This window comes from Gracilinanus agilis, chromosome 3, assembly GCF_016433145.1.
Source record: "Gracilinanus agilis isolate LMUSP501 chromosome 3, AgileGrace, whole genome shotgun sequence".
NCBI classification, from domain to species: domain Eukaryota; kingdom Metazoa; phylum Chordata; class Mammalia; order Didelphimorphia; family Didelphidae; genus Gracilinanus; species Gracilinanus agilis.
Genome location: NC_058132.1, coordinates 612,499,220 through 612,743,820, shown reverse-complemented (window position 1 = coordinate 612,743,820; position 244,601 = coordinate 612,499,220). Strand labels below are relative to the sequence as shown.

The following is a 244,601-nucleotide window of genomic DNA, read 5'->3' as shown; positions in this document are numbered from 1 at the left end:
AACTCTCGACATCTTTAATGGGAAAAGTATCCAAGATGAACTGGTTGCTAACGTAGCAATCATGGGAAATGTGGACAAAAATGAATGCCAGTAGGTCAGTTGGCAAACTGTTATTAAGCACCTACTATACACAAGGTATACACAAGCCTTGGGGTACAAAGAAAAGGAAACATCCCTCCTCTTGAGGTTGTTGTTTACTGAGGGAAATGAGATGTATACAACTAAGTTTAGTTTTATATATAGGATAAATAGAGGAGAATTAACAGAGGGAAGGCACTAAAATTAAGGGGGACTGCAAAGGGTTTCCTTTAGAAGGTAGAAATTTAGCTAGGACTTTGTGAGAGAAGTGGAAAGGCGGCTTAGTGGGTAGAGCCCTGTTTCTGGGTTCAGAAGGACCTTTTTTCAAATCTTGCCTCAGACACTTTGGTTAAGTCATGTAACCCATCCACTCCAGTTTGCTCATCTGTGAAATGGGACGAACATAGCACCTGTAAACATGTATAATAATAGTGTACAAAATGTAAATTTTATACATACCTGTAACATAGGTTGGAAAAGTAGAGTAGAATTGTAAATAATAGTCCCTAACCATGTAGATACTGTAGCATACTAACAATTTAGCAGATAATTTGGACATTAGACATAGGGAAAGTGCAGAAAGGACTAGGGAAGTTCAAAAATTTTTAGTGAGCTAGTGCAGGGAAAGCATTAGAATAAAATATATGTGTTGTTGGATAGATAACTAAGAATACTAACATACTAAAATAAATTCTCAAAATAAAAATTAACATTGCATTTAAAACATAGGTAGTTTAAGCATAATTTGATAACAGCCAAGAATAATAAGATAGTTGTATTGCATTACTTAATAGACTTATACATTAAAAGTAGAAACAAGTTAAAATTCTGTTAAAATCATGGATGGGTTAAATAATAACTTAGAAGAGTTTAAGGATAAGAAAATTGTTACACTGTAAACTTAGACACTGTGTTCAATGGAAAACTTTTCGTGTTACGAAATTGTTTTACATCCTGTAAATATTGTTATATAAATTGCAACCCTCATCCCCCCTACCAACCTCTCCAAAACCCGCCTTAGAATAGGAATAGATAATTAGTATAGTGATGAGACAGGATAAGGATTTATTATTTTGGAGGGAGGGGGAACATAAGAAAGGAATAGGAAATAGTGATGTATGAATTAAATGGGACTTTTGGGAAAAGTCCCATACAAAACTGAGATACTGTAAGGATGGGATTTGTGCAAGGGGGATGGAACAAAAGGAGCCGGAGAAGGAATTGAGAACAGTTGCTGACAGTTGGGGACAGTTGAGACCAGAGAGAATTCTGTGTATTTCGCCAGGAGAGGAGGGGAGGAGAGGGCTTCCAGCGGAGGACTGGGAGGAGAGAGGAGGACGACATCCCAGCTCAGATCTGAGGGCTTCCTGAGGATCTTCTAGTGGAAATTGAAACTAATTCCCTGATCAAAGCCATTCCGTCATATCTCACCCATCAAGACTTCAACCATCGAGACAACTAAGTTTGGACTCCATTTTGGGAGTGATCTCTTAGTCTCCTTCACCCATTACCCAACCTTGCTGACAGTCCCTTTTTCAGTCAAACCTTACAATTATAGAAAAGGATAGAAATAAAGAAACAGAAGAAGGAGCGAGGGGAGAAGCTTGAGTGAGGGAACCACTAGGGTTCCCACTCAAGTGATAGACTCCATAGAAATAGCGAAGAGGGCACCCCAAAATCCCTCTGCCCTTCACCCCTTTCCCCAATCCCTGAATTGCGAATAATAAAAGCCATTCATCAGTCAGATAGCATTCCAGAGTGCCTGAGAGACGATGAGGAAGAGGGGAACCACAGCTTGGTCTGGCTGCCTCCATCTTGGAGCCGGACCACCCTCTGTGAATTTGACTGATCAGGGGGAGGCTTGTGTGAACTCTGTCCTTATTCGGGATCGGTTTGGGGTATCACATACATCATCTTATAGGGAACCCTCGCCCCCAACTCCTGTGGGGCGGCATGACCATCCAGGTCACCCAGTTTCAGGGTAATAACCCCTTGAAGTCTCCCAGTGTATATTTGGCACCAGGGGAGAACTGGAAGAGAGACTCACCATACTGATTTTCTCTATCTCCCCTCTAGCAAACATTGGTTACTGGATCTCACACCTCAACTCTAGGATTGTTATGAGATAGATGTATATAAATAAATAAATATATATAGATATAGATATAGATATATATAGATATAGATATAGATATAAAACCCTCCATGAACCTTTAAAAGCTAAAAAACCTGGGGCCCAATTCAGTAAGATATCATATATTAAGTCTTGGGTCTGTGATTTCATTGGGACAGAGAGTTCTGCAGTTTGGCTTATTCTCTGCAATTTACAGCCTTGGAGAATTGTTTCAAATACTGAAAAGGGAAGGGCCCCAAATCACAGAGGTGGGATGTATATGGCAGAGCCAAGTCTTCCTGGATCCAAGGTCAACTCTCTATCCCCTGCACCATATGCATCCTCTAAGGTAAAACTGAACGAGGATAAATATAAAGTCCTATTCTTTGACAAAAAAATCAATGTTCTATGTACAAGATAGAGGATGTGTGGTGAGACAACAGTGAAAATGGGGATATTTTATTCAACAACAAGATTATGTGGTCTCAGTTAAAAAGGACTTCTCTTTCAGAGGCCTTCTAGTGAATTGGTCCTTGAATAAGAACCCTCTTCATCACATACCTGAATCATTATCCAGCCCTTGCTTAAAGACCTCCAGGGAAAGGTTAGCATAATCCCTTTTTGGATAATTCTAATTAATTACCAATTTTTTTTCTTCTATTGGCCTAAATTTACCTGTTTCCATCTTCCATCCATTATTTTCACTTCTTCTCTCTGGAGCCAAATGGAACAAATTTTTTAAGCACCTGAAGGTAGTTGACATGCCATCCACACTTTCTCTTCCATTCAAAACATCAATTCTTTCAGCCAGTCCTCATATGACACAACCTCAGGATTCCCTTCATCATCCTAGTGGTATCCACATTAATTCTTGGTATATACTACTAGTGAATTGTCATCTGGTATATTTTAATTCTAATAACTTTGAATTTCTATTTGCTACCTTACCTGCTTAGATAAACGAGTTTACAAACGATCCACAATTTGTGATGGTCTTGTTAGCAAGCATTTCATGAGGAGTTTTAAAGTGGCTTATATAGGCTTGGGGCATCTCTTCCTCTTTAAAGGTATTAACCTTTAAAGGGTATAACTTAAGACATTTCCTTTTTCCAAATGACTATAATCATTGCTTTTAATAATGCACTGTAGAATTTTGTTAGGAATCAAAGAAAAGGTCGCTAACCTATATTAGGCAGTTTCATTTTCTTCCACTTTTTGAAAGTAGGGTCATTACTTTCTTCAATCCAATGGAAAATAGTTACTGCTCCCATTCTCAAGTTTATTGACAGTGGTTCAGTAATTGTCCTCTACAGTTCTTCCAGTATCCAAGTGTCATTCATAGGATCATAAGAGTTAATTAGAAAGGGCTTCAGAAGCTATCTAATCCAATAATTCCTTATTTTACAGATGAAGAAACGAAGGGGCAAGGTGAAGTGATTTAACCAAGTTCATAAAGGTAGTAAGCATGAGAGATGGGATTTGAACCCAAATCATTTGACTCAAAAGTTTTTTGTATCATGTTTCCTTTGAGTAGTGCTGTTTTCTCTCATTGGTTATTATTATCCTAACTGAAAAACATTCCTAAATCTTTGATTCTTTTCTCTGAAATTAACTATCCCTTCTCCCATCCTCTCTGTATAGGTCTGAGTTTTCCTTGAAAGCCGTTGCTTATCCTGACTAATGTTATAGGATTGTGCCATGCCTTTGGATTTATGTACAGTCTGCAGGTCTCTTTAAATAAGTTGGGGTCAGGGAAATCTGGGTTTAAGTTCTGCCTCCAACATTGTCCATGGTGCCCTTTCTTTTCATTAATGTCAATGCTTCATTTTTTTGAAGTGCTATTGTATGAATTCTTACTTGTAAATTAGAGGACATGATGGATCAAATCTGTATTATTGCTGCTGTCATTGTTGATATTCTGAAGGTAACCAGGGTCAAGCCTTCATCATTTCCATAATAAGGTTCTCCTCACTGATGAGGAATGAGGAGAAACAATCTTTTTCCTTCTTTCTTCAAAAGAGGATACATGTTTCCAGACCCTCTTTGGGAAGAAATCCAGAAAAAGAATAGAGTCTGGATGGCAGATCTGTAGGAGAAAACTGCTTCACTAAAGATTTCTCTAATTTTCAGCCTATATCCAGAGAGCTCACAGGAAATCTTCCTTTGGGTAATATAGGGGATTTTCTTTTGCTTGAGCCGAGACATCTCACTCCTGGTGGGAGAGCTCATTCACTTTGTGAATTGTTGTCTGGTATATTCTAATAACTTATCTTTGATTGCTATTGTTTGGATAAAAGGGTTTATTAACTATTCATAATTTGTGATGGTTTTTTCTGTAGCTAGCATTTGATTGGAAGTCATAAGGTATTTGGATATAGGCTTGGGACACCCATTCCACTTTAAAGGATATTGGCCAGGAAAGTATCTCAAATTTAAGTAAAACATTCATTTCTTGAGGACTAGCAATATTTAGGGGAAGGGAAAGACAATTTCCATTTGGTTCCCCTTCTTTGAGAAGAGCACAGTAAGCTAGCCTCATGGCATGGCACATTCCCATGCAAGGAGAAAAGAGCCTCTCTTTTGGGAAAAGGTAAGCAAGATTCCCGATATATTATCAAATTCTTCTCATGAACCATATTTAGACAAGTTTATATGGATAAAACAAAACCTATACAGGCAACACATACACAACCCTACACAGTTATTACTTATTTTCAACTGTAAACTACAAATGGCAACAGCCTTTGGGGAAGCTCTTTTCCCAACAAGAAAGTTTTGTATTGTATATGATTTATTATCATCTTTTTTGCTTGCATGTTTAGGTTTCTTTGAAGCATTGCCTCATAAATTTGTACGTCAAAAGTACAACAGATTTGTTTCCCTTTTCTTCTAACTCCTGTAAAACGTTTTGTTCAGTACCTCTCCAACTCGAAGATGACAGTAGTTCCTTCCAAGGTCATTCTTATTATACTTTAGTATCCAAGCTGAGTAGACTGCCCATTTTGAGATAACAAACCTCTAATATTACTGACTGTATATTAGGACAACCAGCTCAGCACAGGTTTTCCCTCAAATAGGTGACTAAAACACCTGAGGCCATTAAGATCAAACATGAGGACAGAACAGACTGCCTGCCTGCAATCCAGACGCATGTGCTCTGGCCAATTAATACTCAGAGAAGATTGTACATGAGTTGAAGCACTTGTAGATGTTGAACAATTAAAAATTGCAAGTGGCCTCCAAGAGAAGGACTGACAGCAGCAGCAAGCACTTTTCACCATGTAAGTAGGAGCAGCTCAGCCTGAAACCCAGTGCTGCCCTCTGCTCAGACTCAGGACTTGGGTTGGCATGGGAAAGGCCGGCTCAAGACCAGAGGGATGCTTAGAGGCTTGGAGAGGGTGTCCTTCACCTGGGAGTAACTGAAGGCACCAAGAGCAGCACTTACTCTGAGAATTCCCTCCCCAGCCAGCCCAGATCCAGCCCCAGGTACAGTTCCTCACTGCAGTGTCATAGCCTTCACTGAATGGCACCGGACTCTAAGGAGGCTGTGTGTTGGCTTCTGCTTTTGTGTTTCAGTGGCTCCGGGGCAATGATCCCATCACTGCTCACTGAGAGTACTGGTGACTCTAGTCCTTTTATTAGCCCCAGAAACCTGGCATATATGCCTGTGTGACTCCTGGTGAGTCCAGGCAACTTTCTAAGGCTGTAAGATGAAAAGCTGGTGCTGACTTGTATTGACAGAGAAAGTTTTAGAGAGTTCCTTGTATAAAGGAAAACCTATGTCCCCTGCCAAAAAAAAATCTATTGATTCCTGAATTGAATGTGCATCTCTCTACATTGCTGTCTAGACAAGCTCTTCCTCTTTTCTCCTCATAATAATTGTTCCTTTGTTTTTAGTATTTGTTGAGAATTCCCTACCTCTCCTGTAGAATTTTAGAAAATGGGCTCCTATCTTCTCTCAGAACCCTTTGAAAGTAACCATTCAAAAATCTAGTGTACATTTTACCTATCATGAATTCTAAGATGGAATGGTCAAGTTCTGAAGGTTCTGGCCCCAAATTTAACATTTTATACAAGCCATTTTTTGTCTAGAATACACTCCCACCTCAATACCTACTGGAATCCTTTATTTCTTTCAAGGCCCATTTCAGATATCAGCTCCTTTATCCCCCACCCCCACCCCCCGAGTTGTTAGTGTTTTCTTTCTCCCTCTCATCCTCAGTCTCTGTCTCTCTCTAAATTACCTTTTATTTACTTATCTATTTACACATTTGTATACTCCAGTAGAATATACGCTCTTTTGCTCATAGATGGAGCTTAATAAATGGTAAATTGAACATGGAGGCTTACTCCATTTGGGAATTCACACTGTTGTAGAAGAAAGGCAGCATGTGCCTCTGCTTGCAGGAACTATGTTTGCAAAGTCTCCTCTTTAGCAGTCTAGAATTTTTAAAGTGTAAGAAAATTTTCAGGTTCCGTAAAAATACAGATGTGCAGCAGAAACTATATAATCAGTTAGGCAATAGCATCTTTCCCTTGGTATTTTCTTCATAAAGGCAACTGTAAATCATATGTCAATAATGTGTTCCAAACATCAGCAAAATGGCCTAGAGGTCCAAATGGAACTGCTTATTCTCCTCAAAGTCATCCTGACATCCTCTTTTGGAGTCTAATTTTCAATGACTGTAAAGACCTCCTACTTTCTCAGCACAGCACTAGTCGATTGTGGCCATCCACAGAAGGAGCGCAGATTTCGGGGCAGAAGGACGCTGCTGCTAAGCCGCGTCCGGAGGAGGGAAGACAAGAGGGAAAGTGCACACGCAGTGACTCCCGTCATTCCCTTCTCTCAGGAAAGTGAGGCTCACCCAGAGGCCGAGGAGCAGACTCTCGGCAGGGAGCAGGCGCGAGAGGAAGGCTGAAAAAGCGACAGAACACATTTGCCGTTAGTGTCGGGGGCTCTCCTGTCGCTTTGGCTTACCTGTAGTAGGAATTAGAGCCTGGAGCGATTTTACGTGGAGTCCGAGGCCTCGAGTGCGGAGATCTCTGACAGAGCCCTGGGCCTGCGGACGGGACTCCGGAGCTTGGGGAGGGCCGGGTAAAGTCTGTGAGGGATCCCGGGGGGGCCACAGGAGTCAGTGACTTCCTGCTGTGATACTGGAAATTTGGGGACCCTCGAACTGATTTTGAGGTCTGTGATATAAACTTCCTGTGGACGTTTAGGAGACTTGAAAACGACGTTTCCCACGATTCCCCGTGGTGATGTGAGCCAAGGAAAGGAGACGCTTAACAGAGAGAACTTGATGGCGACGCTCGCTCTCTTTCCTACGAAGCAGCCAGGTGGACAGAAGGGAATGGCGGGCAATTCGGATTAGATCTTAGCAGGCACGTGGTTTAATTACAATATGGGTTATAATAAACCATTAATATTATTGAATGTATCTATGTCAATTTTATTCGTAACACTGGTAAGTTGTAGGGCAAGGATTTGAACTTAGATCTTCTGAGTCTGAAAAAATGAGCAATTTTTTGTTTGATAAATGTTTCAAGAAAGGAACCCTTCTTTCTTTCATGGAAAAGAGCGTCAGGGATGAGCTGAGGTCCATAAGTGGGGCTGGAGCCAGTCTTTTAGAATTTTAGCACTTGCTGTCAGGAGACCCGACTTTTGGTTTCTGCCTCATGACCTCAGGCAAATCCCTTGGGCTCCCTGAGCCTCAGCTTCTTCATCTGCAAAGAGGATGAAATGAGAGACTGAGGCCCAGGGACCTCCGAGGGGACCAGTTTGCACTCATGCTTTTCGAGCCCAGATTCCTGCGTCACAGTAAATAAATCTCATTATGACCAAAGCCAGGAAGGTCAGTCACCCTTCAGAGCCTTCCCCCCTAGGCAGAGATTGCCAAAGCTTCCTGGAGGTTGTGTGTGCCTCAGGAGAGAGACACGAGGAGCAGCTGAGGGAAAAGACTTTATTTTGGTTGTCCAAACAACAACAATACACACACGGAGCACTCACAATGGAATCTGCTCACCTAGAAATAACGTTCCAGTTAGCAGAGACAACGATAAAGATCAAAACCCTGAGATGAGAATCGGCGGCGCCTCTCTGTATGCATGTATCATGTGCACAGGTACATTTTCTGTAGCTTAAGAAAATAACTCAATGACTCATATAGAAAATATTGGTTTGTAGTTCAGCCTCTGGCCTGGGATCACAGGCAGCTCCCTCTTGGAACGGCTCCCTGGTGGCCTCCCCCAGAGGATCCTTTCCAGGATCATCCCTGGAACCTGCAGCCAACACAACGCTCTTCTATGCTCACAGTCTTCGTTTCTTCCATGGCCTACATCATGTCCAGCTGCAAAAAAACAAGAAAGTGTTTGGAAATGAGCCACGCCACCATTCCTGCTGGTGTTGCCGTGAACCAGGGAGGTATGAGAAAGCGGAATAGATGCCAGATAGGAACAGCTTCCTAAAAACGGTCAGCAAACGTAGTACACACAACGCCCATATGCACATACAGAGTCTCCTGAAAGCCTTAAATAACTTCACACCTGTGAGAAACTTGTGTGGTGGAATCGCTTCATTATAGAGCCCAGAGAGAGCTTCTCAGGATGGAAACTGAAATCACAATATGCCAACGTCAGCAGGTAGCTGTTGCTAAAGGTTTAAAGGAAGGAGATTTTCAGACTGGAAAGCTAGAGACACAACCATCAATGCTTTAGCACTTTCAGTGATCAACAATGGGGAATAATACAGTCTGGAAATCCTCAAATTCCTGGGTCTTATTTGTATGTATTGGGCTTTTTGAGAACAGTTAAAAATTAGGCTTTTAAAAATGGTTTTTATTTGTAAACCCACACAAATTGCTATGCTGTATATCTCGTTTTTTGGTTAAGTGCAATTTTAGTAAATGATCCCATTTTGTTATCAAAGGAATAGCCTCCCTGGCTCTCTTTTTAGCTCTTCAAAAGGGAGGATTAATTTTTGTAAACAACAGAAGCAAAACCACAGAACCCAGCACTTGCCATTATGAAATTACCTATCTGATTAAATTCATAATGGACCTGAGGAAATCATGTAGGGACTCTATTGTGAAGAAGAAAGAAGTCTGACAAACTGCTTCCCTGGCTGTCTTCACAGCTGATGTGGTTTCAGTTACCCAAGTGCCCAGTCTATGTTTCCAATACTTACCAAATCATCCACATCTCCTCCTTCCTCAGCTATATCCAGGACTGCGGCTGGTTTTTCCTTTGGGGCCAGAAACTGTGGATATAAAATTAATCAAATTAATGAAACGTTTCTCTCTCTGGCTGTACAGAAGAGTTCTGCTTCTCTTCATATATTCCAAAATACCTGCTCTAACAAAACCTCCTTTTAAAGGATTCAGAAGAGGAATAGGATTGTCTTGACCTGTCTGCTCCCCATGGAACTGAGGATTTTGAGAGTTATCTGGGATTCTATAGCGTGCACTGAGGTAAGTAGAGGAGTCCTTGGGGAATAGACTCAGTGATAAAAGGCAACTGTTAAGTCAGTCAACAACATTTATTGAGGACCTTTGGGTTCAAAGAACACTACCTAGGCACTGTATCAACACTCCTTGCCTTTGAAGGCCTTAAGAGTCTAATGGGAAATCTCTGTCTCTCTCTCTCTCTGTCTCTCACACACACACACCTCACTTAAGTCTCTTTCCTCTGCCACTCCATCACCTTAGTACAGACCTCTATCGCCTCATGCCTGGGTCACTACACTGGCCAGCTGTGGGCTGGCCTGCCTCTAGTCTCTCCCAACTCCAATTTATCCTCCACTCAGCTGTCAGTAATTTCCCAAAAGCACTTTTCTGTCATCTCCATCAACTTTAGGATCCAATATAAAACTTCTGTTTGGCCCCTTCCTGCCTCTTTCCAGTCTGCTTACAGCTTATTCTCCTCCATTCTGGGATCCAGGGCCACCGTCCTCCTTGCTGTTCCTCACATTTTCCCTGGCTGTCTTCCATGCCTACAATATTCTCTTTTCTCATCTCCACCTCTTGGCTTTTCTGGCTTCCTTCAAATGTCAGCTAAAGTTCCATCTTCTACAAAAAGTCCAATCTCAGTGCCTTCCTTCAACTGATAATCTCCGATTTATTCTGTATAAACTCTGTTTGTACAGAGTTGATTTCATGTTGTCTTCCTCATTAAGACCACAAGATTTCTGAAAGCAAGGATTGATTTTGTTTCTTTTTGTATTCTTAGCACTTAGTATAGTGTCTAGCACATAGTAGCACTTAATGCCTGTGAACTTGATTTGTTCACATATAAATTTGCAAAGAATGGGCAATATAAGAAAATAAGACTTGTGCAGCATGGCATATCCATAATTGTACATATGTACTGGAGGTATGTGGAGTTGTAGAGTGGAGATTCCAAAACTGTACGGAACAATGTGAACACCTTTGGCCTTTGGGAGGCTCATTATGGCCTGAGTTCTAATCCTTAACCTGGTAGCTTCCCATGGCAATTCTCTTGACCTCTCCCCTATTTCATTTTCCACTTTCCAGAGAAAGTACTCATAACTTCAACTTGAGTAATATTCTGAGGAATGTGGAAAAAAAGTAAAAAATTTGGTCTGAGCTCTTCTGAAGGGATGTTCTTCAAGTCTCTGATGGATTGTCATACAAGGTAGAGGTCACACATTCTTCATCTTTATTCTGGTATGATAAAAGGGAGATAGATGTGATGGAAAAAGTGCTGGCTTTGGAGTTCTAAATTTTACCTTTGATACTTACCACCTCTATTACCTTGCACAAGTCACCTCACCTCACCTTGCAACTAAATTTCCTATCTGTAAAATTAAGGAGTTGGACTAGATTACCTACCCAATTCTTTCAGCTTTAAATCTATGATCCTCTGAAAGATATGAAAAATAAGAATGAGAACTTGGTAATTTCCTTGTCTGGACAGTTTTCAGTTAGGGATTATCATTAGGTATGTGTGTGCTGGTAAAGTGGCTGCAATTATTAAGATGCTGGAGGATGGACAACATAACATCTTCAGAGGGAGTTCTTAACTTAGGGACCATGAACTTGGTTTTTAAAAACATTCTGATATGAGAGAGAGAGAGAAAGAGAGAGAGAATGCTTAGAAGGAATCCTCCTAGGATTCCTACAAGATCAGACAGAGACACAACTATTTTTCCATTTCATTCCTAAAAGAAATTAAAAGTATGAATATTTGAGAGAGACAGAGAGAATGAAAATCAGAAGTACTGGGGCAGACCAAGGCACAGTAATGAGACAGAGAACTACAAAGGGAAGGAACTGGTCAGGGCTATGGTAGTGACCTGACCATCTCTGTTTATTCATCATGTCTTTCTTCTCTAAGGCTGCAAGATAACTGCACTAAGAGCTATTTCATCATATATATTGCCACAATTCTGTGAGGTGATCTAGTAGCACAGTGAATATTCAATTTTACATAATTTAAGAGGGTGGAAAAGTACTGGTGTATCTTCAGCAGTTGGTTTTTTTACCCCCACACAGAAAGAAAGGGGCAGAGGGAAAAAGCCCTACTCTCTTTGTGACTCATTCTTCTCAATAGTGTACACAGAAAATTAATTTAGCGAGATTACTTCCCCATCCTGCCCTATTCTTATACAGTTGTTTCCACACAAAATGAGGGGGAAAATCCATGTCAAACCTAGATTTCTTGTTCAGCTGCAGATGCGTGAAAGTCTCCTTCTTTCAAAAGGTTTTGTGGGGCTTTATAAAAGTTGGGAACAGAACAAAAATGTTACCTCTGCCTTCTAGCATCAAAATATAGCACAAACTGCTCACATGGATCTTTATTGTCTGTTTTTATAAGATACTGGCTCCCGATCTTATTTTGCTTTGACACTTAAATTGGATGTCACTGAGGTTTTGCAACCCTAAAGTCTAAAAAAATAAGCCTAAAGTAAGTAGCAAATATGTGGGGCAAAGCAAAGCAAAATAAAAAACAGGCTTTTAGGCTGCTCTGTACTCTAGCATCTTTCAAGGCTTCTTGACTGTACTCTTCTCCCCTATTTCCTCCCTCTCCTACCCCACTACTAACCTATGCTTTCTGGGAAGCCAGAGAGAGAGCAAAAGAGCAACAAGAAGTTGGTGATCATCTGGCACACTGTTAGGATGCTGCTGTTGGGGAGTGGCGGAGGAGAAGAAATTATAAGTTCAGTCAAGCTGCCATTATGCCTATAGAAGATACTAGTCCCTGAGCCAGCCTTTCTTTCAACCTAACACTGACACCCCTCCTTTGACAAGTCTGGCTGCAAGATTAGAGAATAGTCTTCTTTTTAGGAGGAACCTCTGAAGCCACTACTCACTCAGGTCTTGATTTGAGATTGGGAACTAGTGGGACTAGGGACAGTATTTAAAGTCAAAGAAATGCTGGTTCAGTATTATATTCTTAATCCCATTTAAAATTGTGATTAGGATTTCCCAAAGGTCCCATCCAGGTGAATGAAATAAGAGGGACAAACATTCACTACTTAATATACCTGACCATGTGAGCTGCTCTGTAATTTCTAAATTAACATTTTTATTTACTCTCTTTAAGCTCATTGCTTTTAAGGACACATCTTTTTTCTGTTCTTCCTCTCCCACTCACTATCATTAACCTGCATCAGAAATGTTTAGCTAAAAGGGAGAAGAAACACAACAGAGACAGAGAAAAAGCAACTACCACTACCAAACAACTACAACTACCTCAGTGAGGCCATAAATGTGTGGTACCTAAGGCACCAGGTCAGTTCAGACATCTTGGTTTTGGATTCATTATCTTCCCAAATCATAAATTTCACATGGGTAGGTTTTGTGTCTCTTATAACTTCCTCATCCACTTGGCTGCTAGGCATAGAATAGGGGATTTAAAAATGCTAATTGAGAAATCCAAAAATGTTGTGGACTTTGACACTGCTAGCCTTTCAAAGCTCCATTTCCTAGTCTCCTCCCAAACAGTGAAGTCAGCCCCAAGTGAAATTCAACAATGGATCTTAAAGCAAGATTTTGTTCAGAATGACCCTCATACATAAAATTCAATAGGAGTGACTTATCTTGGAGCCCTGGCTAATTTTCCAGGGAGAAGTTCACAGCAGCAAACAGAAAGCTTCATTTCCATCAAGCACTGAACATCTGCAATTGATTTTTCTGACAAGATCTGCTTTGCATTTCTGCGTAAGCAAATTATGTCTAAAAGCTAAGCTGCCATCCATTATCCTCCCCAAAGCCTCTGGCAAAGCTGATATCTTCAACATATCATTCCCCATCCTCCAAGTTCTTAACTGCCAGTAATTTCTAGTCTGCACAGGGATGGGGAAGATACAGTCCTAGCAGAGAAGATAGTGATGGCCTGTTTTCTCAATAAAAGGAACAGATAATCTGAGCATAGTACAATGGAATAAAAGTCAACTCTTGTCTCTGCTCATTTGTGATAGACTCACAAAGTAAAGGATTGGCAGAGGACCTCTTCTTATTTTTGGAGATCACCCACACCGGTACCACTTCCTTTCTCCCAATTAGTCTTGTTATTAAAAAAAAGATGCAGTTTCCCCTTCTAAGAGAAGAACAGACAGCTTTCAACCTTGGTGGGAATGCAGTCTTATTTAGAGGCCAAGGAAGATCTATCTAAAGATAGAAATCCAAGTTACCACCCAGGCCTAAGATTCTCTAAAACTGGAAAACAAAGCTGAGCTGACCATGGTTTGCTACTCAGACAGTGGCTACTGGAAGCATGAGTCTCCATCAGGATGTTCTTATGGGTTCTGATGTGTTCTGAAGGACACTGTGCTCACATACATTCTGCTTTATGATTAGCCGTGAACAGTTTTATTCATGACATCTATGGGTCATCATTTCACCAGAGAGGTCGTGTGGCAGAGAAGCAGGCCAAGAGCTTCCAGAGAAAATGATTTGCAACGGCAGACAAGCCCAGAACAAACCTGCCCACTCTGCTGCCTGTGTCAGGCCTGCTTAGTGCCACTGCATCTGGGGAGGGGGGAAGGGAGCAGGGGGGCCGCACGTACCGCAATAGCCAATGGCCAGGAGTCTGCTGCTTTCTCAGGCCTCAATGTCCACTCTAATCAAAGCTGCTGCCCTCTACTGCAGCTCGGATGGATACAAGAGATGAACAGAACTAGCTGAGGCTTCCAGCACCTAAGACAGCAACAAAGCAGGAGGGAAACACTGCTTAATCCCTCTCTGCTCTGCATTTTTTACCAATGAACTCTAAGGGAATCTGGCAGAGGCTGCCATCAGTGCCTCTCTGGTTGGGGCTATTTTCAAGCTCCTATTTGGAGACACAGATTAGAGGCCCAGTTCTGGGGCTTTTTGCTGCCTCCGGTGGATTTCTACTTTCATTGCCCCTGCTTGCTCTGCAAGACCCCATTTACTTCCTCCAAAGCTCCCCAGCTTTGAACCCTTTTCTGTCATTGAACTTGATGTTTACTTTTTTTCACATTTAGAAGATAACAAGGTACAGAGGCAGGAAAAGAGCAGCTAGTTCAACATTCTCTTTTACAGGTAAGAAAACTGGGGCTCCAAGAGGTCCAAACAGCTTGGTGGCTATTTAAAAATGTCCATGGTCCCCTGCTGCTAGGAAAAGAGCAGACACGTCAGGAGAAGCTGAGTGCATAAAGTATGATTTTTATGACACCTTCAGCAAATAATCATGAGGCCATGAGCCACAGTTGTGATTCCCCCAAACACTGACAGTTACCCATCTTGGCAGGTACCCCCTTCTCTCTGCCACAGTCACCAGGGCCCTGGTGTGGGCTCTCATCACTGCCCGCCTGGACCTGGGCAACTGCCTGCTGGTGGGTCTGCTCACCTCCTGTCTCCATTTAGCCACCGAACGGATCTTCCTAAAGGGCAGGTCTGATCACGGCACCCTCCCGGCCCACCTCCAGGATCAAATACAAAAAACCCTGTTTGGTCTTCAAAACCCTTCCTAAGCCGGGCCCTCCTGCCCTTCCGGACTTCTTAGGCCTCCCTGCCACACATCCTCTCCAGGACAGAGACAATAGCCTCCCAGCACTTCCATAAACAAGCCCTTCGTCTCTCAGCTCCCAGAACTGTCTCTAGTCCCTCCATGCCTGCAATGCTTTCCCTCCCCACTCCAGCCAGTGATGCCCGCGGCTCCCATCAGCGGCCAGCCAAAGCCCCAGCTTGTCCAGGCTCCTGCCAGCCCCTCTCATTCTAGCTAATTATTTGAATTATTTGCAGCCTCTATCCTGGATGTGGCTCGTCTGTGCACACGTTTGCACATCCTTTTCCCCTACCCCCATCCCGCAGCTCTTGGAGAAAGGGGATTCTCTTTGTCCTCATGGAAGTCCCCTTGGCTCTGGGAGTTTGCTGGGGGGCTGCCCCACTGCCCCCACAGCCCCAGCCTTGACCCGAGTTCCCCATTTCTGTCTAGGGTGCCATCCTGAGATTCTTCCTAGCTACCTCGGTGTGTAGCCTCAGTTATCCTCTCTTTACTGGGTCAAGGAGGGGCCCTTGGAGTCAAGAAGACTTGAGTTCAAATCTTGCCTCAGGCCCTTACACAGAAGTGGTTGTGTGACCCTGGCAGAGTCCCTAGGGACTGTCTCAAATGTAAAAAGGGGACGAGGAACAACAGCCACTTCACCAGGTTACTGGGCTGATAAAGCCAGAGAACACTCTCCTCCAAGCCCATGGTCTCCCCCCTCCCCCCCCCCCCCAGGCTCCCTGCTCTGTGGGCACATCCACAAGGCTCTAGCCTGCAGCCTCCCCCTCTGGTCCCTGTGGGGGGGGGGGGGGGGCGGCGCTCTCTCTTCCTGTACTCCTAGCACGCACTATACGGTCTGATCCTCTCAGCTACTCTGCAGACTGGGTTTGATTCTTGTCCCTGTTTTACAGAGAGGCGGAAGGGGCTCGGCCAGAGCGCGGAGCTCGGCCCGCTCTGGCCAGGATCTGCTCTTCCTGCCCCTCCCGGTAGCCCTCTGGCTCCTGCGCTGCCGAGCTGCCGGGCTCGCTTTCAGCAGAGGAGTCCGCGGGGATCTGGCAGCCGTCACAAGGCAATGGCGGGGCTCCCTTATGGAAAGATTAAACTGGTTCTTCCTGGCTTCAGGGGACACAACTAGATGCCATGGTGGAATCTGCAGGGGGGGACCGTAGCTGACACTGTGGATTAGCAGCCGCGGAACTCTCCAAACACCCCTACAAAAACCTCTAGAACCAGCCTGAAACAGAGCTCCGGGATGAGCCCCACCCCACGTTGGGAAGGGAGCTGGGGGGCGGGGCCAAGAGGTGCTTGAGGCAGTGGCTCTAAGAGCTCTCTGCTGCCCCCACTAGGGCGAGTGGCCGAAGTCAGAAGACTCGCACCAACTGCCACCCATTCCCCCACTTCCAACCAGTGGCGGCCTTTTAGGATTATCCTTTATGATTCTAATAGGTAATAGTTTGCTTCATTTGAATTATAAACATGAGCTATGTTGTGTGCAGATGCAAAGCATGGAATCCCTGCAAAGGTACAGGGAGAGCCTCACCCAGAATTCCAGGGGTCCCCCTTGGAGAACTTTGGGTGAGGGGCAGTTGAGAAGGGTTGGAGACAATTGTCTCCAACCCTTCTCAACTGCCCTTTGTCTCCAACCCTTCTCAACTGCCCCTCAAGTTGTCTCCAACCCTTCTCAATTGCCCCTCAAGTTGTCTCCAACCCTTCTCAACTGCCCCTCAAGTTGTCTCCAACCCTTCTCAACTGCCCCTCACCCAAAGTTCTCCAAGGGGGTCCCCTGGAATTCTGGGTGAGGCTCTCCCTGTACCTTTGCAGGGATTCCATGCTTTGCATCTGCACACAACAGCTAAAGAAAAATACAGTTTAAGGACGGTATCAAATCTTGCTGCTCCTGGGTCCGAATGGATGTCAGGGTGAAAATGTCAGTCACACATTTCTTCATGTCACTGCTGACTCCTAGTGGTCAGCAGAAGAAACATTAGCTCCTGAGCCCTTACTGAAGAGATGGGTAATAACAGATAAAGTTATTCCCCATCGTGATTTTCTTAAAAATACACTTTTGGGCTTCCTCAGCACTTGCACAATCTGTCCATGTGAAAAATGTTGTAGTCAGTCTGTCTTTTATGACAGGAGGCCATCCATGTCTCCTGAGGCTCCGGGTCTCTGGTCTTGATCTTGAACAACTTTATTGGGAGTTTGGTCTCCTTTCAATAAACTATTTAGCTTGGAGTTTTTGTACTCGTGTGATACATTTTCAACACAGCAGCTCCCACACATGGTTCCAGGTGAAGGAGACCAGAGGCCCTTGGTCTTGGATTCGAGGTAGAACACCAACACTGGTAGTTTTGGGGGAGGAAGGGCCTGATTCACAGCTCCAGGACCAAGAGAAGCATTGGCATATGTGGCTTTAAGAGAGCAAGAAGACCAAAGCCCAGAGCAGGAGAGCAGCGACCAGAACTCTCCCCAGATTGTACCATCATAAAAGTTCCAAAAACGTACATATCTTCAGAACTAGTTCTGAAAACAACAATAAGAAAAGCCTGAAGCTTGGGACAGTCCTCCTTAGCCCTAGCCCAGAAGCAGAGCCCAACTTTAACATTAAGAATTAGGCGGGGGAAAAAATGAGCAAAAAAAGAGAACCTGATCATAAAATGCTCCTATAGTGAGAGGGAAGATTAAGACACAAACTCAGAAGATGAAGACAATAATGTAAAAAAGGCTACAAGCAAAGCATCAAAGGAAAAAAAAAGTGAACTGGACACAAGTCCAACAAGAACTCCTGGAAGAACCTTAAAAGGATTTTTAAAAATCAAATAAGGTAGAGGAAAAATTGAAAAAAAAAATGAAAATGATGCAAGAAAATTATGAAAAGAGAATCAATAGCTAGGTAAAAGCAACACCAGAGAACACTGAAGACACAGACACAGACAGACAGACAGACACACACATACACACACACACACACAAAAACAACCCAGTATTGGCCAAATGGTAAAAAGGGCACAAAAATTCACTAAAGAGAACTCTTTAAAAAAGCAGAAGTAACTAAATAAAAGCAAACGCTCAATGAAGAAAATAATTCCTTAAAAATTAGAACTGGGCAAGTGGACATCAAGAAACAACAAAAACAAAGTCAAAAGAATGAAACAAAAAAAAAAAAAAGAAGAAAATATAAACTCTCACTGGAAAAATGACTAACCAGGAAAATAAATCAATGAGAGGTAATTTAAGAATTATTGGACTACCTAAAAGGCATAATTAAAAAAAAAAAGGTTTAGACATCATATTTCAAGAAATTATGAAGGAAAATTGCTTTGATATCCTAGAACCAGAGGGTAAAATAGAAATGGCAAGAATCCACCAATCATCAACTGAATGCAATTCTTAAAAAAAAAAACAAATCCCAGGAATATTTTAGTCAAATTCCATAGCTCACAGGTCAAGGAGACAATTTTGCAAACAGCCAGAAAGAAGCTATCCAAATATTGTGGATTCATAGTCAGAATCACACAAGATTTAGCATCTTCATCATTAAAGGAACATAAGGCTTGGAATATGATATTCCAGAAGGCAAAGGAGGTAGGATTACAACCTATATACATATCCAGCAAAATTAAATACAATCTTTCCACATAGAATTTTGATATTTTATGAAATATCAAATATTTTTTAATCAAATATTTAATCAAATATTCCTGATGAAAAGACCACAACTAAATATAAGATTTGACTTTCCAAAACAAGACTCAAGACAAAATTTTAAAAAGCATAAATTATATAAATTATTTAACATATAATTAATGGAAGAGGGAAAAATACTTAAATAATTCTAACTTTAAAAAAGAAAATGAACAAACCATTAATGAGTTGCATAGAATAAAATCCCCACAACCAGATGGATTCAAATTAATTCTACCAACATTTAAAGAATAACTAATTCCAATATTATATGAACTATTTAGAAAAATAAGCAAAGAAGGAGGCCTACTAAATTCCTTTTATGACACTAATATGGTTGACACTTAAAACCAGGAAGAGCAAAAACATAGAAAGAAAACTATAGAACAATTTCCCTGATGAGTATTGATGTAAACATTTTAAATAAAATATAAGCAAGGAGATTATGGCAATAGATCACCAAGATCATCTATTATGACTAGGTGAGATTTTAAACAGATAAATATAGGGCTGTGTTCAATAATAAGAAAACTATTAGCATAAGTGACCATATCATAAACAAAAATCATATGATCATTTCAAAAATCTTGACAAAATGCAACACTCATTCCTATTAAAAACACTCAAAAGTATAGGAATAAGCGGAGCCTTCCTTAAAATGATGAATAGTATCTATATGAAAACCTCAGCAAGAATTATCTTTAACTGGGAAAAGCGAGAAGCCTTTTCAGTGAGACCAGGGGTAAAGCAAGATGTCCATTATCATCATTATTATTGAATACTATATTAGAAATGTTAGCTACAGCAATAAGAAAAAGAAATTTAAGGATTTTGAATAGGCAATGAGGAAACAAAACTATTGCTCTTTCCAGATGATATGATGGCATACTTAGAGAATCAATTAGAAAAACAGTTGAAACTATTAACCTCAGCAAAATTGGAGGATATAAAATAAGCCTCCATAAATGACCAACATTTCTATTTATTACCAACAAAATCCAGCAGCAAGAGATACACAATTATAAAATTGATTTCACACAACTGAAGATGGATCTAAGAATATGTAAAAATAATAATTGCTTTTGGATTGGCCTAATCAAATATATTAAAAAGGACAAGTCTACCTAAAATAATTTATTTATTCAGAGTTATACCAAACTACAAAAAATTATTTAACCAGAAAAAATAACAAAACTTGCCTGCAAGACCGAAAAGTCAAGAAAACAATAAAAAAAATGTGAAGGAAGGCAGCTTGTCCTAGTAGATTTCAAACAATATCACAAAGCACTAATCATGAAAACAGTCTAGTACTAGCTAAGAAATACAGTGGTGGATCAATGGAATGGAATAGGCAAATAACACACAGTAGTAAATGACCATACTAATTTATTTTTTGATAAACCCAAAGATCCAAACTTTTGGATAATTTTTGATAAAAATTGCTGGGAAAACTAGAAAGGTGTTTGGCAGAAACTAGGTAGAGACCAATATGTCACACAGTATACCACGATGAGGTAAAAATGAATACATGATTTATACTTAAAGGGTATAAGTAAACCAGAGGGGCATGAAAAATTTTACCTGTCAGATCTAAGGATAAGAGAAGAATTTATGACCAAACAAGACACAGAAAGATCACCAAATCAAAAAGGTTTTGCACAAATAAAACCAATGCAGCCAAGATTAAAAGGATAGCAAGAAACTGGAGAAAAAATTATATAATATCTCTGATAAAGGCCTAATTTCTAAAATATTTAGTGAACTGGGTTAATTTTATAAAAATACAAGGCATTACCCAATTGATAAATGGTCAAAGGATATGAAAAAGCAGATTTCAGAAGAAAAAAATCAAAGCTATTTAAAATTATATGAAAGAGTTCTTGCTTAAAGATATGCAACTTAAAATAACTTTGGGATACCACTCACATCTACCAAATTGGCTAACATGAGAGAAAACAGAAATGTCAAATGTTGAGGGAGATATATGGAAAAATTAAACATTAACGCACTGTTGCTAAAGTTGTAAACTAGTGTCCAACCATTCTGGAGAATAATTTTAACTACACTGAAAGGGTCTCTCTAGGACAGTGATTCCCAAAGTGGGTGCCACTGCCCCCTGGTGGGTACTGCAGCAATCCAGGGAGGCGGTGACGGCCACAGGTGCATTTATCTTTCCTATTAATTGCTATTAAAATTTTAAAAAATTAATTCCCAGGGGGCTAAGTAATATTTTTTCTGGAAAGGGGTCGGTAGGCCAAAAAAATTTGGGAACCACTGCTCTAGGATCATGCAAAATGTAATATTCCTTTAAATACTTGGAGGTAGTTATCATGTCACCTCTAGTTCTTCTTTTTTGCAGGCTAAACATACATAGTTCCTTCAGATGATCTCTATATGGATGATCCTGAGTACTATGACTAGCTTGGTCTATCTTCCTACAATTTACCAATGCCTTTCCTAAAATGTGACACAGAATTGAATACTGCAGTCTGGCTGGGTATACAAGGGGTACATCAGCTTCATTTTGGATACTATATTTCTATTAGAAGCTTCCAAGTAACAATTAAATGAAAATTAATGAGGTTTTTGTAAATTCTGAAAAAACGAAGTTTTCTGAAGATTAAATGCTAATGAAATTCTAAACAATACCAACAGGTGAAAACAAAAAGTTGGCTGAAAGGCCATTTGTTGACAAGCTGTGATAATAATAAAAAAGAGAAAAAATCAGAAAGTTTATTTTTATAAAATATGATACTTGAGTCTTAAAAAATTAGATGGGAAATAGCAGGCTTAAAAGGGATATTAAGAAAGGAGTCAATATGTCTTAGCAGTGACCAGAACATCATCTTGTCTCTCTTCTCAAGGTATAAAATATTTATTCTTCAATTCTGGAATAGACTGAAGGCAGTCAGTTCCCCTTTGAAGGGTACATGAATGCAAAGTTATAATTTTTTTTTATTAAAAATGAACCTCTTGGAATAATTATTTCTCTTTAAATTATCAATATTTAAAAGTAAGAATTTGGGAAACTGTTCTCTTTAATTAACTTAAATGAAATACTCAGGAAGAATTAAAATTAACTGTGAGGAATACCTTGCAATCTCTCTATGTAGATATGTTCCTTTAATTGATTATTTGGGAAGTGATGAAATTCAACACTTGCTTTGAAGGGAATTTAATTGAATATTTTAAGTGTGTGGGTGGACAAAAATAATTCTACTTTTCTAATTTGGCTTTGAAGATAAAATGAAGCATGCATCTCCTGCAAAATTCGAGGGAATGAGCCTCCAATGAACCAAAGTCTCACTGAGTATTCCTTACTAGTCCTATATATTGGTTTCCTTTCACTCTAACTGACCTAACACCTCCTAAAATCAGCAAATGAGGTTTTCAAAGTCAGTGAACTTTTAACAAGAATAAAGTTTGTTGGGAAAAAAAATTCATAGTTATAAAACCACTATACTTCCATTTCCCCCTTCACTGATAAAGAATTCTGAGACATCCAGAAGGTAAAATGCTTGAATGCAGATAAGGTAACTGGAATTATAGATACATATAGGCAATGTGGTATATTGGAAAGGGAATGGTTTGGGAGTCAGGGGTCCCAAATTCTAGTTTTGGCTCTCCCTCTAACTGGCTTGGTAACTTCTCCATTTAGACCCTCATAATATTCCTATTATAATGCAAAAAATCCCTGAAAGCAAATATTCTTTTACCAAGTACGGAGAAACCTGGGAAAGCTATACCAGAAATACAAATTATCTGTGCAAGATCTTCCTAGTACTAAATGTTCTGCTGTATCAATCTATCCGTTGGGTCCACTGTACTAAGCCCCTTCTTTCTCTATTCAAAGATAAACAAAATTTTCCATGTTTTCTTAAAATTCTGCAGATTTCAGGCAATTTAGGTGAGGACACAACCTCACACTTGCAGCTTGAAATTATTTTCTATAGTACTTGTTTAATTAACCATTTTCTTGATTTATTTTATCTGAGTAGCTCTTAACAAAAATAGATCAATAAATATAGATCATGTTTCAAGAAGGCCAGAGATTATTTCCATGGACAGTGGTCTTAAATGTAAAATCTAAGAACATTAAATGTGAATGGCTATGCAAAAAGAGGATCTTGCTTCTAAAATTCTCCAAAGTGCCCACTAAAGGAGCCTGCCCACTGTGGGTAGACTAAGTGAATGTAATCCTCGGGGCATCCTTCAATAGTATCTCCCTTCATAGAAGATCTTGGGAAGTTCTACTGCATTTGTAAGCTCCACAAAACAGATGCCACCTTCGTTCTTTAAAATGTACACTATGTATGCTGTTAGATATGGTGGATAAATAGGTTGATTTTGCTTAAGTTTTTATTACCTTTCTTTTCTTTAAAAATTTTTTATACTAGGCAATGAAAGTGATAGAAAAAAGATAACTACATTTTTAAAAGAACAACAAAGTAGAACTAAGTTTATAAAATTATAAATCATTCTCCAATTGATAAATGGTCAAAGGATATGAACAGGCAGTTTTCAGATGACAAAAACAAAGCCACCTTTTCACATAACTATAAGTCACTCATGATTAGAGAAATTCAAATTAAAACAACTCCAAGATGGCTACCATCTCACCCCTATCAGATTAGCCAATATGACAGAAAAGGAAAATGATAAATATTGCAAAAGATATGGGAAAAATGGGTCATTTCTACACTGTTGGTGGAGTTATGATCTGATCCAACCATCCTGGAGAATAATTTGGAACTATGTCCAAAGGGCTCTTAAAACTGTGCATATCTTGTACAAAAATATTTATAGCTGCGCTTTTTGTGGTGGCAAAAAAACTGGAAAATGAAGATATGCCCTTCAATTGGGGAATGGCTTAACAAATTGTGGTATATGCTGGTGATGGAATACTATTGTGCTCAAAGGAATAATAAACTGGAGGAATTCCATGTGAACTGGAAAGACCTCCAGGAACTGATGTAGAGTGAAAGGAGCAGAGCCAGAAGAACATTGTACACAGAGACCGATATACTGTGGTAAAATAGAATGTAATGGGCTTCTGTACCAGCAGCAATGCAATGACCCAGGACAATTCTGAGGGATTTATGGAAAAGAATGCTATCCACATTCAGAGGAAGAACTGCAGGAGTGGAAACACAGAAGAAAAGCAACTGCTTCAACACATGGGTTGAGGCGGACATGATTGGGGATGTAGACTCGAAACTACCACACCAATGCAACTATCAACAATTTGGAAATAGGTCTTGATCAATGACACATGTTAAAACCAGTGGAAATGTGCATTGGCCATGGGGGGAGGGGAGCTGGGGGGGTGAAGAGGAAAGTAAGAGCATGAATCATGTAACCATGTTAAGTTTTCTAAAAAATAAAAATTATTAAATGGGGAAAAAAATAAAAAAATAAAAATAGGAGAGGTGAAAAAGGGGAAAAAAATGAAAAAAAAATTGCTCCAACATGTTTCAAAAAAAAAAAAACAACTGTGCATATCCTTTGATCCAGCAATACCATTACTAGGTCTATCCCAAACAGATCCAAAAAAGGGGAAAAGGATCTATTTGCACAAAAAAACATTTATTGCAACTTTTTGTGTAGCGATGAATTGTCGCCAATTGGGGAATGGCTGAATAAGTTGTAGTATTTTATTGTGATGGAACACTATTGTGAAAAATCTGGAAAGAACCTCCCTGACCTGTTGGAAAGTGAAGTGAGCAGAACCAGAAAAACATTGTACTTAGTGATAGCAATATTTTTTGATGAAATGTTCGAGCTATTCTCAGCAATGCAGTGATCCAAGACAATCCCAGAGTCTCATGAGGAAAAATGCCATCTGCCCTCTGAGAAAGAATTGATGAAGTCTGGATGCAAACTTAAATGTACTATATTTTGCTTTCTTCCTTTTTAAAAATTTGAGATGTCTATCACAAAATGACAATATAGAAAGATATTTTATATGACTGCACAAGCAAAATCTATTATCTCAGGGAGTAAGGAAGGGAAGGAGGGAAGGAGGGAGAGAATTTGGAACTCAAAAAAAATTTTAAATGAATATTAAAATTATTTTTACATGTAATTGGGGGCTAATAAAAATTTTTTTTAAAAAGCACAACAAAGTAAACTACATAGCTTGGCAATTCCTTAACTAGAAAAACTGTTTGCAAATGACCATGCTAATTAGTCATATGAGTTTCTTCAGAGATGAGGCACATTATTTCTGCAAATAGCCCCTCAAAAGGAATAGTTTCAATTGGTGGGGATGGGGAAGAACAATTAAAACCAGTGTTGCCACTGATGTTATTTCCAATGAAGCTCTTGGGGAGAGAGTAGGGGGTGAGAAAACAAATTTCAGTTAGTGAGATTTTTTTTTTGTTTTTTATAAGAAGAGCTTAAATAGTTTCCACTACTTTCATCAGGGTCATGGCTAAGGCTTCAACTAAAAGTTCCTGGTCTGGTCATATTGGGCTTTTTGACTTCAACAATAAATATTAAAGAGTTTTAATGGGGCAGCTGGGTGGCTCAGTGGACTGAGAACCAGGCTTAGAGATGGGGGGTCCTGGGTTCAAATCTAGTCTCAGACACTTCCCAGCTGTGTGACCCTGTGCAAGTCACTTAACCCCCATTGCCTAGACCTTACCACTCTTCTGCCTTGGAACCAATACACAGTATTGATTCTAAGATGGAAGGTAAGGGTTCAAAAAAAAGTTTTAAGAGACAACATAGTTCTCCTATGGGAACTTTAGAACTTTTGAGCACCTACTAGCTTACTGAAGAAGAAAAATACTGTGTAGTCTAAAATTTTATTTTGTTAAAGAAGCCCCTTCTCTTGAATGTTATTCCTTGTAATCATCCAGCAACCAAAGATACATTGATCTATGCATACCTTTTTGGCTTCCTCAGCTGTTACAGAGCTTCCTGGAGCTTCGTCTTTTGTGATCAGAGAAATTCCATCTAAAAATCAAGTCATATAGTTAAGTCTCAGGAGTTAAAAGGTCCTCCTGTCCTCTGTCCCCTGCCAGACTTGGAGCTATTATTTTTAATAATGATGATGATGATGACAATGCCAAGGGACCCTAGGATTAGAAAACCTTTGACTAGGGTCATCTATCTTGTACAGTGTTTTTTATATACAGTGCATACTCTGGAAATCTTGCTTAGCATTGTCATAAAAAAGGCAGGAGGTCAAAAGAAAATACCCATGTCTCACATGAACTTTTGTATACCTGTTCTAGTTACACAGATCAACTTAGCTTGGTGAGATTAATTCAGATGGAGAAGACCTCTCCCTCAATTCTTAGTCTTACCTTGATTTTCTCCATTCTTAAGTGGTTGATGTAGTGCAGCGGTTCCCAAACTTTTTTGGCCTAACACCCCCTTTCCAGAAAAAATATTACTGAGCCCCCTGGAAATGAATTTTTTAAAAATTGTAATAGCAATTAATAGAAAAAATAAATGCACCCCCGCCCCCCCCGGATCACTGCAGCCCCACCAGGGGGTGGTGGCACCCACTTTGGGAATCACTGATATAGTAGGTACTCTCTGAAGGACATTGGTTTAATCCATTTGTTCCTAGGAATGGTAATGATTATGTTTCTTATTTCAAGAAAATGGCTGCTCTCAGAAGATCAAAGAGTCAAATAGTTTCTGTTTGAGTTCATCCTGGACCCAACTTTCTGTAAGCATATGACAAATATATCTATGGTATCTAGGGTCAAGTGCAAAGACACACAGTTGATCTACATACTAATGAGATGATGAGATTTCAAATGAGATAATACTCATATTCTCAAATTACATCATATTGTAAGTCCTTTGCAAACCTTAAAACACTATATAAAAGCTAGCTATTATTATTAAAGGCATGTAAGAGTCAAGAAGACTGGAATTCAAATACAGTTTGAGACATTTACTAGCTGTAGGATCCTGGGCAAGTCATTTTACCTATCTGTCTCAGTTTCTTTATTTCTAAAATGGGGATAATAGCACCTATGTCTCAGGATTGTTGTGAGGATAAAACGAGGTTGTATTTGTAAAGCACTCTGCAAACCATGAACTGCTATATACATTTTATCTATCTATCTATCTATCTATCTATCTATCTATCTATCTATCTATCTATCTATCTATCTATCTATCTATCTGCCGATTCAATGATTTATTCTAATTACTTTTGCTTTCCAATGAAGAAGTTAAAAGAACTAAAAATCTAAAAGGTTCCTTTATGAAGTCCTGTCTATTTCAAGGTGAACAAATATATTCAATTCTCTTCATAAATAAGCTTTATAAAAAGAACAAAGCTGAAAACATCTCCCATTCTTATGAATGAGCAAATACTCTATCCTCTCCTTTCAAAAAATATCTATTCAATAACTAAACTGAAATTACAGTGAATAAACACTGTAACTGTGATCTAGAAAAAATAAGGGCAGGTCTGAAGGAAACCAGGTAATAGGCTGAAAGGGAATTTCACTTCAGGCCTAAAAGATCAATACATTTTCCTTTTTTCTTATGTCTGACTCAGTGCATCTTGGTGTCTCTATGTCTGAGGAAGTGAAGTGATACTTGGTGCAGGGTTGTATACTCTAATTTGATTGAGAACAGGAACAGAAAGTGGGTTATGATTGGCAGGAAGGGAAGGACAAAATATAAGTAAAGCTGTGGGGAATTGCTGTGAGTCCAATAAACATTTGATGACCTAAGAATTTTTAGTCACCTTAGCAAAGTTTTCTGAGATTATTTACAAAGCTTCCTAATTTTCTTAAGTAGCATAGTCTTGAAAAATATTGGCATGAAGTAGTTTTAGCTGGAACTCGATTAAATGAGTCATTTTTAGAAGGATGTTTATCACTTAAGTGATAAAATGAGGTAATATATATTATTATTGTGAAGCAATTTGCAAACCATAAAGTACTATATAAATTTTATCTATTTGTCAATCGATTACATGTACTGAATTCCAGGTATTTTAAAAATATAAATGGGAAGCCTATAAATCTCTACATAATATGACTCATCCAATTGACCATTTATGTTTAAAATAACCCATCTGGCTGGAGGAAATGTAAAATGCCACTTTACCTTGAACAATAATTTCCCAAAAATCATTTAGGGCTTTATCTTCCACTTTTTCTCGAAGGGTTTGCAGGAAATTGTTAAAGTTCTGTTCTTCTGACAACTTTAGTGGGGAAAGGAAAAAAAAGGTAAATACAAAATAAAACCAAGTGTATATAGGAAGATGGCCTTTATAAACATGGTGGATTCAACTGTGCCCAGAGCTTTTAAATATGGTGAATCACATAAAGTCTGGTGGGTACCCTGGCTCCATAGTTTTTGGGGTAACCCGATGATCTAAGGCTCTATAGAAGCTGGGGCACACATCCATCCTGGGAGACTGTGTCTGCTGGAGGTAGTGCTGAAAAAGCAATACATTCCTCTGGCTTTCCCTATCTCTTCTTCCTGTCTAACCTAACTCCTCTTTCATATCTTTCCCTGTATATATCTTCTAGTATATTCTTAGGCTTCTGAATCTATTTTATTCTATACTGATCCTACCAAATTTTCCCCATATTTCTGGATTGGATAGTCTTTTCAGTAACTAAACCAAAAAAAGACAAGGCCAGTTTAACATATATCTTTACCTTGTCTCATGATTTGATTTCTTGTATTAGCTCATTTTCCCTCTGGAGAAGGGGAGTATGGTGGAACAAAAGGCAAATTTTTCCCTCATTCATTTTCCTCAGTCTTAATCTTGGGCCTGCATATCCCATTCCCATTTCCCCAATCTACTATTAAAACACATCAAACTGCTACATCTCTTTCCTCTAGTTACAAAATACAGTACTTTTTTACAATATAGGTTGTGTCTTCATGGCTTGAAATGTTCATATCCTTAGAAAGAGTGTATAATAATTTATTTGAGGACTTTTTTTAACCATTCATTTTGACCTTCTCTTTTCTTCTCTGCTCTCTGGTCCTGTCCTATCTTTCACCAGTGCTGGGAAAGTGACTATTTCCAAAGTCAAGCATGTTTCATTGAACGTCAGGCTGTTCTCTTATTTCTACCCTTTAACATTGTTCCAGGGTCTTAGATAGGTCTGGGCCTTAGCCAAGAGTAAAAAAATTCTCATACCTGAATGGCTTCCTCTCTGAATACTCTGATGCAGTCAAGGCTCTTCATATAATACTGTAGCCCTTTGGTTTCCAAAAACTGGTTGATGTGGTGTACCAACTGGCAACTTACTGAAATACAAGGAAAAGAGTAGTCATTTCCCTGTGTTTATGGCATACTTCAAGTCTTTCTTGGTCAAAATATAAAATAAATAAGCTCCTTTTGGGAGTGGATAATATCTAAAATTCATTCCTACGAATTCAACATTTTATAAACAAATCCCTGATCAACTATATATAATGCCCACTAGCATTTAATGCTTAGGATAGATGTGATTATGGCTAACTGTTCCTGAGAAACCTTAGCATCATTAATTTTTACTTGTTACATTTTAGAATTTAGTGGTCATCTGGGCCATTCAAGACTGCATTTTTAGATCAACTCATAATACAAAATATATGTGGTCTAAGAAGTCATTTATTTCTTCCCTATGATTAGATCCAGAACTAAATGTTCTTTGGTAACATGTAACAGGACTCTTTAAAACCATGCTTGCCCCCATTTGTTAATCAAATATGATTGCTTTATATATTTAGAGATGCTATTGGTCAAATTACACTGCACTCTCGTGCTGGTCTGCATATTCTTCATGGCGCTGTTCTGTATTCCGTAAACCCTTGGCTTTCAATAAACAACAAATGAGTCTATACCCCAGCTAGGAACAAGCAATGACAACTATGCTGAGAATGCTTCACATGCTCTAGTTTCCAAGACATTGTTGACACTCTTAATAAAACTTTAAGGTCAACAGAAAAACTGCCAACCACAATGGTCTGTACACTGACCTATGGCTACTGAAAAAGATGAAATCCAACATCAAACACTCTTTTATAAGGTCCCTTGAATGTGTAATGAAAAGGTAAATTTTATTTCTAGTATGTCAACTTGGCATAGAGAAAAAATTCCTAGTAACTATATCCTCTTTTTCATTAGTCAGGTGATTATGATCTTCATTATAAACAAACACTTATTGAAGTTGAAGAATCAATGGAAAGCCCTTGCCTGTGAATTAAATAAAAATTCCATCAATTCATCCTATAGTGGTGAATTAATATCTGTCTTTAGTTTTCAAGAAAGAATGCATGATCAGGTGAATCCCTTTTAGGAAAATAATCCAGCACATCCTTGATTAGTAAGGAGAAAAGAAAACCATCACCAAAATACTCCAATTGGTTGAGGTTATTTCTCTTCTCTAGCATGAAAAGACCAAGTAATGAAAATATTTGCTATCTCCTGCACTGGCAACATAGGAATGCAATCCCTCATACTCCTTGATATTCAGTTCATTCAAAACTAAAAAATGTGACACAACTAAGAACCACTGGAAGAGTTCAGAAAATGTTACTGCACAGAGAGGATCCTTGGCTTCTCTCACAATGGGGTTGGAGAGATTTCTTACTTTGAGATTGGTGATGCACATACAACACATAATACAAAACATGAAACCACCTCTGAGATATTTAACTCAATGATCCCCAAGTTATCTGGAGATCTAATACAACCAAAGAATAATTTCCTTACAGTGCAAAAACCAGATGAATACATACACATACACCAACCCATTAAGACTCCATTAATAGAAATATTGTGAAAAAATCACAAGGGAACCAAGAGATCTAACCTCTAGTTTTTGATCAATGTCTTTGTGGTCCCTTTTGGATTAAGTTTCTTCATATGTAAAATGGAGGTAGTATAAATTGCTATTTCTCATATCTATTTACTAGATTTATGTTACTTTTTCTTCTATAGCTTTCAAATATTGAGGTGTCAAAGGAATAAAAAACACTGGATTCTCCCCCTCTAGGAATAACAGCTAGTTATGTGGCTTGAAGACTGGACTCTTACTGCCTCTAGAGACTTTGTTTTGTTCTGCTGAATATAATGACCCATTATGACACTTAAAAAGAACTGGGAAGCATAATGCTTTGACACATCAAAATATCAGCAGTGGATAAAAACAAGAGACTTCCATAATTTGGTAGCATTTCACATTTCACTACTGGTTCTAACAGAAGTGTAAGAAAACAAATGGCAGGCCAAAAATAATATTCCATTTCAGCTGGCTTATGTTTTTGCTTCTTTTCACATGAATGGCCATTCATCATTTGTGTGTTTCCTAGGCCTTCAAATATATCATAGGCCTAGGGAACAGTCCCTGTCAGTCTGTACACCCAGTGAATCACAGCTACAATTATACCTCACCATAATGGACTTCAAAATTAGCCAGTGATTCTATAATTCCCTTTAGGAGTTAATACAGAAAAATGATCAGTGGAATAGCTATCAATCTCAGGGCAATAAGGGCCATCATTTATCTTAAGGAGTCTCTTGGAAAATGTCTGGTCTATAGTTTCCCATTTTTCATCTATGCAGTAGATATTAATTCACCATCTTGCATGGTTGTTAATGCACAAAATCAGCCTTGACCCATAAACACCTTGTGTGTGATACTCAAAATGTTTATGCCACACTCAGAGACAAGAAGTAACATGAAAAGTGCAAAATCTTTACTGTTCTCACTGAAACACAGCTTCTCAAAGGCAGCCACAGTTACATTCCATTTTCTCTCCCCAGGGTAATAGCTATGATGCTAGGAAAAAAATCTTATTCAGAGAGGTGCATCTCACCACACACCAGTGCTCCCAGACAGGTGCACCCAAACAGGCAATCATGTGCTTATCTGCCTCTGACTTTGCATTTGCCTGGAAACAAAACTGTCTGACTCCATTCTAATAAGATGTTTTTAATGGAACTAGGGGAAGTCATTCATTAGGTGATTTTCCTGTCTATAAGGCCTAGGAAACCAGCAGGATCATGGCCTCTCCCAGCCATCTTGGGCACTTCCCTGAATCTAAACATGGCACCAGAGAGCCAACTTAAGTCCTTCAGGCTCAGTGCTGATTGCTTAAGTTTAGTTGTTTACAAAGTGTGCCTACTGCAGAGAGATGAATCTCTAGGAGCAATTTCATAAATGTCTTTTTTTAAATGACAAAAAGTAACTGCCCATTAATTAGGCCGATCGAAGAATTGTTTTAGTAGCTACTGCTGCCACGACGACTATTATTGTTGTCAGAGAAGAAATGGAAATAGATCTCTGTTTCTGAGATAGTCAAATAGTCAAAACAAGGAAACCATCCACTTAAAAACCATAAATAGGTAGCCAATTGTCTGATACCTATTAACAAATGCCTACGCTAAATTAAAATTGCTGTTTTAAAGTTTGCACTAGAAATAGGCAAATTACTGTATTTTACCTGGTGATGTAAAATTATAGGTATTATATAAATAAAGCCAAGCATAACAAAGTCTTATCATAAAAGTGCTGCTTCTGTGCTATCATAATGAATGAAAATGGGGGCAGCTGGGTAGCTCAATAGATTGAGAGCCAAGCCTAGAGACGGGAGGCCCTAGGTTCAAATCTGGCCTCAGACATTTCCCAGCTGTGTGACCCTGGGCAAGTCACTTAACTCCCATTGCCTACCCCCCCCAAAATAATGAATGAAAATGATGAGATCTAATACATTCAAATATTTAAATAAATCACACAAAAATTAATATATTTAGACATTGAATAGAGAGGTAAATTCTATTTTATGGAATGGCATAGGTCTGAAATGCTTTCTTAAAAATGGATCTCTCCTAAACAGCAAAACTGCAAATATATGAGATGTTCTTATCCTTCACATGAATTCAACAAACACTTACTTGTTTGTTCTATATGGTTTACATTGTACTGGAAGAAAAAACAAACATATGGATAAGTCAAAAAGTTCACCAAGTAAGAAGGTAATTTCAGTGATGGTGAAGAGTAAAAAGGTCACATTTGGAGGAGCAGAAGAGGGGAAGGGGTACAGGCACAAGCAGTCTGTGCAAGGGAGGGAGGAGATGGGATGTTGCATAGGACAGCAAATTGGCCTGTTGGGCTAGAACGTGGATCCCCTGATGAAGAATTATGTTTAGAAAGAGAGGTCGATGCCAAATCATAAAGGCTTTAGTTTATCCTACAGGTGACAAGGAGTCACTGGAGTTTCTTGTGAAGGGGAGGAAAAGGCCTGTTCTTTAGAAATATTAATTGAGTAGCTGCATGGAAGATAAATAAAAGTTGGAGGTAAACCCATCAGTACTTTCTTACCTCTTATTAATGAGCTCAGATTATTCACTGGAAAATCAGAGAGGCTTTATAAACAACTTTCAAATCTTTATCAGATATTTTTACTTAAAACTGGCATGTCCACTAACATGGTCCTGTTCCTATGTATGCTTAATCCTATGAATGATTGTGAGTATCCCTCATATAGTCAGTTCAGCAGCAATATTGGTTTTAAAAATACAAATTTGTTGCAACAGGATTAATTTATTAGGAAACAGAGTACAAAACAAATTTTAGGGTTGTTTTTGGGAGGCTCTGACCCAAAAAGCAGCGAGAACAGAGGAAACTGTACAGCTTCACAATAAGTCAGGCCCAAGCAGCAGCCACCTTTCCACTGCCCATTCCTACAAACAAATGCTATTTAAGTTGCCCTATTTCTCATATATCTTCTGACGCAGTAGGCGCTATGGGCAGACATAGCTGTGAACTCCAGCAGTGCCCCACCCTCTATGGTGGTGCAGCCAGCCTCGGCCACCCTCTTGCCCGCTGGCACTGACTCTGCTGTAGGTACAGGAGAAGCAGCAGCTGGAGGCCTTGGGCACCACCCCTATTTCTTAGCTATTTATTTAACATACTAAACAGTTTCCTTCCATTTTTATTAGAGGATCTCTTTTTGATAGGTCATGGCCCACAAGTGTGGTGGTTTTTATTGCATGATTTCACACGACGCCATGCTTGCTAGAGTTGATTATAAGCATGTTTTTAGTTACATACATATTGGCCCAAATATAGTGCAACATTCCCCCCCAATGTGTACCTGTGAAAGTTGCATTCACACTATATTTAAGCTTTTGCAGCTTTGAAACCATAAGTTGTGCATTGGGCTCCTCGGCATGCGTAAAAAGCACGGCTGTCTCCTGGGGCAGATGTGAAATGCCCACCAAACACCTGTTTGCTTTGATATTCTGTCAAATGTCACCCTTAATACTAAAGGCGCCAAATCAGTGTTGATTAAAACTACTACAAATGAGAAAACTAGCAGGACCGGAAGCTTGCAGTCATAGCTGACAGGTCAAAACTGCCTCCTTACGTAATTTAAGGCGTAAAACATCACCTCAGGAAAAGTGACCATCGGTGATCCTAATGTGCAGGAAAAGGGACGGACGGATGAAGAGCTTGTGTCAGACCGGCTGAGCGTGGTCCGCAGCAGGTGTCCGGGGGTGCTACTGCCGAAACGCACAGGGCCCTCGTGGGGGGAATGATGTCGCCATGGCAAGGGGTACATGTAGTCATTAATAAGCCATTCAAAGATCATTTGAGGAAAGAATATGAGTGGATGTTGGCTGGAAACCAGGAACTGACTCCAACCGGGAAAAATAAAGAAGCCATCAGCCACTGTATTAGGGAGCTGGATCAAAACTGCTTGGGACAACATCTCCAGAGTCCACTGTGCTTGGATTTAAAAAATGTTTAATATCAAATAGTATGGATGGTAGTGAAGATGGTGTCTTGTGGGAAGAAGAGGGTGACAGGGATGACTCGAATGATGTTTCCACTTTGGGAGAAGAGGAAATAGAAGAGGAAGGAGAACATAAATAGTGGAAGGCAGTTTCTCACAAGTATCCATAAAAGTAATGCATATTTAATAAAAGTGTTGTTTTAAAAAGTTTCAAAAAAAACTTCTTTACAGGACCTTGAAAAACTTCAAATATAAAGTACCTACATTATTCATGAGTTAAGAGAAAGTTGTCTTTTAAAAGGGGAAAACAAAATGGGTGTTTCTGCTTTCTGAGTTCCCCTTCAAAATCCCTAGACGGCACTCTATTCGGGGTTGTTTTATATTCAGGCTAACACAGTATCCCTTTCCTGAAGTTACAAAAGAGGGAACTCTCAGAAACACTGACAGCGCAATAGGAGAGAATGTCTATATGTGTGGTAAGTGCAAAGACAGCACACGGACAGAAGTCCTCGAGATCCTTCTCCCCCAGACAAGAGCAGGCACGAGGGCCTTTTCTTCCCGACTTCCCGTCTGTCTCTTGCCTTCTGTGGGCAGGTGCCGGAGTCATCCCAAGCAGGGAGACCAATTCAAAGGCAGGAGATGAAGGCCGGGACGAGGCTGGGGGCTGGGCAAGTGGCAGGAAGAGGAACAGAGGTGAGAAATGTGACAGAAGCAGAATCAACAAAACTTAGTAATTCAGCATGAGGAAGGGGTACGAGGAAGAGTGGAAGATGCCCCGGAGGTTAAGGACCTCCGTTGCTAGGTAGGTAGACAGAAATAGGGAAGCTGGAAGAAGGGGACACTAGAAGAGAGGGAGGACGATGGGTTCAGTTTCAGATGTGCTCAAGTTAAAGTGTCTAGAGGACAGCCAGTTTCAGGTTTCAAATCAGAAGCTTGTGGTGACAGACTAGGGCTCCAGAGAGGTAATGGAGCAAGTTAAATAGATATGGAAGTCATCTGCATGGAGATCTGCATCACTGGGCAAGAGTTTGCAGACAGAAGAGGACTCAGATCTTCAAAAACAAAATAAAATCAATTTGCATGTATAGAAAACCAAGGGAGATAGAAAAGAACAGAGTGCCAAAAAAAACCATGAGCTTTATTGTATGCAGGATGCTGTTAACATTAGTTGTCTTTCCTTATTAGCTGACTGGAAAGTAGATATATAGCTCATCTTTAAAAATGTTCTGCTGAAATATGGGGTTAAAATCTCCTTGTCTATCAGCTTAAAAACTGCCTACTCTTGCAGGCAGCTGGGTGGCTCAGTGGACTGAGAGCCAGGCCCAGAGATGGGAGGTCCTGGGTTCAAATCTGGCCTCAGACACTTCCTAGCTGTATGACCCCAGGCAAATCACTTGACCCCCATTGCCTAGCCCTTACCACTCTTCTGCCTTAGAACAAATACACAGTATTGATTCCAAGATGGAAGGTAAGACTTTAAAATAAAAACAAACAAACAAAAAACTGCCTATTCTCCCTCATAGAGATAGCCAAGGTTAGTGGACATAAGATAGATGGAGTATACTAGATAAATAAGATGCATAGTTTGTGGCATAGGAAATTGAACCAAGGCCAGTACAGTGCTGACCACCTCAACGGTATGGAAGTACTCCCAGGTTTGTATTATCATCACCATCATCATCATCATCATCATCATTTCTTCTTACCAATAACTAACAAAGTCAATTAAAATCTCACCATTTAAGCTCCACAAGTTAAGTCACAGCCCATTTTTTTCATGCTTAACGATTTTCTCATTAAATGTTGTAATTTCTTACAAATTGCACTAATAAAAGCAAGTCCTGCTGGGTGTTTTCTCCTCTTTTAAATGCTGCCTTTTCATTGATGTGTTAAATTAAAACCCCAGGCACTACCAGAAGAGTAGATGTAAAGTCTTTATTGTCAGAGCCCATTCCTGCACACTATGAGTTCTCCCTCACTTTATTTTGTTGTCTGATTTTACTGTTTATAGGAGGAGTGATATTGTGGGTCACTTCTTTAGTTTATCCAATGCCTGACTTGAAAAAAGAAGCAATAAAAGCTTTATTCTGTTAACCCACTGGTCAGTGAGTTTACCTTGTGAGAAGCAGTTTTCGTCCTAAATTAACACAATTTCTCATCTTAAGATCTCTGGGCACAATAGTATGTTTAGCCTTAGAAGAGCTGTCAAGCCTTCAGTTATAAATCTACAAGTGCTAAAAGATAAAATGATTTCACACTAGTTCATTCTATTTAACCATTAAGACATCAAAGAACAAAATAAGTAGAACTTGAATTCATTAGTTAATATTTACTGAGTATATGGCAGTTCAGCAATGTCTAAAGGATGTTAACTCTCTGGCTTGATCAATCTTTAGCTGAAGAGAGAATAAGGATTAAATTGCATATTAGTAGAGTTGGGTTAAACTTTAATAGCTAAGGAAAAACTTAAAATAAAAGCAACCCCCCCCCCTCCAGAAAAGTCCTGACAAAGTGAGATACTAATTTTTCTGAATTAGTTTGTGTGAAGCTTGCCTGGACATAAGACAACAAGCTTTATAATCTTTCAAGGTACCTCTAGCCACAGAGTTACAGACCATAATCACTGAAAACAGGAAACAGAGATGAAAAAGAAACCTACCATCTATAAAAAAAATCTAGATGGGAAATAGGAAGAAAGAAGAATAAAAGACGACACCAATAAATAAAGCATTAAATGTGGTTATTTTACCTCTGTTATTGCTTATCATGTTAGACTAGACATTATTAAAACAAACAGAAAGAAGAAACTAGGGGAACCACACAGATTATAATAATAGTGCACTTGGAATAAGACATTCTGGAATATGCTCCTAACTTGGCAATGGAATCCAATTAAAAGTTGGTAATTGAATGGAATTAAAATTCATGTATCACTTGAAGAGATACTAGTAAGAGATGAATAAGATTTCTCACTCAGGAGGGAACCAGGGCACTGGCTGAATGTGCTTTTGCAGACATTAGAGGGGGAGAGAGAGCAGATGCAATATCTCTAATGCAACAAGAATATTTTTCAGCATTAAAAGGAAATAATTCCAGAGTTCTGAAAAAAACTTTGTTTTATTCATATTATTCATCAAATATTAAGTGCCTACTATTATTTGCAAGAAACTGAGCTATGTACACATTAGAAATACAAAAACAAGTTCCTGCTCTCAAGCTTACATTCCATAAGGAGATAAGGCAAACAAGCAAAAATAAATACTACTACTAATAATAGCAGCTAAAACTACTACTTCAATTTAATTATCAATGATACTATTAATAATACAAGCAACTAAGAGATTTGAGATTGGCAAAGTGCTTTGTCACATATACTATGGCATTTGAACCAACACTGAATACAGTAGGAGCCAAGATGGGGAAAAGATATATAGACCCACCTGATCTCTACCAAATTACAATCTATGGCATAATGCTTCAAAATGAATTCTGGAGTGGTATCATCTACAAAAAAAGGGTGAAATAATTTTTCAACTTAGAAGGTTGGCACATAAGATCTATGGCACCTGAGGGGAAGTGGAGGGCAAAGGAGCACACCAAGGCAGGCCACATCATGGCAACAGGCCTTGTGGGCAGATGAATTTAGCAGCCAAGGCTTCTGAAGTTCTCAGTCACAGATGGTAATGGGGGGATCAGACAACTGCTCAGGAGATTACATGGGTCCTTTTGCTAGCTCTGGGTGCAAGATTCTTGTTGCACTGCCCACATGTAGATCTAGGTCAAAGTACTGGGTCACAGCCTCAGGATGAAGAGGAGCCTACTGTTCTACTAGCACACACAAGCATTTGTGGCTATAGGGGAACAAGGGTCCCTGGTCACTTGTGATTATTCACAGACCAGAACACAGGCCTGGAGAATATTAAACCTATCTCTACTTAAATGATTCTACCTTGGAAGAACTGAAAGCTTAGAGAACTCCAGTTAGCTTTGAAGATGTATAAAGAACCTGAAGCTTGGAACAATGCTCTCTTCACCACAGTTTCAGAGCCCAAAAACAGTTTTTTAAATTAAAAGAAAAAGAAAAGATTGGAAAAGGAGGGAAAAAAGGAAACTCAACATAGACATTATTTTGGTGACAGGAGAAAATCAAAACACAAACTCAGAAGACAACAAAGTCAATACTGCTTCCACTTAAAGCCTCCAAGAAAAATATGACTTGCTTTCAAGCCCCATAAGAATTAATCGAGAAGCTCAAAAAGATAAATAAGAGAGGTAGAAGAAAAACTGGGAAAAGAAATGAGAGTGATAAAAGAAAATCATGAAAAAGGGAGTCAAATTAATACCTTAAAAATAGGTCAGTTAATAAAAAAGGCACAAAAAAACAATGAAAAGAAGAATTCCTTAAAAAGCAGAATTGGCCACATGGGAAAATAAATATGAGAATTCATTGAGGAAAAGAATTTTTTAAAAAGTAGAATTGACCAAACGGAAAAGGAGTTACATAAAGCTCACTTAAGAAAAATCATGCCTTAAAAATTAGAACTGGGAACTAGAACTAGAAGCTAATGACTCTATGAGACATCAAGAAACAATTTAACAAAATCAAAAGACTGGAAAAAAAAAACAGAAGAAAATCTGAAATATGTCACTGGAACAACAATTGACCTGGAGAATAAATCCAGGAGAGATAACCTAAGAATTATTGGATTAATTGAAAGCCTTTATCAAAAAAAAGAGCTTAGAATCATCTTTCAAGAAATTATCAAGGAAAACTGTCCTGATATTCTGGAACAAGAGGGCAAAATAGAAATAGAAAAATTCATCAATCACCTCTTGAAAGAGTTAACTCCCAGGACTATAACAGCCAAATTCCAAAACTTCAAGGTCAAGGAGAAAATACTGCAAGCAGCCAAAAAAGAAAGCATCTAGATATCATGGAGCCATGATCAGGACAACACAAGACTTAGCAGCTTCTACATTAAAGGAGAGAAAGGCCTGGAATATGATATTCCAAAGGGCAAAGGAGATAGGACTTCAAGCAAGAATCATTTATCTAGCAAAACTGAGTATAATCCTTCAGGGGAAAAAAATGAGTATTCAATGAAATGGAAGACTTTCAAACATCCCTGATGAAAAAAATCAGAGCTGAATGGAAAATCTGAGAAAGACAAGACTCATGAGAAGCAAAAAAGGTAAATAGGTAAAGAGAAATCAAGAGACATCCAATATGGTCAAATAGTTTACATACCTACACAGAAAGATGATTCTTGTAACTTGTAAGAACTTTATAATTATTAGGGCAGCTAGGAATATACACAGAGAGTGGACAAAGATGTAAGTTGAATATGAAGGGATGTGGTGGCCAAATCTAAACAGGAAGAAATGGGAAATCATAATGGTACAAAAATTTTTTATAACAAATATCTCTAATAAGGATCTCATTTCTCAAATACACAGAAAAATAAGCTGAATATAAGAATACAGGTCATTCCCCAATTGATAAAAGGTTAATGCATATAATAGGTGGTACTCAGACAAAGTAATTAAAGCTCTCAATACTCATGCAAAAATGCTCTAAAACACTATTAATTAGGGAAATTCCAATTAAAACATCTCTGAGATACCACCCCAAACTATCAGATTGGCTATTATGGCAGAAAAAAAAAATGACAAAACTTGGAAAGGATGTGGGAAAATTGAGACAAGAATACACTATTGGGGGACTTGTGAACTAATCCAATCAATCTGGACCTATGGGGTCAGCTGGGCAGCTCAGTGGATTGAGAGTCAGGCCTAGGGATGGGAGGTCCTAGGTTCAAATCTGACCTCAGACACTTCCCAACTGTGTGACCCTTGGCAAGTCACTTGACCCCCATTGTCCACCCTTACTACTCTTCCACCTAGGAGCCAATACACAGAAGTTAAGGGTTTAAAAAAAAAATTTGGACCTATGCCCAAAGGGCTATAAAATAGTATATATCTTTTGACCCAGCAATATAATTACTAGGTTTGTATCTCAAAGACATAAAAAACAAAGAGGAAGGACTTTTATGTACAAAAATAATTAAAGCAGATCTTTTTGTGATAGCAAAGAATTCCAAAGTAAGGGCATGCCCATCAAGTGGGGAATTGCTGAATAAGCTATAGTATATGATTATAATAGAATATTATTGTGCTGTAAGAAATGATGAGCAGTAGGAGCACAGAAAAACCTGGGAAGACTTACATAAACTTAACCAGAGTGAAATAAGCAGAACCAGGAGAACATCATACACAGTGACAGCAATACTATACAATGAACAACTGTGAATAACCTAGCTATTCTCAACATTACAATGATCCAAAACAATCCCAAAGGACTCCTGATAAAAAAATGTCATTTATTTATAGAGAAAAAACTGATTGAATCTGAATCCAGACCAAAGCAAACTTTTTATAATTTCTTTCTGAATTTTTTTTAGTTCTCATCTACAAAAGGATTAATATGGAAAAATGTTTTACATGATTGCATATGTAAAATCTTTATGAGACTGCTCAGTGGTGGGAGGGGAGAGAGAATTCAAAACTCAAAAAATTTTTTTAAATGTTGGAAACTGTCTTTACATGTAATTGGAGAAAAAATAAAATAAAATAAAAACTGGATGGTTCTTAGACAAGTTTAGAAAAAAAGTAAATACAAACTGTTTTGAGGAAGGAGAAAACACTAACTTCCACGAGAATTTGTTAATGTTTCTTGGAGAAGGTGTCACCAGGGTTGAGCTTTAACAAAATTTTTTATTTCTAAATAATGAAACAAAGAATGGAATTTCAAGTTGGAGTTGGGATTGGGGGGACAATCTGTGCAAATGCAGGAGGTGGCATATGAAAAATTAAATATGGGTAACATCAAAGCTTGACCAGGATGTAGAGATCATTAAGGATAATAATACAAACGAGATTGGAAAGGAATCAGTATCTTTTATCTTAGAATCAATGGGCAACTCCTTTTTTGGACAGAGGAATGACATGCTTTAGGGAAAACTAGTTTGGTAGTATTTTGGAGGATGCATTGGAGAAAGGAAAAACGAGAAGCAGAAAAACCAAATAAGAAGCTGTGGCAGTATTCCAAAGGAGAGGTAGTGACTAAGAGAGAGTCATGTGCATTTGGAGGAAGAATCAATAAGATTGTAGCAATTAATTGGATGAAGAGAGGGAAGAATCAAGGATGGCCTTAAAGACAACCCCCACCACACACACACACACACACACACACACACACACACACACACACACACACACACACACACACACTCTCCTCTCTCTCTAGTCATCAATCTTTCCTTATTTCTGGTCCTTTTCTGTTGTCTACAAATATACCCAAGTCTCTACCATCTCTAAAAACTTTTACTACATCCCACCAACCTCTCCCACTATCACATCTACCCTCCTCTCACAATGAAACTCCTAGAAAAAGCTGTCTACACCAGTGATGGGCAAACTTTTTAGAGAGGGGGCCAAAGGAAAGGAAATGCTCCTCTGTCAGTCTGTTTCTAAGGGAACTCTTTCAAAGTTTCATTATATTGTATCTTACTCATTGTATTCATCAGATTAGGAATAATGTCCCACAGCAGGATAGAACATTTCAGGGGGCCACATCTGGCCTGCAGGCCATAGTTTGCCCATCACTGGTCTACACTCATTGCCTCTTTTTCTTCTCCTTTCCCTCACTCACTTCTTAGTCCTTTACAGACTAACATCTGATCTCATCATTCAAGTGGAATGCCCTTTCTAAAGTTACCAATGATCTCTTAGTTGTCACATTTGATGGTCTTTTTTCGATCCTTGTCCTTCTTGATGTCTCTGCAGCATCTGACACTGTTATGTCCTAATGACTCTCTCCTTGGGGGTGTTTGTGATATTGGTTCTTCCCAAACTTGTATTCCTACCCCTTATGAGTAGATGTTTCATAATCCATATCCCACCTCCTTCCTGAAGAGTGTTCTCCAAGACTTTGTTCTAGCCTATGTCAGTCAGTCAAGAAATTATTAAGCACTTCCTATGTGCCAGGTACTAAATGCTGGGGTTACAAAGAGAGGCAACAGACAGTCTCTTTTCTCAAGGAGCTCACAGTCTCATCGGAGAGACAACAAGTAAACAAGCTATATCCAGGAAAAACTGTACAAACAAATTTCTATGTACAAACAAGCTATTTACAGGATAAACTGGAAATAATCAACAGAGGAAGGCATCAGCATTCAGATGGATCAGAAAAGAGAGGAAGAGCAAGGAGCCTGGTGTCACTGGATTGCAGAGAGAGAGTGTAAGCTATAAGAACACTGGAAAGACATGTATGAGAGGCAGGTTGTGAAAGGCTTTGAACCTCAGAGGTTTCATAGTTGATCTTGGAGGTGACAGTGAGTCACTGGAGTTGACTAAATAGGGGAAGTGGGGTGTGGGAAGGTAAAATGTCAGCCTTGTGCTCTGATGGCCTAGTAGAAGGTGGAATGGAGTGCGGAAGGAGGAGTCAGGCAGAAAAAACAAATGGCTATTGCAATAGTCTAGGAATAAGGTGATGACAGCCTGCACTAAGGTAGGGACGGTGTCAGAAAAGGTTATGTATTCAAGAGATTTTCAAGATTCTGACAGGCCTTGGCAAAAGACTAGATACTGGGAGTAAGAGTAAAGAGTAGAGGATAACCCCTAGGTTGTAAAAGCCTGAGGGCCTGGAAGGGTGAGAGTGTCTTCAATATTAATCAGGAAGTTAGTCAGACAGGAGGAGTTGAGGGAGAGGGTAAGAATAAGTTTGGCTTTTGACATGTTGAATTTAAGTTGTCTATAAGACATCCAGCTTAAGATGCCCAGTGAGTAGTTGGAGACTAGATGTCAGCAGAGATTAGGGCTAGATAAGCAGACCTGAGAATCATTAGCAGAGAACTTAACTGAATCCATGGGAGCTGATGAAATCACCAAGTGAAACAGTATAGAACAATAGAAAAGGGTCTAAGACACAGAATGGCCTCAATAATTTTTGGTAAAATATGAAGCAATGTTCTCAGAAGAGAGAGTAGTGGCACCAGGAAGAAATTTGAGGAGGAATCAAAAGGTCTGGAGGAGCCACTGTGATGAGATAATGTATTAATTAAAAGAAGTATAAAAGGATTACCTGGCAATGGTAAGGACCCAGTGAGGTTTTATAAAAGTAATTTGTGGGGGCAGCAAGGTGGCTCAGTGGATTGAGAACCAGGCTTAGAAATGGGAGGTCCTGAGTTCAAATCTGACCTTGGACACTTCGCAACTGCATGACCTTGGGCAAGTCACTTAACCCCCATTGTCTAGCCTTTATAATTGTATATGTTTATATATTGTATAAGGGTTTAAAAAAAAGTAATTTGTAATGGATGTAGTCCTGATTTCTTCCACCTTTGTTCAGCAGTATGTGTGAAGCAGCAAAGGATGGTGGGAGCAATCCAAGAATGAGGCATGGCAGGGCAAGATCAGCTATATGCTAGGGAAGAGACTCAAAATGTGATAATTAAATTAAGTCTACACTGCCCATCTTTAGATTTAATTACCAAAGGTGAGAGTACCTTCCAATTCCTAAACACGTCCTAAACCAAAACCACGTGTGCTAGAGTGAGTAACAATCAGAATCAACCGACCGCCCCCTGCACTTTCTATGAGAAAGCATCTATTGTGATTGGACACGCAGGCTAGGGGAAGGCACTGGAAGTGACATCTACGTGGCCCTTCCAAGGAGGGGGGAGTGAGTGAGGCTGCTGCTGGTTTGGCGAAGGGGACCTGAGGAGCTTTGCTGGTTCGTGACTGAGACTATTTCACCTGATGAGTTTAAAGACTGAATCTTCCTGAACTTCTATTAAGAGACTTCTTTTTATAGACTTTGTGAATGAAGTTTGCTCCATTTACCTCCTGGCCTCAGGCCCTTTAACCCAGGGTTAAGATCTACCTGGACTAATCAGTAAGATAGATTCTTATCTCTGTACTTCCTCTCTTTCTTCTTATGTAAATAAACATCCATAAAAGTAAATTTTGACTTGAGATTATTCTTAATTGAAGATTGATAATAGTTCAATCCTCTGGCGACCACCTTTTAATATATTGAACCCATAAAACCCCCTTTTCACCCTTACAAAAAGAAGGAGACAGCCTAGAGCTGTACTGGTTCACTAAGGAGTCAGAATGAAGGAAGGTGAATGTAGCCAGTGCCAGGATGATGACTTGGTTAAGAACTAAGAGATCAAGGGACTGGAGGTCATGGTATATACAAAGAACAGGGTTTGGGGGTTACAAGGCAGAGGGAAGGTGAAATGGTGAAATCAAACTAGATTATGATTTGAAAAAGGAATTTAGAGCTCATAAAGACATAAGTAGAGCATCTGAGGGAGAAATCAAGACCAAAAGTCTAAGCAACTTCATGTGTAGCTGAGGTGAGACAGAGGAATAGTTTGTGGGAAATGAGTAAGTTGAGTGACTGTGAGGTATACTTGGGAGTATTAAAATGTATATTGAAGTCTCCCAGTAGGAGGGCAGGGGAGGAGGGAAAAACTATAAGCAAAATATCAAACTCATTAAAGAGTACCCTGGGGGATAGCATACAACAGCTACCAAAATTCTAAAAGGTGGGGGGAGGAGTATGGATTGAGTGAACCTCAGAGGAGGAGAGGTTACTGAATGACAACTGTGGAGGGAAAACTAGAAGTAACAATGGGGAACAAAGAATATTCAAAATCTTCCACCTCAACCAATGAACGGAGGAGGGGGAAGGGGAAGAAACGTGAAAGTGCAGCCAGCCTGCACCACAGGGAAGTGAAAAGAAGCTTTGTCTGGGGCAGCTGGGTGGCTCAGTGGATTGAGAGCCAGGCCAAGTCGTGGGATGCCCTAGGTTCAAATTTGGCCTCAGACACTTCCCAGCTGTGTGACCCTGGGCAAGTCACTTAATCCCCATTGCCTACCCTTACCACTCTTCTGCCTAGGAGCCAATACTGGCTCCTAGGCAGAAGGTAAGGGTTTTAAAAAAAGAAAAAGAAAAGAAGCTTTGCCAATGGGATGGATCCAAGTCTCCATGACAGACAAAAAATATAATGAGTAGAAAAGGAAAACAATTAAAAATGAAAGTAAATTTGTTGCCTATGGAGCAGGCATTCCAGAAAGCACAGAGAAATAGTTTTATATTAATTTTATTTAGCTGCTTCTTATTTTGACCTTCATAATCTGTCTTGACTGGATCAAATGAAATAATACTTGTAAGACGCTTAGCACAGCACCCGGTGCATAGTAGTAGGTAGCACATAAATGCTTATTAAACCCTCCCTTCTCTGAGATATCTCAAATTCAAAATGTCCAAAACTGAATTCATTAGCTATCCTCCAAATGAGTCCACTTCCAAACTTCTACTTCTGTTGAAAGCTCCATCATCCTTCCAGTCTCTCAGGTTTGCAACCTCAATGTTGTACTTGACTGCACATTCTCTCTGATCCCACATAACAATCAGTTGCCAAGGTTTCTAATTCCACAACATTCTGCACATGTCTCCAACTCTCCACCCCACACTACTACCAACCAACCTCAAGTCTTCATCAACTCTAACTTGTCCTATTATAATAACTTCCTAATAATCTCCTAAGGAGACAACCAGCAAGGTCTACCTGTTTCATGTCTTTGCCCTTTCCAATCCACTCTGTACATATCTGCCAAAGCTATTTTCCTTAGAAATGGTCTGTGTCACTCCCTACTCAATTAACTGAAGTGGCTCTCTATTGCCTATAGGATAAAACAGAAATGACCTTTCCAGCCCCATTATCCATCACTCCCATGTCCATATTGTCCCACTGAGACAAACTTTCCTTGATTTTCTTCTTGCATGGCATTTCATCTTTTATTTCAATGCCATGGCTGCCTTTAGTGTCTAGGTTGATGCACTTATCTCCTTGCTTTCATGGACAAAATCATTTAAGCATATATTCTATATTTTTTGCATATATGCATATTCTCCCCCATCAATACCTTGAAGTACCTTGAATACTCACTCACCCCCAACAAATACCTTGAAGGCTATTTCATGCTGTGTTCTTGTCCAGCATACAGTGAATGTTTAAAAGATGCTTGTTCACTATCCAAAGGTTGTGCTCCACAATCCTCCAATTTGAGAAGTTTGGAGGAATATTTTTGGATGAAAGATAATGGGTTACATTTTGAACAAGCCACATTTGAAATGACCAGGGGATAGGAAGGTGAAGATATCTAATGAGTGGTTGGTAATGTGTGATTTGAGTTCTAAAGAGAGACAAATTAAGACTTGGAAGTCATTTTTGGAAAGACAATTGAACTTATGGTACTAGATAATATCTCTCTGAGAAACCCTGTGTTGATATTCAAAGGTTCAAATCCCTTTCCTTCCTTATTTTCTTTACACCTCTGGATTTCTTAACTGCTTCACTGAAATATCCTCAAGGCAAAAGGAAATAGCACAAAAAAGTGAATTTCTACTTTTCTGCTTCAATAAAGAGCAATTGATCCTGAAAAGTGGAGAGGCAAAAGGTCTAAAATAATGCATGAATTTAGGTCTGGCTTAATTCCAAGAGCCCTTCATGTAAGGAAAATGTTTTGTGATCACAAAATGTTAGGAAACAGTAGAGATCAGAGAAAGAAAAAGATGAAATACTGAGACTCACTGGTGATGATTCATCAATAATATCAACTACAACTAGACAAATGAGACAAGAAGGTCAACTGTAACAGTAACATACTATGACCTAATTCTCTAGAAAGAGGCAGGTGGTGAGCAGATGGTTCACAGATTCTCTTTTTATTGTCATTACTAAATAAATGAGTGAAAGTAGAGTAAAAAGAGATTATAAATTCCTTGAGGACAGTAATATATATCTTTTATATCTCCCAGGGTATGTGACACTGTTAGTACTGTGCAGTTTAAAATTACTGTAAGCCCTGGGAGACTATATCTCCCAGGACTCCCTGCTACAACTTCCCCTGATATCTCCCACTTCCTTTGTGGGAAGGGTCATAGAAAATATAAAAGAGAAAATATGGTGCCTTTTGAGGGTCTGCTCTCTCTCCCTGGACCCTGCAGAGCTAACTCTCTCTACCTGGTAGGCAGGGGAGAGCCTCTTTCCCTACCTAACCTTTCCCTTTCCTAATCTAAATAAAACCTAGCTATTCTAAACCCTAAGTTGCTCTCAGAACTTTTATTTGAGCTCTGAAGGGCTCTCTGGTCAATTTCCCCCTGCCAGGGCTGGGGACTCACTACCTTCCTTTCCCTTCCTCTCTCCTTTCTCCCATCCACCCTTCCTCCTATCTACTTCCCTTCACCCCCTCACAGTACATAATCATTACTTAATAAATATCTGCTGAATTGAATACAAATGGAGTTGAGAGGACATAGGGGCAAAGAACAAAAGAAGAGTTTTTTTTTTTGTTTTTGGCTTAATACTATTCATGCTTTCTCCTCTATTCATCTAAGAGTCCTAGATATTGTTGGTAAATTACAACTTTCTGAGCTGCCAAGTTTGGCTATTCATGAAGGAAAGAGCTTAAGGACTAAAGAGATAAAGAAATATTCTCCCACAAAAGTAACTGATGAAGATCCTTTGGAATGAACAACCCATCACATAACAGCTAAGCTGCTGGTGAAATTTGCCTTGAAAAAAGATTCTCAAATACTGCCTTATAGTCAGGATTCTGTTAGCTGAATGCTAGCAAAAGAAATTAGTTTGGATACCATGTTTAGAATTAAAAGACTGGGAACTCATACAATATGCCTATTTGTGCTCCAATCAGGCCTCCCAAACTATTCCACGAGCCAGGAGACCCTCAGTGTCACCACACTAGAGCTTCAGATGAGAGACAAAATGTCAACAGGAGACCAGCCCTGTCATTCTCAACTCACTCTCACTCACTCCATTAAGCGATTAGAGCTTAAGGCTGTATTAAGACTTCTGGGACATCCTGCACATCCAAACATGTCCAAATCTTGTCATATCTAGAATTTGTGGTTGACATTTCTCCACACACAGAGCTATCATCCCAGTTCAGCCCCATATTATCTCCTTCCTAGATTGCTTCAACAGAACACTAACTGATCTCCCCACATCAACACCCTCTTTACTCCAATCCGTCCTCCATGCAGTTGCCACAGTGAGTTTTCTGAAGTGTAGTTTTGAACATATTACTATGCTACTCAATAAACTCTAGGGTAGTTCATAATCTGGTCCTACCCTTCCAGACTTTTCATACTTTATTCCTCTCCATGGATTTGATGGTGGAGTCAATTGAGCCTTCTCACTGCAAGTTGCACAAACCTTTCATCTTCATATCTTTGCTCTAACTGATACTCATGTTTAGAGGCTCTCCCTCTTCACCTCTTTGTCTATGATACCTCTCTTTCACTCAGCTTAAAAACGACCTCCTACTACAGGAGGTCTTTCTGTCCTACCTATCTCCTCACCCTACCCATCCCTATAAGAAATGATGAGCAGGACCATTACAAAACGACTTGAGAAGACTTATATGAACTGATGCAAAGTGAAGTGAGCAGAACCAGGAGTACAGCAATATTGTAATGAGGATCAATTGTGAAAGACTTAGCTATTCTGATCAAGCCAATGATCCAAGGCAGTTTCAAAGGACCTATGATGAAAAATGCTCCAGAGAACTGCCAAATTCTGAATGCAGTTTGAAGCATACTACTTTTTAGTTTTATTTTTCATATTTTATTTTTTGCATGTGTTTTCTTTTGCAACATGGCTAAAATGAAAATGTTTTCCCCATGATTTCACATGAACCATCAATATCAAATTGCTTGCCTTCTCAAAGAAGGTGGGGAGGCAGAAGGGAGGGAAGGAAGTTGTAACTTAAAATTAAACAAAAAAACAAAACCAGATTGTGAGCATAGAGAAAGGAAAAGAATCTGTATCTGCTAAAATATTTCTAGAAACTCTCTTTTTGGTGGCAAAGAACTGGAATTTGAAAGGATGCCCATCAATTGGGGAATGGCTAAATAAGTTGTGTCATGATTGTAATGGAATACTACTATGCCATAAAAAACAAACAGGTTAAATTTTTTTTAAAAAAAAAAACATGGAAAAGAGGACAGCCAGGTGGCTCAGTGGATTGAGAATCAGACCTAGAGATGGGAGATCCTGGGTTCAAATCTGACTTCAGTCACTTCCTAGCTGAGTGTCCCTGGGCAAGTCACTTAACCCTCATTGCCCAGCCCTTACCACTCTTCTGTTTTGGAACCAATACATAGTATTGCTTCTAAGATGGAAGGTAAGGTAAAAAACACCATGGAAAGACCTAGATAAAATTATGAAAAGCAAAATGAATAAGACCAACAACATCATACATAGTCTCAGAAATTGTAACCCCCAGTAGTGAGAATAGGCCCAGTAAAATCACAGCCATAACCTAGAAGTAGTCAGACACATAGCTTCCCGTCCACCCTCCAGCATGAGAACTTAATCCAACTTCTTCCAAGAAATTAGTGGTGCAAAAATTCTGTGAGAAACTTTGTTATATGGTTACACATTAACATATTGAATTATCACCTATAGAAAACTCTGTTCAGAACCACTGAGGTAATCCAAATCCATTGTCTCCATCTTGTAACCATTGTCCCTGCAAAAGACTTACCTAATCTCTTAGTCTATGTCATTTTCCCTATAAATTGTGTACCCCAATCTCTAAATTTTGACACTGTCCAGCAGGAGTATTTTCTGCATGTCTATCTGTCAGTCTGGCAGCTCGGCCCTCCTGTAATCTCAGAATCATTTTTCTCATTCCAGTTCACTCACCCACAAGTACTTTGTCGAGCAGACCTCAACAAGAAATATTATTTGAATAACTAGTATATCTGCATCCAAAGAAGGAAATGATAAATAGAAATAAAAAGGATGTAGTTTTATATACACATATATCTTTTTTGTTGAATGATAGAAGAGGGTGAGAAACCTGGGAACTTCAACAATTTTTTTTTTAATTATTGTTAAAATGTTTTTACACGTAAAACATTGAGAAATGTTTAACAAGATTAATATATAATATGTATGTACATATTATATATAAATATGTATACAAACACAAATAAATTTATTCCTGAGAGGGAAATGTACATGATTCAAGAGAATTTAAACCCGAGAATTTGCCTGAATTAAACAGCCCACTGAAAATCTATGGTCTATAATTAAGGCTAGACTTTGAAATATTTGTCCCTTCCTCCCTTTCCAGGCTTTTTATACTTCCTTCAAACCTCAACTAAAGTTCCATCTTAACCAAGACATCGTTTCCAGGTCTTCTTAATCTTAATGCCTTCACAATGATGTTTAATTTGTCTTTCCCATTAGACTGTGAACTCTTTGGGAGCAGGGTCTGATTTTTGTCTTTATTTGTATGCCCAACATTTAGCATAGTGCCTCACACAAAGAAGGCATTTAGTAAATGTTTATTGACTTGTCAAAGGTACATTTAATGTCCAATGTGATAATAATGTGGCTTTGTGATATGGAATTAAAGAATGAGTCACAATCCTGTGAAACCAATGTCAAATCATGTAAAACAAGTGATTAAAGCAAAGAGTATATTACATATTAAAATTTTTTCCAATGATATAAAAAAATCTAATTGTATATAAAAATCTTACTGTATGTCAACAAATTTAATTACTTTCCTTCATCTTAATTAATTTGCAACCTAGTCTAATTATTGCATTCAATGAGCATTTATTAAGTGCCTACTATACAAAGGTCTGCAGTATTTGCTTTTTTTGGTGTATCCCCACTGTCTAGCATTTACCAATTCTTGCTTATTGTTTTCTCTCCACATGTTATTATCTATAGGATACACCTCTTTCTTCAACATCTTAGGAAGTAACCCACTGGCTTGATGTTTCTAGAGACTCTTACCAACATCACTTAGAAATCTCTCCTACGTTGAGGTTTAGGCCAATCATCTATACATCAGGAATTCTTAATTTTCTATCACAGATGCCTTCATGGTATAAGGAAGTCTATGGATCCCTTCTCAGGATAATGTTTAAATTCATAAAATAAATAAATTACAAAGGAAATCTATCATTTTCAAATAGTTACCAAACTTAAAAAAAAAGTTCATGGGCCCTAGTTTAAGAATCTTTCATTAAATGATTGACCTACTGGCCTACTCACATGCTGCTGAGTGAAGCTATAGAAAATCACGAAAAAATGCTGACTGGTCAGCTACAAGTTAATGTTACATAACCCTAACTGGGTCCTCACTGCTACAAGGCAAGTTTTCCTTTCACATTTCCCTAATTAACACACTATCCCATTCACTCCAGTGTCTTTTTCATATCTTTTCATCCTTCATCAAATCTCCCAGGATTCCCCCTTCCTTTATCCTCAGTTGAGAACTTTGCCTCATATTTAATCAAAAAACTGAGCTCCCTCTTCTCTCCTCCTCCTCATCATCTCACATCACCCAGATGCCTCCTGCCACTATCTACTCCACCTCTGTCCCACAAGGGGCTAACTCCTACACATGCACAGGTAATCTAGTTCTATCCTATATTTTCCTGCAGAAAAATGCCCCTTCTATTATCCTCACTCTCGCATTTATCTTCAATCTCTCCCTGTTTAATGACTGCTTCCTTGCTACCTACAGACACACCAAAGTCTCTCCCATCCTCAAAAAACTCTACTTCAACCAATGGTTAGCTGTCATCCCATAAGTCTCCTGCACTTTGTCATTACACTCATTAAAGACTGTCTCCATTTTCTTTCTTCTTGTTCTTCTTAACCTTCTTTAGTCTAGTTTCTGACTTTTTCAATTGAAATTACTTTCTCCAAAATTATTAATGATCTCTTAACTGACATATCTAATAGCACTTCCTCAATTTTCATTCTTCTTGATGTTTCTGTAGCTTCTGACATAATCTTGATATTCTTTTCTCTGAGTTTTCTTAACTGTATTCTATCCTCCACTTTCCTTTGCTGGACCTTCATCCAAGTCATGCTTGAGTTAACCACTGGTGTACCAACAGAGCTCTGTCCTGGGCACTTTTCTTTATCTATCACTTCACTTGGTGATCTCATCAGTTCCTACAAATCCAATTATCATCTCTGTGCTGATAATTCTCAAATCCATTTACTTAGCCCTAATCTCTCTGCTGACCTTCAGTCTGACCCTTCTAATGGCCTATGGGACATATGGAACTGGATATCCTATAACCTGAACTCAACAAGTCTAAAACTGAGCTTATTACCTTCCCTCTATTGCTGGCAAGGGCACCACCATCTTCATAGTAACCTAGGCTTGCAACAAAGGTACATCCTTGACTCCTATCTCTCACCTCCAATATTCAATCTCTTGCCAAGACTTGTTAATTTTATCTTCATAACATCTTTTATATATGACCCCTTATTTCCTCTGTCATTGCCATCTGTATGGACTATTTCAACAGTCTCCTGGTTGGTCTACCTGCCACAAGTCTCTACCCACTCTAGTCCATCCTACACTCAGTTGTCAAAGTGATCTTAAAAGATAGGTCTGCCCATGTTACCTCTACTCAATAAACACTACTGGCTCCCTTTCGCCTTCAGGATCATACACAAAAAAACTGCTTGGTGTTCAATCCTTTTAACCTTTCTCCACTCCAAAAATAATTTTCTTATATCCTCTTATACTTTACACTGCACAATGTACTCTGCAATCCAATGTCACTGTTCTCCTAGTCTTTCCTCAAACAAGACACTCCATCTCCTTAATCCAAGCATTTTTTTCCCCCTTGGCTCTCTCTCATACCTGGAATGCTTTCCCCCCTCATCTCTGCCTCCAAGTTTTTGTGACTTCTTTCAAATCCTAGCTAAAATCTCACTTTCTAGAGGAAGGCTTTCCTGATCTCTCCTAATGCTAGTACCTTCCCTCTGTCAACAATTTCCTGTGTATCCTGTATATATTTTTCTCTATATAGTGGTTTCCATGCTTTCTCCCCAATTTGACTGCTATCTCCTTTAGAGTAAGTATTCTTTCTTACATTTCTTTGTAAAGCTAGAGCTTAATCAGCACAGAGTAAGCACTTAATAAATGTTTATTGACTTAATGACTCCAAGTTACTTTTTCTTTCCTCAATACTTGGTTCATAATTTCCCTCTCCAATCTAATCCATGCCCTCAAACTAGGGGATTTCAATATACAAGTTAATGTCCCCTCACTGGTTTCCTAGTTCATTATTCTCTTCAATTCCAGATACCCATCTAAAACTTTATTCTATGGGGTCCACAGAAACGGGGTGTGATCTAGCCATCAACTTTGAGCTGAACTTTAAAATTCCCATTATAACCTCTTATACTTAAATTTTTTTCTATTCCTCACTCCAAATCCTAATTCTAGGTCTTTCAACCTCCAGTCTGTTCCTCTATCAATACTGTTCTAGCCTCATCTTTATTTACAGTTTTGACCTTATAGCTATGCAATCCAACTATATGATGCTCTCTGCCCTTGAATCCTTTACCCCACTGTATTCATGTCCTGCCAATTCTCATTCTTGGATCATTCTCACCATGTGCCTTTCTCTCATAACACTGAAACCTGCGTTGCCAAATGCATCCACTACAAATCCACGTTATCTAATCTCAGTGGAACCTTTGTGGCTACATAAGAATCCTTTCCCTGATTGACTACATCACTTTCAGAATGTGTGGGACAGAGTTGGGAACAGTGGACCCCATCACTATAATTGATTCACAAACTTGGAGTTGAGAAGACAAAGTGTAAGATAGTTTATTCTTTCTTGAAAGAAGGATACTCACAATTTTGGATGCTTAGGGAATGCCAATGCATTGAATTCAGAATACCATTTTATAGGGTTTCCAGTCACAAAAACCTCCCTCCTTATCTCCCTCCTCTCATCCTTTGTTAAGTTCAAATATGTAACAAGGTATACATATGCAAAGGGAACAAGAACCCTTTTTGGCATTAAGACATCTTCAAGAGATAAGGAAGTTTCTGAATTTCCACTGGATGGAGGGTTCTTATCTCCAGAAAACTCCTGGACTCCTCAAGGTCTTTGGAAGTTAAAGTGGACAGGCCAAAGGTTTTGTTTTTAAAGAGGTAGTATTCTTAATCTAAAATGTCTAAGGGGGAAATACTAACTTCTATCCAGGTTCTTGAAAATATTGGGGTGCAGACTAAAAAGGTTTAAAGAAACTTCTTATGAGAAAGACACAGATTATATCCCACTCAATCATATCTTTCAATCCTTCTCTTCTCTACTCAAGGCCCCTAGTCTCCCAAATGGAAAATTAAGGTCAATAATTATAAACTCCCTTATCTTCCTTGCTCAAAACTCCTCTACACATTCATTCATTCTCTTTTCCCTTACTCTTGTTTCTGAGGAACAGGCAACCCCACTTTCTGCAAAAAAAGCCAAACCCCTTATGCTCTTCAGTTCATTCCTTCTTATTTCTTTTAGGAGTTGGACCCCATTAATGAGCTTCTCTCCCACCTCCCACTCCTTTCAAATCTCATCTTTAATCTCTATACTGGTTCTTATCACAGCACCTACAAATATTTTCAGTTATAATCCATCTTTAAAACACATTTATTTAGGGGGCAGCTGGGTAGCTCAGTGGATTGAGAGCCAGGCCTAGAGACGGGAGGTCCTAGGTTCAAATCTGGCCTCAGATACTTCCCAGCTGTGTGACCCTGGGCAAGTCACTTGACCCCCATTGCCTAGCCCATACCACTCTTCTGCCTTGGAGCCAATACACAGTATTGATTCTAAGACAGAAGATAAGGGTTTAAAAAAAACCAAAAACACATTTATTTACCCCTCTCATCCCCTTCAAATTATCAAATTATATTTCTCCTTTTCATAGCAAAAAACATAGAATAAATTATTCTTGCTACTCCTATTCTATCACTCAACTGAAACTATGCCCACCAGTGACCTCTTAGCTGCTAAACTCAATGGATTTTTCTAATTTCTCAACCTCCTTAATCCCTCTGAAGCTTTTGACATTGCCAACCAAACTCTCACCCAGATATTCTTTCCCTTGGCTTTTATGCCAGATAGTTCTCCTCCCATTTGTCTCCCTCCTCAGTCTCTGTTGCTGGATCATTCATATCATCTATATTCTTTCTCAATGTTCTCATCAGCTCCCATGAGTTCAAGTCTTATGTTATTCCCAAATCTATATGTCCAACCCTAATATCTCTGAACTACAGTCCACATTGTCTCATTGGCATTTCAAATTTGACATCTCTAAAATGAGACTTGTATAAATGGAATTAGCTCACCCTCATTCATTAGTGTACTCTAGCCACCAGAAATAATGTCATTCACCCAACTTAGAATTAAGTGGGGAGGGGGGGAGGTCTGTTACCCACACGTGATAGTAAGTGACAAATCAAAAACAAGGGACTGCCCTTTGGGTAGTCCAAAACAGGGTCAAGGCTGCCATTTGTCCACTTGAAATTGGAGGTGGATGCAGGAAGTGACGAAAGCTGCTATCTTTTAAATATGATGGTAACTCTCTATGGAGAGTTGTTGGCACTTTGAACTTGGTGTGGAAGGATCTCGGGTGAGACCTCAGAATGCTTCCCTTTGAATTGTCACATGGGTAAGTTAGGCTGACTCTCTTTCTCTTCCCTTGGCGTTCCTGAAGGCTCTAGCCTTAAGGAGACCTCTCTTATTGGAGGAGGCCTTGTGGCCTGAAGCCCTGTTTAATTCACCTCTGTGCCCCTCTGCTGGGGCCTCTAAATTCCTACCTGGGTCGGGCCTCTGGTCCGGGCCAGAGTTTTTCTCTCTCAATTTCCCTACCTTCAACCTTCCTAACTGTAAATAAACCACCATAAAAGTCATCCTGACTTGGGTCTATTTTATTTTGAAGTCAAATTAATTGATTTCTGGTGACCATACCTTAAATATCTAGTCCAACCATAATAATTCCCATTTTCCCCTCTTACAGACTCATTATCTTTCTGATTTCCTCAACCTGACACTCTTTAAATTTGGGGTGCCCCAAAGAATATGAAGAAACAGTTCTCAAAATAACTTCAAACTATTCACAATTACCTGAAAAAATGTTCAAAATCATTATTAATGAGATGCAAATACAGACAACCCTAAGATTTCATTGCACACCCTGGAAACTGGCAAAAAAATGGCAAGAGTCAAATGTTGGAAGGGTTATGGGAGATTAGGTACATTGTTAATAGAGCCATAAAGTCATACAACCATTCTAGAAAGCAATTAGGAATTATGTATGACCACATCCTTTAATATGAATTAAAGACTATGTTACCTTTAAGGAGGTCATTGATAAGAAGAAAGTTCTCATATACTCAAAAATATTTATAGCAGTCCTTTTTGTCATAGCTAAGATTTGGGAACAAAATAGATTCCCATCAGTTGGGGAGTGGCTAAACAAATTGTGGTATATGAATGTAGTAGAATATTACTGTGCTGTAAGAAATAATATGTGTGATATATAGAGAAGCCTAGAAAGATCTATATCAGAGTTGGTAAACCTTTTCCCAGTTCAAGGGCCCAGAGGGCAAATTCAAGCTGTTAGTCCCTAAGAGAGTTAAGGGAGAAAATGCTTGCTTTGGGCAGCTGGACAGGGGTGGGACATGCAAAAAATGTCCCTGGGCACTGTGAAGAGGAGGAAAGGAGCAGCTTCCTGAGTGCCAGCTGTGCACACATGCCTTGGCCTTGCCAACGAGGATCTATATGAACTGATGCAGAGTGAAGCAATCAGAACCAAGAAAACAATAAACATAATAACTACCACAATGTAGATGGAAAGAACAATGGCACATCAAAAAATCAAAAGTAAATTAAAAAGTTATAAAGATCAAGTGGGATTTGATTTTAGAGATATGAGAAGACATTTCCTACCAACCCCTTCCTGGAGGTAGGAAGTTCTGTGTTACACATTTTCAGATTTTTTTCAATTTTCAATCAGTTGTTCTAAATTTTTTTTCCTCTCTAAAAAAAAGTAGTCATCTGCTATGACTCTGAAGGAGGAAGAGAGGGGAACACATGGGACACTATAGTAATATAAGAAATAGAAAATATTAATATAAATTTATTTTAAAAAATAAATAAAACGACCGAGGACCCCCAAAGAGTTTTTAATGTGGGTTTTATTGATTGATATTTGCTGTCATTAGAAATTAGAACACTTTAGTGCTATTATTTTTTAAATTCTTACCTTCTGTCTTAGAATCAATATTGTGTATTGGTTTCAAGGCAGAAAAGAAGTAAGGACTACGCAATGGGGTAACTTGCCCAAGATCACACAACTAGGAAGTGTCTAAGCCCAGATTGGAACCCTAGACTTCCCATCTCCAGGCTGCCTCTCAATCTGAACATTTTACTATTATTATGGAGGTGTTCAGGTATTTTTTTTAGTCATGTCAGACTTTGGTGGCCTCATTTGGGGTTTTCTTGGCAAAGATACTGGAGTGGTTTGCCATTTTCTTTTTCAGTAAATTTGACAGATGAGAAAACTAAAATTGACCATGGTCTCACAGCTAGGAAGTGTCTGAAGCCAGATTTGAACTCAGAAAGATGGGTGTTCTTGACTCCAAGCCCAAGCTCTATCCACTATGCCATTTGCTACCTCATTAGTATTATTATGAAAATAGTTGGCATTAAAGATCTCTACCCTTCCAAAAGGGCCTCTACCCTTCCAAAATCCCTAGGGGTACCTAGATCCCACTCTAGGAGGTCTATAGGCAAGAATATTACAAATACATTATGTCCAAAAAGGAAGTCATTTTTCCCCAATCCTCTCTTCTCTAACCTCTCAATTTTTGCTTGTGAGCCATCATCCTTCCAGTCACCCAGGTTCACAAATTTGTAGGTTTCCCTCTCTTTCAATCCACATATCCAATTAATTTTTAAATCTCATTGTTTCTCCCTTCAGAACACATTTCATGCCTCTCCCTTTCTCTCTCCATTCACTCAGCCTTTACCCTAGTTCAGTCACCTCTGACCTAGAGCACTGCAGCAGCTTCCTAATTTTCTACTTGTCTCCTGTCACTATCCTCTTCTATCCATCCTGCAAACAGGTACTAAAAGTCTTAAAACAGAGATGAGAACTTATCACCCCCTACTCAAAAATTTTCATTGCTTCTAGGTCAAAATATAAAGCTCAGTTTAGCACTGAAAATCTTTCACGATCTAGCTTCCACCTTCTTTTCCAACTTCCTATTACCCCCTTTTCCATTCTTTGCTCAAATCAAATTGATCTAGAGTGCTTTCTCACATACAAAATTCCATCTTCCATCCCAAACTTTGCACAAATTTTTCCATTCCCTGGAATGCACTCCCTCTTCACCTTTGCCCTATGGAATTGCAATCTTCATTTAATACACAGCTTAAGTGCTATATATCTTATAGCAGACTTTTCCTAAGACCTCTAGTTGTTAATATTCTCTTTTCTATTGAAATTCTTTGGCATATATTTTGTATTTACGTACTTGTGTATAAGTTTGGTTTTTGTTTAATAAATATTTGAGGAAGAAAAATAAAATTTCAGTGGAGACCTAAAGATGGTATTCAGAGAAGCTACAAAATTGAATAAAAGATTAGAAAATAGGAGATAATGGAGAGATTTCAAGAACTTTAATGTTTCAAACTAATGATGTCTAAGACCTTTAACATATGCCTTTTGACAAATAAAGTCTCCCATGTAATAGATATTGTGAAAGACCTCTCTTATCTCAATTGAGGACTTAGAAGAAGAAATAGGTAAAAACCACAGCAAGAAATAGGCATAAACCACAGCATATGGCATTTAGGCTATCTAATAAAGAAGAATTTTTGGCAGTTAAGTAAAACTGAAGAAATCACTCCAGTTAGTTTTAAAATCAATATGAGAAATGAAATAAAAACCTCCAAGTTCTAGAGTCATATTATAGTTGTTATATCTTTCTTGGATTGTTAGTCAGATAATGTGGATTTTGAATAGATTAATAGTAAAAATTTAGTTTTGATGTTGGTAATATGTTAGTTTATAGTTTAATGACAGGAAGTGTCGATAATCACAGTAGTGCTGCCATACTATAGTTTGTATTTCCTACTCCTATCATATGTTACCATTTTTCTTTATCATTTGTGTCATATGTACTTCTTTTGTTCTCTTTACTAAGTTTGTTCAAAATCTCAAGGATATGAAAAGCTTCAGAAATCATCTTGTTTCTCCAATATAGAGGCAGATAGCCCAAATGGATTTGGGGAGGCTATAGACATCTTATTCTTCATTTAGGTCATTAACATAATTCCCTAAAAATTTATAAATTTAAGAGAATGATCCAGAAATCTCAGTTTCCTTAGTATGCCACTATCTGACTATAGGAGGAAGAACAGGGTAAGCGCTGAAATAATCCAGTGGAAGGCCTTTGATATGTATTTCCCTTCTCATAGCATAAAATAAATCAACAATAAAACCCCATCCCCACTTCTGATGAAGAATATATTGTAGATAATATGGTATAAAAGAACAAAAAATGAGGTGAATCTAAAAAGCATATAAAAAAGTAGTGGCATACATTTGATCCTTCAAATCAGCAAAATACTAAAAAATTTGATATAACACATTGTCACTAGAATGCAAATTAATCCTAACTGCTCGCTATTAATCATACTTGTACTCTTACATATTCTTGAAATTATCCCAAATTTTTCTGTATTTAATAAGTTTGTTATTTGGCAGCATAAATAAGCTTTCCATGGGACAGAGACTACTGTAATATAATGCAATTTTTGCAACAGATTGTATTTCTCAGTTTATTAAAAAAAAACATGCCCCATTACCTAAATGTCTTTATTTTTAAATGTGTCCATTCACATAATGGTGCTATATTGCTTCATCAGGAAAAGTAGAAAAGAACTCAACCTTAGGAAACAGCAATTCAGGGATCTCTTATCAATTTGTGTATTATGGGGTTTAAGGTAGGTAGATATGCCAAACTGTTATATTTTAAAGGCCTTTATAGTCCAAGAATTCTAGCTTCCAATCTTCCATGTAACACAAGAAACAAGTATGTTCTGTCCAAGAAATTATCTTTGGAATATTAAAAATTTCCCACAAAGAGAAAGAAGACACTGAAGATTCTGTTAAAAGAATAATTAAGACAGTAAACTTTTTTTTCTACCATTTATCCTAGGGCCCAGAAAGAGAACACTACTGGAAAAGGAAGGTTAGAACAAAAATTGAAGTCTTTGCATAAGTAACTAGATTCTGTCTTCCAAATTTCTACAATATAAGTATGGGAATGGTAGTCTCAAGTGCTCTGGCAGAACCTTATGCCACTGTAGGAAATAAGGAGATACAGGAACTATAAGAATTTTCTAGGATCATATAGACTTTGTATAAACAAAGGAACTAAGCTGGAGTCTTTAAACATATATATATATATATATATATCAAGCCTACAACCCTTCCAGAGTGTTCTCAAATTGTCCTGATGGAACATCAAACAAAGTTTTCTCCTGCTTTCAAAGAAGTCCCTACAATATTCCCATCTCCTATTGGAGCAGACTTTGGGGCTCAAATTTATAAAACAGTTTCTTTTTTTGGCAAAGGAAACAGGTACATCTTGTTTCCTTTGGCTCTTCATGTAGACATATATGGATCTAACATATGGGATTAACTATCAAATTACTTTTGCTATTTCCCTTTATGTCAGCATATTTTTGTCTTTGATTTGCATTTTGGAGGGGGAAAACTGAAACATTTTTATTGTATCCAAGTGGGACTCTGAGACATTTCTATGCTTCTGAAGATTTCAACTGATTAGTTACTGACTACTTTTAACAAAAGCCCAACATCTTTCCCTACACATCTTAATTAGTTGAGAGCTTATTCTTCTATGTGCCATGAACAATCAACTGAAGTCATTGATTAAAAGCAGTCTATTCCATTAGCACAATCTGAAATCAGTTTTCTTTCTTTATCCAGCTGGTCCCATGGGATAAGTCCTGAGGTCATTCTTAGGAAGAGGGAAGAACTCTGGCCCTAAGCATGTCAATGGGGTAAGAGCAATGCCATGTGTAAAGGATCCATAATGTAAAGCAGAATCATGATCACGTTTTGTAGGAGGTGGGGAGAACACACTGAACTGCCACAATGGCACTTCTTCCCCAGTTTGGCTCATAAGCCAGGATCATTAGCACTCACTGTAAGTGAGAAATCTCTTAGACTGAGCAAGGTGACATGACTGGTTGTGTACTGTTATAATGTTTTTCTGCTTAGCACTAAATGATAAAGATAATTTCAGGGAAAAACCAGTGTTTTCACTGAAACTGATCAGGCTTTACAAGTCACACAGGCTCTTCAATGCAGGGTTATTAACAGACATTTTTAGTGTGAAATAACAAAGCTTTTTCTTCTCTAAAGAACTTTGATGTTAGTCCCTGAAATTTGTGTGTGTTTTACATTTTTAAATGGCATGGAGGGCAGTAGGGGGTTTATGATGAGGGGGTTTCCTTTTTAACAAATACTAAGTATGTTTAAAACTAGCAAATTCACAACATATTATAAGAAAATAAAACACTGAGATAAAATAATACGTTTTATTACTTATCAACCTACTTTTAATGCTCCAAGGAAGAAATGAGTTCTTGCAAGAATATAAGTTCAGAAAACATACTTTTATTTACATAGAACCAGTCATCTCTTTCTTAATGGATATCCAAGTTGCATTTTGCTATAGATCTACTCTGTAATTACAGAATTTCTGACACACAAGAATGGATTTTTTAGAGATGACCAAATTTCAATATACTATTAATTACTATTAATAAATTACAATTAATATAAATGTTATTCTATTGCTTTTACTACTGCTCATTGGTCCTGCACTTATTTATAACATTTTGGTTAATTTTGGTTAAAATTATTTCATCTTAATTGTCTCCATACCCTTTTAAAAAAAAAAAGTATAATTACGATTAATGTATAGCGTTCCTATCCTCAGTGTCATCTGAAGAAAGGATATAGCCAAAGAAGTACAATCCAGAAAAGAAGAAGAGATCAATCCTCGGGATCTAATCACTCTTACACACATTCTACAATTGGAGGCAGGTTTACCTACCTAAGGTCCCCTAAACTGTATGTTACTGCTACCTTGGTCAAAGTTAAATGTGTTTGAATTTCACAAGTAAACGTGAATTGCACAATCTTATTTTGTTATCTCAAGCTGATGCTTAATCAGTATATTTAAGAATGACAGAGTCACAGGAAAGTATAGCATCATTTTTAAATGCATCTGTTCCTTAGAGAATTATCAGCAGGAATATGTAATATACCTGCTTCTCTATCTGCCTATTTACTGGCATTATTTAGAAGGATCATTAAGAATACAACTACAGCAGAATCACTTTGTACCTTGGGTTGGTTCACATATAGATAAGACCAACCATGTTAGAGCAGTTTTTTGAGGTAATATTTTGGGCCATATAACTAAAGTTTGCAAGTAGAGGCTGGATGAACACTTGTCAAGGAAGCTCTAAAAAGGATTTCTATTTAGGTACAGGCTAGATTAGATCGTCTTTGAGGTTCCTTCCAAATCTGAAATGTTGTGACTCTAATTACTCTTGAGACTTAGACTTCCCACATATGAAATGATTTATAACAATGATATGAGTAAGAATCTTAGCAAAGAAGAAGCAACAAAGGATTGCCTAGTACTCTTTACTCATATACATACACACACACACACACACATATATATAAAATCATATAAGGAGCTTTTTTTTTTAAGCATTTGGGTGTGTCTACTGTAATTTCATTGTGCAGTTCCAAATACAATGATTTCAGTTCTGACTTAAATCTCTAATTCAGGAACAAGGTTACTTGCTATTGAAAAACTGGTCATGAAAAGGACCCTGAATCTATTATTAGGGATTAAAAATAAATTAAATGGGGCAAAAAAAAAAAGGTTGTGGGGAAATTAAACAACTAATATAATTTAAAATATGGCCTTGAGTCTTTTCTGGAATTTTTTCTAAGATCTCACTATTGTTAATTATGAGAAGAACCGAGGAATGACATCAGGTTAGAATAAACTCTCATGGGTCTAACAAAACTATTTGGTAAATTATTTTATTTCACATCTTTTCTTTCAATCTCCCCAATGCAATTTATCATCTAATTTAGTTGCCTCTGAACTAATCAATCTTGTGTTAAGAAAGCTCAATGCTATGTTTTCTCACCATTTCTAGTTCTTCTAGAAACATTTATCCATTTGGTTATCTATAAGATTAGAATATCTAGAAAATGAGACTACAAGGGGTGAGATAATACACATAATAATGACATAGAGCAGAGCCAGTTAAAAACACAAGGAGGAAGAGTAGCTAGGTGGCTCAGTGAATGGACAGCAAGGAGTAGAGACAAGAAGTCCTGGGTTTGAATCTGGCCTCAAATTCTGTGACCCTGGGCAAGTCACTTAACTTCCATTGCCTAGCCCTTACTGCTCTTTTGCCTTAGAATCAATACACAGTATAGATTCTAATACAGAAAGTAAAGATTTATAAAAAATGGAAAAATATTGGAGGAAGTGGTATCGTACAGCAGAACCCTCTAGGTACCAGAGGAAAAAACACCAAGCTAATTCATATATGGATTTATGGCTTTGGAAAGGAAACTCACGGCCTCCAATGAAGAGTATACCAATGTATACCAGTCAGTGCTGCTACATCTGTGAAAATGGGAATGTATGGAATAAAAATTTAATGTATAATTCTCAGAGTAACATCTTGACTTGTAACCCTAATATTTTAAACAAACAGAATACCTCTGCAGGACAGGACTGCTCCACCCCTATCCCTAAGTGAGAAAGAAATACTCTGTGTCTTTCCTATAAGATTTTAGAATGTCCCTTGTAAGGCTATACTGTAAAATGTTTAAACCTGTAGTTTAATAATTTAAGGGTCAAGTTAGCAACTAGAACCCAAAACATCTTTCCTTTTTGTAATACTCCATTCCCCTTTTTTTCTGGAGCAAACTGCTTTGCAGCCCCTGATCCCTTCCCCCACTCATTCTGCATTCCACCTTTGAAACACTAAAATCTTGGCATAAATTGATCTCCAAATGAGGCAATGAGATGTAATAGAGGGGAGCAGTTCCCAGGAAGAATTTACAGCTTAAGTCATCCTCTCCTCTCTCTGTTCTTTGATATTAAAGTTTGTTTCTCTAAAAGTGTCAATTTGCAGGACCTCCAGCCAGAATGTACCATGATGAATATGTGTCAGGATGAGAGATAAAGGAATGAAACATTATGATATACCATTATGTCATTGAGAACTGAGCATTGTTTTTCTATAAATTCAGAGTTTATCTTTCTCTATTGGGAGCATTTGTCCTAAGCACTCAGCTTGAGGGCAGTGTCCCTTCCTTTTCCCTTCCCTTATCCCCCTTCCTGTTCCTGCTCATCCGCAAATAAAGACATATCTGTTTGCATTCTCCAAAGCCTCGCAAGTTTACTGATGTAATTTGGGGATACTCCTTCGTATCAAGGAACTCCAAGATTTTCCACTCAAAACAAGAAGATGCTATGCCAAATAAAAGGACAAATGTATTAAGCAACTTGCCCAGTTGGACACAAGGAATAATTTAATTTTTTGTTATGATTCATCTGTATCTCTCCTCTTTAGGTCACTTCCCTGATCCAACTCTTTGTCCACTCTGTCCCCTCACATATCTTCATCTCAAACCTCAAATGATATCTCCTTCCAACCTTTAAGGTGAATTGTTCACATTTTCCACCAGACTTTCTGCCATAATCAAAGAAAATGAAGCTTAAATATGCTAAAAGCCACAAAAAGTTATGAGTACTTTCCGATTTCATGGTGGAGTATCCTCATTTTGTTATTCTGTGTGTTTCTGGTAGTCTGACTTAGATTGCCAGTGACTTCTTGCTAAAACTTCGAAGAGACACTCCAAGAAAAATCTCTTGGTCCACTGGCACTCCTATTCAAACTCTCTGTGCCTCCTGCCACTGCTCTCTAAGCACCAATTGGCTGCTTGACAGAGTCTTGACTTTGGTAGAGACCAGTGCCCTAAAGACTCTGCCCCTCTCTCCCATCCGTCTTCACCCTTTATTAGTTCAGCCTTTCTGGCTAATACTAATCAAAAAACCCGAAAGTAGAATTCTACTTCTTGGTTTACATGGGAGCCGACTATAAGCATAAATAAAGGAATTTTCAAGGGAAAACAATCCCTAACTGGCCTGTAAAAGATGGGGAGCTATGTAAAAAGAAAAATGGACCAACGATGGAAGAGTAAGAGCAAACAAATGAGATCTAGGAAAAGAACTCTTCTACACCCAAAGAATCATAGATGCTCCTGTTTCCCCCTAGTCTACCTTTTTAATTGCCTTTTGCCCAATCCTATTATATTATTTATCCTGTTTTCCCTGCCTCTATTATACTTCATACTTCATTCTACACATAAAGTCTAGCACTTTCTCTAAACCCAGTCTTGATTGTCACTTTCCTCCTCCAAAACTTTCAAGGGTTCCCCATTTGCTACCAAATAAAGTCCAAATCCCTTACCCTAGCATTCAAAACCTTCCACAACTTGGTTCCAAACTATTTTTTCAGATGTAATAAAATAATAAGGCAAACTGGTAAACTGGCTTCTAAGCTAGTCAGGCTTGAATTCTAGGGCTGTTCTGACAAATACAGTACTGGATGTGTGACCCTGGACAAGTAATATAATTTTTCAGTAATCCCAGGCAACTTCCTAAGACTATAAATTGCAGAACAAATGCCTATCCTCATTGATAAAAGAAATTTCCATTCACCACACCAATGAAACCACAAAAGTAGAACTATCCCCTTTCCCAAAAGAAAATAATAGTCATGATATAGTGCTTAAACGCTTTTTAAGTGCTTTATTTGATTATCACATCGATCCTGAGACATTCTCTAACATTCCTTCTAAGTCGGCTACATATCTTTTCCTATACTTGTCCTACCTGCTCCTAGCTCTACACTTTTACTTACACTATCCCATATACCTGGAATTAAGTGACCCTACCACCAACTGCTCACCACAACTTGCTAAAATTATGTTCATCCTTCAGGGCTAATAGAAGGTGCTACCATCTTCCTGAAAATGTCTTTGATCTTTCTAGGGGAGAAATCATCTCTTCCACTTGTATAGTATTTTAAATCTTTTCTATTTCATATTGTTGCTTTTTTGTGTATCTGTCATCTCCAAAAAGGGCAGAAGCAATGTCTTTCCTGAGTCTTGTATTTCCCTCATCTATCACAATATTCTGCACATGATGATAAGATGGATGAAGACCTAAAGGAAGGACTGTCAAACTGAATTAAGTTAAGTTGTATAAGGCACAGATTCTGTCTTCTCTTTACCACATACAATTTCCAGATTGTTTTATACAAATGCCAAACACTGAATGAACGTTAATATATATGGAAAGTTCTCAATTTTCCAAGGCTCATTATAAAGTGTGGGAGTTATTCTTCAGGAACACAACTTCTCCCTTCTTCTGATGAGCTTTTGGCCAATAAATTCATTCATCCACTAAATAAAAAACCTTTCTTAAGTACCATATTACTCCTAATGAGAAGTTCTAATAAAAGCCTAGGTAAGGCAGAGGTGAAAGCAATTACATAAATTGGGATCTGAAGACTCTGGGAGCTGCTGACTCACACACGTCATATTTCCCATGATTAACAGAGAAATGATATCTATCTATACTTATACTGATGATGATAACAATTTACAAATATGTTTCTAAAAGAAGACATTCTGAGAGGAAATCAAAGAACTCTGATTTACCAGGATCTTAGGATCAAATCTGTTAGGGCAATACTGGAAATTTGATAGGATCCAGAAAGCTACCATATAAATATGGTCAACCTTCAAAAAACTTTTTTAAAAAACCAAATGCTTATGAACTAAGTATAAGTGGATTTATACAAGTATGGGAACAATGAAGAAATTAGTTGCTAACTAAATCCATTCACTGCACAAACTTTAAATGGTCTGGTCTCTAAAGTGAAACAAGCAACATTGTGTCAATTGTATAAAATCCCACTATATTGTAGATCCTTCCAAATGAGACTCATCTTAACAACTCACATAGGATAAAAACCAAGTGGATGAAGAATGCCCATTGTCTACCCATGCTAAGCTGGTCTATCAAGATAGATGGATATAGACAGGCAGGTATAGATAAATATAGATAGCTAGATAGATATCTAAATGTATGTATATGAAAACACACACACCCCTTGGGCAGACATTGAAGGTAGACAATGAGTTGGGTCCAGAATTGTGCAGAAAAACTAGCAGTTTGGATTGCATTTGAGAAATTATATTTAAAAACTTCAAGCTTTTCCTTGAAACAAAAACCCATCTTTTGAACACCAATATTTTTCTGCTGTTATATTGTAATTCATAGAATTCTGCCATCTACAAAGAATTAAAATTGCAAGTCACCCAAAAGGCAACAGAGGCGCATGGTGGGATATAGATAGGTGAGTGCCTTCCTAATGATAAAGTACATGACTGGCATAATCAAAGAGATGTATGACTACAGGTAGGCTGATCAACAGAAGAGCAAGGAGAACAGAGAACCTGTCAAAAGGATTCCCTGGTAAGTACCTAATGGAAAAAGATCTAAAGGAACTACCTAGCACTCTGAAGATAGCCTTGTGGAAAATATAGGAAAAGATACAAATCTCTAACTCTAGATTCAGTATCCACATGGATAAGACCACACCTCTGTCGCAAAATTTAACCAAGAGCTAAAATTCAAATATTCTCCTCTTATATAGATCAAGTATGAATAAAACTGCTGGAAATTCACTGAAGTGCCCCTAACACCATGGTATACACAACATGAGAGAAAGAATCCTTAAATGTTTTTCAAGATTCCTGATGTTAGTATGATAAAACTGGCCTCTCAGAGTTTTCTCATTCAGATCAGCCTTTGATCTGCCTCAACAGAGTGCATATTTCTAGGAGACTCAGCTAGTTGTGTCAGTCTTTGGGTAATAGCATAAGAGCACGACTGGGCATCTTGCCATAACACTCAGAAACAGAATGAGCACAGTACAGTAGTTTGATAAGAGAGGCACTATGCAACAACTGAAGAGATAGTAACCTTCCAGGTGCATTAAAAAAACTGAGGGTGCTGAGAAGCCCACACACGTGCATGTTAGCACAGATGAATGCATAGAAAGGATTGATGATAAATTAGGAAAAACTGAGCACAATCCCACTATGAACACCAGCCTGCAGTGGGGAGTGGGGGATGGTTTAGTATGAATCAGAGGGCAATAAGGAGGCTTTGGCCCAGAGCTGGTCTACAGAATCCCAGGGACAAGAGAACTCAGGTTGGAGGGGGGGAGGGGAGGCAGGAATTAAGGGGGCTTTAGTCCCAAATCCACTTTGGGGCAGGACTAAGGCTCTAAACCAGGTGTCAAATATATACCACATGTGGCTACAACACTACCAAGTGTGGACTGAACCAGACCAAAATGTAAATGGAAAATATTTAACAAGATAAGCAAAAATATAACAATTTTTTTAATATGAAAAAATTTAAAATAGATAAACACCAAAATGGAAATCCTGAAAATTAAAGGATTAATAAAATTGAACAAAAAATCAAACTAATGAATAAAAAGACCTGGTTTTATGGGTGAAAAAATAGGTAAACCATTGGTTTATTTGTACTCCTCTTTTTTTCCCTCATCCTAGTTACTGACTTGATACAATCCATAACACAGACAATATTAAGTTTTAAAACTAAGGAAGTAGGCAACACAGAGTAATCTTTATGAAGAGTTTAATGGTTATCACTTCTATCTGAGTTTGACCCCATTGGGCTAAACTAAGTTGGTTCTTCCAATGGCAAATCCTCAGGACTAAGCCAAAAAGCACCTGCTTATACAACTGTATCTCAAGAAACCATCTTGGTGAACTAAATTTGGGGCAGTTTTCTGGCCCCAAATTTAGCATTGATTTCTGAAAGGTCATGCATATATTTTTTGCAATTGCTTCTCCCATGCTCTAAAATCTGTTACTGTAATTTGATCTAATAATAGAAAGAAAGGGGGGGATGGGTAGATTCTATATTGGATGTCTAGTTAATTGTGCAATTCCTAAGAAGTAGACTTACTCTAGGAAATAAAATTATTTTTCAATTAAAAAAAAAAAGAAACCATCTTGGTCCAATTCTGCATCATTCCAAGTCTCTAGGAACTATCAAGTAGTAAGCTGAAGACTCCAAAGGACTTTAGTGGAAGTTGCAATGTTCCAAGGTTCTGGTTCACTATTCATATTAACAGTTTCTAACCAACAAATACTGCCAGAGTACACAGTAGCTTCTAGGAGTTTCCCTGCAGGCTGGTGATAAAGTACGACTAATGAGGAGCAATCTTGGAGATGCTTACAGAAAAGAAGTACCACATGAGATATTACTATTCAAATCTTTCTCCCAGTCAAAATCTTAAATCTTTTAATGCCATTAAATATCTACTCTGTAATGTAAAACAGATGGGGTATCTCCACTCACCTTCCTTAAAGTTGGCATTCTTTCGTCTCACTAGGACACGGAAGTTTTCAGCTGGGTTCACACTGCCAACCTAAAAAATATCCACAGACAATGGCACCTCAGATGAGTTTCCTTTTTTCCTGGTATCATCCTAGGAAATACAAGTAGCTTAATATGGTGCATTTGCTCTTGTTAAATCAAAGAGAGAGGAAGGTCTTTCCATTCAATTTCCTTTTCATGGCCCTGGTTCAAAAGCCAGTAGTGTTACGCAGCTAATACCACACAGTCTAGGCTTCTGTTTATCTGCCTTTACCTCAGTTGGTTGTCTTTCCATGGGGATCAGAAGTAACCGCCACTCAAGCAACCAATCAGTTCAGCTGAGCTTCAAGATTAGGTGCAAAGATTGCATATTCATCCCCAAACCCAAATAATTAGGAATGAGAGTATTCTCAGATTAGGGTATAAAGCCCACTTCATACGCTTCTTTAAAAATCAGATATCAAAAACATACCCTGCAACTGTATATCGATTATAATACTACTGAGTGTGACTCAAACCAAATTAAAAAATAAATGGAAAATATTTTAAATGCTAAATAAAAATACCAATAAAATATAGATAACATTACATTAAAAATTTGTCAGTATGTAGCCCACAGAGATCCAATGACAGTTAAGTGACCTTTATGTCTATCAGAGTTTGTCACCACTGCTTCATATGCCCTCTTTTGTGAGGGGAGGGTGGGAGATGATGTATGATGACATTTGCAACTGAAACTCTAGGAAAGTGTTTGGCCCTGCTAAACCTGAACATTTTCCTAAAAAGAAATGTCAAATAACGTACTTAAAGGCACTTAGAGAGGCATCAAAATGAAAGCTCATACCACTCCTCAGTTTATGGTTCAATTAGGTCAAGCCTATATTCTTTCATCTGAGCTCCCAGCTCACTCATCAGCCAGAATGGGAATACAGGGTGTGGTGCAAAGAGGGGGCATAACAGCTTTGCAGGCTTTCCTGCAGAGTTCTTCTGTCAGTTGATAAAGGGTTTTAGAATCTTGGGAAAGTCAGTTGGCCCTGGGAACTCATGGAGAGAATCAGGGTCCATCTGAGCTCCTTCTTTGGATTGAAACCTGGCCTATATTTTGCAGCTTTTCCTTTAAAAATTGTTAATTTAGCTAATTCCTTTGAATCTCCTTAGCCTACCTTATTCCCACCTTCATTTTCCCTACCTGAATGTCTGAGAAGTTGTGAAAGGAGAGTAGATCTGAGTGTTAGTTTCAAATCTTGATAGTTTAGTCAAATAGGGCTTACCCTTGTTACAAACTTATCTATTGAATCATTGTATCCAACTTTCCTACCCCTTTTGCTACAAACCCTCTCGGGGCTGAGTAGGCTGGTCCCTATTCAGTCTCACATTCCTATCTCCCTCCCCACCTGAAACTTCCTCTAGGCGGCTGTTAGGGTTACCTAATATTCTCTATCCCTGCCAATCAACCCTGAAAAAAAACAATAAACCCCGTTTGTCTTTAATCAAAACCCTTTGGCTACTTCATTATTTGATTAATAAGAGAGGGAGGAGGAGAGAGAGGAATAACATACTCTCTGGAGTTTGAGGGAAGCTGAAGGTATCCATTTTGGAGGAAGTGTAACTTCAATACTTCCTTCTAGTCCTTTTCTTAGTGAACCTGTGAAACTGACTTGAAGTCTCTAGTCAGTTTCAAGCCGTTCTTGGCTGGCTCTAACCTGGCTTTGTAAAAGTATCCCTTTTACTTGAAGGGCTCAGTCTGTTTTCCTTCAGTGTTTTGTCTCTAATCTGAGTATCCAGTCTGTGTTTCCCTGCTGCTGTTGCCTGCCTTAGATTAACTCATCCTCTCCCTTGCAACTCTTTATACCTCCGTGTTTATATTCCCTAAACTCAGACATTCCCTTATTTCTCCTTCCACCTCAACTACCAACCTTCATCATTGTACCTTCCTCATCCACTTTACTGCCTTAGGGATTCACAAAACCCTATCCACAGTGCCTATCCTCAATTCCAACCATACCTCTGCCTTAATTTCCCTACTACCTATAGCCTAATCCCCTTATAACTCCCTGCAATATTCCCTTATTACATCCTGAAATTCCCTTATTACAAAGGTGGAATGCCCACTTTGTTTTTCCAGCAGATAAATTTTTACAAAATGATGTCACAGGAAGAGCTTGCTTTTGTAGTTATTTTCCAAAGGAGCAGAAGGAGTTTCAAGGGGGCAGCTGGGTGGCTCAGTGGATTGAGAGCCAGGTCCAGAGACGGGAGGAGGTCCTAGGTTCAAATCTGGCCTCACACACTTCTTAGCTGTGTAATCTTAGGTAAGTCACTTGACCACCATTGCCTAGCCCTTACCACTCCTCTGTCTTAGAACTAGTACACAGTATTTATTGATTCTAAGAGGGAAGGTAAGGATTAAAAAAAAAAAAAAAGAGCAGAAGTACAGGTCTCACAGTTATAAGGTCTGGCATATTTTTCCTTCAAAATAGAAGTGAAAGTAAATCTGCATTCATGAATTGCATGTGAATTTTTAGATATAATCACTTTTATTGGTGGTGGCTGGCCTTGAAGTTCAAAAGTAACAATATTATTTCCTATCAAAAATGTCCTAAAATGAAGAACCTAAGTACAGAGGTTATAGCAGCAATGGTTCACAATATACTCTAAATACTCAAAAGCATTCTCATTTTCACTGCCAATTATTCTTTTTCTTCAAGACTCAAAGTCCATATTAAATCAGCAAGTACTACAAAATGTCTATAATTCCCACTGTTGTTGCATGTGCTTTGTTTTTTTTTTCTTTTCAACAGAATAGTAAATACCAGCTCCTACTTCTTTCTCTTTAGGAAACTTCCTTTTATCACTATCCCTAATGTGCACTAAGGCAAAATAAGATCTTCAAACTCCAAGTACTCTTTCACTAAACATAGAAGACCTCCACTTTCAGAAATCCTGAACTAATTGTGCATTTTAGAGCAAGTAACAACATGGCAAGAGTCATTCTGTTTAAGAATCCTTTGTATGCCAGAAAATAAGACCAATGTTGACTTCCCATAGATGGAGTTTATCATTCTGATTAAAAGGAGAACTTAAAAATGAATCTAGACTCTTAATTTCTTCCTGCAGCAAGAAAAATCTCTGATACTAAAAGCCACCCTTCCTAATAGGTCAATTTGTCATACTGATAATTTTCTCTATACATTTATTAAAAAGAAAAGAGAAGGAAGGAAAAAAGCAGATGTTGAAGTTTTTTTCAGTTTTAAAAGATAAGAAATGAAAAAAGAGGAAAGAGTTAGAGCAGGTGATGTGCCAATGATAAGGCTACTAGAATTGAAAGACCTGCAATGAAATCCTTAACTTTCTTTGACAAGATGAGGAAACAGGTCAAGACTTTCTTACACTGGTGATGTTGCCCTCAGCCAGGCTGGAGATACTGAAGTTGCCTTCTCCTTCCTCAGTTTTGGCTTTTTTAGGTATAGGTTCGTCTTCATGACTGGAAATAAACAAACAAATTGGTTATGTGGGTTTTCTACTTTTGTCTTAAAAAAAGTATCAATCATAACTACATGTAGGAAGTATACAAAGTTATTTTGCCAATTAACAAAAAAAGGCAGCTTGTACAAGGGCTTTCTTCCTACCCAACCTGCTTCTACCCTTAGTTACGAGGTTACAGCAACTCTGGCTTTGTGCCCCAAGAGTATAGTCACTACAATTAGCGTTCACATCAAGGATCCCTTAAAAAGATGAAAATGTAAGCACAGGTAATGGGAATTTAACATTTAAATAAGGAACCCATTACCTTTCAGATATTATTTGCTGATGTTTCAGAATTGATAAATATTAAATATTTCTGTACACAGAAGACTTTTATATGTAATAACCCATCTTCTCTATCAGCTGATATGAAAGGTTTATAATAATTTCTACTTAAACCTAGCAAAACTTGCTAGTCAAACCTCAATTAAATATGCAAGAATGCTTTCTTATAGGTCTTAATACTATATCAATCATTTCCAAAAGGCAAATTTTAATTCATTTCTAAACCTAAGTCCAATTTTAACATGCTCTTTAAAGTACCTTTATTCTAAGATGAAAAATTCTGCAAATAACAAGTATGCTTTTACTAGCATATCTTAAAGACAAAAGAAGCTTAATTTAATAACAAGTGAAAATAAAATTCAAAGACATCGCCCATAATCTCTTTTCTGCAATTGAGCATGGAAAATATGAGATTCTTTTTCTCTCAGTGAATAGTATCAATCTTGTGCAAAGCTGACTGTCAAAAATGGCTGAATGAGATCTAAAATCAGGAACAAAACTATGGTATTTGTAAACAACATACTTTCATTAAAACCCCAAGCTGGAGTGAAAAATTAAAGTAACAAAGAGATACAGAAAAGTGATGTTTCTAAAAAATAACACAATGCCCAAATGGAAAGCAAAAACCACTGCCATTTAAATAATGTATCATCCACCTACTGTGGCAAATAGGGGGCTTAAAATCAGAACAGTTTCATCTTTTTCCAGAATTTGAAATAACAAAGAGAAAATAGAAGAAATGAAGACTAGAATATAGGGTGGGGAGATTCAGAGACATGACAGGAGCATACCAATATTCCTTCCTCCCTCATTGAAAATAACTACATGAAATCCAAGAACAAACATAATGCAATAGGAAAAGCACTGAATCTGGAATTGGAAAGACCTGAGTTCATACTCTGGTTTGGCCTTGGAAAAACCTTTTAAATTATTTATTATTAATACAATTAATATAAATTATGTTATACTGTATTATTAATAATTATAGCATATTATCATATAATTGAATTACAATGGAATATGAATTAATAGAAAACATTAATATGACTACTTAATTATTTGAATATTATAAAATAATTAAATATTTTAATGAATAATATAATAACGTTATTATAACTTGTACTATCTACCTTAAAGGACTGTTGAGAAAAGCAATTTGTCAACATTATAGTACCACATAAGTGTGAGTATTAATAATAATATAATCAATAAACAGAAAGTATCCATTCAAAAACTATAAAATAGTTTGACCTTGTGGAAAAAATAGTCAAAATACAAATATCACCTGACCACCTCATAATTAGATTGACAAACTTTAATAAATAGGCTTAAAGCATTTTGTAAACCATAAGTTTTATTCAATAAACTGTTTTATTTAATAAATAATTATTAAATAGTTATAACATACAAAACACTGTACCAGTTACTGTGAAGGATACAAACATAAAATATGGTTCCTCTTCTCTCAAGGCACTTAAATCACAGCAGAGTGTAATATAGGATTTTAACCTTGCCATGCTGGCTTAGGGCAACCTGTCAGTTGTCCTGGATGGAATGTTGAAGGTGGCATGAGCCACAGGGCAAACATCAACTGCCAGTGGGACTAAGAGTATATAAAGCCCTGGAGACCCAGGCCTGAGTTCTGTTCTTACCTGACTTTGCCCTGATCACTCACTTACCTCTTACTCCCTCCCTTGGGCCCTGGGTGGTGGGAGTGAGAACGTGGGTAGCTAGGCCTAGAATAGAGTAGGGTTTAAGACCTATCTTCTAGAGCAACTCAATAATATTATTATCATCACTGGCAAAATTTAGGATGTAGAGGAAAGAACATGGGACTCAACTATGCCATTTACTGTCCACATGACTTTGGGCAAGTTACTTGTCCCCTCTGAGTCTCAGTTTTCCCATCTAAATAACAAGGAGGCTGAACTAGAGTATGTTCAAGGTTGTTTCCAGGTCTAATATTCTATGACTGTGTCTTCCACAATGATTTGGCATAGTTCCTTATTCATAGTAGATACTCAAAAAATAAATTCTTCTTGAATGAATGATTGTTACAGTACTAGAGACAGACAGACAGAATGCACACAAGTGAAAATTCTGACACCTTTCAGGAAATGTAGTCAAACAACAGCTCTATAAATGAAGAGAGAACAAGAATGCAATATATGAGTTTTCTCAAGAGAGAATGGTAAAGACAAATCTGAAAGTGTAATCAAAGTACTGCACTAACAGTGTTTTGGGTAGATAGGTTCTTTTTTTTTTTTTTTTTTAAGTAATTGACATTTTAATCAAAGGAGAAGGAAGGAGAGGCCCATTTCTTTCCAATGACACAAGAAGGTAATCAAAAACACAAACTGAGGCTTTAAGAATCACACACAGAGACACATACACACATACACACATGGAGAATAATCACTTGACTGAAGTGAGGCCATTTTAGGTTATGGGAAGAGAAGGAACCAGCATTTCATGCAACCAGCCCCAAATATTAAATTTAAAGTGGGGAGGCAGCTGGGTAGTCCTAGGTTCAAATCTAGCCTCAGACACTTCCTAGCTGTGTGACCCTGGGCAAGTCACTTGACCCCCATTGCCTACCCTTACCACACTCTTCTGCCTTGGAACCAATACACAGTATTGATTCCAAGACGGAAGGTAAGGGTTTAAAAAAAAATTTAAAGGGCTTCACAAGGAAAATATATTCCCATTAAAAAGTCTTACAAGGAAAAGAGAACATGATAAGAATAAATGGTTAGAAATATCAGTATCTTATGGGAAGAAACTGCGTCCTTTGTATATTTTGTAGTATCTAAAGCATAGAATCTAGCACCCCGTGCCTATTTCTGTTCTGGCTAATACAAGTGTATTAACTATAAAAATACCCAAGAAAATAGAAAAAGCTTTCTTAATAGCATGATAAATAATTTACAAAAATACTATCACACCCTTAGTGTTTTTGTAAATTGCCCAAGTATCAACCTTTCCTCATAGGGGGTGAAGGGGGGGAGGGGGGAAAGTGGCAGAATGTTGCCAATAAGTTCCACTCTATCAATTAAAAGTAGAAAAAAAAGATCTAAAGGGAAAGGTTAAAAGAAATATTTGGTTCCCAAATGGACCCTAGTGCAATGCCTAAAAACATGTAGCATGCCAGACAGAATGCCAACACTGGAGAAGATTCTCAATAAATTTTTCCTAGAGAAACAAAAGGATTTATAAGATAGTCTAAAACTTACCCTGCTGATTTACTTTCCTAAATGGAAATTATTGGAAATTTAAATAGTTTGATACGAGAGGAACAAAGATTCAAAGAAATCTATTACTACAAATTGTGAGCTTCTCATTAAGGATATGACTAAATATTTCCTTGCTACATGTGTAAAAATTACTAGGGGTGGATCACAGTTTTCATCCTCCTTTTCTACTTTTCTCTCCTTTTCCTGAGAGATTCTGTCTTCTCCTGACATTTTCCCCTCTTCACCAAAGAAGCTAGTAGAAGTAACACTCAATATCCCCAAAGTTAAAAGAAAAATTACAACTGAGGATAACTTAGAGGAACCATAAGCTTGATCTCTGCCTCCCTATTACACACCAAAAATTTACATGATGGGCCAAACAGAAATAAAGAAAACTATTTCTAAAACCAAGGCCAAGCAGCTATTTTGGAAGCAGCATAGTCTAAAGTAGAGAGACTCAGAATCTGACTGGAATCTGAGACTGAGAGTTACTGTTTTTTCCAGCAGCCAAGTAACACTGATGCCAGGCTGGCAAGCTTGAGCCCAAACATACACAGAATGAGGCCTTGGTTTTTGGATCACAATGGAATGATCCACGCACAGTGAGTGAAGAGTTAATTGTACTTTACAAACCAATGATGTTAAGATGGATGTCAACCTTTGAACTAGGAGAGTCTATTTTAAGTCTTCAAAGGACTTGTTATGTGGAATAATCCAATTTTTCAGGCATATTTTCAGCATTTTAATTTTTCAAAGTGTCGATCTGTTACCATCTCTATCCACTGTAGTCTGAAATGAATTATTAAAACAATGGCAGCAGCACCAACCAGATGACTTACTTATCTTGGAAGATGTCCTGAGCTGTCATTTGATCCCTTTTCTTGATGGCTTCAGCCAGAGGGAAGAGAGTCTTTATTTTGGAGAGAGGAGCTTGGCACTTAGCTGTCACCTCTGTAGGGGGATTCAGCATGTCCCAAATATGTTGCTGGATTGGGGGCAAAGGATCACTGGGGTGCAAAGCTCTATGTAGCAGGCACTGTTGGAAAAAATTAGAGAGCATTCAATTCACAATGAGGCTACCAGACAATTTGCTTCTTTTCTAAAACAGAGATTCTCAAACTATAACTTCAGAAAAAAATTGTATTTTATAACATGCAAATGACATAAAAATAACCTCTACAAAACATCAAAATATTGCAAAATTACAAAAAAAACAAATGTGGTCCCTAAAGAATATATGAGATATTATCTCACTCATTTGCAGAAGTGGCAAGTTCAAAGGTATACAAAAGTACCTATTTCAATAATTGGTTTTAGCTTTTTTTCCCCTCTTCTTCACTCTTTCTTTCTTTAAAAATGGTATTTGTTATACAGAATTCTTCCCTGGCAGAAGGGATATGGGAAGAAATTTTAATGATGCAAAAACAAAATAGATCAATAAAAATTGCTTTAAAAAAGCTGGCAGCTAGGCAGTACAATGGATAGTACTAGGCCTGAAGCCTGGGAGACTCCTCTTTCTGAGTTCAAATCCAGCCTCGGACACTTACTGGCTCAGTGATCCTGGGCAAGTCACTTAAGCCTGCTTACACCCTCTGGACATCAAGTCCCATGATGATGATGAAGATAATAATAATAATAATAAAAATAATAATAATAATTGAAATAGTTCTTTATAATTTGTCAGGTACTTTAGAGATGTTATTTCATTTGATAACATTTGCAAAGTTATTTTTAAATCATGAAGAATTACCATGTAATAAAAATAATTAACTATAGTCTCCATTTATTCCTACTAAGAAAGTATACAGGGCCCCTTCATTTGTAAAAATGCAAGTTTTTTCTTTTCATTTCTCCATCTCTCTTCTTTCTGCAAACCTATCTCCTCCCCATCCACTCTAAATGAGGCCCCTTCTGTGATTTTCCTCTAGTAAAAAAAAAATCCCATTCAATTTGTACTTGTTGATTAATTAATTATATCTTAACACAACAAGGCAGCATGGCAAGTGAGGTTTTCTTAAAGAATTCTTTACATGTCTGAGAATGAGACCCATTTCATTTTCCTATCAACATATTTCACTACTTTGATTAAAGAATACTAAAATGACTCAACTCCAACTACTTATCCTATTCCAGGAAGAATAATCTCTAATAATGAGAGCCAATCTTCTAAACAGGTCAATGTGCTATATAGATAATTCTCTGACAATTTTATTAAAATTAATAAAACTGAAAGAAGGCAGAAAGAAAGCAGCTATTGATGGTGAATGACTGACAATAAGCTGCCTCTTTGGTAGCTTTCTGTATACAAATGAAATTTCTATCTCTATCTGGAAAGAAGCTCACTTTCTCTAAGGCAGGGATTCTTAAACATTATTGTGTTATTGCTCCCCTAAAGTATTGTCTTTAAACGCATGAAACAGAGATTACAAAATAAATTAATTGTATTAAAATAGTTATTAAAATTTTCTTAACAACTTTGCTGATCCACATCTAAAAACTGTTCTAAAGAGTTATACCTTAACCACATTTTTGCATATTAAATTTTTATCTATCATTACAGAATGACTTTCTATTCTTCAAGAAAGTTTTGGGTCATCAGCAAAAAAGTACTGAGATTTGGAGAGACAAGGAGGTTGAGTATCCTAGACTCACACTTGACTCTCAAAGTATATCTGACATGGTTATTTTAGGGAGTTTGAATGAACCTCTAAAAAAATATTTATTTTTTTTAAGATCCAAATTCTCTTCCTTCCTTCCTCACCTGCTCGGAAGGCAATAAAAGACCAATTATATATGTGAAATCATACAAAATACATTTCTATTAGCCATATTAAAAAATAGCAAGGAAAATAAAGTGAGAAACTATTCTTTGATTTGTTCTCTCTCTGGAAGTGGATAGTATTTTTTTATCATGGACCATTGAAGGAATTCTTAAAAAAAGGTCTATCAGGTTTTATGACTTCCAGACTACTTTGCTATTTCCTTGAACAAGATGAGCTTACCTTACTGAGGCTGCTTAATCCCTATCCCTGAGTATATAGGGGGAAAGGAGGCTATATTCCTATTTCCCTGCCTTATTCCAGTACCTAATTCCTGCTTCCCTGAAGCATTCCTTTCCACCACTTCTTGAGCTAACTGGTTTTCTCCTTTAATTTTAAACTCAACAACTGTCCTCATTGTACTCAAGACTCACATGGTGTAAGAAATTTAATTCAGACTACTGGGTTAAGACAGCTGCAGAGTAGAAGCAGAGTGCGTAACTCTCTTATCCGACCTATATATGATACCTCAAAAGGACACAAAAACCAAATCCTGATGAATGAAGGGACCCCATAATAGGGTGCAGCATAGAAGGTACGTGTGATTTGGGCATTTCCATGCTATAAGGGGGTGAAATAGTTCTCACTAAAACATGAGCTGATCAACCCTCCCACCCCACCTACAGTCCCAGAACCAGCATACAAGAATTAGAGCAAGTGTGGGGCATTCACTAAGTTCTGGGCACCTAACTGGGATCACCAGGGCCTTGCTGCTCAGAGCAGCGAGACTTAAGATCCCAAGAGGCTAAAGAATGTGGACCTTGAGCATAGACCTTGAATGTGGTCCTAGAGTGGAGGGGTGACAGACTGTGGAAGCAGTGCGTTGAGACTCTTAAAGGAGCAAGGGGACCAGGAGGATTGACTCTGAGAACAGCTGGACTTGAGACCCAGGAGCCTAAAGAGCTCAGACCTTGGGTGTGAGGATAAAGCTGAGAGGGGCAGCACTGCGCTATGTGACTCAGGCAAAAACTGCTCCACAGCTCTATACACAGAGAGCCTACCCACCTCACCCAGACTTCTGATGGAGAAGAAAAATAATGGCATAATAATGGCAAGCAATGCCCAAGAACTGACCAAGAGAAAAAACAAGAGGAAAGCATTAACATTTGATAACTTTTACAATGAAAAAAAAATAGACAACAGAGGAGGAAAAACAAATAAAACATCCAAACCTTCTCAAAAAAATGAAAATTGATCACAAGCTCTTGAAGAGTTCAAATCTGAGATCATGAGAAAGATGGAAAAGATTTGGCAAGAAAAGTGGGAAATAGCTCAAAAGGAAATTAACAGGTTAAAAGACAGAAATTCCCAATTGGAGAAAGATGCCCCCAAATCAAACTAAATGATAAGCAAATTGGAGACCCAAATTAAACAACAAGAAACCATAAAAAACAAGATAGACCAAATCGAAAAGAAAAATCAAAAGATTATAGCAGAAAACCAGTCTCTAAAGACAAGAATTGGGCAAGTAGAAGTCAATGATCTTGCAAGACAGCAAGAACTAATAAAGCAAAGTCAAAAGAATAACAAAATAGAAGGAAACATAAAATATTTCATTCAAAGAATGACAGATCAAGAAAACAGGTCTAGAAGATACAATTTGAGAATCATTGGTCTTCTTGTAAAGTCAGAAATTAATAGAAATTCAGACACCATACTGCAAGAAATTTTTCAAGAAAACTCCCTGATGTTCTTCAACAAGAGAGCAAAATAGACATTGAAAGGATCCATAGATCACCCTCTACACTAAATCTTCAAAAGTCAACCTCCCAGAATATAATTGCCAAATTAAAGAGTTTCCAAGTTAAGGAAAAAAAATATTACAAGAAGCCAGATAGAGACAATTCAGATATCAAGGAACACCAATCAGGATTACACAGGATCTGGCAGCCTCTACATGAAAAGACCTCAAGGCATGGAATATGATACTCAGAAAAGCAAGAGATTTGGGTCTACAACCAAGGATCACCTACCCATCAAAACTGACTATATACTTCCAGGGGAAAGTCTGGGCATTCAACAAGTTAGAAGATTTCCAAGTATTTGCACAGAAAAAACCAGGACTAAATGGAAAGTCTAATATCCAACCACAAAAATCAAGAGAAACATGAAAAGGTAAATGAGAACAAGGGGAAAGAAAGAAAACTTATTTTTAAATTTGCCTTTTTAAGGGCTTCAATGAGATCATATTATTTGTATTCTTATATGGAGAAATGTTATGTGTAATTCTCAAAAACTGTATTTACTATTATAGTAATTAGGAGAATTATTCATAGGGAGAGGTTGGAGTACTAAATAGTCTTAAGATGATAGGGAAAAAAAGAGGTGGGGGGGGCACAGAAGATGGCACCAAGAGAAACTTGAAGAAATAAGAAAAATTGAATAATCTATACCATGCAAAGAGGGCATGGGAAGGGGAGGGGATGAATACTATTATAAGAAGGAGAGGAAGAGAGAGTTAATAGGAAATACTTAAACCTTACTCTCAGTGGAATTAATCCTGAGAGGGAAAAGTAGCTATATCCATTGGGATATAGAATTCTATCTTAGCCTATGGAGAAAGTCAGAAGGGATAGACCAAGGGGGAGCAGTGGGGTAGGGAGTTCAAAAAGGGAGGGGAAGAAAGGGGGGAGGGAATTCATTAGGCCTTAAAAATAATCAGAGGGGAACAAATAGGGAGGGGGTGGAAAGGGAAGTAAACTAATGGAGGATAAGGGGAACTGATTTTTAAAAAACCACTGGCTTAAAAGGAAATAGCATAAGAAGGGGCAGAACTAGGAGAGGATATCAAAATGTTGGGGAATACACAGTTGATAATTATAACTCTGAATAAACTCATCCATAAAACAGAAGCAAATAGCAGAATGAATAAGAAGCCAAAATCCTAACATATGTTGTCTACAAGAAATACACATGAAGCAGGTAGACATACATAGAGTAAAAATAAATGGCTAGAGCAAAATCTATTGGGCTTCAACTGAGAAAAAGGCAGGAGTTGTAATCATGATTTCTGACAAAGCAAAAGTAAAAATTGATCTGATTAAAAGAGATACAGAAGATAATTACATCCTGATAAAAGGCAGTATAGATAATGAGGAAAAAATAGTACTCGACATGTATGCTCCAAATGGTATAGCATCCAAATTTCTAAAGGAGAAATTGGCAGAACTCAAGAAGGAAAAAGGTAGTAAAACTATACTAGTGAGAGACCTAAATCTTCCCCTATCAGATCTAGATAAATAAGACCAAAAAATAAATAAGAAAGAGATAAGAGAAGTGAATGAAACCCTAGAAAAATTCGAGTTAATAAATAGCTGCACATAGTACATTCATAAAAATTGACCATGTAATAGGGCACAGAAACATGGCAAACAATGCAAAAGAGCAGAAATAATAAATGTAACCTTTTCAGATCATAATGCAATAAAAATAATAATCAGTAAGTACACATGGGCAGGCAAATCGAAAACTAATTGGAAATTAAATAATATGATTCTCCAAAATCAGTTAGTTAAAGAACAAATCATAGAAACAATTAATAATTTCATTGAAGAAAATGACAATGATGAGACATCCTACCAAAATCTGTGAAATATAGCTAAAGCAGTACTCAGGGGGAAATTTATATCCATTGGTGCATATATTAACAAATTAGGGAGGGCAAAGATCAATGAACTGGGCATGCAAATCAAAAAACTAGAAAAGGAACAAATTAAAAATCTCCAGTTAAAAACTAAATTAGAGATCGTAAAAATTAAAGGAGAAATTAATAAAATTGAAAGTAAAAGAACTATTGAATCAATAAGATCAGAAGCTTTGAAAAAACAAATAAAATTGACAAAGTACTGGTCAATCTAATTTAAAAAAGGAAAGAAGAAAACCAAATTATCAGTATCAAAGATGAAAAGGGAGACCTCACCTCTAGTGAAGAAGAAATCAAGGCAATGATTAAAAACTATTTTGCCTGATTATATGGCAATAAATATAGTAATCTAGGTGATATGGATAAATATATGTATATATATATGTAAATATATATATAAATATATAAATTGCCTAGATTAACAGTAGAAGAAATAGAATACTTAAATAATCCCATATCAAAAAAAGAAATTGAACAAGCCATCAAAGAACTCACTAAGAAAAAATCCCAAGGACCAAATAGATTCACAAGTGAATTCTATCAAACCTTCAAAGAACAACGAATCCCAATACTATACAAACTATTTGACATAAGCAAAGGAGTTCTACCAAACTCCTTTTATGATACAAATATGGAACTGATCCCAAAGCCAGGTAGAATAAAGAGAACGAAAACTACAGACCAATCTCCTTAAAGAACATAGAGGCAAAAATCTTAAACAGAATATTAGCAAAAAGGTTCCAGCAAGTGATCATGAGGGTTATTCATTATGATCAGGTGGGATTTATACCAGGAATGCAATGATGGTTCAGTATTAGGAAAACCATTCACATAATTGACTATATATATCAACAAGCAAACCAACAAAAAACACATGATTATCTCAATAGATGCTGAAAAAACCTTTGACAAAATACAGCACCCATTCCTACTAAAAACACTAGAAAGTATAGGAATAGAAGGGCCTTTCCTAAAAATAATAAACGGTATATATCTAAAACCATCAATAAACGTCATCTGCAATGGGGACAAATTAGAAGCATTCACAATAAGATCAGGAGTGAAACAAGGATGCCCATTGTCACCTCTATTATTTAACATTGTACTAGAAACACTAGCAATAGCAATTAGAGAAGAAAAAGAAATTGAAGGTATTAAATAGGCAGTGAGGAGACCAAGCTATCACTCTTTGCAGATGATATGATGTTCTATTCTTAAAAAAATGACTATCCTACCCAAATTAATTTACTTATTTAGTGTTATACCTATCAAACTACCAAAAAACTTTTTTACTAAATTAGAAAAAAACTATAACAAAATTCATTTGGAAGAACAAAAGACCAAGAATATCAAGGGAAATAATGAAAAAAAAAATATGAAGGAAGGGAGCCTAGCAGTACCAGATCTTAAACTGTACTATAAAGCAGTAGTCATCAAAACAATATGGTACTGGCAAAGAGACAGAAGGGAGGATCAGTGGAATAGACTTGGGGTAAGTGACCTCAGGAAGACAGTCTATGATAAACCCAAAGAAACCAGCTTTTGGGACAAAACTACACTATTTAACAAAAACTGCTTGGAAAATTGGAAAACAATATGGGAGAGATTGGACCTAGATCAACATCTCACACCCCATACCAAGATAAACTCAGAATGGGTGAATGACTTGAATATAAAGAAGGAAACTATAAGTAAATTAGGTGAGCACAGAATAGTATACTTGTCAAATCTCTGGGAAAGGAAAGATTTTAAAACCAAGCAAGAGTTAGAAAAAATTACAAAATGTAAAATTAATCATTTTGATTACATTAAACTAAAAAGTTTTTGTGCAAACAAAACCAATGCTACCAAAAATAGAAGGGAAGCAACAAATTGGGAAAAAATCTTTATAACAAAAAACTCAGACAAAGGTCTAATTACTCAAATATATAAGGAGCTAAATCAATTGTACAAAAAATCAAGCCATTCCCCAATTGAAAAACAGGCAAGGGACATGAATAGGCAGTTTTCAGATAAAGAAATCAAAATTATCAACAAACACATGAAAAAATGTTCTAAATCTCTTATAATTAGAGAAATACAAATGAAAACAACTCTGAGGTACCACCTCACACCTAGCAGATTAGCTAACATGACAGCAAAGAAAAGTGGCAAATGTTGGAGGGGATGTGGCAAAATTGGGACATTAATGCATTGCTGGTGGAGTTGTGAATTGATCCAACCATTCTGGAAGGCAATTTGGAACTATGCCCAAAGGGCTTTAAAAGACTATCTGCCTTTTGGTCAAGCCATAGCACTGCTTGGTTTATACTCCAAAGAGATAATAAGGAAAAAAGACTTGTACAAAAATATTTGGCAAAAAATTGGAAAATGAGGAAATGTCCTTTGATTGGGGAATGGCTGAACAAATTGTGGTATCTGTTGGTGATGGAATACTATTGTGCTCAAAGGAATAACTGGAGGAATTCCATGTGAACTAGAATGACCACCAGTAATTGATGCAGAGTGAAAGGGCAGATCCAGGAGAACATTGTACACAGAGACTGATACACTGTGGTACAGTGGAACATAACAGACTTCTCTACTAGCAGCAATGCAATGATCCAGAGCAAGGCTGAGGGACTTATGAGAAAGAAAACTAGCCACATTCAGAGGAAGAACTGTGGGAATAGAAACACCAAAGAAAAACAACTACTTGAACACATGGGCTGATGGGGATATTATTGGAGATGTAGACACTAAAAAATAACTCTAGTCCAACTATCAATAATATGGAATTAGGTCTTCTTAATCAATCATACATGTAAAACCCAGTGGAATTGTGTGTAGGATATGGGGGGATAGGTGGGGGGTAGATTTGGGGTAGAGGGAAAGAATATGAAACGTAACCATGGGAAAATATTCAAAATAAAAATTAAAAAAGGAAAAGAAATTTAATTCAGTAGCTTTTAATAACTTATAAGACTTCTCTATAATAGTTTCATAAATTCTAACTATGTGATTTAAATAGGATGAAATAGTAATAAGAATAGAATTAAAAGCCTCCGCAATGATGAAAGTGCCTAAACACTTCCTTTTACCTTGCCACATACTCTGAAGTTTTTGACATGAGGAAACTGAGCCCCTTGCCCCGCCGTTCCATAGTGAAGCTACCTGAGAAAGGGAAGGAGAAAAGGGGAGGGGAGAATGCTCTGCTCATAATCCCTATTTCTGAAATCTATTTCATAAACTCTATTGAGGAGCCCTGTTCAGAACATCTTGCCCTATTCAAAAACTTCTGCTGAGTCACTGCCTATGCTTATAAAATCTGTAAGAACTAAGACTCAAGGTCTCAGACCACACTGGGAGTCTATACACCTGACTTTTAAATAACCTGTGGCTCTTACAATAAAGCCAGTTTTGCTCAGATCTTTGTCTGGTTCTTTTTTCCTTTTTAACAAAGCACAGATTTTACCTCTCTGAAATGATATCATTATTCAATGATTTTGATACTGAAACCACCCTTTTTCTTCAATAATGGAGCATATCCCAATGGCTAATCACAAGGCCTGGTATATAATAGGTGTTGTTCCTTGTATTGAACTAAAATGTTAAGTGAATTTCCATCTCTGATTAAGGAGTTTCTAGCAAAGAAGTACTACTGGAACACTTCTTTGTCAACAGATATAATTGTAACACACTTCACTCAATCTCCTTTTCTTTTGATATAGAAAGCAAGGAACTATATCATTCACATGAAAATGGCTAGAAAAAAGTCAGGAGACCCCAGGTGTAAAAGGACTAACATTTTGTTAAACAAACTTAGAAAAAAAGGTTAGTCTCTCTTCAAGAGAGTTAAACTAATATTTGTAACTTTGATTCTTCTCTTATTTCTGTTAAGAACTTCACTGTCCTTTCAGTCACTTCAGGTTAGAAATCTTGATGTCATCAAGTCCTCACTTTCCCTCACCCTATAGACAATCAGATGCCAATTTGTTTTGGTTTAACCTGCATCTTTTTATTCTTCACTACAAGGGCTGCCACTTTCCAATTAGGCTTACTAGGGAAACTTTCTAATCAGTCTCCATTTCCCAAGCCTATCCTTTCTCCAGTCCATCCACTACATAGCTACTAAGATGATTTTCCTAAGTGAAGGTCTAATCTTGTTATTACTGATAACTTATTACAATAAATCCTAGTGGCATCATATAGCCCCTAGAATCAAAGAGAACCTTTTATGCTTGACATTTAAAGACCTTCACAACTTGGCTTAAACCCACATTTCCAGCCTGATTATATTTCCCTTCACACTTTCTGTAGTCCTTATTATATTCCCTTTTATGTTTTCTATGGTGCTGGTGAACTAGAATGCTACTTCTCTCACACAAGACATTCTATGTATTGTCTCTGGGACTTTGAGAGCAGGCTCTGAATGCTCCCCCTTCTTTACCCCTGTGCATCTTGGAATCCTGTTTCCTTAAAATTCAACTCAAGCACTGTCTGTTACTTGAAGCTTTTCCTGATCCCTCCAGCTGTTAGTTCCTTCCTCAGAGTTTCTGCCCTTGGCAAACTCCTGTGTTTATTTTCTATGTATTTAAGTGGCCTGCCCTCTAAGTGCTCTAAGCAACTGATTTGGGCTATATATTTCAGAGAAAGTGATAAGCTGCCAGTTGAAAGAAATTCCTCATGTAGGAATTCCTTATGCCAATGAAATCATAGGTCTACTCTCTACCAGTACACTTACATATGTTCCAACTGTCTCCCAAGGAACCTGAGTTCCTTGAGAAGGAGGCCCATTGTATTTCTTTGCTTCTATTTCCAGGGTCTATAATAGACAGGCACTTCTGGGTTAGTGATTTACAATCCTCCTATGAAATGGGACCAATGTGATATAATTCCTGATTACAAAGCCACAGCCTGGAGTTATCCAGCTCTCACCTGAAACAACCTCTGAAACTGGGGGTTTGGAATTTTAGAGGTTTGAAATAGGTCTTCAATGGTATCCTCATCTTCATCATTGTTCACCAAGCTCATAGAGTCAATCAAAGCATCCACTGCAGATAGTTGGGTCTCTAAAAAAAATCAAGCACAGAGACAAAATAGAAATAATTATTCCCATTTTAGTCCACTGAAACCAATTCTTTTTCATTCCCACCTACACATAACAAAACGAATAGGGTTATGGCACATGACAAGAAAAGAAACTACACATTCGGATGGAACCCAACTCTGCAAAGATCACATTCATAAGTCAGTATTTTCAGTGAGCTAGACATGGAAATGCTTATTTATAAACATTTTAGTGATTGGATCAGTCTTTTATAAACTTCATCAAAACTTGACACCTGCCACACTGCCTTACATGTCTGACTCTTTGTGACCCCATAAGTTTTCTTTGGCAAAGATGGTAGTTTGCTATTTCCTTCTCCAGCTCATTTTACAAATGGGGAAACTGAGGCAAACAGGGTTAAGTGACTTGCCCAAGGTCACAGAGCCAGTAAGTATCTGTGGTCACATTCAAACTTTTGGGTTTTTCCCTTCCAAACAGGCCACCCAAAAATAAAGTGTTAAAAGGTTTCTAAACAAAAGTTAGAATGGCTAAATGGTCATATGCTACTGTTATTCACAGCTTGGTCTAGTTTGATCTGGGGCATTCATATAAGACTGTGGTTCTGGGTCAGTCACTAAACAGAAAATACAGAAGAATCCTACACCAAAATAAACTCAGAATGGGTGAATGACTTAAATATAAAGAAGGAAACTATAAGTAAATTAGGTGAACATAGAATAGTTTACTTGTCAGATCTATGGGAAAGGAAAGATTTTAAGACCAAGCAAGAGATAGAGAATATTATAAAATGTAAAACTAATCATTTTGATTACATTAAATTAAAAAGTTTTTGTACAAACAAAACCAATACAACCAAAATTAGAAGGGAAGCAACAAATTGGGAAAAAAAATCAGACAATTTTGACCCAATGTAAGCAGACAGTAATAAATGACTTAGCTACCCTCAGTGAATTCAAGTTATCAAATCTGAGCTCTGAAAGAATTGGCAGTTTTGGTTACCTACTATTTGTCAGTGACCTATGAAAAATCATAGAGAATGTGACAGGTGCTAGAGGGAAGAAGATAGTCAAAAGTTCTCCCAATTTTCAAAAAATAGCAGAATGTGTCATCTTCAAACTATAGGCCAGGGACCTTGACATTGAATCTTGGCAAAATTATGAAACAGAAAAGCATGATTTATGAGCTTTTTTGAAAGAAAAACAAATGGCAATCACTGAAAGTCAATACGACTTCATTAAGAACTGAAGTCATGCTACAACTAACTTCACTTTTCCTTTTTTCTTTTACACGATCACAACACTGCACAAAGGGCTTTAAAAGAATGCCTACCCTTTGACTCAGCCATACCACTGTTGGGTTTGTTCCCCCAAAGAGATAGTGAGGAAAAAGACTTGTACAAAAATATTTATAGCCACGCTCTTTGTGGTGGCAAAAAATTGAAAAATGAAGGGATGCCCTTTGCCTGAGGAATGGTTGAACAAATTGTGGTATCTGTTGGTGATGTAATACTATTGTGCTAAAAGGAATGATGAACTGGAGGGATTCCATGTGAACTGGAACAACCTCCAGGAACTGATGCAGAGTGAAAGGAGTAGAACCTGGCGAACATTGTACATCAAGACTGATACACTGTGGCACAATCGAATATAATGGACTTCACTATTAGCAGCAATGCAATGATCCAGGACAATTCTGAGGGTCTTATGAGAAAGAACACTATCCACATCCAGAGAAAGAAATGTGGGAGTAGAAACATAGAAGAAAAACAATTGTTTGATCACATGGTTTGATGGGCATATGACTGGGGATATAGATTCTAAACAATCACCCTAGTGTAAATGTTAATAATATGGAAATAGATCTGGATCAATGACACATGTAAAACCCAGTGGAATTGCTCTTTGGCTATGGGAGGAGGTTGGGAAGAGGAGAGTGAAAGAACTTGAATCAGGTAACCATGGGCAAAAAACTCAAAATTAATTAATTAAATAAACTTTAAAAAAAAAGAAAAGAAAATACAGAAGAGTAAAGAGTTAATGAAAATTGCTATATGTTTTTGTTTCTCAACTTCTCTTGGCAGAGCTACTGTAAAATGGAACTAAACATCTACTTACTCAACAAGGAGCATTTTTGTTTTATCTATCTTATTTCTACCCCCCCCCCCATTTATTTATTTATTTATTTTGAGGCTGGGTGACCCATCTAATCCAGCTATAAATGTAGGGTTATTCATGGGCCTAGTCCCACAAGGATAGGCACATGAGCTTTGCTCTGCTCTGTTTTCTGAGTTGGGATAGTTCATTCCTCATTAGGCAACCCAGTGGCTGTCCATCACTGCAGAATCATCATGCTGAAGCTGGACAATGTGGGCACCTAACTGATTCAGCCCACTGCAGTTCAGAACTCCCAAGCTCAAGATATCCTCCAGGCTCAGCCTCCCGAGTAGCAGAGAATACAGGTTTATACCACCACACCCAGACCCCTTTTCTAACATTATGTCTAAGCTGCTCTTCTGGCCCAGTATGACTTTTTAGAATAAGCTAATATATGTTTTAAATGGCAGCACTGCTCCAGGCTATGTGTTCAGAGATAAAGAGAACCTGGTGGTAAGCAGTATCTCTGTTTCCATATAGAACCTATCTTCCACTTTCTCTCACTTCTTTTACAATAAGGTCTTGCCAGCTAGATAGTGCCAAGTGCCTTTAATGATCCAGTTTTCAAAGGGGCAGCTGGGTAGCTCAAGGGCTTGAGAGCCAAGACTAGAGACAAGAGGTCCTAGGTTCAAATCCAGCCTCAGACCCTTCTTAGCTGTGTGACTCTGGGTAAATCACTTAACCCCCATTGCCTAGCCCTTACCACTCTTCTGCCCTGGAACCAATATTGATCATAAATATTGATTGTAAGACAGAAGGTATGGGTTTAAAAAATAATAATAATCCAGTTTTCATGCAGGAAAGAGACAAAAAAGAAGTACATCAACCCAGAACAGAAGATTGATAAATCAAATGGCCTTGGCAGCTTTAGATCCTGGGACACCAAAAGGGATACTGCATTGAACAAACTGATTATACATTCAGATAATCTCTCTTTAGAAAGTTGTCCTTTTAGGGAAAGGAAGGGATTAAGCATTGCTATAGAACCTACTATGTACCAGGCATTCTGCCAAGCACTTTATACATATCATCTCATTTGATCTTCAAAATAACCTTGTAATGTAGTTGCCATTATTATCTTCATTTTACCACTGAGGAAACTGAGGCAAACAAAAGATAAGTGGCTTGTCCAAAGTCACACAGCCAATAAGTGCCTGAGGCTGGATATGAACTCAGGTTTTCCTGACTACAAGCCCAGTGCTCTACCCACTGGACCACCAGTGGGCTTTTTCTTTTAAAAAGGAGAGAATTCAAAGCTCATAAAAGCCAATAGTTATGAAGCACTAAGGACAGAATGCAATAAAAAGGCAGGTCTCATGTTCTGCTGTGGAAGTTTCTTCTCTATATTCATAGACACCTACAACATCATCATCATCATCATCATCATCATCAATACCATAGCTAACATTTATATAGCACCAACTAGGTACCGTGCTTAAGCACTTTACAAACATTATCTCATTTGAGCTTCACAATAACCTTGGGAGGTAGATGTTATTATCATCCCCATTTTACATATGAGGGAACTGTCTCAAACAGAGGTGAAATGACTTGCCCCAGATTATTCAGCTAATATGTGTCTGAGTCTGGATTTAAACTAAGCTCTTCCTTACTGCAGGGCCAGTGCTCTATCCACTGAGCCACCTACATGTCTTTCACCACACTTCTATCATGACCTGGAGAAATCTCCCTCTAGAAGGAAAGGAAAAGCATAATCTCTAAAGACCTATCTGACTCTTAGCCTTTCAGTTCAATGCAATTAGTCCACTTAGAAATAAGGTCAAAGGTACCAATTTGACCCATCAGTTAATTAGTTATTCCCAAAAGAAATTAATCAAACTATTTCACAGTCAAAGACTATTCCTCTAAACCAGTGGTTCTCAAACTTTTTTGGCCTACCGCCCCCTTTTCAGAAAAAATATTACTTAGCGCCCCTGGAAATTAATTTTTTTAAATTTTTAATAGCAATTAATAGGAAAGATAAATGCACCTGTGGCCATCACTGCCCCCCTGGATCGCTGCAGCACCCACCAGGGGGCAGTGGCACCCACTTTGGGAATCACTGCTCTAAACTCAGGTGCATCAGCTTTCTAAATACATACTACTGGTCAAGAGAACTAGGTGAAAGAGTAGACAGCTCAGTGCAAAGTCATTCTCAAAACTAGAAAAAGGGTTCAAAGGATCTGTAATATTGGAAGTTAATTAACATCTTGGTATATGAAGGACAAAACATTTTGTCAACTATGACCCTAGTTCCATCTCAGGGTCATAAAATTTCTTTAAAAATTTGATGTTCAGTCATTTAGTGAATGAAAGGAGAAACTCCACTTACCTGTGGGAGTACACTTCTTATTGTTTCTCAAGGAGGAAAACAAGTATTGCCTTAAGTCTTCCATGTATGGCAACTGCACATACACTAAGCACTATAACAAAGAAAAGAGATGAGAGAAGGTGCAACCAACTGGTGAGAAAGAGTGTAGCTGACTTGTGTAGACATGCCAAACAAAGTATTTTTTGTTCCTGTTGCTAATTGTATACAAACACAGTTGTGGGACCACTGAATGTAGAATGAATTTCTTTCTTTTTTTTTTAAAGATAATATCTGAGAAATACTTCAAAAGGCATAACATATGGACTCTCTCAACATATCTGAGAGTAAGGCGAGTCTACATGGCTGGAAGGTGGGATATCATGGCCTTCCAACAGCTGAGGGGCTCCCTTGAAAGTATGGCAAAGTGTTATCTCCACAAAATGTAAGGTAGCCCAACTAGTATTTCATTCATGAAGGTTCTTCAGCAAAAAGAATTTGAAAATAAGATATATATTTCATATATTCTCTTTGGCCAGTCATCATTCTTATTTGAAAAATGATATATTACCTCTTCTACAATCACATCAATATTCAACTCACTAAAAATAGCTTGCTTGTACATTTGCATGTTATTTGCACCCTGCCTCCCTATTTAGACTCCTTCCTTGTTTTGGGCTTGACCACAAATAGCAGACATTTTGTACAAACTTTTGTTACAAAGTTAGGTGGTCAAATGATAGAAAGATGGGGCAGTATATTAACACAGAAGAAAAGCCAGGGTGGAAAGGCCTTTTTTTTTTTTTTTTTTTTTTTTTTTAAAGAATTGGGAAGGCTTCCGGGTTAAGATAGCAGCAAAGTAAAAAGCAGCTGCTCAACCTCTCCTAACTGAAACATACAGAACTCCTCAAGGGGACATAAAAACAAATCCAGACGAACAAAGGGACCCCACAACAGGGCACAGCTTTGGAAGTACGTGGAATTGGGGCATTTCCATGCTATAAAGGGGAGAAATAGCTCTACTAAAAGGCAAGCTGAGCAACACCCTCCCCACCCCCCCACACCACCTATAGGGCCAAAGCCAGCGCACAAGAGCTAGAGCGAGCTTGGGGCACCCATTAAGTCCTTGACAGCTACCTGGAGTCACCAGGGCCTGTTTCTGAGAGCAGCAAGACTTAAGACCCCAAGAGGCTAAAGAACGCACGGACTTTGAACACAGACCCTGGGTGCAGCTGCAGACGCGGATCCTGAGTGCAGGCGCGGACCTTGAATGGGGACCCAGTACAGAGGGGTGCACGACTGTGGAAGCAGCACTCTGAGACTGTTAAAGGAGCCTCAGACAGAGGAACAAGCAAGGGGACCACCAGGAGGCTTGACCCTGAGAACAGCTAGTCCTGAGACCTCAGGAGCCTAAAAAGCGCAGACAGACCCTGGGCGTGAGGATAAAGTTGAGAGGGCGCTGGGCTAACAATGGCAAGCCAGAGACAAGAAACCCAGAAGAGAAAGATCAAGAAGAAATCTTTATCACTCGACAAATTTTACTCAGAAAAAATCCAGACAACAGAGCAAACAGCAGAGGAGAACAAACAAGTAATCATATCCAAACCTTCCCAAAAAAATGAAAACTGGTCACAAGCTAGTGAAGAGTTCAAATCTGAGATTATGAGAAAGATAGAGAACTGGCAAGAAAATAACAGTTTAAAAGGCAGAATTTCACAATTAGAAAGTGAGGCTCAGAAATCAAATGAATTGATAAGCAAATTGAAGACCAGAAATGACCAGCTGGAAGCCTTGAAGAACCAAACAGACCAGATTGAAAAGGAAAACCAAAAGATTATAACTGAAAAACAGTCTCTAAAGGCTAGAATTGGGCAATTAGAATAAAGATGCCCCCAAATCAAAAGAATTAATAAGCAAATTGGAGACCAAAATCAAACAGCTGGAAAACAGGATAGACCAAATCAAAAAGGAAAATCAAAAGAATGTAGCAGAAAACCAGTCTCTAAAGACAAGAATTGGGCAAGTAGAAGTCAATGATCTCTCAAGACAACAAGAACAATAAAGCAAAGTCAAAAGACTGATAAAATAGAAGGAAACATGAAATATCTCACTGAGAAATTGACAGATCAGGAAAACAGGTCTAGAAGAGATAATTTGAGAATCATTGGTCTTCCTGAAAAAGCAGAAATTAAGAGAAATTTGGATTCCATACTAAAGGAAATTATTCAGCAAAATTGCCCTGAAGTTCTACAACAAGAGGGCAATATAGACATTGAAAGGATACATAGATCGCCCTCTACATTAAACCCTGAAAAGACAACCCCCAGGAATATAATAGCCAAATTCAAGAACTTCAAAGTAAAAGAAAAAATTTTACAAGAAGCCAGAAAGAGACAATTCAGATATCAAGGAGCACCAATCAGGATCACACAGGATCTGGCAGCCTCCACACTACAAGACCGCAAGGCTTGGAATATGATATTCAGAAAGGCAAGAGAACTGGGTCTACAATCAAGGATCACCTACCCATCAAAACTGACTATATACTTCCAGGGGAAAGTATGGGCATTCAAAAGATAAGAAGATTTCCAAGAATTTGCACAGAAAAGACCAGGACTAAATGGAAAGTTCAATATCCAAACACAAAAACCAAGAGAAACATGAAAAGGTAAATAAGAAACAGAGGGGAAAGAAAGAAAACTTATTTTTAAATTTGCCTCTTTAAGGGCTTCAATAAGATCTAATTATTTGTATTCCTATATGGAGAAACATTATGTATAATTCTCAGTAGTGAACTCTATTCACTATTATAGTATCCATTATTAGAGTAATTAGAAGAATTATTCACAGGGAGAGATTGGAATACCAAATGGTCTAAGATGATATGGGGGGTGGTAAAGAGCGGGGGTGAATAGTAGAGGACACCAAGAGAAACTTGAATGAATAAGAAAAATAGGATATTCTATTACACACAAAGAGGGCATGGGAAGGGGAGGGGATGAATACTATTATAAGGAGAGGAAGAGAGCATTAAGAGGCAATATTTAAACATTACTCTTAGTGGAATTAACCCTGAGAGGGAAGAGTAGCTATATCCATTGAGATATAAAACTCTATCTAACCCTACTGAGAAAGTCAGAAGGGATAAACCAAGGGGAGCAGAGGAGTGGGGAGGTCAAAAAAGGGAGGGGAAGAGAAGGGAGAGGGAATTCATTAGGCCTTAAAAATAAAAAGAGGGGAATAACAAGGGACAGGGTAGAAAGGGAAGTAAATCAAGGAAGGGGACAAGGGTTAGTGGTTTAAAACAAATCACTGGTTTAAAAGGAAATAGCCTAAGAAGAAGGGGTAGAACTAAAAGAGGGTACCAAAATGTTGGGGAATACACAACTGATAATTATAACTCTGAATGTGAATGGGATGATTGATTATACTAAATTAAATAGCTTTTGTACAAACACAAACAATGCAACCAAAATCAGAAGGGAAACAACAAATTGGGAAAAAATCTTTATAACAAAAACTCTGACAGGGTTCTAATTACTCAAATATACAAGGATTTAAATCAATTGTATAAAAAATCAAGCCATTCCCCAATTGATAAATGGGCAAGGGACATGAATAGGCGATTTTCAGATAAAGAAATCAAAACTATCAATAAGCACATGAGAAAGTGCTCTAAATCTCTAATGATTAGAGAAATGCAAATCAAAACAATGCTGAGGTATCACCTTACACCTAGCAGATTGGCTAAATGATGGTAGGGGAGAGTAATGAATGTGGAAGGGGATGTGGCAAAATTGGGGCATTAATCCATTGCTGGTGGAGTTGTAAACTGATCCAACCATTCTGGATGGCAATTTGGAACTACACTCATAGGGCTATAAAAGATTGCCTGCCCTTTGATCCAGCCATACCATTGTTGGGTTGATACCCCAAAGAGATCATAGATAAACAGACTTGTGCGAAAATATTTATAACCACGATTTTTGTGGTGGCAAAAAACTAGAAAACAAGGGTATGCCCTTCTATTGGGGAATGGCTGAACAAACTGTGGTATATGCTGGTGATGGAATATTATTGCGCTAAAAGGAATAATAAACTGGAGGAATTCCATGTGAACTGGAATGATCTCCAGGAATTGATGCAGAGTGAAAGGAACAGAACCAGGAGAATATTGTACACAGAGACCAATACACTGTGGTAAAATAGAATGTAATGGACTTCTGTACTAGCAGCAATGCCATGATCCATAACAATTCTGAGGGACTTATGGAAAAGAACCCTACCCACATTCAGAGGAAGAACTACAGGAGAGGAAACACAGAAGAAAAGCAACTGCTTGAACACATGGGTTGAGACGGACATGATTGGGGGTGAAGACCTGAAACTACCACACCAATGCAACTATCAACAATTTGGAAATAAGTCTTGATCAATGACACATGTTAAAACCAGGGGAAATGCGCATCGACAATGGGGTGGGGGGAGGTCAGGGGGTGAAGGGGAAAGTAAGAACACAAATCATGTAACCTTGATAACTTTTCTAAAAAACAAAAAAAGAATTGGGAAAACTGAGAATGTTTTGTCAAAAGAAGGAAGGAGCCAAAAGAAAAGATAAGATAGAGATAGATGAGAAGAAATGATAGTTCAAAAAAGGTCTTGGAAAAGATGAAAAAAGATAAGATCAAAGGAATAGACAAGTAACATATAGAAGAATTAACCTTACTGAGGAGTAAAGATACTTATCAAATAGGGAAAATGGAGGAAATAATGGAGAAGGATATTGAGAAATTCTGAGGAGAAAAGAGAGGAAATTCCTGATAGATCTCAATCTTGATAGTGAATTGAGAGGCAAGGTGGCTTACTACAAATGTGAGGTAAATTGTGGGTCCACTTAGTGAAGAAGAAAAGATTTAGAACAAAACATAAAGCAACTTAAGTCCTGCTACAAAAGAGCTCTACTGATATACAAAAGTCTTAACGTGCTACCCACTTTGGGAAATTTATTAACTTTTTCAAACTTCTAGATTAGTTTTTAAGTGGCAACCAGAGAACTAAAGGAATGGGAGTATTAATGTTGGGTGTAATCCATGATCAAGGAGAAAAAGAAAACATGGGAGAAGAGTAACACAGGTTCTGTCCTCATATATGTCTGATTATACTGTTTTTTGTTCCAGGAATATACTCTTCTCCTCTTATTTTTCTGTTAAATTCCTTTAAAGTCCACCTCAAATGCTTCCTTCTACCCAGAAGTCTTTGCCTTTATGGAACAAGATGGTGCCACAGTGCACAGAGCTCTAGTCCTGGAGTCAAGAAGACTAGAGTTCAATTATAACTTCTTACAAACTGCATGACCCAGGACAGGTCATTTAACCTCTCTTTGCTTCAGATTCTTCATCTACAGATGGGAAAAATAATAGCATTCACCTGCCAGGATATTTGTGAGGATGGAATGAGACCATACCTATAAAGCACCTAGTACAGTATTTGACAAACTAAGCTACTATCGTTATTACTGCTGTTATCATTCACATCTCACATAGCCCATTATTTTGCATCTCTAACATACTAGTTATTTGTGTTTTTTTAAATCCTTCCATTCTGTCTTAGTATCAGTTCTACAGCAGTTACCTTTCTTTTCTTTAAAATAAAAAAAAAAATTTTCTTAAACCTTTAACTTCTTAGTATCAACTATAAGAAGAGCAGCAAAGGCTAAGTAATCAGGGTCAAGTGACTTGCCCAGGGTCACATAGCTAGGAAATATCTGGGTCCAGGCTTGAAGCCAGATCCTCCCAACTCCAGGCCTAGAGCTCTCCTGACTGTGCAACTTACCTACCCCGGTTTGTTCACTGTTGCTGTTAATGGACAGTTATAGAGGTATGTTCTCTTTTCTCCTAATCAGATAGGAAGCTTCATGGGGACAGGGATTAAGACTCATCTTAACTTTAGAACCCAACGGGCTACTTCAGGAGAAGACGGGGCAGACTGGACATGTGGGGTAAATGGGAATGAACTGAAAATATCAACTAAGTTGTGAGCATGGGTGACTAGAAAAAATGGTTATACTGTGAGAAAAGACAGAGTTCAATTTCGGTCATGTTGAGTTTGAGATATCTATGGGTCATCCAGATGGTCAAAAGGCAGTTGGAGATATAAGCCTAGGGACCAGGAGAGAGGTTAGGGATGGATAAATTGATCTGAGAATCACCAACAGAGAAATGACAACTCAGTCCATGACAGATAAATCTTAGACCTAACTTCTTCGGAGAGAGATAATATAAAGGAAGAGGAGAAAAGAGCCCAACACATTGAGTATGATCTGGAGGAAGAAGCAGCAAAGGAAGCAGAGAAAAAATGGTCAGATAGGTAGGAGGGAGAGAGCAAAATCACAAAAACCTAGAGTAATTATGTGAGGGAGGAGGGTGGTTGACAGTAACAGAGGCTGCAGAGCAGTCAATAAGGATGAGACCTAAGAAGAGACCATCAGTTTTGGCAAGTATGAGATTATTGCTATTGAGTATACAAAATTAAAATTTTTTGCACAGACAAATCTAACAGCAAGGATTAGAAGGGAAACAGTTAACTAGGGAAAAAATCTTTCCAGCAAATTTGTCTGATAACAGTCTCATTTCCAAGATATATAAGAACTGTTTCAAAATTTATAAGAAAAAGAGCCATTCTCCAATTGTTAAATGATTTAAGGATAATAATAGGCAGTTTTCAAAGAAACCCAAGCTATTTATAGGTAAATGAAAAAAATACTAAAAATTCCTAATATTAAAAGAAATAAAAATTAAAGCAATTGAAAGTTTCTACATCATGTCTATTAAGATGACCTCAAACAAGATATAAATGTTGGAGGGGCAATGAAAAACATTCTTTAATACCCTATTGGTGGAACTGTAAATGGTCCAACCATTCTGGAAAATGATTAGGAATCATGCCCCCAAACTTACTTAAATAATGAGTGTCCATGGGGGCAGCTGGGTAGCTCAGTGGATTGAGAGCCAGGCCTAGAGACGGGAGGTCCTAGGTTCAAATCCGGCCTCAGACACTTCCCAGCTGTGTGACCCTGGGCAAGTCACTTGGCCCCCATTGCCTACCCTTACCACTCTTCCACCTATAAGTCAATACACAGAAGTTAAGGGTTTTAAAAAAAAAATAATGAGTGTCCTTTCATTCACCACTATGAAAGCTAGACTAATATCCCAAAGAGATCAAACAAAACATAAACGTCCCATGTGTACAAAAATATTTATAGCAGATTTTTGTGGAGGTGGAAAAAAAAAAGCTGCCCCCTATCCCTCTCTCTTTTTAAAAACCCCATTGTGTGTCTTAAAATTGATACTAATAATTGATATTCCAAGGCAGAAGAGTGGCAAGGCCTGAGGAATTAGAATCAAATGACTTGCCCAGGGTTCCATAGCTAGGAAGTATCTGAGACCAGCTCTGAACCCAGGTCCTTCCATCTCCAAGCTGGTTCTCTATCCCCTAAGTCACCTAGCTCCCTCCCTCCCTCCCTCCCTCCCTTCCTCCCTTCCTCCCTTCCTCCCTTCCTCCCTTCCTCCCTCCCTCCCTTCCTTCCTTCCTTCCTTCCTTCCTTCCTTCCTTCCTTCCTTCCTTCCTGTGAATGGGGGAGGGAAAAAACTAATTCATGCTAATTCTTAGTTTAAAAAAATGACTTAAGACTTATTAGTGATACCTTCTATAAAAACGCAACTCATTTATTCTATCTTAAGCCTTTGCTTCTGTATTTCTAAAAAACTTTCAGAAACATCTTGATAAAATTTTTATGATGTACTTCAGGGATATGTTTTCCCCATTTCACAGAGAAATGAAAGCACAAACAGGAAACAAAAAGTGTCACTAACCTCACTGATTCAATTCCATTTGTAATCATATTCTCTACACCTTAAGTGCTCCATATAAATCTTTTCTCTTGAGGAGATAAGTCAGAATGGCATTAACCAGAGTGTTAAATGTTACCTCATAAGCTTGCTTGATAAAAGGAAAAGCCACGCCAACTTGGGGATTAGATCTTCTGTCATAAGCATATCGGACAATGGCTACCATGTCTAATTCATCAAGTGCATGGATCAAGGAGGAGAGGGCCACTGCTGCTGCCTGTGAAGAGAGAGCCACAGATTCTTGAGTACTTTCCCCAAGGTTTAAGTTTTATCACATTACATTTTCTTGTTTTCATGTCAAAGAAGAAAAAAATGGCAAATGCTTAATTGGTTGTTTCTTAATCTCAAAAAACAGTCTAAGAAGTTCCTTGTGTTTTCTTCTGTAAATCTATGTTGAAGCTGGGCCAGAAGTTGAAGCCAGAAGGAGCTTCATAGGTCATCTAAGCAAACACTGATATTCTACACATGAAAAAAATGAGACCCAAAGACAGGAATTTATTTGCCCAAAGTCATATAAGAATCAAAGGATTTAAAGTGAAGGGAAATTTCTGTTACTTGAAATTCTACTCATTAGAAATTTTTTCATTATGGAGCACATTTCTTTTTCCATCATAATACCCCTTTAAATCTTTTTGGTCTGGATGAAATTATTTTAATCAATCCTAGCATATTATGGAATCATAAAACCCCTATTCTGAGAGAAGATTCTGAAGTGACAGCCATGAAAACTCACTCAGGACCACAGACAGATCTGGAAGGGAATTTGGAAGTCATCAAGTGCAACCCCAACATTTTAGAGATGAGTTAAATGAGTCTCAAAGAAGCCAATGACTTGTCTAGGGTTAGAAAGCACTTCAAAGTTTTCAAAATCCTCTTCCCATACTAACTCCTTAAAAGTACTTTTTATTCTGTTTAATAGGTAAGGCAACCAAGAGTCAGAGAGATTGAGAGATCATTCTATCATCTGTGGTAGCTTTGGAACCCTGGTCATTCTGATTCTAAGTCTGTGGTTCTGTCTACTACACTACAATATTTGAAAGAAAAGAAAATTAAATTTCCCTAACCTCTTTCTGGTGGCATGTTGTAGATGAAAGATCTCTAACAGCAGAGTTAGGAAAAAATCTGTTTTCAATTCCCAGCTCTGACATTTCATAGCTTCATAACCTTATTAGATAAGTCAATTGGTTCCTGTGGTCAGTTTTCTCATATGCAAGTTGTGGATGATAATATTTGTAATGTTTATTACATTATTTATTAAGTGCCTACCATGTTCCAGGCCCCGTCCTAATAAGTACTTGTACTTGTAATATCTACTTCAGAGAGAGGAAAGTGCTTTGTAAATCTTAAGTGTCAAGTAAATATGATTATTTTCCCTTTCTTTAAAACTCCAAATATAGGTCTAAAACTCTATAGCTACAAATGTAAATTTTTAAGAAGAAATAAAATTAGTCCTTTTTATCCATTTCTCATAGAAATGTTCATACCTTTCAGAATACTAAACTACCAAGAACTAGAAGGGACAAGAGATTATCACTGCCATCTTCCTCACTTTCCAGATCTCTGGAGTCTCTTCTAGTACCAAAAAAAAAATCTATGATTCTATGATGTTCTATGTCCAATTGTCTGTGCTTTTGTGGTAACAGAATCCATTTATAATTTGCCATTTCAATAATTTAATACAGATTTCCAAAGGGTATTAGGAAAGACTTGAGCTTTTTAAAAAAATAAGAACACAGTTTTCACAAAATATCTAAATTAATTTTTGCACTCTGAAGATCTAAGGTTATCTCACCTCATCATCTTTTGCAGCAAAGACCTTTAGAACCTGGTTTCCCATAAAGAATTTCCTGTGTACCTGAAAAAACAAACTTTGTAAGAAAATATGGTTTTGACTTAAAGAAAATGAAATAGACATCCTTGTACATTAACTGTACTGGGTATGTTGCCAAGAAATTCTATTCACATTACTTTCATCAAATGGAATACTAACCAAAAGAATTATATGACAGAAAAAATAATATCCAAGACATCTAGGACAGAAAGAGCCAGATGTGTAAATCTGAAAATCATCTGTAAAGAGACAATGTTTAAACTCACAGAAGCAAAGGAGAACAGAGGAAGAGGGTCAAAAATAGAACCGTGGGAAATACAAGCCATGGTGTCAGATGGATGATGATCCAGCAATGGATACTAGAAGGGCATTAGAGGACCAAAAAGAAGAAAAGACAAAAGAGAAGGTCTAGGAGGGGGGCCATCAACTGTGTCAAAAGCTACAAGATAAAGGAAGATGAAGACTAAGAAAAAACTACTGACTTAGCAGCTACAAGATAGTTTGGACCATTTTCATTTGAATAATGGTTCTGGGAGTGTGGCAGTAGAGGGAAGGAACAAAGTAATTGCTTTACCATTATTCCTAATCTGACGAATACAATGGGTAGGACACAATGCAGTGAAACTTCGAAAGAGTTGCCTTAGAAACAGACTGACAGATGAGCATTTCCTTTCCTTTGGTCCCTCCTTTAAAAAGTTTGCCCATCACTGCTTTAGGGGATGGTAGGTTTAAGGAGTTTTTAAGGAGTCAGATAGACTAGTCAGGAGTTGTAAGGTAGAGGGAAAGATGGAATAATAAGAGATGATGATCAGATAGCCAAGAGTACCTTTTCCTACTCTCAATGGTAGTTCTTCCAAATCTTTTCAACCCTCTTCAAATCTCTCATGGCTCCCCCTTCCTCCCACCTTCTCAGCTAAGAACCCTGCCTCATATTTTACCCAAAAAATTGAGGCCATTCAACTTGACATATCCCTTTCTCATCTCATATCTCTCTGATGCCTTCTGCCATTCTCTCCTTTTTCATCACTGACTCAGGTACAAGATGGTCTTTCTTACCAAGGAGAACCCCTCTTCCTATTCAAGTGATCCAATTCTATCCATCTCCTTCAGCAGATTTCCCCATAGTACCATCTCCTCACTCTCTTCCTTTGTATATAACAACATGCCCATGTCCCCATCATCCTCCAAAAACACGCACTTGACCCTTCCATTCCACTATTTCCTCCTATCGTTTCTGCCTTTTATAGCTAAACATCTTAAGTCTATATTAGTACTTCCACTTACTTTCCTCTTCCTATTTCCTTAATTCTCTATTACCTTACTTGACGTCATCATTCAACTGAAAATGCTCTGTCCAAAGTTAGTAATGATCTTTTTTCATTGCCAAATCCAACAGCCCTTTCTCAAACCTAACTCTCCTTGACCTCTCTGCAGGCTGTGACATTGTTGATCAATCACTCTCTCCAAATTGATACTCTCTTCTTTCTACATTTTCTTGACACCACTTCTCTCCTTATTCTCCCCATCTATCTGACCATTCCTCAGATTCCTTAACGTGATCTTCATCTGGGTCACATTCATAGCCATTGGGTGTCGAAGGCTCTCTCTCCTGGGCCTTCTTCTCTTCACCTTCACTTGGTAATCTCGTAAGCTCCCATGGATTTAATTATCATCTTTATACTGATGATTTACAAATCTAATTATCCAGGCCTAACTTCTCCCCTGACCTTAAATCTTACATCTCCAACTGACTGTTACACATATCAAAATGGATGACCTGTAGATATTTTAAACTTAACATGTCCAAAACTGAACTCATTACCTTTGCCCCAAACCCGCTTCCTTTCTAAACTTCCCTATTACTATTCAGGGCACCACCACCCTCCAAGTAACCCAGGCTCACAACCCAGGTGTCATCCTTTAGTCCTTACTACCTCTCACCCCTCCCATAGCCAATTGGTAGCCAAGGCTTGTTGATTTTACCATTGCAATCTCTCTCTTTTTTTAAACCCTTACTTTCTGTCTTAGAATTGTTGCTGTGTATTGGTTCCAAGGCAGAAGAGTGGTAAAGGCTAGGCAAATGGAGTTAAGTGACTTGTCCAGGATCACACAGCTAGGAAGTGCCTGAGATCAAATTTGAACCCAGGACCTCCCTTCTTCATGCCTAGTTCTATATCCACTGAGGCATCTAGCTGTCCCCCTTTTATTTTTAGTTATAATAAGAATCTTTAATCAAGGCAAACATTGCCATCTGGGAAGCTGCATAGAATTGCTATACTGGAACTTTTCCATGAATAACATCTCTTCTTGATACTACCACCACATGGTTGGTGGAGGCTCTCATCACCACAAACCTGTTACTATAGTCTGATGGTTGTTTTGCACCCATGACTCCCCACTCTAGTCCATCTTCCCTCCAGCTGCTAATTTGATTTTCCTAACATGCAGGACAGGCCATGCCCACCCCCCCACACACACACACTGGACTCCACCCCTCTGGCAGCAGCCTTCTCCATAAACTCCACAGGCTCCCTTATCAGCTGTAGGATCCTGTACATAACATATGGGTTCAAAGTCCTTCATATTCTAGCCTCCCTCCCAACCTTCCTGGTCTTCTTACACCATGTTCCCACTCCACATAAACTTCGATCCAGGGGCCCTGGCTTCCTAGCTGGTCCTTAAACAAGCCACTCCATAGCCCCCAATTCCAAGCATTTTCTCTGCCTGCCCCTTATGCCCTCTTCAACTCTGCTCCTGAGTATCTCTGGCTTCTTCCAAGTCCCAGCTAAAATCCTACTTTCCACAGAAAGCCTTTCCCAATCCATTTTCATTACAGCACCTTTTCTTTGTGAATTATTTCCTATTTATCTCATATATAGCCTGTTTGTACAAAGCTGTTTGTTTGGTATCATTTCCTTAAGGGCAAGAACTGTCTTTTTTTCTTTGTATACTCAATGCTTAACAGGGTGCTGGAGAGAATGTATTTTTCCTCTATTGTAATTTCTATACATTAAGGAGAATGACTGCATTACTCAGTCTGGGATATGGGTCAGAGCTGCTTTTTGCATTTTCTTTGTCCTTGGGAATTCCAAAGAATGTCTTTATTTTAAAATAAAATTTAGTTAATAAACAAAGGAGATGAGGGTTCTTTTGTTTTGGATCCAACCTATCCATCAGAGGGGAAGGGGAAGGGCTACATTAATGGACCACCTTTTAATTAGTTACCACCAATTAAAAATGTCTAGGGATGGTCAAAGGAGGGAATTGAATAATGAGTTCCTAGAAATCTATTTATTGGGCTGCCTAACCCAGCACAGGTCATGAGAAACAACCAAGGAGACCTATATCACTTTATCAACAATGATGAGCCACAGCAGACTGTAGGACAAGCATGATTTGCAAACATAATAACAGAAATACAGTTTCACATATATCACATATATTCACATAGGAGACATATATCATAGAAGATGCCTGTAGAAAATCTATAACCAATAAACTTATATTCTTACCTAAAAATCAGTCTCTCAAGATAATTTTCATTGTAACGGTGCCCTTTGCACATAGTAGGTATTTAATAAATATTTATTAACTGACATAGATAAATGAATTTTAGAGTTCATGAGCATGGAAGTGGAATAGTTGTGGAAGTTGGCAAAGATTAAGGGTATCAACACTTATCTGTAACTGAAGTAGAGAGGAGGTATAGGTCCTAGGAATAGAGCAGACTGAAGAACTGGGAAGTTAAGGCATTTGAAGGAATATTAATATGTATATTAAAGTTTCCTAGGATGAGAGCAGGAATTGAGGCAAAGATAAAGACTGAACCAGATACTGAACTCAGTGAGGAAGGAAATAGAATGACCTGGCAGTTGGTAGATAACAGCAACCAAAATCTTAATTGGGTGATAAATTTGGATTGAATGAGGGAGATTCTTGAACCAATAATGGGAAAAAAGAGTATTTCTCAATAATGAATATGGACATGTACCTTGATAAAGAAGATGAAGATATGATCTGAACTACCAAACCCCATTAGAAGGTTAAAGCAATGGCTGATAACAGTAGTTCCTGGAGAAGAGTTTAAGAAGACAGACAAACAACAAAACTACTTCCCAGGTCTTATTCATCCTATGTCTTTTCTTCTTTTTCTAAGCTTTACATTAATAAATTAAGCCTGTACTTTAGTATGTATTACAAAAGTTAAAACTAAATGATGAAGTATGCCAAATGCAAATACTATCAACCTCCTTTGATGGACAGGACTCATTTGTTACCAACACAGTGAATCTACATATGCCATTATAAAACTTTTAACTATTTCCTCCATTCAAATGCCTATTTATTTGTTTACTTGAAAAATTCTTTCTTCATTGCTAATATAAAAGTGAATTTTATTTCAACTACAGTTCAATGACAATAAATTCTCCACAAATTGCGAGTCAATTATGTTTTATTGTTACCATCTGATTTTGCAACCCTTTTATCCCAATAAAACGGTACTGAATATATTTTAATTAAAGTGAAATAAAATTAATTAAGCTTTCAGAATTTCATAATATATATTTTGAAATAACTGAACACAAACTAGGTAATCTCAAAGGCAAATTTGGGAATCACCAATATACATATATATGTCTGTGCTTGCTGAAAGAACAAGCCACATAAAAGAGTTAACTTTCTAAATATCTCCATGGAGAAGAATGCTGAATCCGCCAGATCTGGTTCACTGCAAATTTCTAAACCATACTGTTCTCACCACAGGATATCATACACGCTTAAGTATGCACTCACATTTTTGTGCACATTAGACTTGGGCACACACACACACACACACACGTAAAACTTTCAGATCATCAAAATATTCCCTAGTCCTCAGTGCAACATACTTGCAATAATGTATCTGATGGCTATTTGCCAAAGTAAACTGATGGTATACTATATGAATGCCATCTAGGGTCATGCAGAACTTCAAGTTTTCCTAAATGTTTACTGTCTAACTTCTGAATATTTCTTAAGCCAGACTAATTTTTTTTCACATCCAAAGGTTATCAGTTTTATCCATGGCAGGTGTGAAAAAATAAAACTTATTTTTACAAATAAGTTTGTTAGTCAGACATTCCCTTGGTGCTTATCTGGACATTAATCTACATGTGGGAATGTCTCCGGTCCCTCTGGGGGTAGTAGTACATAGAGAATTCCCACTTACTGATGCATATTAGCACCTCCTCTTGTCTATATCCAACCATAAGTTGACCAAAGGGCACCCACCAAACATATTAGGGGCCTTCCTCACATCTTGAGGATACTAATCACTGTACTTTCAACAAAGGCTGCCGAAAATTATATTACTTCTGGACCAACGTCACATTCTGTAATTGTGTACAGGAGGGGTAAACAGTATGTGTGGCTGGCTTAATTCCACAGTTCATCAGTTCCTGACCCAGTTAGTTCTACAGTCTGAACTGAGTACATGCTAACAAAAACAGAGAGCCTGAAGATTAGGGAGAGTGGAGATGGTCAAGGGGACAGTCTGAGGGAGAAGACAGAATGAAATCACTTGTACATTAAGAGGATTTTACATTCTGATTCTCCAGTTCAGCAGGACTAAAGGTCCTTCTATGCCCCAATGAGATAGCAGAGGAAGACTGGAGTGCACATGTATCAATGACCTATAAGTATAATTTCTCAGTGAGGAGTTAGGAAAATAGCTTATATTTATTTTGCATACAAAGGTGGGAAAAATACTGCACCTGAGATGACCTACAGAATCCTAAAACAGAGAAGCATTTTCCTTCTGTTTTGTATTTCATTTGCTCCTCATCCACTTTAGAGAAAGGAACAATATCACTCCCATAGCGGAACCCTAGAGAATGAGAGAAGAGCATCTGGTTAGCACATGGGGCTATATTTTTCACAAACTGAAATTAGCTCCCAGCATATATTAACAAAGTATGCACACCCCAGAGCTAACCTCTATCTTCTGCTTTTTGGATTTTAAATCAAATTACTTTCCCCGTGGGAAGAAAAAAAGAAAATACATATACTCACCACAAACAGTATTCATATTTTAAAGAACACAAAGAAACTAGCCTATTCTTGAGTAGCACCTTCTTTAATATAGTTAATTACTTAATGACTACCCGACTAAAAGAAAAGCAAAGATGTAAATGCTATATTAAATTTATATTTCAAAGATGAGCCACAGCAGACTGTAGGACAAGCATGATTTGCAAACATAATAACAGAAATACAGTTTCACATATATCACATATATTCACATAGGAGACATATATCATAGAAGATGCCTGTAGAAAATTTATAGAAAAATGTCTTAAAATTGATTATTTTAGATGGCCAGGCCGGAGGAAGAAAAAGCCAATGCCATAGGTCCCTAGGAGTACAGAGGAATGTTTTATCTGCTTGTTAGTTCGTAAACAAATATGAAATTTTGTACAATGTAGTGTAGCAACTGATATAACTAAGAACCATATCTCTATCTCAAGCACTTAACAAGGACCTAGCAATTCTAGCTCTTAAATGTCATCCTATAAAGCTGAGGGTTATCAGAGCTGCTCTCCTTTCAGATGGATATATAATATCAAATAAAGATGATTCTAAAGACCATAGCAAATATAAAATACCAAATCAAAATAAGAAATTTCCATTATCCGTCAAATTAACTTAGGGAAGCAGTTTTACAAGACATGAAAGCACAGAAATCTACTTAGAAGAAATATTCAGCATAGGAGATAAAAAGTTAAGCCAAAAAAACATCCAAGTCCTACAAATGCAAGCATTCTCTTAGCTAGTAAGTCTCAAAATTTAAATAAACTGGGTATAATATCCCATTACTTGGGGGAACTTAAAGTCAGGAAGACAGAACATCAAAATATACTTCAAGTCATCCAATCCAAGCACCCAAGGAAGGAGCTGAATGACTTGCTAAGTTCTTATTTCAAATTTCTGTACTCTTGTATCTCTGAAGAATGCAATGCTACATTTCAAGTCATTCATTCCTTTTGATATAAATCCTAACCTGCCTCACACCCCTTTGAATGAACTTTAGGCAAAGGTGAAAAGATTGATGCCATTTGGTTTGATGAAGGAAAAAGGCAGTACCTTGGATAGTGTCTTCTTTCTGGACTTCGGTTTCATCATCATCATTTAAGCAGTAGACTGTTTCTTTTTGTACATCTTCTTTCCTTAGAGTTCTAGCATCTACAACTATCCAACTTTTTTTTACTTTCTCCTGAGTAACCTTATTTAAAAAAAAAACACAGAAGAAATGAATGAGACTTTATAAGTGTTCAAATTTCACAACTGTAATCATTATAAGAAGCACACTGAGAGCCTTCGTTTTGGTTCCCAAACACAATCCAGACCAACTACCTAATCTGCTTCCTAGTTGTCATTGGTTTTTTTAATAGATGTCTTTTGTTCTTCTATCATATTTCCAAGAATACTCTTTTCCCTCTCCTACCCAATGAGCTATCTTCTACAACAAAGGATAAAAAGGGAGGATTTGACAAATTTAACTATATCAGCATATATGACAAGCTTTGCCACTACTAACATGCAAGGAAGGAGGGAGGTTTTCTAAGCTCTTTTCTGGGGTCAAGGCTAATCATAATGATGACAGAACTGTTAGTGTCCTTGAATTTCTTTGTGATTGCTATTCTCTCACTACATTGTGTAGTTTCTGTGGAAACCATTTTCTCTGCACCAAGTCACAAAAGTCTTCTTTTGCTTCTTTGAATTCTTCATTATCATTGTTTCATTACCTTCATATGTCACAATGTATTGAGCCATTCCCCAAACAATGGGCATCTACTGTTTCAGTTCTTTGCTATTACAAAGTTCTGCTATGAATATCTTGGTGTATGTGTGGCATCTTTTCCCCTTCTATTCTTGGGAGAGCTATATCTAGCACTGAGATCTCTAGGTCAAAGGTGAAGAACATGTTAGCAGTTCTTCCAGAAGAGCTCAGACTACTCATAACAGAGCAAGTGTCTGAGGCAGCTAAAATTCATTTTATCACCAATCAATGGTCAGTATTTATGAAGGGCCTATTTTGAGTAAAACTCTGTACCAACAAATGAAATAGTTACTACCCTTACGAAACTTACAGTTTCTCAGGAGAGACAATTTGTATATAAAAATAAACCAAACATATACAAGGTAACTTTATGGAAGAAGGGAGGTCACCAGCAAGGTGAGCAAAGAGTGAAAAATAATTGACTTACTGACTTATTGATTGATCTGTAATCTATCCCTATTTCATTTCCAATCAGTATTACTCAGTTTAGTGTGATTACATAAGTGATTAGCACACCCACATTCATATGTAATTAATCAAAGTTGATTAAACTTATATCAGGTTAAAGGGATTCTTTTCTGTATCCGATTTTTTAGGCCAGAAGTAGGTTTCAGACTTATACTAAGAGCCATGAGTGCATTTGCTTACTCACAAAAAAGTCTTAGCTAGAGGACCTCCACTCATGTGGCCTAATGAATAAATACTAACATGAGGATGGTGATCATCTGAACCTTCTCTGACATTTCCCCCTCACCCAACCTGGGGAGATAAGCATTCCACTGGCCATCATATGACCCCTTAGACCATCTTATAAGCAGAGATGATTCTTATCTTGCCCTTTTTGTGACCACCCAGGAGAAGTCCCCAAGTTATTAAGAGCCCCTCAGCCCTTTGTCATATCCCTTGATTGTCCAACCCTGGGTAGAATTCTGTCTGCTTAATGACTGTCTGACCCATTGGTAGGGCTTGGGTAGAGATCTGCCAGTCCATCACCTCAGGACCATGTGACATGTGGACCATGGGACCACCAAACAGAATTTGTATTTGTTCTAACAACAAATAAAAATAGAGCATTCTAAGTGTGCAAGGAAATTTATATGTTTCAGACTTTACCTCAAACACAGAAGTTACTACACTTATGAACCAGGATGCAGCCTAACTCAAGAGACATTAATGACCAAGCAACACTTCTATTATGATGGCACAGAAAGTAGAGAGACTGGGAGACTAGCCTGTGTTCAGCCACTTATGTGAAAGAGAAAGGAACCATTTAACCATCAACACTGCAAACAACCATGTCAACCTAGATGACTGACTTGAGGAAATACTTAACAGAGTGTGCTTTATTTCTTAGCACAGAGAAACAAATTTCTTCCAATCAGAAAACATGTTTAAATATGTCGCCATAGTAATTTCAAAATTTCCAAATAATCAGTTAGAAATTTATATCATGGCAATATTATGCCTGAGATTTAAAAGGCAGAAAAGAAGGTGAATTCAGAGGGGCTATCTCACAGTATCAACAAATCACTGATTTCATGATGTGCCAACAATCTAATCTTGCTTTTAATGTGAATGTTAATTCTCTTGTTTCCCCAAACTCTGAAATTCCTAAACCTGATGATTCTATACTTATTCTTTCCCCCAACTTATTACTACTTCTTTCTTTAAAAAAAAAACTGTTAAACCATTCTACAAGTAAAAGTGATCCCAATTTTATCCTATTTTCTGTATTATATTATCTCTTTCTATCACTACAACTCTCATTGATCTTTATCACTGTACTGGATGCTTCCCTGAGGCCCGTAAACAGGTATGTCTCCTCAATCCTCAAAAAAACAAAACAAAACAAAAAAAAAAAAACACCTTTGCTTAACCTAATTATCGCTATTATTATCCTATACCTCTCCACCCTTTCATGGCTAACTCTTTGAGAAAGTTGTCTATAATAATTGCCTCCATCCAGTTCTTTTTAATTCTTTACAATTTGGTTTCCAGCTTCATCCAATTGAAACTCTTCTCTATAGTTATCAATGACTTCTTAATTGCTAAATCTGATGACCTCTTTTCATTTCTCATCATTCTTGACCTCTCTTGTAGCTTGTGGGACCAGTGGATCCCCCTCTTCACAAAGTTTTTGTGACACTGCTATCTCCTAATTCTCCTACCTGTCTCCTTGTTTTACTTCACAGGTCATGACTAACTACTAAGCCCAAGTTTCCCCCAAAGCTCTGTCCTGGGCCAATGCATGGTGATCTCATAAGCTCCCATACTATTTAGATAATTTTCAGATCTATTTATTCAGCTCTGATCTCTAGTCACATACCTCTAAATGCCTATTTAGGATATCTCAAACTTTATCTCTTTAGATATTTTAAACTCAACATGTCCAAAAGTGATCTCATTATCTTTTCTCCTAAAACCTGCCTACTTCTTAACTTTCATACCGTCAAAGGTACTACCATTGTACACAGAGACTGATATACTATGGTAAAATCAAATGTAATGGGCTCCTGTACCAGCAGCACTGCAATGACACAAGACAGCTCTGAGGGATTTATGGTAAAGATGCTACCCACATTCAGAGGAAGGACTGCAGGAGAGGAAACATATAAGATAAACAATTGCTTGAATGCATGGGCTGAGGCGGACATGAATGGGAAATAGACCCTGAACAAGGACACATGTTACAACCAGTGGAAATGTGCGTTGGTCATGGGTGGGGGTAGAGCGGGGGGTGAAGGGGAAAGTAGGGGCATAAAGTATGTAAACAGGTTAAAAACAAATATTAATAAATGTCTAATAAATAAAAAAAAAGGTACTACCATTTTTCCAGCCACTCAGTCTTACAACTTAGATAGCATCAGTTCTTGACTCTCTCTCACTCAGCACAACTTTTCAGTTGCCAAGTCCCATGGAATCTATCATCGAAATGTCTCCTCTCCTTTGAGCCTGCCATCAATGTGGTTCTCTTCCACTCATGCTTAGACTATTGCAATATCCTTCTGGTTGGTCTTCCTGCCTTATGTGTCTCTGCACTCCAGTCTAGTCTCCAATAAGCTACCAAAATGATCTTCTTAAAGTGCAAGTCTTGATCGTGTCACTCCCCTACTCAGATGCCAGTGATTCTCTATAATCTCCAGCATCAAATGTTTGGCTTTCAAAACCCTTTATATACTGATAACTTACTACTTTTCTTTACTTCTTAGATTTAACTCAACTTTATATACTCTGAAATTCAGTTACAGTACCCTACTTGCTAGTTACACTCCATCTTCCAACTCCCTGTGTCTTTAATGGCTATCCCCCAAGTCTAGAATACCCTCCCTCCTCATCTCTGTTGCCTGGCTTTCCTGTCTTACTTCAAGTCTCAGCTATAATATCATCTCCTGCAAAAACCTTTTTCCAATTCCCCTTGATGTTACTACCTTCCTTCTGAGATTACCACCACGTTATCCTACATAATCTCATTTTTATATAGTTGTTTGCCTGTTATCTTCTCCATTAGGTTGAGGACAAAAGACTGTTTTCGCCTTTCTATCCCCAGTGCTTAGCATCATGCCTGGCACAAAGCAAATGCTTAATAAAGGATTGCTGATATGATGGCATAATTTACCCAGTCTCCAAAGTTTTCTAAATTTCAAAAATTTGCTAAATTATCTTATGGAGGCAAGGTACCTTGATATATGAAGCATTAAACCTGTGTAATGAATAAGAAATGCTTCGAATAAATCTGTTGTTTCCTCTAGAAGCAAACTATAAGATCTTTTTTCCCTTCACATTCTAGATCCATCATACTTTTTTTAAACAGACTATAAACAGGACAACTTTCTTTCCTTTTTTCTTATTAAAAACAGTTATTTTAAGAAAATCAACTTGAGGGAATGAATGGCAACAGCCTTCTTGCTCTCTAAAACAATGAGCTAAGGGAACTGTTTTACCAATGCCCTTCTCTCTTTCTAAAATAAACACAAAGAAGCAGGGCCAGATAAGATCACTTTTATCAGTAAGAACCTAGACAGGAAAATTAATTAAAATATATACTTGAAAGAAATTAAAACAGAGACATATGTGTACATAGGCATAAATAGATGACTTGGTTGATAAGAGTGCTGGGCTTACAGTCAAGAAAACCTGAGTTCAAATCCAGCCTCAGACATTTACTCATTGTGTGACCCTGGGCAAGTCACTTAAGGTCTGTTTGCCTTAAACCACTGAAGAAAAAATGGCAAACCACTCCAATATCTTTTCCAAGAAAATCAAATGGATAGCATTGGTGTGTTATGGTCTGTGAAAATCATGAAGAGTTGGACATGAATAAATGACTATAAACAACAGCAAATGTAGATACATACATAAAATATATTCACACATTAACACAAATGATTTTACTTTTGGTTAAGAGCTCTCCTTCTTTTACTAAGTAATGCAAGAAGGGGAAATATCCTTCCTCTTCCTCTCTCTCTTTCAGCAAGAAAAAAAACTAAAAAATCCCTGGATTTGCCTATTTGGTATTATTAAAGAGAAGCTAGGTGGTACAACGGATAAAGCCCTACACTTCCAAGTCATGAAGGCCTGGGTATGAATCCAATCTCAGCCACAAAAAACCAGCTGTGTCCAAGTCACTGACCCTCTCTCAGTCTCTTCATCTATAAAATGGCAATGACAAAAACAGTGACCTCATTGGGTTACTATGGAGATCAAATGAGATCATCAGTATAAAGCACTTTGAAAAAATTGAAGTACTCTAGAAATGCTAGCAATTACAATTATGATTTTTTCTTTACTTTGTTAAACTCATCCAATTCAAAAGGATAAAGAATAAAAACTCTCCTTCCTAAGAACCCAAACTAAAAACTGATATGATTTCCTGCTAAGTATCATATTAATAACTTACTTGTACACAGATAAACTTTATTATTTAATAATTTTAATAACAAAAAAAACCCTGAAGAAAAAGCAATGCCCTAGAGTTATGGACTGTATCAATACCTCTCCAACCTTATTTCCCATTGCTCTCTTTCACAAACTCTACCATACTGGTCTACTTCATGTTCCCCAAATGAAGCTGGATTTAGAGTCAGAAGACATGAGTTCAAATCTTAATTTCTCTTATTCACTATCCATGTAACCATAGGCAAAGTCAAGAAATTTTATAGAGCAGTGATGGTGAACCTTTTAGAGATGGAGTGCCAGGCCCCAGACCAAGTGCTGTGTCTATACCCCCACCCAAGATGCCTACAATGTCCCTCCTACCACCGAGTGCTAGGTGCACCCTGCCCACCCCACCCACACACACATACATACAGGTGAGGGAGGAAGCATTCCCATTGGACTGCTGAAAGTAAGGAATGTCCTCAGTGTGTGTAAAGGGAAGGGAGTGGCCCAAGCACTCTGTTCCTCTCTAACTCTGCTACCTGGGAGCCACCCACCTACCCTCTGTGCACTCCCATTGGCTGCTGGGCAGAGGGGTGAGGGAGGGGGGAAATGTCATCAGGCACAGTGGAGAGGAGGGGAGCAGCTCTGCTTGAATCCCTCTGCCTTGCTAGTAACAAATTGGGGGTGGGGTGGGAAAGTGGGGGGGCCAAGTGCTCACTGATCGCTCTGTGTGCCATAGGTTCACCATCACTGTCACAGAGCCTCAGTTTTTTCATAAATCTGAAAAACGAGAGGATTGAACAACGTGACCTCTAAGGCCCCTCAGTGCTCTCAATTCTATGACCCTTGCCGAGTTCTAAATTATCTACAGAGATACCAAAAGAAGAGATATGAAAAACTAAAAAAGTACTGACAATAATACAAACTTCACTTCAACCAACCTGAACCCTCCTTCTCCACTGAGCCTTTTAACTAGTGGCTATATATTATAGAATACCCATCCTAGGTCATATTTTTAATGAACAGCTGGATGTCCAAAAGTCAAAGAGCAAGAGTAAAATCAGCAAAGGGTCAGTAAAGTCAGCAAGGGAATACATTATTCACATGCAATTAATCAACTAAGTATAGGTGTATAATTATATCTTTCATAGGGTAGGCTTAGTATCATTTCTTTAAACATTTTATTTCTATTACTTACTGACTTGTAGGCCACAATCTTTATAGACAAATTAGAGCCGATGGTCAATAGGCAGGGCCAGGGCATGGGTCTCTTTTCAATTTTCTTAAAGACACACAGCTGTTTTAGACTCTCACTAAGTAATGAGAAAAAAATTATTAATAAAGACAACACTGTGATACTTGAAAGCAAAGAAACCAAAGCAATTTAACTTATTCTGGAAAATGCATTGAGTTTTCTAGAATGAGCATATGTTCTATTGATAATAAGCAAAAGAATAGCAGGAGGTGGCAGTAAAATAACTGTCACTGGTTGGGAGAGAGCCAGGAGATAAGAAAGCCTGGCTCAGGGAGAATGAATGTCTTGACTGACCTCGTTCTCTCTTCCCCTATCCAGCCTTTTCCTATCATTTTTCTTCATGTGATCACTTGCAAGTTACAACAGAGCTATGATATAGAGAGATGAGGAAGGTAAGAAAGGCCCCAGAAAGCAAAGAATAAATAGGAGATATTGTGGGGATATTGCATTAAAAAGGCCTCTTTCAACTAATCTTTAGGTAATTAAAGGGTTGGGTATTATTCCCCTAATAAAAGTAGTACAACCCAATGATTAAATTAACTCTAACTCTTTTAAATAAAAGGTTTGATGCTTTACTGCCTGTGTGCAGTCAAATAGCCTTGGGGTATAAAGCAACAATAATTAATATCATCAGGCAAGAGTTACAAGTTATTTATTAAACCATGGTAAAAACAAAACAAGAAAAGGGGTTCTTTAATTCCCCAAAAAAGGAAGGTATCACCTGCATTCTCCAATGAGGGCCCTTACCCAATGAGTTTGTAAGACACAGGAGAACTGGTAACAGGCCTATATCTGTGGTGCTTCCTCAATAAGTAATGAGACAAGAGAATAAATGGGCAAATACACAATGTTAAAACTGAAAACTGACCTAGAAAGAGGTGAGATGACTTAAGCCACTTAATTATCTAGAGAAGGAACAAAGGACTATCTGACACCTAAAACAAACAGGCAAATGACTGGCACCTAGACAGCAGTTTCTCAGTCCTTCAATAGCCTCAGTATAAATAACCTCACAAAGTAAGATTCCATTCTCATGTCATATCAAGACTATTTCCTGGGGGCAGACTCTAGGATCAAGCTATTTGGGGATGCGCATACCTATGTCTAACAGATCTGAGCCTCCACAGTGACACTTGGATTAAAACAACTTCTAAATGTTTTTCAAATGGAATTAAGCTTCAGCTCCTGGCTGATGTAGAGGTCTCCTGAAGGGGAAAGGAAGAGATCCCCTGCCACAGAAGACAGTGTGGACTAACAGCCAGTGCACCAGCACAGAAGGGCATGAGTTCATAATCTCCACTGGCATGTACTATTCATCTTGAGTTTCTTCAGACTAAAGATAAGTGACATCCCTTGTCTCAAATCTCTCTTTGCCCAACCTGCCCACCCCCTTTAAAGTGACCTGTACAAGGCTGTCCCACAAAATAAGGAGTAAGGGCACTGCCAATACTCTCTCCCAACCAGCCCTCCATTTAAGGTATTAAAAGTCCTCTTCTTGGGGAGAAGCTTAGCATTTTATGACTTCCTTTTTGCGACCACATACATTTTATACCACTGGAGTGCCAAAATAAATGTCAGATAATAGGAAGTTAAGGCTCAGGGCTGACTATCCTGAGTGGGGCCATCACCTCAGTGTCAGTGGGAACATGGGCTGCTGATTTCCACCTTATCCTTTGTATCCTTAAGTACATGTCTCCAATTTCCTATGTAATTCAGTTCCGGCACCTTCCAATTAATTTCAGCCTCTGTCAGGCTAATATGGACTCAGAACTAAAACAGCACCTATTACTATAGGGATACAGGGCAAGATAGATAATTGTTTGTCTGTTTGTGAGTAGCATAAGAGAAATTTGCTTATACAAAATGTTTTAAGTTGCTCTTTCTTCAAGATTTCATAGTTATTAAGATAACTATAGACATACAAAGCACAAAAACCCAACTTTATAAAATTCATAACCAAGAGGTGATGATGTGCCTTTTGAAAAGACAGCACAAACATACTATTGATGGTAGGAAGATCTTGAGACTATCCACAATAAAACAATCTTTCAACATCCTTCCCTGATTTAAACCAAAAGCTTCAAGGCAGTGTTTTGAGGCATCAAACATATAGTATTCTAGCTAAAATCTTTAATTTGATCATTGAAACCAAAATGTCAGGCTTCCTCTATAAGCAATATAAGTTTAAAAAGCCAAATTTGACATGCATTACATTATCTGTCCATGCAGACTATATAATTGGTTATTCATTCATGAGCCTGAAGTAACATGATCAGTAAGAATTTATCATTTAGGACTTATTTAGCTAATCATGTTCCTGATTTTAAAATTAGATCTCACTAGGAAGGAATCATGACTATCTCACATGCTTACGTATATCACCTATATTCTTTCGACATCATCTCTTTCTCCTTTCCTTCTCCTGTGTTAATGCATCTTAAGGTATTACAAAGGAGAGAAATATGTTCCTTGCTTATTCTTCAAGATTCTTATCTCAAACTGAGTTTATGATGAATTAGATTAATTAATACAATGTAACATTTGAAAAGCAGGGCTATGGATGATACTTGTCTTGGGAGTGAGAGAAGACATATAATAAAGTCTCTCCCATAGCCCAAAGATGCCTGAATAAAAGTGGTTTGGTTTACCTCTACATGGTGGCTAATTTTCAAAGTGCTTCAATTTATCTTATTTCACTTTTCCTTTGCACAAGCTAAATGAAATCTACAGATTTGGGGAGTGTTTCTCAAATTGCTGCAGAAATCTAGAGTTTTGTACCAGTCCAAGGATTTCAGTATTTCAGAACAATGCAAAGGTATGGATAAGCAAGAACAGAAAACACATCTGTTTTGCTCTGTGCTAATCACAGAAAACATGTATGTTTCAGCCAGCAGAGAGAAAAACTGGAAGGCTAGTGAAAATCAATTTAAGAAAACAAACCTATCCTGACTTTTTGCTGGTTGAGAATGTCAGTAAATGTGCCCAATAATATGACAAATATTTAGTTAATTTATATGTCTCAGTATAATGCATATAAAATAAATGTCCATTTATATTCTTTTCTTGAAGAGACATGAAAGAAAAAGTGTTAATAATAAAGAAACAAATATCCAAGAATCCAGTTTGAATGCAAAAGAAATGAAATACAAATCTCCAACTTGGGTCTATTCCGAATGATTCTGAAATATACAATGTTACCAATTTTTATTTAAGTTGCATGGTTCTAGCAAAAGCACAAGGGTACTTACAAGCAAAATACAGTGAATCCAAAAATTAAAACCTCTCAACACAAGAGTAAACGAAATAATCTTTTAAATCTTTTAAAAATGACTTGCAAGAATGAGCATTGTTATGAAATAGCTTAAAGAAGCAAAGTATCTTACTGTTGTGTTATTTGGAATTTTGGGGGGTTCCATTTAGAGGTATTTTGGGGCTCATTTGAGCTTTAAATGACAAATTTCCTGTGGACACTGAAACTACATTTTCCATGTTTCAATGGGTTTCCAGTTTCTGACATGATGACATCAACCAACGGGAACCAAGGTAGAACATGACTTAAATTAGGGGTGGAGCTTGGGCTGCTCAGGCTCTTTTGGTATGAGGCAGCCAGGTGGAGGGAAGAAAATGCCGGGAGGTTTGAAATACTTTTTTATCAGGCGTGTGGTCTTATATATTTTACCAACATGGCCATGGTAATTAAAATATTACTTTTCCTCATAATACCAGCCTTTATCAATATAACACTGTGCTCCTCATTACAAAAGATTTCTAGATAGCAAATGATCTCCTTCAAATTAAGTAAGATGTCTGTACTCTTATGAATTTTAAAATGTAAGCCCCTTGAGAAGCAGACATTATTTCATTCTTTGTATTTGGATCTCCAGTGCCTCATACAGTGCTTGGCATGCAGAAGAGCTTTAATTAAGAGCTTTTTGACTGACTTGTTTAAAGTAACACGAAAGGAAAATTTTTTTAAAATAAATTTAACACTGTTAATAATAAGCATTTTGAAAGATTTAACTACAAAAGTTCAGACGAAGTTCTCATTTGGAGAAATATCCTTTGCATTATAAAAACCTGATAGAACTTGGAGAATTCTAGTCATGGGTATGCTAGGACCAGCTTAATCATGAGTTGTAGGTGGTTCTACCAGATCTTTTACCTGCCTAACATGGTAAAGACTGTACTATCCAGACATCAAACATTCAAATCACTATATAAACTAAGAAAATAATATATAATATTTAATATATGAGGATTATATTAGAAAAGCATAAGAGACTTTATATTTGACATTGTTTTTTCTATTCATGGTGACTTGAGGTGAGCACACCAAAGAAAAAGGGCCTAACAAATGCACTGGAAGTAAAAAGGAAGGAGAAGGAGATGATCTTTGTATCTCATAGTCTAATTCATTAATGCTATATGATGCCCACAAATCTCTAAACTCTCTTACAACAGATGAGCTGAAGAAACAGAGGATATAGGCAATATCCTATTTTGTTGCACTTTATTCTACTTTTCATATTTTTGCATTTTTTACAAATTGAAAGTTTGTGGCAATCCTGCATTAATCAAATCTATAGGCACCATTTTTCCAGTAACATGTACTCACATCATGTCTCTGTGCCACACTTTGTCATTCTCGTAATATTTCAAACTTCATTATTATTATATCTGCTATGATAAACCGTGCCCATATAAGGCAATAAATTTAATCGATAAATGATGTGTGTTGTGACTATTCCACCAACCAACTCCCTGTTTCCCTCTCCTCAAGTTTTCCTATTCCTTACAACACAACAATATGGAAATTAGGTCATTTAGTAACAATACAATGGCCTCTTAAGTGTTAATGTGAAAAGAGGCAATCAATGTATTAAACTTCACTGTGTCTCACTTTAAGAAACTGCCACAGCCACTTGAACCTTCAGCAACTACCATCTTCATTAGCCAGCAGCCATCAATAGCAAGGCAAGACCAGCAAAAAAGACTTTAACTTGCTGAAAGTTCAAATAATGGTTGGCATTTTTTAGTGATAAAGCATTTTTAAATTAAGTATATGCATCCTTTTTTAGACCTAATACTATTACACACTTAGCAGACTACAGTAAAGTATAAACATAACATTTATATGCACTGGAAATCCCTCAAATTAGTGTGACTTGCTTCATGTGATATTCATTTTATTGTAGTAGTCTGGGATAGAACCTGCAATATTTCCAAGATATACCTGTATCTTCTGGCTATTAAGAATTGTCCTGCAAATTTAAATGCGTGATACCTTTTTTTTTAAAAGGTTTATAACTAAATAAACTTCTGGCTCAAATAATGACAAAAAAAAGGATCCAGGTACTCCTCCAACAAAAGTCATCATGAAACAAATCTTGATCTTAGGTACTTGCCATCAAGGCTCCTGAATGCTTACCTGAAGGAGTAAATCTCATTGAGACCATCTTCCCCCTCCAGAGACATCATCATATTCTTTACCACACAAAGACTTTCTTTCTGTTGCTTCGTGAGTCCTTTCTGTGGAAGAGATGGTTTGTGTCTTTCAGAGTGAAAACTGCTGTCATCTGTATCCCCATCCTCATCTTCTCTGTCAATTGGAAAAGGAAGACTGCAAGGCAAATAATAGCATTAATTATTGTATATCCATAAAAAAAGAACTCCTATGTAAAAGCAGGTTCATTTCTATCAACAGATGTTGCTTAATTCTACTCTTTAATAACAATTTCAGTCTATCAGTATAATTCAAATGAAACCAAAGTTAGCTGGACTCAAAGGAATGGGGTTATTTAGTGATTTATCAACAAGCCCAAAAACGTACCTCCCATATACAATTTACTATGAACTTTTCAATTCAGCTCATATGACCCAGTCCTCCAGTATTTTAAGGCTGCATCACTATTCTTCTTAGTCATAAAAAATATACTATTTTAACTAGAGGATAAGTTCTTGAAGGGTAGTCAGGAATTAAAGCACGAAGGAAATGTATGTACAATAACTGCAATGGTATAAACAAAAATAGCACAGGAAGTGTGACTCTAGTCAAACACCATATTAATAAAATACTGTCAAAAGCCAGAAACAAGTTCTGTGAGGGAATTTCTTGGGAGATAACTCTTGTTTCAAAATTAAATTCCTCCAAAAGGATTACATTGTCCTTAGACTTGAAATATCATAAGGAGAGAAAAGGGTAAATGGGGTATAGATCTGACACAAACTCCTCCTCCCCTTACCACATCAAACCAAGAAGGAATCTTTCCTGAAGCAGTTGAGGGGGACTGAAAAGCACACTCGAGCAAAAAGTCTATCCAAAACTTAATGTGTGTTCTCCTCACTTAATCCAACCCAATAAATAATAAATGTGATGTCCAAAGCCAGAAAAATCTAAATTCTGTTATTTTATACAAGACAATTTGATCAAAGGGAGAAAGAGGATCATCTATGAGAAGAATCATAGTCTTATGTGAAATCCTTCTTTTCTGTCTTTTGCATATGGAAATAGTTATTGATAATTGTCACAGGCTTAATAAAAATATTTAAATTTTTAAAAAAACAATGTAAAATAAAATTTAAATATGAACATTTGCCAGGAATGCTATAAAGTGATTTGCTATAAAGTTACAAGTTGGACATGACCTCTGAGATGCCTTCTAACTCTCAGATTCTGTAACACCTAATTAAGTGTAAACTCTTATTGTCTTCTCTAAAAGAACTGAAGCCTATAGGTAATAGAGTCTTCTCTGTCTTTAAATATACTATATACATAATAAATGCCTGAATTAATTTTTTAAAATAAAGATTACTTTGAAAAAAGGTTCAGGCTCCTAAAAGGAACAAAAGCTCCTTCAGGTCATCAATAAAAAAAAGAAAACAGGCAATTTAAATGCTAGGAAAATTTGGACTCAATGAAAAGAGAAGTGTCATTTCAACAGCACTTCATTTCTCTGAAGTACATTCTTGAAGGATTTTTTCCAACTATTATTTTACAATTCTATAAGAAATTATCCTTCTTACCCTTAAGAAGTCTATAGGAGAAAATCCTAAGCTATATGGGATAGTTATTGAGGAAGACACCATAACACTATGAGGAGAGAGCACTTCTCCACAAGGGAATCTCTGATTGATTCCATTAACTGAAAACTCTTGGGTTTCCTTTCACCAAGACAGGACAAGAAAAAGTAAGTTATGTCAAAGGAAACAGGAAAGGTTAGGTATTATTAAATCATTTTTTGATAAACCACTGCACTATATAAATGTGAGTTTTAATTTAATCATTATTATTATTATTATTAGGCAAAAGATTCTAGATGCCCGGGAGAGAAAGCTCTTTTGTTCCTCTAACACAGTGGTCCTCAAACTTTTTGTTCTCAAAACCCTTTTACATTCTTAAAAATTATTGAGGACCCATTTATACTCTTAAAAATTAGAGGATCCCCAAAAGCTTTTGTTTATGAGTGATAGCTACTAGTATTTAGCATATTAGAAAGTAAAATTGGTAAAACTTTAATAAATACATTTTAGACAAACCCACTGCATGCAAACAACATAGTTTTGTAAAAAATACCTAATTTTCTAAAACAAAAAAATTTAATGAGAATAGAATTGTTTTTCATATTTTTACAAATTTAACGTCTGGTGTAACAGAAAAGGAGCTGGATTCTCATAGCTGCTTATTCATTTAATTTGTTGCCATATGTTGTTATGGTAGAACTATATGAAGAAAATCCAGCTTCACACAGTTTTGTAGTTGGAAAAGGGAGAAATATTTTAAAAGGAAAGTAATATTTTATCAACATAATAAAATAACTTTACCATCCGGATCCAATGAGATGTCTCAGGGACCGTCAGGGGTCTGAATACTATACTTTGAGACCCTCTGCTTTAAGGAATTATTTGAATGCCCCTTCAAAATTGAGGGACAGAGGAAAAATATTTTTCCTCCAATTTTTTTCCCTTTCATTTTCTTGTTTTTTTCCCCCCCTAGGTCTTCACTCATTTTTTCTAAATTGATAGTATAATTTTATTAGTAAAGCAAATCATATAAAAAAGGTTTTTAAAAAATACAGCTATTACAATTTTCCCCCCAAAAATTTTCATCATTTCTACATCAGGACCCTATATTCTCTTTCCCTGTTCTTAACCACAAAAAATCCTCCAAAACCTATTTTCTCCTGGCTTTAATGTTTCTGGAAATGTCCTCTCTACAAGAGAATTCTTGGGAAATGTTTTTAAAAAGAGATAAACTCTGCAAGACACGCTTACATGAAGTAAGTAGATGGAATGGGTAGTCTCTCAGAAGATCTCTTTGGGCTCTTGGCTTATTCTAAAGGATGGTAAATAAGCCACACGCTGGCTCCTAATACAGAAGCAGCAGGAGTGGGTATACTGGGATGGAGGACTACAGGAAGGATTCACATTCCCTGGATTTATCATCTCATTCCTATAACATGAGGCCTTGGCAAGGACAGGTTCTATCTTGATATATTAGACCTCTTACAAGAACTGCAGAGAGATGTCAGACCGCTTCAAGTTACTGATGATAATGTCCATCTGGTCTTTGCTGAAGGGGCTACTCAGGTCAGTGAATACTTCAATATGTTTTCTCTCAAACTTCTTTCCACTAGAAGAAAGAAAATTATCATATTAGGAAAATATTATCTATGTTATATTAGAAAGTGATTAGGAGAAATTGTGCCACTATAAAAGACCAAAGAGGTAAATCAAAATGAAATTAATTTGGTTCTTATTGTTCTGATGGTTTTTAATGGTCTATAATAGTGATTCTTGACTGAATCCCTGGTAAAGAAATAGTATTATTTTTTGACAGCCTGGAAGAAGTTCCTGGGTATCTAAGAAGAAATTATATTTCTTAAACAGTTTCCCAATTTCTATATAACAAGAAATATAGTTAATGCGTGGGATCCTTGAGCCTCTTCCTCCCTGATCTACTTCATCCTGCCACTGTTCCCCAAAAAAACAGGTCAGAAGTGAATCCATTCTGTTGCCCTATTTCTAGTGCTACAAGTTAAAGTTACATAGTATTTGGGCAGGAAAATGTCACAAGTGAAATGTAGCAAAAGGGTAAACAGAGGCAATTCTCTGAACAAATTAACATTTATTAGCAGGGTCATGGTGCCAATCAATAAATGGGTCATTGACCTCCATTTATACCAAAGAACCCAAACAAGAAGATAGTTCCAGTTTTATAGGTCATGGATAATACTAGGAAAAAAAAAAAAACAACAGGAGGAGGCAGATGACATCATAGGATTGAGGGCAACATGTCTGGTTACAGAGTTGAGATACAAGGAACAACATGACTGGTTAGAAGCTAGCAACAATTCCCCACCTTCCCATCCCACCCCATTTCTAAGAAACACTCTTTGTTTTAGTCCAAATGCAAGGTAACAAACCAAACATCTTTTTAAAAGATAGTTTGGTGGCATAAAGATGTTAGACCTGATTCCCTTGTGTTCACACTCATCCCCCAAGGCCAACTAAATTGCTTGAGGCAAAAATACATCAGTGATTAGCAGGTGAGCTGGACTTTTTAACTTAACTCATTAGAGACCGGCTGTATCTGTGAATTCAGAAATAAAGAGCCACGACTTAAGTGGTTATAGGACAAAAGCAATTAATTTTAAAAAGGTTCAATAAGAAAATGATATAAAAACAATTCAATCCTCTCAAAAAAGAACCCTCCATTTTACCTTTCCATGGAAATAAGAGTTCCCATGGACAAATGAAGAATGAAAATATTGGTGTCCTTTAGAATTGCAAAAATCAATTCATCAACATGTCAAGCCAAGAAATCACTTAAATATGTCTATACTGTTGTCTGGGTAGGTAGGACCTTAAATAAATACCATAAAACTTGAAAACTGGAAGAGAACTCTACCTCTTCATTTTACTAATAAAGAAACTGAGACCCTGAGATTCCAAGTAGTAGAGTCCAGTGTTCTCAATAACAAACTCTTTTCTCCGTGCCATGCTGAATCACACCATTTACTAATACAGCTTGTTAACAATTATGTGTTAAGTTAGAAGGCTACAGATGAGCCGAAAGCTTCATGTCCCAGGGATACTTTCCTTGGACAAGCTAAATACTGAAGTGATCTTGTGATGAAGTAACCAGTGAATTTTTAAAAAAGAATTAACTGCCACACTGGGAGAAGAGATTTAAAATATTTGCAGGTTTTTCAAACTCTCCTTGGCTGCAATACTTACATGGTTTCCTTTTGTATCACATCCATGCACACAATGAGGGCATCGAGGACTAATCTGGTTAAGGGAAAGAGACATTTTTTTTTTTAAATTTAAAACCCTTACTTTCTGTCTTAGAATTAATACTGGGTATTGGTTTTAAGGCAGAAGCGGTAGGCAATGGGGGTCAAGTGACTTGCCCAGGGTCACACAGCTAGGAAGTATCTGAGGCCATATTTGAACCTAGGACCTCCCGTCTCTAGGCCTGGCTCTCAATCCACTGAGCCACCTAGCTGCCCTCGAGACATTCATTTAAAAATGGTTAACAAAGCTGGCATTTTGATGTTTTGATGATGATTATGACAGCTAACATTTATATAGCACCCAACTGTATAGAGAGTGTTCTGAAAGGAACAGCACCTTGGGTATGAGGACTTGCAAAGCCCTTTGCAGGGCTGCTCATTCTCCTTTGGTGTCCATTTGTCACCCAACTCTCACTTAGGGCTCTAAGAAGCTATAGCACAAGCAACAGCTATGCCTGGTAAAAGTGTTTCAGTAGACAAGCATCAAACTTCGATGATTTAGGGGATGTCTACCCCAAACACGTGAAGACTTCTCCAATAGAATGGATAGATGAGAAAAGTTTGTTCCAGCGTTCATGAAGGTAGCTGAAGCAGGAACCATGGAGCCTTAGAGTTTGGTCAGATAGCAAGACTTCTGTCTTGCCAACACAATGATTCTAGAAGGGAGAGTGAGGGCAACAATTTTGGTTACCTCTGTCTCACTCAAGACACCCCCTTGTGAGGTGAGTGATTCTCCCTGAAATAAAGAAAACATGGAAATCTCCAGCCTGTGCAATGAGGCAGACAAAAGGTTAGCCTGCTGTAGATGAGAATCAGCAAGAAGGCAGTTTGGCTCAAGAGGGCAGTCTGGAAAGGCAGTTTAGAGCCAGATTGTGAAGAACTTTAAAGCTAAATGCAGGAACTTGGGCCATAGAGAGCCAGTTGGAGCTTATTAAGGAAGGAAGTGACATGCTCAGAACTATGCTTCAGGAAAATCACTTTGGCAGCTGTGGGGAGGGTAGATTGCAGCGAAGGCTACTGGAATAGTCTGGATGGAAGGTGCTGAGCATATGAACTGGGAAGAAGCTATTGGGGAAAAAGGGAATGGATGGAAGAGATGCTGTGCAGGAAGCAGCTGTAAGATTTGGCAACTACTGGATAAGTGGTGTGAGGGAGAATGGAGAGCAAGGCAGCAAACCTAGGAGACTGGAAGGATAACATAATAGTCAACAAAAATACCAGAGTTTTGAACATAGGTATGTGATATTTCTCAGGTATGTGATCCTTAGACAAGTCATTTAACCCTATTTGCCTAGCCCTTGAAGTCCTTCTATCTCGAGTTGTTACAGGGGGTGGGGTTGGGGGTGGGGGGGCAGAGTCAATATGGCAACTTAACAGCAGCAAAAGCTGAAACCACTCTGACTATGCATCTATACCAGGGGTCGACAACCTTTTTGGCCATGAGAGCTATAAATGCCACATTTTTTAAAAAGTAATTTCGTGAGAGCTGTACAGTGCTCACAGTGCGTGCTCCTGTAACAGTACCTGAAAAAAAATTGATTTTATGGCTCCTGCAAAAAGAGCCAGATATGGCTCAAGAGCCATACATTGCCGACCCCTGATCTAGACCAATCTTTAAAAAGCACTTCAAAAAGACAGGAACCCAAACCCAACAGCAAGACAGAGTCACAGGGCAATCCCACTGAACATAACTTGAAAAGTAGGCAGAGTCAATTTTCATGGGATAAGGGAGAAACGGAAGCAAAACTGCACAAAGAGAAGTGTTGGCTGACCACCCCCACCACACCACCTACTGCTCTATGCTCTGTGATAGGGCATAAGCTAACTGGGATTCTCTATGGGAGCTTCATCAGCAAAATAACACCTCAGACCCACTCCTTAACATCCTAGTTCATCTGGTGGGCAATCTCAAGCCTCAGCAGTAGGCTGCATTGAAGAGTTGGCCCCAAGGCACATTAGCTCAGCCTATGCTGCCTAATCCTATAAACCACCAAAGGAAAGAGAATTGGCAAGCAGTTTACAGAATTCCAAAAAGGCTGGAAAATAAGTAAATAACAGAAAAAGCATGTAATTCTCAAAAACTTCTATGTGGAAGAAGAGCAAAGAGCAGAACCAACAGAGAATCACAAGATCCAGGCAACTATTAGCAAAACTTAAAAAACAAACAAAAAACCATGAATTGGTCTTAGGCTCTAGAAGAACTCTAAAAGGAATTAAAAAATCAAATAAGACAGGTTGAAGAAAAATGGGAAAAGAAAATAACAGCTTAAAAAGCAAAATTAGTCAGCTGGAAAAAGAGGAACAAAAATCCGATGAAGAAAAAAGTTCCATGTGTAGAAGAATGGACCAAATGGAAAAGGTCATGGAAGAAATACAGTCTTTAAAAATCACAATTGGACAAATAGAAGCTAATGATTTTATAAGACATCAAGAAACAATAAAATAAAATCAAAAGAATGATAAAAATAGAATATGAAATATCTCATCGAAAAAACAACTGGCCTGGAAAAAAGATCCAGAAGAAACGATTTAAGAATTATTGGACTACCTAAAAATCATGACAAAAAAAAAAAAAAAGCCTAGACATCATATTATAGGAAATTATCCAGGAAACTGCCCTGACATACTTGAACAAGATGATAAAATAGACATCGAAAGAATCCACGGATTACCTCCTGCAATAAATCCACAGATGACAACTCTCAGCAACATTATAACCAAGTTTAAGAGCTCCCAGAACAAGGAGAAAACACTGCAAACAGCCAGAAAGAAACAATTCAGATAGCATGGTGCCCCAGTCAGGATTACACAGAGTCTAGCAGCTTCCACATTAAAGGGCCAGAAGGCTGGAATATGATATTCCAGGAAGCAAGGGAACTGGGTTTACAACCAAGAATCAACTACCCAGCAAAACTAACTATATTCTTTCAGGGGAAAGTAGGGTCATCTAATAAAATAGAAGATTTCCAAGAACTCCCAAAGAAAAGACCAGACTTAAATCTGATGTCTAAATGCAAAATTCAAGAGAAGCATTAAAAGGTAAAGAAAAAAGAAAAAATTTAAGGGCTTTAATAAGGTCAAACTGTTTATATTCCTATATGGAAAAATGATATTTGTAACTCTTAAAAATTGTTATCATTATCATAGTAGTTAGAAGTATACATAGAGAATGTGGTAGTAAGCTGTTTAGGATGATATGTCAAAAAAATAGGAGGTGAAAAAGAGGATTGTACTAAGAGAAATGGGGAGAAGTAAAATGGAGTAATTATATCACATAAAGAGTCACAGGGCGAGGGGGTGTAAAACACTATAACAATGAAGGGGAGGATGAGGGAGGCGACAGGGTAATTCTTAAACCTTATGCTCATTGGAATTGACTCAGAGAGGGAAGAACAGCCAGATTCAATGGGGTACAGAATCCAATCTTAACTTATAGAGAAGTAGAAGGGTTAGAATAAGAAAAGGGTGCTAGGGAGGGGAATAATATAAGGGAGGGAGAAACTGGGAGGTGATTAAAGGTGGGACATTATTCCTAATCTGATGAATACAATGAGTAGGATACAATACTATGAAACTTCAAAAGAGTTGCCTTAGAAACAGACTGACAGATGAGCATTTCCTTTCCTTTGGCCCCCTCTTTAAAAAGTTTGCCCATCACTGGTATAGACAATGAAAAAAATATCAGTACTCAACATATATGCACTAGATGGTACAGCATCCAGATTTTTAAAGGAGAAACTAAAAGAACTTAAGAAAGAAATAATAAAACTATACTAGAGGGGGACCTCAACCTTCTGCTATCAGAACTAGATAAATGTAATAAAAAAAAAAAGAAATAATGGAAGTAAATGAAATTTTAGAAAAGTTAGAGTTAATAAATATCTGGAGAAAACTGATTATATACAGCTGGGAAGTGTCTGAGGCCGGATTTGAACCTAGGACCTCCTGTCTCTAGGCCTGGCTCTCAATCCACTGAGCTACCCAGCTGCCCCAATTCTAAATATTTCCAACAAAAATCAGCAGCAAAGTTAGAAAAAGAAATTCCGTTTAAAATCAGACAATTTAGACAATATAAAATATTTGGGAATCTGCCACAACAAACAGAAATTATATGAACAAAATTATAAAACACTTTCCACACAAATAAAATTTGATCTAAACAACTAGAAAAACATTAATTGCTCATGGGTTGGCCAAGCTATTATAATAAAAATGACAATCAACCTAAATTAATTTATTTATTCTATGGAATATCTATCAAGCTACCAAAAAACTATTTCATAGAACTAGAAAAAATAGTAATAAAAATTCATCATCAAAACCAAGAATATAAAAGGAACTAAAAAGAAAGTGACAGATGATGGCCTAGCAGTACCAAACCTTAAACTGTACTACAAAGCAGTGATCATCCAAACAATCTGTTACTGGCTAAGAGATAGAAAGATGGATCAAATGGAATATACTAGTAGTAAATGACCTCAGCAATCTAGTGATTGGTAAACCCAAAGATCCCAGTTTTGGGCATAAGAACTCACTATCTGACAAAAACTGCTAGGAAAACTGGAACACAGTATGACAAAAATTAGGTTTAGATCAATATCTTACATTCTATACTAAGAAAAGTTCAAAATGGGCATATGATTTAAACATAAAGCTTAATATTATGAGTAAATTAGGTGAACATAGAATAGTTTACCTATTAGATCTAAGGAGAAGGGAAGAACTTAATACCAAAATAAGTGATAAAGAACATTACAAGATGTAAGATGAATACATTTGATTAAATTAAAAGGCTTTGTATGGACAAAACTAGTCAAACCAAATTTAGAAGGGAAGCAACAAACTGGGAAAAAGTTTTTATAACAAATTTCTCTGATAAAGGTCTAATTTCTCAAATATGTAAAGAAAATTTATTTCATCAAATTTATAAGAAACCAAACCATTCCCCAAATGACAAATGGCCAAGGAATATGAATATGGAGTTTTCAGATCATGAAATCAAAGTTGTCAATAATCAAAAAATGAAAAAATGTTCTAAATTCCTCTTGATTAGAGAAATGCAAATCAAATAACTCTAAGGTACTACCTTATATCTAGCAGACTGGCCAGCATGACAGTAAAGGAAAATAATAAATGTTGAAGGAAATGTGGCAAAATTGAGATACTAATGCATTGCTAGTGGAGTTGTGAATTGATCCAACCATTCTGGAAGGCAATTTGGAATTATGCCCAAAGGGTTTTAAAAGAATGCCTGCCATTTGATCCAGCAATAGGTCTGTATCCCAAGGAAATTTAAAAAAATAGGGATGGACCTGTTTGTACAACAATATTGTACTGGGTTTTCGTGGTGGCAAAAAATTGAAACTGAGAGGGATATCCCTCAATTAGGGAATGGTTGAACAAATTGTGGTATATGATGATGATGGAATACTATTATGATATAAGGAATGATGAACAGGATGATTTCATAAAGAACTGGTAAGATCTACGTGAACTAATGTGGAACGAAATAAGCAGAACCAGGTGAATATTATATACAGTAACTGAAACACTGTGGGACAATCAAATGTAACAGCAATACAATGATCCAGGACAATTCTGAGGGACTTATGTGATAGAATGCTATCCACATCTAGAGAAAAAACTGTTAAAGTAGAAATGCAAAAAAAAACAAAAACAACAACCATGATTTATCACTTATTTGGATATATGATTTGGGATTGGGTTTTATAAGATTACTCTCTTACAAACAATGAGTAATATGGAAATGGGTTTTGAGTGATAATATATGTATAACCCAGTGGAACTGCTTGTCAACTCTGTGAGGGGGGAGAGAAAAGGGGAGGGAGACAACATGAATTATATGTAATCTTGGAAAATTTATGTATAAATTTGCTACTGGAATAAAATAAAGATTTTTTTGAAATAAAAAAATTAAATAAAAAGTTATTACTAAGACAGAAAGGGTTTTGAAAAATTAATGTGTGTTTGTATATGTGGAAATGCACCATATGGCCTTGCTGATTCTGAGATGTCTGTGGCACATCTTGTTTACAACACTGGTAAGGTCAAGCAACGGGAAATGAATGACTTGAAGTCAGGAGAAAAATATAAGGATAATATTTAAAAATAAGTATTGTTTTATTAGTTTAAAGATAAGAAGCAGAGAAGTTGGCTTGAGGAAGAAATGAAGTTTCAAATAGAGCTGAGAATGCTCATTTCAACTGTAGGCAGTTATAACGTTATTCTATGACAGTTTCACTCTGGGTGTGGCATTCCAGGAGGGGCTTCTGGCAGTCAACAGAGCCACAGGCAGGTTCTTTCTCTCTCAGGGCTAGAGAAGGTAACACCTTTGTCTCTATCTCTGTCTGAGGGAAAGACTTAAAGGAGGGGAGTGTTTTGTTTTGTTTTTTCCAACTTGGGCAACACTATTCATTTATCTGTTACTAAATATAGATTGGTTAAACTCTGAAAAGACCAAACAAAACCTGGCTTTGGTTTGGACTCTGAGTCTGTTAAGACTCAGCGTCCTAACTTGATTCTTGTGGATACTCAACCAGCTAGCCTGGGTTATCTTTATAACTTAAAGGTGAAGTTAAGAATTAGAGTGTTTAGGTTTATTTAGAATAGTATAAATTTGATGTTAGATCAGGGAGGATTAGCGTAACCTGTGAACCACAGGAGAAGCAGTTCCTTACAGGACCTGGGAGTTTATTTGGGTGGAGTTAGAATCCCTTAGAATTAGAAATCCTTTTCCCCTTATATATATTTAAATAAATAGTTTTATTTTTTATAAACAAGAGTCTCTTTAGCATTCCTTGTGCCTGGTCCTGAAGGGAAGTTGATCTTTGAGCTTCACTTCATTTACCACTGAAGATACTTTGATAACATCTATCAAAAGTATCAAGAAACAATTTTCAACCTTTATTTTCTAGTTCTTTGTCCTTTATTTGTGTTCGAACTATTTTATTTTTACAGAAACAAGGGCTCAATATATAGATCCAGAAGTCATCTGTGTAGAAATGATCATTAAACCCATAAAAGACTATATAAAGAGGCCCCAGGACAGTGTCCTGAAGTACATACAACTATACAAAGAAATAGAACCAAAAAGCAGTTATGAAAACCCAGAATGAAGAAAGGTCAACAGCATTAGGATACCATAGAGAAATCAAGGACAGGTAATGCGAAAATGCCACTTGATTCATCAATTAAGAGATCACTGTTAACTGTGGAGAGCAGTTTCAGTAGACTGATAAAGCAGAAAGCTAGACTGTAAACAGTTTAGAACTAGTAACCTAGAGATAATGGGTGCAGTAGACAATTCTTGCTATTAATGAGAGGAGATATATGGCAACAGTTTGAAGGGATGATAGATAATGGTAGAGTACAGTGAGGTTTTTTTCCAAGATAAGAGAGACTTGGGCATATCTGTAGGTAGCAGGAAAAAAAAAGTAAACAAGAAGAGACTAAAACATTCTAACAATAATGTGAGAGAAAACTGGGGCTGGACTGAAAATGGGATTCCTCAACAAGAGTTTAGAGGGGCTAACAACACTTACTACTGATAGGATTTGATGTTCAATGTATCCAAATGTGCTTTGTAACATGCCTAATAGGCTTTCTGTTGAAGTCTGATAACCTAATTTCGTTTTTCAAAGGAAAACTTCTGAAGGTTGTTAGTTTGATGCTAATCTGATATCCTTTACTCACCCTCTGGAAAATTCTAGAAACAACCTAAGTTAAAAGGACTTATTTCCTGAATACTGTAGATCTCATTGAATAAGAACATTATTACCAGACAGTAGCAGGCTGTGTTTATCACTATCAGTACAATAGCACCGCCCAGTGACAAAGCCTAACATTACTGAAAGGAGGTTTTCTGGTCTGCACTTGTAATTCCATTACTAGCAGACACTCCTAGTGAGGAAACTCCTTTGCCAAGGCAGATCTTCATCCATTCTGTGAATAATTAGTTTTAGAGTTGCCTGGGGGCACTGAAAAGTCAAAGTGACTTTGTCAGGATCATAAGCCAATATGGGTCAGAAGTAGGACTTAGACTTGGATCTTCATGACTCTGAAAAGAAAGGCAGGCAGTTTCTATTGCATCATAATACAATTCCTCTTACTGATAGTTTAGAAAACACAAAAGTAATCATGTTTTTTGGTGCTATCAAAAGATGCTATTACAAGATGACCAGCTGAACACCCAGGACACTATAAAACACAGGCATCAGTTATTCTGTATTGCAATAAGAGCCAGACACTTTAGAAAAAACCTGAGAGAAATCTAATAAGAGATATCTCCCAGATACATATTTTGCTTTCCCTTCAGCCTTCTCCTTCGGTCTTGGCCCTTTCTTGTGCCTCCTAACCTCTCATCAAATATTATAAGTAGTGTGAAGATAGGATTAACTCTCCCCTTGTCTATTTTTAGCTAAACAAATCAAGAACTTAAAGTACCCCTAAAGTCACTTACTAGAGTAAGCTCACACTTCCAAAGGTCACAGCTCAAACCCCCCTTGGGCAGTGCTAGGCAAATTGAAAGACTGCAATTGGTTCCCATAAAGTGGGGGAGTAACAGGAAGTGACATCAAGAAAACTGCTTTAAAAAGGTCAGCCTGAAGACTGATTCATTCTCTCTGCCTTGGAGAGCCGGACTGGAGGAGACTCTTTCTCTGGATCCTGTGTCAACTTGCAGTGGTGAGTAGAGTGATTCCTTCTTGTTTCTTCAGTGAAGAGATCCTCTCTGCTTGTTGGCGCTTCAGTGGGACCCTCCCTTCAGCATGAGTTCTGGTGAGATTCTTAGCGGTCTTAGCCTTGTGTGCACTGAAGGTTCTCAGCGGATTCTTCTCCTCTCCTGGCTCTTTGGATTTCAGATTCCTAATTAGGACTTTGGATTCTGTTGAGATTCACTTTTAGATTTGCATTTGTGATTTGGCAACATTAGGATTAAACTTAGGGTTTTGTAGCTAGGCAGCACTTTCTGTCTCTTTACATTTTTCCACTTTCACTCTTTCTACCTCTTTATAAATAAAGCTGCTAAAAGTCATTTTGACTTAAGCTATAATATTTTTTAATTGGCGACCACAATATTACTTTAGAACTTTCATGTTAGCATAAAAACCTAAATTTAAATTCTTACAGTATACAGGGAGATAAATATTATAAACAACATAAGACTGTAGCCTTAGAGCTAGAAGAGAACTCGGATCTCCAGTTCCAAAATCCTCAATTTACAAAAGAAGAAATGAAGGCCCAGAATGGCTCTTGTGGTATTGTAGAAATATCACTGCTTTGAAGTTGAGAGACTTGGATATAAATCCTCCTTCTTATGAATCCCTTGACATTTCTGGCCTTATAAGGTTCCTCATCTATAAAATGACAGGGTTGAACTGGATGATTTCTGAGGTCCCTTCCACTTCTAATCTGTGCTCCCAAGTACCAGGATTACACATTTAATGAACTATCCCAAAATATGCACCAAGTAGCTCCTCTAACTCCATACTGAGCTCTTTCTATTACACCTTCTCCATCACCAGCAATGTCCTTAAAACCAAAAGCCCATTCATATGGAGCCATGACTCCAACAGCAACCACTTCACCACCCAGATTTCTATTCTTGCAGAAGACAGCAAAGATCTGTGGGTGAAAAAAAGGATACAGTCAGCATGTCCAGAGCCTGGCTGAATTGCATTTTGAATGTCTTCCAGCAATTCAAAATCTGGTAGCATTAGATGTCTGTGAACAGTAATATTCTGATACTGATCCCCAGAGGCAAGGTCATTCTTAGTGGTATCTGTGCCAAAAAGAACTAAAGCAATTTCATCTTTGCTTTCAGCAAACACCTGAAGAAAAAAAATAAGGCATTAAATTATATATATATATGTATACAGTTTGTATAATGCAACTTTTATATATAATAAACCTAACCTTTCATGTTGATGTCAGAGGGGATGATAACAATGTCACTTTCTACAGCAAGGTCCCAAAGGCCTCTGTTGGCAGCAGTTAGGCTAGATGGCAATAAATATCTTTTTTACACTAAGACTTTAAGTGGATTTTAGCCCCAATCTAAACATTAGTAAAAATCTAAGAAAAAGTCACATTAAGTGGCTTTTTAACTTACCCAAATTCCCATAATGAACTAGTAGTCAGAGGTGATGTAAAAAAAAATTGTACCCACAAATTGGAGAGACCTCCAGGAAGTGATGCAGAGTGAAAGGAGCAGAGCCAGAAGAACATTGTACACAGAGACTGATAAACTATGGTAAAATCAAATGTAATGGGCTCCTGTACCAGCAGCACCGCAATGACACAAGGCAGCTCTGAGGGATTTATGGTAAAGATGCTACCCACATTCAGAGGAAGGACTGCAGGAGAGGAAACATATAAGATAAACAACTGCTTGAATGCATGGGCTGAGGCGGACATGAATGGGAAATAGACCCTGAACAAGGACACATGTTACAACCAGTGGAAATGTGCGTTGGCCATGGGTGGGAGGAGAGCGGGGGATGAAGGGGAAAGTAGGGGCATAAAGTATGTAAACAGGTTAAAAACAAATATTAATAAATGTCTAAAAAAAAGCCTATTATGTACCAAGAGTCTCTTAAGAAAGGTCCCTCAGAGGTTTCCACTCTTGGATGGGAACCCCATAGGTAAAGTGTGGTCAGGCAGAGAACAACTTAAAACTCTAAAATTGCTTTATCCATAGAGAAATCTTAAAATCTATTGAACTATCTTGACCAAAAAAAAAAATTGAATGTGTATTATAATATTGTCTTCCGATATTTAGTGTTAGTCTAGCCTCATAAAATAGTTATTAAGGTTATTATACTGATAAAATGGGAAATGTTAATTGTATACTAAAAGATATTCTATTAAGAAAATTACTGTTAGCCTGGGATCAAGGAAGAAAATTTTGTGTCATCAGCAATTTCCCCATATTGTGTAAGAATGTGTTTTATCTGTGCTGTCAGTGCTTTGTGCTCATCTATTTTAGCAGATGCTTCCAAGCATTTGCTTTGAGCTATGCTTTTTGCTTTAATCTGCTCAAAAAAAGGGAGAAGATGGCATAAATAAAACTTTACAAATACTTAGAAAGATATCTCTTTCCTCTCCCAAGACCCCCATGCTGGCCACATTAAAAGTCCCAGAGATGAAAGACAGACACCAATAAATTAAGGACTAAATCTGAGGAAAAGTAAAAAAATGTTTCTATTGAAAATTTATAAATTATAATTTGGATGGTTTTATGAATTATTTTAACTAGTTTTTTGGGGTACAAATAAATTTATAAAGTTTTAAGAGCTGTTTTACTGATCATGACATCGGTTCAAGAGAGATTTCTCTGACTCAAGTCTCATTTAAGCAAAAGCAGCCAGTTTCACTTTTTTTTAAACCCTACCTTCTGTCAAAGAATCGAAACTAAGTATTGGTTCCAAAGCAGAAGAAAAGTGATGTCTTAAGCAATTGGGGTTAAGTGATTTGTCACCTAGGAAATGTCTGAGGCCACATTTGAACCCAGGTCCTCCCAACTCTAGATCCAACTCTCTATGCACTGAGTCACCTACCTAGCCCCAGTTCCACTTTCAGATCACACAAAGTCCCCTCTTTTTTTTTTTTTTGTAGGAGCCTCTCAGTCCTTTTTCATTTCCCTAAATTGCCCACCATTGACAGGCGATTCTGACCACCTGATTACTCAGCTTTGGGGGTGGGATTCTGCTCACTTGATTGCCTACCTTTTGCTATGGCTAGGGCTTGGGTAAAAATCTTCTCACCCATTGCTCAGGACCACCAATGTGAATTTTGTGAAACCACAAATGAAATTTTGAATTTTGTGGTGTACCATCTGGACTGTCTAGGACTTGAGGGTTATAAAATCTGTATTGAGGAGCAAAGGGGCATCTCAGATCTTGAGGAAAATCTAAAGTCCCATTCATTGAAAGGGCCCAGATCCCTCTAATAAATAGTTACTTGTCTGTAGTTCTACCTCAGGAGTTTTTATTACAGATTAGACAGATTTGTTTTGTGACATGTACCAATGTAGAAAACAATTCTAAAGTTACCTGCCGCTGTAAAAACATGGTCATCACTTTCTTGGCTTGTTCAAATGAAGACTCCTCACCAGGAAAAGAATTGTTCATGGTAAAGCTCACATCTAGGCACAGCACTACAGCTGCCTGAAGGGAAAATTCCAGAATGTATTAGAAGATACCCAGTTGCATTAGAAGAAATCTGCCTATTGCATAATTCACTTGCAGAACTTGAAATGACATTTGCATGCATAATGAACAGAAATACAAACTCTTTTGATATTTTTATCTTTATCACAAAAAAGCTAAAATAATCTTGATACTTTCAGAAATTGATCCAAAATGTCTTCTTTTTTTTTAAACTTCCTACTTTAGGATTTCAAGACTTAAGATTTCGCTGGTATTCCTCCGCCAATAAAGATCACAAATCCTGTGTACCAAAGTAAGACAGTTACATGGATTCCTGTGAACAACAACAACAAAAAAATCATCTAGTGGCCAACCTTCTAAAAATAAATTTCTCCAAACTTAGCTAAGTGGATCCCAGGAAAAATCAAGTGTGGTACAGTGGAAAGGGCAGAATTTGATGTCAAATTTGGTGCCAAATTTGTGTACATATGTTTGTATTCTGTATGAGAAAAATAGTATACAAATATGAAGGAAGAGATGTGGAAAGTGAGCATTAGATACACTTGAATGGCAATGAACAAAGGAGAGTTGAATACAAATATATATACATGACTATTCTGGAGAGCAATTTGGAACCATGCCCAAAGGGCCACGAAAATGTGCATATCCTTTGACCCAACAATAACACTACTAGGTCTGTATTTTGAAAAGATCAAAGATAGGGGAAAAAGACCAACTTGTACAAATATTTACAGCAATTCTTTTTGTGATGACAAAGAATTAGAAAATAAAGGGATGTCCATCAATTGTGGAATGGCTGAATAAGTCAATGTATATGATTGAAGAGGACTAATATTGTGCCATAAGAAAAGATGAACAAGGCAATCACCAGAAAGTCTAGAAAAATTTAGATGAAGTAATGCAAAGTGAATAGAGCAGAACCAGGAAAATGTTGTACACAGTAACAGCAATAAAAGTATGATGGGGCAGTTGGGTGGTTCCTCAGTGGATTCAGAATCAGGCCTAGAGATGGAAGGTCCTAGGATCAAATCTGACCTCAGACACTTCCTAGCTGTGTGACCCTAAGCAAGTCACTTAACCCCTATTGCCTAGCCCTTACTACTCTTCTGCCTTGGAATCAATACACAGTATTTGATTCCAAGGCAGAAGAAGGTAAAGGAAAAATCAATCAAATAAATAAATAAATAAATAAATAAACGAAAGTATGATCAACTATGAATGACTTTATTATCAGTCATGCAAAGATCCAAGACAACTCCAAAGGACTCATGATGGAAAAGGCAATCCTCTATCATAAAAGGAACTGACAGAATTTTAATGCAAATTGAAGCAAAATATTTTTCACTTTATTTCCTTCGTGAGTTTTTTTCTTATATAAGTGATATATGCCTTCTTTCATAACATGACAAACATGGGAATATATATTACATGACAGCACATGTATAACCTATATCATGTTACCTGCTGTCTTGGGGAGGAGAAGGGATGAAGAGAATATAGACAGAAAATAATTATTTAAAATTGTAACTAAGGTAAAAAAAGAGATAAAAAAAATCAGCAAATTCTACTTTTTCCTTTTCTACCCTAGTTTAATTCCTCTTACTCTTCCTTCTTTCCCTTCTTCAGACTCCACCAAAATGGAACTAACTCATTACCAATAACAACTGTTTTTCTTATTTGAATCCCTCAATATCCTTTAAAAATTAAGATTCTGAAGTGGCATGGGTCCCTTATATACATTTTATATGATATAATTAGCACTATATAATATGCTGTCTTCCAAATTCTCAAATAAATTAGTCTTTTTAGGTTTTTCTTGATTCTTGTGTTTCTATTTCAAAGTTCCTACATAGCTCTGGTCTTTTTAATCATAAATGCTTTAAAAAGTTCTGTATTCTATTAAAGATCTACTTTTTTCCTCTATAGAGGGAATGTGGTAGGAGCAGGGATGAAATAATGGTTAATGTTGGGATAGGTGATGGTGTTTTTATTGGAAAGAAAATTCAGTGTAGTTTTGAACTGCTGATTGAAGGAAATATAGTCAGGGTTGATGAATAAATGATCCCTATGTAGGAGAATAGATTTAATAGGGCAGATATGGCTAAGATGGTTGCTATAAAAATGTCATTGTAGGCAACAAGTTCTTGTAAGATTAGTCATTTTGGTATAAATCCTGTTAATGGTGGAGTTAATAGAATAATAATTGTTACTGGGGCAGATTTGTTTCATATGTTTGCTAAGGTGTTTGCTAAGGTGTTTCCTTTGGTTATTGATGAAGTTAAATAAAAAAATATAGTAAGTGTATCTATAAAATAAATTACTAAGTTAATAAGTAAGGTTAATGTGGGGTTGATTAAGATAATAACAGCTATTAATCCTATGTGGGCAACTGATGAATAGGCTAGGATTTTTCATAAGTGTGCTTGGTTAAGACCTCCTCACCTGCCTAGGATAGTTGATAAGATACTTTGGGTAACTTCTGGGACTCAAAAGTGGAAAGGAACAAGTCCTAGTTTTATAGCTAGGGCTAATATTATTAAAAGTGATGTTCATTTATCAGAAATTTGGAATAGGGTTCATTGGTTGGTTATTGAGACATTTAATAACAGAATATAATAATTACTGACGTAGTTTGGGTTAAGAAATATCTGATTGGGGGCAGCTGGGTAGCTCAGTGGATTGAGAGCCAGGCCTAAAGATGGGAGGTTCTAGGTTCAAATCTGGCCTCAGACACTTCCCAGCTGTGTGACCTTGGGCAAGTCCCTTGACCCCCATTGCCTAGCCCTTACCACTCTTCTGCCTTGGAGCCAATACACAGTATTGATTCCAAGACCGAAGGTAAGGGTTTAAAATAAACAAATAAATAAATTTTAAAAAAGAAATATCTGATTGCAGATTCTGTAGTATGTGTATGGTGTGGGTAGGTTATTATTGGGATAATAGCTAATTTTCATTTCTAGATCAATTCAGGTGGTTAATCAGTGGTTGCTAATTAGTATAATTAATGTAAAATGCTCGGTTTTTTAGAATAATTATTTTTGGTTGTAAACCTCCAGCCCTTGCCTTTTGAAATATTATATTGTAAGATACTGTTTATAATAGAAGCTGCCAGATTTTGAATGATGATATGGTTTCTCAGTACTTGAACTGCTTCTTTCTTGAATTGATTGAGGTATTTTTACTTTGATGTGGCAGCTCTGGATTTTGGCTATGACATTCCTGAGGCTTTTCCTTTTGAAGAGTTTTTCAAGATAGATCTGAATAGTTTTCATTTGTTTCTTGAAATACAATTACCCAGGCTTTAAAAAAAAAAAACTGCACACTTCAGGGAACCTAATTATTTTTAAATGTTCTTTCCTTGATATGTTTTCTAAGCCAGTTCCTGATAAAAGATCTTACATTTTCTTGATCTTTGTCTTCAATGTTTTGATTTTATTCCAGTATTTCTTACAGACTAGTGGAGTCCTTAGTTTCTGGTCTAAATTTTAGGGATTCTATTCTGTAAGTTTTGCTACTTGTTCTTCTAAGCTATTTGTTTTCCATTGAATTCTTTCTTGCAGATATACATCTTGCTTTATTTTCTTCTAGGCATTCATGTAATAATCCTCCTTGAAAGCTCATTTCTCCTTGTAGTTGTTATAGTTACTTATTCCTTTTTTTGGGAGGAATCTCTAGATACTTTTTCAAATACAGTTTAGTGTTTTCCTTGATTTATTCATCTCTCTAACTTTGGTTCAATTAGGGCATTTTACCAGGCCTAGGCCCTGAAGTTTTTTCCCTTTTATTGGATTGGACCTACTTGGTCTCATGATGATTCCCTTCTCATTCTCATAAATACTTGGGTGTCTATGCTCACCTTTGCTTCCCTGGGTTAGGATATGCCTCCAAATTTTTGATGTTTGGAATACACATTTTTGGGACCCTCTCAGAACACAACATTAGAGACCTAAGAGCCCTCAGGCCTGGGGAAGCCTGTCTTAGTGCTGCACCATTGTGCTAGTTATTGCCTGCTACCATTCTCTGGGTGTTCCAAGGATCTCATTACTGGTGCTTTCTCCATATCTTTTGTTCTTACTGCCACCACACAAAGCCTTACAGGCTACATGTGCCTGACTCGTCTGTAGTTACACTGGCATGAGTTTTGCTAGAAGCCAGGCTTTTACATGATTTCTTGTACATTTTTTAAGATGAAAGAAGGCACTTGAAGTTTTTTATGAATTTCTTGCAATTTTTCCATCAAGCACAAACAGCAGGGTTTTACCAGGATCAGTATATGGGTAGTAGATCGTCCACCATATCCAGACATATATCTTGAGCAGAGGTATATTACATACTTTTCAAAAAGCAAACTTCAAATAATGAAGTCTTAATGGTTTCATGTGCAATTCTGCTTCTGTTTTTATTTGTGGATGCAATGCAGATAGATACAAATGCAGAATAACCAAATATTAAGATTTTTAAAAAAATATGCTGATGACATAAAGCTGAGAGGGATAAGTAACAATATGTCATATGCTAACAGCATCAAAGCATATAGTAATTTCACTATACTCTGCCCTAGTCAGACCACACCTAAATTACGATATTAATAACACTGAGAGTGAACAAGTTGCGAAATGGCTGAGAAATCTACTTACATAAGGAAATGAAAAATAAAACTCATCAAATATCTGAAGAGCTATCAAATGGAAAAGGACGACTTTAGGTTGTATATTCCTGAATACAACACTGACAGAATCCCAGAATGTTAAAGCTAAGAGCACAAGAATATCTAAACCAACTCAAGAATGTTATATTTGGAGTCAGAGGCCTTCATCTCAAATCTCACAACCTATCTGCCCCAACATCTCTGGAACTCAAGAGTCTTAATTATAAAATAAGGGAATTTGACTAGCTAACCTCTAAGGAACCTTCCATTTCCAAACCTAAGATTATAGAACCATCTCCTTTTAGAGATGAAAAATGGATACCTCCAAGGGCAAAATTAATCCGCCTCTTTACATTCTCATAAATGTATATAGATTCTGGAAGTTTCTTTTGCTTGTTCATCATCTATATTCCATTCCCTGAGTATGGGTACTTTGGGCCCAATTTTGTTTTTTCCTCTATTTTCTTTTCCTAGGTGACCAATTTGTTCTATAACATCAATTTATGCAAATATCTCCCAAATAAACACAGATATGTCAGTAATGTAAATGAAAGAATTCTAGAAGACATCCTTTTCCAGAACTGTTTCATCCACATTAAAAATCTGTTTATCAAAATTTCCTAACTTCTGTTTGCTTCAAAATGGCAGGACTTTTGGCTACTATGGCTACCTCTCTGGCAGATCCTCCAATTAGAAGGTTATTAAAATAATCCAGGAGTGATGAAGGCCTGTACTCAAATGGCAGATTTGACAATTGTAGAAACAGAACTGACAAGATATATATAGCAACTGAATACTTGAACAATGAATGAAAGAGTGAAGAGTTGAAGATGAGACTAAAGTTGTGATAACTTGAGTGACTGAAAGATGGTGATGTCCTTGACAATAACTGGAAAATTTGGAAAAGGGATGGTTTTGGAGTGAAAGTTAATGTGTTCAATTTTGGACAAGCTGAGTTTAAGATATCCAGTTAGAGATGTTCAAGAGGCAGTTTGAGATATGAGACTAGATAGAGGTCAGGAGAGAAATTAGGGCTGGTTAATTAGGACTGAAAATCATCAGCATGGGGAGAATTGAGTGCTAATGGGAGCTAATGAAATTACACATAATTATTTGTACACATTTCCTCTCTCCTCATCCAAAAGAATATACGTTCTTTGACAGTCTGGACCAGTGATGGGCAAACTACAGCCTGCGGGCCAGATGCAGCCCCTGGAAATGTTCCATCCAGAAACTTTGAAAGAATTGCCCTAGAAACAGACTGACAGATGAGCATTTCCTTTCCTTTGGCCCTCTCTTTAAAAAGTTTGCCCATCACTGGTTTAGACCCTGCAGGCTGAAGTTTGCCCATCACTGCCTTAAGCAATTCCCTAATGATTACGGAAGTGTTATCAGCCTGAGGGCCAGATGCAGGGAGTAGTTTGCCCATCACTGGTCTAGACCAATAATGGTGAACTTTTTAGAAGAGCAGATGATATCTTCAGGCTCTCATGGAAAGGGGGAGGGGAGCAGACCAGTCCCCATCCATCTGGCTTTAAAGTAAAAAATTCTGGCTAACTCTGTGCTGGGGCAATGGTGGGCGTGCCCACAGAGAGGGATCTAAGTGCCCCCTCTGGCTCACACGCCATAGGTTCACCACCATAGGTCTAGACTGTCACCTTTGTATGCCCAGAACTTAGCCAGTGACTTGCACATAGTAAGAATTTAATAAATGCTTAATGAATGAACCCTAAATACCTCATCATATGAAAAAATGAGTGGGACTATAAGACTAAAAAGTCCCTTCCAACTGTAACATTTTATATTTCTATGATGGTATAAACCCAACTAGAGTGGCAAAGTGGTTCTGAAGGATTTGACAGGCACCATCCAGTTAGGCCCTCTACCCCATTATTAGAGCCTTTTGACACAGGATGTAGAGCACTGGGTTTCTCTTGGTCCACTTGCTAGAAAATGTTACATTTAGTGGATTACTCTTGTATTCCTTACTTAAAATATAAAAAGCAGGTTTTTAGGTCATTTTCTTTCATTTCATTTTTTTCTATAGGGAATACAATGTCTAAATTTTCCTGCTGATACCTATTCCCAACACCATGAATCAACCAACATTTATTAAGCACTTGCTTTGTTTTAGGGAAAAGGCAAAAATTCCCACTCACATTCCAATAGAGAAAAACATGTAAATAACTAGGTACATTCATGAACCAAAACAAAATGTTAAGGGGAAAAAAAATATTAGGGTCTTGGGTACAATTAGTGAGTCTCAGAGTCAGAAGGGATATCAGAAACTATCTAGACCAAGTCATAAGCTTTATCATCTCTACAGTATGACCCCAAAGTGGTTATCATTCATTTTTCACTGAGAAGCTTCACCTTCACTGAAGGGGAATCTCATTATCCCCTAAGGCACCCATTCCATTTGGGTTAAAAAAGGTTTTCCCTATCTCAAGTAAGAAGCTATTTTTTAATTTTTAATATTTTTATTAAAATTTATATAAAATATATATTTATATTATATATAAAATTTATAAAATATTTACTCATTATTATGTTTCTCTGAAATGTATACACTCTAGTACCTAGTTCTCCCTTCCTGAAGCCAAGCTGAATAATTTAAATCCCTTTTGTCCCAAAGATCCAATAGGGATTATAGGATTTCAAACTAGAAGCATGTGACTTAGCACCTTACAGCCCATAGTGGTGAAGTAATTTGACCAAAGTCACACAGCATTGTGGCAGGGTTACCTTTCTTCTTTTTTCTTTTATTTAAAAAAAAGTACCTTTTTTCTTAGTATCAATTCTAAGACAAATAGCAGCAAGGGTAAGGAAATTCAGGGTTAAGTGACTTGCCCGGCATTATAGAACTAGGAAATTGTATGAAGTCATATCTCAACCTCAACACAGGTCCTCCAGGCTCCAGATCTGGCACTCTATCCACTGTGCTACCTAGCTGCCTCCATGGTTCCCATTCAAAGGTTGGTTTTCTGACTTCAAATCCTGGACTCTTCACTGTTCTTAAAGTAGTTGAGCTGTATTCCCCTCTCCCATATCCACCTCTTCTATCTTATCTTCTGTATAGGAAGCATCCCCCAAGTCCTTCCTCTACCAGAAAATTTGGCTACAAGCCATCTGTTAGCAGAAGAACCACTAGAACCATCAGATTGTAAGTTCTGAATTCAGAACTGGAAAAGATCTTAAAGATAATTTTCTGGGGTTTCTAAAGCTGAAACCTGTGAACTTGTTTTTTTAAAAAACATTTTACATTTCAATATAATTATATTTTGCTCTTTCAATTATGTCAACAATCATTTCAATGCATTTAATTTATATTTCAAATATATTTCAGCATGTCAACAAGACATTACAATATATTTCAATTGTTTTCAATATTTTAGCATAACATTTCAATATAATTGGCTTCCTATGTAACCTATGTATTTTTATGCCTTTAAACATATTCTATAAATGTCTCCATTTTACCCTATCTATAATTTCGGAAAGTAAGTTCCCTGAGGGCAGGGACCACCTTTAGCCTTTGGGTCTTCTTAAACGTTTGTTGACTGACTGAATAACTGACCGAAAAGGCGTCCTGGTCACAGGAAGAGTTAAAGCTCCCTAGGTTGGGAGTCCTACCTCAATGGGCAGAAGGAACACTGAGGCCAGAGGGCTGGGTCAAAGCTTTGGGTCTCTTCCCCTCCCCCATCCCATCCTTTTGGGCCCTAGCTCGCGCTGAACAGAAACTTCGGGACGGGAGGTCCTGGATTCAAATATCACCTCAGACGCTTCCTAACAGTATGAGCCTGAGCAAACCACTTAATCCCCATTGCGCCTCCCTTACCGCTCTTCTGCCTCGGAACCGACAGCAGCATTGATGCTAAGATGGAAGGTAAGGGTTTAAAAAAGGCGGAGAGCGCTAGTCCAGAAGACCCCGCTACTGCCTGAGACAGCCTGACTCTCCTGCCCTCCCTCCAGCTCGCGCCCGCAACACCCCCGAGGGAGTGTCGGGGCCAGATTCTCTCCCTTCTTTGGACCTCACTCTACCTTATTCCCTGACCACGCCATCTTGCCTCCCCGTGCGAGGGCCTCTACTTCGTCTCTTCCGAGCGGGAACTAAAATTTTAGCAACTTCGGTTCCCGAGGAGAACCCAGACTCAGGAGCCGGGGCGGGGGGGAAGAAAGGCGAGACTCAGGGCGCAGGCGCACGCCGACTGGAACCCGAGAGCCGGAAATCTGTGAGAGAGGAGGAAGATGGGGAGTGCCAGGACTGCGCGCGAGAGTGTCGCGCATGCCTACTGGGTACTACTCCCCCACGTCCTGGCAACCTTGGGTCCTCAACCTTGCCTAGTCTGAGAGGATGTTACAATTTAATGATACTTGTTCCCTTCTCCTACATTGTTACCAGCGCCAGGGAAACAAAATAAGTAAAATCATGATTCACCTACCTGTTTTTCTCCTTTAAGATTTCCTCGGAATTCTAGTTCTTCTCCGGACACAATTATTTTAAAAGATTATAAAAAGTTCTTGCTCTGTGAGCAGTTTTAAAAAATAGAATATTAGACTTGGACCTAAAAGGGACCTTGGGACCCAGATTGTGAGAAGATAGAATGCAAGAGTTCGAAGCAGCTGTAGAAAACAGAATACTCCGAAAACAAGAGTAGAAAACGACACTGAGTACTAATGTGATAGAAAGAGATGGGTTACAGGACAAGTATGGGGGCTGATAAGTGTTCCACTGGTACCTATGAAATGTCAGGAGAAAACAAGGAAAGCCAATACACTGCAGGATTTCCCTTTGCAAACGTCTAGGAGGACTAGAGCTATTGTGGGCAGATATAGTCTATATTTTGAGAACTTCTGAAATGATGTAATCAGAGATCCACCTTAGTATTTGAGGTGGATGGTGTAGTGAACTAAAGTAGGGAGCTTGGAGTAATGAAGATTCAAGTTCAATTCTAGCCTCAGATCCATGCCAGTCATGTACAAGCCATTTAACTATCATTTGCCTCAGCTTTCCCCTCTATAAAATGGGGATAATAGTACCTACCTCCCATGTTTGTTATGAGAATCAAATGAGATATCAATAAAGTGCTAACCTAAAAAGCACTATATAAGTGTTAGAAGGCATGGCAGGGAAGATTTCATGGAAGTTTAGCAGTGGCAGCTTCTGTAGTCTCATCCTGAGTCTTACAGAGATGTTCATAGCGAGGAGACTCATGTTAAAGTCTAGAAAGTTACTGAGGCTTCAAACAAGATTTTTTTTTACAAGTTTAAATTTGTCTTTATATGAATTAATGCTAAGTGAAATGAACAGAACCAGGAGATCATAGCACACAGCCACTGTGAAAGACTCAGCTACTCTAGTCAATATAATGATCTAAGATAATTCCAAAATTGTAATGATGAAAAATGTTATCCACCTCTAGAGAGAAAACTAACTCTGAGTGCAAATTAAAACATATTCTTCCACTCTATTTTTCTTGCTTTTTTTTGGCAACATAGTTATTATGGAAAAATGTTTTTCATGGCTTCACATGTATAATGGGTAACATTATGGTTGCTTTCTGAATAGATGAGGAAGAAGCTGAAGAAAGAGAAAGGATTTAATACTACTAGCTAAATAACTAAATAAATAACTTTTAAAACCCATAAAAACAAATAAGTAACTCATCCCTAAGCCAAGCCTGACTATCTCCTTCAACTCATTTCAATATTTGGACCACTCTAGCAAACTTCCTGGAAAGCACAGTTAAGTCAAATATTAAGAAGTTGTTGTTAATTTGTAAAGTTACAACTCTCAGGATCACTTAGTAAATATGTCCTGAAAGAAGTTTATACTTACTTATTTCACATTAAAGTTTTTTTCATGAATATCTAAATTAATTAGTAATTAGAGATCACTGCTTCCTTTGTTTTTTTTTTTTTTTAACTCTTACCTTCTGTCTTAGAATTAGTATTGGTTCTAAAGAAGAATTACAGTAAGGACTAGGCAATTGGGGTTAAATGATTTGTGCCCAGGATCACATAGCTAGGAAGTGTCTGAGGCTAGGTTTGAACCCAGGACTTCCCATCTCCAGGCCTACCTCTCTATCCACTGAGCCATATAGCTGCCCCTACTTCATTTTCTAAGTGCTTACAAACCATCTGTCTAATAATCCATTGTGCCACTTTGTTGTTGAACTCATTGATCTGTTTCTGAAAAATCACCTTTTTCCTGAAAATGAGGATATCATTTGTTCATCTCCCAGTACCTCGCATTCTAAGATTTCTTTTTTCAGACTAAAAATTGTTTTATTGATGCTTTTTTTGTACATCCCTGTCACTTCCTCAGGCCTCTTCTTACTCTTTTGCCTCCCACCTTCCTTTAAAAAAATTGAAGTTGAGCAAAATAAATCAACATTTTTGCATAACTGACAGAAGTCTCTTAATAGTCTTTGCAACCAGTTCTCACCCTTAGACAGATACATAGCACTGGGTTCAATTCCTGTTAGTTAATTAGGAGTCATGTTTCGTTCCACAGACAAAATTGTCCAGACTTAGTTAGAAGCTGGTAATCATTAACCTCTCTGATACTTAGGGAGCCGCCTCTTTGCTTCACTGATTCCCCTTCTGTAACATATTGCATCACATTTACTCAGAACATTAAGAATAAATAAAGTTGATTACCATACAAGTGTTCTGTGTACTGCTGTATTGTACATGCCATCATCCAACCATTGGTTAGCAAACTAGAACTAGTCATATAATGTCAAAGTTTGCTACTAATGGGAAGATGGGAACTGCCATTTCAGGTTTTCCTTTTGTGTCCTTTTGGAAGCTCACTAGCCTTTTATAAGTGGGGATTGTGTCAGCTGAGCTTGCTATCTACTATCCAAACTCCTCCCTTCCCCACCTTATAAAAAAAAATACATTCCATATGTTTCTACTTAAACTTCCATTTCCATCTTTCATTCAATTCATAATACCTGATCCTTATTACTGATTATTGGGTGCAAGTGGAAGCATCTCTTAACAATTACACGTGGAGAATGAATCCAGGATATTTGTTTTAAAGAGTAGATCTTTATATCAGCTTAGTGCAGAGTCTGGATTAATTTTTTTAGGCTTTTTTTTTCTTTTTTTTTTGTTTGTTTGGTTTTGGTGTTCCTCCTGTCTATAAGTACTGTTTCATTGGGCCTCTATTATTATAATAAAGCTAACTTGATTATATTCTTAAATTCTGTTTTCTGTTGCATTGCTGTGCTGATTGTGATTATGATATAGGTAAAAACATGTAGAATGAATGGAAAATTCCTGGAAGTCCAATGTGACCAAGATTAGAAGGGAAACAATAAACTGAGAAAAAATTTTGTAGCAAATTTCTCTGATAAAGGCCTTATTTCTCAAATTTATAGAAAATTAAGTCAAATTTAAAGGAACATTAAGTGTGCTTACTTCAGCAGGGCATATACTAAAGGAACATAAGTTATACCCCAATTGACAAATAATCAAAGGATATGAACAAGCAGTTTTCAGACGAAGAAATGAAAGCTATAATATATGAAATAATATTCCAAATCACTCTTAATTAGAGAAATATAAATTAAAACAACATTGGGGACCACTTCACACCTATCATATTGGCCAGTATGATAATATAAGAAAATGATCAATTTTGGAGAGTGCGAGGAATAGAGATAGCATAGACTCTTCTCGGGGAAGTAAATCTAGCTGATGAGATAATAAGTGATGTGTAGACAATGAAACTTAAGAAGAGTATATAACCTTCTCTTTCTCTGATTGGTTGAAGAAAAAATATTATGCAGATGAGTAGAATTGAAAAGGTTCTCTACTATGACTGACTGAGACCAAATGAATGTTTAGTATAATTAGGTATTGCTGGCCTATGTTCTGATTAACTAGCTTCTATGTATAGATTGTAACTTTCTAAAGACCAACCGGTGATGACTGAGGGGAGAGACCATCTTCGTGTTAGGGACCAGTATGAAAGGGTTTGGCTCCTATATTTTGCACTCACTGATTCTATCAACTGTAACACTGACTTGTGAGGGCCCATTCTCCTTAGAATGAAATAAAAGAGCCTTTGACTTTGACACACTGATACTATGTTCGAGATTATTTTGAGTAGAAGGTCATTCCTCTCAGAGAGGATGTATCAAATCTGGGACACTAATATATTGTTGGTAGAGTTGTGAACTGATCCAACCATTATCCAAAGAGCTATAAAACTGTACATACTCTTTGGTCTGTAACCAAAGAGATCCAAAAAAATGGGGAATAGATCTACTTATACAAAAACATTTATGGAAACGAAAGATTCAGATCTCTCTGATTAAAGAGGTTGGTGATACGCAAATCTGTTGTTGTTATATCCTCCCAGGTCCAGAAAGCAAGATGGCTACTCTCAGCCTGGGAATCTCACAAATGCAATCTGACCTTCTTGATCTTGATTTAGTATAATTTGGTTTAATAAAGTGAATAACCAGGATAGGGTGAGGATGGAGGGCTAAGGGGTTCCGTAGGCTAATAAAATGATATTTATCCCAGAACCCTCTGACCCACAAAGGTATTGAATGTGGATGATCTAACCTACATGAATTAAGGTAATTAATTCCTCGACACCAGGAAGACAAATTAAAGTTCTCTATGAGATGTAAGATTGTCCTTTCTGTTCAATGCTAGAAAGGATCTGCCTGTGTCTTAGGATAGCTTGACTCAACTCCCCCTGAAGGGTTTTGAATTTTTTCAGATAAATACCTATTTGTGCTTACTGTTTTGCTTGGTATTATATTGAATAATCAGCAAACACAATTCCAGCCCTCAAGGTGTTTCCATTTTAAATGAAATGACACAGATGTGACCATTTTGCTCCCTAAGAGAGGAATTCTGCTAATTACACAAGCGTTATATATTATATATTATATAATACTCACTCACCTCTACTCTACACAATTATATTATATAGCTCTATTTACAAATTGTACACACTGATTTCTCTAGAACCCTTTTCTGCAAATTCTAGCTTAAAGGAAAATAAATCCTACCTATCAAAAAAAAAATAATCCTAATCAATCCAAAACTATCATCCTTTGGGATTAAACTCTCAAAACCCAGAATAATAACTTACTTTATATTTCAAATCACTTGTTGTTACATAGCCCTGGGCAGCAAAGGTTTCTTCCCCTGTGTGGGCGAACTTGGTCACTTCCTACAGTTCCTTCTCTATTAAAGTAACATGGATGTCTATCACATGGTCCTTTTTATTCCCCAAGTGATGGTGCCAGTTAATGTGATTTAACAGCTGTCCTAGGGCATGTTTCACAAACCTGAAGAAGTAAGGGAGGAAAAGATCAAGGATAGAAGCAAAACTTTTCGTTTACATTAATACTTTATCTCGGATAGAATATTTCCCAAGGTCTGTTAATGTAATACCGCTTATGAAACAGTTGTTTCACCTAGGCAGATCTATTCATTTGGACCTTGGTTTATGTGAGGGCAGAAGATCTGCCAAGATTGAAATTCAGTAAGATTTGGTAAGAGCTTAGATTCTTGAAATAAGTGATTCAATTCTCTGTTCAAATACTCAGTAAATTCATCATCATATAATGTAGCAGGGTATACTTTCTCCTTTGCAAACCTTGAATGCATTACAGAAAAGTAAGTTATCATTATTTGTAGGCAGTATATGGGAAAAGCACACTGTTTGGAGAGCCAGATGTTAAATACAGCTGTGACATTGACTTCTTGATAGCCAATTAACTGCCTGAAGCCTCAGTTTGCTTATGCATAGGCATAAGGATTAACCTTTGATTTTACTGTTATATGAAACTCCTACATAAGCAAACACTATCTGTTAATGTAGGTCAGTATTTTCTCTGCAACTTACCTTCTTAGAGAGTTGGGTTTTAGAAAGCTGCCTATCACACTGAGAATTAGATGGCATTACCTGTATGTGTCCTAGTGGAGATAACTTATCCCACTCCTAGATAGAGAAGGAATAAATGACTCTTCCAGGGAAGCTTTGAGAAAAGTGGCAGGTACATTTTTAAGCACTCTATGCATGTAAACTCTAGAATTTCTATGGTCTTAGATATATCCTTCCACATTAGAATCAACATATTCTTGAACTCTACATATTTAAAGGGAGTGTTTGGGACAGGTAGGTGGTCCAGTGGATTGAGAGCTAGAGACACTTCCTAGGTGTGTGACCCTGGGCAAGACATTTAATTCCCATTGCCCAGCTCTTCCTTCTCTTTTGCCTTGGAACTAATATCAGTATTGATGTGGGGAATACTGATTGGGGTCTCATCCAAGGAATTGATTGATGGTTCAAACAGACTCTTTTGCAAGGAAATAAGCTTTATTATAAGAGAATATAGTAACAAAGTAGTTAGTATAGTAAGTAAGTTAAGGTAAGCAAAGGTAAAGACAAAAAATGAGAGTAAGAGTGAAAGTTACTAGGGGTTTGGGGGAAGGCTTTTTATCTTGATTAAAATCCATAGCACATCTCAGTCTTTCTTGGGTGTAGGAGTCAGCACTGGAACTAGAGGACATATGCCCTCAGATAGGAACTAGCTTCACTGTACTGCAATATCCAAGAACCTGGAGCAGCATTGGCAAAGTATTGGCATGTGTGCCCAGCTGGCATTTGGAGAGCTGCTCTATTCCCCCTCTTCCCAATGCCAAGGACATTTTTTTTTGCATTCCCTGACTCTGTCCAGCTGCCCAAAAGCAAGCACTTCCAACCTCCACTCTCTGGGGTAATGGGGGGTGAGGTGGGGAAGAGAAGTGCCTCACAGACAGCTAAAATTTGCCCTCTGAGCACTCAAATTCGACGACCTTCACCCATGCTGAGCTAGAGTAAGGATAAAAAAAAGAATGAGCCACTCCAGACAGGAACAGGCAATTCTGATCACCTATATTTTTAAGGGTAGATTTTACAAATCAAAATAAATTTTTAGATGAAAGAGAGGGGAAAGATAGACCATTTTACAAAATATTGTCACAGCTTGACATGGTACCAAGTAAGACTTTTCCGGGTCACATAAGATCATGATATACCTATGCTCCATTGATTCCATGTTCACTGTAGGCACTATCTGCCTTTTCTCCACTAGGCACAAAGTAGATTCTCTTCTTGAAGATTTTGGCTTTAGTTGGAATCTTTTATTAGCTAATGTGTTTACTATTCCCCGTTGCTATTTTAGATTAATAAGCAGAGGTTTAAGCTATAGTTCACTTCCAAAAATAACTTATTGATTTAATGCAAATGAGTGGGAGAAATAAAAGCAATGAAAAAAATTCCTTAGATAGAATTACTTCAGATGTTGCCCTTTTCCTTAATGTTTTAAATTACTTTTTATGTTGTTTCTTGGATTTAAGCCCTATCTCTACCTTACATACATAATACAAAGGAGTAAAGTCTTACATTAAATTGTTAGCATAATAAAGGACAGCCACGTGTACTCAAATAGTAAATTAATCATAATAAAATATAGAAAGGTATACTCTCTACTTTGTAAACCTTATACAATTATACATTGTATAATTATGGATTATACAAATGTAGAGTATATTATTATTGGTACTGTCAGGTGAGCTACATGTTAATCACTGCTAAAGGCATGTCAACTAACTTCCCAGAGTCTCAGTTTACTCATCCATAGAAATAAGGACTGGATCTGTGATTTCACTGGTATTTGGAACTCCTGGATGAGTAAATGCCATCTATTAATGAAAGTAGGTACTTTATGGAGTCTTGGAAAGTTGGGTATTAGAAAATTTCTTCTAAGGAAAAAAGACTCCACTTTGTTGCCCTGCCTGGTTTCAACTCCAGGGAAAAGGTGCCCCTCCCAGAATGACCTAATATCTTCTATTCTTATCACCAGGGCCCCAGCACCTCTTTCAGCTTCCTTTCCTCTTTAATTGGAAGACTGGAAGGGGAAATATCATATTCCTCTGTTAACTTGGAAAAAACACAGAACTATTAGATAGTCAGAAAAACCCAAGTTTTTTATCAGGATAAGGATAGGTCCAATATTTGGCCACCACACAGAGCCCAACACCAAGATCTACACAGGGCCTATACCCTGGGGACTCTAGGAACGTATCCTTGGGAAAAGACACTGTGCTAGATGCCAGCTCCAAAGAGGGACAGAACGTGGGGGTCTTTTATACCCTCTGGAGAGCTTGGTATGGCAAGCCTGCATAGACAAACAGCAAGCAGGTTGCAAAGAGGTCTGCAGCCAGCCCCAGGGGTATCAGGGAGCTGTCAACTATAACAATTACAAAGGAAAGGGTCAAATTAAGAGCTGGGGTTCTGAAGAGGACTTTAATATAATGAGAGAAGCTTCTAAAACAAATAAAGGCACTTAACATTTTGACTTTGTCCACAGATCCCACTCACACTAGGGTCCCCAAACAGTTTAAGGCCTATATTTCAACCTAAAATAGGTATGCCTGGTACTGAGGTTTCTCAAAGGGCAGGGGTAAAATTGAGGTGTCCAGATTTCACGTTGATGCCTCCCAAGGCCTTCCTTTATAGAGGTCAGAAATTAGACTGAGCTTACTATACTTTGCAACTGCTATCCAGTCAGGTTTCAACTCCAAGGCACAACATATTCCCAGTTGTCCCTCTCCCCTCCTCAGCACCCCTTTCCTTTGTCTTTGTGTGTGTTGTCTACTTTCTTTAGAATGTAAGTTCCTTAAGGACAGAGACTGCCTTTCTTTTTATTAATTGTGCCTCCAGGGTTCAGTACGATGTCTGGTACATAGAAGGATATTAATAAATGTTTACTGGATATTGGAAAGTTGATTATAGCAATGAGAAAGTTAAGTGGCATAGTCAATTTGTTTCTGGATGGGGCTACTCATCCTATTCCTGTATAGAATAGGGATAATAACCCTTCCAGAGTGGTTTTGATAGAGAATAGGGTTTGTGTAATAATAACTATAGCCTAAGAATCGCTAGGATAAACAGGATATTGTATAGTTGGAAAATATTGAGTCCTTAAAACTACATTACCCAAACTTCCTTTCTGTATTACCCACAATTTCTTTTCCTTTCTGTTTACCTGACTCTTTTGCGTGATTGTTTATAAGTTTTGGATAATGCCCATCTAGCTCTCTCTTCCATGTGAGGTGAGTGGGGAACGTTCCCAGTGTCCTCTAGCTCTCTACTTAAATATTAATAAATCTTTATAAATATTATACTTTGGAGGTATTGAATATTAATTTTAAAATCCACAATATGAGAGTAAGAATATGCAAATCTTTAAATAACGTGAATGAAGTCAGCTATGAGATACCTATCTATAGTAATACCATATGGTCATAGTGAAAGGACACACCTTTTTTGTACTGTCGTAATATACAAACAAAAAACTATCAATATAGAAAACTCTATTAGGTGGTTTTAGAATCAAAGACCCTGTGATCAAAGGCTGGAGCTAGAAGGGACCTCAGAGATCATCTTGTCCAACCCTTTCATTTTTCAGATGAAGAAACTGATCTGAAGAATGTTATCCACAGTCAGAAGAACTGTGGGAGTAGGAACACAGAAGAAAAACAATTGCTTGAACACATGGATTGATAAGGATATGATTGGGGATGTAGACTCTAAACGATCACCCTAGTGCAATTATCAATAATATGGAAATAGGTCTTGATCAACGATACATGTAAAACCCAGTGGAATTGCGTGTTGGCTATGGGGGGGAGGGAGAGGGAAAGAACATGAATCATGCATCCATGGAAAAATATTCTAAATTAATTAATTAAGTGCAATTTTTCAATAAAAAAAAGAGAAAACAAACAAATCTGTTACGTGACTTGTCCAAGATCACACAGATGGACATCAAAGCCAAGATTTGTACTCAAGTCCTCTGATTGTAGACTCACTGGCTTTTCATTAGTCCCATGCTTCTTCCCTTATCAGCTTTCTGAAACTATACCTTGTAAAGGATGTCTATTTGGATGTTTGTTGGGAAGTATCTACTGTGTCAAAAGCAAAATGCATCTCTCTTCTCTCTCTCCATTTCTCTGTCTCTCTCTATATGTGTACATACATATATACACATATAAACACACTCATATACCTACACACACATATATGTTGGATTAACCTGGAAGCAACCACCTCTACTTTTATAATTATAACACAGAAAGAATACAAACCTTTTAACACTTCTAAGAAAAATGAATCAACTAGTAGAATCTAACTGATTTCTAAATGGTAATTTTTTTGAGGATGGGAAACCATTGACCCCAGATAAACTTACCCTCAGCCATGGGGTGACCAAGGAATTTGTCTCTTTCCTCCTCTATGAAATATTCCTCTTCAGATTCCTCCTATTCCTCATCTGTTCTCTCATTTTCTAGCCAGTAGACAATAATAGATTAGTTTTCTTTGTCTTTTGTTCCCTTTGATTTCTCTATCAAGGGCCAGGGCGGTAGCCATTGTCTTCCTAAAAGGGGATCTAATAGGGTTGATTAACTGAAAGAAAAAAGAAAATAAAGATTGTCTGCCCTTTGATCCAGCCATACCATTGCTGGGTTTGTGCCCCAAAGAGATCATAGGGAAAAAGACATGTACAAAAATATTTATAGCTGTGCTCTTTGTGGTGGCAAAAAATTGGAAAATTAGGGTATGCCCGTCAATTGGGGAATGGCTGAACAAATTGTGGTATATGCTGGTGATGGAATATTATTGTGCTCAAAGGAATATAGACTGGAGGAATTCCATGTAAACTGGAATGACCTCCAGGAATTGATGCAGAGTGAAAGGAGCAGAACCAGGAGAACATTGTACACAGAGACCAATACACTGTGGTAAAATAGAATGTAATGGATTTCTGTACTAGCAGCAATGCAGTGACCCAGGACAATTCTAAGGGATTTATGGAAAAGAATGCTACCCACACTCAGAGGAAGAACTACAGGAGTAGAAACACAGAAGAAAAACAACTACTTGAACATATGGGTTGATGCAGACACAATTTGGGATATAGACTCTTAATGACCACCCTATAACAATTATCAATAATAAGGAACTAGGTCTTGATTGATGACACATGAAGAAACCAGTGGAAATGCTCTTTGGCTGGGGGTGGAGGGGTGGGGTGGGGGTGGAGAGGAGAGAGAGCAAGAACATGAATCATGTAACCATGGAAAAAAGTTTTCTGAAAAATAAATAAATAAATGATTTTTAAAAAAGAAAAGAAAATAAGAAATTCAGTTTCTTCAAGTCATAATTCAAGATTTGACACTTGTTGGCACTAGGATCCTGGGAAAGGTACACTCCATTTCTAGACCTTAGTCTCTTGGGAATTAACACGTAACATGTAGTGCTTGATCAGAGAATTAGAAGGTATCCTAGGATTTATCTAGTCTACCTGCTACCCAGATCAAATTCATTTACAATTTCCCAGTCTGGTAAACATTTAGCTATCACTTAAATACCATCAGTGATTGGGAACTCATTACTCTGAGACAGACTATTCTGGTTTTAGGATAGCTCAACTTATTAGGAAGTTCTCTTTTATGTTGAATTGAAATCCATTTCTTTGTAACTTCTATCCATTCTTGGTAATTCTGCTGTCTGGGGCAAAGCAGAACTAGTTTGCTTCATTACAACCCTTTAAATATTTGAATGAATAAAAAGCAAATATTAGGCACTAATGTTCCAGGCACTGTGCTATGCACTAGGAACACAAATACAGAAGAGAGATGGTCCTGTTCTCAGAGAGCTTAAATTCTAACAGAAGACAACACATATATGGGAGTGGTGCTTAGGAAAAGGTGTTTGGGAGGCTGGAGGGATGGTGAGTGGAGTTAAAGGACAGTCAACTGAAATGGACTTTCTAGAAGTAAATCACAATGTTGGTTTGTTTCCTTTTTCCAGAGCTAGAGATGAAAAGGGTTGAGGGTGGAGAGGATAGGAGTGACCAGATGTGACATGACAGGAGAATAATCAAGGTAAAAATTCCTTATAAAGAATCATATTCTTTTGTCTGCTCCACAATCCTAACTGGGAGACTTTGGGAAAGTCGCTTAATCTTTCTAGACTTCAGTTTACTCACCTATAAAATAAAAGGGTTGAACTGGATAATTCCTAAAATCTCTTCCTATCATAGACTCTCCTATCATGGACAAAAGCTCTGAAGACACTTCATAGACTTCAGGATGCATCCACTTCAGAAATGAAATATTAATTTTACTCTCTCTAAAAAGTTTTCTCTAGCTACCCTGGTCCATGAAGATCTCTGAGATCTAATTAATGGATAATAAATTAAGTCTAATTAACAAATGAACAAAAAAAGAATTGTGTTCTTATGCTGTATGTGTGTTAGGCCATATTTAGGTGGTTGATTTGCGATATGCTATACTACTCTTATTTAAGACTTTTTTTTTTTTGGTTAGGAATACATGAATAATTGCTTTGTCAGAAAGGAAGGATGACTACTCTAGAATGTTACTGACATATTTATATACAGATAAGTATCAGTGAAGCTTGTAATGAAAATTTCCAAACCTATTTGGCTTAAAGTCGAAAATCTGATATTCATATAGCATTTTGTATATAACTGGCATCTACAGATGAACAAGACTAACAGAATCAGAGAATTTCAGAGCTGGAAGGACCCCAGAATCATTAATTATAACAGAAAAATTCCACAATAGAAACAATAAATGGTCACCTAGCCTTTGCTCTAGGCTCTAAGAGAAGACGACACATATATGGGAGTGGTGCTTAGGAAAAGGTGTTTGCTCAAAAACCTTCAGGGTGTGGGAGTCTACTGGCTACTAGGCAATTATTCTACTGCAAGATGTTATGATAAAATTATCTCAAAAGGCTGATATTTTTGGTAAGAATATCAGTTTATTGATTATGTCAGTGGTTAGGACAACCTCAGAACCAATAAAGTGACATATAGGTCAATGACCCTCTGGAATGATCAGAGACACTGAAACTTGGTCAGGCAGCAAAATAAATAGATTTTTAGGAGCTCATTAATCAGCCCCTCCCTTGAACATCATAAGACATCTCCAACTGGTAAATAGCTACTTAAGACTAAGACTAAGACTAAGTAAAAACTATCCACCTCTTCTCATCCTGATGTCTTGGGGAGCATGTACACCAGAAAAGAACCTTTGTCTCCCTTATTTATTAACCAAATTTTGTTAAAAAGGACACATTCCTGAGGATTCCTAAGAACAAAGAAAATGCAAAAACCTGTAGTCTGAGGTGCCTGTACCTGGCACAGGAATCCTCTCTAATATACAGGTCTTGATATAGGAATTAATATAGTATATTAAAAATAAATTCTTATAAAGGGAAGGGCTTTCCCTCTCTATCTCAGTTGATGTACTCATACATATTGAGGTTTTAATGTATAAATAAGGTGTACCTCTGCCTTGTGATCTCTTTATGATATATGAACCTTTTTTGGGGCAGGAAGAGAATAACACAATTTATTCATATTTATAGGATCTTTAAATAGCTAGACAAATATCAGTAGTGGGAGTTCAATAGGGGTTACAGGCTTTGAACCAATGTGTAGAGACAGCTATGCCAGAGATCAGTAAAGGTCTACTCCCTTCCCACCTACCCTTCAACAATGAAAATGTATCTAATAAGGAACAGAGACGCACCTGATATCTCTACATTAAAAGAAGGGAGACTAAGGAGGAAGAAACTCCAGACAATATTACCTCTTGCAGCAAAGTAGTGTGACAAATAAAATGCCAATAGACAGAATTCGCAGGAGGGAAAATCAGTTTATTAATTAGGTTAATAATAATAAATAATCTTATGGTCAGTGATCTTTCCTGGTGATCAAAGATAAAAAATGTTGGGTCCTGGGTTATTTTTTACTGTCCCAGTGTCAGCTCATTATTCAACTCTCCCTTGAATATCAAAAGGCAGCTTTAATTGGTGGACCCCTGATCAGAAGGCAGGCTAAATATTTTCTAGTCCTGCCCTAATTACTTCATGGTGGTGGTGGGAGCTACATGAGGGGTGTTATGAGTAAGATTAGATTAGCTAGTTATTAGATATTGATTATATATTGATTAGGAAGTACCTAGCAGGAAGGAGCTGGAGCTGGGAATTCCAGGTTGGAATGAAGGAGGAGGAAGTCTATGTGTGTTCTGTGTGTGGACTCCATTAGTGGTAGGCAAAAACTGTTGCCAGCCTGGGAGAACTCAGAGCAAAGGACACCTTGCATCCTGTTTTCCCCTGGATCCTGTGTGGTGTGGCATTTAAGGAAAGAACAAGAGAAGAGGACAGTGCTTCAAGCAAAACCCTTACTGCTTAGTTCCTGAGACAACTGTAGCTCCTGGCATCCAGACATCATCAGTGGATTGCAGTGAGAAATCCCAAAGCCACAAAAGCCCCAGCTGTACTCAAGCCTGGCAGGTTCCAGGTTTGAGGCAGAAACCCAGAGACTCCAGTATAGCTCCTTGGGCCCTGTTAGTTAGATAGCTTAAATTAGTGTAGTGAATAAGTCCTTCCTTGTCCCTTTGGGTTTTGTTATTAGGTGTTAAGATTTTAGAGTAGTCATTCCTATCCCTCCTTTTAGTTGTTTCTAATTAAAACCCAATTTCACCTTGTTACCTTGTCAGTTAATTCAAAGCCTCTGGCCAGAGTGACAGTTGGCTGTTATTTTTTCAGTTGGGAGTGGTGTAGCTGTACAAGACTTCAGTGATCAGTTTTAGTCTCTCTTACATCCCAGAGAGTGTTCCCACAAACCCCATAGTTGATTTTTAATATCCCTGGTGACCCCATTACTTATATTATCTTACAGGGGCAAGGTTCTAATATAGCCTTTGGTGATTTAGAAGGGAAGATCAAGTTAGGTTGGGTTATGTTTTGATCTCCACAGACCAAATTCTTCCACTTCAAAGGAGGGTAGTAGGATTATGCTCATGTTGCTGGGTAAGTGATTCTTCACTGAAATCCTAGCTCCCTTGCCTTTTGGAATATCTTATTCCAGTTCTTCCATTCTTTAATGTAGAAGCTACTAAATACTGTGTTATCCTAACTGTGGCTCCATGATATGTGGACTGTTTCTTTTTGGCTGCTTGCAATATTTTCTCCTTGAGCTGAGAATTCTGGAATTCGGCTATGATATCCCTCTGAGTTTTCCTTTTGTGATCACTTTTAGGAGGTGATCAGTGGATTCTTTCGATTCCTTTTTTACCCTTTGGTTCTAGAATATGAGGGTGATTTTCCTAGATAATTTCTTAAAAGATGTTTAAGCTTTTTAAAATTAAATTAAAATTTTTATAATGGCTTTCAGGTAGTTCAACATTTCTTAGACTATCTCTCCTGGATTTATTTTCCAGGCAGTTGCTTTCCCAATGAGATATTTCACATTTTCTTCTATTTTTTCATTCTTTTGACTTTCACTTTCTTTTGTTTAAAAACCCTTAACTTCTGTGAATTGGCTCCTAGGTGGAAGAGTGGTAAGGGTGGGCAATGGGGGTCAGGTGACTTGCCCAGGGTCACACAGCTGGGAAGTGTCTGAGGCCACACTTTCCTTAATTACTTGATTTTTCTCTTGATGTCTTGTGGAATCATTAGTTTCCATTTGCCCAATTCAAATTTTTAAGACATGATTTTCTTTTTTCTTTTTTTCCCTTTAAAAAATTTTTATTTTGAATATTTCCCCATAATTACATGTTTCATGTTCTTTCCCTCTCCCCCACCCCCTCACCTCCCTGTAGCCCACACACAATTCCACTGGGTTTTACATGTATCATTGATTAAGACCCAATGCCATATTATTGATAGTTGGACTAGAGTTATCATTTAGTGTCTACATCCCCAATAATATCCTCATCAGCCCATATGTTCAAGCAGTTGTTTTTCTTCTGTGTTTCTACTCCCATGGTTCTTCCTCTGAATGTGGCTAGTTTTCTTTCTCATAAATCCCTCAGCCTTGCTCTGGATCCTTGCATTGCTGCTAGTAGAGAAGTCCATTATGTTCGATTGTACCACAGTATATCAGTCTCTGTGTACAATGTTCTCCTGGATCTGCTCCTTTCACTCTACATCAATTACTGGAGGTCATTCCAGTTCACATGGTCTTATTCCCTTATATAAATGTTCTCCTGGATCTGTTCCTTTCACTCTACATCAATTACTGGAGGTCATTCCAGTTCACATGGAATTCCTCCAGTTATTCCTTTGAGAACAATAGTATTCCATCACCAACAAATACTACAATTTGTTCAGCCATTTCCCAATTGAAGGACATTCACTCATTTTCCAATTTTTTGCCACCCCAAAGAGCATGGCTATAAATATTTTTGTACAAGTCTTTTTCCTTATTATCTCTTTGGGGTATAAACCAAGAAGTGCTATGGCTGGATCAAAAAGCTGATAGTCTTTTAAAGCCCTTTGGGCATAGTTCCAAATTGCCATCCAGAATGGTTGGATCAATTCACAACTCCACCAGCAATGCATTAAAGGACGTGATTTTCTTGATGAGCTCATGTACCTCCTTTTCCATTTGTCCAATTCTACTTTTTAAAAAGTTTTATTCCTCAATAAATTTTTGTATTTTTTTTTCCATTTGTCCAATTCTACCTTTTAAGAAGTTCTTCTTTTCAGTGCATTAAAAAACAAACAAACAAACAAAAAAACCCCAACCTTTTTCTATTTGGCCAATTCTATTTTTTTTTGTGCCTCTTTTATCAATTGACCTATTCTGTTTTTTAAGATATTAGATTCTTCAGTATTTTTTATGCTTCTTTTACCAAGCTATTGGCTCTTTTTAAATGATTTCCTGTATTACTCTCATTTCTTTCCCCAATTTTTTCTATCTCTTTTATTTGATTTTTAGAATCCCTTTTCAGTTCCCCCATTAATTCTTTTTTGGGCTTGAGGCCAATTAATATTTTTCTTAGATCTTTTGGATGCAGCAGTAGTAACTTTGTTGTCTTCTGCTGAGTTTTTGTTTTGGTCTTCCCGGTCACCAAATAACTTTCTGTGCTGAGTTTCTTTTTTCTATTGTTTGTTCATTTTCCAGTCTTTTTCTTTTCTTTTAATTAAGAAAAAATGGTTATAGTTGAATTCTGCAACAATGGTGAAGGGAGCACTATTCCACGTTTCAGGTTCTTCATGCAACTACTGAGGCAGGGAGCCGCTTGACCCTTGCAAAACATATTGTTGCAAGACATGGCAAGCAGGCCTCTGACAAAGTGCATAGATGTGTCAATGCCCTAACTGCAAGATGCTCCAGGAGAAGCCTGTGAGCCACATAGGCTGATAAGCGTCGAGTATAAAACTCCTGTACTCACGAGCCACAGGTGGAACTCTTAGGCTGAGCTCCCCTGGTGCGCACCAGATCAATAAACGACCCTTCTTGTTTAATTGCATTGTCTGCTGGTCTTCCTTGGTGGTGGGCTACGACTCAGACCCCAACACTACCTTCAGAACTGGCTCTGGGGATCTATCTGTTTTTAGTTCTCCCAAGATGATATACTATAAGGAGGGGCATGTTTAACACTGTACAAGCCTGTGCTCTGTTTTGTGAATAACCTCAAGCACTATTTTACTTCTTGGAATTGTGATTAATGCTCCTCTATGACCACAAATACTGGTGTGTGCTAGTGCTCCTCCCTCCCCTGAAACATCACCCTAGGACTATTACCTGGTTCTGAGTATGGTCAATGCAACAAGAGTCTTGCACCCAGAGTCAGCAAAAGGACCCCTCTAATCTTCTTCTGAGCAGTTGTTCATTCCTCCTTACTGTCTGTGGCTGGGATCTCTGGAAGCCTTTGCTGCTGCTTCAGCTGTGCCAGGAGTCTGTTGCCTCAGTGGGATCTGCCCTGACAAACCACTTTGTGTTCCACCTCTACCTAGTGAACTAGATCCCTCAGCTGGCCTTCTAAGTTGTTTGGGGCTGAAAAATTACTTCATCCTGTATTTTTTGTAGGTTATGCTGCTCCAGAATTCATTTTGAGGGTGTGTATTCTGGTTTTAAGGAAGGTAATTTGGTAGGAATTAGATGGGTCCATGTTAGCCCTGTACCCTCCCCCTGCAAAGTAACTTTTATTTTAAAAAAATTTATTCTGAACTTAATACCACATAAAATTATCAGTACATAATACAGAAAAAGTTGTATATAGAACAGAACAGTTTATAAAGCTCCAAATTACTATTGTTTACAGCTCCTTTTTAAAAAAATTATAATAAATTCAGCATGTTCTTTCAAAGTTCTTCTTTTTGTCTATGATTCCTTCCTTTTTCATGCATTAAAAATACTTCAGGGAGCAGCTGGGTAGCTCAGTGGAGTGAGAGTCAGGCCTAGAGACGGGAGGTCCTAGGTTCAAACCCGGCCTCAGCCACTTCCAGCTGTGTGACCTTGGGCAGGTCACTTGACCCCCATTGCCCACCCTTACCACTCTTCCACCTATGAGACAATACACCAAAGTACAAGGGTCTAAAAAAAATACTTCAGTAACATTTTTCCCCCTAAATCCTTACCTTCTGTCTTAGAATAAATATTAAGTTTGGTTTCAGGTCAGAAGAGCAGTAAGGCCTGGGCAATGAGGTTTAAATGAGTTGCCCAGGGACACATAACTAGGAAATGTCTGAGGCCAGATTTGAATCTAGGACCTCCTGTCTCTAGGCCTGACTCTCAATCCACTGAGCCACCTAGCAGTCATGTTTTAATGACCTTTAAACATTTTTACTTTTCTTGTCAATTCTATTCCATTTACCCTCTCCTTGGAAAAAAAAAAGAGAAAACTTGTAACAAATATGTAGAGTTGAGAAAAATAAGCTTCACATTGATTATGCCCCCCCAAAATCATGTTTTACTATGCATTTTGAGCCCATTTCCTCTCTCTTTCTGGTGGTGGGCTGCATCCTTTATTATCAGTCCTTCAGAGTCAAGGCTGGTCATTGCATTGATTGGAATTCTTCTTCTTTAAAGTTGTTCATTTTTACAATGTTGTTTTTATTGTATAAATAGTGAAATCACTGTATCAGTTCATAAAAGTCTCCCTAGATTAGAAAGAACCTTTATTTACCTTTATGGTACTATTTCCTGTATTGCTAGGTTTGAAACTACTTACCTATCTGTCTTCCCATTTAGACAGTATGATGTGACAAGAGAATAAATCAGAGCCCATCTCTATAAGCTGGAGGCTATCTGGTTCTAGTAACAACTGCTCATTCTGGCAATTAATCTACTAGAGCAGCTGGATGTCCTCAGTTTTGTATTTCAATGTGGAAAGTCTTTTCTGGAACTTGGAATTATCTCTGAGTTAATTATCTGCAATTCTTTAGTTATAAAGAAAACAAAGGGACAAAATATTTCTCAAAAGTCAGCAACTCTAGAATATATGAAGACAATACTTTTTAGCCAGATAGTACAGACTTAGCATTGACTTCTGCTCTCTCTAAATAACAGCACTTCATTGTCTCCACATTCTTAACCTCCCCCCTTCTTTCCTTATCACTTTTTAGTTTCTCAGTATAGGCTGGTTGTCCAAGACAAATGACTCATATCAAATCCTGGGAAAGTTATAGTTTCTCATATCATATTTTCAACATTTCTCAAATATACATGGTTAGGATTTTCAGGTAGGTCATAGCGGGTTCTATGAAGGTATAAGAAACCAAAGCATTTAGGGATGATGATTGGAAACCAAGGGATTTGAGAAAGAAGTATACACAGAACAAACATCATTTTCTTTTTCATGAGGCCTTGTGGGTAACATCTGGGACACAGGGGAACCACAAAGCTCTCAGAAAAGTAGGGACAGAATATCACAGGATAATAATTGAAGCAATGCCCAGAGTAGGGAAGGAGTAAGGGAGATTAGAAAGGGAAGAAGGGCTTGAATGTGAATGACCTAAACCAGTGGTTCCCAAACTTTTTTGGCCTACTGCTCCCTTTCCAGAAAAAATATTACTTAGTGCCCCCTGTCACATACTATCATGGCCCCCTTACAAGTTATTCACTGCCCCAAAATGCACTCATGGCCATCACCCCTCCCCCTGGATCGCTGCAGCACCCACCAGGGGGTGGTGGCTCCCACTTTGGGAATCACTGAATTCTAAACAGAAATAGAGTCCTCACTACCCTTGAAAAGATAGTGTAGGGACCTAGTTAGTTTACTAGACTGACATTCCAGAGGAACTCTGACTAATCCTCCTCTTAGCAGTCCAGAGATAACTCTGAAGGGCTAGGGATTTTCTAGTGCTGTTGCTTATTTCAATTAGCTAGTAGATTATCGATTAACTTTTAGCAAAGCACATTTATTAAAGTGGCATAGTAAGAACAATTGATATGAAATATTGCCCCCCAAAAAAGTATGGGACACATTTTCACACAAGTACACATTGATCAATGGAAAAAGGGGGGTCAAAATAGAATACTATGTCTGGTGAGGTACACATATAGGACATATATGTGGCAAAAAAGTAACTCATAGCACTTAGCTATTGGAAGTCCTTTCTTGAGTCCATAGCTGACATTTTTTTAATTTATTTTAAACCCTTAACTTCTGTGTATTGACTTTATAGGTGGAAGATTGGTAAGGGTAGGCAATGGGGGTCAAGTGACTTGCCCAGGGTCACACAGCTGGGAAGTGTCTGAGGCCGGATTTGAACCTAGGACCTCCTGTCTCTAGGCCTGACTCTCACTCCACTGAGCTACCCAGCTGCCCCCCAACATTCTTTTTTGATGTGAGGTCACACTTCTTGAAGCTATGCCATTCTGTGGTTGCCAATATTGCCTGTGTCCATCTTTGTTCTCAACATGTCTCCTGTTTCTGAATTAGATGGATTCTTCCTTTATGGATGATGATTGAGAACCATGTGATTTGAGAAAGAAGTATACATATAATGAACATTTTCTTTTTCAGGAGGCCTTGTGAGTAGTATCAGGGGCACAGGAATTCTTTAAATACTTGTTTTATCCTACTCAGTGACCCTTTTTCTTACTCTTACACTTAGTGTTATCCAAGGCTCCATCCTCAATCCTTTTCTCAGAACTTTGGAGACAATTTCCCTATTTTAAAGATGGTTATAGACCTGGGGCTAGAAGGGACCGTAAAAAGCACCTAGCTCAGTTCTTTCATTCATTAAAGAAATTACACAGAGAAAGATTGATCTCAAGTGATACCCATGTTAAAATTATTCTAGAATAATAAATCTGGCTTCTTGGCTAGATAAGTTGAATTTTAGGAAAAACTATAGGCTAAGTAAGGCACATTTTTCATGGCACAATTTTTCTCACATGATAGTTCTATTCCTTTCATTAGCTCTTCAAATTTTCAAAACTATGTAAGAATATGTTCTGTGAAAATTTAAGCCTCTCTAAAAATGATAAGTTAATAATTAGGATGCCTCTTATCTGAAAAGAGAAAGAAAACAAATTTAACCTTCCAGTGCTTTCTTTTATAATATTTTAAAAACAAAAGAGGAATTCCTTTTTTCAAAGCATGTGAACTGGAATTCAGGGACTATACAGAAAGAGGAAAAATGCTTCTGAGAATAAATCAGAATGAGAAAGATAGATGATGGAGAAGAGAGAAATACTGCTGTCTTCTAAAAACTACATTCTTAAGACACTGGTTGAGACCTAATGATGGAGGGGGAGACTAAATCACATCTATCACAGATCAGCCAAGTTTCATTTTGAGGAGAGGCAACTAGGTGGCTCAGTGGGATTAAGAGTTAAATCTACAGATGGGAGAGCCTGGGTTCAAATATGATCTCAGATACTTCTTAGCTGTGGGGTCCTGGACAAGTCACTTCCCAGTTGCCTTGTCTTTACCAACTCTTCTCCCATTCTAAGACAGAAGGAAAGGTTTAAAAAAAGTTTGAGTAGTTTAATTTTTCATTTAACATATTTTACATTAACATTTATAATATTATTATCTTACCCCAAAAGAGTTAACTTCTTTTTTTAAAAAATGACTTTAAAAATTTGTATTGATATCTTTTTTGCTTTTGTTTTCATATTGTCTCTATTTCTTCTTGAATGCTAACTCCCTCCCTCATCCCCCTGTAGATCCATATTTTATAATGATTGACCTTTAAAAGAAGTATTCTCCCTATTTTGGCTAAATGCTGGAAGGACATCCCTTAGATATCACAAATTCCTGCCAAATTTTCAAGTGAAAGGAGACAGCTTCATCAGATCAGATTTATTTGCAAACCACTACTGTGCTGCATGCATGAAGCAAGACATACTATATAAGGAGAAGAATCAATATAATTCAAAACTCAGCTCGACACAAAATGAGGAAAAATAGAGGTGCAGTTAGGTCTAGCTCTCTTGCCTTATGCAGACTCCACCTCCATCTCACATACTTACAGAGATGGATACACTCCAGTATGATTCCTCTTTAAGGAGAATCTTGTATCAAGAGCCAGAGACGAAACTGGCTCATCTCAGATGCTGCCGAATCCATCATTCTCAATCTCCTTTCTTCCCTGAGGGTACAGATAAAAACTTTGACCTGAGAGAACCTAGAAGATTTTCTCATCATTTTTACCAGAACTCTTCCATTTATGGTCCAATATGTAAGCAAGATGCAAACGACAAGGGACCTAAATCTTCAGCCTAGCACATCTGCAAACTGGGGGGAAAACTTTGGATTTGCTCCTCCCCTTCCAAAGTCTTTCAAGGCAAAGCCTGCTTCTTGTGCCCTGCCTAGCTAGTTTGCTGCCTATAGGATCTGTTGGGTCAAAGGGATGGGCACTGCAGTCATTTAAGCAGCAGGGATGCATGGAACGTCTTTTCCCAAAACTAAACAATGAATTTTTTTTAATTGAAGAAAGTGTATTCTGTTACCCCCAAGCCTTCTATTTCTTGTCCAGGATTTCTTTTCTTTTTTCATTTGACACTAAGGCTTAAAAAAGCAAAAATAAAGACAAAATCGAGGCAGACTCTCACCTGAGGCTGCACCTGGACTGAGAAGGAAAAAAGATGCGGCCTTGCTTAAACCGCTTCACCTTTCTTCGTAAAGTTTAGAGATCCCTCTGGTGACTTTTGGGCAAATAAAGTCCGAGGGTAGAGTAAGCATCCCAGCTGAGCGGAGGGGGAGAGGAGCTTTCATTCCCAGCGGTCACGTGGTGCGCAAGTGGGTGGTCCTTCGGGGGCGTGGAAGTGGTGCCATCCATAGGTTTTCCACCCGATCTCGGCTGCTGTGGACTTCGAACCTGTAGATATAAAAACCTTCCGAAGGCAACCCGACAGACTGCGGGGCTGCGTGTGCCAGTTTCTCTGTCTTGTTGCCGGCGGGCCAAGGATCAAACGCTCTGTTGGTCAGAGACAAAGCGGGTCATGGGGACCAGGAGCTGCCTGGCTGCAGGGTTGTTACGGAACCAAGTGGCTATTGTCACTGGGGGCGGCACTGGCATTGGCAAGGCCATAACCAGAGAACTGCTGCACCTAGGTGTGTGTTCATGTGCCTGGGTCTGGCCTAGGCACAGGGGAAAGAGAAGAATCGAGGACACTAAGCTGGAGGGGCAGAGTTGTGGCAAAGGACTCCGGGAGATTTTGGGGGCAGCTGGGGGACTGTGGGAATAAAGCAGGGAGGCCAAGGACGAAAGGGGCAGAGCAAAGGTCCCTCGAGGAAAGAAGGGTAGAGGCAGGGGGACTCTGAAGGACTGGGAGGGGTCCTGAGTCAGAGGAGAATATTGGGGCGGAGGGATGGGAGCTGGTGGGACACCCAGAGGCGAAGAACGAAAGTGAAAGAAACTGGTGGGGTCATTGGGAAAGGACTGGGGCGGGACTGGGGAGAGGGAGAGGGGAAACGGACGGGAAGAGGGAGGGAAATAGAAGCTGGGGGGAACCCTATCCTTCTCCTCCTTACTGCCCAGTAAGAGGAGGATAGGGTTTGTGGTAGAGGGGCAGAAACTCCGGAATCAGGAAGATAGGAGAGGGACAGCTTGGTGGGTCACTGGGGAGAGAGATCCAGGTCTGGATATAACTCTAGGGAGAAGGGCCAGTGCTTGTCAATTCAGGGGAGTTTTCTTAGCCCAGAGGAATGAGACCTCAGAGAGAGACATACTAGTAAGGGGTCCAGTGATTTTAGGTCAAAGATAGGAAGTCAAACAAAGCCAAGAACTGCATTTAGCATGCCAAGATAGAACTGCTGAGAGCAGCATCAGCTTCTTAGATTACAAGATGTATTTCTAGGAACATTTCAGGCTTATACTTCACAGCCAACGCACAATTAACAACTTTAAATGTAGGAAGAGCAGTAGAAAAAGGGAGCATTATTCAGGGGAGGAAAGGGAAGGTTTCAGGGGAAAATTTGCCAAGTAACTGGCTAATTATTGGAATGGGAAGGCATTCCCTGCTGTGGGGCAGGAGGAATGGAGAGGTTATGGTGAAATACTTTAACAGTCGTGAGACTGGATCCTTTAGACAAAACCACAGGCTTGAGGTAACTTTATTTTATTTTCATTATTATTATTTTTGATAAACCCTTACCTTTCGTCTTGGAGTCAATACTGTGTATTGGCTCCAAAGTAGAAAAGTGGCAAGGGCTAGACAATGGAGGTTAAGTGACTTGCCCAGGATCACACAGCTAGGAAGTGTCTGAGGTCAGATTTGAATGTAAGACCTCCCATCTCTAGGCCTGGCTCTCAATTCACTCAGCCACCCAGCTGGCCCCTTGAGGTAACTTTAGAGAAGATTTTAACTATCTTTTATCTAAAGACAGGAAGTAGTTATTATAGCAATGGATCTGACCATCAGTTTTTACTGTGTTCTTGCATGATTAATTGTATTGTGTTTCTTCTTTACCAGCAGTTGAGGACTTTCTATTATTAGATCCCCAAATGGTTGGAGATGGGGGTGGTCTTTATATTATGGGTTCATCAAAATGTTGCAAAATGATTGTGGTTTCTCTCTGGAGCCAGAGAAGAAGGCTTGACTTGGAGTCAACTTTGTTGTGGATTTGAATCATGCTTTGTATTTAATCTTTGTATGATAATTTTGGTAATGTGGGCTGAGAGTGGGCAGTAAGGAGCAGTAATAGGAATGGGACCCTTATACTCTGAAATCTTGTTTTCTCACTAGTTAGCAGTGATTAAATATCAACTGCAAAACCTGTAGTTCCAGCATTAGTCAAGCGTGAATCGTAGATTGTTCAATCATCCACTCTATGTACTGGATCTGTAATTGTAACTATTCTGTTTTTTATTAATTACTTATATTGTTTTTAGAAATAATTAATTACCTATTGTGGTTCTCCAATGTACTGTACTCCACCCCTCATGTTCTCATTCTAAAAGGGCAGCAAGACCTCTCCCTAGTCGACAAATGATGACAAAGTGGACAATGGAGGAACATGGAACATGCTCCCTGGGAACTCTGGCATTCCAGAAGAATCCCCCAAACTTGTGAATGCTCCTTATTCCCTATGGTAACAAACCCCAAAACATGCATTTACCTGAATTTTGAATGGGAGATGACAAGCTCCCAGACCCCAATAAATATGCCAACCTTGATCCACAGGATATGAAATCTGTCACTCTACAATGGAAGCTGCCATTCTACAAAGGAGCTGCTACTCCATATTATCAGCTCCAAAGAGGCTACTCTGCTAGCCCCTGGGCTTGTCCACTGGCCTTAAGGATACTGGATTAGCCCTCCCAGACTATTCCACCAGCCATTAGGCTATTTTACCACCAAAAACTACTTCTTCAAATAAAATTCTTTTATTACTTCTGGATTGAATGGAGTTTGAGTTCCCCATTCTTGGGGAGAGACCCTGCTACAAACTTGGATGTGTTTCTTCCACATCATTGATAAGCCCCTTAACTTCCCCTTCAGATTTCTCTTCTGGAAAATGAAAAAAATTCTTTAAATTTCTACTTGTCAGAGTTGTTGTGAACATGAAGTGACAAAATGTTTTTTCTAAAAATTGCTTTGCAAACCATAAGTACTATCTGTTTTATTATCTCTAGTGATCATAGAGAAAGGAAACTGGGGAGAGGATTAGGACATAGGAGAGGAGTATAGGACTGAGAGAACAGCATTCTAAGTATAATAAAGTAGATGTTATGAGAGTGTTACCCTTTCTTGGGTATCACTCTTCAATATGCCTAACTATATTAATTCTTTTATGTCCATTTCTCATCTCCAGCTCCAGAAAAACCAATGGGTATGTTTGGATATTTTCTTAATAATTAATTAGTTTAAGGATCACAGGCTCATAGAGTTGGAGCTAGAAGGCTCCTTAGAGAGTATCTAGTACAACCCTTTCATTTTAAAATAGGATTCAGTAAAACCTGTCATGTGACTGTAGATCTTGAGCATGAAAGATGAGAAGGGTTAGCTCAATTAGGAAAAATGTATTGTGAACTCTTAGAAAAGAAGATCTGAAAGTATACTAGCCATGTGACCATGGGATGTCACTTAAGCTAGCTGGGCCCCAGTTTCCTCATCTGTAAAGTAGGGACAATACCTATAATAGCTGCTTCAATATTATGAGCTTTAAGTAACATAACTTACACACTGAAAAAAGGAATAAAAGTTAAATGTCAGTTATTATCTCTATTTCCATTCACTTAGTCATCTAAGACTACACTGTCATAAAAACTATGGTATATATAAAAATCTATAATCTATCTAATCATTCCTATACTCTATTAGTTCATTTTCTTTCTCCCAGTGCCAGAGTGTGGGTATCCTATAAAATTCTGCCCTAGGCTTCTTCTTTTCTATTTCTATATTCTTTCCGTTGGTGATTTTATCCTTCTCCTTCCCCTATACTCAATTATATGACCTATTTGTGGATAACTCCAAATTATAGATACTATTCTTTCCCCTGAGTCTTTGGCCTACATTTCTACTGTCCTACTGGGCATTTATGCATGGATGTCCTACTAGTACCTGCACTTCAATACATCCAAAACAGAACCTAGCATCCTCAAAATTTCCAAACCTGCCCTTCTTTCAATGTCCCTAGTTATGTTCCACCTGGTTGCTCAGGTTTAAAACTTAAGTCATTGATTCTTTCTTCCCTCTTTTTCAGCCTTAATATCTATTTAGTTGCCATGTCCTTCCTAGTCTACTTGTGAGATATTTCTTATGCCCATTTCCTCTCCCCTAACTATCCTACCACCCTTATTCAAGTCCTTATAATTTCTGCCTGGACTCTTAACTACCCTCTACTTACATTTTTTCCCTTTGGTCGCTCCATTCTTTTCAACAGTTGCCAACTGATCTTTCTCAACCCCAGATCTGACCATGTCACTTATTGTTCAAAAATTTTTTAATGGCTGTTGGCAACTTTGTCCTGACCTATCCTGTTTTTTCTCATTCATGCAGATTGTTCCCTAGATATGAAATGCATTTTCCCATAATTCAATCTGCTGAAATCTCTCAGCTTATGTGTCACTTCTTTGATGCAATCCAGCTGAAAGGAATTTTACCCTAAAATATAACTCATTGTCTAGATTTTTTTCTTTGCACTTGCCATAGGCAACATTTTATGTGTAACTGTTTTATTCCTTTTTTTTAGTGTATAAACTCCTTGAAATCAAAGATTCATTTTTTCTTCCATCTTCCATGTAGTTAAACCTAATATTTTGTACATTTTTTTGGGGGGGGCCTGACCTATGATTTCTTCAGCTTGGGAAATCCTAGCATGGAAATTCCCTCTATCCATGAAGACTTGCAATCTACTGTCTGTAACTTGAAGCTTCAGAGAGTTGTCTGTGGCAATGAGAGGTTAAGTGAGCCCTAAGGTCGCACAGCCACCAGCAAGTGTCAGAGAAGGGACTTCAATTTCAGTCTTCCTGATTCAACAAGTTGATCCTCTATCCACTATAGCAAATTGCCTCTTTGACCATGAAAACAGAACACTTAATAAATGTCGACTAAAAGGAGAAGAGAGCATTCCTGGACTGAAAACTATAGTGTGAGATTGAGTGGTTTAAAAATAATTTTAGTCAGTCAATTAATAAACATTTATTAAAGACCTGCTATTTGATAGGGACTGTCACAAACCACTATGGATGCATTCACAAGCATTTCCTTTATGTCAGGGGGTCATAGATAGATTTTAGGGGATCTGTGATCTTTAAAATAATTTTGATAACTGTATACTAGTATAATTAGTTTCCTTTGTAGTCCCAAGAATTTATTTTATATGTTTAAGAAATATTATTATGAGAAGAACCTCCTAATCTTCACCAGACGACCACAGGAGGATCCATGACCAAAAGGTTAAGAACCCTTGTGTTATTTTAAAGGTATATAAATATATCATCAAGCTGTACTATGGATATAGCAATATGGTAATGAAACACATGACGTAGGTAAGTTTGTAGTACTTGAAGAAATCTGTGCTTCATTGCCAGGCACATCACAAGTTTAACAACTGAGGAGAAAAACTCATTCTGCAAGGAATAGATTAGATTATGGGGTGGGGGTGGGCAAGAGGAAGGTCATTATCATTGTTCTTCTTGTCTGTGTGAATACTAGAAGGCCATCCCTTAGTGTGAGGCCAATAGGTTCTTTATGAAGGGTTTATGGAAAGACAAATAAGAATTGCATAAAATGAGAATGCAAACTTTAGGTGGACTTTGATTTTTAATATAGTCCCCAACTACCCAAACTCATTAGGTTATGGATTGACTGAAATATCTGTATATCATTTCTGGTAAAAATTGGGAACAGCTAATAATTTTTTTAGTCAATTTTATTTTATTTTTTAAATAAGATTGGCTTCTTTATTTGTTTGATTTTCTTTCCAGGGTGTAATGTAGTTATTGCCTCCCGCAAATTTGATAGATTAAAATCAGCAGCAGAAGAATTGAATGCTGCCCGCTTGCCCTCCAACTCAGCAGTTGTTACTCCCATCCAGTGCAATATTCGAAAAGAAGAAGAGGTAAAGCTAATACCTAATTTTTGTTTCCCTAAAAGTTATGATAATTATGTTTATAATATAATACAGCCTTAGTTATTTCTTTGAAGTATTTTTTTCTCAACATAATTTTTTTGTACTTTTGATTAGTAAAAATACTAGGATATTGTTCATCTTTTTCTCGTTAAGGACAGATTAATCAGAAATCCTTTTTTTTTTTGTTTGAACCCTTGTTGAAAATCTTTCTGTAATGTACATTTACTTTCTTGTCTTTTTAAGTATAGCATGCTCAACACTAATAAATCTGATAAGCATTAACTATGTACAAAGTACTATACAAGGTGCTTGGAGTAAAAAAAAAAAAAAGTATAGGCTTTTTACCTATCCTTATAACCATCCTCATTTACACTCACTTTACATATCCAATCCAATGTTAAATCTTGTTTTTTTCTACATTCACAACAGCCCTCTATACACCTCCCCACCAATACAACCATCACCATAGTACTAATTCTCCTCACCTCCTGCCGAGACTAACTTAAGTAACCTAATTGGTCCCTGTCCCTCAAATCTCCTCACCCAGAACTTCCCCCACCCCTATTTATACTTCACTCAAGTGTGAGTGATTATCTTTTAAAAAATAATCCAGAATTTTTTTCCCTAAGAGCTTTAGTTAAAGTGTTGTGAAGAGCCCGCTCTTCCCTTGGTTGGGTCTCTGGAACTGGGATGGCGTGGCGAAAAATGAAGTGAAAATGAGCCAGAGTGCAAGTCAAATTGTAGAGGCTGTTCCTAAAAGCCATCTGTTGGTTTTTATTTTTATAACCTTTTTTCTTTATGATCTCATACAGGTTTTGATTTTCCCATACATTCAAAATCACATATTAACTTTTAAAACATCATATGATTGGCATTTACTAATTATCTTACTGTGGTTAAACAAAGAAGCAAATTTATCAAGAATTATTACAGAATGGCTTAGTTGGAACTTATTCTTTTCAACCATCTATAAGGTACAAGAACATTAGTTCCTAGTTAAGCATAATAGTTAATTATATTTTAACTAATTAAATCATGTATATAGATACATTATACTATTCATTCCCATCATCAATCAAGGAGATAGTTATGGTAGTTGATTACATCTAATAAGATACAATAATATCAGTCTGGTTCAAATTTTGTTCCCATGATGTTCTTTCTGCTATAGGGTCAATAAGAATGCAGTTCTGGTAGGGTGATTCTGTGCTAATTTGTCATTACCTTATTTTCCTTGTGTTTCACTGTTTCTTTGGTCTGTGGGAGTTTGGGAACAAACTCAGGCGAGGTATTTTCTTGCTAGGAACTTTAGAAACTTGCATTAACTCACTAACTGCTGATTTTTTGCTGGGCTGATTCTAGGGGAAATTTCTATACTCTAGGGACTTGTACAGGGGTTTATTTTGGGATAGTGGGTAGTCGGTGACTGTGATAGTTCTTGCCTTGAACCTGTATTGTTTTTCTTCATCTCGTTGGGGCCGAATAAGGATATTGATTGCAATAATTTCAGTGCAAGTGAATGTCACTGTAAAAAGAATCACATAGGGGAAACTGAGTGTGGAATTTCCATCTTCCTGACAACCTGCCATGCTGGATTGTCAGAGCTTGTGAGTAGCCTTGCTAAACATCACAGCCTCGATGGCTTCTGGCAAAGTGTGAGTCTTAATGAAAATGGAAAATAAACATATAAGATGGTTGATTATTAATTATGTGTTGAAATCAATGTCACCAAACAGAGCAGTTAAGTTTTCTCTAGATAAACCTCAACATCTCCTCCTTCTTTAGTGTCTTATCAAAACACAAAAGAAATATGTTCATTTCCTTTCTTTTTTTTATTTTTTTTCTTTTCAAAACTTTATTTATTTTTTTAAGAGTATTTTCCCTTGTTTCCATGATTCATTTTCTTTCCCTCCCCTCTTCCATACCCTCGCCCAGAGCTGACAAGGAACTCCACTGGGTTGTACAAATGTTGTCACTTTTTATCTATTTTCATATTATTCATTTTTGCTATAGAGCAATTTTTAAAAAGCCTAGTCCCCAAATCACATAACCCATATATATGTGATAAGTGATGTCATATGTTTTGCTTTTTCATTTCTACTCCCATAGTTCTTTCTCTAAATGTGGATAGCATTCTTTCACATAAGACCTTTAGGAGTATCCTGGCTTGTTGCATTGCTACTAGTAGCAAGTACTATTACATTGGATTTTTCCACAGTGTTTTACTTTCTGTGTACAATGTTCTTCTGGTTCTGCTCATTTCGCTTTGCATCAGTTCATTGAGGTTCTCCCAATTCACATGGAAAGCCTCCAGATCATCAGTCTTTACAGCACAATAGTATTCCATCATCATTATATACCACAATTTGTTCAGCTATTCCCAATTGATGGACATCCCCTCATTTTCCAATTTTTTGCCACCACAAAGAGCTTGGCTATGAATATTTTTGTACAAGCATTTTTCCTTACTATCTCTTTGGCGTATAAACCCAGCAGTGGTATGGCTAGATCAAAGGGCAGGCAGTCTTTTAAAGCCCTTTGCGTATAATTCCAAATTGGCTTCTAGAATGACTGGATTAATTCACAACTCCACCAGCAATGCATTAGTGTCCCAATTTTGCCACATCCCCTCCAACATTTATTATTTTCCTTTACTGTCATATTGGCCAATCTGATAGGTGTGAGGTGGTATCTCAGCATTGTTTTGATTTGCATTTCTCTAATTATGAGAGATTTAGAACACTTTTTCATCTGCTTATTGATAGTTTTGATTTCTTTATCCAAAAACTGCCTATTCATATCCCTTGACCATTCATCAAGTGGGGAATGGCTTGATTTTTTTTGTACAATTGACTTAGTTCCTTATAAATCTGAGAAATGAGACCTTTGTCAGAGGTTTTTATTATAAAGATTTTCCCACAATTTGTTTTTTGTACAATTGACTTAATTCCTTATAAATTTGAGAAATGAGACCTTTGTCAGAGGTTTTCATTATAAAGATTTTCCCCCAATTTGTTGCTTCCCTTCTAATTTTGGTTACATTGGTTTTGTTTGTACAGAAACTTTTTAATTTAATACAATCAAAAATTATTCATTTTATATTTTGTAGTGTTCTTTATCTCCTGCTTAGCCTTAAATTCCTTCCTTTCCCATAGATGTGGTGGATATACTATTCTATGTTCATCTAATTTGTTTGATTTCCCTCTTTATATTTAAGTCATTTACCCACTCTGAGTTAATCTTAGTATAGAGTGTAAAAGAAATATGTTTAAAGAGGCCTTTTTTGTAGTTAGAAAATCTGACTCCTGTGGTGTGAGAGGTTCCAGAGGACATTTTATACATATAAAAATAGAGGATTGTTCCAAAATTGGATTAAATGTTTCAAGTGTCTGAAATCTTTCTTTTTACATTGACTTTCAAATCCTCAATACCATAGAGCTAGGAGTATCAGAATATATATATATATATATATACATACACACACACACACATATATATATCTGGAGTATAGAAATGGATTCCTGTGGTTTGTATATTGACTTATAAAATCACAAATTAATATTATCTAGGTTATGTTTTTATTTTGCTAAATGTTTCCCAATTACATTTTTTTTTCTTAAACCCTTACCTTCTGTATTGGAGTCAATACTGTGTATTGGCTCCAAGGCAGAAGAGTGGTAAGGGTAGGCAATGGGGGTTAAGTGACTTGCCCAGGGTCACACAGCTGGGAAGTGTCTGAGGTCAGATTTGAACCTAGGACCTCCCGTCTCTAGGTCTGGCTCTCAATCCACTGAGCTACCCAGCTGCCCCCCATTACATTTTAATCTAGCTCCAGCCACACTTAGGAGTTTCTTGGGCCAAGAATTTTCCCTAGAGAAATGCCTACTGTTTTTGATTGTGTCTTTAAAAAATCACCAATTAACCAAGCTTTGAGATTATGTTTTATTAGACTGTGTTTTCTGTAGAGTTCTAGCATTGTTTTGAATAGAAGCACCACATGCTTCACCAAATTTTACAGTTTGTTTTTTCTTTCAAAATTTATGTGAAAAAGCTCCACTTAGTGCTTATGACGGCCATCTCTACATCCTTTCTAAGAGTTATCCATGTGTTAAGAATTTACTAAAGCCTCATCTGAAGTGCAGGGAGAAGAAAAGCTGGAGTGATAAATGGTTTATGATTAAACTTGTTCTGTTTTCTATGGTACAACTTGCTCAAAACTACAATCTCAAAGTCAAAAACCAAAACAAAGTTTTTTTTTTTTTCCCAAATAAGTGTTCATGTGAGCACCAAGACAAGTGCAACTCTATGAAATACTGAAACATCCAAAGACGTGGTGCTCTCTATTGACTAAAAAACCTGATCACTTGCTCAATTTTTATTGTCCTTTCTCAAGTTTCAAAAGAGCAACTTTAGTCAATTAAAATGAACTTATATTTAAATTGTAATTGCAAAGCCTACACTAAGTATATTTTTCCTTTCTGGGGATTTGAGTGTTTTACTTGTCTTTTGTATTTTTTTTTACTAGTTAAAAAAATATGCTGAATTTGTGTTAAAAAAAAAAAACAGCCTCTCAAATGGACTGCAACACAGCCCTGCTGCTGCATATTTATTCTAAACCAAAGTCTTAATAGGCTTAAAAATCCCTTTTAAGTACTAAATGCTCAGTTGCTTTGCTGCTTTTTCCCCATAACTCAAAAAGCTGAAGAATACTGGTTAGGAGTGCAGAACCTGCCCTGTTGGAAACTCAAACCATTTACACTAAATGACAAACCTATTTTCAACCTTTTTTTGGCCACATTATCTGTATGGTGTAATATATACTATGACAACAAAGGGGAAAAAAACACAGCTTTCCAAATTCAGTGCCACTAACTGTCACTTTCTAGTAAGTCAAAGTTGTAAATAGAAGAAACCAAAAGGAGGGGGAAGGAAGAGAGGGAAGAAGAACTTTTGTTATTTCATTTTTGCTTTCAGCTGTAAGAGCAGGCTGGAGTGAGGGAAGCTTAGAATGTTGAAAGAACTGGTTTGAGTGACATGAACCGACAGTTAAGCTGGAGCAAAGGATCATTATTACACAGCACTTGGTGTACAACCAGTGCAGTCCTTCATAGAACTCAAATGTGGGCGGAACCAGTTTCAATGCCAAAGAGAATGAAATGTAAACTGACAATGCCACATTCCTGGTATTGCAAAGATCCTGTTCCTTAGAAAATACTTACATTCCTGGTACATTCTCCTTAGTTATTCTTGGACTTTATTTTCTTACTATTTGTCATTCTTTTCAGCCAGAAAAATCAGCTTTTGTGTATTTTGGAAATCATGATGCCGTATAGTAGGATCTTGTCCTGATGACCTATATCCCATATTGTGAAGCTAATTTTTTTGTATTCTTGTTTTTTCAGTTGGAATCCATAATGACTCATTATTGGCACTAATTAGCACTAGCTGGACTTGTTAGTATTTTACCTAGTTTCAGTTTGTAAAGAACAGTTTCCTTCACTTCAATATTTAGGTCAGCTATTAGAAAATCCTTATTTTGAGGGCAAAAACCACAAAGTCCCTTGAAGACGTTATAAGAGAACTGCTCCTTTCCTCTTGTAAGAATTAAAATTTAGTTATTATAGCTATATATTAAATTTATGTGGCCGCCAGGAATCAACAATTCAGGTTGATTCCGTAATTAAATCAGACCCAAGTCAGCATCGGGTTGAAGAGTTTATTTACAATCAGGAAGGTAAGTAGGGATAAAGAGAAGAGGGAGGTTAGAAGTCTGAATAAATGAAGCTGTAAGCCGCAAGGCCCAACAGCCGGATAGGCAGAGTTTAGAATTGGCCCAGCTAGGCTAAGGAAGCCAGCCTAACTTACCCACGTGACAATACAGAGCATAAGCTGACTGTGGTCTCAGGAGATGCTTCTTCCTCTAGTTCCAAACGGCAACTGCCCCCACAGGAAGTTCACTCACTTACTTAAAGAGAATGTGTCTTTCATCACTTCCTGTGGTCCACCTCTAATTCAAATGGACAAATGGCAGTTTCTACTTTGATTTGGACTGCCCAAAGGGCAGTCCCTTATTCTTGATTTGTTACTTATTGTCACGTGTGGGTAACTCGTCTCCCCTCCCCACTAAGGGAGGTGGGAGTGACATCATTAGCACGCCTGTGTTGAGTAGATTCTTGACTATTAAATGGGATCTGGCTAATTCTATTTACACACTCTCCTCATTGAATTATATGTTAGGTAACTATTGACTAAATAAATATATCACAACATAGAAATCACAGGGGTTAAAAGCCAGGTTTTATTATGTTTAAGTACAGATTTAGGATTCATTAGAATAACCCTGAGCAAAAATTAGAGTATCTTTCAAGGCCTTTATGGAGAAAATAACATCAGAGAGCAAGAGAAATAATTTTTTTAACATATAACAATTTTTATCACTTATTAAAGTCACATGAGCCTAGTCAAACAGATTAAATATCTCATGCTTCCATTAATTAAAAAACAAAGTTAAACAAACTAAGTTAGAACAAATCAGTAAATGGATGAAGTAATAGATTTAATCAGTGAGCTTGCAAAGTCCGACACAAAACTATAAAGCTATATTTTAAAGCAGGGGTTGGCAACCTTTTTGGCCGTTGAGAACCATAAATGCCACATTTTTTAAAATGTAATTTCATGAGAGCCATACAGTGCTCACAGTGCTGCTCCTGTAACAGCACCTGAAAAAAAATTGACTTTATGGCTCCTGCAGAAAGCCATATCTGGCCCTCAAAAGAGCCATATGTTGCTGACCCCTGTTTTAAAGGAATCACAGTAAGCTAAATGAGGAGATTTATGTGTTACAAAGATAATCAAAGATTCAGTGTCAAGGAAATCTTATGCTATATACTCCATCCTTTCTTTTGGCTTATTATCTTAGGAATGTGTGTGGATAGAATTTGCTCCCCAGGACTCTTATTTAGCATCCCATTTGCATGTTTATGTTATGTGCTAATGTAGGGAGGATATAATTTTGGTGCAACCCTGACTCTCTCTGTCTCTCTCTCTCTCTTTCCTTGAATGTGACTGCTGAAGCTGGCTTTCAATGAGGCAGGAGAATTTACACATGTGGTCTTACTTTAGTTAGAAAATTAGGCTTTTAACTTCCATTTCTTTTTTTTTTTATTTCTTCTACTTTAAGTGATTATTAATAAGCTTTATAAAATTAATAATTGGAGTTATTGATATTAATTTAAATCTTACAAATGGAAAAAGTCTTCTCTTAAAGTTATCATTCCATAAGTCTGGTTTTAGTCAAGTGAGGTTAATATTAATGGGAAACAGGCTTCAGTTAAACAAATGTTCCAAGAGGAATGGTATAATAATAATGAATAAAAGGAAAATAAAATTATCGACACAAAGAGATTAATGAATATATTGTAGGATTTAAATTAATACCCCAAGATTTATATTTTATAGAATTTATTAATAATCACTTGAAGTAGAAGGAAAAAAAGGAAATAGAAGTAAAAAACCTAATTATCTAACAAAATTAAAATCACATGAGCAATAGTCACCTGGCTTTCACCTCACGCCACCTCTACCAAACCAGTTAGATCAAGAGAGAGAGAAGCAGGGCTATACCGAATTTATATCCTGCCTATGTCAGCATGTAACGACAGGAAGAGAGTGGGGTGCTGGGAATCATAGTTCTAGGGTACAGACATTAATTTCACAATATTTCCCATATTCCCAATGTGGATTGCCAAGAGAAACTTTTTCATTCATAAGCCTTGGCCATGTTGACTTCTTGCCCTGAATGGCCACCATTACTTTTCATCTGCTCTTCACTCATTGTTTTTGCCTGCAAATGGTATATGCTTAAAGGTGCAGGCTTGACTATATCATTCCTCTATTCAGTCAATTCCTATTGTCTCTGGGAACAAATATAAAGTTTTCTTTTAGACATTTAAGGTTCTTTATACTAACTTCACTCTTTTCTACCTTTCTAGTCTTCCTATATTTTATTCCCTTCCACTCACTCTATGATACAGCTATACTGTACTACTAGGTGTTCCTCCCAAGGGAAACTCCTTATCTCCTTGTCTTTGTTCTGAATGCCTCATACTTGGAATAGTCTTCCCGGACCCTTCCATTACCTCTTCCTTTTAGCTTCACTGATTTTCTTTAAGCCTCGGCTCAACTTCTGGATGTTTAGTTATTAATGAGAAGCTGAACAATTTGCTCTTCATGGAATCATGTCTTTAGATATTTGTAAACCACTTGTTCTTTGTTCCATCTGATATGTGTCAAGTGAGTTAGAATCCATTGTGAAGAGACACTAGCCAGGCTAATCTTCATTGCTGGGTCACCAGTAGTAGTATGGGCTTATTAACCAATTTATTTTATTATGGTTGTTTTAGGTGGACAGTTTGGTTAAATCTACATTAGATCTCCATGGCAAAATCAATTTCCTGGTAAACAATGGAGGAGGCCAATTCTTATCTTCTGCTGAATCTCTCACTTCAAAAGGATGGAATGCTGTGGTTGAAACCAACCTGACTGGTACCTTCTACCTTTGTAAAGCAGGTAGAGATGGAAAATACTCACAGATACTGGGTCTTCCTTCAGTTGTAGATCATAAACCCTCTAAGAAGTATTACTTGCACTGAGGTGCCCAATTCTTTTTTTTTTTTTTAACCCTTACTTTCTGTCTTGGAGTCAATACTGTGTATTGGTTCCAAGGCAGAAGAGTGGTAAGGGTAGGCAATGGGGGTCAAGTGACTTGCCCAGGGTCACACAGCTAGGAAGTGTCTGAGGCCAGATTTGAACCCAGGACCCCCCATCTCTAGGCCTGGCTCTCTACCCAGCTGCCCCCCTCCTCAATTCTTAAAGGAACTTTGACCTTATTCCCTCCACTGATATATTAGTTGTTGGCTTTCATGAGTAGTTAACATATTCATCAGCTTGCAGATTTCCTGAAGGTATTTCCAGAGAGGCCTAAGTTAGTCATCAAGCATTGAACCTGGAAGCCTTACCATATCTCACACCATATCTGGTGCCATTCTCACTTGGGAGAGCCTGTTCTTCTATTTAGTGCTATTCTCCAAAGAGTGCTTGTTCTCCTGCTTTATTGGGATAGTCTTCAAGATCCCACTGTTACCTCCATGTCATAGAATGTGACTTATAGGTGGAATTTTGGTAGTGCCTGATATACCCATATTTTCTCATCTCATTTTCATTTTGAAAATTGTACTTTTGATAAAGAATTTTTGGATGCTTCCAAAGACACTTTATTAATAAATGTTGAGTTTTTTTTCTAGCATGGCCCATATGGCTTATCTGAGCATTACTTGTAAATAACATTTTCCTTTCAAATAAATAAGTCTCACATAATAGTTTTAAGTAGTAGTTATGAATTATAAAAGAAAAACTAAGTACAAGAAATTTGATGAATGGGTTTCTTAAGCATGTCTCTAAAGTGCCAATTCTTTTTTTTTTTTTTTTCCTTTTAAAACCCTTACCTTCCATCTTGGAGTCAATATTGTGTATTGGCTCCAAGGCAGAAGAGTGGTAAGAGTAGGCAATGGGGGTCAAGTGACTTGCCCAGGGTCACACAGCTAGGAAGTGTCTGAGGTCAGATTTGAATGTAAGACCTCCCATCTCTAGGCCTGGCTCTCAATTCACTGAGCTACCCAGCTGCCCCCCAGACCTCCACTTTGGATAAAACTCAGAGTTCTGTACCATTGTGGCACTGGTAACTGATCAATCTCTTTGGCGATTAAATACCTTAAGTGTTGGGTAATGATCTGAACTGTGAACGCTCAGACATCAGAGTAAAGCCACACCAATATGGAAAAGAGGCCTTTATATAACTAAAGATTTAAGAGAGTTAACTTATATGGCATTATTTAACCTGGAGAAGATAAACTGGAGGGTTAACTGTGCAGCAGTCTTTGTTCCCAGAAATAGTTTTGATAAGGAATACGGGGAACAGCCATTTGCCATTTCTACTGAGGTCTGAAATAGAACAAATAAAAGAAAGATTGAGAATAGCAAAATTCTGAAAGTAGCGGCCTGGGGCTAGATATGGCCCATAGGCCATAGCTTGCCAAGTACTAAATTAGGCTGTCAGAATATACTTATTTTGACCATTAAACTTTGGGAGCTTATATTTAATTAGAAGAGATTTAGAATTCAGTTTTCTCCTCTGTAAAACAGGCATATAATAATATATACTTTGTGAGAGTTGTAAGATTCAAGTGAGAAGATCCATGTAAAAGACTTTGCAAACCTTAGAGTTAGCTTGGTATTATGAAGAAAACTGGTAGTGTTTGTTAATTGGTATTGATTTGGGGATTGGATATCCTAAAAAAGAACATGTTTGGCAGGATAAGAGTCTTGAGATCAAAGATCTAGATCAAGAAGAATCTTTAGAGATCATGTAGTCCAACCTCTTCATTTCACAAATCTGAAACTTAAGAGCTTGGTCACTTGTCCAGTCATTTGGGTAGCAAGAGGTAGAGTAGAGATTTGAACTGAGATGCTCCAACTTCACAGTCATCCCTTCTTACCCCATGTTGTCTAGGAAGGATTTAATTTGATTGCTTTTGATCTTTTGTATAGTTTACAAGTCCTGGATGAAGGAACATGGAGGGTCTATTGTGAATATCATTGTCCTGTTAAATACTGGATTTCCTAAAGCTGTGTAAGATTTTTTTTATATCCTTCTTTTGTTTTGGGATCCTGCTTACATTCTTTTAGATGGAATTTTAATGCCTCTTGTAATAATAATATTAATAATAAACTGCTTATTTTCCTTTGGGGCTTTAAGAAGATACTTTTAAAATATTACTACATGGGGGGGGGGGGGGGCAGCTGGGTAGCTTAGTGGATTGAGAGCTAGGCCTAGAGATGGGAGGTCTTAGATTCAGATCTGGCCTTGGACATTTCCTACCTGCGTAATCCTGGGGAAGTCACTGAGCTCCTATTGCCTAGCCCTTACCACTCTTCTGCCTTGGAACAATACAAAGTATTGATTCCAAGATAGAAGATAAGGGTTTTATATCCCTATGCACTTGGCACCAGGTTAGGTCCATCTCTGTTTTGGGATTGTTTCTTTAGTAAGATGTAAGATAATGCGACCAAAGTATATGCCAAGCATTGGCACACTCCTCATTGTCAGGGTTGCTAAATGTTCATTACTCATGGATGCCCTGGGTGTTTCTGATGATTTAATTTATACCCTTTCTGTGAGTCATACCATAGATATAGCGTGTCCATCCTTCATCATCATCCTGCTTTACTTTGTTAACTATCTACTAGGATTAAGTCAACTTTTTGGACTTTTTCAGGTTTTAAGACCTTGATGTTTTTCGCCATATTTGCAGGTTGAATTACCTATGAAATCCTCAGGTGCTATTTGGAGTGTGTGTCATTCATCTTGAGATATTTTTCTGTAACTTTGCCTTTTCATGTTTCAGATGTGAGTTAAATATCCCTTTTTTCTGTGAAGGGGAGAAGATCTTCTCTAAGAACTGTCTTTTAATTGTTCATTCTCTCTTTAAGGAATACCTTTTCATCTTTATTTTTCCAACTAGAGTTCACACTTCTATTCTCCAATTGTCTTTCCTTATTTAAAGCACTTCTTTTTTTGTGGGGGCAAAGAACTAGAAAGTGAGGGGAATGGCTGAGTAAGGCATAGTATATGATTGTGATAGAATACTATTTAAAAATAGTATTATTTTTGTATTGTAAGAAAAGAAGAGCAGGAGGAGCTCAGGAAAACCTGGAAAGACTGACAGAAACTGAAGCAGAGCCAAATAAGCAGAAGCAGGAGAACATTGTGCACAGTACCATGAAGTTATTCTCAGTAATACAATGATTCAAAAAAATCCCAAAGAACTAATGATAACAAATGCCATCGGCTTCCAAAGAAAGAACTGATGCAAGTCTGAATTCAAACCAAAGCAACCTTTTTTTACTTTCTTAATTTTTTTGTTCAAGTTTCCTTCCACGAAAGGATTAATATAGAAAAATGTTTTACATGTTTGTGCATGTAAAAATCTATATCAGAATTGCTTTCAAACTCAGCAGAGTGGAAAGGGAAAAGTGAGAGATAGAATTTGGGACAAAAATCCACTATTTGACAAAAACTGCTGGGAAAATTGGAAAACAATATGGGAGAGTTTAGGTTTAGATCAACATCTTACACCATACACCAAGATAAATTTAGAATGGGTGAAAGACTTAAATATAAAGAAGGAAACTGTAAGTAAATTAGGTGAACACAGAATAGTATACTTGTCAGATTTCTGGGAAAGGAAAGATTTTAAAACCAAACAAGAGTTAGAGAAAATTATAAAATGTAAAATAAATAATTTGATTATATTAAATTAAAAAGTTTTTGTACAAAGAAAAACAATGCAACCAAAATCAGAAGGGAAACAACAAACTGGGAAAAGTCTTTATAACAAAAAATTCTGACAGAGGTCTAATTACTCAAATATACAAGGAGCTAAATCAATTGTATAAAAAAATCAAGCCATTCCCCAATTAATAAATGGGCAAGGGACATGAATAGGCAATTTTCAGATAAAGAAATAAAAAGTATCAATAAGCACATGAGAAAGTGTTCTAAATCTCTAATAATTAAAGAAATGCAAATCAAAACAACTCTGAGGTACCACCTCACACCTAGCAGATTGGCTAAAATGATAGCAGGGGAGAGTAATGAATGTTGGAGGGGATGTGGCAAAATTGGGATGTTAATGCACTGCTGGTGGAGTTGTGAACTGATCAAAATTCTTTTAAGAATGTTAGAAACTGTTTTTAAATGTAATTGGGGAAAATAGAATAAAATTTAAAAAAATAAGTGCATAGAAAAAAATTCTGAAGGGGACACAAATAAACAGAAGTTTTATTACTCCTGTGTTAAAATAGATATTTAGTGGACACAATTTAAAAAAAACAAATCATATGTGTCAAAGTTCACAAAATCTTAGATAAGTCTTTCTTTTGTTCTTTGGATGTTGAAATGTTTTTTTTTTGTTTGTTTGTTGATGATTGTTACATTCATGATAAAAAAGAAAATGTTATTTTTAAAAATGTTCCCAGCCTGTTCTGAGGAGACCATCATGCTCTATTCTGAGATTTGTATTTGGAATCATTTATGAATATAAATAGCATGTAGTTTAAATACACACACATATGTATGCATATGTATAATATTCTAGTGTATATAACAACTCAGAAAAAGAAGTGTCTCTGACAAAGACCTCATTTTTAAAAAATATAGAGAACTGATTCAAATTTGTAAGAATACAAGTCAGTCCCCAATTAATAAATAGTTAAAGGATATGAATAGGTAGTTCTCAGATGAAGAAATTGAAACAATCTATAGTTATATAAAAAGATTGCAAATTAAAAAAACTCTAAGATACCATCTCACATCAATCAGATAATATGACAGAAAAGGAACATGTTAAATGTTGGAGGGGATGTGGGCAAATTGGGACACTAATATACAGTTTGTGGAGGTATGAACTGATGCGACCATTCTGGAGAATAATTTGAAACCATTTAAAAAAATTATAAAACTCTGCATACCTTTTGACCCAACAATACTAGGTCTGTATCTCAAAGAGAGCAAAAATAGAAAAAACACACACAAATATTTATAACACCTCTTTTTGTAGGGTCAAAGAATTAGAAACTAAGGGGATATCCATCAGTTGGGGAATGGTTGTATGTGCTTGTAATGGAATTATACTATTGTGCAATAATAAATGACAAATAGGATGGTTTCAGAAAAACCTGGAAAGACTTGTATGAAGTGATGCAAAGTGAAGTGAATAGAACCAAGAGAACGCTATCTTATAGTAACAGAATATTGCACAATGATGAATAGTAAAGGACTAAATTATTATCAACAAGGAGAAGTTTCAAGACAGCCTCGAGACTCATGATGAAAAATGTTATCCACAGCCATCGAAGGAACTGTCAGATTCTCAATGCAGATTGAAGCATACCATTTTTCACTATATTTCCTTCATGGCCTTTTTCTTGGATGTCCAATATGTGTCTTCTTTTACAACATGAGGAATATGGAAATATGTATAGCATGACAGAACTGGTATTATCTATATAAATCAAATTATTTACTGTAGAAGTAGAGGTGGGAAGAGAGAGAATTTGTATCACTAAATGTTAGAAAATAATTGTTTAAAAAATTTCCCCCATACGTTTTATTTAATTTTATCTTTCCAAATTACATGCAAAAAAAAAACAGTCTCCAACATGTTAAAAATAATTTTGAGTCTTGAATTTTTTTCTCTCCATTCCTCTCCTCATCTTTCCCCACCTTACACTTCCCCATGCTGAGATGTAAGCAAACTTACATAGATTTTTACGTGTATTCATGTAAAACATTTTTACGCTTAGCACAATGTCTTTTAAGAGTGACTTCCCCACTTATTTCCCTATGTTTGGGTGGACAAGTAGGAACTTTTCTTTTAATATTTGTTTTCCAGGATAACTTCTTGGAACTTGCTTGAAATACTAAGTTGTTTCCCATTATCTTCCAGAAGACCCAGTTAGCAGTGGTGTAACCCCAAGTATTTTGGAAAAGGAGTGCCTTTTTAAAATTGTTTTTCCTGTGACTCAATGTATCAGTTAGTTTTCATGTAAATATGAATGTTTAGTGGAAGTTGAACAAAGTCTTTAACATTTTTTTCTTTAAAAGGCATAGTGGAGCAGCAAGAGCAGGTGTTGAAAATATGACCAAAACTTTGGCAATGGAATGGGCCTACAATGGAATAAGAATCAATTGTGTCGCTCCTGTAGGTAACCATGTACATGCATAGGATTTGGTTTCTTGCTGTTACATTTTTCTTTTTAGTAATAGTTACATTCTATGTTAGTAGTAACTCCAAAGTAGGACATGATGCAATGGACAAGTTAGAGAGAGGGCTCTATGTTGCCCAAGTATTCTTTGATGTGTAACAAAATCTATAAAGAATTTTTTCTAGTAAATTAATGTGTTTTGTTTGTTTCTTTGATTTTCATTAACTCCTTGAGAGAAGCTAGAGGCAGGGAACTTAAAGTCAAAGCATTAAGGATGGTGGAAGAATAATAAATCTACCAAAATAAATGAAAAGTAATGGGAAAATATTCAGTATGTAACAAAAGATCCATGCATCAATTTTTTCATGAGGTGAAATATCATTTGAATCTTGGATCTTTTTCATCTATTTATTCATTCATTCATTCATTTATTCATTCATTCATTCATTCATTTATTTATTTGTTTGTTTGTTTATTTATTTATTTATTTTTATTTAGGGTATATATTCTAGTAGGTCCCGAGAAATAATATTTTTCCTTATTTACTCTTATTATTAGCAGCTTAGGTTCTGACTTAGCAATTAGGTCAGAGGCCTCAGGCGTTATATATTTCTCTGCATATAGGTAATCCATTTGGGGAAGATAACTACCTCTGACATTACTGAGAAGCATACATAATAGCTCTGTGGACCTTTATATTTAATCTCTTCTGCTGTTTAAGCCTACTATTCTTTGGCTTAATTTTTTAAAAATTTTCCCTCTTTGTTCCCCAACCTAGGGAATAATTTATTCTCCAACAGCCTTTAAGAACTATGAAGGAGCAAACGTAGTAGATGGATACTTTCAAAATTGTCCAGCTAAGAGATTTGGTGTTCCGGAGGAGGTATAATCTCTGTTTCTTTTTCTCTGATTTTCAAAAAGCTACAAAAATTTAGATCTTTAAGGAACATTGGGGGAGGGAAGAGGGACAGAGTGACAATCATGGAGGGAACATCATCTCATTCAATTTTTAAAACTTTTAATAGCTAATAACTCCACTGACATTTTTGGCTCATTAACTCTTAGGGAAATGCAAGGTGCTCAGCTGATAAAAATCAATTACTGAATGATCTTCACAAAACTGTGAAGAGAGAGTAAAGAGACACTTGGTCTTCAGATGCAGTTAGGGAAAACTATCAAAACCATATGCTGGGGGTAGCTAAGTGAATTAAGAACCAGGCCTAGAGATGGGAGGTCCTCAGTTCAAATTTGATCTCTGACTCTTTCTATTTGTGTGACCTTGGACAAGTCACTTAATCCCCATTGCCTAGCCCTTATCGCTCTTCTGACTTGGAACCAATGAACACTATTTGATTCTAAGATGGAAGGTAAGGGTTTAAAAAACAAACAAAAATATGCATTTCACAATGTATATTTGGTATTTCTCAGTTAATGTAGTCTTTCAGATTAGTCAGTTCTTAGGCAGTCTCAGTCATTTAATTATATTTACTATCATACAGCTCCCCTGTGTTAATTATATTGAGATTGGATTCAGAAACTTGGAGAAGGTGTGTTTAAATGAATGTATGGTAGACTTTTGATATGTAAAAGGAGGGACATTACCTAAAATGAATTTTAAGACAGCACAATTCTTTATTCCAAAACAACATGAACAAAAACAGTGCCATCTTGGCACTGAGAAACTTGAACCCTATATATTTGGATCTAATAGTAAGGGTATGTAGTAATGTGGACATTACAGAATACTTGCTTATATGACAAATGAAAATTCATTTTCCTGATTCCTTCTTCTGTATTAAATCTGAGTTTATTCAGGTAGTCACTACTCTTTTCTACTTCATATTTCATTGTCAATTCATTCAATATAGACTGAAAAAAGAATTGTCTTTTACCTTTTCTACTTTTACCAATTCATTTAGTAGTTGCCACTATTATTCAGACAATAAAACAATGCATAGTTAGGAGATATAAAGCACATATAATCACAATTTGATTTTAATATATGGTATTCAGGATTATCTAAAGTAGGAACCATATACACATGCAAATCTGTTGGGTAGGAGTGATATATTTCTGTTGAAAAGAAGGGGAAATTTCCCCAAATGAAGATATCTAGAAATAAAATTGGCTTCAGAGGTTTTACAAGTTTTCTCAGTGATATCATCAATGATGATCATCAATTAAATTAATGGTGTCTAAGAATGATAGCTAAGAATCTGTCTACAGTTGTGGTTCTGTGAGATATCTACACATATTTATATGTAGTTAGAGAAGTATACATATAGATAATTATCTATATGCTGTATTGCATTCATGAATACTAAATAGTTACATTTTTTTTAGGTCTCTTCCCTTGTATGTTTCTTGTTATCTCCCATGGCCTCATATATTACAGGACAAACAGTGAATGTGGATGGTGGCCTTGCTTTATATTCCAAATCATGGGACATACCAGGTGAGTGATAAATAAAAATGATCAACACTTTTGTGCCTTATCCTCTGAACTTTTAAGATTTCTTAAATGATTCCTTGAGCAGTAGGGTAGGTAATTTCCTTTTTCCCATTTAAAGGAAAGAAAATGATTAAAAAAATTTAATTTAAATTATTTAATTTGTGTGTTACATTACGCAGTCAACTCTTGCATGTATACCATTGCTTCTAGGATAAAATAGAAACTCCTTTTTTATCTACTAAAGACCCCTTATGACCTGACTCCAACTTGTCTCTTCAACCTCATTTGACATTATTTCACTCCTACACACTCATCAAGTCAAACTGGCCTTTTATCTGTTCCTTCTACATGACATTCCATCCTCCTTTTTCTATGCCTTTATATTAGCCAACCCAATGCCTGGAGTACACTCTCCACTTGCTTCTACTTCAGAGTCCCTCTGTTAAAGATTGTTCATGCACCATTTTCTGTAGGTCCCTCTCAACTATTAGTGCCCTACTTCCCAAATTAACTCATATTCATATACTTTGCAGCTATTTGTATTTATTGGCTTCATATGATATATTTATATATATATATGCATATATATATATATATACTTACCCTCCTCATTTTAATAAATGATTGGGAATACATTTATCATGTGTTTATTATCTGCAAATCTTAGTACTGAGAGTGTAGAAAAAACCAACAGAAAGCAGAAGCTGTCCTATGGGATGTATGTTCCCTGTAAATAAGGATTCTTTTTTTTTTTTTTTTTTGGTACTAGCCTCTAAGATCTTGGGATAGTGTATGACATATAGAAGGCTCTTGATAAATATTTAAAAAAATGATTATATGATTGTGTTTGGATTTTTTATACATCATCACCAGTAGGGCAGGTTAAGAAGTAGAAATAGTAGTAAAAAAGATGAAGATAAAAAGAACAGTTGAATCAGACCAAGTAGAAATAGAAAAACTCTGTACTGAGAGTGGTACAATTTTAAAAGCATTAAGGGATTGATATAATTATATGAAAATGGGGAGGGGAACTGGAAAAAAAGAATGGTCACTATTATGATAAATAAAAAGGAAATATAGAAATATTAATATAAAGATTTTAATATTAATTTTAACAACTTAATTTTATATTACATATTAAATAATTAATTTAATAATTAACATTAATAACTATAAACCACTTGCTTTCTCTGTGAAATCTTTAAGACAGAGATCTACATTATTATCAGTCCACTTCAGCAAATTTTTTTTACAGATCTAAGTGTATTTTATTGAAATTAATTTATATCAACTAGAATATTTGTCACATAATTAATTCAATTCACTTGGTTTAATTCATTAGACTTGAAGTACTCAGACTCCTAATCTTTTTAAAAATCGACTTATTTATTTATTTAGTTAGGAATATTTTCCCATGGTTAAATGATTCATATTCTTTCCCTCTCCTTCTCCCTCCCCACTCTAACGAGCAATTCAACTGAGTTTTACATGTATCACTGATCAAGACCTATTTCCATATTATTAATATTTGCAATAGAGTTAACATTTAGAGTCTACATCCCCAATCATATCCACATCAACCCATGTGATCAAGCAGTTGTTTTTCTTCTGTGTTTCTACTCTCATAGTTCTTTCTCTGGAGGTGGATAGTGTTCTTTCTCATAAGTCCCTCAGAACTGTCCTGTATCATTTCAGCAAATATTTTAAGCACATACTTTGGGTAAGGTAAAGTAGTTAGTAATGTAAGACAGAATTTCAGAAGAGAAATTTGGTCTGGATATAGAAATTACTTGGATCCAAACCAAAAGGAATACAGAGATGTGAAATTTTTCTGAATAGAGGTAAAAATTGAACCCATGAGTTGATGAGCTCCTCAAGAGAATGAGTATGTAAAAATAAGGTTGAGGATAGACCCTCGTGGGACACTCACAGTGGGAAAGATAAGGTAAAGAAGATCAAAAGATTAGAACTCTAGAACTTCCAGACAGAGTTCAGCCCAGAGAGGTGGTATGAGTTGTCCAAGGTCACACAGATAGTACTCCTCTTCTTAAAAGTCTCTAGTTGCTCCTTATTGCCTGTCAAAGCAAAAAAATCCTTATCTTACCAGTCATGATTTCCACAATATGGCTTCCACTTACATGCACAATCTTATCTCATAGTGTTCACCTTCAAAGTGAAAGAGGTCTTTTTTTTCTATCCAAATTATACTACTTTCCATTTCTCATTTAAATCTCTCCCCCTTTCCATACCATATCTTGCAGCAGGGTAAGTTAAGATTACCAGATAATATTAGGTAACATAGGATCCAGTTACTCCACTTTCATGAAAATAGAAAAGAGAAAAGTCTTCCAATATGTGAAATAAAGATGTTGGACTAGATATTCTCTAATGTCATTTCTTGCTCTAAATGTATAATGCTATTATCATAGGGCTTCCTCAGTGGAATCTTTGACCACTAGACAGAGGTCAGTTTAACAATCCACATATGAAAAACTGAGTGGAAAGAGAATAGCTATTGTTCAGACTAAAGTAGTTCATTGAATTATTACCAATATATATATGGTGTCCTCCTTATGGATCTTGGTGTCAAGAAAAAGTGAGGGTATAAAGCACATCAATGGGTGCATGCATGTGTGTGCGCATGCGCACACACACACACACACACACACACACACACACACACACACACACATCCCCAGAATTGAATAGGATTGAGTAGAAGGAAGCAAGTGTTCTAGATTACAGTTAGGAAATTATCCATTACTCTCAATGATTCTACAAAATTCATTTCATTAACAACAATAAATATTGTTTACTGATGTTTAGTTACAGTTTAGCAATTTTTCAGTTGTGGCTGTTTCTTCATGGCCCCAGTTGTGGTTCTCTTAGCAAAAAGATTGGAATGGTTTACCATTTCCTTCTCTATCTCATTTTATAGATGAGGAAATGGAGGCAAATAGGGTTAAATCCTAATATACCACAATTTCTATTGAGTCAAAATTTTGAGTTACTTAAAGGGCAGTGAAAAATGTAGTTAGCTAAAAATACATCATGGAATTAAAAAACCCTATTATGACTTGAATACAGAAAATCATACAAAATAATAATATAATATTACATATTATAATATATAATAATATAATCAGAAAGAGTTGGGCTATTCATATGATAAAGGCAGTAAGACTGCCACACTGCTACACTAAGAAGCACAGAATTCTAAAAGACCTAAAGCAGGGGTTCTTAAACCTTCTTGTATGTCAGGAGTCTCTTCATCAGTCTGGTGGAGCCAACCTTCTCAGAATTATATTTTTGAAATGCATAAAATAAAATATGTGGGATTACCAAGTAAACCAATTATATAGCTATACAAGTATAAAATATTTATAAGTTCATGTACTCCATGATAAGAACCATTAACCAAGAGAAAGGCTTAATCCTTGAGAAAGGATTTATGGGATGATATGGACAAGAATCCTGCTGGGTAAAGTGTAGGTCAGCGGTTCCTAAACTTTTTCGGCCTTCCACCCCCTTTCCACAAAAAATATTACTTAGCCCCCTGGAAATTAAATTTTTAAAAATTTTAATAGCGATTAATAGGAAAGATAAATGCACTCGTGGCCATCACCACCTCCCTAGATCACTGCAGCACCCACCAGGGGGTGGTGGTGCCCACTTTGGGAATCCCTGGTGTAGGTGATTTTAATCCGCACAGAGAAAAGGATAAAAGGAAACAAGCATTTATTAAGTGCTGACTTTATGCTAGTCACTGTGCTAAGAGCTTTACAAATATCTCATTTAATCCCCATAATAACCCTGGGAGGTAGATGCTATTATCACCATTTTACAGATGAGGAAACTGAGGCAAACACAAATTAAGTGACCTGTCCAGTTTCACAGAACTGGGAAATGTCTGAGGCATTATAGATCATCTTTGCATATAAGCTGTATCCCCAAATTGAGATCTTTATAAAAATTATTTTTAAAATACCATAAAGTGGAGGCAGCTGGGTGGCTCAGTGGACTGAGAATCAGGCCTAGAGATGTTTAAGAAATAAAATTAGGACTCTGGTCCTTATTTTCATAAAGTTTATTAGTTACTTGGATAGAGATAGAGAGAAAAAGCCTATTCTTGCTAGCCACGTGGGTGGTCTCAGCCTGGCCACTGCAGCAGCTCCCCCCAGCTCCATTACCTGAGATAGAGAGAATACTTTCTAGATTGTTGCTTTTATTCCTTCCTTTATCCAGATCAAGTTCAGAATCATATCTGGGATCGAGCATGTAGGCCATAGTCCCATGACTCACACTCGGTGATGTAGGTGATGAAGACTCATGTAGACACGCAGATGCATGCTGGCTGTGTTACCCAGAAGGTTGAGGAGGAAGGGGAGAACTTTCATCACACAGATGGGAGGTCCTGGGTTCAAATTTGGCCTCAGACATTTCCTAGCTGTTTGACCCTGGGCAAGTCACTTAACCCCCATTGCCTAACCCTTACCATTCTTCTGCCTTGGAACTAATATACAGTATTGATCCTAAGATGAAAGGTAAGAGTTTAAAAAAAAAAAGAATACCGTAAAGAAGAAAAAAACCCCCACCAATTATAGTCCGCATTCAGTTTTTTTACAAGTCAGTTTTTGGTTATATAGTATAACTTCTACAGAGACCAGTGCCATATAATGTTTTAATAATATATGTTAGTTAAGTCATATTTAATGAATGTGTTTAATGTCCTAGTGATGGTGGGGTTTTCCCCAGTAGTTGTAGGGAATTTGCTGGAGACAATTCTGGGCATGGGATGGGTTTAGGAATATGTTTATTTCCTAAAAGGAAAAAAGTTTATATATTTGCCAATAATAACTCAAGGGTTATTTCACTCATTTTATCTTAACAGACCATGATAACTGGCCTGATGGACCATGGGATCTTTCCACAGTCAAAAAAATGAAAGCTGACTATCAGGCTAAAGCCAAACTTTAAACTGAGGAGAATAAAAAAATGAGGTCTGTTCTACTTGTATACAAAGAAGTGAATATACCATTTCCTGGGAATTTATCCTTTTTATGGAAAACTGATTGCTGATTTTTAAAATTATTAATTGTTCCTCTGAAGACTTTTAAAACAGTGCCTTGACTTGGATTTTTTTTTTAATGTTTTAAAATGATGTAGATGACTAAGAAATTGGAAAGATATATACCAAATAATCACCTCTTTTGTTCTGATCCTTATCTGTTAACATGAAAATTATATAGAGATAAAATATACTCATTTACCTTTTTAAGCAGTTAAATGAATAAAAAAACTTATGTTGGTGTCCTGTTGTTCTTCTTAGCTCTTTCATAGATCTCAAAAGTTAAGAGTGCAAGTCTGAATTGTGATGGGATTGTGGCTTTTGCAAGCACTTACATAATTCAGTTACTTGAAGGTGGAAAGTTTGCTTTTGGGGGGGGAATCACTAAATTTATGTTTAACAATGTCTGTTTTTGTTTTGTTTTTAAAACCAAACCACATCAGATATCCATATACACACTCATACATGTGAAAATAACTAGTTAAGAGTAATTTTAAGGTATTTTTAAAGAGAAGATACTTCCAGAATGATACAAGATAACCAGGAATGGAGAGTTTTCAGAGGAGAGCCAGATTTCTGAGACTGCATGCAGAGCAATGGGAAGAGTATGAAAAGAACAGAACTCAAAGGAAGGCCAATTTGTTAAAAACAGAAGAGGATGAGACCGTGCTTATTTTAAGATTAGGATGTTAGAAAAGATTCTAAATGTATGTTATTTCTTTAAGTATACATTGTTAAATGGGCAGCTAGGTCATACTAAGCCTGAAGTCAAGAGGACCTGGCTCAAATCTGGCTTCAGATACTTCCTAGCTGTGTGACCCTGGACAAGTCACTTAAAAGTGATTGTCTAGTATAAGATTAAAATGAATATCCAATAACTCCAAGTATTATATTTTACAAGATTTATTAATAATCACTTGAAGTAAAAGAAATAAAAAGAACAAAAGTAAAACCCCAAGTAAAGAAGTTTTCCCAGATGCATTCACGTTCATGGGAAGAGAGAGAGGCGGGGTTATACACAAACTTTATCTCCAAAATGTAAGGACATAACCTGAAAACAAAAGTGGAATGCTGGGATTTTGAGTCTTGGAGAGCAGATTCTAATCATACAATAGCCCTTACCATTCTTCCTTCTTAGAATTGACATGTGGTATCTCTTTAAAGACAGAAGGTAAGAGTTGTTTTTTTTTTAAAGAATACGTTATTAACATTTGCAAGAAGCTAAATTTAAAATCACTGGTCTAAAATTTGTATTCTACTTTCTTCCCATTTTATTTTATTTTTAAGCATTTATTAATATTTATTTTTTGAAAAGTTAACATGGTTACATAATTCATGCTCTTACTTTCCCCTTCACCCTCCCCCCCCCACCTACCCCCTGCCCCCATGGCCGATGCGCATTTCCACTGGTTTTATCATGTGTCATTGATCAAGACCAATTTCCAAATTGTTGGTAGTTGCATTGGTGTGGTAGTTTCGAGTCCACACCCTCAATCATGTCCACCCTGACCCATGCGTTCAAGCAGTTGTTTTTCTTATATGTTTCCTCTCCTGTAGTTCTTCCTCTGAAGGTGGGTAACGTTCATTCTTTACCATAAGTCCCTCCTAGTTGTCCTGGGTCATTGTAGTGCTGCTGGTACAGAAATCCATTACATTCGATTTTACCACAGTGTATCAGTCTCTGTGTACAATGTTCTTCTGGATCTGCTCCTTTCACTCTGCATCAATTCCTGGAGGTCTTTCCAGTCTTTCTTCCCATTTTAAACAATTGAAACAGTATTTGGTGTTCTTCAGGCCAGTGGCACCATTCCCTTTCTGCACAGTCTTTCTCCTATTTTTTTTTTCACTGAATTTTTTTTAATATCCTGAACTTAACACCTAACAAAATGGTAATTAAATGTCTGTTGTATAATAGAAAGAGATTAACATGAAACTGGGCAGCTGGGTGGCTCAGTGGATTGAGAGTCAGGCCTAGAGACTGGAGGTCCTAGGTTCAAGACCGGCCTCAGACACTTCCAGCTGTGTGACCTTGGGCAAGTCACTTGACTCCTATTGCCCACCCTTACCACTCCTGGGCCAAGGACGGTCCCTAGCCTGGATGAAAAAGGAGGAGGGTTGGGCGTGGGGCTAGCAACCCCACCCTGTAAAAACTACATCTGCTAAAGAAACTGCAACCTAAAGTAGGGGCAGCTGGGTAGCTCAGTGGATTGAGAGCCAGGCCTAGAGACGAAAGGTCCTAGGTTCAAGTCCGGGCTCAGACACTTCCCAGCTGGGTGACCCTGAGCGACTGTGTGACCCATTGCCTACTGGTTTTGGCCCTATGCTCCTAGAATGGAGTCCCAGGATAAAAAAAAAAAAAAAATGAAACTGCATATTTCCATTATGTATACCTTGCTTTTCTTTTAAGGTACAGTATCTAATAGGTTTAACCTATAACTTTCAAAGCTGTCCTGTATATTTGTGCTTCTTTCTGACTTTTGCTCTCCCTGCATTAAAAAAATCTCAGTGATTTTCTCAACCACCCTTCCTTCCTTCCTTCCTTCCTTCCTTCCTTCCTTCCTTCCTCTCTGAAATCTCTGAATAAGTGTAAGCTATTATTATCTCCTTTACAAAACTGAAGCCTACAGATAAAGTCAGTTTTCTGTGTCTTAACCTAATAAGACATACAATGTACATAATTTTTTTAATCTTTGGAAATTTTATTTAATTAATGAATTTAGGATATTTTCCCATGGTTACAAAATTCATGTTCTTTCCCTTCCCTCCCCCCACCCCCTTCCCTTAACCAATGCACAATTTCACTGGGTTTTTCAGGTGTCATTGATCAAGACATATTTCCATACTATTGATATTTGCACTGTTTAGAGTCAATATCCCCAATCACTTCCCCATCACCCCATGTGAAAAAGCAGTTGTTTTTCTTCTGTGTTTCCATTCCCAGAGTTCTTCCTCTGAATGTGGATAGCATTTTTTCTCATAAGCCCCTCTGAATCATCCTGGATCATTGCATTGTTGCTAGTAGAGAAGTCCCTTACATCGGTACAATGTACATAATAAGCACTTGATAAATGCTTGAATTAATTTTTAAAAAATGAAACAGAAATGTCAAGCCCTTTCATCTATGCAAAAGCACCCTTGCATCATCAATAGGAAAAGGAAGCCAAGTGGAATCCCTAATATACTAGGGAAATTGGATTCAGTGAAAAAAGAAGTGTCATTTCAATAGCACTTAAACTGTCTGAAGCACATTCTTGAAGAGTTTTATCTAACCATCCTTTTACAACCCTGTAGGAAGAAGCTATCCTCATTATCCTTAAGAAAAGAGACCATAAGCTTTGTGGGGCAACCACTAAAGAGGTTATCATATCACTACAGACAACCAGTGAGGAAGCTATTGTACCACCATAGGTGGCCATTAAAGATTCCTATCACTTCAGGAGATGCTTGAGGAGGCTAGCCTATCAGTACAGGTAGGCAGCACTTCTCTACAAAGCTCTTAGTCTGAAACAAAGGAGTTTTTAGTAGTTTCCAATAACCCAAACTCTTGTACCTCTTTTCACCAGACAGGTCAAGAGAAAGTAAGTTATATAGGAAGACAAAGAAAGGATTAGGTATTATAAAATAATTCTTTTATTAAAGCACTGAACTATATAAATGTGAGTTTTAGTCATTATATAATTAGGAGATAAGGGATTCTATATGCCTAGGAGAGAAAGCTTTTTCCTTTCTCTAAGGCAGCAGTTATCAAACTTTTTTTGATTTGTAGAACCATTTACATCAGTGATTCCCAAACTGGGTGCTACAGCCCCCTGGTGGGTGCTGCAGTGATCCAGGGGAGCAGTGATGGCTACAGGTGCATTTATCTTTCCTATTAATTGCTATTAAAATAAAAAAAATTAATTTCCAGGGGGCTAAGTAATATTTTTTCTGGAAAGGGGGTGGTAGGCCAAAAAAATTTTGGGAACCACTGATTTACATAGTTAAAAATAATTGAGATCCATTTATAATCTTAAAAATTATAGAGGCCTCAAAAAGCCTTTGCTTATATGAGTGCTTGCTGCTGGACTTTAAATGATCAAAAATTAAAATTAGAGAAGTTAAGTGGTAAAGGCAGCTACATAGTGCAGTGGATAGAACATTAACTGTGGAGTAAGAAAGACCTGTGTTAAAAGCTGAACTTAATCATTAGCTGCATTACCCTGGCCATGTCACTTAATCTTGTTTGTCTCAGTTTTGTCATCTGTGAAATGATCTGGAGAAGGAAATGCCAAGCCTATCTATTCTCTGCCAAGAGAAGTTTTAAAAATTTTAAAATATTAATACATTAAAAATAATAAAATTATTTCATGCAAACAAATAAGATTTTTATGTGAAAATAACTTTCTAAAATTAATGAGAATAGAATTGTTTTCCATATTTTTCACACTTCTTTAATGCCTAGCTTAATAAAAGGGAGCTTGATTTTCATAGTTAATTATTCATTTAATTTTTTCAATATCTTGTTATGGTTGAAATATATAAAGAAAATCCAGTCTCCCCATTACATAGCTAGAAAAGGAGGACGTATTTTAATAGGCAAGTAACAATTTACAATTATTATAATGGTAGTTTTTACTACTTGGATCCCATGAGAGGTCTCAGGGAACTTGAGGGATCTGAAGACCACATTTTGAGAACTATTGCTTTAAGAATTATTTGATTGCCCCTTCAAAATTGAGGGATGGAAGAAAACGTTTTTTTCTTGATTTATTATTTTTTCCCTTTAGGTCTTTACAGATAAAAAACCAATTTTTTTCTAAAAGTAATAGCATAACTTTATTAGTAAAGTGAATAATACATTTTTATATCCCTAAACTAACAAGTTAACTTTATTTTTTATGCATTTAAAAAATCCCTATCTTCTATCTTACCAGTTACTGTTGATACTCTTGATAATACTGATTCTAAGGCAAAAGAGTGGTAAGAGCTAGGCAATTGAGGCTAAATGACCTGGCCAGTGTCTGAGGCCACATTTGAACCAGGATCTCCTGTTTCCAGGTCTGGCTCTTTATCCACTGAGCCATCTAACTGCCCCATGAGTTAACTATAGATCTGGAAAATAAGTTTTTAAAAGTATGATAGTATTACAATTTTCCCCTCCCCACAAAAAAAGTTTTCATCTCTCCACCACCACCCCACATTCTTCTTTGTTGCTCTCCACTGGAAAAAATAGTCCTTTAAAACCTGTTTTCCCATGGCTTCAACATTTTCTGGAAATTTTTCTCCCTACAATTAGGTTTTTGAGAAATGTTTTAAAAGATAGATAAACTCTCTGCATAACATGCTAATATGAAGAAAGTAGAGAGACAGTAGTCTCTCATAAGATCTTTTTGGGCTCTTGGCTTATTCCAAAGGACAGTAAATAAGCCACATGCTGGCTCCCAATATAGAAGTAGCAAGAATGGATGTATTGGAATGGAGGACTACTGGAAGGATTCACATTTCCTAGATTTGCTCTCTCATTCCTGTAACATGGGACTTCTCCAAGGATGGATTTTAGCTTGATCCTTTAGGCCTGAGAGCCCCTGAGCACTATAGCTGAGTACTTAGCCCTGTCTTCCCTCTCCTCTCCCCACATTTAAATGTTATTCCTAAATCCTACCTACTTGTGTGGTCTTTGTTCACTTCTATAATCTGGCCTCAGACACTAGCTGTGTGATCCTAGGAAAGTCACTTAAACTTGTACGCTTGAGTTTCCTTCATCGGTATGAGTTTGAGAAGAAAATGCCAAATCACTCTAGTATTTTTTATAAGAATGTCCTAAATGGAATCATGAATATCCAGAAAAGACTGAAATGACTAAAAAACAACAATAACAAAATTTAGCAGCAGGGGAATAAAGTAAAAAAAAAAATCAACCTCTACCTATTTCTTTCTCTTAACTTCATTCTTAAACTCATTCTTTTCCTGACCCAACAATTACTTTCAGAGGATTATAGAAAGTTCTGGATATGAAACAGTTTTTAGGAAATAGAATATTAGATAATTAGAGCTAAAAGAGACCCTAAGGAAATAGAATATTAGATAATTAGAGCTAAAGTGACCCTAAGAGACAGAATATAGAATACAAAAGTTGGAAGTGACCTTAGAAAATAGACTATTAGGTTATTGGAACTAAAATTGACCTTAAGACACATTGGGAGACTACAGAATGTAAGAGTTGACAGTCTACTTAGAAAAACAAATACTGGAGCTAAAAAGGATCTTACAATACATATAATGAGAATAAAGAATGTAAGAGCTAGGAATATCCTTAGAAAACAGAGTATTAGGGCTAGATGGGACTATAGGACAGAACTTATATGCTATCAGAAAATAAAATGTTACATTTGGGCACACCCTTAGAATATAGGGTAAAAGGTATCCCATGAAGTCTTAGTACAATTCTATACTACCAAATCTTAAAATTGTATTCTCTTTTTGGGACATTCTTATTAGGGGGATCTTAGAAAACACATTATTAGAACATAAAATATTAGACAGAGAAGCTCCCTTAGAAAAGAGAATATAGGATAGGAAAGGTGTTCTTAGATCTAAGAGTATCTTTAGAACTCATATTCTTAGAATTTAGAATATAATAACTAGAAACAGCCATAGATAAAAAGATATTTGTGCTGGTAAAAAAAATAGAAAGGCCAATTACTGGAACAGAACAGACATACAACAAATGGCAGTAAAAGATTATAGAAATCTTGTATTTGATAAAAAGATCCAGGTTTGGAGGGTAAGAAATTAGTAAAAACTACTGGGACAACTGGAAGCTAGTTTGGCAGAAACTAGGTATATACCAATATCTTACGCCATTCAGTAAGATAAGATCAAAATGGATACATGATCTAGACATAAAAGGAGAAACCATAAGTAGATTAGAAGAACAGGGAACATATTACCTATCATATTTATGGGTTGGGAAGGAATTTATGAGTCAATGAGAAATGGAGAGTATTATAAAATGTAAAATAGATAATTTTGAGCACATTAAATTAAAAATTTTTTATAAAAATAAACTTCCAAGAATAGAAGAAAAGCAGAAAATTGTGTGTGTGTGTGTGTGTGAATTCATAGACAGCCTCACAGATAAAGGTCTCATATCTAAAAATATAGAGAACTTTATCAAATTTGTAAGATTAACAGAAATTCTCCAACTGACAAATGGGCAAAAGATAAGCACTATTTAAAGGTAAAGAAATCAAATCCATATATAAGGATATGAAAAAATGCTCTAAATCACTACTGATGAGAGAAATGCAAAATAAAACAACTTGGAGATATTATTTCACCTCCATCTGACTAGCTAAAATGGCAAAAGGGCAAGATGACAAATGTTAAAGGAGATTTTGAAAAATGGGGACACTAATACACTGTTGATGGAGCTGATCCAACCATTTTGAAGAGCAATTTGGAATCATACCCTCTGAGTTATAAAACTGTGTATATCCTTAGACCCAGAAATAATGTTGCTAGGTCTGTTTCTTAAGAAAATCAGGAAAAGAGGAAAAGAACCCATATATTCCAAAATATTTATAGTAGCTTTCTTTCTGATGGTGAAAAATTGGAAAATCAGGGGATTTCCACCTATTGGAGAATGGCTAAACAAATTGTGGTATCCGATTGTGATGAAATAGTAGTCTTGTATAAGAAGCAGGCTGATTAAAAAAAATGGAAAGAACTGCATGCGATAATGAACAGCGAAATGAGTATAACCAGGAGAATATTATACACAGCTATAGAATTAATGCTAAAAGAATAAACTATGAACGATACCTCTAGAAAGTGAACTGAAAAGTAAAACATAAAGGACTTAAATTATATGTACCTGTTGATCTTCCAGATCATATCTTCTGTGATATAGGAAGGGAAGAGAGTGACTGGGATTTATTATGTAGATGTGAAGAAAAGTAAGCTAAACATATATTTGTGATTTCATTTAAGTGCAATCTTCTTTTTCTTTGCATATGGAAATGCTTGCTTTGTTTCATTTTGTAAAATTTGTAATAAAAAAGAAATAGTGGTCAAAATACACACATATAGGGGGCCAGCCTCTATATGGTTTTGGGGTCCTGAGTGGCGTATGATGGCATAGGATTGTTAAGGCAGGAGAAAGAAAATGAGAACAACTAGACTAGTGGTTAGCCCATGCTGTTCTAATGCAATGGGATTTGGACTTTATTTCATACTGGTTTCAAACAAAGAACACAAAGAAAGAGTCATAGCTGTGAAGGGGTAACAAATCATACACAACCCATTAAAGTCTAAAGAGTAAAGGTACAAAGACAATGGCCAAATTCCAACCATCAATTTAGTAGGGGATAATTCTGGGAGCGGAAATATTTTATGGAGATGCTCACTAATTGAGTCCTGGATTAAGGTTTGCACCTGGTCAAATAAAGTCCAGACTAAAGGCTCCAGTTTTTATCTAAGTATGCAGTCTTATCTAAGTAATGTTTGTTAGGGTTCAGGCTTCTTAATTATCAAGGAGAGAAATCATTAACTCAGAAGATGCTGGTCTGCTAAGGACTCAAAGCTTTTCAATAAGTCTATAATGTTTTTCCAATAAGAAAAGGTATGGATCATAAGAGGTATCAAAAGAGTGGTCTCAGATTTTTATCTAATCTCTTATTGGCTTCCCACACACACACATACACACACAGGAAAATAGGATATTAGAAGAGGATGCAATAACAGCTAAGATTATACTCAGAAAATGAAATGTTATAATGTTAGAACTGGAAGGACCTTAAAACATGGATTGTTAGAATACAGAATAGTCAAACTAGAGAGGACTCTAGAAAGTATAATATTATCAAATAAGATGTTGGGAAGAAATATTTGATTTGGAAACAATTCTGCTTGAGAATAGAATATTGAAACTTGAAATATCCTTAGAAAATAGAATATTAGAATGTGGAATATAAGAGCTAAAACAGGCTTGGAACATGGGATATAAGAACATAAAATATTAGAACACAAAATATAGAATGCATTCTATATAGTGGATTCCATTGTTCTGGAGGCACCATTTGAATGTAGAATGGTAGAGTTGGAAAAGACTTTCTTAGGTCTAGAGACAATCAACAGAACAATCAATTAAGTCCTGATTTGTAGTAATTGCAATTTCTGAGGTGTAAATGCTGACATTCAAAATTTAATAATGGGCTCTCCCAAGTCAGTTAGAGCTGACTCCAGCACTCCCCTGCGATATATTTAAGTTCTTTTTTTTAATTTGGAAATTTTTATTTAATTAATTAATTTAGAATATTTTTACATGGTTACAAAATTCATGTTCTTTTTCTGTCCTTCCCACACCACCTCCTGCAGCCGACGTGCAATTACACTGGGTTTTACATGTGTCATTGATCAAGACCTATTTCCATATTATTGATATTTGCACTAGGATGCTCATTTAGAGTCAATATCCCCAATCATATCACCATCAACCTATGTGATCAGGTAGTTGTTTTTCTTCTGTGTTTCTACTCCCACATTCTTCCTCTGAATGTGTATAGTGTTCTTTCTCATAAGTCCCTCAGAATTGTCCTGGGTCATTGCATTGCTGCTAATAGAGAAGTCCGTTATGTTCGATTGTACCACAGTGTATCAGTTTCTGTGTACAATGTTCTTCTGGTTCTGCTCCTTTCACTCTGCATCAATTCCTAGAGGTCATTCCAGTTCACATGGAATTCCTTCAGTTCATTATTTCTTTGAGTGCAATAGTATTCCATCACCAACAGATACCACAGTTCATTCAACCATTCCCCAATTGAAGGGTATACCCTCATTTTCCAATTTTTCCTGCAATATATTTAGATAAATACCAAACAACCAGAGAATTCTATTATAGAGTTAGAAAAAATAATAACATAATTCATCTGGAGGGAGAAAAAGTTAAGACTATCATAGGAGTCATTTTTTTAAAAAGTGAAGGAAAATAGCCTATCAGTACCAGATCTCAAATTATAGTACAAAATAGTAATTATCAGAACAATCTGGTACTGCATAAGAAATAGAATAATTCATTAATGGACTAGATTTGTAAACCTCAACAGGTTTACAAATATAAGTACAGTAACTAGTTGTTGATAAACTTGAGATCTAAGCTATTGGGGAAGAACTCTATTTGATTTTTAAAAAATCCAAGGAAACTAGAAAGCAGTCTGACATAAACTAGGCATAGACTAACATCTCACACCACATCCCAAGATAACTCAAAATAAATACATGATTTAGGCAAAGAAGGAAAATAACACCACTGATAAAAAGGCTGAGGTAAAGGGAGATATCCAGCTCTCTGAATCAAAGAGAATTTAGCATTTTTGCCAGAGCACCTTTTGATGTTAACTTGTGTATAGCACAAGTGAGAATGAATAGTGCAGAAGGTTGTTATCTAAACAGGTTTATCCAAAAATATAGAAGGGTGGTGCTGGGGTCAGTTCTAACTGGCTTAGGAGAGCCCATTATTAAATTTACAATGTTAGCATTTGCACCTCAGAAATTGTAATTATAATCAGGGCTTGACTGATTGTTTTATTGATTTCTAAAAAATTCAAAGTATTAATAACTCAGATTAAATTTAAGAGTGTATGTCCATACACTTTTTATTTCTAGAAATACCACTTTGTTAAACATTTATCAACACACTCCTATTCTATAAATATTGCTTGAACTTAGGACAGCCATAGAAGACTGGAGGCCTAGTTTTCTAAATAAAATAATAATATCTAGCATTTATATGCACTTTTAGGCTTGCAAAGTATTTCATATCCATTATCTCCTCTGAGCCTCCCAATACTCCTTCATATAGACCTGGTTGCATGAATAGATATCTCTATAATCTGGCCCATTCATCCCAAATAAAGAAATGTCATTTGAGGGAAGAGGAGAAAAGCCATGGCTAGGCATTTGCTCTTTTCTTCACTTATTTAATTCACTTATTTATTATTTAATATCCAGAAATACTATTACTTGAAATTTCAGAAATAACAACAGGCAAACTATACAGAGACCCTGAATTCCTTCTTTTTCCCCACCAGATATTTCAGCCCAAGATTTTGAGCCCACCTGAAATATGTATTACAAAGAATAATATCTTTGACCACTGAAGGTTTAAGTGAGTGTTTCCTGATTCCTGGCAACTAAGACTTGTTGCATCAGCCTCTGGGTAAATTTCATGTTGAATGTTTTGTTTTGTGTAACAAATCTCTGAATTCTTATTAAAAAAAAGAGCTCTGCTTGTTCTGTATGACTTAACTCTTTTTAGAGCCCTATAGATAGTATACTTATAAAGGGCACATTCTGGGAAACAAGTTCCCAAAAATTCATAGGGATTTTTTTAATATCTCTCTTTCTCCCAGCAGGTCTCACATGTTTCTGAAAGTACTGACACAATCTAAGCTCTCTTTTCTTCTCTTTTCTTTTCTTTTCCTTTCTTTTCTTTTCTTTTCTTTTCTTTTCTTTTCTTTTCTTTTCTTTTCTTTTCTTTTCTTTTCTTTTCTTTTCTTTTCTTTTCTTTTCTTTTCTTTTCTTTTCTTTTCTTTTCTTTTCTTTTCTTTTCTTTTCTTTTCTTTTCTTTTCTTTTCTTTTCTTTTCTTTTCTTTTCTTTTCTTTTCTTTTCTTTTCTTTTCTTTTCTTTTCTTTTCTTTTCTTTTCTTTTCTTTTCTTTTCTTTTCTTTTCTTTTCTTTTCTTTTCTTTTCTTTTCTTTTCTTTTCTTTTCTTTTCTTTTCTTTTCTTTTCTTTTCTTTTCTTTTCTTTTCTTTTCTTTTCTTTTCTTTTCTTTTCTTTTCTTTTCTTTTCTTTTCTTTTCTTTTCTTTTCTTTTCTTTTCTTTTCTTTTCTTTTCTTTTCTTTTCTTTTCTTTTCCCTCTCCTCTCCTCTCCTCTCCTCTCCTCTCCTCTCCTCTCCTCTCCTCTCCTCTCCTCTCCTCTTTCCTTTCTTTTCCTTTCCTTATAAACTGACTACCCGTTCTGGAACAGGGTACTAGAAGCTGAAATCCAGCCCCACCATATTTTGAATCATCAATAAGGAAGTGCTGATAGGGAAACTTATAACCCTGATTAGATAAATAAACTGATGACCAGGTCTGTGGATAGATTATCTAGCTGAGTCACATGACTCGGTGGAAAGGCTTCCAGTGGAGAAATTTATAAAACCCTAGAAGCAAGGGATTCCCAGAGACCATAACTCAAAAAGAAAAATATTATTATTTTTGAAACCCTTACCTTCTGTCTTGGAGTCAATACTGTGTATTGGCTCCAAGGCAGAAGAGTGGTAAGGGCTAGGCAATGGGGGTTAAGTGACTTGCCCAGGGTCACACAACTGGGAAGTGTCTGAGGCCAGATTTGAACCTAGGACCTCCCATCTTCATGCCTAGTTCTATAACCACTAAGCTATCCAGCTGCCCCAGAAAGATATTTAAAAAAAAAAAAAGAATAATGGGAATCACAGATAGTAAAAATAATGTGCCAAAGGAGCTTTAGAAATAATGTACAATGTACCTTTAGAAGAACTCCTTTCTTGGGATAAAAAAGAACTTCCTATAGAACCAGTAATGACAAAGGAGCAAGCAGTCAAGTTCTTTGATAAGTGAGTTAGGATTAAAACTACTTCAGCTGGCAAACTGTTATGGTCCCAATATGGTTCTTCTGATTTTAGAAAATTCAAAATTTGAGACTAGTTATAGGGAACAAGAACTTCAAAGAACTGGAATATTGATATTTGTAGGGAAAATTAACATCCCACTACTAAGATTCAATCAAGTAGCCTAATCACCCCCCAGATTCCTCTTCTCTTATGCTTTCCATCTCTGACCATACATGCTCCTCTAATCTAATCGCCTGCTGGCTCCTCAGCCCTATCCCCAGACTACTAACCTCAATGAATCCTTCCTTACCAGCAACTTCTCTATGCTATTCTAGTTATCCAGTCTTGCCAGTTTCTTCTGTGAAACTCCATTCTGAAATTTCCCATTCTCATTCTGATCCTGATCCAAAAATGTCCTATCTGACAGTTCTGACATTTCAGAACCTCTTGTGACTGTTCAGCTCCTCCTTCCTCTCCTTTCCCTGTCTCTTCACCTCCTCCCTACTCCTCTGCCTTGAGTCAGAGTTTCGAACTCAGGAGGCAAAAAAGAAACAGCTAAAGGCATTTTTCCTCTAAAAGAAGGAACTCATTGCCACTCATGACCCCAGAGGAAATATGGTAGGGAAAAGTCAGCATATTCCTTTCAGTCCAACTAATCTCAGTACAAGAAGAGCTACCTCTAAATTTGATGAGGATCCTGCAATTGTAGTTTCTCAATTTAAGGCAATTTTTATGAATTTAAATCTGACTTGGGACAATGTAATGGCTCTTATGTAGATTTTATTCTTCTGGAGGGTAAGGGGGAAAGGCAAGCTATCATGGATAGAGCAAATAGCCTAGCTTTGCATGATAACACAGGCAAACAATAGAGGATCCCCAGTGTGAACCAAATAATCCTGAGGATTATATAAAATTATGAGATGCCAGAGAAACCTTGGTAAAAGGAATGGAGGCATATTCTGCTAGACCATAAAACTAGGACAAATTTGAAAATGTTTTCAGGAGGAAAAAGAACACTAAAACCAGTTTTACAACTACATACCTGGCAGCTAAGTGATATGCTATATTAGATCCAGTTAAATCAACTGATACATGAATCATACACAATTATTTTGTAACTCCCTCCTCACTAAATATAAAGGAACATTTTTACAAGCACTACTCAGGATGGTCTTTGATCACATGAAGGAAAATATCTCCATCCCGCTGAATGGTGTGTGTTACTCATCACGAAGCAACATATCATGAGCTGGTGTCTCCTGGCATCCCCTGGCATCAGTGTCAGTGTGAATGACAACATGGCAGAGCTAGCATCACCATGGGCATCCCTAGCAAACAGGGAGAGCCAGAAGAATGTTGCTACAGAAGGGCAGATGGCATGATGTTTGAAAGCCAGTGGGCAAGGAGGGTTCTTAAACCCAGGTAGGAAGTACACTGGGCTTTTTTGAATTTCAGACCTCAAATGAGACTGGTTCTCCAAACCATCCAGACAGTGGCTTATCTTGGCTCTTGATCTTTTGTGAGCTGAGATCCTTAGTCAGCCAAATGAAAAATCAGTTCTAGTTAGGCTGATACCTCTCTCCTTCTTTCTTAATTAATAAATGCTTATAAATCTGGTCATGAGCCTCCAGACCACCTTTTAGTTGTTACATTATGAATATAGAATAAATGAATATAGAATAAATGAAACTTTTGGCTGTATGTGCTATGATGGATGTAAAAGAGAGGAGAAAGATAAGGTGGAGAATGAGAAACATGAGAAGAAAAAAGAGACATCTATTATAGCTCCTATTTTGATAATTACAGTACAGGAAATTGTAGCTTCCTTACAAGAAGTGTAAAGGACTCTGACCCAACCAGCAAAATGCATCTTCAAATCTCAAGGGTCATTAGAATGCCTTTACTGCAGAAGACAAAAATATATTGCAGGAGACTGTAGGAAAGAGGATCAAGATCTCAGTTATAGAAGATGAAATAAATGTAGAGGTTCCTGCAGGATTATTTATGGCCACAATGCCTCCCAGGGAAACTGTATTCTAGGAGATCCCAGAAGAATTCTGATTTATGAAGGTGTGGAGGGAGTGAGAGGGACTCTGGAGTCTGAATGTAGTGATTTTACTTTCCCAGAACCTGATATTCTATCCCCAGTTATTCCAGCCTATTCCCCTCTCTGAAGTAAAGAACCTTATGTAATCTTTAAGGTTGGGGACACTTACTATGACTGTCTGATTGATATTCGGTCTTCCAAATCTGTCTTAATGAGCATGCCCTATTCTGAATGTACTTCCACTGAGTCTTGAAATATGATTGAGGTTTCAGGAAAACCTTGACACATTTCAAAACTTTCTTTTTGTCTTGTTTCAAACTCTGAGAGTTGAACACTCTTTCCTCTTAATACCTGAATTCCCTGCAAATATCTTAAGGTAATATCACATGTAAATTCTGAGCCATGATATTTTGTTCTCCTGATGCTCCTTATCTTTACAATTGCCTGAAGAAACTGTGTCTCTGTTCCCAGTCCTCATTTCTGGAACTCAGGAAATATTTACTTTACTGATAAATTAAGGAGTAATTATTTCATGCAAATATCTTTATAACTCACCTAGTCTCCTGGTTTAAAAAAAACCTAAGCCTGGTCTAGATAGGAAACCTGTTTATTACTTTGTGTAGGATTTGAGTGCAATTAATTTACATGCCATACCTAGGCATCCAATGGTGCCAAACCCTGCCACAATTATCTCCTAAATCACTTGTAAGGCTACATATTTTATAGTGGTAGATCTGCTTTTTTTCATGGCCATTCATGTAATTTCAAGGAAAATATTCACTTTCACTTGGTAGGGCTTACTGCCTCAGGAGTATGTAGAGAACCCAACCTTATTTTCTCAAAATTTTCTTCAGGATTTAGCCACTATCACTTTAAAAAATGCAACCTTGATTCATTATGTAGATGATTTGCTTCTAGCAACACAAGATGCAGAGACCTGCCAGGAAGATAACTGGCACCTATTATTGGAGTTCCACTAGAGATGTCATGAAGTATTGTAATGCAAAGATGCACCAGAAGCTTTTGCCCTTGCAAAAGTTAACTGAAAAGTTCTGGCAGTTAGAAGCCTTAGAATGCTGACAGAAGTTCAGTTGGAACCTGAGGCTTGAAGAGAGTGGAAGGTCCAACTGAAGCTCTGCCTTTGGGTTTTGGCTTTGCTTTTGGCCTGTGCTTTTATCTCTGGACAATTTGAATCTAACTAATTTCTTTGGACCTCTCCCTAACCTTCTCCACATTACACCCCTGTTACCTTTCCTGTGTTTTCCCTGTGGGCTCTGGGAGGAAGGGTGGCTTTTGGGTTATAGTGATTAGACTTTGTGGGTTTAGTTTCCCTATAGGCAAGTAGAACATCCTTGAATCAAACTATCCCTTATTTTATTGATTTAGTATATGCTCTACTTGAAAGCAGCCAAATCTTTCCTGGCTGGGAGAGCAGGCTCTCTCTCAATCTAACCCACTCCTGTGACCCTCCCCCATCTTGAGTTTCTACCTAGTGGCTGTCAGGAAACCCTATATCCCTCTCTCCTTTCTGACCAACACTGAATATTAATAAATCCCTTTGTTACCTATTCAAATCCTCTGGTGAATCATTGTGTCAAAGTTTAGGCAAGGGTTGAAGAGGGAAGGAATTATTCCTTTATTTCCTGAGGGAACTGGAGGCATCCATCTTGGGAGGAAATCTCAAGACTTCCTCTTGCACCCATCAGTTTCACTAACAGGGAGGAGCCCTTCGACTCCTCCCTCTAGGGACTTGGGAAACTGACAAGAAAAGCCCTCAAGGCAGATTTAAACCATTTCTGATTGGCCCAACTCCTTGTGTCTATAGAGATACCTTTCCTGCCTGGAAGAGTTCAGCCTATTCCCCCAGTACGCTCTGTCTCCAGCCTGAGTGTTTAGCCTGTTTAAGCTGCTCTCCTGAATACCTCATCTATTCCTTTACCATCCAATTTATCACCTTGTCCATTTCCTTCCCTAAACTCAGTCATCCCATTCATTTCTCTCCTATCACCTCATTCACCTTCTACCTTCCCTATTAGCAAAGGATTAAGAGAGCACCCCCAACTTTAGTGACAACTTTATTGACCACAGTATCAAAAATCTCAATTTGATCTCTGTCTCTTTCTCATTGGGAAAGCGTGGAGATTTTCCCCTAATGGGTATGAAAGATTACCAAAATCCTTTATAGGCAGGGAATGTTGGATGCTGGACTGTGTTACAGGTATGTCAATTCTGGGACAGCTAGTTGGCTCAGTGGATAAAGAGCCAGGCCTAGAGATGGGAGGTCCTGATTTTAAATCAGACATCAGATACTTCCTAGCCACATGACCCATAATCTCCATTGCCTAGCCATTATTGCTCTTCTGACTTGGAACCAATATACACAGTACTGATTCTAAGATGGAAAGTAAGGGTTTAAAAAAAAGTTTGCCAATTCCTCTCTTATCAGTCATTTTCAAATTTCCTTATGCTGTTATCTTTTGGCACTACTGCATTTCCTTCTGCTGTTCCATCAGGTACAATAATTATAGAGATGGAAATTAAGCAGAAAAAAGATGAAACAGAATTTCAATGAATTTACAGCAGTTAGTTTCACAACTGACTACAATGCTGTTCATTTTCCAACCAAGGAACTTGTTTGGCTTGCTTTGCCCAATTTGCCTCAGTTCCAGCTTAGTAGTCAGTGAATATCTGCTTCTTAATCATATGGTTACCAGGCAAGAACTAGTCAAAGAATGACAAAACACCCTATATTTCAGGGAATAGGCCTTTCCATTTCATCTCATCATGTCCTTTGGGAAGCTCCCTAGCTTTTTCTAAGTGGAAATTGCATCAGCTGAGATTGCTGTACATGCCAATTATCATCCTTCCTCTTTTCCCTCTTTAATGTGTTCTACATATTTATAGCTAAACTTATATAATATATTGTGAAACATTTAATCAGAATATTTTCATTTATACATTTACCTAGAATATTAGCAACAAATAAGGTAAATAGTACACATACGTCCAGTTCAGGTGTACTATCCTATAAAAATCTTCCTCTGATGAGGTAGCAAATCACTTGTAGCCACACAAAAATTCGTTCTATATGTTTCTAGTTAAACCTCCATTTCATTTAAGTCAATCAATGAAAAAAAACATGTCTATGTTGATTGCCCAAAATTATGTTAGATTCAATAGGGAATACAAGATATATATAGGACATGTGCATGTGCTTATCTAATGTTTAATCCTAGTTAATTGTTTACTTTTAATTAATTAACCTTATTTGATTAGTTATTTTTAATATATAAAAATCTGCCTCCCCTTCTTTCCAGTGTCCAGCCCTAACTGAGAAGGGGCCTGGTCCAGATTTCTTAGACAGGGATGCCTTCCTTAATAAATTGAAATGCTTGGGAGCTCAAATCCTTGATTTCTCAGTCATTTCATCTTTCACTTACCATATCTTCCCATGTTAATTTTTATGAATCAATTCATGCTTTACTGCTTTCCAAATTCAATGTGACAATCTTGTCCACCCCTATCATTTTTCAGATAAAGAAATTGATCCATGAAAGTTAAATGACTTGTTCAAGGCCACAGAGATAAACATCCAAGGCAAGATTTGTATTCAAGTCCTCTGATTCCAGAGTCATTGGGTTTTCATCAATGTCTTGCTTCTTAACTATTTTCTGGAAATCCATTTTGGATGTTTGTTGAGAAGCATCCACTGTGCCAAAAGCAAGATGACTCTCCTTTTCTCAGTGTCTCTGTCTCTGCTTTCTCTACATACATATATAAAATGAATCAACCTGGAAGTAGCCATTTCTACTTTTTGAATTCTAACCCTGAAAGATTAAAAATCTTTTAATACTTTAAAAAGAAATGAACTTGGAGATAGAAACTAGTTGATTTCTTAAGAGGTTATGTTTTCAAGGATGGGAAACTATTGGCCCCCCAGAGAAACTTACCCTCAGTCATTAGGTGGCCAAAGAATTTGCCCCTACCTTCCTTTATGAAACATTCTTCTTCATATTTCCCCTCCTCTTCATTTCCTTTCTCATTTTTCTGATCAGTAGAAAATAATAGATTATTTTTCTTCTTTTTGTCCCTTTGGTTTCTCCATCAAGGGCCAGGGCAGTAGCCATTGCCTTCCTGAGGGACTTCTGATGATTACTTGACAGCTGGCTTTTTCCCTCCATTGGCATGGGCTCCTCAATTATAGTGTTGGTCCAGGCTAACTCTTGAGAAGTGTTTGTCCTAGAAATAAGTTCAAAATTCATATATCGCAGAGCCCATGCCAATATTCAACTTGAAAAAAAAAAAGAACCAATACCACTAAAAGGGAATTAATAGGTTTGAGTACCTGAAAGGAAAAATAAAAAAAAAAGCAAATTCAGTTCCTTCAAGTCCTAATCCATGATTTGATACTCCTTGTTACTGGGAATGGTATAGTCCATTTCTGGACCCTAGTCTCCTGGGGATTAACTTGTTACTTGTAGTGCTTGATCATGGAATTAGAAGGCATATCAGCATTTATCTAGTCTATCAAATAGCCAGAGTAAATTCCGTCATAATTTTCCAACCACCACTTAAATACCAGCAGTGATAATGAATTAATTAATTCATTACTCTGTGGTTGCCTATTCTGGTTTTGGGATAGTTCAAATTGTTAGGAAGTTTTCTTTTTTTATTGAGGAAATATTTATTTCCTTGTGACTTCTGCTCAGTGTTGCTAATTCTCCTTTTGGGGTCCGAGAAAAACTAGTTTGCTTCATAACAACCCTTTAAATATTTTAATGGATGAATGAAAAGCAATGATTAATTTTAGTCACTAAGCTAAGCACTGGGGACATAAATACAAAAAGGAGAGTCTCAAAGAACTTATATTCTAAGAGAAGATAACATATACCTGGGAGTGGTACCTAGGAAAAGATTCTATGCTTTGAGATGTTAGAGGGATGCTGAGTGGAATCATAGGGTAGTCACTTGAAATGGTCTTTCTAGAAGCAAGTCACAGGGCTGTTAAGTCTTTTCAAGCTGAAAAGACTTGAAGTAAGGCTCTAGTGACAGATTTATGCCTGCTATCTAAGGTTTCACACCAGAAAGAGACATGACAATGTCTGTAATATGGCAGTTACGGATTTTTCAGCCACTTTCAAAGACCACCTACTAAGTCAGAGAAGGAGATTTGCAAAAGAGAAGGAAACTTTCCATGATGATCCTTCTTTAAGAAGAACTTGTTATCATTCTGCCAGCCATGAAACTGGTTCATTTCAGATGCTGCTGAATCTAACACACACAGCCCTCCATCCCACACGCATACTTCACTGTCCTGTGGGTGCAGCTAGAAAGGCACTAGCCTAAGAGAACCAACCGCAGGAGATACTCTCATCACTTTCAACAGGATTATTTCATTACGGCCGAATAGGTAAGCAGATGCAAATGCTGAGATGCCTAACCAAACCCTGAGCCTAGGGAGCACTTGCGTTGATCTGTGAAGAAGCTAGAATTAATTATCCAGCCCCTGCCATCACCCTCTTTGACAAAGAATGCTTCTTGCCCTCTGCCCAGCTAGACCTCTGCTTACTGGAGAATGATGTCTGTTGAGGAGAAATGGGAAGGGGATCAAAGCCAATCGATTCTAATTAATTAAAAGTATTTTTCCATGGTTACAAGATAAATGTTCTTTCCACCCCCTCCCCTCCCCCCTCTAGCTGACGAGCAATTCCACTGGGTTTTACATGTGTCTTTGATCAAGACCTCCAATCGATTCTAATAACAATTAGTGCACCCTAGGATGAGTCTTTTAAATTGAGGAAAATGTATACCATTTCCCCAAGGCATTCACTTCCTAGCCATAGGTTTTTCTTTATTTCAATTTCTTTTGGCACCAAAGTTAAAACAACCAGGCAAAAAGACATAAAACCAAACCGAGCCAAATACTCTCACCCGAGGCTGTACCCGGACTGAGGGAGGGGAGGGGATGCTGGGATTGCCTAATCTGCTTCATCTTTTGCCAGTGTTTAGAGTTCCCTCTCTTGGCTTCTGGACAAACGAAACTCAAGGGTGGAGAGAGTTCGGGTCCGGTTTTGGCCTCTCCTCTCTACAGGAGATCACCTGAGGTGCAAGTGGTTGATGCTGCGGGGCAGAGAATTGATGCCATCCAAGAGTTTTCCACCCACCTCTGGGCGGTTGGGTGCCATGACCAGGTGGGGATAAAAAGTCACCCCGGCAAACCGGTAGACTGCCACGCTGCTGTGGGTTAGTTTCTCTGCCTCTCTGTTCGGAGGCTGGGAATCGATTACTCCGTGGGTCAGAGTCAAAGCCGTCATGGGGACACTGATGAGGAGCGGCTTGGCTGCAGGGTTGTTACGGAACCAAGTGGCTATCGTCACTGGCGGCGGTACAGGCATTGGCAAGGCTATAGCCACAGAACTTCTGTACCTAGGTATGTCCGTGTTCCCGGGCCGATTGGGGTGCAAGGACCGGGGCAGAACTGGGGATATTGAGTAGGAGGGGCAGAGTTGGGGTAGAGAACCCTGGGAGATGTTGGAAGCAATTGGGGGACCATGGGGATGAAGCAGGGAGGCTAAGGGAGAAAGGGCAGAGGAAAGAACCCCCCAAGAGAGAAGGGTAGAAGCAGGGGAACTCTGGGGGAGTGGGAGGGGCATTGTGGCAGAGCAGGACACTGAGACTCCAGAGTAGGAGCTGACCTGAAGGGTAGGAGCCATGGGACAATGGGAGGTGAGGAGCAAGGGACCATGGAAAAGGACCTGGGAATCTCGTGGGAGAGGAACTGAGGAAATATTGGGAGGAGAAACAAAGGAGCTGGTAGGGCCACTGAGGAAGAAGGTCTGAAGCAGCCTTGGGAAGAGGAAGAGGAATTATTGGAATGGGGGCTGGAGAGCCAGTGAGAAGAGATGGATAGGATTTACATCAGAGGGGCAGGAACTCTGGAGTTAGGAAGTAGAGAGAGGGACTGACTATTGGAGGTGACTTGGAGAGAAAAGGAAGAGCCTGGAAGGGACACCAGACAGAAGGGACATAGCTGTCCCTGTTGGTGAATTTTCTCTACCTAGAGGAAAGGGACCTCAGAGAGAGGCATGTTGGTAAGGGGTCCCATGATTGTGGGTCAAAGATAGGAGGCCAAACTGAAAGCAAAGAATTGTATTAGCTTGCTAAGAAAAAAATGCTGATAGAAGCATTAATTTTCTAGATTGTAAGATATATATTTTAATAACAATTCAGGCCTATGATCCAGAGACAAATAACAGCATTAACAGCAATTTAATATAAACTAGTTCATTTCCTTTCTCCCAATCTTATGGTATAAGGTTCTTCTCTAGGCTTCTCTTCATTCTTTTCCTTGGTTATTTATTCACTGTCTTCAGTGATTATCTCTTTGTGGGTGACTTCAAACTAGAGTCCCAACACTTCATTTCCACCTATCTCTTGGGCATTTACACAAATAGGTCCCACCAGAACCTCTAATTCAACACATCTAAAATTGAACCCATTTTCCTCAACCTCTCCAAACCTACCCTCTTTCCAATGCCCTTGGTTCTATTGGTGGCATCACCATCTACCTGGTTACTCAGGTTTGAAACCTCAAAGTCATTATTTCTTCCCTGTCCTTCAGCCCCAACATTTGTTCATTTGACAAGTCCTAGCTGTTTCATCTCTGAATATTTCTCATGCCCATCTCCACAACTCTAACTATACTGCCACCCTTATTCAAGTATTTAGAATTTCTTCCTGGAATTGCTCTCTGTCTTCATTCTTTCCTTTCATCACTCTTTCTTTTAAAAAAAATTTTTCCCCAGTTATATCCAACTTTTTATGACCTCTTTCAGGTTTTTCTTTGCAAAGGTACTGAAATGATTTGCCATTCTCTTCTCCCAAAATGAGGAAATTGACACAAACTGGGTTAAGTGACTTGCCCAGAGTGATAGCTTTTAAGTTTCTGAGGCTGGTTTTGAACTCAGGTCATCCTGACTCCAGGCCCAGCACTCTATCCACTGTGCCACCTAGCTGCCCCATCCTTTTAAACATCTGACAAAATAATCTCTCTCATTCTAGATGTGACCATGTCACTCCTCTGCTAAAAAATGTTAATGGCTCCTTATTGCATTTATGATAAAATATAATTTTTAATCCTTCCAGTCAAGTCTTCTATATTCTATAATTAAAACAAAATAATATATATAAATTAAACAAATAAGAATTGCATAGATTGTGAATGCAAATTTTAGGTGCACTTTGATTTGTTAATGAAGTACCCAGATTCATTAGGTTATAGATTAACTAAAATATGTGTATGCCACTAAAATTTGGAACAGTTAAATTTGGCTAGTAAAATTTGGAACAGTTAATAAGATTTTTTTAAAGTCAGTTTCATTAAATTTTCTAATAAGATAATCTCATTTATTTGTTTGATTTTCTTTCCAGGGTGTAATGTAGTTATTGCCTCCCGTACATTTGATAGATTAAAATCTGCAGCAGAAGAATTGAATGCTGCCCGCTTGCCCTCCAACCCAGCCATTGTTACTCCTATCCAGTGCAATATTCGAAAAGAAGAAGAGGTAACATTAATGTCTCTAATTTTTATTTCTCTAAAAGTTTTTATAATTATGTTTATAATACAGCATACTTGGGGTAGGTAAGTGGCTTAATGGATTGAGAACTAGGCCCAGAGAGAGGAGGTCCTGAGATCAAAGCTGTCCTCAGGTTCTTCATAGCTCTAATACCATGGGCAAGTCACTTGACCCCCATTGCCTAGTCCTTATCACTCTTCTGCGTTGGAACCAATACACAATATTGATTCTAACACAGAAGATAAGAGTTTAAAAAAACAACAATACAGTAGAATCTTAAGTACTTCTTTGATATATTTTTTCTCATCACAATATACTATTAGTAAAAATGCATAGGAAATTGTTTATTTTTCTTCATTAATTTTTTCTGGTTAATAGATTAACCAGAAATGCTTTTTTTTGTTTGATTCTTGTTGAAAAAATTTTCTAAAATGTACTCTTTCTTGTCTTTGTAAGAATAGTGTGTCCAAAATAAATAAGTCCAATATCTAGGTGACTCAATGGATAGAGAACCAGGTTTAGAAATGGGAGGTCCTGAGTTAAAATCTGAATTCATACACTTCCTAGTCATGTGACCTTGGACAAGTCAGTTAACCTTCATTGCCTAGCCCTTATCATTCATTTGCTTTGGAACCAATACTTAAGTTTTGATTCAAATACAGAAAGTAAGGTTTAAAAAAAATCCAACATGTCTACTATGTGCAAAGGCTAGGTACAGAGTATAATCTTTATATATATCAGCATAGTCATCCTCATTCACATCCATGTCACATATGCAATCCATTTTTCTTTTCTTATTTCTTTTCAAGATTACTTGTTTTTAATTTTTAATAAATTTTTTCTCTCATTTTGTGATCCATATTCACTGCCTTTCTCCTAACTCCCCACTCTCCCCACAAAGGCAGATAATATGGTATAAGTTGTACATGTGTTATTACACAGTACATAATTCTATGTTCATCATATTGTGAAAGAAGACACATATCACTTATGCTGGAGAAAAATTCATAGAGGAAATAAAGTGAAGAAAGGCATGATTCAGTATGCATTTGGACTCCTTTAGTTCCTTTGATAACAGTGGATATCATTTCTTGTCATGAATCCCATGGAATTGTCCTGGATTCTTATTCTGATTATAGTTAAGTCACTCACAGTTGATTATCATACTTAATTACTGTTGCTGTGTACAATGTTCTGGTTCTGCTCACTTCACTTTGCATCACTCCATATAAGTTTTCCCAGGATTTTTGGTGATTGTCTTGTTTGTCATTTCTTATGGCACAATAATATTCATTACAATGTTCTACCACAACTTGTTCAGTCATTCCCCAATTGATGGATGTCCCTTCAATTTCCAATTTTTTGCTACAGCAAAAAGAGCTGCTATAAATATTTTTTTGCACAAATAGGTTGCTTTCCCCTATCTTTGATCTCTTTCAGATGCATTGTTAGTGTGGTATTACTGAGTCATAGTTTTATAGCACTTTGGCCAAGGTACCAAATTACTCTTCAGAATGGTTATATCAGTTCATAGCTCCACTAACAGTATATTAGTGTCCCAATATCCCCTCCAACATTTATTATTTTCCTTTTTTGTCATTTTATCCAGTTTGATAGGTGTAAAGTGGTAACACAGTTATTTTAATTTGCATTTCTCTAATTAATAGTGGTTTGGAACATTTTTTCACATGATTAAAGATAGTTTTAATTTATTAATCTGAGAATTTCTTGTTCATGTCCTTTGACCAATTGTCAACTCTGGAATGCATTGTATTTTTATAAATTTGACTTTGTTCTCTACATATTTGAGAAATAAGGCTTTTATCAGAGACTTTTGCTATAATTCTCTCCCACCCACCCCAGTTTGTTATTTCCCTTCTAATCTTGGTTGAACTCATTTTATTTGTTCAAAACCTTTCTAGTTTAACGTAAATCAAAGTTATCAAATTTGTACCTCATATTATTCTATGTCTTATTTGGACATAAATTCTTCCATTATCCATAGATCTGACAGATAAACTACTCTGTGCTTTCTAATTTGCTTATGGTTCCATTCTTTATTTCTAAATCATATATCCATTTTTGACTTTACTTTGGTACATTGGTGTTGGTCTATGCCTAGTTTCTGTCGTACATTTTCCAGTTTTCTTGGCAGTTTTTGTGGAATTTTGAGTTATTCCAAAAGCTTGGATCTTTGGATTTGCCAAGCACTAGGTTACTCTGTGTCTAATCCATTTCATCAATCAACTATTCCATTTCTTAATCAGAATGTTTTGATGGTTGAACCATTATAATACAGTTTGAAATTGAGAAGACGGACCTGCAAGAGATGCAGAGAAGTGAGCAAGAGCAGAAAAATCAGGAAGTGTAGGATAGAATGTTGGAGGAGAGAAGGATTCTGGGAGCCAATGGATTGCTGAGGGGAGTTGGTCTGGTATTCTATGAGGAGAGACAGCTCAGAGACTTTTCTCCTGAACTAAATCAGCAAACCCCTGATCAAAGTGATTCCTGTTTAAAGATCTATGGTAATCCTGTATTTGTTCCTGAATCCCTGGACATCTATACTTCTGTGGACTCAATTGAACTAACAGTCTACCTAGAGGGTTAGCCCTGTGGGTGACTGAACTGAGCCAGCAGTGTACCTTTCAACCTGATCAGCTACCAACCTAGAGACTTGATTATTTATTTACCCTAGGGTTATTTAATTGATATAGAACATCTAGATTAGAGAGAAGATTTCCATGCTTGCCTGCCTCAGCTTTGGCTGAGGGCAGAAGATTGTTGTCCATTGGGTATTAGTCAGGGAATCCTACTACCCTCTTTCCTGTTTCAATTTATTCATCCTACATTTCAATAAATCATCTTATAAAGAACTATGGCAGTCAGATCAATTAGTCATAAGGGGATAACAGTTTGGGGTTATTTTAGAGAAAGTGTGTCTACTTCCTTTGGGCAAAAGCCAAGCCCTAATCACCATTCTCTTTATCTCTAGCATTCTGTCCCAGAAGGGAAAACACCTTAGGAAGCTAGATAAAGTAAAATTCCTAGCAACCTGCCATTTCTTTTTCCTGAGGTGTTTGTCTCTCTCTGGCACAGTTTCTGCATTATCCCTTGTCACACAGATTAGGCTGATCACGCTCAGGGTGCCAGATAGGCACTTAACTCCTTTGAATAGTAAAGGAACTGCCCTGCCAGACCAAGTTAAGCAAAAGCCTTGGTCAACAATTACATCCTTGCAGGGGCTTCTCAGTTCCCTTTAAACAAAATCCAGTATAGCTAAAATACCTTCTTTAATATTTTTCTTTTTAATATCTTTGCCTTTTTTTCTTTCAGATTAATTTTCTTATTATTTTTTCTAGCTCTATGAATTTATTTTTAAGTAGTTTGATATGGCATTGAATAGGTAACTTAATTTAATAGAATTTTCATTTTTATAATATTGACTCATCCTATCCATGGGCAATTAATGTTTTTTTTTTCTAATTGTTTAGATCTGATTTTATTTGTGTGAAAATTGTTTTGTAGTTGCGATCATATAGTTTCCAATTTGGCTTGACAGGTAGATTCCCAGGTATTTTATATTGTTTACAGTTATTTTAAAAGGCATTTCTCCTTTTATCTCTTGCTGTTGGATTTTATTGGTAGTATAGAAAAATGCTGATGATTTATGTGGGTTTGTTTAATATCCTGCAATTTTGCTAAAATTAATATTTTTGATCAGTTTTGGGGTTGATTCTCAATGATTCTTTAATGCATCATCATATCATCTGTAAGGAATGATAGCTTTATTGCCTGTCCTAATCCTTCAATTTCTTTTCTCTTATTGCTATACCTAACATTTCTAGTAAAATATTAAATAGTAGAGGAGATAATGGGTATCCTTGCTTCATTCCTGATTTTAATGGTAAGGTCTCTAATTTATTCCCATTGCAGATATTTGCTGATGGTTCATACAGATGTTATTTATCATTTTGAGGACTGTTCCTTTTATTTAAATGTTCTCTAGTGTTTTTTAATTGGAATGGGTACTGAATTTTGCCAAAAGCTTTTTCTGCCTCTATAGAGATAACATTTCTGTTGGTTTTGTTATTGATTAGGTCAAATATGCTGATGGCTTTCCTAATATTGAACCATCCCTGTATGCCTAGTATATATTGCTGGTTATAGGGTATGATCCTTGTGGTATATTGATGTAATCTCCTTGCTAGTGTTTTATTTAAAATTTTTCATTAGTATTCATTAGGGAGATTGGCCTATTAATTTTTTCTGTTTTAGCTCTTCTTGGTTTAGATAACAGCACCATATTTGTGCCATAAAATGAATTTAGTATAATTCCTCAGTTATTTTTTTCAAATAGTTTATATAGTATTAGAATTAATTATTCTTCAAATGTTTAGTAGAATTCGTTTGTAAACACATATAGTCCTGAGGCTTTTTTTCTTAGGGAATTCATTGATGGCTTACTCAATTTCTCTTTCTTATGTGGGGTCATTTAAGTATTCTGTTTACTCTTCTGTTAATCTGGGTAATTTATATTTTTTAAAATATTCATGTGTTTTGATTAGATTTTCAGACTTATTGGCATATAGTTAGACAAAATAACTTCTAATATTGGTAATTGATTTTCTTTCCTTTTTAAAATCAAATTAACCAATGGCTTGGTTATTTTTTTGTGAAATCAGATTTTAACTTTTATTTATTAGTTCTGTGGTGTTCTTTCTTTCAATTTTATTAATCTTTCCTTTGATTTTTAGGATTTTCAATTTGTCATTTAATTGGGGATTTTTAATTTGTTCTTGCTCTTTTTTTTAAGTTGCATACCCAATTCATTAATTTGTTCTCTCTCTCTCTCTCTCTCTCTCTCTCTCTCTCTCTCTCTCTCTCTCACTCTCTCTCTCTTTCTCTCTCTCTCTCTCTNTTGTCTCATTCATTAGGGAGATTGGTCTCTTGTTTTATTTCTCTGTTTTTGATATCACTACCATATTTGTATCACAAAAGGAATTTGAAAGAATTACTTCTCCCCTATTTTTTCAAATAATTTATCTAGTATTGAAGCTAATTTTACTTTGAATGTTCAATAATTTCATTTCTGAATCCATCTGGCCCTGGGACTTCTTCTTTTCATTTTTGATAATAATCATTTTGTTCTCTTTCTTTTTTTAAATGAAATTTACCACTGGTTTATCTATTTAATTCATTTATCTGTTATAAAACCAGCTCCTTGTTTTATTTATTGTTTCAATTGCCTTTTTACTTTTAATTCTATTTATCTCTATTCTATTTATCTCTCCTTTGATTTTCAAGTTTTTTAATTTGGTATTTAACTGAAGATTTTAATTTGTTATTTTTCATGTTTTTTTTTAAATTTCATGCTCAATTCAATGATCTGACCTTTCTCTCTCTCTCTCTCTCTCTCTCTCTCTCTCTCTCTCTCTCTCTCTCTCTCTCTCTCTCTCTCTCTTTGATGTAGGCATTTAAAGATATAAATTTCCCCCTAAGAACTGTTTGGCTACATCCTCAAATTTTTGGTATTTGTCTCCTTGCTGTCATTCTTTTTATTGAAATTATTGTTTCTATGATTTGTTCTTTGACCCACTAATTCTTTAAGATAACGTTATTTAGTTTCCAAAGAGGCAAAACATTTTCCTGTGATGACTGATTAAGAGGCAAGACAGAGGGGAAGGAGGGTTGAACTAAAAAAGAGGATACATGTAAAAAGTACTGTTTGAGTGTAGTTGGTCACTTAAACTATAAGTTATGAAAAAATGTAGGAAGAAGGGAACATAGCATATATGCTCTCATAAGGAAGGAAAGAAAGCATGTGGCAACAAATAATTATGAAATTAATAATTTACATTTCTATGACATTATGGAGACAGCTAGGTGGTATAGTGAATAGAGCACTGGCCTCAGAGTTAGAATTCAAATTTAGCCTCAGATTTATTAACTATGTGACTTGCAGAAAGCCAGATAACCTCAGTTTCTTCAACTGTACAATGGGGATAATTATAGCACCTACTTCACAGAGTTGTTATGTGGATCAAATATGACAATATTCATAAAAACACTTGGCATAATTCCCGGCACATAGTAGATGCTTTATAAATGTTAATTCCCTTTCTTCTAAGGTTTGCAAAGTATAACCCTAACAACAGCCCCAGAATGGCATAGGGAATGCAGGTGATTTCTGTTTTACAAATAGGGAAGCCATTGTTTTGAGACATGTGAAATAACTTCACCTAAAGCCCATAGGCCATACCAGATAAATGATAGAATAACATTTGAACTATGTCTTCTTTCTCATTTAATCCCTATTTGTCTTAATCCAATGGAGAAGAAAATGTCAAGTCACCCCAATGTCTTTGCGAAGAAAACTCCATGGACAATATGGTCCATGGGGTCATAAAGAATGACAAAATGATTAGGCAACAACTCCTTACTCCAGATCTGATATTCATTGTCACATTGCCTCTAGGCCAAGTATCATTGGTTCCAGTATAAATATCACGAAATGCAGAATCAGTACTATTCCCACTGGTTCCTATCATTACCATTGCTTAGTATTGGCTAAATTCTTGACATGTAGTGAGTGTGATGGAGGAGGCAGGCTCTGGCATGAGATCTGGATATTTAGACATGGTTAGCCATTAGTAAGAGGCTAAACAATTGCTCCCCATGAATACCACCTGTCTTTACGTCTTCATAATCAGGTCACTAATAGTTTGTGCTCTTAACCAATTTGTTTTCTTTGGTTGTTTTAGGTTACCAGTTTGGTTAAATCTACTGTAGATCACCATGGCAAGATCAATTTCCTGGTGAACAATGCAGGAGGCCAATTCTTTTCTGCTACCGAATCCATCAGTACAAAGGGATGGAATGCTGTGGTTGAAACCAACCTGACTGGTACCTTTTACTTTCTCAAAGCAGGTAGGGATCTTGTGTGGTGGTAGTCAGAGTGAGAACATGACCTGTGCCTCCATAGAGAATGTACACTACCTTGAGTAAAAATTTGCACGTGATCCTCGGCCATCCCTGGTACTACACTTTCTTTGTTCTGTTTCTATATACCATCTGACTTGGTCTGGGATGTTACTTTGTCCTGCTGCCATCCAAGGTAACTGACCTCTTGTGAATAAACTCTCCCAATGAACCTAATTAACCCTAATAAAACCTAAACCTATTAATATTTAAGCTGGCAAAGTCCCCTCTCTTTGGTACCTGTTATGATGGTTAGTTAAGGTCCTGCTATTAGTTAATTCAGTGAAGCCCTGATTTTCAATCAAAGTATGGTTGATTTGATACTACTGCCTGAAAGTTCCACTGAAAGGAGATGGAATATTCTGTGAAAGGCTGAATGCCCTAGTAACAGTTCCTAAGGAATCAGTTAGCCTTGATGAAACTAGGAAGTTATTTTAATTTTCTGGGACCTTAATGGTGTATATTATTCAAGCACAAGCTTGATTTTGAAGTATTTGGATCAGCTAGGCTTGTTCCCATCTGAATGCGTTGACAAAGAGTTGATGATTTTGTTCTCCATAAGGTAGGCTACCAGCTTAATGAGTAAGGGCTGTCAGAGGCTTGTAGATTTAACAGAGTTTATTGGATAAATTGAAGGGAAAGGAAATTGGGAGATGGGAGAGAGGGAATTAGGTGAACTCTATTGAGCCTTTAATCTAGAATAAATAATATAAATTAGGATGATATATAAGTAGAATTTTGCCTAGGTGCTGAGTCCAGGGGACTTTGAGAGTCTCCCCTGGCTCAGAAGCTGTTATAGATTTTGATAATATGGATGATATAAGCTTGATGAATAATCTTGTTAAATGATTAAGGCTTAGTAGCCTTAACAATAATGAAGTGATTGAAATAATTAGCAAAGTAGTAGAACCCTGCCTACCTATATTAATCTATCCTTTCCACCCCGGGGCCTGTACAGTCCACAACCCTTGCCTCCCTCCAAACCCCGAAGTAGTGAGCTAGAGGGCCCTCTGCCCTCTGTATTTATAGGGAAAAATCCAACTGTCTCCTGGCATGTGCCAACTCCTGCCCTCTGCCAGATTCTTTGTTCCATGAAGGTAAAACTGCTATTTGCACATCCAAAATGGCTGTCATTTTGCCAGGCATAACATACCTCAGTAGATCTTCTCTCTAACATTGAGAGTAGTTGGCAGGATATCAAAGAAATAGGCTTGGGATAGGGGGAGTGAAATAAAGAAATCTGGGCCAAAATTCTGAGTTGAAGGTCCAACTTTATTGCATTGTGGGCAAAAAATAAGTTGGAAGTTTTATCACACTCCACCCTGTGATGAAAGACCTCATTTAGATGTACACCTATTTTATAGGCTTTTGACAGTCAATTAATAAAACAAAACATATAGAATATGTTACTAAAGTTTATAAAAACAATTGCTAAGAGAATTAATAAATTGCAATAAAAGGTTTAAGATAGGCAACCCAATTTACCCTTGTTCTTCTGGGGATTTAGCACCAATTAAGATTTCTCATTTGGATATCAGAAGGATTTACAAAGATCAAGACATCTTGATCTCTAATATGTATGGTTCATGGTACACTATAATCATTGTTCAACCCTGCAGTTTGAAAGTAACAATAACAGAAAATAAGAGAATGAATCTGATCAGGATATAGTTTTGAGTCATCTCTAAGTGATAATACAAATATAGACTGATATAATTAGACAACTCATTATATTGACTCTTTTTTTTTTAACCCTTAACTTCTGTGTATTGGCTCCTTGGTGGAAGAGTGGTAAGGGTGGGCAATGGGGGTCAAGTGACTTGCCCAGGGTCACACAGCTAGGAAGTATCTGAGGCTGGATATGAACCTAGGACCTCCCGTCTCCAGGCCTGACTCTCAATCCACTGGGCTACCCAGCTGCCCCAACAGATTGACACTAGGTATTGATACTAGATATCAGTTCTAAGGTAGAAGAGTGGTAAGGTCTAGAGCAGGGGTCGGCAACGTATGGCTCTCAAGCCATATCTGGCTCTTTTGAGGGCCAGATATGGGTCTTTCTGCAGGAGCCCTAAAGTCCATTTTTTTCAGGTGCTGTTACAGGAGCTCACATTGTGAGCACTGTATGGCTCTCACGAAATTACATTTTAAAAAATGTGGTGTTTATGGTTCTCATGGCCAAAAGGTTGCTGACCCCTGGTCTAGAGTCTAGACTCTAGACAATTAGAGATAAGTGACTTGTCTAAGGTCACGCAGCTAGGAAGTGTCTGAGGCCAGATTGGAACCCAGGACTGCCTGGTTCCCCAGACCTGGTTCTCAATCCACTGAGCCACCTAGCTGCTCTTTACTCTTTTTTAAAAAAAACTTTACCTTCTGTCTTAGAATTAATGTTATATATTGGTTCTAAGGCAGATGAGTAGTAAGGAGGTAGGCACTGGAGATTACGTGACTTGCTCAGGGTCATACAGCTAGGAAGTGTCTGAGATCAGGTTTGAACCCAGGACCTCCCATCTCTAGGCCTGGCTTTCAATCCATTGAGCCGCCCAGCTGCCCCCTATACAGATTCTTAAAGATAAACCAGGAGAACCCCTTTAGGCTTTAAATCTGACTATAATTGACTTCTTGAAAGTGCCAACTGTAAGAATTTAAATTTAGGTTTCTATGCTAATATGAAAGTTCTAAAGTAATATTGTGGTCACTGATTTTAAAATGTTATAGCTCAAGTCAAAATGACTTTTAGCAGCTTTATTTACAAAGAGGCAGAAAGAGTGAAAGTGGAAAAATGTAGATAAAGAGACAGAAAGTACTACCTAGTTACAAATACCCTAAATTTAATCATAATGTCTCCAGACTGCAAACACAAATCTGAATGCAAATTTCACCAGAATCCAAAGTCCTAATTAGGAAGCTGAAATCCGAAGAGCCAGGAGACACTGAAGAATCTGCCAAGAACCTTCAGTGCACACAAGACTAAGACTGCCAAGAATCTCACCAGAACTCACATTGAAGGGACTGCCCCATCAAAGCGCCAACAAGCAGAGAGGGTCTCCTCATGGAAGAACCAAGGAAAGAATCACTCCACTCACCACCACAAGTCAATGCAGGAGTCAGGGAAAGAGTCTCCTCCTCCATTCTGACTCACCAATGCAGAGAGAATGAATCAGTCCTCAAGCTGGCCTTTTAAAAGTAGTTTTCTCAACGTCATTTCCTGCCACTCCCCCACTTTACGGGAACCAATTGCAGTCTTTCAATTTGCCTAGCACTGCCCAGGGGATGGGCAGTGGTCTCTGGAGATGTAACCTACTCTAGCAAGTGACTTGTGAACTCTCATACTTAGTGACCAGTAAGGTACTAAGTAGAGGGATTTAAGTTTTTGATTGATTAACTGAAAAGTTGCTGATGACAAGGAGAGTTTGATTTACTCTTCACACAACTTTTGAACCATTACAGCAGGTGGAGTTGATTTCTCTATTATAGACTAGTAAACTACATAGTCTAACTTTATCTAAAACATTTGCCTTTTTTTGAAGTAATCTTTACTTCCTATTAGAATGCCTCGTTTGTGAAGTAGATAGAGTGCTGGACCTGGAGATAGGAAGAGCTGACTTCAGATCTGAACTTGGACACATTATTAGTTGTGGGAATTTGGACGAATCACTTAATCTCTGTCTGCCTTAGTTTCCTGAACTGTAAAAATGAGTATAATAACAGCCTTCCTCCTTCCCTCCTAGGTTATTGTAGAGATCAAAAGAGATAATTACTTATAAAGTGCTTAGCTCTGTACTATTATTGTTATTATTGTTATTGCTATTCAGTTGCTATTGTTGTTATTAATACTTTTGTCTTAATTGCATTTGAATCCTTCTTGTGCCACTTAAAGCCCATGTGACCTTGTCTAGTAAATCTAGGGTTTTCTGACCCCATTTTAAAATCAATAAAATATTTAGTAGACCACAAGGAAATACTAATTGCACTATTGGCATATGCTGATTAAGAAACAATGATTGGAGGATACTATTAATTCAGAAATGTTTTAAAATGAATTTTGTACTTATTAATATTGGGACCCAAGGTGGATAATACTTAGAAATATGTACATTGATAATATTATTTAGCCTATAGAAAATAAGTCTGCTTACAAATTGTACTGATTCATTTAATGAGAAGGATTTTTTTTTCAAAAATAGCCTAAACCCTCAAGGATCCACAACCCCAGTTTGGAAGCACCCACAGTTCTATACCTTTATGGCACCAGTAACTGTTTGATCTCTTTAATGATTAAATACTTCAAATACTGGACTAACGGTCTGAAATGTGTTCTCTCAGACATCAGAGTAAAGCTATACTGTCATGGAAAAGAGATTTTTTTAAATCTAAGGATAGATTTAGAAGAGTAAACTCATATGACATTTTTTTAACCCGAAGAAGACAGATTGGAGAATTAACTACATGGCAGTCTTTATGTCCAGCAACAGTGTGACAGAAATCACAGGGGATAGCCTAAGATTACATGGGTAGCAAGTGGCAGAGTACGGATGCTAAGATGTTCATATTTCAAAATCATTCCTAATTATTCCATGTTGTTTGGAAATGATTTATTTTGATTGCCTTTTGTCTTTTGTACAGTTTACAAGTCCTGGATGAAGGAACATGGAGGGTCTATTGTGAATATCATTGCTCCAATAAGACATGGATTTCCTAGATCTGCGTAAGAATTTTTACATACTTCTTTTGCTTTGGGATCCTATTTAAACTCTTCTAAATGGAATTTTAATGCCTCTTGTGATTAAAAAAAACTGCCTTCTTTTTCCTTTTTGTCTTTAAGAAGACTTTAGAAGTAATCCTATGCCTTGGTATATGCTGGGTCCATCTCTGTTTCAGGATTAATTCTTTGTAATGTGTAATGTAATACAACCAAAGCTAGGTTAAACTGACACATTTGCTCCTCATAGTCAGGGCTACAAAGTGCTCATTATACATGGATGGATGCCCTAGATGTTTCTGATGATTTAATTTAAACCCTTTCTGTGAGTCATACTGTAAACACAGCGTGCATACCCTCCACTATATTTACTTTGTTAGCTATCTACAAAGAACACTAGAATAAAGTTAGCTTTTTAGAATTTTTCAGTTTTTAACCTTTCTTGATGCTTTTTGCAATACTTGCATGTTGAGTTACCTATTAAAATTGTAAGTACTATCTGGAATGTGTGTTCATTTTGAGATAGTTTTCTGCCTCTGCATTTTCATGTGTCACATTATAATTGAAAATTTTTTTTTCTTGGAGGAGTAAGATCTTTTCTAAGAACTTTCTCTTAATTATTAATTCCCTCTTTAAGTAATATCTTCTCATCTTTATTTTCCCAATGAAATTTTAAAAATTTCTATTCTCAAATCATCTTTCCTAATAATATAAACAGCTATTTAGTCGAACAGTCTAACTCAAGAGACTTTTTAGTGATGACATCTTTCAGCTAGAGCAAAAGCAATACAATGCTAGACTTTTGATCACAGGTCACAAACTGAATAGTCTTATGGGGGAAAACTGGAGCTTAAATTAAATATTATCAGGGTTCTGAGGAAGAGTAAGTAAGAGACAAGACAAGACAATAGACTGGGATTAACAAATTGGGGAAATACAATTTAGAATGGGTTTGGCAGTTGGAAGTCCAACTGCCAACACAGATCCACCTAGCCAGGGAGTCTGGGAAACTAACAAGTGAGTAGACTGACAATAGGTTTATAAACAGGGTTTAATTCAATGAATTATAGTCTGAAAGAAGGGAAAAGGGGGTTCTATTCTACCAGTCTATGGGCAAACCTCAAGGTTAGGGAATGGTCTTATCTGCACTAAGCTAGACACTATAGCAGGGCAGGGCACAATGGAGATCAAGAATGAAAATGGGATACTCACTGCTGAGTCTTGACAAAATCCAGCGATAATACAGCTTTCCCAGGTCTTCAGCCAGTACTCCTTCAGTTGGGTAAGTCAGGGAGCTAAACCAACCTGAGTTGACCAGCAACCCAGGTTAGGTTTTATAGTCTCAACCTAACCTCCCACAGGCAGATGATTTTCCTCCTTCTGGATATATCAGGATATCAGGATACAAACTCCACTTCCTCTGAGGTCTCCCAGGGGGTCAGTTACAACTTGTCCCCAGCCACCATGGAGTCCATCTCAGAGAGAGAAGCAACACTTCCTGCTTCCCCATTACATTTAGAACTCTCCAGCACTGCTTGCTAAGCCTTCCAAATAACTAATCTTAAACATCTTATTAATTTATCTTGCAACAATAGTCATGATCTGTGGGGAAAAAAGAGATGGAAAACATTACTAGAAACTGAACCATCTGGTGATGTTTTTTGGGACATCAACCTTTCTTTGTTTTTCAATAAAAAGTTGTTTCATTTGAGCTCACAGTTGGGCTCCATTTCTTAGCAGAATTCTCTGCCTGAAGGGAAGATTTAGAAGGGTACATCTTTAACATCAAAAGATGGTATTAAAAAAAAAAAGATGGTATAATCAGATTTCTAAGCTCTGCCTTCATACCACCTCTAAACTTAATATTGAAATGTTTTAAAAAATTTTTAGATCATGTATCCCTAGTGCCCAACTTTAAGAGTGGTTCCCTTACTCATTTCCAAAAGTTTGAGTGGATGCATAGGGACTTTTAACTTTTTGTTTCCAGGATAATTTCCTGGAACTTGCTTGTAGTACTAAACCATTTCCCCTCATCTTCCAAGAGACACAATCAATAGTGGTGCAACCACAAGTAATTCTAAATAGGAATCTCTTTCTTGAACTGTTCCTCTATGGATTTAATGTACCAATCATTTTTCATGTAAATATGAATGATTAGTGGAAGTTGAATGACATCTTTAACATTTCTTTCTTTAAAAGGCATAGTGGAGCAGCAAGAGCAGGTGTTGAAAATATGAGCAAAAGTTTGGCAATGGAATGGGCCTGCAATGGAGTAAGAGTCAATTGTGTCTCTCCTGTAGGTAACCATTTATATATATTTTTTTATATATATATACAATTTGTGTTCTTGTTACATTTTCATTGTTAGTTACATTCTATGTTAGTATTAACTACAAAATAGGACATTATTAAATAGGCAAGTTAGAGAAAGGTTCTATATGTTTCCAAAGTATTCTTTGATGTGTAACAATATTCCTAAAGAATTTTTCTAGTGCAATGACTCGTTTTGTCTGTTTAAACTTCTTTAACTCCTCGAGAGAAGCTGGAGGCAGAGAACTTGAAAGTCAAAAATTGTTAAGGTTTGGAGAAGAGTAATAAATCTACCAAATATAAACTAAAACTAATGGAAAGTGGTCTCAAGGTGAAGTCTCTGTATCTTGGATCATTTTATTTTGGGCACATATTCAAAATAGGTCCTGAGAAATACAATTTCTACTGATTTACTCTTACTTATTGGCAGCTTAGGCAATGACAGACAATAAAGTCAGAGATCTTAGGTGTTGGGCATTTCATCCCCTAGGGGAGGATAATTGTAGTTGCTTCTTTGACATTGCTGAGAAGCATGAATAGTAGTTTTATAGACTTTTATATCTCATGTCTTCTGCTGTTTAAAATTCTTTGCTGATAGGTCTGGTTGAAACTCAACTACCCTTCAACTTAATTATTTTTTTTTTAATTTCCCTTTTCCCCCACCCCCCCAACCTAGGGAATAATTTATTCTTCAACAGCCTTTGATAACTATATGGGCTCTGCAAAGGATGTGGTGGAAGGATACTTTCAATGCTGTGCAGCTAAGAGATCTGGTGTTCCTGAGGAGGTAATTTCTCTCCTCTCTCCCTCCCTCTCTCCTTTCTGCCCCACCTCCATTTCTTCTGGTCTCTCTCCTCCACTTTCTTTTTCCTCTCTTCTCCATGTATGTCACCCATATTTTTTCCCTCCCCTTTTTTATCCTCCTCCATGTCCTCTCTCTGCTGTCCTTTTCACAAAGCCACAGAAAATTAGATCTTCAAGGAAGATTGGGATATGGTGGAAAGGTATAGAGAATCACTGAGGAAGAATTGTCCCAGGCAATTTTAAAACAACTTTAAATAGTTCATGTTTTCACTGAAGTTTTTGGTTGTTAAGCTCTTTTGGGATGAAAAGTACTTTCATGGTAGAAATCAATTGCTGGAAGATCCTCACAAGACTGGGTGAATAGAGAAAAAAGTCTACAGTGCATTCAGATGAATGCCTATGAAAATGGCAAATATTGTTAGGTGGCTCAGTGGATAGAGAGCCAGGCCTAAAGACAGCAGGTCCTGGGTTCAAATTTGACTTCAGACACTCCCTAGTAGCCCTTACTACATGAAACCAATAGTAAGGTTTTTATTTTTTTAAATCATATGCATTTCACAGTCCATTCATTTTGCTATATATATGCATATTTGCGGTTTCTCATTTAATGTAGTCTTTCAGATGAGTCAGCTCTAAGGCAGGGTTTCAGTCATTTAGTTATGTTTACTAACTATCGTCCAGCTTCCCTGAATTAATTATCTGAGACATTGCATTTGGCAATTTGGAGAATATATGTTTAAATGAATGGATGGAAGACATTTCAAATGTACTAGTAGTGACAGTAACTAAGGTGAATTTAAAAAACAGCAAAATTCTTTATTCTAAAATATGAACAAAAATAGTACCAGTTTGACATTGAGAAAATATGAACCCTATATATTCAGATCTGATAGCGAGAATATATAGTAATGTGGACATTACAGGTTAATTTTATATACGACAAATGAAATTTCATTTTATTGATTTCTTCTTGTGTTAGAAAGCAAATGCAAATCTGATTTTATTCAGGCAGTCCCCCCTCTCTACCACTTCTTATTTCCTTATTATTTCATTCAATACAAACTAAAACATAATTGTCCTTTACCTTCTGCTACTTTAATATACTCGTTCAGTATTTACTGCAATTATTCAGACAAAAGTAATATGTAAGACATTGTTAGGATACATAAAACACCTATATAGTCAGAATTTTGCCTTAATATATGGTATTCAAGAGCATCTAAAGTAGGAACCATATACACATGTAAGGCCAATGGCTAGAAGCTATATCATGTTTCTGTTCAAAAGAAGAGAAAAAATTCCCAGCAATGAAGGCTATCTAAAAATAAATGGACTACAGAAAACTATAGTTAAAGCAGATTTGGAATAATAATCACTTGACCATAGATGTTATAGAGTGGATTTAGTTTTAGGTAAGTGTTATACTAAATGATATCTAAGAATCTGTCTACATTTGTGATTCTGTGAGATATTTACATATGTGTGTATGTCTACATTCTTACATATATATAGTTAGTAAAGTATATATAGCTATATATCTATATATTATATTGCACACATGAATGCTAAATTTTATTTTTTAGGTCTCTTCTGTTGTGTGTTTCTTGTTATCTCCTGCAGCCTCATATATTACAGGACAAACAATAGATGTGGATGGTGGCCTTGAATTATATTCCCAAACATGGGACATACCAGGTGAGTGATAAAGAAAAATGAATAATCAATAGCTTTTTGCCTTGCCAGTTGGACTTTTGAGGTTTCTTAAATGCTTTCTTGAGTATTAATATGGCTCTCTGCTCTGTCTCTGTCTCTGTGTCTCTTTCTGTCCATGTCTTTGTCTCTCTGCCTCTTTCTGTCTCTGTCTCTGTCAATTAAATATATGTTTACTCTCTTGATTGACTGGGTGGGTCAAACTATACCTCAAAATAATTCTATACACAGCCAAATATTTGACAAGTTAGAACAAAGCTCCAAAATCAGTACTAAGTAAGAATAAACCAAAAGGATGGGAAGAACTCTGACTGCTTTGATAACACTATCTTGACTGATAAACAAACCTATTGATGCTATAATTGGGACCTATGGAAAGGAAACAGCATTAATACTGATTATTACCATTTCACAAAGAAGTTTGACCAACATAAAATAGAAACCACAGCAAGGAAGTCGAAACATCTCAAAACCTCCTTAACACTTGAAATCCTTGCCAAACAGAAAAATATAGAATTCAAAGACAAAATAATTCTAGGATATAAATTCATTTGCAGAATGCAAAGAGGAGGATGATAGAAAATTATGAGTGCTATAACCCCCAAAATCAGTGCAGAGAAGTGAAGGGGAAAAGAATCCTGAAGATAACTTTATTTGAGCTTCAAGTCAGATGATCTTGAGAGAAGTTAGAAATGAAACTAGGAAAATAACAAAAGCAGAACAACTATAACAAGATTTACATAATAAATTATTTTCATCATGAACCCTCTTCATCTCCAAAGCCCTTGACATCATTTCTATGAAGATGCCTACCACGAATGTATCCAGTTCCAATCTCTTCCCTATACTTCAATCACATAATCAATTGCCTATTGGATATTGCAAATATCCTGAAGACACCTCAACTTCAATTTGTCATAAACTGAACTTATTATCTTCCCCATACACCATCTTCTTTCCTTAATTTCTTATTTCTGTTGAAGGCACCACCATCTCTCAAATCTCCCATGTTCTTAGCCATGGCATTGTTCTCAACCCTTTGCTCTTTCTCACCCATACATATTAACACAGTTGTCAAATATACCCATTTCTACCTTTACAACATTTCTTACATCTGAACCCATTCTCCTCCTAATTCAATTACCACTTCAGTTAAGTCTCTCATTATTTCTAGTCTAGATTATTGCAGCTGCCTCCTTATCTGTCTCTGTTTCAAGTCCCTTACCACCTCATTCCATCCTATATAATGCTAACAAAGTAATTTTTACTGATGTGCAGATCTGACCATGTATCTCTTCTACCCTGTCAATTCAAGTATGAAACCTATTGCTTCTAGAATACAATATAAACTCCCTTTTATCTTTTAAAGTTCTCTACAACTCACCTCCAACTTATCTTTTTAACCCCATTGGACATTATTCTACCACCTCCCCACATACACTCTTATCCAGTTAACCTATCCTGTCTATTCCTCACATATGACATTCCATCCTCCTTTTTCCATGCCTTTACTTTAGGCAATCCAAATGCCTCTAGTGCATTCCCACTTCTTAGAGTCCTTCCCTTTTTTAAAAACTAGGTTCACAAGTAGGAAGCCTTTTCTCATCTATTTCAACAGCTAGCGCCCTCACTTTCAAATTACACATGCTCAAGTACTTCATATATATGTGTGTGTATATATATATGTATCTATTCACTTTATATTTATTGCATATTTATTTATTATGCTTATTGTTATGTATTTGTCTTTCTCATTTTAATAAATGATTGGGAAAGCACTTATTATGTACAAATCACAGTGCTGAAAGTGTAGGAGATACAAATAGAAACCAGAGGTTGTCCAGTGGAATGTATTCCCAGTGAATAAGGATTCTTTCTTTTTTTTTCTTGTACTAGCATCTGAGATCTTGGGACAGTGCATCACTTGATAAATACTTTTTCTGCTTGATTAAATGATTGTGTTTGGACTTTTCACATCCCATCCCCAATGCAACATGTTAAGACGTGGAAATGGTGGTTAAAAAAAAGATGAAGATATAAGTTTTTGAATCAGACCAAGTACATACGGAAGAAGTCTGTGCTGAGGGTGATATAATTTTAAAGGCATTGAGGGATTGATATGATTTTATGAAAGAGAAGAGAAAAAACTGAAAAAATCACAGTCACTATTATGACCAACAAAAGGCAAGCCAGAAAAATTAATAATTACATCCTTATTTGCTTTCTTTCTTTTCTCCTTAAAATCTTTTTTAGTTTGATGTTTTTCCTTAATTACATGTAAAGACAATTTAAAAATATTTTTTGAGTCCCAAGTTCTCTTCCCTCCTTCCCCTTCCTCCTTGCAATCTGATATGGATTTCACATGTGCAATCATGTAAAACATTTTTCTTTATTAATCTTGCTTGGGAAAAGACTCAAATGTAAAAAAGGAAAGGAAGAAAGTGAAATATAGCCTGCATGGGTCTACATTTAGATTCCATCCTATAAGTTTTTTCTCTGGAAGAAGATGGTATTTTTCATCATGAATCTTTTGAGATTGTCTTGGATCATTGCTGAGAACAGCTAAATTATTCACAGTTGTTCATAGCACAATACTCCAGTTACCATTTATAATGTTCTTCTGGTTCTGCTTATTTCATTCCATGCCAGGTTGTGTAAATCCTCCCAGGTTTCCCTGAATTTCTCTTGTTCATCATATTTCATAGCACAATAGTATTCCCTTATAATTATACATTACAATTTACTCAGCTGTTTCCCAATTGATAGGTATCCTCTCACTTTCTAATTCTTTGTCACCACAAAAATTGTTGCTTTAAGTAATTTTGTACATATAGACCCTATTCCTCAATTTAAAAAATTTCTTTTGTATACAAACCTAATAATGATATTGCTGGATCAAAAGGTATGTGCTACTTTATTGACCTTTGGGCATAGATCCAAATTGTTCTCCAGAATTATTGCATCACTTTACTACTTCCCCAACAGTGAATTTGTGTCTCATTTCCCCCACACATTCCCTCCAAGTTTTGTCATTTTCTTTTTCTGTCAAAATAGCCAATCTGAAAGATATAGGGTGGTATTTTAGGATTGTTCTAATTTGCTTTTTTCTAATTAATAGTAATTTAAAGCATTTCCCCACATGACTACAGATATTTTAAACTATTTTGTCTGAGAACTGCCTGTTCATATCCTTTGACCATTTGTCAATTGGGAACTTACATATATTTTTATATAGTTGACTCATTTCTCTTTGTGCCTCTTTTCCTAATTAGCCTATTCTGGTTTTAATATATTATTTTTTGGGTATTTTTCTTGTGCCTCCTTTACCAAGGTATCAATTCCTTTTTCACAATTTTACTGCACCACTCTTATTTCTTTCCTCACTTTTTCTTCTACCTGTTATTTAATTTTTAAAATTCTTTTTGAACTCCATTAATTTTTTCTTTTCGGTCTTGAGACCAATTCATATTTTTCTTGGAGCCTTTGGATGCAACAGTATTGACTTTGTTTTCTCCTTCTAAATTTGTGTTTTGGTTTTCTCTGAACCAAAATAACTTTCTAGGTTGAGATTCTTTTTATGATTTTTGCTTAGTTTTTAGCCTTTTTCTTTTCTTTTAACTTAAGAAAAAACCAACCTTTTACAGGTAGGTTCTGTTCCTGTGGTGAAGGACAAACTGTTCCAGGCTTCAGGTTCTTGGTAGAGCTGCCTTCAGAACTAGCTCTGGGGATCTATGTTTTCAGTTCTTCCAAAGTAGTGTCATTTATATAGAGGTGTATTTAATACGTTCTCAGACTGTACTCTGATTTTTGAATGAACACAAGCACTGTTTTCTGCCTTGGAACTGCAACCAGGGACTCCTGCTTTCTGTGGCCCCCAGTGCTGGTATGTGCTAATACTCTTCCATTCCCAGGGACTGTTATTTGGACTATGACCAGATTTGAATATGGGCAACTTATGCACCTAGAGCCAGCAAAGAGACCTGCAATCTCCTGAATTGTCCTCTGTTCTCTTTACTATCTGTAAAGCCTGTCATGGCTTGCCAAAGTGGGAGCCTTCTTTTTTGTGCTGGTCTGTACTTCAGTCCTAACCTGGTGCAGTAGACCCCTCCTGCAGATCCTCTAAGTTATTTTGAACTGAAAAATTGTTTCATCCTATTTTTGTGGGTTCTGCTGTTTCAGAATTCATTTTGAGACATTATACCAAAGTCTTTTGGAGAGTACTTTGGTGGAGATCAGGTGATTCTCTGTACCTTTTCTGCCATCTTGTCTCAGTCTCTATATCTGTAAAATCTTTAAGAGATAGATCTACACATAGTTTAGTTCAATTCTACAGTATTTTAAGGTCATATATAAGTAAGTCAAAGTAGTTAGAAATGCAAGACAGAAGAGAAATTTGGGCTGAATATAGAAAAAATTTGGATGTAAATCAAAAGGAATATATAGGGGCAGCTGGGTAGCTCAGTGGATTGAGAGCCAAGCCTAGAGACAGGAGGTCCTAGGTTCAAATCCGACCTCAGACACTTCCCAGCTGTGTGACCCTGGGCAAGTCACTTGACCCCCATTGCCTACCCTTACCACTCTTCCACCTATAAGTCAATACACAGAAGCTAAGGGTTTAAAAAAAAAAAAAAGTAAAAAAAAAAAAAAAAGGAATATATAACTTTGGAAATTTTCTGCAAAGAGGTGAAAACTGAACCCAAGAAGTGTAATGAGCTCCTCAAGGGAGTGATTGTTATAAAATCAAAATTAAGGAGAGACCCCAGTGCCATGGTGGCAAACCTAAGGCATGTATGCCATAGGGGGCACCCATAGACCTCGCCGTGGACATGCATACTCTTACTTTTTACCCAGCAGAGTTCATTACTAGAAAGCCTGTGGGATAAGGTGGCTCCTCTCTTCCCCTCTCCATGCACACATTTATAACTTTACCCACTCCTTTGTCTAGCAGCCCAGTGGGAGCCATTCCTCCCTCCCCTGTTTGGGGTAAAGTGCGAGGGGTGAGGCAGTTTGGGCACTTGGTCTCTAAAAGGTTCACCATCACTGCCCTAGTGGGGCACTCATATTTAGTGGATATGATAAGAGGAAAAGGATTAAAAAATTAGACTTCTACAATTGTAAGATACTTCAGAGGTCAGCCATGGAGATGGAATGAGTTGTCCAAGGTACCCAGTTAGTACTCCTCTATTTAAAATCCTCTAATGACTTGCCATTACCTGTCTAATAAAGCAAACATTCCTCATCCTGATAGTCTGAGGCTTCCACAATGTGGCTTCTACCTACCTCTTCAACCTTATCTCATAGAATTCACTTTTAGGTGGTTTGTTTTCTAGCCAAATGGTATTACTCTCCATTTCTCAGTTGAATATTCTCTCCCATTTCCATAGCTTTGCTCACTCTGTTCCCCATACTTGGCATGCATTCCATTCTTCTGTTCCATTTCAACATTTTGGAGGTCTTCTCTTCCTTAAATGCCCAGCTCAAGGGAAATATCATCCATGAAACCTTCTCTAATGTCTCCCCTCCTCCACTCTTCCATCCCTCAGTGAAAGTGATAGGGAGAGAATGAAAAACAGTGGGGGAAAAGAAGGAGAGAGAGATGAGAGAGAGAGAGAGAGAGAGAGAGAGAGAGAGAGAGAGAGAGAGAGAGAGAGA

At 37.2% G+C, this 244,601-nt stretch overlaps 3 protein-coding genes across 3 annotated transcripts in view; 2 read left to right on the top strand and 1 right to left on the bottom strand.

The window, feature by feature from the left end:
- Positions 1–8,137: 8,137 nt before the first annotated feature.
- XRCC5 (X-ray repair cross complementing 5) lies at positions 8,138–148,109 on the bottom strand. The gene is made up of 21 exons (XM_044670741.1): positions 148,020–148,109; positions 139,214–139,327; positions 136,807–136,990; positions 127,084–127,132; positions 125,354–125,476; positions 122,276–122,467; positions 116,791–116,905; positions 110,018–110,156; positions 108,649–108,761; positions 102,857–102,919; positions 101,144–101,281; positions 93,182–93,272; positions 88,564–88,697; positions 78,024–78,220; positions 73,532–73,625; positions 70,127–70,196; positions 28,980–29,089; positions 27,929–28,025; positions 25,734–25,801; positions 9,375–9,446; positions 8,138–8,538 (listed from the first exon to the last, which is right to left on the bottom strand). Exons 1-21 carry the CDS (start codon positions 148,038–148,040, stop codon positions 8,524–8,526), a joined length of 2,199 nt encoding a protein of 732 aa, XP_044526676.1. The 5' UTR covers positions 148,041–148,109; the 3' UTR covers positions 8,138–8,523.
- A 23,043-nt stretch (positions 148,110–171,152) lies between these two features.
- Positions 171,153–199,451, top strand: LOC123240130 (peroxisomal trans-2-enoyl-CoA reductase-like). The gene is made up of 8 exons (XM_044667527.1): positions 171,153–171,401; positions 176,722–176,855; positions 185,270–185,435; positions 187,473–187,554; positions 191,590–191,686; positions 192,469–192,573; positions 194,034–194,145; positions 199,034–199,451. The coding sequence occupies exons 1-8, from the start codon at positions 171,290–171,292 to the stop codon at positions 199,117–199,119; spliced, it is 894 nt and encodes a 297-aa protein (XP_044523462.1). The 5' UTR covers positions 171,153–171,289; the 3' UTR covers positions 199,120–199,451.
- Positions 199,452–220,184: 20,733 nt separating this feature from the next.
- Positions 220,185–244,601, top strand: part of PECR (peroxisomal trans-2-enoyl-CoA reductase) — a 71,132-nt gene continuing 46,715 nt past the window's right edge. Inside the window, exons 1-7 of the mRNA XM_044667525.1 lie at positions 220,185–220,302; positions 222,303–222,436; positions 229,210–229,375; positions 234,050–234,131; positions 236,325–236,421; positions 237,112–237,222; positions 238,823–238,934. Of these exons, the coding sequence (XP_044523460.1) occupies positions 220,185–220,302; positions 222,303–222,436; positions 229,210–229,375; positions 234,050–234,131; positions 236,325–236,421; positions 237,112–237,222; positions 238,823–238,934 (820 nt within the window). The remainder of the gene's footprint in view (positions 220,303–222,302; positions 222,437–229,209; positions 229,376–234,049; positions 234,132–236,324; positions 236,422–237,111; positions 237,223–238,822; positions 238,935–244,601) is intronic.

Excerpts from the sequence above, each read along its gene's own strand:
- XRCC5 (XM_044670741.1), bottom strand. The coding sequence starts at position 148,040 with ATGGCGTGGTCAGGGAATAAG. Across the intron at positions 136,991-139,213 it reads CCATGTTTTTACAGCGGCAG|GTGTTTGCTGAAAGCAAAGA; the intron begins GTAACTTTAGAA and ends TTTTTTCTTCAG. Across the intron at positions 78,221-88,563 it reads AGTTTCAGAGGTTGTTTCAG|TGCCTGCTACATAGAGCTTT; the intron begins GTGAGAGCTGGA and ends TTTTTCCAACAG.
- LOC123240130 (XM_044667527.1), top strand. The coding sequence starts at position 171,290 with ATGGGGACCAGGAGCTGCCTGGCTGCAGGGTTGTTACGGAACCAAGTG. Across the intron at positions 185,436-187,472 it reads CTTCTACCTTTGTAAAGCAG|TTTACAAGTCCTGGATGAAG; the intron begins GTAGAGATGGAA and ends TCTTTTGTATAG. Across the intron at positions 187,555-191,589 it reads ACTGGATTTCCTAAAGCTGT|GCATAGTGGAGCAGCAAGAG; the intron begins GTAAGATTTTTT and ends TTTCTTTAAAAG.